Source organism: Pituophis catenifer, unplaced genomic scaffold (genome assembly GCF_029215685.1).
Source record: "Pituophis catenifer annectens isolate HBS135680 unplaced genomic scaffold, rPitCat1.0.hap2 SCAF_3, whole genome shotgun sequence".
Classification (NCBI taxonomy): Eukaryota; Metazoa; Chordata; class Lepidosauria; order Squamata; family Colubridae; genus Pituophis; species Pituophis catenifer.
In genome coordinates, this window is record NW_027256883.1 from 102,210,418 (window position 1) to 102,498,775 (window position 288,358).

At 41.1% G+C, this 288,358-nt stretch overlaps 2 protein-coding genes and 1 pseudogene across 5 annotated transcripts; 1 reads left to right on the plus strand and 2 right to left on the minus strand.

The window, feature by feature from the left end:
• Positions 1-40,963: 40,963 nt before the first annotated feature.
• On the minus strand, positions 40,964-241,398 carry ALOX5 (arachidonate 5-lipoxygenase). 4 transcript variants are annotated; one of them, XM_070940865.1, is made up of 14 exons: positions 241,249-241,398; positions 232,754-232,952; positions 225,792-225,873; positions 176,207-176,329; positions 170,812-170,918; positions 160,574-160,746; positions 134,879-135,025; positions 134,598-134,801; positions 108,438-108,524; positions 98,349-98,431; positions 74,697-74,818; positions 66,055-66,155; positions 42,543-42,713; positions 40,964-41,687 (listed from the first exon to the last, which is right to left on the minus strand). In XM_070940865.1, the coding sequence occupies exons 1-14, from the start codon at positions 241,396-241,398 to the stop codon at positions 41,508-41,510; spliced, it is 1,929 nt and encodes a 642-aa protein (XP_070796966.1). In that variant the 3' UTR covers positions 40,964-41,507. The 4 variants fall into 4 exon arrangements, with proteins under 4 accessions (XP_070796966.1, XP_070796964.1, XP_070796965.1 ...); XM_070940863.1 differs by having other exon boundaries at positions 98,349-98,527; XM_070940864.1 differs by having other exon boundaries at positions 98,349-98,439; positions 108,425-108,524.
• LOC139313888 (transcriptional regulator protein Pur-beta-A-like) lies at positions 178,734-179,371 on the plus strand (annotated as a pseudogene).
• Positions 241,399-247,396: 5,998 nt separating the features above from the next.
• Positions 247,397-260,140, minus strand: SEC22B (SEC22 homolog B, vesicle trafficking protein). Its single transcript, XM_070940867.1, has 5 exons — positions 260,010-260,140; positions 259,298-259,407; positions 256,522-256,682; positions 255,084-255,230; positions 247,397-248,049 (listed from the first exon to the last, which is right to left on the minus strand). The coding sequence occupies exons 1-5, from the start codon at positions 260,082-260,084 to the stop codon at positions 247,895-247,897; spliced, it is 648 nt and encodes a 215-aa protein (XP_070796968.1). The 5' UTR covers positions 260,085-260,140; the 3' UTR covers positions 247,397-247,894.
• Positions 260,141-288,358: the final 28,218 nt, after the last annotated feature.

Here is a 288,358-nt window from a genome sequence, read left to right on the forward strand (position 1 = left end):
AGGTGTTTTTGTGCTTTTCAGACCGTGAAGAGCATGAATATCCGTTTCTTCTGCAAATCTGAGCTCTGTGTCAAACGTTACATTTTCTGGATGAATTGAGCCCTACTGCCAATTCTGAGATGCCCTTTCATCTAACCCCTCAGGGAAAGCTCGTGCTTGAAAATTGTAGGTGTTTTTGTGCTTTTCAGACTGTGAGGAGGATGAATATGTGTTCCTTCTGCAAATATGAGCTCTGTATCAAAAGTTACCTTTCCTGGATGAATTGAGCCCTCCTGCCAATTCTGAGGTGCACTTTGCTCTAACTCCTCAGGGAAAGCTCGTACTTGAAAATTGTTGGCGTTTTTTGTGCTTTTCAGACCGTGAGGAGCATGACTATCCGTTTCTTCTGCAAATCTGAGCTCTGTGTCAAAAGTTACGTTTTCTGGCTGAATTGAGCCCTACTGTCAATTCTAAGATGCCCTTTGTTCTAACTCCTCTGGGAAAGCTTGTGCTTGAAAATTGAAGGCGTTCTTGTGCTTTTCAGACCGTGAGGAGCATGAATATGTGTTTCTTCTGCAAGTCTGAGCTCTCTGTCAAAAGTTACGTTTTCTGGCTGAATTGAGCCCTACTGCCAATTCTGAGGTGCACTTTGGTCTAACTCCTCAGAGAAAGCTCGTACTTGAAAATTGTAGGCGTTTTTGTCCTTTTCAGACTGTGAAGAGCATGAATATCCATTTCTTCTGCAAATCTGAGCTCTGTGTCAAAAGTTACGTTTTCTGGCTGAATTGAGCCCTTCTGCCAATTCTGAGATGCCCTTTCGTCTAACTCCTCAGGGAAAGCTCGTGCTTGAAAATTGTAGTTGTTTTTGTGCTTTTTCAGACTGCGAGGTGGATGAATATGTGTTCCTTCTGCAAATATGAGCTCTATATCAAAAGTTACTTTTCCTAGATGAATTGAGCCCTACTGCCAATTCTGAGGTGCACTTTGCTCTAACTCCTCAGGGAAAGCTCGTACTTGAAAATTGTTGGCGTTTTTGTGCTTTTCAGACCGTGAGGAGCATGACTATCCGTTTCTTCTGCAAATCTGAACTCTGTGTCAAAAGTTACGTTTTTCTGGCTGAATTGAGTCCTACTGTCAATTCTGAGATGCCCTTTGTTCTAACTCCTCTGGGAAAGCTTGTGCTTGAAATTGAAGGCGTTTTTGTGCTTTTCATACCGTGAGGAGCATGAATATGTGTTTCTTCTGCAAATCTGAGCTCTGTGTCAAAAGTTACGTTTTCTGGCTGAATTGAGCCCTACTGCCAATTCTGAGGTGCACTTTGGTCTAACTCTCAGAGAAAGCTCGTACTTGAAAATTGTAGGCGTTTTTGTGCTTTTCAGACTGTGAAGAGCATGAATATCCATTTCTTCTGCAAATCTGAGCTCTGTGTCAAAAGTTACATTTTCTGGCTGAATTGAGCCCTTCTGCCAATTCTGAGATGCCCTTTCGTCTAACTCCTCAGGGAAAGCTCGTGCTTGAAAATTGTAGTTGTTTTTGTGCTTTTCAGACTGCGAGGAGGATGAATATGTGTTTCTTCTGCAAATATGAGTTCTGTGTCAAAAGTTACATTTTCTGGATGAATTGAGCCCTACTGCCAATTCTGAGGTGCACTTTGCTCTAAATCCTCAGGGAAAGCTCTTGCTTGAAAATTGTAGGCGTTTTTGTGCTTTTCAGACCGTGAGGAGCATGAATATGTGTTTCTTCTGCAAATCTGAGCTCTCTGTCAAAAGTTACGTTTTCTGGCTGAATTGAGCCCTACTGCCAATTCTGAGATGCCCTTTCATCTAACCCCTCAGGGAAAGCTCGTGCTTGAAAATTGTAGGTGTTTTTGTGCTTTTCAGACCGTGAAGAGCATGAATATCCGTTTCTTCTGCAAATCTGAGCTCTGTGTCAAACGTTACATTTTCTGGATGAATTGAGCCCTACTGCCAATTCTGAGATGCCCTTTCATCTAACCCCTCAGGGAAAGCTCGTGCTTGAAAATTGTAGGTGTTTTTGTGCTTTTTCAGACTGTGTGGAGGATGAATATGTGTTTCTTCTGCAAATATGAGCTCTGTGTCAAACGTAACATTTTCTGGCTGAATTGAGCCCTACTGCCAATTCTGAGATACCCTTTGGTCTAACTCCTCTGTGAAAGCTCGTGCTTGGAAATTGAAGGCGTTTTTGTCCTTTTCAGACCGGTGAGGAGCATGAATATCCGTTTCTTCTGCAAATCTCAGCTCTGGTTCAAAAGTTACGTTTTCTGGCTGAATTGAGCCCTACTGCCAATTCTGAGATACCCTTTGGTCTAACTCCTTAGGGAAAGCACGTACTTCAAAATTGAATGTGTTTTTGCGCTTTTCAGATTGCGGTTAAGCTCTGTTTCAAAAGTTATGTTTTCTAGCGGAATTGAGCCCTACTGCGATTTCTGATATACACTTTGGACCTCAGGGAAAGCTCGTATTTGAAAATTGAATGTGTTTTTGTGCTTTTCAGACCGTGAGGAGCATGAATATGTGTTTCTTCTGCAAATCTGAGCTCTGTGTCAAACGTTACATTTTCTGGCTGAATTGAGCCCTACTGCCAATTCTGAGATGCCCTTTCGTCTATCTCCTCAGGGAAAGCTCGTGCTTGAAAATTGTAGTTGTTTTTGTTCTTTTCAGACTGCGAGGAGCATGAATATGTGTTTCTTCTTCAAATCTGAGCTCTGTGTCAAAAGTTATGTTTTCTGGCTGAATTGAGTCCTACTGCCAATTCTGAGGTGCACTTTGGTATAACTCCTCAGGGAAAGCTCGTACTTGAAAATTGTAGGCGTTTTTTGTGCTTTTCAGACCGTGAGGAGCATGAATATGTGTTTCTTCTGCAAATCTGAGCTCTCTGTCAAAAGTTACGTTTTCTGGATGAATTGAGCCCTACTGCCAATTCTGAGGTGCACTTTGCTCTAAATCCTCAGGGAAAGCTCTTGCTTGAAAATTGGAGGCGTTTTTTTGCTTTTCAGACCGTGAGGAGCATGAATATGTGTTTCTTCTTCAAATCTGAGCTCTGTGTCAAAAGTTACGTTTTCTGGCCGAATTGAGCCCTACTGCCAATTCTGAGATGCCCTTTCATCTAACCCCTCAGGGAAAGCTCGTGCCTGAAAATTGTAGGTGTTTTTGTGCTTTTCAGACTGTGAGGAGGATGAATATGTGTTCCTTCTGCAAATATGAGCTCTTTATCAATAGTTACCTTTCCTGGATGAATTGAGCCCTACTGCCAATTCTGAGGTGCACTTTGCTCTAACTCCTCAGGGAAAGCTCGTACTTGAAAATTGTTGGCGTTTTTGTGCTTTTCAGACCGTGAGGAGCATGACTATCCGTTTCTTCTGCAAATCTGAGCTCTGTGTCAAAAGTTACGTTTTCTGGCTGAATTGAGCCCTACTGCCAATTCTGAGATGCCCTTTCATCTAACCCCTCAGGGAAAGCTCGTGCTTGAAAGTTGAAGGCGTTTTTTGTGCTTTTCAGACCGTAAGGAGCATGAATATCCGTTTCTTCTTCAAATCTGAGCTCTGTGTCAAAAGTTATGTTTTCTGGCTGAATTGAGTCCTACTGCCAATTCTGAGGTGCACTTTCGTCTATCTCCTCAGGGAAAGCTCGTGCTTGAAAATTGTAGTTGTTTTTGTGCTTTTCAGACTGCGAGGAGGATGAATATGTGTTTCTTCTTCAAATCTGAGCTCTGTGTCAAAAGTTATGTTTTCTGGCTGAATTGAGTCCTACTGCCAATTCTGAGGTGCACTTTGGTATAACTCCTCAGGGAAAGCTCGTACTTGAAAATTGTAGGCGTTTTTGTGCTTTTCAGACCGTGAGGAGCATGAATATGTGTTTCTTCTGCAAATCTGAGCTCTGTGTCAAAAGTTACGTTTTCTGGCCGAATTGAGCCCTACTGCCAATTCTGAGATGCCCTTTCATCTAACCCCTCAGGGAAAGCTCGTGCCTGAAAATTGTAGGTGTTTTTGTGCTTTTCAGACTGTGAGGAGGATGAATATGTGTTCCTTCTGCAAATATGAGCTCTTTATCAATAGTTACCTTTCCTGGATGAATTGAGCCCTACTGCCAATTCTGAGGTGCACTTTGCTCTAACTCCTCAGGGAAAGCTCGTACTTGAAAATTGTTGGCGTTTTTGTGCTTTTCAGGACCGTGAGGAGCATGACTATCCGTTTCTTCTGCAAATCTGAGCTCTGTGTCAAAAGTTACGTTTTCTGGCTGAATTGAGCCCTACTGCCAATTCTGAGATGCCCTTTCATCTAACCCCTCAGGGAAAGCTCGTGCTTGAAAGTTGAAGGCGTTTTTGTGCTTTTCAGACCGTAAGGAGCATGAATATCCGTTTCTTCTTCAAATCTGAGCTCTGTGTCAAAAGTTATGTTTTCTGGCTGAATTGAGTCCTCCTGCCAATTCTGAGGTGCACTTTGGTCTAACTCCTCAGGGAAAGCTTGTACTTGAAAATTGTAGGTGTTTTTATGCTTTTCACACCGTGAAGAGCATGAATATCCGTTTCTTCTGCAAATCTGAGCTCTGTGTCAAAAGTTACGTTTTCTGGCTGAATTGAGCCCTACTGTCAATTCTGAGATGCCCTTTGTTCTAACCCCTCAGGGAAAGCTCGTGCTTGAAAGTTGAAGGCGTTTTTGTGCTTTTCAGACCGTAAGGAGCATGAATATCCGTTTCTTCTTCAAATCTGAGCTCTGTGTCAAAAGTTATGTTTTCTGGCTGAATTGAGTCCTACTGCCAATTCTGAGGTGCACTTTCGTCTATCTCCTCAGGGAAAGCTCGTGCTTGAAAATTGTAGTTGTTTTTGTGCTTTTCAGACTGCGAGGAGGATGAATATGTGTTTCTTCTTCAAATCTGAGCTCTGTGTCAAAAGTTATGTTTTCTGGCTGAATTGAGTCCTACTGCCAATTCTGAGGTGCACTTTGGTATAACTCCTCAGGGAAAGCTCGTACTTGAAAATTGTAGGCGTTTTTGTGCTTTTCAGACCGTGAGGAGCATGAATATGTGTTTCTTCTGCAAATCTGAGCTCTCTGTCAAAAGTTAAGTTTTCTGGATGAATTGAGCCCTACTGCCAATTCTGAGGTGCACTTTGCTCTAAATCCTCAGGGAAAGCTCTTGCTTGAAAATTGGAGGCGTTTTTTTTGCTTTTCAGACCGTGAGGAGCATGAATATGTGTTTCTTCTGCAAATCTGAGCTCTGTGTCAAAAGTTACGTTTTCTGACTGAATTGAGCCCTACTGCGAATTCTGAGATGCCCTTTCATCTAACCCCTCAGGGAAAGCTCGTCCTTGAAAATTGTAGGTGTTTTTGTGCTTTTCAGACTGTGAGGAGGATGAATATGTGTTCCTTCTGCAAATATGAGCTCTGTATCAATAGTTACCTTTCCTGGATGAATTGAGCCCTACTGCCAATTCTGAGGTGCACTTTGCTCTAACTCCTCAGGGAAAGCTCGTACTTGAAAATTGTTGGCGTTTTTGTGCTTTTCAGACCGTGAGGAGCATGACTATCCGTTTCTTCTGCAAATCTGAGCTCTGTGTCAAAAGTTACGTTTTCTGGCTGAATTGAGCCCTACTGCCAATTCTGAGATGCCCTTTCATCTAACCCCTCAGGGAATGCTCGTGCTTGAAAGTTGAAGGCGTTTTTCTGCTTTTCAGACCGTGAGGAGCATGAATATGTGTTTCTTCTGCAAATATGAGCTCTGTGTCAAACGTTACATTTTCTGGATGAATTGAGCCCTACTGCCAATTCTGAGGTACACTTTGCTCTAACTCCTGAGGGAAAGCTCTTGCTTGAAAATTGTAGGCGTTTTTGTGCTTTTCAGACCGTGAGGAGCATGAATATGTGTTTCTTCTGCAAATCTGAGTTCTCTGTCAAAAGTTACGTTTTCTGGCTGAATTGAGCCCTACTGCCAATTCTGAGATACCCTTTCATCTAACCCCTCAGGGAAAGCTCGTGCTTGAAAATTGTAGGTGTTTTTGTGCTTTTCAGACCGTGAAGAGCATGAATATCCGTTTCTTCTGCAAATCTGAGCTCTGTGTCAAACGTTACATTTTCTGGATGAATTGAGCCCTACTGCCAATTCTGAGATGCCCTTTCATCTAACCCCTCAGGGAAAGTTCGTGCTTGAAAATTGTAGGTGTTTTTGTGCTTTTCAGACTGTGAGGAGGATGAATATGTGTTCCTTCTGCAAATATGAGCTCTGTATCAAAAGTTACCTTTCCTGGATGAATTGAGCCCTACTGCCAATTCTGAGGTGCACTTTGCTCTAACTCCTCAGGGAAAGCTCGTCCTTGAAAATTGTTGGCGTTTTTGTGCTTTTCAGACCGTGAGGAGCATGACTATCCGTTTCTTCTGCAAATCTGAGCTCTGTGTCAAAAGTTACGTTTTCTGGCTTAATTGAGCCCTACTGTCAATTCTGAGATGCCCTTTGTTCTAACTCCTCTGGGAAAGCTTGTGCTTGAAAATTGAAGGCGTTTTTGTGCTTTTCAGACCGTGAGGAGCATGAATATGTGTTTCTTCTGCAAATCTGAGCTCTGTGTCAAAACTTACGTTTTCTGGCTGAATTGAGCCCTACTGCCAATTCTGAGGTGCACTTTGGTCTAACTCCTCAGAGAAAGCTCGTACTTGAAAATTGTAGGCGTTTTTGTGCTTTTCAGACTGTGAAGAGCATGAATATCCATTTCTTCTGCAAATCTGAGCTCTGTGTCAAAAGTTACGTTTTCTGGCTGAATTGAGCCCTTCTGCCAATTCTGAGATGCCCTTTCGTCTTACTCCTCAGGGAAAGCTCGTGCTTGAAAATTGTAGTTGTTTTTGTGCTTTTCAGACTGCGAGGAGGATGAATATGTGTTTTTTCTGGAAATATGAGCTCTGTGTCAAACGTTACATTTTCTGGACGAATTGAGCCCTACTGCCAATTCTGAGGTGCACTTTGCTCTAAATCCTCAGGGAAAGCTCTTCCTTGAAAATTGTAGGCGTTTTTGTGCTTTTCAGACTGTGAGGAGGATGAATATGTGTTTCTTCTGCAAATCTGAGCTCTCTGTCAAAAGTTACGTTTTCTGGCTGAATTGAGCCCTACTGCCAATTCTGAGATGCCCTTTCATCTAACCCCTCAGGGAAAGCTCCTGCTTGAAAATTGTAGGTGTTTTTGTGCTTTTCAGACCGTGAAGAGCATGAATATCCGTTTCTTCTGCAAATCTGAGCTCTGTGTCAAACGTTACATTTTCTGGATGAATTGAGCCCTACTGCCAATTCTGAGATGCCCTTTCATCTAACCCCTCAGGGAAAGCTCGTGCTTGAAAATTGTAGGTGTTTTTGTGCTTTTCAGACTGTGAGGAGGATGAATATGTGTTCCTTCTGCAAATATGAGCTCTGTATCAAAAGTTACCTTTCCTGGATGAATTGAGCCCTCCTGCCAATTCTGAGGTGCACTTTGCTCTAACTCCTCAGGGAAAGCTCGTACTTGAAAATTGTTGGCGTTTTTGTGCTTTTCAGACCGTGAGGAGCATGACTATCCGTTTCTTCTGCAAATCTGAGCTCTGTGTCAAAAGTTACGTTTTCTGGCTGAATTGAGCCCTACTGTCAATTCTAAGATGCCCTTTGTTCTAACTCCTCTGGGAAAGCTTGTGCTTGAAAATTGAAGGCGTTCTTGTGCTTTTCAGACCGTGAGGAGCATGAATATGTGTTTCTTCTACAAGTCTGAGCTCTCTGTCAAAAGTTACGTTTTCTGGCTGAATTGAGCCCTACTGCCAATTCTGAGATACCCTTTGGTCTAACTCCTCTGTGAAAGCTCGTGCTTGGAAATTGAAGGCGTTTTTGTCCTTTTCAGACCGTGAGGAGCATGAATATCCGTTTCTTCTGCAAATCTCAGCTCTGGTTCAAAAGTTACGTTTTCTGGCTTAATTGAGCCCTACTGCCAATTCTGAGATACCCTTTGGTCTAACTCCTTAGGGAAAGCACGTACTTCAAAATTGAATGTGTTTTTGCGCTTTTCAGATTGCGGTTAAGCTCTGTTTCAAAAGTTATGTTTTCTAGCGGAATTGAGCCCTACTGCGATTTCTGATATACACTTTGGACCTCAGGGAAAGCTCGTATTTGAAAATTGAATGTGTTTTTGTGCTTTTCAGACCGTGAGGAGCATGAATATGTGTTTCTTCTGCAAATCTGAGCTCTGTGTCAAACGTTACATTTTCTGGCTGAATTGAGCCCTACTGCCAATTCTGAGATGCCCTTTCGTCTATCTCCTCAGGGAAAGCTCGTGCTTGAAAATTGTAGTTGTTTTTGTGCTTTTCAGACTGCGAGGAGGATGAATATGTGTTTCTTCTTCAAATCTGAGCTCTGTGTCAAAAGTTATGTTTTCTGGCTGAATTGAGTCCTACTGCCAATTCTGAGGTGCACTTTGGTATAACTCCTCAGGGAAAGCTCGTACTTGAAAATTGTAGGCGTTTTTGTGCTTTTCAGACCGTGAGGAGCATGAATATGTGTTTCTTCTGCAAATATGAGCTCTCTGTCAAAAGTTACGTTTTCTGGCTGAATTGAGCCCTACTGCCAATTCTGAGATGCCCTTTCATCTAACCCCTCAGGGAAAGCTCGTGCTTGAAAGTTGAAGGCGTTTTTGTGCTTTTCAGACCGTAAGGAGCATGAATATCCGTTTCTTCTTCAAATCTGAGCTCTGTGTCAAAAGTTATGTTTTCTGGCTGAATTGAGTCCTACTGCCAATTCTGAGGTGCACTTTCGTCTATCTCCTCAGGGAAAGCTCGTGCTTGAAAATTGTAGTTGTTTTTGTGCTTTTCAGACTGCGAGGAGGATGAATATGTGTTTCTTCTTCAAATCTGAGCTCTGTGTCAAAAGTTATGTTTTCTGGCTGAATTGAGTCCTACTGCCAATTCTGAGGTGCACTTTGGTATAACTCCTCAGGGAAAGCTCGTACTTGAAAATTGTAGGCGTTTTTGTGCTTTTCAGACCGTGAGGAGCATGAATATGTGTTTCTTCTGCAAATCTGAGCTCTGTGTCAAAAGTTACGTTTTCTGGCCGAATTGAGCCCTACTGCCAATTCTGAGATGCCCTTTCATCTAACCCCTCAGGGAAAGCTCGTGCCTGAAAATTGTAGGTGTTTTTGTGCTTTTCAGACTGTGAGGAGGATGAATATGTGTTCCTTCTGCAAATATGAGCTCTTTATCAATAGTTACCTTTCCTGGATGAATTGAGCCCTACTGCCAATTCTGAGGTGCACTTTGCTCTAACTCCTCAGGGAAAGCTCGTACTTGAAAATTGTTGGCGTTTTTGTGCTTTTCAGACCGTGAGGAGCATGACTATCCGTTTCTTCTGCAAATCTGAGCTCTGTGTCAAAAGTTACGTTTTCTGGCTGAATTGAGCCCTACTGCCAATTCTGAGATGCCCTTTCATCTAACCCCTCAGGGAAAGCTCGTGCTTGAAAGTTGAAGGCGTTTTTGTGCTTTTCAGACCGTAAGGAGCATGAATATCCGTTTCTTCTTCAAATCTGAGCTCTGTGTCAAAAGTTATGTTTTCTGGCTGAATTGAGTCCTACTGCCAATTCTGAGGTGCACTTTCGTCTATCTCCTCAGGGAAAGCTCGTGCTTGAAAATTGTAGTTGTTTTTGTGCTTTTCAGACTGCGAGGAGGATGAATATGTGTTTCTTCTTCAAATCTGAGCTCTGTGTCAAAAGTTATGTTTTCTGGCTGAATTGAGTCCTACTGCCAATTCTGAGGTGCACTTTGGTATAACTCCTCAGGGAAAGCTCGTACTTGAAAATTGTAGGCGTTTTTGTGCTTTTCAGACCGTGAGGAGCATGAATATGTGTTTCTTCTGCAAATCTGAGCTCTCTGTCAAAAGTTAAGTTTTCTGGATGAATTGAGCCCTACTGCCAATTCTGAGGTGCACTTTGCTCTAAATCCTCAGGGAAAGCTCTTGCTTGAAAATTGGAGGCGTTTTTTTGCTTTTCAGACCGTGAGGAGCATGAATATGTGTTTCTTCTGCAAATCTGAGCTCTCTGTCAAAAGTTACGTTTTCTGGCCGAATTGAGCCCTACTGCCAATTCTGAGATGCCCTTTCATCTAACCCCTCAGGGAAAGCTCGTGCCTGAAAATTGTAGGTGTTTTTGTGCTTTTCAGACTGTGAGGAGGATGAATATGTGTTCCTTCTGCAAATATGAGCTCTGTATCAATAGTTACCTTTCCTGGATGAATTGAGCCCTACTGCCAATTCTGAGGTACACTTTGCTCTAACTCCTCAGGGAAAGCTCGTACTTGAAAATTGTTGGCGTTTTTGTGCTTTTCAGACCGTGAGGAGCATGACTATCCGTTTCTTCTGCAAATCTGAGCTCTGTGTCAAAAGTTACGTTTTCTGGCTAAATTGAGCCCTACTGCCAATTCTGAGATGCCCTTTCATCTAACCCCTCAGGGAAAGTTCGTGCTTGAAAGTTGAAGGCGTTTTTGTGCTTTTCAGACCGTGAGGAGCATGAATATCCATTTCTTCTTCAAATCTGAGCTCTGTGTCAAAAGTTATGTTTTCTGGCTGAATTGAGTCCTCCTGCCAATTCTGAGGTGCACTTTGGTCTAACTCCTCAGGGAAAGCTTGTACTTGAAAATTGTAGGTGTTTTTATGCTTTTCACACCGTGAAGAGCATGAATATCCGTTTCTTCTGCAAATCTGAGCTCTGTGTCAAAAGTTACGTTTTCTGGCTGAATTGAGCCCTACTGTCAATTCTGAGATGCCCTTTGTTCTAACCCCTCAGGGAAAGCTCGTGCTTGAAAGTTGAAGGCGTTTTTGTGCTTTTCAGACCGTAAGGAGCATGAATATCCGTTTCTTCTTCAAATCTGAGCTCTGTGTCAAAAGTTATGTTTTCTGGCTGAATTGAGTCCTACTGCCAATTCTGAGGTGCACTTTCGTCTATCTCCTCAGGGAAAGCTCGTGCTTGAAAATTGTAGTTGTTTTTGTGCTTTTCAGACTGCGAGGAGGATGAATATGTGTTTCTTCTTCAAATCTGAGCTCTGTGTCAAAAGTTATGTTTTCTGGCTGAATTGAGTCCTACTGCCAATTCTGAGGTGCACTTTGGTATAACTCCTCAGGGAAAGCTCGTACTTGAAAATTGTAGGCGTTTTTGTGCTTTTCAGACCGTGAGGAGCATGAATATGTGTTTCTTCTGCAAATCTGAGCTCTCTGTCAAAAGTTAAGTTTTCTGGATGAATTGAGCCCTACTGCCAATTCTGAGGTGCACTTTGCTCTAAATCCTCAGGGAAAGCTCTTGCTTGAAAATTGGAGGCGTTTTTTTGCTTTTCAGACCGTGAGGAGCATGAATATGTGTTTCTTCTGCAAATCTGAGCTCTGTGTCAAAAGTTACGTTTTCTGACTGAATTGAGCCCTACTGCCAATTCTGAGATGCCCTTTCATCTAACCCCTCAGGGAAAGCTCGTGCTTGAAAATTGTAGGTGTTTTTGTGCTTTTCAGACTGTGAGGAGGATGAATATGTGTTCCTTCTGCAAATATGAGCTCTGTATCAATAGTTACCTTTCCTGGATGAATTGAGCCCTACTGCCAATTCTGAGGTGCACTTTGCTCTAACTCCTCAGGGAAAGCTCGTACTTGAAAATTGTTGGCGTTTTTGTGCTTTTCAGACCGTGAGGAGCATGACTATCCGTTTCTTCTGCAAATCTGAGCTCTGTGTCAAAAGTTACGTTTTCTGGCTGAATTGAGCCCTACTGCCAATTCTGAGATGCCCTTTCATCTAACCCCTCAGGGAATGCTCGTGCTTGAAAGTTGAAGGCGTTTTTCTGCTTTTCAGACCGTGAGGAGCATGAATATGTGTTTCTTCTGCAAATATGAGCTCTGTGTCAAACGTTACATTTTCTGGATGAATTGAGCCCTACTGCCAATTCTGAGGTACACTTTGCTCTAACTCCTGAGGGAAAGCTCTTGCTTGGAAATTGTAGGCGTTTTTGTGCTTTTCAGACCGTGAGGAGCATGAATATGTGTTTCTTCTGCAAATCTGAGTTCTCTGTCAAAAGTTACGTTTTCTGGATGAATTGAGCCCTACTGTCAATTCTGAGATACCCTTTCATCTAACCCCTCAGGGAAAGCTCGTGCTTGAAAATTGTAGGTGTTTTTGTGCTTTTCAGACCGTGAAGAGCATGAATATCCGTTTCTTCTGCAAATCTGAGCTCTGTGTCAAACGTTACATTTTCTGGATGAATTGAGCCCTACTGCCAATTCTGAGATGCCCTTTCATCTAACCCCTCAGGGAAAGTTCGTGCTTGAAAATTGTAGGTGTTTTTGTGCTTTTCAGACTGTGAGGAGGATGAATATGTGTTCCTTCTGCAAATATGAGCTCTGTATCAAAAGTTACCTTTCCTGGATGAATTGAGCCCTACTGCCAATTCTGAGGTGCACTTTGCTCTAACTCCTCAGGGAAAGCTCGTCCTTGAAAATTGTTGGCGTTTTTGTGCTTTTCAGACCGTGAGGAGCATGACTATCCGTTTCTTCTGCAAATCTGAGCTCTGTGTCAAAAGTTACGTTTTCTGGCTTAATTGAGCCCTACTGTCAATTCTGAGATGCCCTTTGTTCTAACTCCTCTGGGAAAGCTTGTGCTTGAAAATTGAAGGCGTTTTTGTGCTTTTCAGACCGTGAGGAGCATGAATATGTGTTTCTTCTGCAAATCTGAGCTCTGTGTCAAAACTTACGTTTTCTGGCTGAATTGAGCCCTACTGCCAATTCTGAGGTGCACTTTGGTCTAACTCCTCAGAGAAAGCTCGTACTTGAAAATTGTAGGCGTTTTTGTGCTTTTCAGACTGTGAAGAGCATGAATATCCATTTCTTCTGCAAATCTGAGCTCTGTGTCAAAAGTTACGTTTTCTGGCTGAATTGAGCCCTTCTGCCAATTCTGAGATGCCCTTTCGTCTTACTCCTCAGGGAAAGCTCGTGCTTGAAAATTGTAGTTGTTTTTGTGCTTTTCAGACTGTGAGGAGGATGAATATGTGTTCCTTCTGCAAATATGAGCTCTGTATCAAACGTTACATTTTCTGGACGAATTGAGCCCTACTGCCAATTCTGAGGTGCACTTTGCTCTAAATCCTCAGGGAAAGCTCTTCCTTGAAAATTGTAGGCGTTTTTGTGCTTTTCAGACTGTGAGGAGGATGAATATGTGTTTCTTCTGCAAATCTGAGCTCTCTGTCAAAAGTTACGTTTTCTGGCTGAATTGAGCCCTACTGCCAATTCTGAGATGCCCTTTCATCTAACCCCTCAGGGAAAGCTCCTGCTTGAAAATTGTAGGTGTTTTTGTGCTTTTCAGACCGTGAAGAGCATGAATATCCGTTTCTTCTGCAAATCTGAGCTCTGTGTCAAACGTTACATTTTCTGGATGAATTGAGCCCTACTGCCAATTCTGAGATGCCCTTTCATCTAACCCCTCAGGGAAAGCTCGTGCTTGAAAATTGTAGGTGTTTTTGTGCTTTTCAGACTGTGAGGAGGATGAATATGTGTTCCTTCTGCAAATATGAGCTCTGTATCAAAAGTTACCTTTCCTGGATGAATTGAGCCCTCCTGCCAATTCTGAGGTGCACTTTGCTCTAACTCCTCAGGGAAAGCTCGTACTTGAAAATTGTTGGCGTTTTTGTGCTTTTCAGACCGTGAGGAGCATGACTATCCGTTTCTTCTGCAAATCTGAGCTCTGTGTCAAAAGTTATGTTTTCTGGCTGAATTGAGCCCTACTGTCAATTCTAAGATGCCCTTTGTTCTAACTCCTCTGGGAAAGCTTGTGCTTGAAAATTGAAGGCGTTCTTGTGCTTTTCAGACCGTGAGGAGCATGAATATGTGTTTCTTCTACAAGTCTGAGCTCTCTGTCAAAAGTTACGTTTTCTGGCTGAATTGAGCCCTACTGCCAATTCTGAGATACCCTTTGGTCTAACTCCTCTGTGAAAGCTCGTGCTTGGAAATTGAAGGCGTTTTTGTCCTTTTCAGACCGTGAGGAGCATGAATATCCGTTTCTTCTGCAAATCTCAGCTCTGGTTCAAAAGTTACGTTTTCTGGCTGAATTGAGCCCTACTGCCAATTCTGAGATACCCTTTGGTCTAACTCCTTAGGGAAAGCACGTACTTCAAAATTGAATGTGTTTTTGCGCTTTTCAGATTGCGGTTAAGCTCTGTTTCAAAAGTTATGTTTTCTAGCGGAATTGAGCCCTACTGCGATTTCTGATATACACTTTGGACCTCAGGGAAAGCTCGTATTTGAAAATTGAATGTGTTTTTGTGCTTTTCAGACCGTGAGGAGCATGAATATGTGTTTCTTCTGCAAATCTGAGCTCTATGTCAAACGTTACATTTTCTGGCTGAATTGAGCCCTACTGCCAATTCTGAGATGCCCTTTCGTCTATCTCCTCAGGGAAAGCTCGTGCTTGAAAATTGTAGTTGTTTTTGTGCTTTTCAGACTGCGAGGAGGATGAATATGTGTTTCTTCTTCAAATCTGAGCTCTGTGTCAAAAGTTATGTTTTCTGGCTGAATTGAGTCCTACTGCCAATTCTGAGGTGCACTTTGGTATAACTCCTCAGGGAAAGCTCGTACTTGAAAATTGTAGGCGTTTTTGTGCTTTTCAGACCGTGAGGAGCATGAATATGTGTTTCTTCTGCAAATCTGAGCTCTCTGTCAAAAGTTACGTTTTCTGGATGAATTGAGCCCTACTGCCAATTCTGAGGTGCACTTTGCTCTAAATCCTCAGGGAAAGCTCTTGCTTGAAAATTGGAGGCGTTTTTTTGCTTTTCAGACAGTGAGGAGGATGAATATGTGTTCCTTCTACAAATATGAGCTCTGTATCAAAAGTTACCTTTCCTGGATGAATTGAGCCCTACTGCCAATTCTGAGGTGCACTTTGCTCTAACTCCTCAGGGAAAGCTCGTACCTGAAAATTGTTGGCGTTTTTGTGCTTTTCAGACCGTGAGGAGCATGACTATCCGTTTCTTCTGCAAATCTGAGCTCTGTGTCAAAAGTTACGTTTTCTGGCTGAATTGAGCCCTACTGCCAATTCTGAGGTGCACTTTGCTCTAACTCCTCAGGGAAAGCTTGTACTTGAACATTGAAGGCGTTTTTGTGCTTTTCAGACCGTGAGGAGGATGAATATCTGTTTCTTCTGCAAATCTGAGCTCTGGGTCAAAAGTTACGTTTTCTGGCTGAATTGAGCCCTACTGCCAATTCTGAGATGCCCTTTGGTCTAACTCCTCAGGGAAACGTTGTACTTCAAAATTGAATGTGTTTTTGCCCTTTTGAGACCGTGGGGAACATGAATATGTCTTTCTTCTGCAAATCTGAGCTCTGTGTCAAAAGTTACGTTTTCTGGCCAATTCTGAGGTGCACTTTGGTCTAACTCCTCAGGGAAAGTACGTACTTCAAAATTGAATGTGTTTTTGCGCTTTTCAGATTGCGGGGAAGCTCTGTTTCAAAAGTTTCCTCTTCTAGCAGAATTGAGCCCTACTGCGATTTCTGAGATACACTTTGGACCTCAGGGAAAGCTCGTATTTGAAAATTGAATGTGTTTTTGCAATTTACAGACCGCGGGGAACATGAATATGTCTTTCTTCTGCAAAAATGAATGTCAAAAGTTTCGTTTTCTGGCTGAATTGAGCCCTACTGCCAGTTATGAGATGCACTTTGGTCTAACTCCTCAGGGAAACGCGCTTTTCAGACCGCGGGGAACATGAATATGTCTTTCTTCTGCAAATCTGAGCTCTGAGTCAAAAGTTAGTTTTCTGGCTGAATTGAGCCCTACTGCCAATTCTGAGGTGCACTTTGGTCTAACTCCTCAGGGAAAGCTCGTACTTGAAAATTGAAGGCGTTTTTGTTCTTTTCAGACCGTGAGGAGCAAGAATATGTGTTTCTTCTGCAAATCTGAGCTCTGTGTCAAACGTTACGTTTTCTGACTGAATTGAGCCCTACTGTCAATTCTGAGATGCCCTTTGATCTAACTCCTCAGGGAAAGCTCGTGCTTGAAAATTGAAGGCGTTTTTGTGCTTTTCAGACCGTGAGGAGGATGAATATGTGTTTCTTCTGTAAATCTGAGCTCTGTGTCAAAAGTTACGTTTTCTGGCTGAATTGAGCCCTACTGTCAATTCTGAGATGCCCTTTCGTCTAACTCCTCAGGGAAAGCTCGTGCTTGAAAATTGTAGGTGTTTTTGTGCTTTTCAGACTGTGAGGAGGATGAATATGTGTTTCTGCTGCAAATATGAGCTCTGTGTCAAACATTACATTTTCTGGCTGAATTGAGCCCTACTGCCAATTCTGAGATACCCTTTGGTCTAACTCCTTAGGGAAAGCACGTACTTCAAAATTGAATGTGTTTTTGCGCTTTTCAGATTGCGGTTAAGCTCTGTTTCAAAAGTTATGTTTTCTAGCGGAATTGAGCCCTACTGCGATTTCTGAGATACACTTTGGACCTCACGGAAAGCTCGTATTTGAAAATTGAATGTGTTTTTGTGCTTTTCAGACCGTGAGGAGCATGAATATGTGTTTCTTCTCCAAATCCCAGCTCTGTGTAAAAAGTTCAGTTTGCTCTCAGAATTGAGCCCTACTGCCAGTTCTCAGACACTTTTGGGTCTCTCCTCAGAGAAAGCTCGTATTTGAAAATTGAATGTGTTTTTGCGCTTTTCAGACCGCGGGGAACATGAATATGTCTTTCTTCTGCAAATCTGAGCTCTGAGTCAAAAGTTACATTTTCTGGCTGAATTGAGCCCTACTGCCAATTCTGAGATGCCCTTTCGTCTAACTCCTCAGGGAAAGCTCGTGCTTGAAAATTGTAGGTGTTCTTGTGCTTTTCAGACAGCGGGGAACATGAATATGTCTTTCTTCTGCAAAATGAGCTGTGTCAAAATTTTCGTTTTCTGGCTGAATTGAGCCCTACTGCCAGTTATAAGATGCACTTTGGTCTAACTCCTCAGGGAAACATTGTACTTCAAAATTGAATGTTTGTTTGCGCTTTTCAGACCGTGAGGAGCATGAATATATGTTTCTTCTGCAAATCAGAATGTGTCAAAAGTTACGTTTTCTGGCTGAATTGAGCCCTACTATCAATTCCGAGAAGCCCTTTGATCTAACTCCTCAGGGAAAGCTCGTACTTGAAAATTGAAGGCATTTTTGTTCTTTTCAGACCGTGAGGAGCATGAATATGTGTTTCTTCTTCAAATCTGAGCTCTGTGTCAAAAGTTACGTTTTCTGGCTGAATTGAGCCCTACTGCCAATTCTGAGGTGCACTTTGCTCTAACTCCTCAGGGAAAGCTCGTGCTTCAAAATTGAATGTGTTTTTGTGCTTTTCAGATCGTGAGGAGCATGAATATCCGTATCTTCTGCAAATCTGAGCTCTGGGTCAAAAGTTACGTTTTCTGGCTGAATTGAGCCCTACTGCTAATTCTGAGGTGCACTTTGCTCTAACTCCTCAGGGAAAGCTCGTACTTGAAAATTGAAGGCGTTTTTGTGCTTTTCAGACTGTGAGGAGGATGAATATGTGTTTCTGCTGCAAATATGAGCTCTGTGTCAAACGTTACATTTTCTGGCTGAATTGAGCCCTACTGCCCATTCTGAGATGCCCTTTCGTCTAACTCCGCAGGGAAAGCTCGTGCTTGAAAATTGTAGTTGTTTTTGTGCTTTTCAGACTGCGAGGAGGATGAATATGTGTTTCTTCTGCAAATATGAGCTCTGTGTCAAACGTTACATTTTCTGGATGAATTGAGCCCTACTGCCAATTCTGAGATACCCTTTGGTCTAACTCCTTAGGGAAAGCACGTACTTCAAAATTGAATGTGTTTTTGTGCTTTTCAGATCGTGAGGAGCATGAATATCCGTATCTTCTGCAAATCTGAGCTCTGGGTCAAAAGTTACGTTTTCTGGATGAATTGAGCCCTACTGCCAATTCTGAGGTGCACTTTGCTCTAAATCCTCAGGGAAAGCTCTTGCTTGAAAATTGTAGGCGTTTTTGTGCTTTTCAGACCGTGAGGAGCATGAATATGTGTTTCTTCTGCAAATCTGAGCTCTGTGTCAAAAGTTACGTTTTCTGGCTGAATTGAGCCCTACTGCCAATTCTGAGATGCCCTTTCATCTAACCCCTCAGGGAAAGCTCGTGCTTGAAAATTGTAGGTGTTTTTGTGCTTTTCAGACCGTGAAGAGCATGAATATCCATTTCTTCTGCAAATCTGAGCTCTGTGTCAAACGTTACATTTTCTGGATGAATTGAGCCCTACTGCCAATTCTGAGATACCCTTTGGTCTAACTCCTTAGGGAAAGCACTTACTTCAAAATTGAATGTGTTTTTGCGCTTTTCAGATTGCGGTTAAGCTCTGTTTCAAAAGTTATGTTTTCTAGCGGAATTGAGCCCTACTGCGATTTCTTATATACACTTTGGACCTCAGGGAAAGCTCGTATTTGAAAATTGAATATGTTTTTGTGCTTTTCAGACCGTGAGGAGCATGAATATGTGTTTCTTCTGCAAATCTGAGCTCTGTGCCAAACGTTACATTTTCTGGCTGAATTGAGCCCTACTGCCAATTCTGAGATGCCCTTTCGTCTATCTCCTCAGGGAAAGCTCGTGCTTGAAAATTGTAGGCCTTTTTGTGCTTTTCAGACCGTGAGGAGCATGAATATGTGTTTCTTCTTCAAATCTGAGCTCTCTGTCAAAAGTAACGTTTTCTGGATGAATTGAGCCCTACTGCCAATTCTGAGGTGCACTTTGCTCTAAATCCTTAGGGAAAGCTCTTGCTTGAAAATTGTTGGCGTTTTTGTGCTTTTCAGACCATGAGGAGCATGACTATCCGTTTCTTCTGCAAATCTGAGCTCTGTGTCAAAAGTTACATTTTCTGGCTGAATTGAGCCCTACTGCCAATTCTGAGATGCCCTTTCATCTAACCCCTCAGGGAAAGTTCGTGCTTGAAAGTTGAAGGCGTTTTTGTGCTTTTCAGACCGTGAGGAGCATGAATATGTGTTTCTTCTGCAAATCTGAGCTCTCTGTCAAAAGTTACGTTTTCTGGCTGAATTGAGCCCTACTGCCAATTCTGAGGTGCACTTTGGTCTAACTCCTCAGAGAAAGCTCGTACTTGAAAATTGTAGGCGTTTTTGTGCTTTTCAGACTGTGAAGAGCATGAATATCCATTTCTTCTGCAAATCTGAGCTCTGTGTCAAAAGTTACGTTTTCTGGCTGAATTGAGCCCTTCTGCCAATTCTGAGATGCCCTTTCGTCTAACTCCTCAGAGAAAGCTCGTACTTGAAAATTGTAGGCGTTTTTGTGCTTTTCAGACTGTGAAGAGCATGAATATCCATTTCTTCTGCAAATCTGAGCTCTGTGTCAAAAGTTACGTTTTCTGGCTGAATTGAGCCCTTCTGCCAATTCTGAGATGCCCTTTCGTCTAACTCCTCAGAGAAAGCTCGTACTTGAAAATTGTAGGCGTTTTTGTGCTTTTCAGACTGTGAAGAGCATGAATATCCATTTCTTCTGCAAATCTGAGCTCTGTGTCAAAAGTTACGTTTTCTGGCTGAATTGAGCCCTTCTGCCATTTCTGAGATACACTTTCGTCTAACTCCACAGGGAAAGCTCGTGCTTGAAAATTGTAGTTGTTTTTCTGCTTTTCAGACTGCGAGGAGGATGAATATGTGTTTCTTCTGCAAATATGAGCTCTGTGTCAAACGTTACATTTTCTGGATGAATTGAGCCCTACTGCCAATTCTGAGGTGCACTTTGCTCTAAATCCTCAGGGAAAGCTCTTGCTTGAAAATTGTAGGCGTTTTTGTGCTTTTCAGACCGTGAGGAGCATGAATATGTGTTTCTTCTGCAAATCTGAGCTCTCTGTCAAAAGTTACGTTTTCTGGCTGAATTGAGCCCTACTGCCAATTCTGAGATGCCCTTTCATCTAACCCCTCAGGGAAAGCTCGTGCTTGAAAATTGTAGGTGTTTTTGTGCTTTTCAGACCGTGAAGAGCATGAATATCCGTTTCTTCTGCAAATCTGAGCTCTGTGTCAAACGTTACATTTTCTGGATGAATTGAGCCCTACTGCCAATTCTGAGATGCCCTTTCATCTAACCCCTCAGGGAAAGCTCGTGCTTGAAAATTGTAGGTGTTTTTGTGCTTTTCAGACTGTGAGGAGGATGAATATGTGTTCCTTCTGCAAATATGAGCTCTGTATCAAAAGTTACCTTTCCTGGATGAATTGAGCCCTACTGCCAATTCTGAGGTGCCCTTTCATCTAACCCCTCAGGGAAAGCTCGTGCTTTAAAATTGTAGGTGTTTTTGTGCTTTTCAGACCGTGAAGAGCATGAATATCCGTTTCTTCTGCAAATCTGAGCTCTGTGTCAAACGTTACATTTTCTGGATGAATTGAGCCCTACTGCCAATTCTGAGATGCCCTTTCATCTAACCCCTCAGGGAAAGCTCGTGCTTGAAAATTGTAGGTGTTTTTGTGCTTTTCAGACTGTGAGGAGGATGAATATGTGTTCCTTCTGCAAATATGAGCTCTGTATCAAAAGTTACCTTTCCTGGATGAATTGAGCCCTACTGCCAATTCTGAGGTGCCCTTTCATCTAACCCCTCAGGGAAAGCTCGTGCTTTAAAATTGTAGGTGTTTTTGTGCTTTTCAGACCGTGAAGAGCATGAATATCCGTTTCTTCTGCAAATCTGAGCTCTGTGTCAAACGTTACATTTTCTGGATGAATTGAGCCCTACTGCCAATTCTGAGATGCCCTTTCATCTAACCCCTCAGGGAAAGCTCGTGCTTGAAAATTGTAGGTGTTTTTGTGCTTTTCAGACTGTGAGGAGGATGAATATGTGTTCCTTCTGCAAATATGAGCTCTGTATCAAAAGTTACCTTTCCTGGATGAATTGAGCCCTACTGCCAATTCTGAGGTGCCCTTTCATCTAACCCCTCAGGGAAAGCTCGTGCTTGAAAATTGTAGGTGTTTTTGTGCTTTTCAGACCGTGAAGAGCATGAATATCCGTTTCTTCTGCAAATCTGAGCTCTGTGTCAAAAGTTACGTTTTCTGGCTGAATTGAGCCCTACTGTCAATTCTGAGATGCCCTTTGTTCTAACTCCTCTGGGAAAGCTTGTGCTTGAAAATTGAAGGCGTTTTTGTGCTTTTCAGACCGTGAGGAGCATGAATATTTGTTTCTTCTGCAAATCTGAGCTCTCTCTCAAAAGTTACGTTTTCTGGATGAATTGAGCCCTACTGCCAATTCTGAGATGCCCTTTCATCTAACCCCTCAGGGAAAGCTCGTGCTTGAAAATTGTAGGTGTTTTTGTGCTTTTCAGACCGTGAAGAGCATGAATATCCGTTTCTTCTGCAAATCTGAGCTCTGTGTCAAACGTTACATTTTCTGGATGAATTGAGCCCTACTGCCAATTCTGAGATGCCCTTTCATCTAACCCCTCAGGGAAAGCTCGTGCTTGAAAATTGTAGGTGTTTTTGTGCTTTTCAGACTGTGAGGAGGATGAATATGTGTTCCTTCTGCAAATATGAGCTCTGTATCAAAAGTTACCTTTCCTGGATGAATTGAGCCCTACTGCCAATTCTGAGGTGCCCTTTCATCTAACCCCTCAGGGAAAGCTCGTGCTTGAAAATTGTAGGTGTTTTTGTGCTTTTCAGACCGTGAAGAGCATGAATATCCGTTTCTTCTGCAAATCTGAGCTCTGTGTCAAAAGTTACGTTTTCTGGCTGAATTGAGCCCTACTGTCAATTCTGAGATGCCCTTTGTTCTAACTCCTCTGGGAAAGCTTGTGCTTGAAAATTGAAGGCGTTTTTTGTGCTTTTCAGACCGTGAGGAGCATGAATATTTGTTTCTTCTGCAAATCTGAGCTCTCTCTCAAAAGTTACCGTTTTCTGGATGAATTGAGCCCTACTGCCAATTCTGAGGTGCACTTTGGTCTAACTCCTCAGAGAAAGCTCGTACTTGAAAATTGTAGGCGTTTTTGTGCTTTTCAGACTGTGAAGAGCATGAATATCCATTTCTTCTGCAAAACTGAGCTCTGTGTCAAAAGTTACGTTTTCTGGCTGAATTGAGCCCTTCTGCCAATTCTGAGATGCCCTTTCGTCTAAGTCCTCAGGGAAAGCTCGTGCTTGAAAATTGTAGTTGTTATTGTGCTTTTCAGACTGCGAGGTGGATGAATATGTGTTCCTTCTGCAAATATGAGCTCTGTATCAAAAGTTACCTTTCCTAGATGAATTGAGACCTACTGCCAATTCTGAGGTGCACTTTGCTCTAACTCCTGAGGGAAAGCTCGTACTTGAAAATTGTTGGCGTTTTTGTGCTTTTCAGACCGTGAGGAGCATGACTATCCGTTTCTTCTGCAAATCTGAACTCTGTGTCAAAAGTTACGTTTTCTGGCTGAATTGAGTCCTACTGTCAATTCTGAGATGCCCTTTGTTCTAACTCCTCTGGGAAAGCTTGTGCTTGAAAATTGAAGGCGTTTTTGTGCTTTTCAGACCGTGAGGAGCATGAATATGTGTTTCTTCTGCAAATCTGAGCTCTCTGTCAAAAGTTACGTTTTCTGGCTGAATTGAGCCCTACTGCCAATTCTGAGGTACACTTTGGTCTAACTCCCTCAGAGAAAGCTCGTACTTGAAAATTGTAGGCGTTTTTGTGCTTTTCAGACTGTGAAGAGCATGAATATCATTTCTTCTGCAAATCTGAGCTCTGTGTCAAAAGTTACGTTTTCTGGCTGAATTGAGCCCTTCTGCCAATTCTGAGATGCCCCTTTCGTCTAACTCCTCAGAGAAAGCTCGTACTTGAAAATTGTAGGCGTTTTTGTGCTTTTCAGACTGTAAAGAGCATGAATATCCATTTCTTCTGCAAATCTGAGCTCTGTGTCAAAAGTTACGTTTTCTGGCTGAATTGAGCCCTTCTGCCAATTCTGAGATACCCTTTCGTCTAACTCCACAGGGAAAGCTCGTGCTTGAAAATTGTAGTTGTTTTTGTGCTTTTCAGACTGCGAGGAGGATGAATATGTGTTTTTTTCTGCAAATATGAGCTCTGTGTCAAACGTTACATTTTCTGGATGAATTGAGCCCTACTGCCAATTCTGAGATGCCCTTTCATCTAACCCCTCAGGGAAAGCTCGTGCTTGAAAATTGTAGGTGTTTTTGTGCTTTTCAGACCGTGAAGAGCATGAATATCCGTTTCTTCTGCAAATCTGAGCTCTGTGTCAAACGTTACATTTTCTGGATGAATTGAGCCCTACAGCCAATTCTGAGATGGCCTTTCATCTAACCCCTCAGGGAAAGCTCGTGCTTGAAAATTGTAGGTGTTTTTGTGCTTTTCAGACCGTGAAGAGCATGAATATCCGTTTCTTCTGCAAATCTGAGCTCTGTGTCAAACGTTACATTTTCTGGATGAATTGAGCCCTACAGCCAATTCTGAGATGGCCTTTCATCTAACCCCTCAGGGAAAGCTCATGCTTGAAAATTGTAGGTGTTTTTGTGCTTTTCAGACTGTGAGGAGGGATGAATATGTGTTCCTTCTGCAAATATGAGCTCTGTATCAAAAGTTACCTTTCCTGGATGAATTGAGCCCTACTGCCAATTCTGAGGTGCCCTTTCATCTAACCCCTCAGGGAAAGCTCGTGCTTGAAAATTGTAGGTGTTTTTGTGCTTTTCAGACCATGAGGAGCATGAATATGTGTTTCTTCTGCAAATCTGAGCTCTCTGTCAAAAGTTACGTTTTCTGGCTGAATTGAGCCCTACTGCCAATTCTGAGGTACACTTTGGTCTAACTCCTCAGAGAAAGCTCGTACTTGAAAATTGTAGGCGTTTTTGTGCTTTTCAGACTGTGAAGAGCATGAATATCCATTTCTTCTGCAAATCTGAGCTCTGTGTCAAAAGTTACGTTTTCTGGCTGAATTGAGCCCTTCTGCCAATTCTGAGATGCCCTTTCGTCTAACTCCTCAGAGAAAGCTCGTACTTGAAAATTGTAGGCGTTTTTGTGCTTTTCAGACTGTAAAGAGCATGAATATCCATTTCTTCTGCAAATCTGAGCTCTGTGTCAAAAGTTACGTTTTCTGGCTGAATTGAGCCCTTCTGCCAATTCTGAGATACCCTTTCGTCTAACTCCACAGGGGAAAGCTCGTGCTTGAAAATTGTAGTTGTTTTTGTGCTTTTCAGACTGCGAGGAGGATGAATATGTGTTTCTTCTGCAAATATGAGCTCTGTGTCAAACGTTACATTTTCTGGATGAATTGAGCCCTACTGCCAATTCTGAGGTGCACTTTGCTCTAAATCCTCAGGGAAAGCTCTTGCTTGAAAATTGTAGGCGTTTTTGTGCTTTTCAGACCGTGAGGAGCATGAATATGTGTTTCTTCTGCAAATCTGAGCTCTCTGTCAAAAGTTACGTTTTCTGGCTGAATTGAGCCCTACTGCCAATTCTGAGATGCCCTTTCATCTAACCCCTCAGGGAAAGCTCGTGCTTGAAAATTGTAGGTGTTTTTGTGCTTTTCAGACCGTGAAGAGCATGAATATCCGTTTCTTCTGCAAATCTGAGCTCTGTGTCAAAAGTTACGTTTTCTGGCTGAATTGAGCCCTACTGTCAATTCTGAGATGCCCTTTGTTCTAACTCCTCTGGGAAAGCTTGTGCTTGAAAATTGAAGGCGTTTTTGTGCTTTTCAGACGTGAGGAGCATGAATATTTGTTTCTTCTGCAAATCTGAGCTCTCTCTCAAAAGTTACGTTTTCTGGATGAATTGAGCCCTACTGCCAATTCTGAGGTGGCACTTTGCTCTAAATCCTCAGGGAAAGCTCGTACTTGAAAATTGTAGGCGTTTTTGTGCTTTTCAGACCGTGAGGAGCATGAATATGTGTTTCTTCTGCAAATCTGAGCTCTCTGTCAAAAGTTACGTTTTCTGGCTGAATTGAGCCCTACTGCCAATTCTGAGATGCCCTTTCATCTAACCCCTCTGGGAAAGCTTGTGCTTGAAAATTCTAGGTGTTTTTGTGCTTTTCAGACCGTGAAGAGCATTAATATGTGTTTCTTCTGCAAATCTGAGCTCTCTGTCAAAAGTTACGTTTTCTGGCTGAATTGAGCCCTACTGCCAATTCTGAGGTGCACTTTGGTCTAACTCCTCAGAGAAAGCTCGTACTTGAAAATTGTAGGCGTTTTTGTCCTTTTCAGACTGTGAAGAGCATGAATATCCATTTCTTCTGCAAATCTGAGCTCTGTGTCAAAAGTTACGTTTTCTGGCTGAATTGAGCCCTTCTGCCAATTCTGAGATGCCCTTTCGTCTAAGTCCTCAGGGAAAGCTCGTGCTTGAAAAATTGTAGTTGTTTTTGTGCTTTTCAGACTGCGAGGTGGATGAATATGTGTTTCCTTCTGCAAATATGAGCTCTGTATCAAAAGTTACCTTTCCTAGATGAATTGAGCCCTACTGCCAATTCTGAGGTGCACTTTGCTCTAACTCCTCAGGAAAGCTCGTACTTGAAAATTGTTGGCGGTTTTTGTGCTTTTCAGACCGTGAGGAGCATGACTATCCGTTTCTTCTGCAAATCTGAACTCTGTGTCAAAAGTTACGTTTTCTGGCTGAATTGAGTCCTACTGTCAATTCTGAGATGCCCTTTGTTCTAACTCCTCTGGGAAAGCTTGTGCTTGAAAATTGAAGGCGTTTTTGTGCTTTTCAGACCGTGAGGAGCATGAATATGTGTTTCTTCTGCAAATCTGAGCTCTGTGTCAAAAGTTACGTTTTCTGGCTGAATTGAGCCCTTCTGCCAATTCTGAGATGCCCTTTCGTCTAAGTCCTCAGGGAAAGCTCGTGCTTGAAAATTGTAGTTGTTATTGTGCTTTTCAGACTGCGAGGTGGATGAATATGTGTTCCTTCTGCAAATATGAGCTCTGTATCAAAAGTTACCTTTCCTAGATGAATTGAGCCCTACTGCCAATTCTGAGGTGCACTTTGCTCTAACTCCTGAGGGAAAGCTCGTACTTGAAAATTGTTGGCGTTTTTGTGCTTTTCAGACCGTGAGGAGCATGACTATCCGTTTCTTCTGCAAATCTGAACTCTGTGTCAAAAGTTACGTTTTCTGGCTGAATTGAGTCCTACTGTCAATTCTGAGATGCCCTTTGTTCTAACTCCTCTGGGAAAGCTTGTGCTTGAAAATTGAAGGCGTTTTTGTGCTTTTCAGACCGTGAGGAGCATGAATATGTGTTTCTTCTGCAAATCTGAGCTCTCTGTCAAAAGTTACGTTTTCTGGCTAGCCCTACTGCCAATTCTGAGGTACACTTTGGTCTAACTCCTCAGAGAAAGCTCGTACTTGAAAATTGTAGGCGTTTTTGTGCTTTTCAGACTGTGAAGAGCATGAATATCCATTTCTTCTGCAAATCTGAGCTCTGTGTCAAAAGTTACGTTTTCTGGCTGAATTGAGCCCTTCTGCCAATTCTGAGATGCCCTTTCGTCTAACTCCTCAGAGAAAGCTCGTACTTGAAAATTGTAGGCGTTTTTGTGCTTTTCAGACTGTAAAGAGCATGAATATCCATTTCTTCTGCAAATCTGAGCTCTGTGTCAAAAGTTACGTTTTCTGGCTGAATTGAGCCCTTCTGCCAATTCTGAGATACCCTTTCGTCTAACTCCACAGGGAAAGCTCGTGCTTGAAAATTGTAGTTGTTTTTGTGCTTTTCAGACTGCGAGGAGGATGAATATGTGTTTCTTCTGCAAATATGAGCTCTGTGTCAAACGTTACATTTTCTGGATGAATTGAGCCCTACTGCCAATTCTGAGGTGCACTTTGCTCTAAATCCTCAGGGAAAGCTCTTGCTTGAAAATTGTAGGCGTTTTTTGTGCTTTTCAGACCGTGAGGAGCATGAATATGTGTTTCTTCTGCAAATCTGAGCTCTCTGTCAAAAGTTACGTTTTCTGGCTGAATTGAGCCCTACTGCCAATTCTGAGATGCCCTTTCATCTAACCCCTCAGGGAAAGCTCGTGCTTGAAAATTGTAGGTGTTTTTGTGCTTTTCAGACCGTGAAGAGCATGAATATCCGTTTCTTCTGCAAATCTGAGCTCTGTGTCAAACGTTACATTTTCTGGATGAATTGAGCCCTACAGCCAATTCTGAGATGACCTTTCATCTAACCCCTCAGGGAAAGCTCGTGCTTGAAAATTGTAGGTGTTTTTGTGCTTTTCAGACTGTGAGGAGGATGAATATGTGTTCCTTCTGCAAATATGAGCTCTGTATCAAAAGTTACCTTTCCTGGATGAATTGAGCCCTACTGCCAATTCTGAGGTGCCCTTTCATCTAACCCCTCAGGGAAAGCTCGTGCTTGAAAATTATAGGTGTTTTTGTGCTTTTCAGACCATGAGGAGCATGAATATGTGTTTCTTCTGCAAATCTGAGCTCTCTGTCAAAAGTTACGTTTTCTGGCTGAATTGAGCCCTACTGCCAATTCTGAGGTACACTTTGGTCTAACTCCTCAGAGAAAGCTCGTACTTGAAAATTGTAGGCGTTTTTGTGCTTTTCAGACTGTGAAGAGCATGAATAACCATTTCTTCTGCAAATCTGAGCTCTGTGTCAAAAGTTAGGTTTTCTGGCTGAATTGAGCCCTTCTGCCAATTCTGAGATGCCCTTTCGTCTAACTCCTCAGAGAAAGCTCGTACTTGAAAATTGTAGGCGTTTTTGTGCTTTTCAGACTGTAAAGAGCATGAATATCCATTTCTTCTGCAAATCTGAGCTCTGTGTCAAAAGTTACGTTTTCTGGCTGAATTGAGCCCTTCTGCCAATTCTGAGATACCCTTTCGTCTAACTCCACAGGGAAAGCTCGTGCTTGAAAATTGTAGTTGTTTTTGTGCTTTTCAGACTGCGAGGAGGATGAATATGTGTTTCTTCTGCAAATATGAGCTCTGTGTCAAACGTTACATTTTCTGGATGAATTGAGCCCTACTGCCAATTCTGAGGTGCACTTTGCTCTAAATCCTCAGGGAAAGCTCTTGCTTGAAAATTGTAGGCGTTTTTGTGCTTTTCAGACCGTGAGGAGCATGAATATGTGTTTCTTCTGCAAATCTGAGCTCTCTGTCAAAAGTTACGTTTTCTGGCTGAATTGAGCCCTACTGCCAATTCTGAGATGCCCTTTCATCTAACCCCTCAGGGAAAGCTCGTGCTTGAAAATTGTAGGTGTTTTTGTGCTTTTCAGACCGTGAAGAGCATGAATATCCGTTTCTTCTGCAAATCTGAGCTCTGTGTCAAACGTTACATTTTCTGGATGAATTGAGCCTACAGCCAATTCTGAGATGCCCTTTCATCTAACCCCTCAGGGAAAGCTCGTGCTTGAAAATTGTAGGTGTTTTTGTGCTTTTCAGACCGTGAAGAGCATGAATATCCGTTTCTTCTGCAAATCTGAGCTCTGTGTCAAAAGTTACGTTTTCTGGCTGAATTGAGCCCTACTGTCAATTCTGAGATGCCCTTTGTTCTAACTCCTCTGGGAAAGCTTGTGCTTGAAAATTGAAGGCGTTTTTGTGCTTTTCAGACCGTGAGGAGCATGAATATGTGTTTCTTCTGCAAATCTGAGCTCTCTCTCAAAAGTTACGTTTTCTGGATGAATTGAGCCCTACTGCCAATTCTGAGGTGCACTTTGCTCTAAATCCTCAGGGAAAGCTCGTACTTGAAAATTGTAGGCGTTTTTGTGCTTTTCAGACCGTGAGGAGCATGAATATGTGTTTCTTCTGCAAATCTGAGCTCTCTGTCAAAAGTTACGTTTTCTGGCTGAATTGAGCCCTACTGCCAATTCTGACATGCCCTTTCATCTAACCCCTCTGGGAAAGCTTGTGCTTGAAAATTCTAGGTGTTTTTGTGCTTTTCAGACCGTGAAGAGCATTAATATGTGTTTCTTCTGCAAATCTGAGCTCTCTGTCAAAAGTTACGTTTTCTGGCTGAATTGAGCCCTACTGCCAATTCTGAGGTGCACTTTGGTCTAACTCCTCAGAGAAAGCTCGTACTTGAAAATTGTAGGCGTTTTTGTCCTTTTCAGACTGTGAAGAGCATGAATATCCATTTCTTCTGCAAATCTGAGCTCTGTGTCAAAAGTTACGTTTTCTGGCTGAATTGAGCCCTTCTGCCAATTCTGAGATGCCCTTTCGTCTAAGTCCTCAGGGAAAGCTCGTGCTTGAAAATTGTAGTTGTTTTTGTGCTTTTCAGACTGCGAGGTGGATGAATATGTGTTCCTTCTGCAAATATGAGCTCTGTATCAAGAGTGACCTTTCCTAGATGAATTGAGCCCTACTGCCAATTCTGAGGTGCACTTTGCTCTAACTCCTCAGGGAAAGCTCGTACTTGAAAATTGTTGGCGTTTTTGTGCTTTTCAGACCGTGAGGAGCATGACTATCCGTTTCTTCTGCAAATCTGAACTCTGTGTCAAAAGTTACGTTTTCTGGCTGAATTGAGTCCTACTGTCAATTCTGAGATGCCCTTTGTTCTAACTCCTCTGGGAAAGCTTGTGCTTGAAAATTGAAGGCGTTTTTGTGCTTTTCAGACCGTGAGGAGCATGAATATGTGTTTCTTCTGCAAATCTGAGCTCTGTGTCAAAAGTTACGTTTTCTGGCTGAATTGAGCCCTACTGCCAATTCTGAGGTGCACTTTGGTCTAACTCCTCAGAGAAAGCTCGTACTTGAAAATTGTAGGCGTTTTTGTGCTTTTCAGACTGTGAAGAGCATGAATATCCATTTCTTCTGCAAATCTGAGCTCTGTGTCAAAAGTTACGTTTTCTGGCTGAATTGAGCCCTTCTGCCAATTCTGAGATGCCCTTTCGTCTAACTCCTCAGGGAAAGCTCGTGCTTGAAAATTGTAGTTGTTTTTGTGCTTTTCAGACTGCGAGGAGGATGAATATGTGTTTCTTCTGCAAATATGAGCTCTGTGTCAAAAGTTACGTTTTCTGGATGAATTGAGCCCTACTGCCAATTCTGAGTGTGCACTTTGCTCTAAATCCTCAGGGAAAGCTCTTGCTTGAAAATTGTAGGCGTTTTTGTGCTTTTCAGACCGTGAGGAGCATGAATATGTGTTTCTTCTGCAAATCTGAGCTCTCTGTCAAAAGTTACGTTTTCTGGCTGAATTGAGCCCTACTGCCAATTCTGAGATGCCCTTTGGTCTAACTCCTCAGGGAAACGTTGTACTTCAAAATTGAATGTGTTTTTGCCCTTTTGAGACCGCGGGGAACATGAATATGTGTTTCTTCTGCAAATCCCAGCTCTGTGTAAAAAGTTCAGTTTGCTCTCAGAATTGAGCCCTACTGCCAATTCTCAGACACTTTTTGGTCTCTCCTCAGAGAAAGCTCGTATTTGAAAATTGAATGTGTTTTTGCGCTTTTCAGACCGCGGGGAACATGAATATGTCTTTCTTCTGCAAATCTGAGCTCTGTGTCAAAAGTTACGTTTTCTGGCCAATTCTGAGGTGCACTTTGGTCTAACTCCTCAGGGAAAGTACGTACTTCAAAATTGAATGTGTTTTTGCGCTTTTCAGATTGCGGGGAAGCTCTGTTTCAAAAGTTACCTCTTCTAGCGGAATTGAGCCCTACTGCGATTTCTGAGATACACTTTGGACCTCAGGGAAAGCTCGTATTTGAAAATTGAATGTGTTTTTGCAATTTACAGACCGCGGGGAACATGAATATGTCTTTCTTCTGCAAAAATGAGCTCTGTCAAAAGTTTCGTTTTCTGGCTGAATTGAGCCCTACTGCCAGTTATGAGATGCACTTTGGTCTAACTCCTCAGGGAAACGCGCTTTTCAGACCGCGGGGAACATGAATATGTCTTTCTTCTGCAAATCTGAGCTCTGAGTCAAAAGTTAGTTTTCTGGCTGAATTGAGCCCTACTGCCAATTCTGAGGTGCACTTTGGTCTAACTCCTCAGGGAAAGCTCGTACTTGAAAATTGAAGGCGTTTTTGTTCTTTTCAGACCGTGAGGAGCATGAATATCCGTATCTTCTGCAAATCTGAGCTCTGGGTCAAAAGTTACCTTTTCTGGCTGAATTGAGCCCTACTGCCAATTCTGAGGTGCACTTTGCTCTAACTCCTCAGGGAAAGCTCGTACTTGAAAATTGAATGTGTTTTTGTGGTTTTCAGACCGTGAGGAGCATGAATATGTGTTTCTTCTGCAAATCTGAGCTCTGTGTCAAACGTTACATTTTCTGGCTGAATTGAGCCCTACTGCCAATTCTGAGAAGCCCTTTGATCTAACTCCTCAGGGAAAGCTCGTACTTGAAAATTGAAGGCATTTTTGTTCTTTTCAGACCGTGAGGAGCATGAATATGTGTTTCTTCTTCAAATCTGAGCTCTGTCTCAAAAGTTACGTTTTCTGGCTGAATTGAGCCCTACTGCCAATTCTGAGGTGCACTTTGCTCTAACTCCTCAGGGAAAGCTCGTACTTGAAAATTGAAGGCGTTTTTGTGCTTTTCAGACCGTGAGGAGGATGAATATCTGTTTCTTCTGCAAATCTGAGCTCTGGGTCAAAAGTTATGTTTTCTGGCTGAATTGAGCCCTACTGCCAATTCTGAGATGCCCTTTGGTCTAACTCCTTAGGGAAAGCACGTACTTCAAAATTGAATGTGTTTTTGCGCTTTTCAGATTGCGGTTAAGCTCTGTTTCAAAAGTTATGTTTTCTAGCGGAATTGAGCCCTATTGCGATTTCTGAGATACACTTTGGACCTCAGGGAAAGCTCGTATTTGAAAATTGAATGTGTTTTTGCGTTTTTCAGATCGCGGGGAACATCAATATGTCTTTCTTCTGCAAAAATGAGCTCTGTCAAAAGTTTCGTTTTCTGGCTGAATTGAGCCCTACTGCCAGTTATAAGATGCACTTTGGTCTAATTCCTCAGGGAAACGTTGTACTTCAAAATTGAATGTGTTTTTGCCCTTTTGAGACCGCGGGGAACATGAATATGTGTTTCTTCTGCAAATCCCAGCTCTGTGTAAAAAGTTCAGTTTGCTCTCAGAATTGAGCCCTACTGCCAGTTCTCAGACACTTTTTGGTCTCTCCTCAGAGAAAGCTCGTATTTGAAAATTGAATGTGTTTTTGCGCTTTTCAGACCACGGGGAACATGAATATGTCTTTCTTCTGCAAATCTGAGCTCTGAGTCAAAAGTTACATTTTCTGGCTGAATTGAGCCCTACTGCCAATTCTGAGATGCCCTTTCGTCTAACTCCTCAGGGAAAGCTCGTGCTTGAAAATTGTAGGTGTTCTTGTGCTTTTCAGACAGCGGGGAACATGAATATGTCTTTCTTCTGCAAAAATGAGCTGTGTCAAAAGTTTCGTTTTCTGGCTGAATTGAGCCCTACTGCCAGTTATAAGATGCACTTTGGTCTAACTCCTCAGCGAAACATTGTACTTCAAAATTGAATGTTTGTTTGCGCTTTTCAGACCGTGAGGAGCATGAATATGTGTTTCTTCTGTAAATCTGAGCTCTGTGTCAAAAGTTACGTTTTCTGGCTGAATTGAGCCCTACTGTCAATTCTGAGGTGCACTTTGGTCTAACTCCTCTGGGAAAGCTCGTGCTTGAAAATTGAAGGCGTTTTTGTGCTTTTCAGACCGTGAGGAGCATGAATATCTGTTTCTTCTTCAAATCTGAGCTCTGTGTCAAAAGTTACGTTTTCTGGCTGAATTGAGCCCTACTGCCAATTCTGAGGTGCACTTTGGTCTAACTCCTCAGGGAAAGCTCGTACTTGAAAATTGAAGGCGTTTTTGTTCTTTTCAGACCGTGAGGAGCATGAATATGTGTTTCTTCTGTAAATCTGAGCTCTGTGTCAAAAGTTACGTTTTCTGACTGAATTGAGCCCTACTGTCAATTCTGAGATGCCCTTTGATCTAACTCCTCTGGGAAGGCTCGTGCTTGAAAATTGAAGGCGTTTTTGTGCTTTTCAGACCGTGAGGAGCATGAATATCTGTTTCTTCTTCAAATCTGAGCTCTGTGTCAAAAGTTACGTTTTCTGGCTGAATTGAGCCCTACTGCCAATTCTGAGGTGCACTTTGCACTAACTCCTCAGGGAAAGCTCGTACTTGAAAATTGAAGGCGTTTTTGTGCTTTTCAGACCGTGAGGAGGATGAATATCTGTTTCTTCTGCAAATCTGAGCTCTGGGTCAAAAGTTATGTTTTCTGGCTGAATTGAGCCCTACTGCCAATTCTGAGATGCCCTTTGGTCTAACTCCTCAGGGAAACGTTGTACTTCCAGATTGAATGTGTTTTTGCCCTTTTGAGACCGCGGGGAACATGAATATGTGTTTCTTCTGCAAATCCCAGCTCTGTGTAAAAAGTTCAGTTTGCTCTCAGAATTGAGCCCTACTGCCAATTCTCAGACACTTTTTGGTCTCTCCTCAGAGAAAGCTCGTATTTGAAAATTGAATGTGTTTTTGCGCTTTTCAGACTGCGGGGAACATGAATATGTGTTTCTTCTGCAAATCCCAGCTCTGTGTAAAAAGTTCAGTTTGCTCTCAGAATTGAGCCCTACTGCCAGTTCTCAGACACTTTTTGGTCTCTCCTCAGAGAAAGCTCGTATTTGAAAATTGAATGTGTTTTTGCGCTTTTCAGACCGCGGGGAACATGAATATGTCTTTCTTCTGCAAATCTGAGCTCTGTGTCAAAAGTTACGTTTTCTGGCCAATTCTGAGGTGCACTTTGGTCTAACTCCTCAGGGAAAGTACGTACTTCAAAATTGAATGTGTTTTTGCGCTTTTCAGATTGCGGGGAAGCTCTGTTTCAAAAGTTACCTCTTCTAGCGGAATTGAGCCCTACTGCGATTTCTGAGATACACTTTGGACCTCAGGGAAAGCTCGTATTTGAAAATTGAATGTGTTTTTGCAATTTACAGACCGCGGGGAACATGAATATGTCTTTCTTCTGCAAAAATGAGCTCTGTCAAAAGTTTCGTTTTCTGGCTGAATTGAGCCCTACTGCCAGTTATGAGATGCACTTTGGTCTAACTCCTCAGGGAAATGCGCTTTTCAGACCGCGGGGAACATGAATATGTCTTTCTTCTGCAAATCTGAGCTCTGAGTCAAAAGTTAGTTTTCTGGCTGAATTGAGCCCTACTGCCAATTCTGAGGTGCACTTTGGTCTAACTCCTCAGGGAAAGCTCGTACTTGAAAATTGAAGGCGTTTTTTGTTCTTTTCAGACCGTGAGGAGCATGAATATCCGTATCTTCTGCAAATCTGAGCTCTGGGTCAAAAGTTACGTTTTCTGGCTGAATTGAGCCCTACTGCCAATTCTGAGGTGCATTTTGCTCTAACTCCTCAGGGAAAGCTCGTACTTGAAAATTGAATGTGTTTTTGTGGTTTTCAGACCGTGAGGAGCATGAATATGTGTTTCTTCTGCAAATCTGAGCTCTGGGTCAAAAGTTACGTTTTCTGGCTGAATTGAGCCCTACTGCCAATTCTGAGATGCCCTTTCGTCTAACTCCTCAGGGAAAGCTCGTGCTTGAAAATTTTAGGTGTTTTTGTGCTTTTCAGACCGTGAGGAGAATGAATATGTGTTTCTTCTGCAAATCTGAGCTCTGTGTCAAAAGTTACGTTTTCTGGCTGAATTGAGCCCTACTGTCAATTCTGAGGTGCACTTTGGTCTAACTCCTCTGGGAAAGCTCGTGCTTGAAAATTGAAGGCGTTTTTGTGCTTTTCAGACCGTGAGGAGCATGAATATGTGTTTCTTCTGTAAATCTGAGCTCTGTGTGAAAAGTTACGTTTTCTGGCTGAATTGAGCCCTACTGTCAATTCTGTGGTGCACTTTGGTCTAACTCCTCAGGGAAAGCTCGTGCTTGAAAATTGAAGGCGTTTTTGTGCTTTTCAGACCGTGAGGAGCATGAATATGTGTTTCTTCTTCAAATCTGAGCACTGTGTCAAAAGTTACGTTTTCTTGCTGAATTGAGCCCTACTGCCAATTCTGAGGTGCACTTTGATCTAACTCCTCTGGGAAAGCTCGTGCTTGAAAATTGAAGGCGTTTTTGTTCTTTTCAGACCGTGAGGAGCATGAATATGTGTTTCTTCTGTAAATCTGAGCTCTGTGTCAAAAGTTACGTTTTCTGGCTGAATTGAGCCCTACTTTCAATTCTGAGGTGCACTTTGGTCTAACTCCTCTGGGAAAGCTCGTGCTTGAAAATTGAAGGCGTTTTTGTGCTTTTCAGACCGTGAGGAGCATGAATATCTGTTTATTCTGCAAATCTGAGCTCTGGGTCAAAAGTTACGTTTTCTGGCTGAATTGAGCCCTACTGCCAATTCTGAGATGCCCTTTCGTCTAACTCCTCAGGGAAAGCTCGTGCTTGAAAATTGTAGGTGTTTTTGTGCTTTTCAGACCGTGAGGAGGATGAATATGTGTTTCTTCTTCTTCAAATCTGAGCTCTGGGTCAAAAGTTACGTTTTCTGGCTGAATTGAGCCCTACTGCCAATTCTGAGGTGCACTTTGCTCTAACTCCTCAGGGAAAGCTCGTACGTGAAAATTGAAGGCGTTTTTGTTCTTTTCAGACTGTGAGGAGGATCAATATGTGTTTCTCCTGCAAATCTGAGCTCTGTGTCAAAAGTTACATTTTCTGGCTGAATTGAGCCCTACTGCCAATTCTGAGATGCCCTTTGGTCTAACTCCTCAGGGAAAGCTCGTACTTCAAAATTGAATGTTTTTGCGCTTTTCAGATTGCGGGGAAGCTCTGTGTCAAAAGTTACGTTTTCTAGCGGAATTGAGCCCTACTGCGATTTCTGAGATACACTTTGGTCCTCAGGGAAAGCTGGTACTTGAAAATTGAATGTGTTTTTGCACTTTTCATCCCGCGGGGAACATGAATATGTGTTTCCTGCAAATTTGAGTCAAAAGTGACGTTTTCTGTCTGAAATGAGCCCTACTGCCAGTTCTGGGATACACTTTGGTCTAACTCCTCAGGGAAAGCACATACTTCAAAATTGAATGCGTTTTTACACTTTTCAGACCACGGGGAACATGAATATGTGTTTCTTTTGCAAATCCCAGCTCTGTGTAAAAAGTTGTTTTCTCTCAGAATTGAGCCCTACTGCCAGTTCTCAGATACTTTTTGGTCTCTCCTCAGGGAAAGCTCGTATTTGAAAATTGAATGTGTTTTTGTGCTCTTCAGACCGCGGGGAACATGAATATGTCTTTCTTCTGCCATTGTGAGGTCTGTGTCAAAGGATCCGTTTTCTGGCTGAATTGAGCCCTACTGCCAGTTCTGAGATACACTTTGGTCAAACTCCTCAGGGAAATCCCGTACTTGAAAATTGAATGTGTTTTTGCGCTTTTCAGACCGCGGGGAACATGAACATATGTTTCTTCTGCAGATCCCAGCTCTGTGTAAAAAGTTCAGTTTTCTCTCAGAATTGAGCCCTATTGCCAGTTCTCAGATACTTTTTGGTCTCTCCTCAGCGAAAGCCCGTATTTGAAAATTATATGTGTTTTTGCGCTTTTCAGACCGCGGGGAGCATGGATATGTCTTTCTTCTGCAAAAATGAGCTCTGTCAAAAGTTTCGTTTTCTGGCTGAATTGAGCCCTACTGCCAGTTATGAGATGCACTTTGGTCTAACTCCTCAGGGAAACCTTGTACTTGAAAATTGAATGTGTTTTTGCACTTTTCAGACCGCGGGGAACATGAACATATGTTTCTTCTGCAAATTTGAGTCAAAACTTCCATTTTCTAGCTGAATTGAGCCCTACTGCCAGTTCTGAGATACCCTTTGGTCTATCTCCTCAGGGAAAGCTCGTACTTGAAAATTGAATGTGTTTTTGCGCTTTTCAGACCGCGGGGACTATGAATATGTGTTTCTTCTGCAAATCTGAGCTCTGTGTCAAAAGTTCCGTTTTCTGCCTGAATTGAGCCCTACTGCCATTCTGAGATACACTTTGGTCTAACTCAGTGGTTCTCAACCTGTGGGTCGTGACCACTTTGGGCGTCGAATGACCCTTTCCCAGGAGTCGCCTAAGACCATTGAAAAACCGGTTGTGGGGCGCCACCCACCGCCAGTGTTATTCTTACCTTTTATTTGGCCCTACCCCCAATCTATTGCTGCCTCCTGAGTCCCAGCTGATGCCTAGAGGGGAAAAAAAACTGTTTAAACTCTTGCTGTAGGGTTTCAAAGGGCCGCCCTACAGTTGATGAGTGTTAAAAGAAAACAAATGAGTAGACCATTGTCTGCAAAAATAAATGGGTAGAGCCAGTGGTGGGATTCTACTTCGGTAGAACTGGTTATTAAGTATTTAAGTAGTTAAGGCAGTGGTTCCCAAAGTGGGCAGTACCATGCCTTAGGGGGCGCTAAGTGGCAAGGAGGGTGGCCCCCACCCTTTGGCCTGTGCCTCGCAGCAGTTACCTCCTTGCAAGAAAATAGCAAGAAAAAACAACTCCTTTCAGGTTCAGCATAGGCTAATTAGCCCGTTGATTAGATCTGCCTCCTGACTCTCAGCTGATTTACTCTCAGGTTTTTTGTGCAGGGCTCTGCAGCTTGCTGCAAAGAGCTAAATTGCTGGATCAGATTTTTTTTTCTCCTTATGCAAATCAAGCTGAAAACGAAACTGGAAGTAAAGCAGGCTTTGGCTGTTACGTTGGAAAATTAGGCAGAGGCAGATTTATTTTCTTTTTCCTCACCAAAAAAGGTAGGTGCAAACAATGGGAAATTTAGGGCAAAAGAGTTCACGATTTTAAAACACAAAAGAAAAAAAGCTCTATTTAACTAGGGAATTGTAATAATTGAGATACTATTAATTGTATATTGTGTTGAAAGCAGAAATGGCTAAGTTGTGGTTTGGAGGAATATATGGGGGAAATTATTTGGTTTATTATTATTGGTAAATATAATTAATTGATTTGTAAGAAATTGGATGGCATGGAAATAATTGGAATATTCATGTTCATATTGATTAATATACAAAAAAGATAGTTATATAACTAATTGATTTATATTAAAATGTTGAATTTGTATTAAACAACTGTAATATTACATAATTAACCAATGTGAGGATGGATTTAAAAATAGATGACAATGGGAAGGGGTATAATATAGAATAGAAGGGAAAAATTGAATTTAAGATTAGAGATGAGGATGAAGGGTAATATTGGTTTTTTAAAAAAATAGATGAGGAATAAATATGGCAAAAAGGAAATATAGAAATTGTAAATTTAATTGAAATGACTAAACACTGTTTAAATTTGTGAAACAGCCAAATACTCTGTTCAAAGAAAATACATTGTATGTTTTGTACATGTGTTTCTAATTATTTCTATTTATTCATATTTGTTCTCTTTTATTCTTTAAAATTTAACAATTCATTCTTTATCTTAATATCTTTACATTTGTTTGAGGTTGGCTTTCTTCCCTTTCATCTTTTTTATTGTACAGCAATCTTTCTCCTCAAACCTACCACCTCTCTCTTTTCTTTCCTTCATACTTTCTCTTCCCCCCCCTCTTCTTCTCCTCCCTCTTCCTTTCTCCTTCTCCTCTCTTCCTCCCTCTCTTACCCTCCCTCTTACTCTAATTTCCCTTCCCTTCCTTCCTCCCGTCTCTTCCTTCCCTCTTCCATCTCTCTTCTCCTTCCTTCATCCCTCTCTATTGCTGTATTCATTTTCAATTTTATATTTTCCACTATGGAGTCCAGGCAACCCCGGTCTTCCTTTCATTTATCAAGTATATTTCTCAAAATTTCCCCTCATCTTTTTAATTATTAGCAGTATATTTCATCTTATTCCGTTTTTTCTATTGAACCCAGTGTAATCATCTTTATCTTTTTTTTCAATTATTTCCTTTTCAATATTATCTCGTTTCTCTTGCTTCTCTTTCTTTTCTCTTTCTTTTTTTTGCAAGCTAACCAATTCTCTGTTTTTATTTCCCTTAAATGCCTCCTTACTTTTTGAAACATCTCCCTTAGTGTCTCAAATTCATCCTCCCAATTCTCCATATTTTCAATTTTAAAAGGCTAGGATTTTTAAGCTTATTCTTTTCATTTACATATGGGGGGATGCTTTTCAAGGAGCCACAAGGGGGGCTGAGAGCAGAGCCATTCTGACAGTGTCTTTTAAAATTGCTTGGAAGACCCATTTTTTCCCTAACAATAATGGTTTGTATACTTTGGAATAAAACATATACCTGGAAAAAGTACTTGCAAAACTTGGACAGAAGGAAAAGAAAGGCAGGACTGGACTCAGTATCGGTAGCTAGTTAGTTCATTGTTACCAGTGATTCCCACTGATTCTAAACTCAGTTTAAGACTGGGATTGGTGACTACTGAAATTTAAGTTGGGTCCATTGGTCTCAGAAATCTTTAATTTGCGAGGACCTGTCAGAAATCACTTTTTTCAGCCCTCTGGGTAGTCCTTTTGTGCATATGGACTACTCAGAGGGCTGAAAAAGTTATTTTTGACTGGTGCTCGTACTTTTGACCAGTCCTTGAACTTACGACTGTCCTCACATTTTACGTTTTTCTCCCTATCTTGTCACCATGGTGAAGAGAAGCAATTGTGAAATGAGTGACATGGTTGTTAAGAATGCTGCACAGGCATTATGTGAGGATGGTCATAAGTGTGAGGACCAATCAAAAGTGCGAGGACCTATCAGAAATGACTTTTTTCAGCCCTCTGAGTAGTCCCTATACACATAATCATGGCCATCTGGTCACATGACCAGCTAGCCACGTCCGCCCAGTCACATGACATCCAAGCCACACCCACAGAACCTGTAGTAAAAAATTTTAGAACCCACCCCTGGTTGGGGGTTACTACAACATGAGGAACTGTATTAAAGGGTTGCAGCATTAGGAAGGTTGAGAACCACTAGTCTAACTCCTCAGGGAAAGCTCGTATTTGAAAATTGAATATGTTTTTGCACTTTTCAGACCGTGGGGAACATGAATATGTGTTTCTTCTGCAAGTCTGACAAAGAAGAAAAAGAAGTTAATTCTGTATACACTATAGTGGGCCTCATAGCTTTACAAATTAGGTCTTGAACTAACTCCTCAGAGAAAGACTGAAACCTGACAAAAAGTGGTTTTCCTAATTCTCCAGGACTGGGGGAACATATGACAGCTTTTTCATTTCGATGTACATTTGAAAAGGGAAGCTTATTGGCTGAATTACATTTTGATATTCACTATAAAGGGATGGGGTGGCTCAAGGGCTAAGATGCTGAGCTTGTCGATCAAAAGGTCAGCAGTTCAGCGCTTCAATCCCTGAATGGGTGAATGAGCGAAATGTCAGAGCACTAAAACTTTTACAACTGTTTCACACTAAATATCCTGATAAGCCTTAGTCTTCTTACTGTAAAATCTCTTCTATATTGGGTTGTTACGTTGTTTCTATCTGGTTTCTTTTGTTTTGTTTTTTTCTCCAGGGCTAACACGTCTACTACATTTGGGAGGGGGATGTGAACTGGAGAGAGATGCCCCTTGTGAACGAAAAGGGAAGTTTGCTCCCATGTTCTACTGCACAACTGTATGGACTTGTTTATACCCAGTCAGGGTCAACCGTTCCAGATTATCAGATGGGCGAAAACATCTGAAGATGTACTGGAAGGGATTGGACATTTACCCTGGGTCCTTGGGGGAGGGATTTGGGGATACTTTCAATATGTAACTTTCACGCTTTTTGTTTCAGATCTTGCTTTTCTTTCGATGTTATTATTTCAAACTCAGTAAAAGTATCTTTTCTCTACAAACATGGCGTTGGGGTTTTCCTTTCTTGGGTTTTGAAAGGAGGCATGCCTGACTATATACTTTTATCCTGACTTTTTTAATGAACAGATTTTGCCTTTTCTGAATTTCTTGAAATCAAATTTCCCTGCATTTACTACAGAGGAAATCAGTAATATCAGTAAAAAATAAACTGTAGAATGTAGAAAATACAGAGAATAAATAAATATTTATGTACATTATAGTGTACATTCAACGTGACAATAAAGTTCTGTTCCATTCCATTCTATTCACCTACAGATAATGATAATTCAGAAATTAGTTCTTGATTCACAATACTTGTGGCAAAAGTATGCTGTATTAAAAACCAGTACCCTTTAATTTCTTTAAAAAGATACATTATTGATGACAGAAGCATTTTATACATTTTATTGATGTTAATGTATATCATTAATGTTTTTCACATTTGCAGTAAAAAAACAGAAATTATTCTTGGTGAGAGAGTGAGAACTGTGTCCTTGAAATATTGCTGCTCCTGGTTTCTTTCCCACTGATTATGCTGGTTATACTTGCAGGGTAGTTTAAAAACATTTGAAAGTCAGAGTCACATATATTTGCTCTGTAAAACATTTACAAATCAGAGTATTTTCAATTTTTTCTAATCAGCAATATCTAGCCATTATGGTACTTTAAAAGATAGTAGAATAGTAGCAAGTTTTTATAGAAGTACTTTCTAAAACAAGTAATTTTTTTCTGCTGTTATGGAACATAATAGAGTTGGAAGAGACTTTGGAGATCTCAACTGCTCAAGCAGGAGATCCTATACCATTTTGGACAAATGGTTATATATTTTTTTATGCTTCAGATAATTTTCCATTTGGCTAGCTACACTAATTCTTAATTTTTTAAAAATTAGACAGCCACACTATTAGGAATTTGATCTGGGGAAAGATAATAATAGGGAAGTTTTTTATTCCTGTTACGTTCAGCAATGTAACTGGCAATTCTATCAAGATTCTTGCGGAATTTCCTCATGGCCTCTTTCACTGGCTTCTCTGTGAAGTGTTCATCTGGATATATTCCCAGAAACACCTGAATGGAGAAGACCGAAAACATGCAACATATTGGAAAAAGTAGACAAGGTTTTACAAATATTATAATCAGAATATAGCAAAGATTTTCATTGCAGCTCACCAAGTACTAGTTGCTAGATCCTTTGATGTAGGTGACTGAATCTAGAATACAAAAGCTATCTTACCAGTTCAATGTCATTATAAGCTTGTAGTTCTTATTGTCATTACTTTAGTACATTTAACCTTTTATATGTCCTATAGTGTTGTGCCAAATTTTAATTTAGAGATTCAATTCAAAGATAATTTGATTCAATTTCCAAATCAAATTAATTTTCTGAATAGTGGACCTATTGTTTTTGGTTTTCCTCCATCCTATATTTGGACGTTAGGTTTTTCCAATCCAGATGCAGAACTTTATATTAACTTTTATTAAATTCCATCCTATTCAGTGGTTGGTTTCAACCGGTGTTACCACCGGTTTGCTTCACGCACGCGCTTTGCGTGCGCAAAAAAATGTTAAAATGATAAATGATAAAAACTGATAAAAATGTTGAGCAAAAGCCTGTGAAGTTGTGAAGTTACTTGGAAAGAAACTACCTTCCAAGATGAAGTAGAATAATTAACAATAATTATTTTAGGTGTGTGCATTCAGCCAACTGTTAAGTCTATATAACAGTAGTATCATCTAGCCAATATTTACAAATATTTTTAGCATTTTATTTAACTTTCCTTGTTGTCCACGTACACAATACTTTCCTCTAGTCTAACTAAAACACATAAACATACTTAACAGATTTCCAGGAAGAATGTGGTGTTTGGAGTTTACTTTTGTTATAAATAAAAAAAAGCATTTAAATATTGAGACAAGCCTCACTTCATTTTCCTGAAATTGACTCAAAGCCCAAACAGCACCAAGATGCCAACAAGACCGTCCCCTGTCAGGTAAACTCTTGATGATATATTCAATGGTGGTTTTCCCCTTTTCTGTAGGTGGTGGGCAGCGCATAGTTGGAGGAGCATTTGGAATCCAGGAACACCAATCATACTGAAAATCAAAGATAACAGGTAGTAAGATAAAGTATTAGGCATTATTAAGGAATTAAATTAAGAAATAACAGAACAATAATATTGCAAACTGCCATGTTGTCAGATACGTGATCTGCCCTTCTTCTGCAGAAGTGGGGGATGTTACACTTGATACATTTACTGCTTTTTCCTTTCTATGTATTCCATATCCTGTATAACCTTCTTGTATAACCTTTCACCTGATTTATAACCATTGCCTGGTGCCGTAGATGCCTAGCAGTTTCTCATCTCTTGGGATGGGCCATGTGGACTGCATCGCTGGAAGATGGCCCTGAGAAAGTTCTCTTATCTCTTTCTCAGAGCGGCCGGTACAATAACATCTTCACACCTGCGGATTGGCTGGATCCACATCGGACTGTTGGGAGGGGTCTCTAATTTCTTTTATTCTAGTTGTATGCCCTGAGGGACCCCAGAGCCTGCTTTGAATCTGCCTTGCTATCACCCCTTTTCAATAAAAGGTTCCTTTTGAAATTCTATGTTTCAAGAGTCTTTACTTTCTTGAATAAGGGGGAGAGGCTGGGCCTTTTATTTGTCTATAAAATTAAGTGACCTTAAACAAAGATAGTCAAGAATTTTTATGTTAATGGAAAATACTTCTGTTTACACAGCAACAATTGTGAGGCATTCCTGTATCTACCTCTTCATGAATTGTATTTTACACTAGAAGGGTAGAAAACTTTATATAGGAAGTTATTTTTTAGCGACTATTCACAATTAGTACTATCCTGATGAACAATGGCAGCATTTAGTACAACAAAAGGCTTCAGTTTCAGGCAACAGAGTTCTTATCTGATTAAAATGTGGTTAATTTCAGGCAGCAGGGTTCTTATCTGATTAAAACCACAAAACTGATCTTATAAACTTCCACCTGGCATTTTTTAGGAAAGCGCTGTGCTGTGGAGAAAAGCAGCTCAGAAAGAGGTGGCTTATTTAACAAATCTCTCTGCAGTAATGGAAATCAGAGAACAAACATGGCACAGAAATGTCCAAAACCAGCAATGGGAAATAGTCACTCATACCTCTTTAAGGGGAGAGAGCTGAAACAGATTGTTACACATCTGGGGGCCTTGAGCCCCATCCTCTCAAAGGACATGCTGGCTACATCAACTTCCAGCACAATTTGTCTGAAATCTGCACTAAATGGCACATTTACCAACAAAATCCTAATTCCCCCAATGCAGGTGACCAGCTCCAAAACATGGTACAGAACATAATGAATGGCATACATTATGTTTTAAAGCCATTGGGGATCGGCAGGAGAAAGAGGTCCCTTTAAAATTCTGCCATTTCTATTTATAGTACCAGTACATAGCTGGAATAAAGCCTCCTAATAAAAGGGATGAGAGGTAAACTATGGTGACATCATGCAGTGCTCTTGGAGCAATCGGTCTTTAAAAGGAGTGTAGTCTACAGTGCACTGAGCAATCTTGGATTGGGTGAGTGGAGTAACTTACCCAGTAATCATTTTGGAAACAGATTTGCAAGAAGCAAGGAAAGTTGTTAGACAAGTTGGGGAGGAAAGTAAAGAATGTGGGGGATGTGCAAATAATAAAAGAAAGATGGGAAAGAGACAATAGGAATAGGAATTTGTGGAGCAACCGGGGCAGAGAATGAAGAATAGAGATGAGTGTGTGCAAATGTGGTAAAAGCTGAGAGATTTAGGAGAAAACATGGAGAGACGGGATGAGGCTTCTAGTAGGACCTTGAAGGAGCAGATGCAACAATTGAAAAGAAATCAACAAGGAAGGCATGGATCAGAAGAGGAAAATGAAAGGAAAATTAAGGAGAAAGAGCAGCTTCTCTAACTGCTTCAATAGGAACAATTAACAAAAGCTTTAAAGAAAGTTCCAATCCTAGCTGTAAAGGGGGAAGAGTAAACTGAGAACGCAGATTCTGAGGAAACTGGTCTCAGAACACCTCCCTTTAATCAATTTCTAGGGTTGCCCCACTGCTGTGGTAGGTAAACACAAGGCAGTATGGGAGGCAACTTTGAAAAATCCTTCATGACATAGATAAGACAAAAGTTGGGCTTGAGCCCTCTCCAAATCCCATCAACAGTACACACTTGAAAATCAACAATAGCTACCAGTCTTGTGAATCAACAAAGCAAGAACTTTAGGATCCTGAAGCAAATATTGTAACCAGTAAGGTTTTGCTTTTATTTTCAATTCACTGGGTCTCCATGTATTCTAAATCACCATGTATTCTAAATTCACCATCTTTTCAGCCAGTGATTTACTTCTATCTCTGTTCCCTCATTGGATGTTGAATGTCCTCTATTCCCTCAACTGAAGGTCAAAATCCAATGAGGGAACAGAGGATTTTAAAAGTAAATTTCTGGCTCAAAGGATGGTGCCATTGTGAAAATTTTGGCTTTCTAGACCATTGGTAACATTACCAGAGATGGATTGCAGCTCATGAAGTCTGGCAAGAGTACATTTGAAAAACATCTGGTTCAGCTCAACTGATGTGCTTTACACTAAAACTGGTGGGGAAGAATGAGCAACAAATAGAACTAAACACAAATCAGATAACGAGGAAGGGAAAGTTAAGTACAAATCAGGAGAAAAACTAGGGCCTCAAATTAGCACACCTCAGCTAAAGAGCTGAGATATTTTATTTATTTATATTTATTTATTTAATTTATTTATTTAGTTTGTCAAACATATATGAGATAACAGGAATAAGTATAAACAAAATTTTTTACTGTGGGTTCTGTGGGTGTGGCTTGGTGGGCATGACAGGGGAAGGATACTGCAAAATCCCCATTCCCTCCCCACCCCACTAACCTGCTCTGGGAAGGAATAAAACTCCCTCCTCTTCATTTCCCCAAATAAAATATTACTCATAATTGCCCTCATCCACAAATACCTAGGGAGAGACCGAAGCTATGGCAAAACCCCTGAGAGAGCAAAGGATTTTAGAAATGAATCATAGACTTAAAAATTGGTGTCATCAAGAGAATTTCAGTTTCCTAGACCATGGTCTGAATTACCTACATTAAGGGCTACTGACAAATGGATGGAGTGAACCTCACAAGAACTGGAAAGAATATATACAGAAAACGACTGGCTTTTCCTATCAGAACAGCTTTAAACTAAAATTGAGGGGAAGGGGGCAATCTTCAAAACCTATTTAGAACCTAATTCCATGCAAAAACCACTAGATAACCAATCATATAAGGAGGTAGGGAGTAAAGAGAAAGAAGGAAAAAAAGAAAATGAATTAAAGAGGAGGGAAAGGTTGGAAAACCAATTTACAAAGTAGGAGATAAAACAAATGTACCCCAAAATACAAGATACCCAAGACCCACAAAGGATTTAAATGCTCAAAATTTAGGGAACAAACAGGGTGAACTTGAAGTACTAGTACATGAAGGTAGATATGAAATATGATATAGCTGCCATTACTGAAACATGGTGGGATGAAACTCATGACTGGAATGTGCAAGGATACAAACTATTCAAAAGAAATAGGAGGTGGAGTTACATCATTCGTAAAAGATTACTACACATCTACAGAAATCCACAAAACCTCCTAGAATCCATATAGGAAAAAAGAATGACATTGCTATAGTATACCAGAGTTCCAGAGTTCTCCAACCCTTCTGGGTTGGTGGCCCAGAGCGGAGGGAGGGGGGAAAGAGGGGATGATTTTGTGAGGGGGGCAAGCAACTGATGAACCCAACCCAGCAAGCAAAGAGACAAACCAATCTCTTAATGCAAAGCTTTATTGGGTACATCATTTCGGCACAGCATGAAAGTGAAAACCAACTCTGGGGAATTCCCAGGCAATTCAGTATAATTAAAATCCTCCCTCCTCCAATTATTAGTTAGGTCACATTGTCCAATTAGGTGTCCAAATGTTGTTATGGAAAGATCTGGTGAACACCGGTTGAAATGTCCTTCATTCTCATGGGACTATTTCTTGTTATTGTTTGGAATGCACATTCCAATCTCTTCCCTTCTCCCTTCCCTCTGGTCTTTTGGCAAGCTGCGAGGCAGTGAAAATGAAAGCAATTTGAATACATTTCGAAGCTTGACAGGCGCCCCCACTAAAACATAGGAGGTACCTGGAAAATAGCAAACACATGTTAATAAGCATTTAAACTTCACTAAGGGGGTCCTGGTTTCTGAGGGTATTTCACATAGAACCTTTTTATTAAGCGATCTGCTTTAATATTGGGTGCTTTAATCCACCTTGCTTCCGAAATTGGATAACCCTTCCACTGCGCCAAGTATTGTAGTTTCCCTTTGTAAAGTCTAGAATCTAAGATTCATTTAACTTCATAATGCTTTTCACTATTATTGGTCCCCGACCCTCTATCTCAACTGGTTTTAGTCTAGACCCCACTGCTGGCTTGAGTAAGCTACAATGGAATACTGGGTGCACTTTCCCCAGTATTGGAGGCAATTTCACTTCTACTGTGAATCACTGTCACAATAGGGAAAGGGCCCATGTATTTCAGACCTAGCTTTTTACATGATAATCTTAATTTTAGATACTTTGTAGACAGATACATTTTATCTCCTATGTGAAATGTTTCTTGTGGTGCTCACCATTTATCTGCTTGTTTTTTTCTGACTGACTGTTGCTTTAGCTAGAGCCTTCCTTACATTTCCCTACACATTCTGGAGAGAGTCCACCCACTCCATTAGGGACACTGATGATGGAGGCTCCCTTGGATATTTTGGCATGGGTACAAACTCCAACCCATGGCTATCTTAAATGGGCTGAGCTCCGTGTTACTATGCATTGCGTTGTTATATGCAACCTCAGCAAATGGCATGAGTTCTGCCCAGTTTGATAGCTGATAGTTGACACAGCAATGTAGATACTGTTCCACCATTGCATTAGTACATTCCACAGCTCCATTTGTGCTTGGATGAAATCCAGAACTGAGCCCTTGGGAGGACCCTATCAGTTTTATGAATTCCCACCAGAACTGTCTGTCTGAGATGATGAGCTTTGGCACTCCATGCACTTGATAGATCTGCTGCAGAAACATCTTGGCTAGTCTCTGGGCTGATGGGAGGCTCAAGCAGGCTATGAAGTGAGCTTGCTTGAAGAACAGATCAATTACAGTCCATATCACAGTATTTCCAACACTGTCTGGAAGTTCGACTATGAAGTTCATTGCTATCTCCTCCCAAGGCTGGGTTGGCTCTGCTACTTGCCGCAGCAATCCTGGATTCTTTCCTGGCCGTTTTTCCATAGTTGCACACACAGCACAACTCTTTACATAGCTATCTATGTCTTTTTTCATTCCTGTCCACCAAAATTGCCGTTTAGCAAGGTGTAAAGTCTTTAGGAACCCAAAGCGGCCAGCCTGTTTGGCGTTGTGGCTTCACTGTAAGACCTGTATTTGTAGGCTGTCAGGGACATACAGCTTGTCCCCCTTCCAATCCATCTCCCCCCTCAGAGTCAATTCCCTTTGGTGGGCTCCGAACCATCAATTTGTAGTTCTTTTTTCACCTGCTGTATCAATGGATCACTGGGGTCTGAGGCTTTCATTTTTTCCTTGTTGCCTGATGATTACTTGTGCTTTTGTATTGGGGTATGAGGGACAATGCATCAGCTAGGAAATTCTTCCTTCCTGGAATGTATTTCAACTCAAAGTTGAACTGGTTAAAATATTGGGCCCCACTTGTTTGGGGGAAAGCCGCCAGGACCGGAGCCGGCAACAGCTTGTTCCTATCACTCAGCCCTTGTCTTGGGGTGACTTTTTCCGCATTCAGCCCTGAAGGGTAGTGGAGTCTTCCACTGTGCATGTGCTCAGAGGCAGTCTGCAGTCCTCTGGATCCAAGTCTTGGCGTTGGAAGAAAAGCAAATTTCCAAAAGGAGATTGATCGGGTGCGAGGGGGCGGCAGCGGCAAGGATGGGCAGGCTGGGGCTTCCCTGTCTCCCCACCCAAGCGGGCTTCTGGCATAGCCCCAGGCCTCTGGGGGAGGGAGGGAAGCCCCAGCCTTCTGCTCCTGCCGCCACCACCGCCTCACCCCTGGCAACAGCGGTTCCCGTGCTGCTGTTTCCCCGGCAGCACCAGGAGCAGCTGGTGGGGCAGAGAGGGCAGTGGAAGGCTGCAGCAGCAGGCCATTCATGCCAGCTAAGAGACAGAGGAGCATTCAGGAGAAGGAAAAGCCACTGGCAGGGAGGCGAGGTGCCCCAGTAGGACTGGAGGCTGGCATGGCTGGACGCTGCCCAGAGCGTGAGGTGGGCAGGCTGTTCGTACTAACAAAGGTTGGTGCAACCCTCTCCCACCAGGGAGCATGACCGCTTTCTGGCTGGCACGCCTCTTACTTCTTACTGCAACTGTTTCCCCACCGGTGGGTCTCCGTGAGTGAGGAGCTGCATTCTCCTCCGGTCCTCCACTGCTAAGAAACAGTGGCTGCTCTTGGAGCAGCCAGGAGAAGCCGCTGGCAGGGAGGCGAGCTGCCCCAGGAAGGCCGGAAGAGATTGTAACTCCTCACTCATGGAGACCCACCGGTGGGGAAGCGGTCGCAGTAAACTGGATTGGACCCTCAGCGCTGAACCCTGAGGATTTGGGGAAATTTTCAATCTATAACTTTCACACATTTTGAATCAGATCTTGCCTTGCTTTCGCTGCTATCATTTCAAACTCAGTAAATCTCAATGGAGTTGGGGGTTTTCTTTTTTGGTTATTGAATGGACACAAGCCTGAGAGGTTCATCTCTTTCTTGAGCACCTGAAGCGGTGATCTTGCTGGCTCCAAGCTCTCACAATCTCTGCCTGCATTCTCCACATTCCATTTCCCTCCCCCCAGTTCAGTGGCAAGTTGAAAAGCATTAGGTTTGAAAGAAGCAAAACAGTTCAATTTTGACACTTGGTTTTTCCTGCCCAGGTGTAAAACTTTCTCCACATTAAATTTCATTTTGTTGACTAGGACCCATTGTTCAAGTTTGTTAAGTTCTTTTTGGATTCTGAGTTTGATTTATGAGATGCTATTTCTGCCAGGTTAGTGTTGTCTGCAAATTTGATGAGTTCCCCTTCTATTTCCTCATCTAAATCATTTATGAAAATATTGAAGAGTACTGGGCCTAAGACGGAACCTTGTGGTACCCCACTACTTATTTTCCTCCATGTAGATTTAGTACCATTAAGGACTACTCATTGAGTACAGTTTGTCAGCCACATACAAATCCACCTGTTGGTGATACTGTCTATCCCACATTTTTCTAGCTTACCAAGAAGTAGATTGTGGTCTTCTTTGTCAAATGCCTTGCTGAAGTCTAAATATACTATGTCCACAGCATTTCGCTGGTGTACTAATTTAGTCACTTTGTTGAAGAATGAAATAAGATTGGTTTGGCATGATCTGTCTTTAACAAACCCATGCTGGCTATTAGTTATAAATTTATTTGTTTTCTAGATGTTCACAGATCTGTTGTTGTGACTCCAACCCCTGAGCCTGTCCTAACAGAGGGAGAGGACTCAGAAGGTGAAGGAGAGGATTTGGCAAGGCCTCCCTCTCCAGGACCCTCCTCTCTGGCAATGCCTCAGGTTTCCTCCGAAGGCCAAGAGATATGCCAGGAGCAAGGCACTTCGGAGCAGCCGCAGATAGAGAGCGAAGGGGATGAGTTTTGGCTGGATCCCAGACAGCATCGGAAGGATAAGCACGCGCAGCAGAGAAAGAGGTGTGGGTGGGTGTGGGATGTGGTCCAGAGTCACTGGACCACACCCCACAAGGGATAAAAGAGGGTGTGTTGGCTATTCAGGCCTTGTGACGGACAAATTGAAAAGCTCGGAAGTCATATTGTGTTTCTAGAACCCTATTAGAAGCTCTTTTTGGATTTCTTCGGACTGGACTTTGACAATTCTTTGCTTTGTGGAATTAATTTGGTACATCGGACTGAGGAGAAAAAACCTCCCTTAGTGAGTAAAATCTCTTGGCAGGCAGTTCATGGGACGCTACCAAAGCTGTAATCTTAAAGGAATTCCTGACTGTTTGATTCATTAACTCCTGGCTGTCTGTTTGTGTGTGTGCGTGCGACGGGGACAGAACATCTGTGGTCCCCCACCCCGTATCTTCCTAGGTATTGATGTTAGGCTGATTGGTCTGTAGTTTCCTGGGTCTGTTCCCCCCCCCTTTTTTTTTTTTTTGAAGATGGGAGCCACATCAGCTCTTTTCCAATCCTCTGGTAGTTTCCCGGTTCTCCAAGATTTTTTAAAGATATGATACAGTGGTTCTGAGATAATATCTGCTGGCTCCTTCAAAACGCTGGGATGTAATCCATCAGATCCTGGTGATTTATATTCATCAAGATCAGACAAGTGTTCTCTTATCATTTTCTTGCTTATTTTGATTTTTATTTCTAGTCTGTCTTTTAAAGTTATGCTTTTGGTAGGTTGGGGTATTATTTCTTTTTGCGTAAAAACAGATGCAAAGAATGAGCTAAGCAGCACCGTTTTCTCTCTACTTCCTGTTACTTCCTTGCCATCATCTCTCTTTAGTGGACTGACTGTTTCCTTAACTTTTTTCTTATTATTTATATGTTGAAAGAAACTTAATATTTTCTTTGACTTTGGCATAAGCTGTTTTTAACAGATATTCACAGATCTGTTTTTGGATTACTTTTTTCAGTATCTTCCTAGGGCAGTACTTTAAAATTTTAAAATGTAAAGCTTTCTCTGTCTAGTCATGTCTAACCTAGGGTGCGATGCTCATCTCTGTTTCTTGGCTGAAGGAGCCAAAGTTATCTGAAGACATTTTTCATGATCATGCTCTGCATTGGAGGCAAAGAAAGGGCCATCTGGGAGGTACGTGCTGCCTCCGGAGCCTCCAGAGTCGGACCTCAGTGAGGCAGAGGAAGAGGGGGAGGAAGAGGGGGAGCTTGTTCCCAGTGCGCACATGCACAGAGCTGCCAGAAGGCAAGAACAGCTAAAACAAAAAGGACAACTCAGGAGTAGGGTTGGGAGTCTTAAAGACTTAAAAGAGGAGCAAAGGCACATGAGCCTTTGCAGGAAGCAATGTTTGTTCATTCAGTTTAGCTTAAAGCCTGAAGCTCTGTTTGATTCTGGACTCGGTGTGGCTTTGCCAATTAGGTCTTTGCTAATGTGTCAAGGGAGATAAAGGTGGGTGATTATCCCGAAGAACTTCTTCCGAGTCCACAGATGGGACTCATCTGTGAATGAACAGAATTCATAGCTCTTGCAATAAAAGAGGTTTTTGGGACTACTCGTGTGTTTTAATGACTCAGGAAGCCTAGGTCAGAAGAGATGACACTAAACTGGCAGGAATAGCCAACAGTCCAGAACATTGGACCTATCTAACAAAATGAAATTCAATGTAGAGAAAAGTAAGGTTTTACACTGGCAAGAAAAAACAATGTACAGGTACAGATTAAGTGAAATCTGGCTCAATAGCAGTAACTATGAGAGGGATCTTGAAGTCCCAGTGGATAATCACTTAAATATGAACCAGCAGTCTGTGACAGCAGTCAAAAAAGCCAATGCAATCCTAGGCTGCAGTAGCAAGAGGGATGAAATCAAGAACATGTGAAGCAGGGGTGAAATGCTACCGGTTAACTCTGGTTCAGGCAAACCAGTAGCAATAAAAACTACTGCGCAGTATAGACCAAAAGGAGGCTTGGGAAAGTAAGTAGAACAGCGAGGGGGGGGGGGTCAGCTGTGGCGCGCAGTTTAGCTTTGCTAGAAAGCAGGAAATCCTGCTTTCTAGCAAAGCTAAACCGTGTGACACATATGATTGTTGGATCATAGCTTTTTTTAACTACTGGTTCGACCGGTAGCTTTTTAAATAGCGCATGTGTGGCCAGCAAACCGGTAGCAAACCAGTTCAGATTTCATCACTGAAGTATTACTGACATTTATAAGGCCTTGGTAAGACCACTCTTGGAATGCTGCATCCAGTTTTGGTCACCACAATATTTTTTTAAAAAAGTTGAGACTCTGGAAAGAGTGCAGAAAAGATCCACAAAGATGATTAGAGGGCTGGAGGCTAAAACATATGAAGAATTGATATGTCTAGTCCTGCGATGGCGAACCTTTGGCATGTGTGCCACAGGTGGCACATGGAGCTATATCTTTTTTAAAAAAACAAATTTTATTGTTTTTTTCTCCTCTCCCACATTTTTTTAATTTGATTTATATGCCGCACATATAAATTTACATTTTGATTTACTTGATTTACATTCACCATCTTTTTTTTTGAACAGTTGTTGACCGTTTCTTATCTTATACAATTAATCAAATTCAAATACATTTTACTCAATTACAATTTTTGCCAAAATCGTCTTCCCCCTTTTTTCTTTTCTTTTCTTTTTTAAACATATCTCAATATTTCTATACTTGCATACATAAACACCATCTTCATTTATCCCTAAATTCTAACTTTACTGCTTATTCATATTTATTCTCTTTTACTCTTAAAACATTCTTTATCTTAATATATTTATATCTGTTTGTTCGACATTGCCTTTCTTCCACTTCATCTTTTTTATTGTACAGCAATCTCTCTCCCTCTTCCCTATCCCTTCCTACTTTCTTTCCCGATCCTCTTCTTCTCTTCTCTACTTCCCCTTCCCTTCTCCTTCTCCTCCTCTCTTCCCCCTGTCTTACCTTCTCTCCTACTCTAATTTCCCTTTCCTTCCTTCCTCCCTACTCTTCCATTCCTCTCTCTCCTTCTTCTTCCCTTCCACCTCTCTTCTCCTCCTTCATCTCTCTCTATTGCTGTATTCATTTTCAATTTAATATTTTCCACTGTGGAGTCCAGGCAGCCTTGATCCCTTTTCCTTTTAATTATTAATAGTATATTTCATCTTGTTCCCTTTTTTCCTTCAAATCTTTACTCAAACAATCTTCTAATCCTTTGTCTTTTTACTTTTACCAATTTATTTTTTCTACTTTACTTCTTGCAAGGATAACATTTAAATCATTTTTATCATTTCAATTTCATTCAGTTTTACATTCAATTTCAATTATTGAATATATTTCTCAAAATATCTTAACAATATATTTCCACTTATTAGATATATATTTATTAATCATTTCTCATTTTACCAATCCAATTAGTTCTTAAAATATTCTTAATTTGCCTTCTTTTCCCTTTTTGATTGTTTCAGATATATAATTTGAAATATTCCAATTATTGCATTTCAACCCAACAAGTTTATTCATATTATTAAAACCTATCATTCTATAGACCTCCAATATTATTAAGCATATGACATTTATTGCATTCTCTTTTCAGTAGAGCATATTTAAAACTTAAAATATAGAGTATAAGTCTTATTCCCTTTATTTCATACAGCTCTATACTACCCTTATTTTAAAAATCACTTAATTAATGTTACTGTTTTATCTTTTTTTCTGACATTAAACTCACCTATTAAATTTTACAGTTCTGAATATATTTTCATTTCTTTCTGTCTTTCTCCTTTTCTGCCCTATATTTCCCATTGTTTCTGCTTTTCCTTTCCTTTTTCATATCTTTTCATTGTTAATCCCAATGTACTTATTTTATGTTTTAAAATCATGAAATCTTTGCCCTTTATTTCCCATTGTTTTCCATCCCTTTTCCCTCTTTCTTATATTTCCACTGTAAATCCCAGTGTAATCATTTATATTTTTTATATTTTTTCTTCTCTTCCACCCTCTTTTCCTTCTTTTCCTTTTCTTTTTCCTTCTTCTTTCTTTCTTTTTTATTTTAGAATTCTACACTCTCCTATTCTGCCCTATATTTCCCATTGTTTCTCCTTTCTCTTTCCTTTTTTGTGTCTTTTCATTGTTAATCCCAGTATACTTATTTTATATTTTAAAATCATAAAATCTTTTATTTTGTCCTTTATTTCCAATTATTTAGTCATTTCCTTTTCATCTTCAGTGCATTCTAGCTCAGTCTCTACATCTTCAAATTTCAATTTTCCATGCAAATTAATAATCATTTCCTTCATTTCCAAACACATAAGAGAGAGAGAATCCGGAAGCGGCACGGCGTGACTGGCTGGGAAAATGCTGGGCTCTGACAAGCTTGGCGAAATCCAGCCAGACAAACTGACACCGGGGGGGGGGGGGTCTTCGGACCGAAACTGTCCTGTAGGGACAGTGAAGATGGAGAGGCAGCTCAGTATCTAAAGAGAGACAGGCAAGTCCTTTGGATAGCCCGAGAAACTCTCCAAGCCAGTGACGGGGGGCAGCGATCAGGGTGAATTATCATGAAGCTGGAGCCTCTGGAGCAAGCGATGTGCAGGAGGGAAGATTTGGACAGAGTGTTGGTGTTGGGTGAGTGATTGGCCAACCCATAGACAATAAAAAGAAAATTCTAAATAGTTTAAACTATTAAAATTTCCCTGGCATGGAAATAGCGGCTAAATAGCGACGGGGGGAAATGGCGGATGGAGAGAGAAAGTGGGAATGACAAGCGCGCCATAGAAGAAACCGACTAAAGAATTAAAAGTGATTGATAAATGGAAATGTAAATTTGGAACTTGGATTTAATTTGGATTGGATTACAAACTGATTGGTTGTATATAAAGGTGAAAGAAGAATTGAAAAGCTGGCTTTTTCTCTTTTTTGACTCAGTAAAAACGGATGTGGATTACAAATAAAATGGTGATTTTATTACCATTAATTAGCTGAGTGGAACGGTGGATATAGAGAGACATCTGTAGGAGAAAGAAGAGCATGACAAGGAATTGTCTGTTTTGAGAAAACCTTTGAAGAAGCGAGAAAAAATGATAACTGGCGAGAACCAAGGATGATATGTTTTGCCTATATGAGGATAGACTTTGATGATTGAAAAAGAAGGACCTTAATGCGACTCAAAACTGGAATAATATCAACCCGGAAAGAATAAAATGGAACAGGAAATTAATAAACTGATAAAGGCACATGGAGCTATATCTGTGGGCACGCGAGCAGCCAGCTGATTTTTGGGCCTTCTGGGCCCACCGGAAGTCGGGAAACGGGTCATTTCCGGCCTCCGGAGGATCTCTGGTGGCAGAGGGGAAGGCTGTTTTCGCCCCCCCCAGGCTCAAAGAAAGCCTCTGGCGCTTGGGGAGGGCAAAAAATGGCCTACCATCAGTGGCCTACCATCGGTGGCCTACCCACCATCACGTGCCAAAAGGGGGAGCACGGGTAGGTCAGACGTGCATGCATGAGGGGTCAGGGTGCATTGAATTATGGGGTGTGGGCACGTATGTGCGCTTTCCAGTGGTGGGTTTCAAATTTTTTTACAACCGGTTCTGTGGGTGTGGCTTAGTGGGAACAGCAGGGGAAGGATACTGCAAAATCCCCATTTCCTCCCGATCAGCTGGGACTTAGGAGGCAGAGAATAGATGGGGGTGGGGCCAGTCAGAATTTTTATTACCAGTTCTCCAAACTACTCAAAATTTCCACTACCGGTTCTCCAGAACTGGTCAAAACCTGCTGAAACCCACCTCTGGCACGTTTCCCGTGCTCCCCCCACTTTTGGCACATGATAGCAAAAAGGTTAGCTATCACTGTCTATTGAAAAGGACTAGGGATGACATGATAGCAGTGTTCGAACATTTGAGGGCCTGCCACAAAGAAGATGGGATCAACATATTTTTCAAACCACACAAAGGCAAGACAAGAAGCAATAGATTGAAACTAATCAAGAAGAGAAGCAACCTAGAACTAAGGACAAAAATTTCCTAACAATGAGAACAATGGAATGGCTTGCCTTCAATTGTGGGTGCTCAATCACTGGAGGCTTTTAAGAAGAGACTGGACAGACTTCCGGTTTGTTCGCCGCCAGCGAGGATGGTCTCCCTTTAAGGACCGCCAGCCCCGCTGTCTGTAGAGCTGCTTCGATACCTAGAAGCGGCTTGGAAACTCCAAAAATCTGAAGGATTGCTGGAGGAGAGAAGGCAAGGCACCGGTTGAGCCCCTGTGAGCCCCCAGAGAATCGCTGCTGGGGAGGAAACAGGCGCGGTTCCCTTTCAACTTGCCAGACTCCGGACAGCGTGGGACGACTCTGCTCTTTGCAGAACAAGCTGGCTGCTGCAAACGTCCTATTTGAATGGAACCAACCTTAACTATCAGCGGAAGTATCAACTTGAACCCCCAAACTTGAAAATTGCAAGTATTGACGCTTTGGTAACTTTTTAAATTAAGAGAAAGTACGATCGTGTGAAACTGATTTGAAAAAACATGGCACCCAGCAGCTGAGCTAACGAGCTAGTGAAAGTGATTCTGAGAAGTTACTTTGAGTTGTTACAAAGTTACTCTGCCTGTAATACAGAGGAATAGGAGAAGAGGAAAAAATTTCTTCTTTAAAATCTGAGTTTGTTTAGTCCAGCTTTTATCTGCCTAAACCTGGGGGATTTTTTTAGAAGCTTTTGTGGAGGTGGAAAAGGAAAGAGGATTTCCCTCTTTAGAAAAACTAACCTACGTGGCAGGATGGCTTCAAAGAAGCAGGAAAGAAAGGCAGCAGGGGGGGGGATCCCCCACACACAAACATGAATCACAGCCTCCTTCTGTTCAACAAACTCAGAAAAAAGACAAAGATTTTGACTTTGAAAATTTAAAAGAATTTATATCCCAGGCTCTGGATGATAAATTTCAAAAATCTCAACAGGAAATAGATGATAAACTTCAAAAATCTCAACAGGAAATTATGCAGGAAATTAATGAAATTAAAGATATGGTGCAGCAGGATTATGGCAAGGTGACTAAAAAAATATCAGATGTGGCATCTGGCCTTGCAGAATTTATTATTAAAGTGGACTCTAAAGTGGAAGAATTTAAATCAGAAGTCAATGTTAAGATGAAGGACAATGATTATAAAATTTCTGATGTTGATGATAAAATGCAGAGAGTTGAAAACGAAATTGTTATGATGCAATTCAGGGCAATGGAATTTGCTATAAGGCTTCGAGGAATCAGAGAGGATGACCGACAGGATTTGAGACAGACTTGTGCTGAGGCTTTGGCAGTGATATTAAAAATTAATCCTGATGTGGTTTTTTACAAAATAGACAAAATTTATAGAGTGAATTCCTGGGTGGCCAGACAAAGACAATTGCCTAGAGATGTGGTGATATATTTTACAGATAGAGCAATAAGAAATGACATCCTGCAAAAATCCTTTCTTACTTCTGTGCAAGTGGGGGGCGCACAAATTGGAGTTTATAAAGAGCTACCACCTAAAATGCTGAAAGCCAGAAAAGATTTTGGCTTTCTAGTAAACGAATTGAAAAAACAAGAGATACCATTCCGGTGGGATGCCCCAATTGGCATAATTTTGAAGTACAAGGGAGAAAGACATCGTTTGAATACTGTGGAGAAGGCGGAGCATTTTTATAATACTATTTTTAAAGAAAGAACACCATCTCCATGTACATCTACAGTGCTGGAGATTAAGGAGAGTGATAAGAAGCAACCTCAACAAGAATTGCAAGAACAGTTTAAGCAGGTGGAGTTAGAGGAAACGCAGGGTGCTGTAGGAGGATTCTTGGAGGAGCCCCTGTTAGAATCTTCTCCAATCTTAGACCTGGTTCGGATGGTTGAAGTCAAGGATCAGCGTATAACTCGTGCAAAATCCAAGCAACTTAAAGAAAAGCAACAACAGGAAAGACAATATAAAAAGGGAGTTAAGAGCACTACACAAGAGACTGAAGTCATGGGGGGAGCAAGACCGAAGATCCAGGAAGATATTCGGTTATTCTGCTCGTTGCTTCAGAAAGATAAAGATGACGTTTAAGTGTTTATCTTGGAATGTGAATGGGTTGAACTCGGTACAGAAAAGGAAGAAGGTATTTGCATACTTGAGACAATTTAATAATGATATAATTTGTTTACAAGAAACTCATATCACAATTCAAGATCAAAAATACTTGATAAACTCTAAATTAGGAACACATTTTATATCTTCAACTTCGCAAAAAAAGAATGGTGTGGTTATTTATGTAAACAAAAGATTAACAGCTAAAATTATAGAAGTAGATGAAGATGGTAGGTTTATAGCAATTGAATTGCATACAGTAAATGGCCAAATTCTTTTGATTGGAATTTATGCTCCCAACCAACAACAGGATCATTTTTATAAAATGTTACATACTACAATATTGCAATGGGACTATAGATCTATTTTAATTATGGGAGATTGGAATGGAGTAATTGATTCAAAATTAGACAAAAAGAGTTTGGTGAAATCCAGGATCAGACTACCACAGACTTTTTTTGACATGAAAGAAGACTTAGAATTAAAAGATATTTGGAGAATACATAATCCAAAAGAATTGGACTATACTTTTTTTTTCGACAGACATAGATCCTTCTCTAGGATTGACTTTATTTTGTTGTCAGATGATTTACTTATTAAGACAAAAAGAACAAAGATTTTCCCAAGAACTTTGACCGACCATAGCCCAGTATGGATAGAAATCGAGATGGGCAAGACTGAGCGACGCTCTTGGAGACTAAATGAAAACTTGTTCAGATATGAAAAAAATATAATAGAACTTAAAAAGCACTTGAAAGAATTTTTTGAAATAAACTTGAATAAAGGTACCCCAATTGAAATTGTGTGGGATGCGAGTAAAGCTTATATGAGAGGGGTGCTCATTTATATGAACTCTAAACATAGACTGATTCGACAAAAGAAAAGATCTGAATTGGAAGTAGAAATAAAGAACAAAGAACAGCTACTTATTAAAAATCCAACAGATGACAGAATACGTGGTGTTATAAAACTTTTGAAAGACCAATTTCAAATGCTTATGGCGGAACAAGTTGCAACAAATTTACAATATGCGAAGCATAATACATTTTGTAATGCCAATAAGCCGGGCAGATGGTTGGCCTATACATTAAGGAAAAAGCAGAGTGTACGGACTATTGATAGTATTGATATTGGAGGAAAAGAAATCTTTCAACAAAAATTAATTAAAGAAGCTTTTGTGGACTATTATACTAAAGTATATGCTAAAGATGATGTGCAGAATGGACTTATAGAAAAATACTTAGATAATAAAAGAGTTACAAAAATTACTGACCAACAAAAGGAAAGAATGAATTATCCTATAACAGAGGAGGAGATAATAGCAGCAATTAAACAATTAAAAACAGCTAAAGCTCCTGGAACGGATGGTTTGACTGCAGTGTATTATAAAACTTTGCAAGTAGAGATGGTGGAACAACTTAGAGATTTATTTTGTAATGTTCAACAAGGGGGTAAAAAGCCCCATCATGGACAACAGCTTATATTTCTTTGATACCAAAAGAGCAAACAGGTCCTAAAAAACCGGAGAATTATAGACCAATATCTCTTCTGAATACTGATTATAAAATCTATGCAAAAGTACTAGCCAACAGGTTGATGCCAGTAATCCAAAAGGTGATTCATGATGACCAAGCGGGATTTATCGAGGGTAGATACATGAAGGACAATGTAAGGCAAGTAATAGACTTATTGGAATATCTTGAGAAGAATAAACAGATCCCTGCAGTGCTGGTCTTCTTGGATGCAGAGAAGGCCTTTGATAGAGTGGACTGGAACTTTCTACTAAAGACTTTAAAAAAAATGGATTTTGGGGATCAATTTATACAGGCAGTTTCAGCAATTTACCAAGAGCAAAAGGCACAGATTATTATTAATGGAAGTTTGACAACAGAATTGAAAAAGGAACAAGACAGGGATGTCCGTTGTCCCCACTGTTGTTTATTTTAACACTAGAAGTCTTGTTAAACACAATACGGGACTCTAATATCTTGAAAGGTATAACAATAAGGCAAGAGGATTACAGAATAAAGGCATTTGCAGATGATCTGGTTGTTACCCTAACACAGCCAATGGAATCATTAATCCAGATGAAGGACATTATACAAGATTATGGTAAAGTTTCAGGTTTTAGACTGAACCAGAAAAAAACTAAGATGATAGTTAAAAATATGACACAAGATCGTAAACACGAGCTTGAAAGGAGGGCAGGTTTTGAGATTGTACCAAAGGTAAAATATCTAGGAGTTCAGGTTGCAGAATCAAATATGAAATTGTTTCAAAACAACTATGAGGTGTTGTGGCGAGAGGTGCAGAAAGATATGGAGACTTGGAAAAAACTGCAGCTGTCTTTACTTGGAAGAATAGCAGCAGTTAAGATAAACATTTTGCCAAGATTTCTTTTTTTGTTTCAAATGATTCCAGTGCTTAAAAGTGATAAACAACTAAAAGTGTGGCAAACTGGAGTGAATAAGTTTGTCTGGAACGAGAAAAAACCGAGGGTGAAATTGAAAATTATGCAAGATGTTCCAGAAAGGGGAGGCCTTAAACTTCCAAACCTACAGCTATATTATGAAGCAGCAGCTTTGTCTCTAGCAAGTGATTGGTTTGGAAGGAAAAAGACTGGAATAATGAATATAGAAAGTTTTGATCTTGAATTTGGATGGCATGCTTACTTGTTTTATGACAACAAAGTGGATAAAGCATTTAAAAGCCATATACTTAGAGACTCTTTGATGAGAGTTTGGAAGAAGCACCGATACAAATGGGATTATAAAATACCGCTATGGCTGGATCTTGGTCATATTATGTGGAATACAAATATAATGTCACTCGGGGGGTTTTTATATAAAGAGGTTCTTTTTACAGATGCGGGCAGATGGCAGTTGAAGACACTACAGATACTGTTGGATGAAGGGATTAATTTAACTTGGTTACAATATAATCAACTACAATTGAGATGGAAAGAGGACCAAAGAACTGGTATTATGTTGCATGAGAAAGAATTGGTTAGACACATTAAAGAGAAAGGTCCAATGCATATTAAAAGGCTTTATAATGTTTTGTTAGAAAGGGATTCAGAAACTGAACTGGTTAAAGATTGTATGATTAAGTGGGCACAAAATTTTGAGGAACCAGTGATGTTGGAAACATGGGAAAAAGTTTGGGTTCAGAATGTTAAATTTACACAGTCGCAGAATTTGAGGGAAAATTTCTATAAAATGTTTTACAGATGGCATTTAGACCCCAAAAAGTTGTCGTGTATGTACCCTAATGTTCAGCCAAAATGTTGGAGATGTGATTGTTTAGATGCTACATATTACCATGTTTGGTGGACCTGTAGGAAAGTTAAGGCTTTTTGGATAAAAATTTGGTGGGTCATGCAGAATGTTTTAAAGAAAAAAATTCAATTTTCTCCACAATTGTTTTTATTGGGTATAGTTAAGGGTTTTACATTGGGTGAAACAAAATTGATATTGTATATGATAACAGCAGCAAGATTGTTGATAGGTAAATACTAGAAAAATGAAGCTTTGCCCACGATCGAGGAATGGACTTTGAAGATGGCCAGTTTTGCAGAGATGGCGAAGATTTCAGCATATTTAAAAGATTGTTCACAAGAGACTTATGAATGGGAATGGAAAAAGTGGATAGATTATGTTCAGAACAAATATCAAACTAGGAAGTATCAAATAGCTTTTATTTGAAAATGTTATATTAAGATAGAAATATTTTAATGTAATGAAGATGAAAATTTATAAGGGGGAGGGAGGGGTTCAAGTTTTATATAAGTTTTATACAAAGGAGGGTTGTTTTTTTTTTTTACCTGATATTACACTGTGCGGAAGTCCGGGGGGAGGGTAGGGTTAGGGTGGGTTAGGGAGGCTGGGAAGTTTGGGGTGGGTTGAGGGGGGGGGGGAAAGGGGTGAAAATGTAATTGTAAAACTTTTGCAATAAAAAAAATAATTATTATTATATACTCTTCCATTCCTCTCTCTCCTTCTTCTTCCCTTCCACCTCTCTTCTCCTCCTTCATCTCTCTCTATTGCTGTATTCATTTTCAATGTAATATTTTCCACTGTGCAGTCCAGGCAGCCTTGATCCCTTTTCCTTTTAATTATTAATAGTATATTTCATCTTGTTCCCTTTTTTCCTTCAAATCTTTACTCAAACAATCTTCTAATCCTTTGTCTTTTTACTTTTACCAATTTATTTTTTCTACTTTACTTCTTGCAAGGATAACATTTAAATCATTTTTATCATTTCAATTTCATTCAGTTTTACATTCAATTTCAATTATTGAATATATTTCTCAAAATATCTTAACAATATATTTCCACTTATTCAGATATATATTTATAAAGCGCATCTTAATCATTTCTCATTTTACCAATCCAATTAGTTCTTAAAATATTCTTAATTTGCCTTCTTTTCCCTTTTTGATTGTTTCAGATATATAATTTGAAATATTCCAATTATTGCATTTCAACCCAACAAGTTTATTCATATTATTAAAACCTATCATTCTATAGACCTCCAATATTATTAAGCATATGACATTTATTGCATTCTCTTTTCAGTAGAGCATATTTAAAACTTAAAATAGAGTATAAGTCTTATTCCCTTTATTTCATACAGCTCTATACTACCCTTATTTTAAAAATCACTTAATTAATGTTACTGTTTTATCTTTTTTTCTGACATTAAACTCACCTATTAAATTTTACAGTTCTGAATATATTTTCATTTCTTTCTGTCTTTCTCCTTTTCTGCCCTATATTTCCCATTGTTTCTGCTTTTCCTTTCCTTTTTCATATCTTTTCATTGTTAATCCCAATGTACTTATTTTATGTTTTAAAATCATGAAATCTTTGCCCTTTATTTCCCATTGTTTTCCATCCCTTTTCCCTCTTTCTTATATTTCCACTGTAAATCCCAGTGTAATCATTTATATTTTTTATATTTTTTCTTCTCTTCCACCCTCTTTTCCTTCTTTTCCTTTTCTTTTTCCTTCTTCTTTCTTTCTTTTTTATTTTAGAATTCTACACTCTCCTATTCTGCCCTATATTTCCCATTGTTTCTCCTTTCTCTTTCCTTTTTTGTGTCTTTTCATTGTTAATCCCAGTATACTTATTTTATATTTTAAAATCATAAAATCTTTTATTTTGTCCTTTATTTCCAATTATTTAGTCATTTCCTTTTCATCTTCAGTGCATTCTAGCTCAGTCTCTACATCTTCAAATTTCAATTTTCCATGCAAATTAATAATCATTTCCTTTATTTCCAAACACATAAGAGAGAGAGAATCCGGAAGTGGCACGGCGTGACTGGCTGGGAAAATGCTGGGCTCTGACGAGCTTGGCGAAATCCAGCCAGACAAACTGACACCGGGGGGGGTCTTCGGACCGAAACTGTCCTGTAGGGACAGTGAAGATGGAGAGGCAGCTCAGTATCTAAAGAGAGACAGGGAAGTCCTTTGGATAGCCCGAGAAACTCTCCAAGCCAGTGACGGGGGGCAGCGATCAGGGTGAATTACCATGAAGCTGGAGCCTCTGGAGCAAGCGATGTGCAGGAGGGAAGATTTGGACAGAATATTGGTGTTGGGTGAGTGATTGGCCAACCCATAGACAATAAAAAGAAAATTCTAAATAGTTTAAACTATTAAAATTTCCCTGGCATGGAAATAGCGGCTAAATAGCGACGGGGGGAGATGGCGGATGGAGAGAGAAAGTGGGAATGACAAGCGCGCCATAGAAGAAACCGACTAAAGAATTAAAAGTGATTGATAAATGGAAATGTAAATTTGGAACTTGGATTTAATTTGAATTGGATTACAAACTGATTGGTTGTATATAAAGGTGAAAGAAGAATTGAAAAACTGGCTTTTTCTCTTTTTTGACTCAATAAAAACGGATGTGGATTACAAATAAAATGGTGATTTTATTACCATTAATTAGCTGAGTGGAACGGTGGATATAGAGAGACATCTGTAGGAGAAAAAAGAGCATGACAAGGAATTGTCTGTTTTGAGAAAACCTTTGAAGAAGCGAGAAAAAATGATAACTGGCGAGAACCAAGGATGATATGTTTTGCCTATATGAGGATAGACTTTGATGATTAAAAAAGAAGGACCTTAATGCGACTCAAAACTGGAATAATATCAACCCGGAAAGAATAAAATGGAACAGGAAATTAATAAACTGATAAAGGCACATGGAGCTATATCTGTGGGCGCGCGAGCAGCCAGCTGATTTTTGGGCCTTCTGGGCCCACCGGAAGTCAGGAGGCTGTTTTCCCCCTCCCCAGGCTCCTAGAAAGCCTCTGGAGGCTAGGGAGAGTGAAAAACGGGCCTTCTGGTCCCACCGGAAGTCGGGAAACGGGTCATTTCCGGCCTCCGGAGGATCTCTGGTGGCAGAGGGGAAGGCTGTTTTCGCCCCCCCCAGGCTCAAAGAAAGCCTCTGGTGCTTGGGGAGGGCAAAAAATGGCCTACCATCAGTGGCCTACCCACCATCACGTGCCAAAAGGGGGAGCACGGGTGGGTCAGACGTGCATGCATGAGGGGTCAGGGTGCATTGAATTATGGGGTGTGGGCACGTATGTGCGCTTTCCAGTGGTGGGTTTCAAATTTTTTTACAACCGGTTCTGTGGGTGTGGCTTAGTGGGAGCAGCAGGGGAAGGATACTGCAAAATCCCCATTTCCTCCCGATCAGCTGGGACTTAGGAGGCAGAGAATAGATGGGGGTGGGGCCAGTCAGAATTTTTATTACCAGTTCTCCAAACTACTCAAAATTTCCACTACCGGTTCTCCAGAACTGGTCAGAACCTGCTGAAATCCACTTCTGGCACATTTCCCGTGCTCCCCCCACTTTTGGCACATGATAGCAAAAAGGTTAGCCATCACTGTCTATTGAAAAGGACTAGGGATGACATGATAGCAGTGTTCGAACATTTGAGGGTCTGCCACAAAGAAGATGGGATCAACATATTTTTCAAACCACACAAAGGCAAGACAAGAAGCAATAGATTGAAACTAATCAAGAAGAGAAGCAACCTAGAACTAAGGACAAAAATTTCCTAACAATGAGAACAATGGAATGGCTTGCCTTCAATTGTGGGTGCTCAATCACTGGAGGCTTTTAAGTAGAGACTGGACAGCCACTTGTCTGGAATGGTATTATGTCTCCTGGTTCACTAAGGTCCCTTCTATTAACAGGTGCCATAGATTTTATCAGTCCTTTGCCTCTTAATATTTGTGAATATACAGAGTAACAAGTCTGAAAAATTTAGCTGTGTCCAGTTTCAGGGACAGATTGTATGCTGAGGAGTGCAGGCAGTGCGCAAATTGCCCGTCTCTGATCAAAAGATAATTTTATTTCTTACTTTTCCTTTCGCTATTTCTTGCTTTTCTTCTGACACATGTGACTAATTAATTTGTTAATTTTAATGTGCCATTTGAAATCCATTCTATTCTGTCTTTCCTGTGTTTTCTGCAGAAGGAAAATATTTTCTTCCATTTTTTTTACATTTGATATTTTTGTCAATTTTAAAAGTATATAACCCATATACATCTAAATAAACTTACTTGACCAAAATTTACAGCTGCATGTTGTGCTGAACTTGTAAATATCACTATGGTAAGATATTCAGAAAGCTTTTCCCGTGTCTTAATTGCCTTAGGAAATCCTGAAAATCAGAAAAGAGAGGCAGAGAAAATATTTTTAAAACTTGAAGGAAGACAAGAGAATCTTTCCCAAGTTGTTTGAAATGAATTTTCTGTATTCTTCTTGTTCTAAGGACAAGCCAATTACCGTGTTTTCCCGAAAATACGATCCTGTCTTATATTTTTTTGAACCCCAAAATAAACGCTTGGCCTTATTTTCAGGGAGGTCTTATTATTTTGAGGCGTGTGGAACAAGATGGGGCTCCTCCTGACATCTTACCTGATTTCCAGCTCTTGCGTTTAAATAGTTTTGGGAAGGGCTTATTTTCGGGGGGAGCCTTATTTTAGCACATGCGCTCAAAAGCCCGATTGGGCTTATTATCAGGGAATGTCTTATTTTTGGGGAAACAGGGTACATTATTTTAGAGGGGGTTGTGAAAGCAAACCAATATATTGAAAAAAACCCCAATGTTTATTCTTCTAATTTGTATAGCCAATCAGAAGCAATTGATTCTGGGCATCAATACAACAGAACTAAAAGAATAAGTATCTAAAAGAATTATCATCAACAAATATTAAAGTCATTAAAGGACTACAACAACCACTAAAGCAAGAATAACACACAAAGAAATAGTGGAGCCACTTCGCTAGTTCACCCATCTCTTGGTGTCCCCAGGCCTGCTGGCATAGAATCCTCGCCTCAGGATGGAGCACAGGGACACCAGAAAATATCTGCTGCCTAGTGCCTATTAAACGTAGCTTCCCAGACAATGGAAGCCATAACATCCTATTAGATCAGGTGGATGAAACTGGGGAGTAGCAGCCCATCAATAATCCAATCCTATGCTACCGTGTTTCCCCAAAGACAACCCACCCCCAAAATAAGCCCTAGCCTGATTTTTGGGGAAGCCCTACCCCCAAAATAAGCCCTTGTGAAGTGGGTGGGCGTGGCACACAAGGCAGTCTTTCCTTCCCCAGTCACCTCATGGAGGCTCGATCCCTTAATTGTGGCCATGGATCAGCTGAGCGAGGGCTGGGAGCGGCCTCTCATTCTGTCTCTCTGGGTGCCTGGAGGTGTTTCCAGCACACTTTTGCCAGCTCCAGCCCTGCCCACAGCGCCAAGCAACCTCACAGCTGAGGGTCCCTCTCTTCTGCAGCTTACCTTGTGGCTCTGGGGCAGGCGGCGACCATGGTTTGCGCTCCACCAGGCCTGGAACTCTGGTCTTGCTCAGGCTGCTGCTATGAGGCAGAAAGCCATGCGGTGCATAGAAATTGGATCCCCTCCCCCCACCTCTGTCTAGCTGCTAGGCCTGCTGCACCTGCTGCTGCTGGCCCCATGGGGGCTCTTCGCCCTCCTGGCCCCCCTGCTGGCATGGGGCAACTCGGCCCAGATCCCGCGGAGTGCAATGCTCTGCCGCAGATTTGGAGCAAACCTCCTTTTTCCCTGTGCAGGATTGCAAGACTAAAGACTTCGAAGGGAGCATTTTTGGGATGTGCATCTGTGCAGGGCTCCCCAAGGATAGGACGATCTGCAGGGAAATGGGGGGGATTTTCCTGCCAATTGGAGCAAGGCAAAGCCTCCAGCCTCCAATCCTATGCAGGGAAGGTGTTGCGGCAGAGCATTGCACCAGGAGACCTCCGCAGGTAACATTTCTGAAATGTTAACCTTTACTAACATACTCACAGGAAAATCATCCCCTCCACCACAGCTTGATTTTGTTTTCTTTGAAGCTTTGTGCCAAGAAAAGTCCATTCTTTCTCATTCCCTTCTCCCGCCTCCGCCCCTCCGGGTGTTCATCTCAGCTTTCACAAACAACAGTCAGCCGGGGTGAAGGCTCCCTCCTTGTCAGGGCCCATTGTGAGTGGCCACCAGTGGAACCATGCCTCCTCACCCGCTGCTGCCCCCCACCACCCCCACATACATCTGGAATGAGAGTCAAGGAGTGTAGCTGTGCCCCAGCGCCTGCAGCACTGAGTAGGCATGCAGACTGGCACTCAGCAGGCCAAAGGCAATGGTGGATACAGGTGGCATGGCTCCACTGGTGGCCACTCACAATGGGGCCCTAGGCCCTAGCAGGCTGGCAGTGCTCATTCTGACTGTGCGTGGGGTAGCTCCAGTGGGAGGTAGTGGAAGCTGATGGGTAGAAGCCGGGGATTGGTGGTGGGCTGGGCCGGGCGGAAGGTGAGGTGGCTGCAGAGCCACTGCAGGTGAGGCAGACGCCAAAGGCTGTAATTACCAGTAACATGGTTGTTAAGGGAATATGGCTTTGACTTTGACATTGACTTAGCTTGTCAGGAGGTTGCCTCACTTGGACTCCTGACCAAGTTGCTGGTAAGACCATTTTTGAAGGAGGTGCAAGGCATGTGGGGCCTCCTGCTGCTCTTGCAGCCACAATCAACTGCAAAAGCGGGCGCACATCTTGGAGGCGATGGCCGGAATGGCACCCGCAAATCAGCTGTTTTGTGAACCAAGTTGCTGGTAAGACCATTAGGCAAAGAGGCAAGACCCCCACCTCCCAGTACATGGGGGGAGGGGGAGGAAAATAAGACCTCCCCAAAAATAAGACCTGGTGCCTTTTTTGGTGGCCCAAAAAATATAAGACCCAGGCTTATTTTTGGGGAAACATGGTATGTAGAGTTTTAAAGGCCAACCCCAGCACTTGGTGAACTGGACCTAGAAACAAACCGGAAATCAATGCATCTTATCCAGCAGAGGTGTAACATGTGCTCTGAAGTTTCTGAGTAGTCTTTAAGGGTAGACCCATATAGAACAAAGTCCAATTGAGAGGTGACCAGAGCATGAGGGGATAGAAATGGACTCGGAAAAAGTCTGGGCGGCCATGGAGTGGGTGCCTCCCCACACCCATAAGCAGCTACAAAGTTTCCTAGGCTTTGCTAACTTTTATTGACAATTCATCCCCACCTTTGCAAAAATTGTGTTACCCATTAGTAATCTCCTAAAAACAAATGGAGAAGCTAAACCAAAGCCTAGATGTTCCCTCGAGTGGACCATGGAGTGCCCAGCAGCATTTGAGAAATTGAAACGGTTGTTTGCAGCCAAACCCATCCTTAAACATCCCGACATGGAGACCTCCTTCATAGTCCAGGCTGATGCCAGTGACGTGACTGTGGGGGCGGTACTACTACAAGCTAATGATGCTGGGATTTTACAACTCTGTGCCTACACCTCCCGGAAATTAACTGAAACTGAATGGAGATGGGCAATATGGGAGAAAGAGGCATTTGCAGTCCGATGGGCCTTGCTAACTTGGAGGCATTTCCTCGAAGGGGCGAAACACCCTTTTGAGGTATGGACTGACCATAAAAACCTAGAGGCCTTAAAAACGCCCCAGAAATTGTTACCTAAGCAAGTTGGTTGGGCTCAAACTTTAATCGTTTTAACTTCTCTTTACGCTATCTTCCTGGGGGAAATAACTTTATGGTGGACGCTCTATCTAGATTAAACCAATATAATAGCACCCGGCCGGAAGTGATCTGCCTGGTGATTCCCTCCAAGCAACTGGCTGCCCCCAGTGGTCACCAGAGTCCAGAGGAAGGTGGACCTTGATCCCACTGATTTATGTAAACAGCTAAAAGGAGTGCTTAAAACTAATGACTGGTTCTTATCCCACTCAAACGAGTGCACTATTTGTGATGGTCTAGCATGGGTGGGCGCTAAGTTGTATGTCCCCACCAGTTTTCGGGGGACTATATTACAGCAGGCCCATGACTCAAAGCTGCTGGTCACTTTGGGTTTGTCAAGACTTTATATTTAGTTAAACAGCAGTTCTGGTGGCCCTCTTTGAAAAAGAACATAGAAGCCTACGTTGCTAGTTGTCCTGTGTGTGCTTCTGCAAAGAGGCCACCTGGAAAGCTGCCTGCCTGGACTTCTCCAGAATATTGCTAGCCCTAGTGCTCCGTGGAAAGAAATATCCATGGACTTTATTGTTGAGCTACCCGAGAGCTGGGGAAATACGGTCATTTGGGTGATCACGGACTTATTTTCCAAGCAAGTGCATTTTGTACCCTGTTCCAAGATTCCCTCTGCAAAAACGCTAGCTAAACTGTTTATTCAACATGTGTATAGGTTACACGGGGTTCCGGGATGCATTATTTCAGATGTGTGTGGGGGGGGTACAATTCACCTCCCTCTCCTGGAGGGAGTTCCTGAAGGTGTTAGGCTCTGCCCAAGGCCTAAGCTACTCCCATCACCCTCAAACTAACGGGGCTTGTGAATGTGCTAATTTGGTTCTAGAACAGTACCTCAGATTTACATAAATTATCAGCAATACAATTGGGATGACTTATTGCCTTTTGCAGAGGTTGCTTATAATAATTCCATCCATAGTAGTACTGGTTTCACCCTGTTCAAAGTGGCTTCTGGTCAGGACTTTGTATCCATTCCAGAGCTGCTGCAGAATCCCCACATCCCTTCACTAGTGGAATGGATTGAGCAGCTTCAGTTTATCTGGCCTGCTACTCATAAGGCTAGATGAGGCTCATTGAGCCCATAAGAAATATGCTGACAAGAAAAGAGCTATGCCGAAAGACTACCAGGTTGGGCATAGAGTTTTCTTGTCTACTAAGTACTTACAGACTACTCAGAAGTCAAAGAAATTGGGGCCTAAGTATGGGGGTCCTTTCCCTATTGTCAGGATTGTCAACCTGGTCATGGTACAGCTACAGTTACCAAAAACCCTTAGAAGAATTTACCCTGTGTTTCATGTTAGCTTATTGAAACCTGAACATACCTCCTCTCTCCAACCAGATCAACCTAACCCTCCTGTACCCTGCTCATAGAAGGAGAGCAGCACTTTGAGGTCAAAGAGATCCCAGATTCCAGGAAACATAGGGGGAAAGTACAGTATTTGGTCGCCTGGAAACATTTTCCTCCTTCTCAATCTGAATGGGTGAATGAGCAAGATGTCAAAGCACCAAAACTTTTACAACTGTTTCACACTAAATACCCTGATAAGCCTTAGACTTCTTATTGTAAAGTCTTTTGTATATTGGGTTGTTATGTTGTTTCTATCTGGTTTCTTTTGTTTTGTGTTTTCCTCCAGAGCTAACACCTTTACTGCAGGAGGGCCAAATGTCAGCCTCTATGATGCTTGCTTGCTTTCGGCTGCCATAGTAACGGGGAGGGGGGGGAGATTGGCATTTGGGAGGGGGATGTGAGCTGGAGAGAGATGCCCTGTGTAAACGAAAAGGGAAGTTTGCTCCCATGTTCTACTGCAGAGCTGAATGGACTTGTTTAACCTCAGTCAAGATCAACTGTCCCAGAATACCAGATGGGTGAAAACACCTGAAGATGTGACTGGACAGGATTGTACATTTACCCTCAGTCCTATCGGGGAGGGATTTGGGGATACTTTCAATATGTAACTTTCACGCTTTTTGCTTCAGATCTTGCTTTTCTTTCACTGCTATAATTTCAAACTCAGTAAAAGTACCTTTTCTCTACAAACATAGAGTTAGGGTTTTCCTTTCTGGGTTTTGAAAGGATGCACACCTGACAAATACTGAAATTTAAGTTGAGAGTGCCACCTGCTGACGAAAGGAAAAATTACAAATCTGGGAATACCCATATGAAGGACTGTGAAAATATCTATTGGATTATTTTTAACTACCCCATGACTACTGGAGACCCAAATATGAAAATAAGGAAGCTATCTAATTAAAGAGACCCCCGAATGTTATGATAGAAGATTAAACTTGTAAAGGGGACACAAAAAGGCTTTTGATAGCCTCTGGGACTATCTAAATGGAACTGATTGTTTATTTATGGTATATAAAGAATTGGGATTAGTGCACTCCTTAAAGGGCAATTTAAGGACTGAATAAATAGTTCTTGGACTGCTGGACAAAAATTGAATTTTTAAAAACAAAATAAGATGCTGTATAAGGAAGAAATGTGTGGAATTTCAAAGGAGAGGGCATTACTTTTTCAAAACACAAAAGACATCATGGAGAAAGGTTTTAAGGAGACTATGGAAAAAATGGTGAATACCATACGTGGGATGATGAGTAAAGACCAAGATGCCCAGGAAAGGGAGGAGTCAACAGAAGAAATGAAGGAAGAAATAGACAAAGAGGAGACAACAATGAAAATAACAGTGACTGATGAATTAAATCAGGGGGAAAATATACTAAGAGAGTTAGAAGATAAGTTTGAAAGGGAGATAGGGGCCTAGGCAGAAATTTTGGAAAGTAGGCAGTGGAAGAGGGTAGAGGTGCGAGAAATACCTAGATTGAATAGCCAAGAAGCAGATGCAGACAGAGTTAAAGATTCAAGAGAGGAATTTGAGAGCAAGTCAAAAAAAGCACAGCAATTAAAGTATTGAAGTGGGCAAGAGAAGATGGTTTTTCTTTTTTGTTGTTGTTCTGATTTGCCTTTTCTCTTCTCTCTCTTTTCTTTTTTTTAGGTAGGTGACATGACTAGAAGTTAGTATAGGAAGGATAGAAAGGTAGGATAGAAAGAAAACGTCTTTTAATAAAGGGTGATATGAAAGTTAGAATAAATGATAGAAGCAAGAGAAGGGGGAATATTAGTGCATACACTTTTATATAATAAAATAAAAGTAATAAGAGAAAACAAGGAATAATTGAATAATGACAGATTGCAATATAAATTTGCATTATTAGAAATATATAAGTTGATTGAATGTAATAACCATGATTAATTCTGTTAGTTTTATTTGTATTAGAATGTATGACACCTAGCTGTTCACGCATTGATATGTTTGTAAAAAAAGAAGGGAGTTGGACCAGAAGAGGTTCAAAATCCCTTCCAACTGTGTTGGAGAACTGTGTTGCTTTATGGGTTAGAAGGAGTCTGGTAGTATATTTTCGGAATAACAAAAGGCATAAGCTTTTGTTAGTCAGAAAAGATTCTACTGGTCTCCTTCTAATATAGTAGATATCATTTTTACATCAACTTTTTATTATTATTTATTAATTAAATTTATATGTCACCCATCTCATGGTCAGGTGACTTTGGGCAACTTATAACATCACAGAATTTAAAAATTGAAATATTAAAACATTGAAACATTAAATATGAAAATTTATACAGATTAAATACCTGATAAACCAGAATACAATGGGGTGGGAATGGGATCTTCTTCCTGGTCCACTAACCACCTCCAGCATGGAATGCCTCCAGGGCATTTGGCAGAGCCAGGTTTTGAGGCTGTTTTTGAAGGCCACAAGGATGGTAGCCACAGCAGAAAAATTCTTTCTTCTGGGCCTTGCCCACCAGAATTCTTTGATCTACAGTGTTTGCAGCATGCCCCTTCTACCAGAACAAGTAGGGTAAGCCAATACCATTGGGCTGAGACAGTTTCCCAGGTAGCCTGGATCCATGTCATAAAAAGACTTTAAAGGTGATAACCTGCTTGAACTGGATTCAGAAGCAAACTCGCAATTCCCCCATCCAGACCCCCAAAGTCTCCAGCCATCACAAGAAAGCAATAACAACAACATTTAGGTCACCTGGGATAGAAATGCAGTATAAAGCATACTGATGATGCCTCATCCCATGCTGGCAGAATATCTTACCCAGCGGCTTCATCTAGATATTAAAAAGAAGTGGGGAGAATATTGAACCCTGTGGCACGCCACAAATGGCTATGAACTGGAACTTTTGATCCCTATTAATCCCAATCAGAACCAGTCTTGGAGAAGAGCTGAACCAGCACGAAACTGCCACCCATCAGCAGATCTTGCAGCTGGCCCAAAAGGATACCATGGTTGATGATATCTGTCAGTGTATAAGAAATTATGAGCTGGGATAGCCATAACAACAGCTCAGCCAATGGGAACTGTGTGGTGACTAAGAAACAGGATCTGTGTGAGCCAGGGAAGAAGGCTTTGAGCCTGGGTGGATTCTGAGTTCTGGTTCTGGCTTCTGCTGCATGGGTATACATGCATCATGCCTTATATTATTGTATATAAAGAAGTTTCTTTTATACATGAATCCTGCTGAATTATTTACTTGTGTGCTGGTTGGATTGCTGTAAACTCTAACAATACCAAAGGCTACTGATAAAGAGAGCAAGGATGGATGCACTATCCCCACCCTGCTATACCAGAATCATCCTCAATGCTGTCTCTGTCCCATAATCAGGCCTGAAACCAGACTGGAAAGAGTCCAGATAATCCATTTCATCCAGCTGCCAAGAGAAGATGATTATGAAAGTTGTCCAAGCAGGTAGGATCAAATGATATTTTTTTGAGGAGGGGGCAGATCAAAGCCTCTAAAAGATCCTGGGAACATCCCATCCTGTAGTGATGTATTTATCATTGCCTGAGCCCACCTGAAGGAGTGGGCTCAGGCAATGTTGTGGAGACTTTCACTCATTGTTCCTATTCCACTGTTACCAATGGAATATTTTTTAAATTTTTTCTCAGGTCTCCATTTTTGTCAGAAAAGGAAGAGATTTGTTTGTTTGTTTGAAATGTATTAAAGAAATAAGAATTAGTCAAAAGAAGGAAAGTTCTATCACATCAGCTGTGCACTGAAACAAAAACAGAACTGAACTGCAACAGAAGTTGTACATCACCTGAATCCTTGTTGCTCCTCATCCCATAGACAAAGATGTCCTTCACAAAAGCCTTGAGTTCCAAGTCTTCACACACTGCTTCTTCACTTCCATAATATATATTAATAATATCTGTCACAAAACTTCAGAAAATATAAAAAAAATTAATGAAAATGTATATTGTCACTTTAATTTTCAACCCTCCCCAATTAATAACTTTCATCTATGTGTGAAAATATGTATATCATATTTTTTGGAATATAATTAATATTCCACCTTAATTTTTGGGGAGGAAAACAAGAAAAAAAGGATTTTGCGTCTGCCTACCAGCATCAGGATCAGCAGCGTCCTCACTTCCACTTGGATTTTGATAATAAGTAGCACAGATCTTTTTATATATATAATTTTTTTATTATAACACAAAATAAAACAATACAAGACATACAACATTTATATACAGAAACTCTTTTTACAGCTCTTTCATAGTGGTCCTTCCTTATTATTTACTATTTGTACAAATATTACTTTATCTTATTCCATATTACTATCTGTCTCCATCATTTCATTTGAGTCACTATGTTGTATTTTACCAATTTTCCCCATTATTTTCATCATTTCTTTCTCTCCCCTTTATTCTTCTTCATCATTTTTCCTTTCCTCCAACCACTCATATCATCTGTACCAAATTTTATAGTATTCTGTATCCTCTTTTTTCTTGAGTTCTTTTCTCTGTTTGTCCATCTCTGCACATTCTAATTTTTTTTTAATCAACTTCTCCTCTGTTGATGTGTTTTCTTTTTTCCAATTTTGGGCATAGACTATACGGGCAGCTGTTAAATGTGTAGTATTATATATTTTATTTCCTTTGTATAGTTTTCCTTGAAGATCCCTAGCAAGAATGTCTCTGGTTCTCCTTTATTGATTGTTGCGTTATTTTCTCTAGCCACTTTTTGACTTTGGCCCAGAATTTCTTTGCCATTAGGCAAGTCCACCAGAGATGGTAATATTTTCCATAATTGCTTTTACATTTCCAGCATACTGAACTTCCGGCGGTGATGTCATTGTGCCAGGAACAAGAGAACAGTGCTCCGTTCTCAAAGTTCCAATATTTTCGATTAGGAAGCCGATCCAGGCGCTATTGACCTCGGAGGGGTCAATAGAAAAAAGAGGAAAACCCGAGGACCTCGGTGAGGACAGCAATCCCTCTGAAGGTTCAGGGGAAACCTCTTAATTCCGATTGGAAAAAAGCCAGCCATTTTGGCTGGCCTGAAATATTGACAGCTGATTAGTGGGAAGCGAAGATCAAATTAAAGAAGACATTGGTAGGAAACAGAAGGAAGAAGAACAAGAATAGAAGAAGGTACTGCTATAAAGTGTGAACAGAAATGGGTGAAAGTGAGACTCCAAGCACGCGGCAATAAGTGGCGATGGAAAAGTGAGTGGAGTGGAAAACATAAATTGACAGTGACAGCGCAGAAAGTGACAGGTGGTGGAACCGGAGCGACTCCAAGAGAAATACCATTAAGGAGTTGTGGATTACAAAATAAAATATAAAACAAATTGATTTTGGAGAGGAAAGTGTTTGGAATTAGAACTCTAAGCGAGGTGAGAGAGACCAGAGAAGATCAGAAGAAACAACATGAGGCGAGAGGTGATTTTGACAGCGGAAAGTCAAATGAATGGCGGATATTGGAAACTATAACACAAGCAAGTAGAAGGTGAATCCGGTCGAAATCTGAGTATTAAAATAAATAATTTTGTGGAAAAGGACGATATCCAGAGGAGAGAGGAAGAGGAGACAGACAGACCTTGTTATAAGTGGAGATTGTGACGAGGTGAGCGACTGGCAGCAGATACCGGAGGAGTGGAGAGAATGGCTGACTGTTATACAGAACCTTCCTGTCTGGAAATTAACGAGTGGTGGAGCTAAATTAACTTTATTAAGGTCTTTTTACTGAACACTTGGATCATATTTGGACACTTGGAATTGGACATTTTGAGTGTTGGACATTTGGATACTTAACTTAAAGGACATTGGACACAATTAACAGAGAGAAGAAAGTGGAATGATGTGTTAAGGATATTGTTGTTGTGTTACCAAGCAGCAGAGTGTAGAGCACAGAGAAACGTTGCTGAGAGCAATGAATAAGAGATGTGCAAACTGGTTTATCAGAAGTTTACTTTATAGTGAAAAACAATCTCATAGTCTTTAAATCAATCCAAGTCTTTGCCAGTTAAATCAGTCCAGTGATACAAAAATCTTCTTACCACACAAACAGTAGTTGGTTAGAATAACAAACTCACTCTGGTTCACAAACCACGATGGTAGCAGATCCATCCAACGATGATAGCACAATGGTAACAACTTCACACACTATGGTAACATAACTGAATACTTTACAGTACCCTTCTTAAATACGTTTACAACTAGTGATTATCTAATTACAGCATGACTCAGCATTACAATGAATCAGCAGGAAAACTTTAAAGTCACACAATACATATTCATATTAAACATATATTGCCTGGACAACTTGTTAGGCTCAAACCATATCCTAACATGATGCAAGACTGAAAGAAGAAGATACTATAAAAGGAGGAAGGATAACATTTAATGAAGTAAAATCCAGCTATTTAAACTTGATTATTAAATATTTAATTAATTATTAATTACTAAATATTAAGTAAAAAGTGACATATATATTGTTAGTCCAGCTTTTGGGTTTATACAGTGATTTATCTTACTATTTGGCCTTTTATTATCTTGCACACTTAGACTTATATTATAGTTAAATTAGATTGATTATATATACCGAAGAAAATACATTGTGTTCAGTAATTAAGGGTAATTGACATTAGCTAATAGTAACTTAATAGTAGAGTAATTAATTATAAAAGGAAAAATTGTTGTTATTAATGAATTGCTGAAAATTTATTCTTGAATTAATGAATTGCTGAAATCTTAAACTTTTCCCTCCTCTCCCCCCACTACTTTTTCCTTCCCTTATTTAAGAATATTGTGAAAAGATAAAGTAGGATATTTAAAACTGTGAATAAGTATATGGAAATATATATAGAGATTTTGATTGTGTGATAGAGAAATAGCAATATAGTAAATAGTAAATATTACCATACTTGGGCAGTATTTTAGGATTGTTAGACACTATAATTTGAACATTAATATAGATAGAAATACAAAGATCTAAATAACAAATCAGTATATGAAATTTTGGGGACAGATAATACAAAAAGTACAAATGGCAACTACAGGTTCATCATTGGCCGCCACAGAAAGGGCTCGCAACTTGGGCGTCCTCCTGGATTCACGGCTGTCTTTAGAAGAGCACTTGACGGCCGTGACCGGGAGGATTTTTCATCAGGTTCGTCTGATCCGCCAGTTGCGTCCCTTTCTAGATCAGGACTCCCTACGCACAGTCACTCATGCCCTCGTCACCTCTCGTCTGGACTATTGTAATGCTCTCTACATGGGGCTCCCCTTGAGGTGCACTCAGAGGCTCCAACTGGCACAGAGTGCGGTTGCGCGGGTGGTTATGGGAGTGACGTGGAGTTCCCATGTAACACCTCTCCTGCGCGAGCTGCACTGGCTCCTGGTGGTCTTCTGGGTGCGCTTCAAGGTTTTGGTTATCACTTTTAAAGTGCTCCATGGCATAGGACCTGGTTATCTACGGGACCGCCTCCTGCCACCAATAGCCTCCCACTGGCCAGTACGCTCCCATAGAGAGGGGCTCCTCCGGGTGCCGTCGGCCAAACAATGTCGACTGGCGGCCCCTAGGGGGAGAGCCTTCTCTGTGGGGGCACTATGATCTGGAACGAGCTCCCCCCGGAGATACGGAGGATCCCGGATCTGCGCACCTTCCGTTGCGCGCTCAAGACTTTCTTATTTCACCAAGCTGGCCTGGCCTAAATCTTCTCCCCTTTTAAATGTAAATTTTAATTTGTTTTTAAATTATTGGGTATTTTAACTTTGTTTCAGCCAAATTATTTAATTCGTTTTTATTCTATTTTAAATTTTTGTATTTATGTGTTTTATCTTATGGCTGTTCACCGCCCTGAGTCCTTCGGGAGTAGGGCGGTATAGAAATCCAATAAAATAAATAAATAAATAAATAAATAATGATCACTAAGACAAGCAAGAAGATACCCTCAAACCAGATGACACTCTCAGCTTCTCCAGCACAGCAAAGGCCAGTTGACACTATGTCAGGGGCGGAAAAAGAAAAGGTAACCTCCATCCTCAACATGCAAAACATTCAGTCGGTATTAGCAATGATTCAGGGGGGAATGAACAAAACGCAAGAGTCCACAGCTAATAACCATGAAGAAACAAGGAAAAATCATGAAGAACTCAAGACAGATGTGGGAGAAATAAAAGATAACATTAAGAAAATTGATGAGAAGATTGGAAAAATACAATAGAACATTGCGGAAAACGAGCAAAGGATCCAAAAAGTGGAGGAGAAGATAGAACAAACGGACAAGAGAATGAAAAAGATGGAGCAAAATCAAGTGCCAATCAACAAGGATCTGGAAGATTCATTAAAATACTTAGAAATGGAAAAGGCATATTTTTTCCTCAGATTCCAGAATGTAGAGGAACAAAAAGACGAAGATCTAGGAGAACTGATGACAGAGATACTAGCAGAAGCAACCCAGAGGGATAAGGAAGACGTTCGAAGAGACATAGATGAAATCTATAGAGTCCACACCAATTATTCCCAAAGACACAAGTTGCCTAAGGAAATACATATTAGATTCACAAAAAAATCCATTAAAGAAGATATCTACAGGAAGATGCGAGAAGGGACAATTGTATATAAAGGAAGGGAAATTATGACTCTCAAACAAATCCCAAGAAGAATAAGAGACCAAAGGAAAAATTATAATTTCTTAATGACACAATTGAATAAATACAAAATATTGTTCCGATGGCTAATACCGAAAGGGTTACTGATTTCCTGGCAGGAAAAAAAAATACAAGGTTGACAGTCTAGAAAAAGCACAAGACTTTTTTGATCAGCATTTTGTGTTGGAAGAGGAACAGGAAAGCAGAGAAGAATTAGAGACTAGGAGTCAAGAGGTACACCAGACAGAAAAAGAAGAAAAAGTTCAAGAAGAAAAAAGAAGATTGGAGAGAGAAAGAATTGAAAGAGAGGGAGCGAGGGAAAAGACACAAGTAATTACAAGAAACACAAGAAGACTAAGAACAACAAACAGATAGAAAACAATAATGGAACAAGAACTAAAGATGACCTCAATTAACATAAATGGACTAAATTCACCAACCAAAAGAACACACATATTCACAAAATTACATAAATTGGAGATGGATGTCATAGTTTTACAAGAAGTCCATATTAAGAAACAACATCAAAAACTATTAGAAAACCAAAGATTAGGAATACTATACACATCATTAGCAGATCAGAAAAAGAGAGGAGTTGCAGTATACGTTAAGAAACATTTAAAAACAAAGCAAGTATAGATGTATAGACAAAGCAACACAGATGGATGGATTTTGATGATAGAAATACAAACAGAATAAAAAAAATGTTATTAATATCGATATATGCACCCAATGGAAATCAAAGTGAGTTTTTAAAACAAATACATAACATAACTAAGGATTTGGAATATGAGAATATTTGTATCATTGGAGATTTTAACGCAATTATGGACACTGAAAAAGATTATCAGAGCAATAAAAAGAACAAAACCAGGAAAAAAACATTACCGGATACATCCAAAGACATGGCGGATAAACTACAACTACATGATGTTTGGAGAGAGACGAATAAACAAGCAAAACAATATACATTCTATTCTGGCCCACACCAATTGTGGTCCAGAATAGATATGGCCTGGACAGCCTCAGAACTTAGGACAGAAATAAAAGTCATAGAAATATCACCAAATACATGGGCAGACCACAGCCCAATAACAATAATATGGAAAGGATATTGGAAACAAAAAAGGTGGATGATGGACACTGGAATGATTAAGGACAAGGAATACGCACAGATGATTAAGAAAGAAATGAATATGTTTTTTCAGATAAATACCAAAGAACAGACAACACTCCAAAACCTTTGGGATACAGCCAAAGCCTACATAAGAGGCCTTACCATTTCATATACAGCAAAGAAAAACAAGGATAAACAACAGAGAAGAAACAACCTATTAACAGAACTCAGAACACATGACTTAGAACTGCAGAAACAACCCCACAATAAAATAATTAAAGGAAAATTAAAACTTGTTAAACATAAGATTAATTTAATTACACAAACAGAAATTGCACAGAAAATCAAATTGACAAAACAAAAACACTTTGAGCATGCTAATAAAACAAGTCGCTGGTTAGCGTATAAATTGAAAAAGGAAAAAGAGAAGAACATATACCAACTGCAAGATGAGGTAGGGGAAATATGCCACATAAATCAAGACAAAAAATGTATAGCAAAAAATTTCTTTCAGAACCTTTACAAGCAAGAAGAAATCAGGGAAGAGGAGATCAAGGAATATTTACATAAAACAAATATCCAAAAACTGGAGGAGACACACAAAGAATTATTATTATTATTTTTTATTTTAAAAAGCAAAACTTTATTCATTCTTAAAAAAAGCATTTAAAACATACAAAAGCTTGATTAAGTTAAAAGTTAACCTAATCAAGAAACAAATTTGCATATACATATACAATAATCAACTTAACTAATTTCTATTATTATATATACATATATACAAACCTACAGTGACATATTTCATTTTCTATCTATCTGACAGTGCATTTTTCTTTAATTATGATAATTTCCTCTAAATTTCATCTCAACCCATTTGGCCTCCTTTGATTTATCCACTGGTACCATCTATTCCATATTCTAAAATATTTTGAGTCCTCCTTATCCTGTAACTCTAAGGTTAATTTGTCCATTTCTGCGCATGTGTATATCTTTTGTATTAGCTCCTGATCAGTTGACAATCTATTTGTTTTCCAAAGTTGTGCTACTGCTAGTCTGGCCGCCGTTATTATGTGAAGTATTAAATATTTTATATCATTCCTAATGTTCTTTTTGATCATACCTAATAAGAAAATTTCGGGTTCTAATTCAATTTCATAATCTGTTATTTCTGCTATCCATGTTTTAATCTTGTTCCAATATTTCTTAATTTCTGGGCAGAGCCACCAAGCATGATAAAAAGTTCCCTGTGCTTTTTTACACTTCCAGCAAGTCGGATTTACATTTGAATACATTTTTGCTAACCGTGTGGGGGCCAGATACCATCGATACCACATTTTATAATCATTTTCTTTGTAGGCTACCGATTTTGTCATGGTATAGTTATTTTCCCACGCTCTTTCCCATTCTTCTAGTTATATACTGTGTCCGATGTTCCTTGCCCAGGCTATCATCTGCCCTTTAACCAATTCTTCTGCCAGATCATATTCGAGTAAATATTTGTAAATTTTCGAAATTAACTTCCCTTCTTTGGATTCTAATGATTTGTCTAATTGGTTTTGTTTTAAATCTATTCCTCCCTCCTCCTGATCCTTCCTATATCTTATCTTTATTTGTGAGTATGGCCACCAGTCTATTGCTATTCCTTGTTCCTTTAATTCTTCTCTAGTTTTTAGATTCACCTGTCTATCTAATATTTCTCTATATCTTAATATTTTTTGTTTAGATAGTATATTGGGATGGGTTATTGCTTCTATTGTCGATAGCCAGCCAGGAATTTTCATGTATTGTGCCGGATTTGTTGCCATGTATTAATTAAAGATTTCTTAATAGTGTGGTTATTGAAGTGTTTATATATTTTATTCCGTGTTTCAAATAAAGGCATGCCAACCCTTCATCAGGTCATGTCCCTCCAAGTTTAACAACCTTTGATTATCCAAGGTTATCCATTCCTTGATCCAAAGTAAACTTGCAGCCTTGTAGTATTTTTGCCATGCCTGGAAACCAAATCCACCTCTGATTTTATCATCTTGCAATATATTTAGTTTTATTCTTGATTTTTTCCCTTCCCACACAAATTTTGTGGTTATTTTATCCAAATTATCAAAAAATTTCTTGTCCAATTTTATCGGAATTGTTTGGAATAAATAAAGGAGTCTTGGCAGTATGTTTGATTTTATTGCTGTTATCCTCCCCAACAAAGATAGTCTTAATTTCCCCCATTTCTCTAAATCCTCTTTTATTTTTTGAACTAAAGGTTCATAATTATCTTGTTTTATTGTTATGGTTCTAGCCGTCAAATGTATCCCCAGATATTTCACTTTTTTAACTGCCTGTAATCCTGAATCTTTTACTAATTTCTCTACTTGTTTTGTTGTCATATTTTTTGTTATCATATTTGTCTTTTCCTTATTAATTTTTAGACCTGCTACTTTTCCAAATTCTCCAATCTCTTTTAATAATTTCGGGGTTGTTTCTGTTGGGTTTTCTATAAAGAAGACAAGGTCATTGGCGAAAGCTTGGACCTTGTACTCCTCTCTCTTGATCTTTAATCCTTGTATTTCTTTATTTGCCCTAATTCTAATTAGCAGGTTTTCCAAAGTTAAAATAAAAAGTAGGGGTGATAGCGGGCATCCCTGCCTTACTCCTTTATTTATTCCAAAAAATTTTGTTGGCTCTCCATTTATCAAAATACTTGCTTTTTGGTTCTGGTATATTGATGTTATCATTTTAGTAAATTTCTCTCCAAAATTCATAGTTTTGATTTGTTGTTTCATAAATTGCCAGTTTACTTGGTCAAACGCTTTTTGTGCATCCAGAAAGATCAGAGCTACCTGTCTCTCTGGATGCACCTTGTAATATTCCAAAACATCCATTACCATCCTTAAGTTATTTCTTATCTGTCTGGTGGGCAAGAAGCCATTTTGGTCCTGATGTATTTTGTTATGTAATATTTTTTTCAACCTATTGGCAATTATACACATGAAGATTTTGTAATCAGTATTCAACAAAGAGATCGGCCTATAGTTTTTTGTTAATGTGGTATCTGCCCCCTCTTTTGGTATTAGGGATATATACGCCTCTTTCCATGTGTTTGGTAATTTTGCCTCCATCAGCGCTTCATTGTATGTTTCTAATAAGATTCCATTTAATGATTCCCCAAATGTTTTGTAAAACTCAGTTGGAAGACCATCGGTCCCCAGAGTTTTATTATTTTTCTGTCTCTTCAGCGCTTCTTTTAATTCCCCTATTGTAATCTCTTTATCTAATAGTTCTTTTTCTTCCTCTGTTAGTACTTGCACTCCCTCTCCTTTTAAATACTGTTCAATTTCCTCCGTTGTTACTATGTCCTTCTCATAGAGTTTTTGATAATATTGGACTACTATCTCCTTTTTTTTCTCTAGTCTCTGATGGATCCTTCCCTCTTCATCTTGTAACTTCTGAATTGTTTTTTTTTTCCTTTTCCTTCCTCAGTCTGTATGCCAATCACCTCCCTGGTTTGTTTGTGTGCTGAAAGTAGTTCTGCCTTATATATCTTAAAGTAATTGCGTATTTCTCTTGCTCTAATATGTTCAGCTTGTGTTTTGCCGCTATCCATTTTACCCTTATTTGTTCATCCCCTGGATTTACTTGCAATTTACTTTCCCAATTTTTAATTTCTTCTCGTATTTTATTGTATTCTTTTTCTCTCTCTTTTCTCCTTTTTGCATTATATGCTATTGTAAGGCCTCTTACATACGCCTTAGTTGTGTCCCATAAGTTTTGTAGGGAGGTGTGTTGTTTTGTGTTTTCCTTGTAAAACAATTCTAACTCCTTTTCCATATAATTCTTATACTCTTTTTCTTTCATCAACTGTGTATTCATTGTCCATCTATTTTTCCTTTTCTGCTGCCCCTTCCACGTCATGGGTTATTGGGTTGTGATCCGCCCAATCGTTTGATAGGATTTCTACCGCTTCTATTTCTGTCATTAATATACTGGATACCCATGCCATATCCAACCTAGACCAAGACTTATGTGGATTCGAATAATATGTAAAATTTCTAATTTCAGGGTTATAAAATCTCCAGCCATCTATCATATTTAATTCTTCCACCATATCTATAAAGATTCTGGGCAGTACATTTTTCTTATTTTTATTTTGCTGGACACATTTATAATCTTTTCTTGCATCAAAAATCGCATTGAAGTCGCCAATCAGACACACATTTCCCATTTTTTGATCCATAATTTTCTCGTGCACTTTTTTATAGAATTCTAATTGTTTACTGTTTGGGCATATACTAACAATATATTTTTGAAATCCAGTTTTAGCTCTATCATCACTATTCTACCTTCGGTATCCACATATCTTACATTGCTATCTATTCCTTCCTTAACGTATACCACTACTTCTCTTTTTTTCTTCTTCTGCCAATGATGAGTATGCTGTACCTAATTTCTTATATTGTATATATTTTATATCTTGTTTTCTTATGTGTACCTCCTGGAGGCACACTATATCTAATTCTTGTTTCACAATTTTTTAAAAAATTTGGTTTCATTGGTTGGCGAGTTGAGTCTATTTACATTTACTGATAGAATTTTTAGAGTTCTTTCCATTTTTTACTGACTTTCCTGTTGTTTCTTCTTTGTTTCTTCCTGTTCCTTTTTTTTGCCTCTCGTTTGGATTCCTCCTTCCTCTTCTTGTGGGGGAGTTTTTTCACGTTCCCGCCTCTGTTTTCCTTTAATATTCCTTCCTCCCTCTTCTTTACTACCGTTTGTTGCCTCACTGCCCATCATTTGGTCGTATAATTCCCTTGCCTTACTCTGCGAGTCCACCTTTATTTTCTTTCCCTGCCACGTTACTAACATCCCTTCCGGTGTCGTCCATCTAAAGGGTATATATCTCCTATTTAGCAATGTGGCCAGGAACCAATAGTCCTTTCGTAGGACTCTTATCCTTTTGGGAATTTGTTTTAGCGTAATTATTTCTTTATTTTTATAGAACATAGGTTCATCCTTTGTTATTTTGTATACGATATCCCTCACCTTTCTTCTTACGAATCTTATGTGCACCTCCCAGGGAAGTTTGTTTTGTCGGGCGTAATTTGTGTGGACCTGGTACACTTCATCAAGTTCATTTATTATTTCGTCCTTTTCTCTTTGAAGCGCCTCAGCAATCATTTCTGCCATTATCATCGTCAAATCCTTGTCCCTCTCTTCCGCCACATTTTGGAAACGCAGGTAAAATGCCGCTTTTTCCATTTCCAGCTGCGCCACTGTGTTCTCAAGTTCCTTGTTTAATCCTGTCATTTTTGTATCCAGTGCCTCCAGTTTTTCTTCTGTCAATTCCGTTTTTTGTTTTATTTCTTTTATCCTTTGGTCATATTTTTGAATAATTTCTTGTATCAAATCCATTTTTTCGTCAATTTTTTGAATATCGTTCTTTACTTCTCTCTTTACCTCATCCATATCTTTTCTGGATTGCTCGTGGTTTCTGGTCATACATTCTTGCATTTTGGCCATGGTTTCTTGGATTGTTATTAATGTGGCTTGCATTGTTGGCATGTTGGGTGTGCTAGGTTGTTTCTCTGATGCAAACATTCCTTCCAAAGTTTTCTGTGACACTGGGGAGGCTGTTGTTCCTGCTAAGAGTGATGTTATCTTCTTCCCAGTCTTCAACGTTGTTGTGGTAGTGCTCGTCATCTCTTTCAAAATTCTATGTTGCGTCAGTAATATTTTATCAACTTTCTCCCAAATCACCATCCAAATTTGGTATACTTTCTTTCTTTCTCTTTTCTTTTCTCTCGTAAAAAATTCAATACAATAATCTCTCACTCACTTAATCTCTTTCCTTTAAGCAGATTTCTTAAAATAGTCTTTAAATAATTAAATAATTAATTACCTCTATAAAATACTTCATAAAAATGTGGCAGAGATGTAAATATAAATATAATATAAAATAGAAATAGAAATATTACTATATGTATAAATATATATAAATATGCAACTTAATTAATCAAGGACTTATTCAATCAATCAGTTCTTAATACTTAATATTTAGTATTCAATAATTAATAATCAGTTAATAAAAATAATACTTATAGTACTTAAATTAAGAGCAGATTACGCTATAATTCTTAATTATATATAATTCTTAATTAATTCCAATAAATAAGTAAATAAATAAATAAATATCCAATAAATATCAATAGCAATTATCTATTTTATCTATAACAATAAGTAACAATTATCCAAGTCTAAATAAAAAGGGACAATATATGAGCAATATATTTCAAATGTTCTATGGGCCTCGTTTTTTATATCTTCGACGAAGGAAAAAGCAAGTCTCTCTCTTTTTTTTTTTTACACTGGAGTCTTTTCCTGTTTCAATATGGCGACCTCTAATCTGCACAGTCACAGTCACAGTTTGCAGTTTTTATTTTGCCAAACTACCTCTCTCCTTCCGTTAGGAGGCAGCCCAAAGGGGAGGTTACAAAGAATGTCTATTCTTCTTCAAGTGTCCGCAGTTTAAATCCACTTCTTCTCACCCGTTTTCGCTGTCTTAATAGTTTTTTTTTTATTCTTTCTCTGCTGATCTATGTTCCGTCCTCTTCCTTTCTGCTCACCTCTACAGTTGCCGCCTGTTCACATTCTGAGATCTTCTCTTTTCACGCTACCCCTCCGGAAAAATACTCTCTCCTCAATTTGCACCAAATTATTCCAAATTATTGGTTCTTGCTTTCTGCTCACCCTCCACGATCTTGCACTGTACTCACTCCTCCGCTCCCGATGGTCTCAATCGGCTCGTCGGGCCTCCGGGCCAGCTGCGCTCATCGTACCCGCCGGCTTCTTCCGAGCCTGGAATGAGGGATCCTCGCGGTGCGGCAAGAGATTGCACCTCTCTTCGCCTCCCCCGAAGTTTCCCCTCCTTATTCCCGATCTCTCCAAGATCGGTCTCTTGCGAAAAAAGGCACCAAACACTCAGAAATCCGACACGAGAGAGAGAGCGTTCTCTCCTGTGCCGCCACGACCCTACGTCACCGCTGGAAGTTTCCACACAAAGAATTATTAAATAGACCAATCACTATGACTGAATTGTTGGAGGCAAGGAAAAAACAAAAAAACAATAAAACTCCCGGACCAGATGGCATGCCAACAGAATTCTATAAAAAGTGTCAGAACCCAATGGATGAGTTCCTACTCCAAGTTTTCAATGATGCACTCTTAGAAGCAAAAACTCCTAATTCCTGGGCTGAAACCATAATTACACTTATCCCAAAAGAAGATACTGATCCCACACAAATCCAAAACTATAGGCCAATATCATTGTTAAATGTGGATTACAAGCTGTTCATGCTGGTCATTACGCAGAGACTGAAAACAATTATTCATAAATACATCCACTCAGACCAAAATGGTTTTGTTCCAAGAAGACAGATCAAAAATAATATGAGAACAATCATTAACGTCCTTGAATACTATGAGAAAAAATTAGACAAACAATTGGCCCTAATTTTCCTGGACGTGCAGAAGGCATTCGATAACTTACATTGGAATTTTCTTATATTACAATTGGAGGCGAAGGAATTTGGCGATAAATTTTTAAACATGATTAGGAAAATATACTCCTCCCAAACAGCCAAAATTATGATCAACGGGGATATGAGAGAAAAATTTGAGATATCAAAGGGAGTGAGACAAGGATGTCCTCTATCCCCATTATTCTTTATAATATCCCTCTAAATCTTATTAAATGAAATTAGGAAAGACAAAGAAATAAAAGGTCTGGGAATAAAAAAAGAGGAGTATAAACTGCAAGCCTTCGCTGACGATATAGTGTTTATCGTGGAACAACGAGAAACAACAGGAACCAAATTGTTAGGGAAGATAGAGGAATATGGAAGAGTGGCCGGTCTCAAAATCAATAAACAAAAAACAAAAGTATTAACGAAGAATTTGACAAAGGCACAGGAGAAAGAATTAGAGGATAATTTAAGAATACAAATAGCAAAGAAAGTAAAGTATTTGGGAATTTGGTTCACCAAGAAAGCAACATCAATTAGAGAGGATAATTATACTAAATTAACAAAACAGATTAAAAAAGATTTGGAAACATGGAGCAAACTACAATTATCATTCTTAGGGAAAATTGCATCCCTTAAAATGAATATACTACCCAGACTGGTATACCTCTTCCAAGTAACTCCGATTTGGCCAGGAAAGGATTTCTTCAAAGACTTTGATAAAATGATAGCAAAGTATATTTGGCAGGGGAAGAAGGCCAGAATTTAAATAAAATGCTTGCAAGATACCCGGAAGAAAGGAGGATTAGGGTTACCAGACTGGAAACTACATGGGGCTACCCTTGAAAAGTGTTCGGAGACTACAGTTGGTCCAGAACGCAGCCGCGAGAGCTGTCGTGGGTGCACCTAGGTACACCCACATTACACCAATTCTCCGTGAGCTGCACTGGCTCCCTATTGGTCTCCGGTCACAATTCAAGGTGTTGGTTATTACCTTTAAAGCCCTACATGGCTCAGGGCCAGGGTATCTTCGAGACTGCCTTCTACCGCATAGCTCCCAGCGACCGGTACGATCCCACAGAGTTGGTCTCCTCAGGGTCCCGTCAGCTAAACAATGCCGGCTGGAGGGCCCACAGAGTTGGGCCTTCTCTGTGGCTGCCCCAGCATTCTGGAACCAGTTACCTCCTGAGGTCCGGGCCATGCCCACCCTAAAAGCCTTCCAAAAAGTGGTGAAGACCTGGCTCTTCTGGCAGGCCTGTGGCCGTTGATCTCGCTGTTGCGATCTGGCAAGATCCGGCCATGAATGGTGTGAATGGGTTTTAATTGTTTTTAATGGTTTAACTTTTAATGTTTTATATATGGTTTTTAAATGCATTGTAAGCCGCCTGGAGTCTTCGGAGAAAGGCAGCATACAAGTTGAACAAATAAATAAATATAAAAACTAAAACACATAGCTGTCAGGCATCCGTCAAATATATACCAACACAACGAAAAAAATAAGCTTTGTCACATATCCAGGACCCAAGCTGGGTCTTAAAATTAAATTTGTAAGGCCTCATGAAAGTCAATCTAATCTGAGATAGACAATCGTCCAAAGAACTCCCCTTTTGGGTCCCACCACTCAATCCTTCTTAGCTGACATTATCCATAGCATTATCCTCCTGCCTATGTATGAAGGATAAAGATAATTGGGGAACATGGTCCCGTAACTAACCTAGTCACAAGCCATCAAGATCTTTAAGGTTGGACTTCCGGTTGGCGCTGTGGTGATTCAGACAGGAAATTAGCGGGGCTCCTAGGAGCCCCGCGAAAACCCCATCTGTCAAGCCGCCGCCGGCAGGTCTATAAACCTACCCTGTCCTGTAGGGACAGGGGGTTAGAGAGGGACCCCTCAGATGGCTGAGAGGAACGGGCAGGTTCTTCAGGGCCGGAGGATTGCCCTCTGCACTGGCAGCGGTGGGAGCGGCAGCCAAGGCAGCTGCCTCGAGACTGCAGCAACCAGGACAAGCGATGTGCAGGAGGAGAAGCAGAGAACAGAGCAAGGTGTTTGAAAGCTGGGTGAGTGGATTTAAACCCACGCGGGAACAGCCTTTAAATGATGGATGTTAACAAGAGTTAATAGCGGCTAAGAACTATCGAGGCAAAAGGATTTAAAATAAACAATAAAAGGAAAACACCCGTTGATGGACTATAGAATTTACTGATTGCTTGGGAATCATTCTACAACAAAATTTGGCACTTTTTTTGATGTTGTTAATGAGAATGGATTACTTTTCAAGAGAGAAAAAAGAGAGGAGGAAGCAAATAGGAACTTTTCAAAGCAAGGAGAAAAGACAAACGGAGATGGACAAAATGGTTGCCAGCTGAGAAGTGAAAGTGCAAATTGTGGATTGCTTGTTGTTTGAAGGAGAAACTTTGTGTCTTGTTATTCAAACTGGATTACTTTGAGAAAAAATTTAGGAGGCTTGACTTTGGAGATATATAATCTGTCTACTGGAGAATTTATTGATGTCCAGAAAGAAGAAATTGAATGAAATAATGAAAATTGAATTAATGGGTGCAGCAACAAAAGGAAAGGGCGTAGCAACAGAAGAAGACATGATGATACCATATATGGAATAGTTTATTTATTTATTTATTTTATTGAATTTCTATACCGCCCTTCTCCCGAAGGACTCAGGGCGGTGTACAGCCAGAAATAAAACCATGACAGTAGAAAAATTAAAAACAAGTTAAAACAATTAAATCAATTGGCTGAAAATTCTAATAAAACAACCCATTAAAAAAGTAAAAATATTATTATTATTTAGGCCAGCTCTGCTTGTTGGAATAGTAATGTTTTTAGGGCACGGCGAAAGGTACACAGGTCGGTAATCCTACGAATCTCTGAGGGCAGCTCATTCCAGAGGGTAGGGGCCCCCACAGAGAATGCTCCCCCCCTGGGGGTCGTCAGCCGGCATTGTCTAGCTGACGGCACCCGGAGGAGCCCCTCTCTGTGGGAGCCTACCGGTCAATGGGAGGCTATCGGTGGCAGAAGGTGGTCTCGTAGATACCCAGGGCCCATGCCATGGAGCGCTTTAAAGGTGGCAACCAACACCTTGAATCGCACCCAGAAGACCACCGGGAGCCAGTGCAGCTTGCGCAGGAGCAGTGTTACATGGGAGCGTCGGGTCACTCCCATAATTACCCACGCGGCTGCATTCTGGACCAGTTGGAGCCGCCGGGTGCTCTTCAAGGGGAGCCCCATGTAGGGAGTGTTACAATAGTCCAGACGGGAAGTGACGAGGGCGTGAGTGACTGTGCGTAAGGAGTCCCGATCCAGAGCCTTGATAGTACAGTGGTCTAAGCACCCTGTTATTAACACAGCTGCCTGCAATTTACTGCTGGTTCGAATCTCTCCAAGGTTCAAGGTTGACTCAGCCTTCCATCCTTTCTAAGGTAGGTGAAATGAGGACCCAGTCTGTGGGGGCAATAAGCTGACTTTGTATAAATATACAAAAGTATGAAGGCTATTGCTTAACACATCGTAAGCCGCCCTGAGTCTCCGGAGAAGGGTGGCATATAAATCAAATTAAAAAAATAAATAAATAAAATAAAAGGGATGCAACTGGTAAATCAGGCGAACCTGATAGAAAACCCCCCTGGCCACAGCCGTCAGATGATCCTCCAAGGACAGCTGCGAGTCCAGGAGGACACCCAAGTTGTGAGCCCTCTCTGAGGGGGTCAAGATCTCAGCCCCAATAGTCAGTGATGGAGTCAACTGACTATGACAGGACACCAGAAACCACAGCCACTCGGTCTTGGAAGGGTTAAGTCTGAGCTTGTTCCTCCCCATCCAGATCCATACGGCTTCCAGGCACCGGGACATCACTTCAAGGGCATCATTGGGGTGGCCTGGGGTGGAAATGTACAGCTGAGTGTCATCAGTGTACTGATGGAAATCCACCCTGAAGCCACGGATGATCTCCCCCAGCGGCTTCACATAAATGTTGAACAGGAGGGGTGAGAGGACCGACCCCTGTGACACCCCACAGACTAGGCGCCTTGGGGTCGACCTCTGCCCCCCTGCCAACACAGATTGCATATGGCCGGAAAGGAAGGAGGCGAACCACTGCATAACGGTGCCCCCCACTCCTAATGCCTCCAGCCGGCGCAGCATGATACCATAGTAGATGGTATCAAAAGCCACTGAGAGATCTAACAGGACCAGGACAGAGGAACAGCCCCATCCCGAGTCCTCCAGAGATCATCGACCAATGCGACCAATGCCGTTTCCATGCTATACCCAGGCCTGAAACCTGACTGGAACAGATCCAGATAATCCGCTTCATCCAGGTGCTGAGGAAGTTGTCGTGCCACCATACTCTCAACAACCTTCGCCACAAAACGAAGGTTGGAGACAGAACGATAATTTGATAAAACACCCGGGTCCAGGGAAGGCTTCTTGAAGAGGGGCCTCACCACCGCCTCTTTCAAAGCGGCGGGAAAGAAACCCTCACTCAAAGAAGTGTTAATCCCCTGGAGCCAGCCTCGTGTAACCTCCCGGGAAGCCAGCACCAACCAGGAGAGACACGGGTCCAGCAAACATGTGGTCGCATTCAGCCTACCCAAGACCCTGTCCACGTCCTCCGGAGTCACAAGGTCAAACTCCTCCCAGCTAACATTCTCAAGACCTGCCTCCGTCATCCCATCTGAACCCATCCAGTCGGAGTCCAAGCCCTCTCAAATCTGAGCGATTTTGTTGTGCAGATATTGCACAAAGTCCTCAGCCCTACCCTGCAAGGGGTCTTCCCGCGCTCCCGTATGGAGAAGGGAGTGGGTCACCCTAAACAGGGCAGCTGAGCAGTTATCCACAGACCCAATCAGAGCAGAAAAATAATTAAAGTTTGCCGCTTTGATTGCCACTAGGTAGGTCTTAATATGAGACCTCACCAGTGTTCGGTCAGATTCGGAATGGCTAGCCCTCCAACTGCTCTCCAGGTGTCTTTTCCGGTGCTTCAACTCTCTCAGCTCTTCGGAGAACCAAGGAGCCAATTGAGATCGGCGCCGAGTCAGAGGCCACAAAGGCATGACGCGGTCCAAAGCCCCAGTGGCCGCCCTATGCCAGGCAGCCACTAGTTCTTCAGTTGAGTCGTGGGCCAGAGCCTCAGGAAATGGCCCAAGTTCCACCCGGATCCTCTCCGGGTCCATCAAGCGCCTGGGACGGAACCATCTGACCGGTTCCGTCTCCCTGTGGCGAGGGGGTAGCGGTTCGAAGATCCAGTCGAAGGAGCAAATGATCAGACCATGACAAGGGCTGCATAACTAAATCCCCTATTTCTAGATCATTGCCACTGACCAGAGACAAAAATCAGATCCAGAGTGTGTCCCCCCGTGTGAGTAGGGCCTCGAACTAACTGGGTCAGGTCCAAGGCCGTCATGGAAGCCATGAACTCCCTGGCTGCTATTGATGTGTCACCGACTGATGGCAGGTTGAAATCCCCCATGACCATCAGCCTGGGGGTACCAACTGCCACCCTGGCTATAACATCAGGCAGCTCAGGCAGGGCCACTGCCACGTAGCAGGGAGCCAGGTACACAATCAGCAGACCCACCTGCACCCCACGGTCCCACTTCACAAGGAGGGACTTACATCCAGCTATCTGAGGAACAGTGGTCTCCCTCGGACATAGACTTTCATTAATAACAACCGCCACACCCCCTCCCCTCCCCTGGGCCCTCGGCTGATGGAATGCCCGGAAACCTGGTGGGCACATTTCTACAAGGGGCACCCCCCCTTCCGGGCCCAACCAGGTCTCCATGATACCCACCAGGTCCGCTCCCCCCTCCTGAATAAGATCAAAAATGAGGGGGGCTTTATTTACCACAGACCTGGCGTTACATAACATCAGCCGGAGGTCCAGGGCCTGAGGATCTGAGCCACCTGGGAAACGAGAAAGGCATTGGGGACCGGAGCGCGCAATCACTCGAAGGTAGCAAGTGCGCACTCCCGAAACATGATATGGCCCCCTGCCACCCCCATATCTGCCCCTCCCACCTACAGTACTGATTGAACAACCCTCCCTGGATCACATCCGACCCTATATCCCTGGTGCCGTACCCCCTCGCAGGGCCCAGCCTTGACCCTGGTGGATTTCCCCCTAACCCACCCCAGTCTTCCCAGAACCCCTTAAAATTTTGATTAAAAACCCATTTAAAAAACCCCTCAATCTCTTCTTTGCTGCATGCCATCTCTCGGGGCTCCAAAGCCCGTCATCAAGATAGGCCCTCAATAGCGTGGAGGGCCAGGCCTGTGAAAGGGGGGAATTTCGCAGTGCTAGCAGCTCCGCCGCTGAATACATCAAAAAACATCCAATAAACCAGGATGGGAAAGCCAATTTGGGTAGGTTCCAAAAAGTCCTGGAGCAGAAAGATCTCAGTATAGATGGAATCTGGTCCCCACTGCCCTCTCACGGCAGTGGAAGGAGACAATGTTAATTCAGTCATTCGGAGGGAAATTTCTAGGTCACTCTCTCACGGTGACCTAGCCAGATGAACTTGGAAACTAGGATTCATTAATCCAGCTCCTCCGATAGCAGATGATTCATAAGCAACGCCATCTCACTCAGGGTCCAGGCCATTTAATCCAGGTCATCGTCTGGCAAGGGGAGTTCAGCTGGCATCACTCAGTAGAGGCAGAATCCAGATGGAATTGATCCCCCTCAATAAAAAAGAGTGATAACTGTCTTACTGAAGGAGGATGTATTTTAGGGAAGGAGAATTCCCGTCACGTACAAGTAGGAGGAGGCTGGACACAAGCTGATGGTCGGGCCACACATAAAGGGGGGGAAGGGGTGGAGAGGTCTTCCATGGAGGCCCAATAGTCCTAGGCCATCCACCGGCCCCTCCAACCCCAAATCATACATGCCACCCCAGCAGTCATCCTGTCTGCCATACCTCCATCTTCCGACCCCTGGTTGCAATAGGGTATTTACGGGTCCTGCAAAGGCATGCTCCCAGAAGTCTGGGCCAACGCCCTGCGCTTCTCTAAAGCTCCACGCTTTGATAATCTTTGACATTTGTACCTCCCCGCTGGCATCCGATATCGCCCGTCCACGACCATCCCGCCATCCATCCAGCTTCTGCGCCGAGGCCGCCACTGCTGCCGCGGCGCTGTTGCCAGTCCTCAGCCGCTCCAAGACTCCCAGCACACCCTCGGAGTCCCAGAAGGTGGTCAGAGCCGGGAGGGAGCCAGGGAAGCCCCCAAGCTCCTCGCCAATGCCGACGCGTCGCAGTTCTTCGCAGTAAGAAGTTCCCCCAGCCGGGGTTGGGGCTGCCAAATCATAGCAGCCCCAAAGGACCCCTAACACCACCAAAAACTCCCCATTCCTGGACATGGTTTAGGGAAGCGTCGCCATTTTGGGCATGCACAGTTATTACAAAAGAACTAATTTTATAGAATCTATAACTTTGATTATATTGAAATTAAAAAGAAATATCTTTGGACAGATTGGAGAAAGAAAAAAATGGAATATATTGTGTAGCAAGATAAGAAAAATATTACAGTTTGACTAAAACGGATGTAACGTTTTCTCTGTATTTGATGTCTGAATAATGCTAGGAGGTATCTTCCTCCTTCTCTTTGTTCTTTCTCTTTCTTTTTTTTCTTTTTCCTTTATTTTTTCCCCCTCTTATCTTTTTTAATTCTTTTTTTAAAAAAAATTCTGTTATATCTTTATTCTTTTCTTTTTTCTTTCTCTTTCTGTCTCCTTTTTATTTCTTATTGTTATTATTATCATTCTCTTTCTCTCTCTTTACCTTTATCTTAATTGAAGTTGACTATATAAACATATAAATATTAATTTGATTAGGAAACAAGAGAATAAATGATTGAAGAAAAATATGATCTTTGAATGTCCTAATGCTTACTCTAAATTTTGAATTTTTAATAAGTATTTTACGGACTTAAAAATTAGAGGAAAGTGATTTTCAAGGCTGGAAAATGTGATTTCTATACATAAATTACAAAAAGTATGAAGAGAATGAATGAACTTTGGAACATTATCTATAGACTTAACAATTATAGAAAAACAATTATAGAAAATTGATTTTAAAGTGGTTTAAAATGTTTTTTATAGAAAAATAAGAAATAAGTATGAAATGGGAGAAATTTAAAGGAAATTTATAGCTTAGGAGAGAGTAGGTGAGAAGATATTTATTATAATACATTTTTATTCTAAATTAGTAGGAGACATGGAGGAGAATATGTTGAAAAATAATATAGGTAATATATTGTGAATTAGTTAAAACTAAACAGCCAAACAATGGATGCAGGAGTGGAGGAAAGCATAAAGCTGGATAATAGCTAAAATAAAATCCTATGAACTAGCTAAACAAATGAAGTTAGGAGTGGAGGAAAGCATGATCCTGGAGAACAGTTAAAGCAAAGCTGTGACCCAGTTTAATAAATAGAGGTAGGAGTGGAGGAAAGCATGATACTGGAGAACAGTTAAAGCAAAGCTGCGAACCAGCCAACAAATAGAGTTAGGAGTGGAGGAAAGCATGATGCTGGAGAACAGGTTAAAGCAAAGCTGTGAACCAGCCAAAAAATAAAAGTTAGGAGTGGAGGAAAGCATGATTCTGGAGATCAGCTGAAATAAAGTTGTGAACCAGTCACAAATAGAGGTAGGAGTGGAGGAAAGCATTGCTGGAAAACAACTAATTGAGTTGTGAACCAGTTTAATAATAGATTTAGGAGGTGTGGAGGAGATAATGTTGAGAGCAGTTAAAGCCAAACTGTGAACCAGCTAAATAAGAAAGGTTAGGAGTGGAGGAAAGCATCACTGGAAAGCAGCTAATTAAGTTGTGAACCAGCAAAAAAATAAACCTAGAAGGAAGTGGAGGAGATAATACTGGAGAATAGTTAAAGCAAAACTGTGAACCAGTTAAACAAACAGAGATAGGAGTGGAGGAAAGCATCGCTGGGAAATAGCTATCTAAGTCATGAACCAGCTAAATATTAGATTTAGTAGCAATGGAGAGCAAGCCTGAAGTAAGCAAAAATAAAGTATTTTGGGAGTAGTAAATTATAGATGGAAATGTTGAATGAATGTTAAAATGAATTGATTTTGAAATGATTTTAAGAGAGGAGAAAAATATTTTATGTTAAGACTATGGATACTAGAGGTCATCTAAGAGAGGTAAAATATAGATTAGATTTAATGGGTTTTAGGATTAAGGAATATATATGAAATACTGATTGTTAAAATGATAAAGATCTAGAATGGTGTTTATTTGGAAATGATTGAATATAAGAATGAGCTGTGTATATTTGGAGTTTAAGATTTAGGGTGATATAGTAGAATGCTAAATGATTAGAATAAGATGCTAGAATGTGCGATAAAAAACCGGGATTGGATTTTCTTTTTTTTTCTTTAAGATGTAAATGGTTGAAATCTGGAATTGAATTGGTTAAGGGAGTGTGAGCAACTGTACCTATTTTATACCGGATCAAACCTTTGCTCTAAAAAGATGTATTTTATGTTTTATGTTTAAAAATTAATGAAAAAAAATTCAAAAAAAAAGATCTTTAAAGTTAACAACCACCACCATGAATTACATTTGGAAATACTGTGAAAGCCAATGCAGCTTGCAGGGCAGTGTTGTTACATGCCCTGAATAACTGGTGCCATTAACTGCATTGCTACATTGTGCACCAGTTAAAGCTTCTGAATATTCTTCAAGAGCAGCCTCATTGCAACAGTCTGGAGATTATGAGGTCATGAGCAGGGCATCCTGGTCCAGGAATAAGACCAACTGATGCATACTTCAAAGTTGTACAAAAACCCTCTTAGCCACAGCTACCATTTGCCCCTTCTTTAGAGACACAAGTGCAGAACGATCCTCAGATTGCATACGTGTCTGTCTGAAGTGATGACATCCCATCCAGAAGTCTGAGCATTTGACTATTTGCGATCTATACTTAGATGGCTGTATGGTTACCATAACTTGCAGAAATATAGCATCCATCCCTGCAATAATTTGAAGTTATCTAAAGTAGAGGACAAGTACAATACACATGTATTGGCTAAACAAAGAATGACTTATATAAACCCATCTTTTCCAACTATGCTACATTATTTATATTACTGCTATCTAAAAACTTAATAAAATAAAAATCTTAATCAGATATTATTTCAACTTTTTACCTTTTGATTGCATCCCATACTTTAACTCCATCATCCCGATAGTAGTAGTATGGAATATCCTCATTGCTTTCCATATGTCTTGACTTGATTTCTTCAGGGAAGCAGAGAGAGCTGTAGGTAAGATGTTTCATTGCTCGCTGGACCATTTGCACATGCCCACCTCCTCCAGTGGCATTTGCCTTTAGCAACCAAAACATATAATATAGGTAATTAACAAAAAATACAGTTGAGAAAGACCCCATTAGGAGGTCACACAGAAGGATGCAATGATGCAGTTTGGCCACATGCAGCCATGTTAGAGCTAAAGACCTCTATATGTGTGCTTCTCTAGCTTCCACACAGGCTTGTTTTCATATTAAAGGTTTAGTCACTCAACTTCCCCACATTTTCCAAAGAAACCTTACACACTATTTACATTACAGAAAAAAAACAAGTAAAAAAGTATTTGTATTTAATGAGTGGGTTTTTCCCTCTTCTGTAGGAAATAAGGGCAATTATAGCTGCTCCCCAGGTCTACTAATATATGTAAATAGGGAAGCCAAAATTGGTGTCCACCAGTCAGGATGTTATGTTCAGGGGGGATTAATAGTTCCCCTGAGGCTTTTTCAAATTTCATAATGTGATATTTAAAGCAGTCAGAAAATGGGGATTGAGTGATGGAGGTCAGTTAATATAATTTAGTGGTCTATGCAGGAGCAGATGCAATGGTTTTGCCTAGGAACCATAAAGCTAGAAGCATTGATGATCTATATCATTACAAAGTGACAAAGCCAGTTGTTGTAGAATGAAACAAAGAATAGCCCATCCTGAAGAAGCTTCAACAGTTGTCAAACTCCTTAAAGAAGCTCAGTGATGAAAGCAAGATTCCCAGAGATTAGGAGAGGTAGATTTGTTAAAATGAAAAAGGGTTACAATATCTTGAAAACTGGATGTGCCTTCATTTATTAATCAGTATGTTAAGCAGGGGTGAAATGCTACCTGTTCGCTCCAGTTCAGGCGAACCAGTAGTGATAAAAACTACCAGTTCGGGTGAACCGGTAGTAAAAAAAAAAAAGCTACCGGTTTGGTTGAACCGGCAGTTTAAAAAGCTACTGGTTCGGGCAAACCGGTAGTTAGCTACCGGTTTGGGTGACCCAGTAGTTAGCTACCGGTTCAGGAGAACTGGTAGTTTAAAAATGCTACCAGTTCCTCTGAATGGTATTTCCAACTATCAGCTGTGCAGCGGGGTTTAGCTTTGTTAGAAAGCAGGAAATCCTGCTTTCTAGCAAAGCTAAATTGCGCACCACAGCTGATCCCCCCTTGCTGTTCTACTTACCTTCCCAAGCCTTCTTTTGGCACGTACTGCGCATGCATGCGCATGCAGCAAACACCAAAAGAAGGCTTGGGAAGGTAAATAGAACAGTGGGGGGATCAGCTGTGCAATGCAGTTTAGCTTTGCTAGAAAGCAGGAAATCCTGCTTTTTAGCAAACTAAATCGCGCACCACAGCTGATCCCCCCCTCGCTTCTACTTACCTTTCCAAGCCTCCTTTTGGCGCATACTGTGCATGTGCACACACGCAGAGTGCGCGTTTGGTGTTCAGTGCGCATGCAGGGCCAGCAAACTGGTAGCAAACCAGTTCAGATTTCACCACTGATGTTAAGGTTTATTTCCCATTACCTTTGATCTTTTTTTAAGTCTTGGTTTAATGGAGAAGATATTAATTGCTTATTTGATACTATGAAAATATCCAACTTCCGGTGGCTCCGCAGACGACGAGGACGGTCTCCATAGACCGCCAGCCACCCGATCTGTTAAAACCGCCCTGACAGCGCTAAACAGCTGTCCGGCGGTTTGAAAAAACTCTCCTTCGGGCAAAGAAGGAGAGGAGAGTCGGAGGGAGTGGGTAGAGCTCCCCGAAAGTCACTGGATTAATTCCAGGGACTCGGAGGGTGAGAGCTCCCCAGTTCACCCCTCCCATCACTCCGGATCGCTGGTGCCTCTGTTATTCAGAGCAAGACGTCTGCGTCCAATTCTGCCGGCAAACAGTGAGTTTTAATGAGTTCTAACAAGGCAGACAGAGCGGAAGCAAGAGTGCAAGCTTTTTAAGAGAAACAGAACTTAACTCCGTGAATACATTGTTGCAAACGGAGCTCTCTTGAGCTGGAGGCTGGAGAGGAAGCCTCTGTTATGGGCGGAAGGGAAAGTGAAAGTTAAAGGGAAACTGCTTGTTAAGAGCCCTCTGCCTGAAGAGAAAACTGCTGGGGATTGAGCATAGCTTGAAGAGAGGATTGTTTATTTTGGAAAAACTTTGAAATATACTTTGTAAGACTGTTTATAAGATTTTGTGGCTGTAAAAGGAAAAAACTTTTTTTAAAAAAAAAATGGCTGCTAAACAACTAAAGCCACCAACTTCTAATGGGGGAGGTGGTTCCCCTGTAGTGACTCAAAAACAACAACTTCCGGCTGATACACAGTGACAAGACCTTAAAGAATTTATAATGGGTGCCCTGAACAATCAGACAGAAATGATGAAAGAATTTTCAGAGGAGCTAAAGAAACTTACAAGTGTGGTGGAGAAAAAACATGATGAAATAAGAGATGACATTGTTTATGCAGTTTCAGGATTGGCTACTCACATGCTAAAGATTGAGGAGAGAGTACGGGAAATTGATGATGCCAACTTGGAGCTTGCAACTAAACTAGGAGAGGTTATGATACAGACAGAGAAAGTGGATGACGAAATGGTTATGTTACAATACAGATCAATGGAATTTGCCCTGAGGCTGAGAGGTTTGAAAGAAAAGAGTGGTGAAAATTTAAAAGATGTTTGTTCCAATGCTTTAGCAGAGCTGATCTCAGAAAGGCCAGAAGATGTGGCAATTCAAATGGACAAAATTTACAGGGTCAATTCCTGGCTGGCAAAACAAAAGCAGCTACCAAGAGATGTGGTGATTTATTTTACAACAAGGAGACTTAGAAATGACATTTTGCAAGCGTCTTACAGAAACAAGACTAAAGTGGAGGGACAAGAGTTGGTGGTCCTGAAAGAGCTTCCTCCTAAAATGTTAAGAGACAGAAAGCAGTTTGGTTTTTTGGTGAATGAGCTCAGAAATCAGCAACTCCAGTACAGATGGGATGTCCCATTTGGGATAATAGTGACATACGCTGGGCAAAGACATCGTTTAAACACAGTTGGAAAGGCAAAAGATTTTTATGCTAATGTTTTAAAGGCTGGAAGGCCACCCTCACCAGGGGGTGCTAGAAAGCAATTGGAAATCACACAACAAGAGAAAGATGGAGGGCAACCACAAATTTATGCTCAAGCACTAGCTGGAGGAGCCATTCTGGAAGAAGATCCACTATTGAGTGGGGGTCCACCACCAACCCTTGAGTCATTAACGATGATACAGCTGCCAAAAGATCAACGATTGACAAGAGCTACTTACAAACAACATCTGGCACAACAGCCTCAAGATCCAACCCAACAAGCCCAAAAAACACAAGCAGTGGGAGGAGCTAGGCCGAAGTCTAAAATGGCGGAGGAGGTTCAGCTGATGCTCTCAAAGCTTGGAACGCCCAGAGATGGCAAATAAATTTTTATCTTGGAATGTTAACGGTTTAAATTCTCCACAAAAAAGAAAGAAAATATTTCACTATTTGAAGCAATTTCAGAACGATGTCATTTGTTTGCAAGAAACGCATATTAAATTCTCAGATCAAAAGTACTTGATAAATTCAAAATTAGGTACACATTTTGTGGCATCAGCACCAGAAAAGAAAAATGGCCTAGTTATATACGTTAAAAGAGGCTTAGTGGCCAATTTAATTGAGGCTGACACTCAAGGTAGATATATTGCAATTGAATTAACAACACAGAATGGGAAGCTGCTTGTAATTGGAGTATACGCACCTAATCAACAACAAGATAAATTTTACAAACTTTTACATACCAAAATATTACAATGGGACTATAGATCTTTACTTTTAATGGGTGATTGGAATGGGGTATTAAATACCCAGAAAGATAAAAAAAGTCTTTCCAAAATTTCCATGCGTGCTAAGTTGCCTAAATCTTTTTTTGATATCTTGGAGGATATGGAGCTCAGAGACATTTGGAGAGAAAGGAACATATTGGAGAGCGATTTTACTTTTTTTTCAGATAGGCATCAATCCTTTTCTAGGATTGATTTTATATTAACTACAAATGATCTTTTTTCTAGGGTGAAGAGTACGAAGATATGTCCAAGAACTTTAACTGATCACAGCCCGGTTTGGGTGGAACTAGAGCAGGAAAGAGGGGAAAGGAGGTCTTGGAGGTTAAATGAGAATTTATTTAGATATGAAGATAATTTGTGTGAGCTTAAAAAACAAATGAAAGAATTTTTTATTAACAATATGAATAAAGGAACTTCAATGGAGATGGTATGGGATGCGTGTAAGGCATATATGAGAGGAACATTAATTTTTTTGAATAATAAATATAGATTAAAACAACAAAATAGACGGAAAGAGATAGAGGAGGAAATTAAAAAGAAAGAACAACTGCTTATAATTAACCCGGGAGATAAAAAGGCAAAAGATATGATTAATATTTTAAGAGAGCAATTTAATATGTTAATGGCTGGGCAAGTAGCAACCAGCATACAATATGCCAGACATAACACATTTTGTAATGCTAATAAACCTGGGAGATGGTTGGCTTACACGATGAGGAAAAAACAGAAATCACGTGTTATAGATAAGATAGAAGTAGATAGATAGTAGATAGAGGTAAAGAGATTTATCAACAGAATTTAATAAAAAAGGCTTTTTTGGAGTTTTATACAAAATTATATGCTAAAGATGCAATTCAAGATGCTGATATTGATAGATATTTAAAGATGGAGATTCCTGAATTAACGCTGGAACAGAGAGAGAGATTGAATCAGCCAATAACTTCCGAGGAAATTGTTGGGGCAATTAAACAATTAAAAATAGGTAAGGCTCCGGGAACAGATGGACTAACAGCTGTTTATTATAAACATTTACAATCTGAAATGTTAGAACCACTAAAAATTTTATTTAATAAAATACAAGTAGGAGGAGGAGTACCACCTTCTTGGAAAACAGCCTTTGTTTCACTAATTCCAAAGGAGGACCAAAATTCCATTAAACCTGAGAATTTCAGGCCAATTTCACTTCTGAATACTGATTATAAGATTTTTGCTAAAATATTAGCTAATAGATTAATGCCAGTTATGCAACAAATAATTCACAATGATCAATCAGGGTTTATAAAAGGGAGACAAATGAGATATAATGTTAGACAAATTGTAAACTTACTGGAATATTTGGAGAAAAATAATCAAGTCCCTGCAGCGTTTATATTTCTGGATGCAGAGAAGGCATTTGATCGTTTGAACTGGCAATTTTTGTTCAAAATAATAGAGAAAATGCACTTTGGGGAATATTTTACACAATCAATTAGAGCGATATACCAGCAGCAAACAGCACAAATCATAGTTAATGGAGGTTTAACAGAGGCTTTTAAAATTGAGAAAGGAACAAGGCAGGGGTGTCCTCTGTCCCCACTATTATTTATTTTGACTTTGGAGGTACTATTGAACAAGATACGTGACTCAGAAAAATTGAAGGGTATTGTAATTAGACAACAAGATTATAGATTAAGAGCCTTTGCAGATGACTTGGTTATTACTTTATCTCAACCTATAGAGTCGGCTCCATATATATTGGATATAATTGATCAATATGGGAAAGTATCAGGATTTAAAGTTAATTCACATAAGACAAAGATGATAGTTAAAAATATGACTATACTTGAAAGAGATAAACTAGCAAGATTAACAGATTTTGAAATAGTTAAAAAGGTTAAATATCTAGGGGTATACATAGCAGCTTCAAATACAAAATTATACAAAAATAATTATGAGGTACTTTGGCAGAAGGTACAGAAGGATATGGAAAATTGGAAAAAATTATAGTTGTCTTTATTGGGAAGAATTGCAGCAATTAAAATGAATGTTTTACCTAGATTTTTATTTCTGTTCCAAATGATACCTGTGCTTAAGAAGGATGAAAATCTGAGAGAATGGCAGAAAGGTGTTAATACTTTTATTTGGGCTGGGAAAAAACCCAGAATAAAAATGAAAATTATACAAGATACACGTGAAAGAGGGGGTCTTAAAATGCCTAATTTAAGATTATATTATGAAGCAGCGGTTTTATCACAAATCAGTGATTGGTTTAATCTAACTGAGGGGAGAATTTTGAATTTAGAAGGTTATGATTTGTTATATGGATGGCATGCCTATTTGTTATATGACAAAAAAGTGGATAAAGTATTTAAGGTTCATATATTAAGAAATGCTTTGTTAAGGGTTTGGAAAAAATATCAATATAAATTAAATTATAAGATACCTTTATGGGCAAATCCTAGACATGCAATAGAAAATATAAGTATAGAACAAAAACAGGAGGTGATTACCTATAAAGAGCTTCTTATTATGGAAAGGGGGGTAATGTATCTGAAATCTTTAGATATACTGAGAGAAGAAGGTATAATTTATACATGGTTTCAGTATGGTCAACTTCAAGCTAGATGGAAGGAAGATCAAAAAACTGGCTTTGTGCAAAATGAGGAGAATTTGGTAAAACAAATTAGAGATCAAAAACAAATGCATATTAAAAGGTTGTATAATGCTTTATTGGAAATAGATTCTGAGACGGAATTGGTTAAAGACTGTATGATTAAATGGGCACAAAATTTTCAAGAGCCAGTAATGATGGAAACTTGGGAAAAGATTTGGATTAGAAATGTGAAATTTACACAAGCACAAAATTTAAGAGAAAATTTTTATAAAATGTTTTATAGATGGCATTTAGATCCTAAAAAATTATCATGTATGTATTCTAATGTGCAAGCTAAATGTTGGAGATGTGACTGTGATGATGCAACTTATTATCATATATGGTGGACTTGTAGAAAAATCAAAGCATTTTGGATAAAGATTTGGTGGGTGATGCAGAATATTCTTAAAAAGAGACTGAAATTTACTCCACAGTTGTTTTTACTGGGTATAACTACGGACTGTACAGTCGCAGAGACTAAATTGATTTTGAACTTGATAACAGCAGCAAGATTGTTGGTAGCACAATACTGGAAGAAGGACTTTTTGCCTACTATTGATGATTGGATATTGAAAGTAACTAATTTAGCTGAAATGGCTAAAATTTCAGCATATCTGAAGGATCACACACAAGAAAGGTACATACAGGACTGGAGAAGATGGATTGATTATATACAAAATAAGTATCAGACCAAAAAATATCAAATAGCTTATGAATGATTTCTTTTATTTGTATAAGCGTTATATAAGTGATATTAGAAGTATTATGTTTAAGAAATAGGATTTTATATATGGGGGGTTAAGAAATTTTTTTATAGGGGTGTTAGTTTAATGATTGGTTATGCAATTTAGATTATTGTTAAAGATCAATAGAAATACCTTGTGTTCTGCTCTGGGAAGTCGGGGAGGGGGAGGGGGGGTTGGGAGGGGGGGTTGTGGAGAAAATGTGTTTGTTTTAAAACTTTTTCAATAAAAAAAAAATAAAAAAAAAATATCCAACTGTTCTTGTTCTGCAATATTTTGAAAATGTTTTCCTTCCCTGGATCAGAAAATTTTATTATAGCTCCTCTACAGTTAAAGGGAAAAGTCATTTTTTTTTTGCTTTAATTTATATGCAGCCCTTCTCCGGAGACTCAGGGCAGCTTACAATGCGTTAAGCAATAGCCTTCATACTTTTGTATATTTATACAAAGTCAGCTTATTGCCCCCACAATCTGGGTCCTCATTTCACCTACCTTTGAAAGGATGGAAGGCTGAATCAACCTTGAGCCTGGTGAGATTTGAACTTGCAGTAATTGCAAGCAGCAGATGTTAATCTGTTAATAACAGTGCTTTAGTCCACTGTACTACAGGCTCTGTATACTTAAAATATAATTGCCCTTGCAATGTAGAGGGAAAACGAAATGGCCTTGAGGGACAAAAGGAAGACCTGCTACAATGGAATAAAAGGGGCCTGTATGTAATGTTGAGTAATCATTTCAGACAAGCCCCTCAGTTCACACAAAGATAAAGTTGTAGGGGACACATATTCAGACTTGCAAGATTTTGTTGCTATAGCATTACAATAAAAGTAGTATTGAGCTACATAGAATTGCTTTTCCAGTCTGATCTATTTTGAAGAGCTGACATGCTGCTTCAGCTGGAATGTTGGCAGGTGACGTTGACTGATTTTTGCTCTCCAGAGTTCAGTGAAAGTATGGTGAATTCAAGATATTATAGGGGATTTCTAGTGAGGAAAATGATGAACTAGACATCTCTGAAAGAGTGTAAATGATACTGTGGTGATAACCAGCAGCATGTTCTGTCAAATGGAACCTCTCTGGACAAGGGAGGATGAAAGATTACCCACATGCTCCTGATGGCTGCTCCTTGTGAGGAGACAGCAGGATACTGAACACGTCGTGGGTTCATCCCAGGAGATGCAGGAAGCCATTAAGCTCTCAACCAGGGTAGAGTCTTTAAGGAAATTGGGTTTGTCTGCCTTGCTTTCTAATCACTTTTGAATTTATAATTATTTTAGAGTTAAGAGATCCTTCAAACAACAAGTTTGAAAAACTATTTGGTAAGCAAGGTTTCATCCCAAAATAGAAAAAAAGCTAACAGTTTAAATAATTTAAAGAATGTAAAACAAATGGAAAAAGCTAAATTAGAATTTAATTTAAGAAAGTTTTAAGCATATTGTGACCAGATGTATTTAGAAAATTCTTCTGAAAAGTTGAGTAAAAAAAAATAATATTTCCATGGGAACACAAATTGTTTAATCTATTATGAATGAGACAATTGACCGAAAGTTGAAAACAAAACAACAAATAAACTTAAGACTATGAGAATATAGAAATGGGATATTAGAAGGAACTAAGGTTCCAGGCAGGAAGAAGAAAGGTGAAATTTACAATATGACAAATGCATGTCACTTGAGACATTTCAAAGGCTTTTTTTGAAGAATTGGGAGATAAACCAATAATTAAATTGACAGTAAATTAATGTATTTCTAAATGTATTTTTGGAAGATTTTAAAGAAAAAGTGAAAGATGTGGCAGACATTAATATGGAAGAATTTATGGATAGATAGACAGAATGAAGAGGACATACAAACTTTAGCTGATGTTAAAAGCCAAGGAGTTACGAGCACAAATGGTATTCACTTATATTTCCAATGGAAAATCAACATCCAATGAGGGAACAGAAACTTTTAACAGTAAACTACTGGCTTACAGGATGGTGCTTTTAAGACAACTTCAGATTCCAAGACCACAGTCTACATTACCTACATGAAAGGCTTCTGGCAAGGGATGGTTTGTACCTCATAAGGACAGAACTACAATCAGTGGGTTAAAACTACAAGGAAGTAGGTTCAAACTGCATGTCAGGAGGAACAATCAACCAGTAGAATGGATTGCCCATGAAAGGATTACTTTTAATTTGCTGGAGGTCTTCAAACTTCTAGGCAGTTAACTGTCAAACTTATTCTAGTGGATTCTGCTCTAATTAGGTAAGACTAGACAATCTTTAAAATTATTTTCAACTTAGTAGGTTTCAGTCTCTTTATAATGCTATCCCATCTCTCTGGATTTAACAAATATATTCCGGTAAAATGGGTGGGTGGGAAGAACTACATGGAAGATTTTTCCTTAAAGCTTGGATTAGAGTTAAGATTTCCTGTTATCCTCCAGAACTATGGAAGTGGCATCATCTTGTGAGTGTGTGTGTGTGTGTGTGTGTGTGTGTGTGTGTGTGTGTGTGTGTGTTGTATGCATGTGCATTGATGCTTTCATGTCAGTCTTGATTCCTGAAAACTGCCTGGAGGGGTTAATTTTTCATGGCAAGGTTATGTGGAGGAGATTTGCCATTGACTGCTTCTTTAGGGCAGAGAGAAAATGAGGTGATTCAACTGCTTTTGTGCCTAAGGCAGGACTAGAACTCATGGCTCTTCTGGTTTATAGCATGGTGCTTTAACCTCTAAACAAACTGGCTAATCTTACCTTGTCAAAAAGTCCATATTCACAGATAAGTTGCTCTCGAGCTTTGGTGTTTATAGCTATTGTAAACCGTACATGAGGTATCAGAAGCTAAAAATGAGAAGAGAAAAAAATAGATTACTGGATGAAAAACTTTTCATAACTTTCTAAATATTACCATAAAAGTTAGAAATGGCTATATGGTGAGCAAGGCTGAGCCTATAAGAGAGCACTTTTCTCAGGCATTTCTCCCAGAAAGCATCTAAAAGAAGCTTAGAACTTGGTAGCTCCCACTTCCAACTATCTATCTTCCAAAGAGGCATTTCATTTAGTGTCCTTCCCATTCATCTCTGGTGTGTTTGAGACAAAGAGCTCACAATTCCTATTGCTTTTCTGCTGAGTAAAAAAGGTAAAAATAAAAAAATTGAAAATACTGACTGTACCAACTACCAGCCACCTACTTCAGAACCTGTTGGGAATGATACAAGAAAAATTTGTATCACATTTGCTTCTGTACATTTATTTAACAATTTTCTAATTAAAAGTTTAAAAGAAACTACCACATTTCTTTTCTTCTGTCTCTTCAATTCTGGGAATCTGGGATTTTTGAAAACAGACTTAAGTGGCACTTCCTCCTTCATTTTTCCTCATTGGAACAATGATCCCAAAGTCACCCAGCAAGCTTCTTATGTTGTTCGAGTTCCGACAAATGTCCTAGTTAACTCATGAGATTCGGGCCAAATTTCAAAAGAAATCCAGTTATTAGGATGTCAGCAACTTCCCGAGTGAAGTCAACTCTGCCACATATAATTTACAGCTCAACTCTGAACCTGTTTCCCCTCTCCTCTCAATCTGTGTCATAAATTACATTCTCCAACGAGGCACTTTCGCACTCTGTAGAAACCACGTCTCACATGCCGGCTTTGATAATCTGAGATCCAACCTTGAAAAAGAATGTGCTTTTGAACATGGCTGCTGAACTGCTCCATCAGTCCTCCCCCCTTTCCTGCCCATGGCAACTCGAGAGCAGATGAGGAATGCTTTGCGAGTTGACATATGTGTAATTTCAACTTTAACTACCGTGCTTATTTTCTTTTGGGCCCTGAAATAAGCACTGAGGCTTATTTTGGGGGGTCTTAATTTTTTTGAGTGCCACCACTGTGAGATGGAGCTGCCTGACGCGCACACCGGTTTACCTCAGGGCCCCCATGGCTTCACACCCCAACAACTGCCTGGTGGCAGCAGCACCAGCAGCCTTGTACAGCAGGAGCCCACATAGCCGTCAGCTCACTTTTTCCAGCACCAGCACAGCACCAGAATAGGAGGCTGAGCAATGCAGCCAGGCAAAACACTCTGTTTCCAAGCACCCCATAAGCATCATAATACTTTTTGCCTGGACGGAGAAATGAGGGAGACTCGAAGCTTTATCTGCTTGCAAATGGAATGCTTTGAAATGGAGCATCCCATTTGCAAGCAGGCGAAGCTTTGTCTCCCTCTGGGAGAAAAGTGTGTGGCGGAGCCAGAGGCACGGGTGGGGGGGGGGGGAAGGTGATCACAACACACCACCCATTCCATCCCATTGTCTCTTGGCTTGTCTGGATGTGCTGGGCAGGCGCCCACATGGGGCATCTGAATCGCCCGCCTCCCCCCTCCCCTTGCCTCTGCCTGCTGCCGGTGCTGCTGCACAAGCCTCCCGCAAGCCTCCCATGAGCCAGACAGCCACAGAGTACATCCGGATTCCCTCTCCCCCCACCCCCGGCCTCTGCACTCACAGGTATCTGTGCTGCACCAAGGGGCTGGTGGGGCATGCCCATCTTCCAATGCTTATTTTCAGGGTAGGGCTTGCACAAAATGTAATTTAATTAGTTTAATTAGTTTAATTAATTAGTTTACTAGAACAAAAATTGAACAATCTAGAGGCACAACTAGCCACTGAGAGACCAAGATTCATTCCAAGATTCATCGGTGAACACGACAAACTTCTAATAAAGGTGGAACTCTGTACCCAAACAGAACATAACAAAGAAGAAACAACCACCAGGAAACAGGAAAGGTGATGGCAGCATGTCACAAGGAAGGAAGGAAGGAAGGAAGGAAGGAAGGAAGGACCCCTGGAGTTGAACAATCAATTTTATACTTTCCCCTTGGAAGAAAACATCCAGACACCTAGAAGAGTCTCTGTCAAATGTTCCAGTGACCAGGAGCAAAGAAGCTCAGATTCCCCCCCCCCCAAGTGTGTTCATGATAGGTGATTCACTACTCAGAGGAACAGAGTCATCAATTTGTAGACCAGATTATTTTTCAAAGGAGGTGTGTTGTCTCCCAGATGCAAAGATTAAAAATGTGACAGAGAAACTTACTCCTCTTTCATGTTGGGACAAATGATAGAACTTCCTTTTTACAAAGGATACCCCAGATTAAGCCCTTAATCTGGGATAGAGTCGAGGTGATTAGATAGAGCTGGACATTTATTGGCCAGATGCCCTTCCTGCCACCATGCATTCACAGCAGATATTTTTTCTTTGCGCCTTATTAGAAAAATATATGATGCTACTTAGGATTGAACTCTCAACCTTCCAAGTCTTCACTACAATGCCACTACACTGCTCTGTCAACCCTACAGTGAACCTGGCCTGAAGCCATCTTGGAGGCTTCAGGGTTGCCACAGAATGGTGGGAGGGGGGAAATAATTAGAAGGGGTGTTGTAGCCAAAACAATAAAGATTTCCTGTGGGAACCAAAGACATTCCCACAGGTGGCTGGTCAGAGGAGGAGCAAATAACCAAGCAACCGCAGGCACCTGGATTGGACAGCATGACCAGTGACTTGCGGGGCGAGGGAAACTTTTACTTTTAATCAGATGAAAGCCACGGGAAATTTCAGAGTTGACTTTCACCAGTTGTGACAATATGAAGTATCCAATAAACTGTTCTTTAAGAAACCTGCCTACCACAGAGTTCTGTTTTCTATGGGTGCATTACTTGGAATGCTGACATGCTTATGGTCAACTAAGAGCCTGAAAACAATTTAATGGGAGTATGAGCAACTAGGCAGAAAAATAAGATATTTGGGGGCGTAGGTGGTATTTTCATATGTACTTCCAACAAAAGGTCAACATTCACCCAGGGCAGGGGTCTGCAACCTTAAACACTCAAAGAGCCATTTGGACCCATTTCTCACAGAAAGAAAACACCAGGAGCCACAAAACCTTTCCCGTGCCTGACTATATCTTGAGCAGCCACAAAACTAGCATATGTAGTTGAATGAAATTACATACTGTTTTCTTCTAAAACTTTTATTTTCTTGGATTTATCCATGGTTGGTGTAAGGATCGCCTCTCCTTCCAACTTAAGAAAGTACAAACTCTTGAAACGTGGTTGTTCAAAAGGATTCTTTTATTAAGCAGAAGTGAAAGCCATCCAGCTAAAGCAAGATCTGAATACCCTTAGGCAAAGCAGTAGGATTAAAGTGGTAGAGACCCCTCCCTTTAAGTCAGAATGCAGATTTTAGCCAATACACAAGTATGAAGATGTCTTCTTTACTATTTCCTCTGAGAACCTGAACAAACATGCATTCCCACCATTATACTTTAAAGTGAGACAACCCACATGGCTATCATAAAAATTCCTGCAAGTAAAGGGGATCTCAGGGCTCTTTGGAGCCAGGATATAGGTTGTAAAGTATCTGTTGACTCAGGCAATGCTAGGGAATCGAATCCAAGTGTCCCCCCTCCTCCGACTGAATGGCAATATCACTTTTAGGGATCTGACAGTTGGCCTACCGGAGGTTGAAAAGCTCAATAAATCGCATGCCGGCAGGTGTTGCACATTGGCGGTTGCGACACATATTTTGAGTGACAGGGAGCTGCAGCAGAGGGGTAAAAGAGCCACATGTGGCTCCAGAGCCGCAGGTTTCTGACCCCTGACTCAGGGAATGAAGGATTCTAGAACTAAATTGCTGGCTCAAGGGAACTTTGAATTTTTGGACTGTGGTTTACATTACTTGCAGAAAGTTTTCTGGCAAGAGATGGGTACACCTTACATGGATCAGGACGGATGTGGTTGGAAAACAACTAGCTTGGCTCATCTGAAGAACTTTAAACTAAAATTGAAAAGCGAGCAAGAACAATCTTTAGGGCTACCTCAAGACAACCAAACAGTCAGTAAGGAAGGGAGTGGTGAGAAGGAAAGGAACAAAACAGAACTAGGAAGCAAATGCAAGGTGAGCCATAAAGGACTCAGATACCTATATACTAATGCTCAGAGTTTCGGTAACAAACAGGGAAAACTTGAAGTCCTAGTACATGAGGGCACGTACAATAGTATTGCTATTCTGAAATTTGATGGGATGGAACCCATAACCGGAACATACTGCTAGAAGTTATAAATTGTTAAAAAAACAGAACTAACTCAAAAAGAGAGAGAAAGCAGTAGTTTTGTATGCAAAGAATTACTACACATCTACAGAAATACACAATACTAGGGATGAAAACCTTTTTGAAGGTATTTGTGAGAATATTAAAGTAAAAAGAAATGACATTGCTATAAATGTGTACTACATGCCACCCACCACACAGAAGAAACAGAGGAACTCTTTGTTAATCAGTTAGCTGAGGTGTGCAGGAAATACAGTGTAGTAGGGGGGACTTTAATTACCCTGACATCAACTTGGAAACCAACACTGTAACGCAATAGAGATTGAACAAATTTCTGACATATCTATCCAATAAACCTGTCACCCAAAAGATAGAGGTGGGAAGCAAGCGGTCAGTTATACTGGATTTAATCCTAACTAATGAAACAAGATTGTCAGTGTCTAAGAGTTCATGAATTGGAATAGACATGGTAACAGATCAACCAATGGGGACTGTTTGGTGACTCAGACGGCTTGGAGGCTGGGCGTGGCTTAGCTTGACTGATTTGTATATAAGAGTTGCTTTGTCCTTACAATATAGCCTCTGTATTATATAGCTTCTATGTTTCTGTGCTTCTGAGTTCCGGTTCTGGCTTCTGCAGCCATGGGTATTGTATACATGCATCATGCTTTATATTATTGTATATGAAGAAGTTTCTTATATAAATGAATCCTGCTGAATTATTTACTTGTGTACTGGTTGGATTGCTGCAAACTCTAACAGGTTATGGGCCCAGAGCACATAAGCACACAGTGTGAACTGTAATTAAGCTGAAGGATAGCCTGTGTTATAAGAAAAAGAGAACAAGGCTGAGAAGGATTGCAGGATAGTTGTTGAGTTCAAGGAGAGCTCTCTGCCTCGATTGAGACAGAATTATATTATTTGGGCTGCAAAAATGGAATGCTTCCTGAAGGCTAAGGAGCTCTGGGATATTGCTATTAATCCACTCCAGGTACCATTAGGAGCAGCAGATCAAAGGCAGCATGATAAGGCACTGGCCTTAATGTAGGGTTATTATTTTGTTCATCTGTATGGTTTTCTGGAACTGCAGTTACACGTAATTGCAAACTTCAGCAAATATCAGTGAGCAGTGTTCTCAAGCATGTACAAGGACACAGGATGAAACAAAGTATAACCTGTAACATTTGCTGCTTTCATTGTTTGTGCATACATGCATATTCACATAAAAACCAATGATGTAATTACTAACCAATTACTGTACCTTGGAGATTTGTTAACCAATAATGAAATAACACGTATAGTAGGTAAGAACTGAGAAACTAAGAAACTATATAAACTGTGGCTGATGCTCAATAAAATTGCTGTTGATTCTGCTATCTGTGGATGTTTTTCTTTTACTCATCTTCAGCCTCCGGGAACAAATGCTACAGCCTACATAATCTTAAGTTTAGAAGATGAACAATTCCTGAATGTAGCTAATTTAAAAACTGCAAAGGAAGTTTGGCTGAAATTAAGAAATGTGCATGTGAGTGAGTCAGCATGCAATATTGTGCAATTATCGAGACAATTGTACAGAACCAGACTGTTACCACAAGAGAATGTGAAGCATTTGCTGTGAATGCAAACTTTATTTATTGAGTTGGAACAGCATGGCATGTAGATTCCTGAATCTCAGAAGGTGCTGTTGTTTTTAAATGGTCTTGATGAAACGTGGGACATTTTTTCAGCTGTTTTTGAATGCAAACCAGAACAGGATTTATGAATGGAAGCCCTTAAAGCCTATTTGATTTCTGAAGAAAACAAACACCATTTTAGAAGAAGCAATGAGGAAAAATTCCTGATGTGGGGGCCCAAGGAGCAGAGAGACAAACACTGCTGGAGGATTCTGGTCAATATGAGCAGGTCATATTGGGGTAAAGCCATATTGACTGCTAATTATTTGATCAATAGGCTGTGGAGTTCCTCAATTAATGATACTCCATATGCAGTGCTATATGGAAGAAAGCCATCTTTGGCACATTTAAGGGTGTTTGGAAGCAATGCATGGGTACATATTCCAAAAGCAATCAGGAGAAAAGGTCAACCAAAGGCTAGAAAGCTTAGGTTTATAGGCTATGAGCCTGGCTCAAAGAGCTATCGCTTTAGTGATGGGAACACAAGAATAGTGATTTCCAAATCTGCTGGCTTTGCAGAGCAAAATTGGGGCAGAATTGATGCCAATTTTTGGAATGATCCACTTAGTGACAGTAACGCACTTAGTGATGATAACTCACTTAGTGACGGTGTCAGCATTCAGGGAGGAGAAACTGAAAAAGAACAAGAAAAGGAGTCAGGAGATGATGATGACTCGGATATCAAAAAAGAGACGGTTGAAACACAAGAGCAGTCAATGCTACGCAAGTCAGAGCGATGGAACAAGGGGATTCCACCTGACAGGTATTCTGTTAGTGAAGTAAAGATGTGTAGTGTTTGGTATAAGCCAAGAAACTATAAGGAAGTATTGACATTACCCAAAATTGAACAAGTAAAGTGGAAAGAAGCCATGGACAAAGAAATGAAATCCATGGGTGAACATAAATTATTCTATGACTTTGCCACAAGGCTGCAAAGCCGTAGGATGTAAATGGGTGTACAAAAGAAAGTACTACCCAACAATGAGGTACAATATAAGGCACGATCGCAATCTCGTAAAGACGCTAGAGCAGCGAAAATCAGCTGTTCTAGTGGCTTGGAACTTTCCCCTTGGGAGAAGAGGGGAAGGCGAGCAGGCAGGTGTGGGTAGAGCTCCCCAAGACCCCCAGGATTAATCCTGGGGTGCGGAGGGTGAGAGCTCCCCAAGCACGTGAAGAAGCTCCGGATCCAGGACGTTTCTGTTCTAAACAGAACAAGGCACCGCGACCACCCCTGCGAACTAAATGATTTTACATCGATTGGATTTTAAAGCAGGCAGAGCAAAGACAGGAGAAATCACAACTGCAAGTACTAAACTTTAACTCTAATAAATTATTACTTCCTTTGGAGCCTGAGATGGGAGAAAGCTTAAAAAAGATGGCGCTGAGTTGCTTAAGGGCGTGAAAACGAAAGTTAAAAGAGAAAGTGCTTGTTAACGCTCATTAACGCTGTCAGTACCTTTTAAAAGACTTTGGTGGGGAATTTTGAGGATTGGAAATTAAAGAATACAATATTGACTTATCAATAAGCCATAATAATTATTAAGGACTGAGATTAAGAAGACCTGTTGGTTCTGCTGAATGGCTGGTGGGAAAGTGCAGTTTGGAGATGGCTGCGAAGCAAAAACTGTTATGACTAAAAGTGTGGGGACTTCTCCAGCTCAAACATCAAAAATGCAGTCTTTGTTAGCCCCACCAGATACACAAACACTGACACTAGAAGTTCTTCAGGGAGCTTTAAAGAAACTGTCTACTGATTTGGAAGAAAAAAATCACACTCCGTTTTGAGGAAAAAATTAAAGAAGTGTCTGAGGAACTGCTTGAAATTAAAGAAACAATTCAAACCCAAAATGATGCAATTAGAGAAGATATTGTTGAAGCATTTAAGGGACTGGTGGGTCATGTTACATCTTTGGAAGAAAGGGTGGATGAAATTGATCAGTTTAATTTGAATGTGGAAGCTAAATTGGGAGAGGCTCAAAATAAGATGGAAAAAGCGGAAGCAGAACTCATAATGACACAATATAGAGCAATGGAATGGGCAGTGAGGGTCAGAGGCTTGAAAGAAAATAACCAGGAAAATCTCAGAGAGATTTTTGCAGAAGCCTTTGCTCAGTTTACTGGAGAATCTAAAGCAGAGTGTGACTGGCAAATAGACAAAATTTATCGCGTTAATTCATGGATTGCCAGACAGAGACAATTACCAAGAGATATTGTGATCTACTTTGTTACAAGGAGAACAAGAAATGGAGTCTTACAAGTTTCTTATAAGAAGAAACTTCAAGTGGCAGGACAGGAGGTTTCACTAATGAAGGAAATTCCCCCCAAAATGCTGAGATCTCGAAAGAACTATGCATTTTTAGTTGATGAACTTAGAAGGCGTCAGTTGCAGTACAGATGGGAAGCTCCAGCCGGATTAGTGGTGAATTATTTGGGTGAGAGACATCGTCTCAACTCAGTTTGGAAGGCAAGAGACTTTTATACTACCATACTAAAGGCTGGAAACCCACCATCTCCAGAAGCCAGAAGAAGGAAAGAACCAGGAGAGGCCACAAAGGGGGAAAAGGAAATTATGCAGGCACAAGCTCAAGGAGGTGTTTTGACTACTCAACAAGAATTATTGCAACTTTCAGAGGATGTTCAAATTTTGGATTTATTTGAAAAAATGGAAGACCCCAAGGATCAAAGACAAACTCGAGCAGCAACCAGACGTAAAGAACAAGAATTAAAGAAGCAACAAAGTCAGATAATAACCCAAGAAATTGCAATTACAAATTGCTGTGGAAGCTGTGGGAGGAGCTAGACCGAAGAGGAAATTCCAGGAGGACTTCCAGTTGGTGCTCCATAAGCTTTCAGGGGCCAAGGATGGCAAATAAATTTTTGACCTGGAATGTTAAAGGCATAAACTCACCACAAAAGAGGAAGAAAATATTTTATTATTTAAAACAGTTTAAAAATTATGTAATTTGATTGCAAGAAACACACATTAGAACAAGTGATCAGAAATACCTAATAAATGCTAGACTGGGCAAACATTTTGTTGCATCAGCTCCTGAGAAGAAAAATGGTATACCTAAGAACAGATTTAATGGCTAAATTAATTGAAGCAGACCCACAAGGAAGATATATAATGATTGAATTATTAATAGAAGGAAAGAAAATACTTTTAGTGAGAGTATATGCACCTAATCAACAACAAGAGAAATTTTATAAACTTTTGCATAAAAAATTAATACAAATGGATTACAAATCATGTATAATGATGGGTGACTGGAATGGTGTATTGGACACTAAAAAAGACAAAAAGACTCTTTTGCCAAATATTCAAACACGGGCTAAATTGCCTAAATCTTTTTTTGATATGATGGATGATATGGAGTTGAGAGACATATGAAATTTGTCTGAAATTTGTGAATGAAATTTTAAAGAACAGGATTTTACTTTTTTTTCTGATAGGCACCAATCTTTTTCTAGAATTGATTTTATACTAATCACAAATGATTTTCTTTCCAGGGTAAAGAAGACGAAGATATGTCCAAGAACTTTAACAGACCATAATCCGGTGTGGATGGAAGTAGAGTTTGGGGAGGGGTCTAGGAGAGATGCGAGATAGTGAAAAAGGTTAAGTACTTAGGAATCTTTATTACAATGTCAAATGGGAAATTATACAAGTATAATTATGAATTGTTATGGCATAAAATACAGATAGAGATGGATAAATGGAAAAAATTACAACTGTCTTTGTTGGGAAGAATAGCAGCAGTTAAAATGAAACTTGGGCAGTTTTGCCCAAGTTTCTATTTCTCTTTCAAATAATACTAATACTTAAAAAGGATGCAAATTTGGAGGAATGGCAGAAAGGTATTAATAACTTTGTTTGGGTAGGGAAGAGACTGAGAGTTAAATTAAAAATAATGCAGGATATACATGAAAGAGGAGGTTTGAAATTGCCCAATCTAAAATTGTACTATGAAGCAGCTGTTTTGTCAGCAATTAGTGACTGGATTAATTTAACAGATGAAAGAATACTGAATATTGAAGGGTATGATTTGCTATATGGTTGGCATGCCTACCTAGTTTATGAGAAGAAGGTGGATAGGACTTTTAAAAGTTACATATTAAGGAATGCCCTCCTGCGTGTTTGGAAAAAATACCAATATAAATTGAATGGCAAGATACCCATGTGGGTAGTACCTAGACATGCGATAGAAAATGTAAGTATAGAACAAAGACAGGATGTAATTACTTATAAAGAACTTCTGATTACAGAAAGAAATGTACTACAGTTAAAGCCTCTGAATGCATTAAGAGAGGAAAGGGCAATTCAAACCTGGTTTCAGTATGTACAGCTGCAGAATAGATGGAAAAAAGATCAGAAAATTGGTATTACACAAAGTGAAGAAAATTTGATAAAACAAATTTGGGACCAGAGTCAAATGCACATAAAAAGGTTGTATAATATATTGATAGAAATAGACTCGGAGACAGAGTTAGTTAAAGATTGTATGATAAAATGGGCACAAAATTTCGAGGAACCAATAATGATGGAAACATGGGAAAGGATCTGGGTAAGAAATGTAAAATTTACACAAGCTCAACATCTGAGAGAAAATTTTTATAAAATGTTTTATAGATGGCATTTGGATCCCAAAAAGTTAGCTTGTATGTACCCAAACCTACAACCCAAATGTTGGAGATGTGATTGTGTTGATGCTACCTATTTTCATGTTTGGTGGACTTGTAAAAAAGTTAAAGCATTTTGGATAAAAATATGGTGGATTATTCAAAATATTTTTTAAAAAAGGATAAAGTTTACTCCACAGTTGTTTTTGTTAGGTATAATTACAGATTGTACAGCTATAGAGACTAATTTGATTTTGAACTTAATAACTGCAGCAAGACTCTTGGTGGCGCAGCACTGGAAGAAGGAAGATTTACCTACTATTCAAGAATGAACATTAAAAGTAGTAAATTTAGCAGAAATGGCGAAAATTTCAGCATATCTAAAGGACCATTCAAATGAGAAATATATGTTAGAATGGAGAAGATGGATTGATTATATTCAAGGCAAATATCGGACTAAAAAATTTCAAATAGCTTATGAATGAACAAAGTGATTTTATAAAGTACTTAAATTTAGTTTAGTAACAGGGGAGTTAAAAGCTCAAGAGGGGGATAGGAGGCTATAGATAATTAGTTTATGTTAGCTTATGATTGTCAAATGTTATATTTAGCTCTGGGAAGTGGGGGGGAGAGGGAGGGGGAAGGGGAGGGTTAGAAGGGGAGGAGGGAGGGGGAAGGGGAAATGTCTGTAAAACTTTTTAAAACTTTTCAATAAAAAAAAATATATAAGGCAAGATTAGTGGCACAAGATTTTTCACAAAGGAAAAACGTGCACTATGATGAGGTATTTGTGCCAATGTTGAAGGGTAAAAGCGTAAGGTTGGCACTAGTGTTCGCAGTGGCATGTGGCCAATGCAGAATTAGAGGAAGAAATTTACATGGTTCAAGCACCAAAGTATGAAAGTAAAAAGCCTAACACTGTATAAATTGAACAAGGCCATTTATGAGCTGAAGCAGTCAGCCAAGAATTGGAATATCTTTAGATATGACATTGAAGGGTCTTGGGTTCAAGAGTTGCAAGGCTGATGATTGCATATGCACTGGAAGTTGGGGATTGTCAACTATTAGCAGGTGATCTTTGTTTCATTGCAAAGGATGTAAATTCTCAGGTATTTGTATGGAACTGTGAACTTGGGTCTTCAAATACAGCCAATGGGGACTGTTTGGTGACTCAGACAGCTTGAAGGCTGGGTGTGGCTTATCTTGACTAATTTGTATATAAGAGTTGCTTTGTCCTTACAATATAGCCTCTGTATTATATAGCTTCTGTGTTTCTGTGCTTCTGAGTTCTGATTCTGGCTTCTGCTGTTTGGGTATTGTATACATGTTTTATATTATTGTATATGAAGAAGTTTCTTATATAAATGAATCCTGCTGAATTATTTACTTGTATGCTGGTTGGATTGCTGCAAACTCTAACAGAGATGAAATGGTTGAAGGAGTGGAAGTCGTAGGAACTTTGGTAAAGAGTGACTATGACATACTAAAATTCATCACAATGCAGGCAGAGACTAGTGTTTAGACTTTGAGAGCTGTCTAAACAAACTAAAAGAGAGTTTAGGAAGGATTCCATGGATGGATACCCTAGAAGAAAAAACTGACAGATTTGCTGTCCTATATACATTGTTTGACTCTCAAGGGATTTACTAATTTATGCCAAGAGTTTGTTTTATTTTATTCAAGTTGGTGTTGATTTCTAGTACAGACTTCATGCCTAAAATGGGATTAGAATTCACATATAGACTCTCTAATTTTAATTTACTTTCAATTTATCTTTTAAAAAATAGCTTATACAGGAAGTCCTTGACCAGCTGTTTAGTGACTGTTTGAAGTTATGACAGTTTTATACTCTTTCTGAATATATCTCATACTGTATCAATTGTCTATTATTTTTCTTTTCTTATCAGTTTGATTTGATTTAATGAGGGCAATATTTATTCTTAGTGGTTTGATTTGCTTTAACCTAATGAGTGCAAATAGACATGTGAAGCATATTTTTCAAAAATGAGTAAAATATAACATAGCAGAGACCCTTTACAGTTTTCTTCTTATGGAAGAAATTTTTGAACCCACTGGCTCCCCCAAGTCCTTCAAAATCCACTTTTCTGAAATCCCATATGCAAGTCTGATTCTTTTATTTTTACCCAAACATTTTCAAAATATTTCCATGTTCTGGTTCCTGATCTTCTGTGCAAGTATACATTTTCTTCTTGTACAATGCAGAATTCTCACCTTTCACGTACAGCAGGGGTGTCAAACTCGATTTTATTGACGGCCACATCAGGCTTGTGGTTGACCTTGGTGGGGGAGGCATGGCTGGGGGAGTATGGCCAGAGGGCGTGGCTGGGGGCATGGCCAGCTCGACATTGCTTGCGGCCGGGGGCATGTCTGATGGCCCGGGTGCGCTGGGGGGATCCATTGTCTCCAGCAAAGGAAAGTTAGACCAAACCAAACCCTTGACCACCAGAGGAGCCTTGCCATCCCTCTTAGGCCACGTGGAAGATCCCTGGACAGCGGTGCAGGCTGCCTGGAGCCCTGAGCAGTAGAGGGCAAGTACCCAGCCCTGCCCAGCCTTCCCCAAGGGGCCGCCCGACTGCACTTACCTCCTCCTCAAGGCTGCTGCTGTTGTGCTAGCTCTCCTTGGCCATGTTGCTCATGGTGTGTGTGGGAGAGCAAATGTATGGGTCAGAGGGAGGCCCACTCCTCCATGCGAGGAGATCTGGCTTTGTAACTAAAGCATCCTAAGCGTAGGATGGGAGACCACCAGAAAAGGTCAGGAAGAGGAGACAAGGGAATGGCAAAAAGGCAGCAGGGCTGCTGATGGCCAAGTGCTAAGGCAGGACTTTCCTCAGACCCTCTCTCCCTCGCATTATAATTTATTTCCTTCCTTCCTTCCTTCCTTCCTTCCTTCCTTCCTTTCCTTCCTGCCTGCCTGCCTGCCTGCCTGCCTGCCTGCCTGCCTGCCTTCCTTTCCTTCCTTCTTCTTTTTCCTTCCCTCTTCCCTCTTCATTCTCCTTTCTTTCTTCTTTCTTCTTTCTTCTTCCTTCCCCTCTTTCCTTCTTTTTCCTTCCTTGCTCTCTTCCCCTCTTTTTTCATTGTCTTTCCTCTTTCCCTTTCTCCTTTCCTATCCCTTCTTGATGCTCAAATGCAAAAGGGGAAATATTTCTCGATGCCTCCTTGCTGTGATCAAATGCCACTTTTGCTAGTAGTTTGTGGTCATTTAAAAGACTGAGAACAAACAAGGCTCAGTTTATCCAATGCTTGCATTTAGTGCGGGCATCCACAGACTACAGTACAGCTGTGGCTGTACATAATCCTTAAAAGGGTTCTCCTGTAGGGACCCTGCCATGGTCTAATTCAGACTGGAAATACAGCAAAGGAAAATATTTCCCCCATGCTGCTTTGTCCTGTTTTTCCCACTGGAAATGGCTGTGAGACTTCCCATTTTGACCCCTCCTCCCCCTCATTGCCTCTGTGCCTGATGGGCCTCTATGTGGCTCTCAGCTCAACTCTCTCAGATCCGTGCACATGTTTGTGTGTGTGCGTTTGCACATTCAGGGATAGGCAACATGGCATCAGCATACGCAACCCCAGCCCTGAAACCAAAAGCAGAGCCACCAACCAGGGCATGACTGGAACTAAGCCCCAGGCGTACTACCGACATGTCCCGAAAGGCCCTCTAGGCTGCAGAGATCCCTCCCCACCCAGCTGAAGGGGGGAAACTCCAGGCAATGACGGCCAGTCACTGGACTCCTACAACAGCGAGGATGAGGGCGAAAATGACCCAATGGTGAGTGAACCAGTCCACCCTTTTGTTTTCCCAATACGCCTCACAGCCCCCAAAACAGGAACCCGGGGAACTTTTCAAGCCCTAATAGACTCAGGCTGCACTAGATGCTTGATCAACCTAACCACGGTTCTGAAACTGGGGATCAGAGCGAAAAGACTGGCCCACCCAATCAGGTTCAAACAGGTCGATGGGTCCCTATTGGGGGGAGACTATGTCACCCACCTGACCGAACCAGTAAAGCTAGAGCTAGCGAATTACTGGGAAGTAATTTGATTCATGATAGCCCCCAAAATGACGGACACAGTCATACTGGGACTCTCCTGGCTAGACAAGTGGGGCCCGACCATCTGGTGGCAAGGGGGCAGCTGATGGCTGAGGATAGCAAGGGGGCCCCAACCCCCTCCACACCAGCAAATAGGAGCACCGCCCACGCAGGAAACCCACCCAAAGGGTCCACCAGAACTGGCAGCCACCTCCGACAAAACCCCAGAGGCCGAACAGATCCCGAGAGAATATCAGGACCTCGCGGAAGTATTCAGCGATGCCAAGAGCGATGTCCTACCTCCCCACCATGAGACAGACTGTGCCATCGAAATCATCCCCGGGGTAAAACTGCCTAAACCCAAACTGTATGCCATGTAGGGAAGGTAAGTAGATTTCACCCCTGATGTGGACAGTTATGTGAAAAGTTGCACTATCTGTGCCACAATGAAGAAACGACCAGGAAAACCCCCCCAAACTGCTGCAACCGGTAACAGAAGAGGCGTTGGACTTACCGTGAACGCTCTTTCTCCAGAGGATGCGGAGTGGGTCAGAAGTGGGATGATCCAGCTCGTCTGGCCAATCACTGAGTTGGATAATCTTGGCCACGCCTCCTTAGGCCTCCAATTACTTCCAGTTTGTTCGACGAAGGCAGATCTGCAAAACAATCTCTAGCCAAAAGAAAGAACAATCGTAATCGCAGATGGGAGGGGCTGACCCACTCCGCATCCTCTGGAGAAAGAGCGTTCACAGTAAGTCCAACGCCTCTTCTCCCACTAGGCTGCGGAGTGGGTCAGAAGTGGGACATACCCAAGCTTGTCAGTCCTACGGGTGGGAAGTCTACGATGGAGGAAGCCGAGGTGCCAGGTGTACCTGTTGGAGAACCCTCCTGCCGAAAGCCGCCTCTGCTGAGGCGAAGACGTCCAAGCGGTAATGTTTGATAAATGGGACAGGAGTAGTCCAGGTAGCAGCCCGGCAAATTTCCTCGAGGGAGGCCTGCGTGGCCCAAGCAGCGGTGGTAGCTGCACTCCGCGTGGAGTGAGAGGTAATGTGACAAGGAATGGGGAGAGATCGTGATTCATAAGCTTTGGCAATACAAGCACGGATCCAACAACCTATGGTGACTGAGGAAACCTTGGATCCCAGCGATGCAGGTTGAAATGAAACAAAGAGAGCCTCGGAGCGTCTTGAGGAGGCAGTCTGAGAAATATATATCTTTAAAGCCCTGCGAACATCTAGGGTGCGCCATTTGTGCTCTAGGGGATGGACGGGATTCGGACAAAAATTAGGAAGGATGACCTCCTGCTCACGATGAAATCGTGAGTTAATTTTTGGCACAAAGGCAGGGTCCAATCGGAGTATTACCCTATCCGGGTGTATCACGCATAAATCTGGTCTGACTGATAGGGCTGCTAGTTCTGAAATGCAGCGAGCCGAAGTTATGGCCACCAGAAAGGCCACTTTCATGGTAAGGAACCTAAGGGTGGAAGTACGGAGAGGTTCAAATGGTGGCCCAGTCAAAGCCTTCAATACGTGCAGCAAGTCCCACGTGGGGTATCGGTGGACTACAGGTGGTCGAAGGTTTCGGACCCCACGCAGAAACCTCCGGATGGAAAGGTGATGAGACAGAGGCACGCCATCCCTGGGCGACAACACCATGGTGAGGGCTGCAACATGGCGCTTGAGAGTATTGTGTGCCAGTCCCTTGCGATAGCCATCATGGAGAAACTCCAGCACCTGTGGGACAGAAGCTGACAATGGATTAATTTCGTGCGCAGAGCACCACGAGATAAATACCTTCCATGTGATGTTGTAGAGTCTGATGGTGGACTCCTTTTTGTCAGCCTGCATCACCCGGATGACGTCCTCAGAGTACCGCGCCTCCCTCAGGAGGAGCCCCTCAAGAGCCAAGCGGTTAGATTCAGCCACTGGGGCTCTGGATGGGCGATTGCCCTCTGGCTGAGGGACACCTTCTCCAGAGGGAATCGCCAGGGACGCGTCGTCGAGAGGGCCACGAGGTCGGAGAACCACGGTCTTCTTGGCCAATAAGGGGCGACGAAGACGACGTCCGCCTCCTTGGCAATGATCTTGCAAAGTACCAGTGGGATTAGTGGAAGTGGCAGGAATGCATAAAGAAGTTCTCGCGGCCAGGGGCAGCGGAGCACATTCGTGTTCTCCGTCCCCGGCGATGGGTAACGCGTGAAGAACCATTGTAACTGCGTGTTCTCCAGGGATGCAAACAGGTCCACCTGTGGTCGATCGAATCGAAGGCAAAGGTCTTGGAATAGCTCGGGGTTGAGACACCACTCCGATGCATCTATTGTGGTGCGGCTTAGATAGTCCGCCCGGAGGTTGTCTTTCCCTGCGATGTGATCCGCCCAGAGAGAAAGTAGGTGGGATTCTGCCCATCTCCCCAAAAGAAGAGCCTCCTGCATCAAGGTCCTGGACCTTGTTCCCCCTTGGCGATTTACGTGGGCTTTCGCTGACACATTGTCTGTAAGAACTAATAGATGATGTCCCTGGACAGTTTGATGAAAGGTCTGAAGGGCCAGGCGAATGGCTCTGAGTTCCAGCAGATTGATACTGGAGACCAATGCCCTTGAGCCACCTGGGGACCCAGGTGTGCGCCCCATCCAGTTAGGCTGGCGTCGGTAGTCATAATCAGAGGTTGTAGGTCCAAGAAGACACACCCTTTGTCCAGGGCCGGGGAAAGCCAACAGTGCAAGGATCGGCGCACCGAGAGGGGTACCCTGATCCTGGACCGGGAGGCTGCTGTCATTTTTCGTTGATGTGGGAGTAACAGCCATTGAAGGCTGTGGGCGTGTAGCCGAGCCCAGGGTACAATACCTGTGCAGGACACTAGTTTCCCCAGAAGGTGCGATAGGTCTAGCTTGGAAACAGTTGGGTCTCGTAAGAGATTGGGAATCAGGGACCTGAGACTGTCTTTCCTTTCGGTTGAAAGGAATACCTGTCCTACCTGAGTGTCTATGATCGCCCCTAGATGAGTCAGGCGAGTTTGAGGGTCCAACTGACTCTTGGGTCTGTTGACTAGGAACCCGTGATCCTGCAATATCTGCAACATGAGAAGCACGTCGGCTCTGGCTTTCTGGAGGGACGAAGCTTGTATTAAAATATCGTCTGGATAAGCCTGAATCCGGACAGGGACAGATCTTAGGTGGGCTATAAGGGCTGCCAGGATCTTGGTGAAGCTGCGCGGTGCAGATGCCAGCCCAAACGGAAGGGCACAGTATTGTAGATGGCGCCCCGCGTAGCTGAACCGAAGGTACCGCCGGTGAGCCAGCGCTATGGGAATATGAAGGTACGCTTCGGAGAGATCGATTGAGGCTAGGAAGTCCCCGGGCCTTATCCCCTCTAGTATAGATTTCAGTGTACTCATTTTAAATTTGCGGTACACTAACTGAGTGTTCAGGGATTTTAGGTTTAGAATCGCCCTCCAGCTCCCAGAGCGCTTCGGTACCACGAAAAGAATCGAGTAAAATCCCTGTCTCCATTGATTGCGTGGAACTTCTTCCACTACGTTGATCTCCAGGAGGTGTTGAATGGCAAGCTACATGAGACGACACTTACTGGGGGAATTGGAGACAGGGCAAGGTACGAAGTGGCTTGGGGGGCTGGAGCGGAACTCCAACAGGAGGACGAATTCTATTGTATGAAGAACCCATTGGTCGGTTGTACTGCGAGCCCATTCGGAGAGAAACAGGCTCAGCCTTCCCCCAATGGGCGCTGTCAAGGGCGAGTCATTTTTAGCGGCGGAACTGGCGTCCGCCAGCCTCACGAAAGGGCCGTTTCGGTGGAGCGAAAGATTTGGGTCTATCCCAAAAGGAACCCCTGTCCTGGGAACGAAAGGATCCCTGAGAGTAAGCCCTCTGACTGGTACCCTCCTGTGGAACATTGCGAGCCGTTTGCCTACGGTAGTAGGGGGTAGCTCGACGATCAGCCCTTCTAGTGATAGAAGGTAAGACCTTCCTTTTATCCCTATCCTCCACTAATAATGGTTCAAGGGGATCGCCAAATAATTTAGACCCCGAATACGGAGTGGATGCCAGGCGCCATTTGGTCTTAAGGTCAGCGGCCCAAGGTCTCAGCCATAATAGACGTCGGGAGGTAATAGAGGAAGCCATAGCCCATGAAGCATATTTGGCCGCATTTAGGGTGGCATCTGAAGCAAATTGAGTTGCAGCAATTATCTTATTTAAGTCCTGGTGGACTCTGACATCGTGCACTGGCAAGCGGGATTATAATTGTTGGAGCCATAGCAATGATGACCGGGAAAAGAACGAGGCCGCCGTGGCTGCCTGGATCGCCCATGCTGAGGCTTGGTGAGTTTTCTTGAAAGATGACTCAAACTTACGGTCCTCCGGCTTGAGTTCCTCCGAAGCGTCCCCTGAGAGAAAATGAGATGAGGAAGACAGTGCCGCTACCGGACCGTCGACAACAGGCACTTGTAGAAGGTTGGTCAAGGAAGGATCCATGTTGAAGTTTTGGCGGTCGTATCCACTGGGAGTAGGGAGAGAAGTTGGATTAATCCATTGTTTACAAACCACATCAGTAAAGAGTTTTGGCGTGGGAACAAAGACTTGTTCCGCGACCGGTTCAGAAAAAATGCCCTGAGGAGTGGATGCGGAAGGGGCTGCAACCTCTGAAATGGGATCTAGAAGACCTGAAGTTATCTTGGCCTTGTGAAGAAGTGATTTAAACAGTCCCTGAGGAAATAACCCCGTAAACGCCGGCACATCTGGAGCAGGTGATTCATCATCAGAGAGATCCACTTCTCTCTGATTTTCATCCCCCAGTTCAACATCTACACTGCCCCTAGATCTGGCTGGGGAATGGTCAGGAGACCCAGTGAGACTGGCATCAGGGGAACCCTGAGATATCCTCGAGCGGAGGCTTTCTGAGACCAGGGAAGCAGAACGGTGCTCCCTGATACCGGCCTGAATGCCATGAGATATGGCCTTGGCAATTAACAGCTGAACAGATTCTGGAAGGTTTTCTAGGTCTGACTTAGGTGGCTTAGTTGCTGGAAGATCCTGAGTAGAGATGGTGCAATCAAAGGGATCCCCCTGTTGTCTATCTGAAGGACCAGGGGAATCTGAGGATATATTGTCCTGTCCCTCTGGTGATAGGGCTCTAGTTAAATCAACCTCATCCGAAGCACCCTGATCTACTCCCTTGTCCAGAGTTGGCTTAGCACTAAGTGCTTGGACAGGCCTATCAGAGCCATGCTGGTGAGATTTTTTGGAATGGCCTGATTTTGAAGAAGCCTTCTGGCCCGAATCGGACTTGCCAGAAGATTCAGCCATGGTAGAAGATCTGTGCGGAAATGGAACAAGATTATTATTAATTAGTGTATATTATTATTATTATTATTATTATTATTATTATTATTATTATTATTATTATTTTATTAAAGGTGCATGACAATAGCCTCAATATCCTTGCAACGCTGATAGCATTAGGCAACAGGCAGGGAGCCCAACAGAGAGCCTTAAATTAGTTGCTGGGCAAAAAAACCAGTCCAGCAAAATGGCCGTCATAACTCACACGATATGACAGAAGGCATTCTGCCCTGTCATGAGGATAAAATGGCTGCCCTGCGTAGGAGAACCAGGGTTTGTCAAAATGGCCGCCAATCAATTGCAAGCTAGTCTGCACTAATTATGCTTGCAACAGAAACAAACAGCACATTGGCAAATAAGGCCCCGAGTTCACAATAAAGGTCAGCGAATTGCTCACCGTTTCTGCAGGTACTTAAAACTTGGGCCCAAAGGATCGTTGCTCCAGCGACGAGGACAGAAAGGGCAGCGTCCAAATCGGAGGCGTTAGAAATGGCGGTGGCAGAAATGGCGGCGGCAGAAACTGATTGCGGCGGAAAAATGGCGGGGAAGCTGAAACAACCTCCCACGCCAAGCAAAGAGTCGTTCCGCTGTAATCGTCGCCTTCCCTGAGCGCTGGGAAGGACGACGGCGGCAAAGACAGCCGGAAAGGAGCACGCTGTGTTCCGCGGCGCACCTTCACTTTCTCTGCGCCTCTCAGCTGATGAGCGCTGAGGCGGCGGCTCCCAGCAGAGCACGGTGGCGGCATTTCCAGCCGAAACTGGAATGGCCCGCACGCACAGCGCTAAAGAAAAAAACGTAGGGGGCTGAAAAGTAGAAGCAACTCACATCCCTCAGGTGTTTTGGAGGCAATGGAGGCAGCCGAAGTGCTGAGGCAGCGTTTCCAGCCGAAACTGCAAACTTTGCCAGCAAGCCCCAAACAGTGGAATCACGAACTCAAATCGTCAGAAGTGAGAGACTCAGCGAAGCGTCTGGTCAGAACCACTGAGTCGAATAAACTGGAAGTAATGGAGGCCTAAGGAGGTGTGGCCAAGATTATCCAACTCAGTGATTGGCCAGACGAGCTGGATCATCCCACTTCTGACCCACTCCGCAGTCTAGTGGGAGAACCAACAAGGCCATGGGAGGAAATCGCAATGGACTTTATAGTGGAGTTGCCAAAAAGTGGAGGGAACACGGTGATCTGGACTGTCTACCACCTGCATGAAGTGCCATGGAGAATTATCTCAGACAGAGGGGTCCAGTTCATGGCTAAGTTCTGAAGGGAGGGTCGTCCCAAGGCCTTAGCTTGGCTTTTCACCCAAGTACTTTTCATGGAGGGTGGGCAGAAAGACTGAATGTCATGGTAGAACAGTACCTGAGGTGTTACGTGAACTATCAGCAATCCAATTGGGCAGACCTCCTGCCTTTCGCTGAGGTTGCGTACAATAATGCTGTTCACAGTAGCACGGGACTAACTCCATTCAAAGTAGTGAGCGGCATGGATTTCGTCCCAATGCCTGAATATCCAAGGGACCCCCCCCACTCCTCAATCAGCTTGATTGACTGGATGCCAACGTTGACAGCAACCTAGGAGAATGTCAAGAAAGAGCTAGCAAAAGCAGCACAAACCTATAAGAAACAGGCAGACAAACACCGAGCCCCACAACGGCCATTCCAGGTGGGTGAGAAGGTCTGTTGTTGTTGTTAGTTGCAAAGTCGTGTCTGACCCATCGCGACCCCATGGACAACGTTCCTTCAGGCCTTTCTGTCCTCTACCATCCTCTGGAGTCCATTTAAGCTCACACCTACTGCTTCAGTGTCTCCATCCAGCCTCCTCATTCTCTGTCATCCCATTCTTCTTTTGCCCTCAATCTTTCCCAGCATTAGGCTCTTTTCCAGTGAGTCCTTCCTTCTCATTAGGTGGCCAAAGTATTTGAATTTCATCTTCAGGATCTGGCCTTCTAAAGAGCAGTCAGGGTTGATCTCCTCTAGGACTGATCGGTTTGATTGCCTTGCAGTCCAAGGGACTTGCAGGAGTCTTCTCCAGCACCATAGTTCAAAGGCCTTAATTCTTTGGCACTCAGCATTTCTTATGGTCCAAGTTTCACAGCCATACAATGCAACTGGGAAAACCATAGCCTTGACTATATGCACTTTTGTTGGCAGGGTGATGTCTCTGCTTTTTAGTATGCTGTCTAGATTTGCCATAGCTTTTCTCCCCAGGAGCAAGCCTCTTTTAATTTCTTGGCTGCAGTCTCCATCTGTGGTGATATTGGAGTCCAGGAAAATAAAATCTGTCAATACCAACATTTCTTCCCCATCTATTTGCCAGGAACTGAGAGGGACGGATGCCATGATCTTAGTTTTCTTAATGTTGAGTTGCACTCTCCTTCTTCACCAGCATTAAGAGGCTCTTTAGTTACTCTTCACTTTCTGCCATTAGAGTGGTATCATCTGCATATCTGAGGTTGTTGATATTTCTCCCGGCAATCTTAATTCCAACTTTTGATTCATCTAGTCCCGCCTTTCTCATGATGTGCTCTGCATATAAGTTAAATAGGCAGGGCCAACAGTATACAGCCTTGCCGGACTCCTTTCCCAATTTTGAATCAAGTGGTTCTGTGTCCAGTTCTCCCTGTTGCTTCTTGACCCGCATATAGATTTCTCAAGAGACAAATAAGATGGTCTGGTACTCCCATCTCTTTAAGAACTTGCCACAATTTGTTGTGATCCACACAATCAAAGGTTTTAGCATAGTCAATAAAGCAGTAGATGTTTTTCTGGAACTCCCTAGCTTTCTCCATGATCCAGTGTATGTGGGCAATTTGATCTCTAGTTCTTCTACCTCTTCGAAATCCTGCCTGTACTTCTGGTAGATCTCGATCCACATATTGCTGGAGCCTAGCTTGTAGGATTTTAAGCATAACCTTACTAGCATGTGAAATGAGTGCAGTGGTGCGATAGTTTGAACAGTCTTTGGCATTGCCTTTCTTTGGAATTGGAATGTAAACTAACCTTTTCCAATCCTGTGGCCCCTATTGAGTTTTCCAAATCTGCTGGCAATTTGAGTATAGCACTTTTACTGCATCGTCTTTTAAGATTTTGAATAGCTCAGCTGGAATACTGTCACCTCCACTAGCTTTGTTGTTGCTCAGATTTTCTAAGGCCCATTTGAGTTCACACTCTAGAATGTCTTGCTCGAGGTCAGTGACCACCCCATCGTGGTTATCAGGGATGTTACGCTCGTTCTTGTATAATTCTTCTGTGTAATTTTGCCACCTCTTCTTAATCTCTTCTGCCTCTGTTAGGTCCCTGCAGTTTTGGTCCTTTATCATGCCCATCTTTGCATGAAACGTTCCCTTCATATCTCCAATTTTCTTGAAGAGATCTCTGGTCTTTCCTATTCTATTGTTTTCTTCTATTTCTTTGCACTGTTCATTTAAGAAGGCATTCTTATCTCTTCTAGCTATTCCCTGGAATTCTGCATTCAATTGGGTGTATCTTTCTCTTTCTTCCTTGCCTTTCGCTTCCCTTCTTTCCTCAGCTATTTGCAAAGCTTCCTCAAACAGCCATTTTGCTTTCTTGCATTTCCTTTTCTTTGGGATGGTTTTAGTTGCTACCTCTTGTACAATGTTGTGAACCTCCGTCCATAGTTCTTCAGGCACTCTGTCTATCAGATCTAATTCCTTAAATTTATTTGTCACCTCTACTGTATATTCATCAGGGATATGATTTAGTTCATACCTGAGTGGCCTAGTGCTTTTCCCTACTTTCTTAAATTTTGCAACGAGAAGCTCATGATCTGAGCCACAGTCAGCTCCTGGTTTTGTTTTTACTGACTGTATAGAGCTTCTCCATCTTTGGCTGCAGAGCACATAGTCTGATTTCTGAGTTGACTGTCTGGTGATGTCCATGTGTAGAGTCGTCTCTTGGGTTGTTGGAAAAGATTGTTTGCTATGACCATTGTATTATCTTGACAGAATTCTATCAGTCTGTGCCCTGCTTCATTTTGTACTTGCTTGTTATTCCAGTTATCTTTTGGCTTCCTACTTTAGCATTCCAATCCCCCATGATGATAAGGACATCATTTTTTGATGTTAATTCTATAAGGTGCTGTAGGGCTTCATAAAACTGGTCCATTTCATCCTCTTCAGCACCAGTGGTTGGGGCATAGATTTGGATTACTGTGATATTGAATGGTTTGCCTTGGATTCGAACTGAGATCATTCTGTCATTTTAGGGATTGTATCCCAGTATTTCTTTTCCTACTCTTTTATTGATTATGAAGGCTACTCCATTTCTTCTGAGGGATTCTTGCCCGCAGTAGTATACCTGATGGTCATCTGAATTAAATTCACCCATTCCTGTCCATTTTAATTTGCTGATTCCTAAGATGTTGATGTTCAGTTCTCTTGTTTGACCACGTCCAGCTTGCCTTTATTCATGGATCTTACATTCCACATTCTTATGGAGAAAAAATCTTTACAGTATCGGATTTTCCTTTCACCACCAGATGCATCCACAGCTGAGCGTCCTTTCAGCTTTGGCCCAGTCGCTTCACTCTTTCTGGCGCTACTAGTACTAGACCTCTGCTCTTCCCCAGTAGCAAAAAGAACCGGAAAACTGGTAGCAAAAATCCCTGCCCCCCGCCCCATGCCCAACTGAGCTGCGTGGGCATCAGAGGCTCTTCGGCCGAAGAGGTTGTAGAAAAAACGCTTTTAAAAGGTAAAAAAAAGCCTCTGACGATCAGGCAACTCGGCTTGGCAATTACGTAGGGTCAGAGCTGGCTTCACTTGGGAATGTGTTGACATGAAGCTCCTAATAAACGACTGGATTTCTTTTGAAGCTTGGCTCGAGACTCATGATTTAATTAGAGCATCCGTCAGAACCCTGACACTCAGTTTAAATTGAAATTGAAACAGTATTTGCTGTGTGAGCAACAAGGAAGGAGATAGCAAGGAGCCTGGGTGTGGCTTAGCTCAACTGTTCTGTACTAAAGGTGCATGATTTGCTGAGCTCTTAAACTAAAACTGAAACTCCTCTCCTCTGCTTGTGTTTTGCCTGTATTTACTACCATGCTGGAAAATCTGTTTTTGGTATTGTATATTTACTTCATGTGTTATATTATATATAAAGAGAAGTTATTGAATCTTGCTGTATTAGTTACTTCTGTGTGCTTTCTGGATGTGATTACTGCTGCAAACTCTGACACGTCCTTGCAGCAAATAGCGAACAGCCAGGTCAGCTTCAGCACATTATTGCAGCCTGATTCAGTATGAGCAGCTGATTGGCGGGTGGATTGGCCTCCCAGAATACCCCCAATCAGCTGTTCCAGGCTGCAGGGATTGCCACAGACCATCGGCTCCTCCGTGTCTCGTGTTTTTGGCTACATTCGGTGTATAAGACACACCCAAATTTTCACCCTCTTTTGGGGGGGGGGAAGTGTGTCTTATACTCCGAAAAATATGGTATCTCATATACAGTGTGTGTATATATACACACACACATAGCCACCCTTCTTCTAAGAAAATACAGGGATTTGTCCAGGCAGTCACCATGAACCAGGAATGACTCATAGATACATAATACACATACACCTCTGAGTCACTGTAGTTGTTAGGTGGATATGGCTGAATGTATACGGACCTGATTTTATGATTTTTTGGTGGCACCCTTGTTTAGTGAACATTGTTAAGTGAATACATGTTTCGCTATGGGCTGGTTTTGCCAAAAAAAGGGAAGCAACTGCCAGTTTTCACCCAAAACCATCATAAAACATGGTCACATGACCATGGAACACTGCAAACAGCAGTAAATGCAGCTGCATTTCCGAATGCCATTGGAATTTCAAAACCAGGTCATAATTACCCCCAGGTAGGTCCTTTATAATGTTGAACAGTTGCTAACTGACTAGTTGAGACTACTAGTTCAATCATAACTCAATGAACTGGTATAAGCTACTATCACTGTAATGCTCGAGATGCTCGGATATAGGATTATGAAGAACATAATACACCCCCCCCCTTTTTCTTGGTTTTCAGTCTACTGCCTTAACCACTATATGAAATTGGCTTTATAATATAGATTATAAAATAATGTATCTTATTTTAGTATTTTAATAACCCACCTTAAAGAGAGGATGGACTGCAGGCAATTGTCGGAACATAGCCACTGCAAAAACTTCTGAAATTAAGTGAGTCCGAAGCAGATGAGTCACAGTTTGATGTATATGGAAATCAGAAGAACGTACCCATATTTTGGCTAATAACCAATCATATTTAGCATCAGATGGAAGGAAAATAGGATTGCTTTGTTGAGGAGCTTGATTTATCTGAAAGATTTAATAAAATAGTTAATATCTTCAACAACAACCAAAATGTTATTTTAATTGGATAAAACCAAAATTACCTGAATTGCAATAGGGAGAATTTTATTCTCTAAATTCTTATACAATAAACAGATAGGAGCAGCCAAATACTGTGCTGTGCAGGGGTCTGTCTTATTGACTTCAACATCATCTAGAAGTTCATAGTCCACGATGAAAATATTTCCTAGCTGTCAAAAAAAAGAAAGTTATGCACCTTGAGATTTAAAAATAATCCTGGAAGCATTACGTATTTTATCTTTGAAGTATTTATATCACAAACAGATAAATAAAAAAAATTATAATAGGTTGAACAATTTAATTACTTCTGCCAGTCTGTTTTTTATTTATTTTTATTTATACGTTTTTCTTTAACATATATAAGTATTTAGTAAACAGTGTATTGTCTGGGTCTTTTTACATATACATAATAATAGTAGTAATAATATTATTTACTTGTATAGAATAGTATTCTTCCAACTTCTAATTTCTACCTTTATTATCTAACCATTGATAAAACAAATCCCAAGTTAAAAAATATTATGTGTCTTTGTTCTTTTATTTTTAATGTTAACCTATCCATTTCTGCACAATATTTTTTTGATTATATTTTCTTTTTCATTATTATTATTATTATTATTATTATTATTATTATTATTATTACTACTATTATTATTATACAATATGATATACACAAAACATACACACACACACACACACACATATATATATATATACACACACTCTTTTTACAGCTATTTCGTGGTGGCCATCTTCTAATATTTACATTCTCCCCCATTTCCCTTTATACTATTCCATTTTCTTCTTGTCCCATTCTCTTTTAATTCTATTATACCTCTTGACAATCATATTAATTTTATACATTCTATACATTGTCATATTCATTCTTTCCATTTTCAAATTTACCCCTATTTTTATTATCCATTATTTCTAGTCTCTAGCCAATTATACCATTTGTTTCATATTATATAGCAACCTTAAAACATGGTTATTTCGCCTGGCTGGTTTGGACTGAAGGGGTTTTAAAGGGGATTTTAATGGTCTTTTATAATCCTATTGGGTATTTTAATATTGTTTTTGCTTGTTTTTATTGTTGTGAGCCGCCCTGAGTCCTTTCGAAGATAGGGCGGCATACAAGTTTAAATAATAAATAAATAAATAATAAATAAATAAATTCTGTATCTTCCTTTTCTGTGAGCTCTTTTGTTAATTTATCCATCACGGCACATGATGGATTTTTTATCCATCTTCTTCTGTTGGTATATTTTCCCTTTTCCAATTTTGTGCGTATGATATATGTGCAGCTGTAATAATATGTAAGATCAAATATTTTATTTCTTTGGTGTATTTTTCAGTAAATATTCCTAATAAGAACATCTCTGGTTTTCCATCCATAGGCCCCTCTGTTATTTTTTCTAACCATTCTTTAATCTTAGGTCAGAATTTTTTTGCAGTCGGACACGTCCACCAAAGATGGTAATATGTTCCGTAGCTCTTATTACATTTCCAACATACTGTAGATTTAGTCAGAAACATCTTCGCAATTCTGGCCGGAGGTAGATGCCATCTATAGAACATCTTCAACTGGTTTTCCTCGTATGCCACGGACATAGTTAATTTTGTATTTATTTGCCACATTTTTCCCAACTCTCCAATTCTATTGTATGATTAATATTTTTTGCCCATTTGATCATTGTATCTTTAACTATTTCTTCTTCCATCTTATATCGCAGTAAAAATTTGTATATCCTACTAATTAATTTCTCCTCTGTCCCTTGTGTAATTTTATCCAATTCATTTTGTTCGTTCTGTACTTCATATAATTTTGTGTCTTCTTTATATTTTGACTGAATTTGCATGTATGTCCACCAATCAGTTTCTCTATTAAGATCATGTTCCAATTCCTGTTTTGATTTCAAATTTCCTTGTTCTTTTAGTATATCTCTATATGTTATTATCTTATCCCATTCAGTTAAATTTGGATGTTTTATTGCTTCTATAGGTGAGATCCAAATTGGTATTTTAGTGTAGTGCTAGTTTTTTTATTTTTAACCAAATTAATAGCAATGCATTCCTTAGTATATGTCTTCTAAAATAACTATGTTTTATATTTTTCGTCCCAAAGGAATGCATGCCATCCTGCTTGCAGATCATGTCCCTCAATTGCTAGTATTCTTTTTTCCCCTTAACTCAATCCACTCTTTCAGCCAAGTTATACAAGAGGCTTGATAATATATTTCCCATTCTGGGAGTGCTACTCCTCCTTTATCTTTTGTATCTTGTAGAAATTTAAGTCTAATTCTTGGTCTTCTTCTAGGCCATATAAATTTGATAACTATTTTATTTAAGATTTCAAAAAAGTTTTTCTCTAATTTTACTGGTATAACTTGGAATAGAAATAGTATTTTGGGCAAAATATTAACTTTAATCGTGGCGATCCTTCCCATAAGTGAGATCTGTAAGTTTTTCCAATCTTCTAAATCTTTTTTTATTTGCTGTAGCAATTTATCATAATTGTCCTCCTTAATTGAGGAGCATCTTGCAGTAAATCAAATCCCTAAATATTTTTTTTTCTTGGTTATTTTGTATTTTTGTACTACATTCTAATTCTTTCTCTTGTTTCTTTGTAAGATTTTTGGTTCATAATTTAGATTTATTTTTGTTTATTTTGAGTCCTGCTACTTCACCAAATTCTTCTATTTTTTTAATCAATTTTGGTCCTGATTCTAATGGTTCTTCCACAATAAACACCAGATCATCAGCAAAAGCCTGGACCTTATATTCTTCTTTCTTTATTTTTAACCCTTTTATTTCTTGATCCTATCTAACTTTCTTGAGAAGTGTTTCTCAAGTTAATATGAATAGAAGTGGAGAGAGTGGGCATCCTTGTCTCACCCCTTTGTTATGTCAAATTGTTCTGTAATGAAAACCAACACGGATCCGCTGTTAGACCCCTTGCAATTTGCATACCGAGCAAATAGATCGACAGATGATGCTTTTAATATGGCTCTGCACTACATCCTACAACACCTTGAATCTCCAAAGACCTATGCAAGGGTCCTCTTTGTAGACTTTAGTTCAGCATTCAATACCATCATTCCAGACACACTTCTAACTAAGCTACAGGTACCTGAACACACTTGTAAGTGGAACATAAACTTCCTAACAAACAGGAAGCAGCAGGTGAAGCTAAGCAGAATCGTATCAGATACCTGTACAATTAGCACAGGCCCCCCCAAGGCTGTGTACTCTCCCCACTTCTCTTCTCTCTGTATACCAATGACTGCATCTCTAATGATCCATCTGTCAAACTACTGAAGTTCGCAGATGACACAACAGTGATTGGTCTCATTTGAGACAATGATGAATCCACATACAGACGGGAGGTTGAACAACTAGCCTCGTGGTGTGACCAGAACAACCTGGAACTGAACACTCAAAACCGTAGAAATGGTGGTAGACTTTAGGAGAAATCCTTCCATACTTCCACCTCTCACAATACTAGACAACACAGTATCAACAGTAGAGACCTTCAAATTTCTAGATTCTACCATATCACAAGATCTAAAATGGACAGCTAACATCAAAAATGTCATCAAAAAAGCACAACAAAAAATTTTCTTTCTGCGCCAACTCAGAAAGCTCAAACTGCCCAAGGAGCTGCTGATCCAATTCTATAGAGGAATTATTGGGTCTGTCATTTGCACCTCTATAACTGTCTGGTTTGGTTCTGCAACCCAACAAGACAGACAAAGACTTCAGAGGATAATTAGAACTGCAGAAAAAACAATTGCTACCAACCTGCCTTCCATTGAGGACCTGTATACTGCATGAGTCAAAAGGAGGGCTGTGAAAATATTTACAGACCAGGGGTGGGTTCTAAATTTTTTTACTATTGGTTCTGTGGGGTGGCTTGTTTTGTGGGCGTGGCTTGATGGTCATATGACTGGGTAGGCGTGGCCAACTCATGTCAAGGGTGCCTCATCTGGCCCTTCCCCTCCCAGCCATTCCTTGTCACACCCAGCCTCAACATATCTATAGTTCTGTAAAAATGTTGTTCACCTTTTTTCAACTTTATTATCTACATACTATAGATGCACTTTCATGGACCACTGAAAGGAGGAAATGGCTCACATGCTTTGCCCAAGAGTGTGATAGGCAAGAGGTTTTTAAGGGATTGTCAGAAAGAAGGTGGGTGGGGTGGGCAATGTATTTTCCAAAGCACCAGAAGGCAAAACAAGAAGCAATGGATGGAAACTGAACAAAAAGAGAGAAGCAACCTAAAACTAAGGAGAAACTTCGTGACAGTGTGAAACAATATAGGTGCAGAAATATTTCAGTCATAATTTCACATATAAAATAGCCATTCGTGTAATACAACCTGCATATTGTTCAAAACAGTCATTAGTATTATGACTGATGTTTGACAGCAAGCCTAAAAGTCAAAGATTACAAGAGTGCTTCTTTCTCTGTATGTATACAAAACATCACATACCAGGAATAGCATATTAAGATGGACTTATGCAGTGGTGGGTTTCAAATTTTTTTACTACTGGTTCTGTGGGTGTGGCTTGGTAGGTGTGGCATGGCGGGCGTGACAGGGGAAGGATATTGCAAAATCTCCATTCCCTCCCCACCCCACTAACCTGCTCTGGGAAGGAATCAAACTCCCCCCTCTTCATTTCCCCAAATAAAATATTACTCATAAGAAAAGCAAGGAAAAATCAAGCTGCTAACAAGGAACCTGCCTGATACTCATTCCACATTCCTGCCAGCTGCATAAAGGAAAATTTGTAAGAAGAAAACAGCTACCGGTGCTTAGAGATAATTGAAAGTGGAAGCCGGAAGTTCAAGACTGGATATTTCACAATGGAAATCGCCCAAGCCTTTTTAGAAACACAAAGCCCATGTTGCACAAACCCCAAAACTTCAAAAACATAGAACCATATAAGAATCCCTCCTCTTATCCAGTTTGTTGTTCAGCTGACCCAGAAACGAACTGCTGACTGTCACTTCGCTTCTGCAAATAAAAACCTCCTTCCAGTAGCTGCTTCTTGGCTTGTCAATTTAAAGCGACGGCGTCTTTTTTTTTCTCCCCTTGCTCAGAAGGAGTCCTGATTTTTTCCTTCTAGCCGATCAGTTGGGAGGCTTCTTGGCTTCTCAATTTAAAGCGATGGTGTCTTGTTTTTTTCCTTCTCTTCTTTGTCAAGTGAGCCCTGATTTTTTTCCTTCTAGCCGATCAGCTGGGAGTCGGGAGGCAGCGAATAGATTGGGGGTGGGGCCAGGCAGAGGTGGTATTTACCGACTCTCTGAACTACTCAAAATTTTCACTACCGGTTCTCCAGAACCGGGGAGAACCAGTAGCAACCCACCACTGTTACAGACCCCTTGCATCCTGGACATAAACTGTTTCAACTCCTATCCTCAGAACAACGCTATAGAGCACTGCACACCAGAACAACTAGACACAAGAACAGTTTTTTCCCCGAACGCCATCACTCTGCTAAACAAATAATTCCCTCAACATTGTCAAACTATTTACTAAGTCTGCACTGCTATTAATCTTCTCATCGTTCCCACCACCCATCTCCTTCCACTTATGACTGTATGTAATTTTGTTACTTGTATCCTTACGATTTATATTGATAGTTTCCTGATTGCTTATTTGTACCCTATGACTATCATTAAGTGTTGTATCTTATGATTCTTGACAAATGTATCTTTTCTTTTTATGTACACTGAGAGCATATGCACCAAGACAAATTCCTTGTGTGTCCAATCACACTTGGCCAATAAAAAATTCTATTCTATTCTATTCTATTCTATTCTATTCTATTCTATTCTATTCTAGTCTAGTCTAGTCTAGTCTAGTCTAGTCTAGTCTAGTCTAGTCTAGTCTAGTCTAGTCTAGTCTAGTCTAGTCTAGTCTAATGTTATTTTTAATTACCCTTGCTGTTTGTTTTGTATAAATATTTTCAATAATTTTTTAAAATTTGATTCTAAATTCCATGAATTTCAATTGGTTTATCATAAATTTCCAGTTCAAATTGTTGAATGCCTTTTGGGCATCAAGAAAAACCAGTGAAGCTTGTTTTTCCGAATGTGTTTCGTAGAATTCTAAAGTATTTATTATTGTTCTCATGTTATTTTTGATTTGTCGGCCTGGCAAAAATCCATTTTGATCTGAATGTATATATTTGTTCAAATTTTTGAACAGTGTTTAGTAATGAAATCGGTCTATAATTTTGTATTTGTTGATGGTCCTTGTCTTCTTTGGGAATAAGAGTAATTATTGCTTCTGTCCATGTTTTTGGTATATTTGTCTCTTCCAGAGCCTCATTAAATATTTCCAACATCATCCCTCCCAGCATTTCTTGGGTGTTTTTGTATATCTCCACTGATAATTCATCTGGGCCAAGTGTTTTTTTGTTTTTTTGTTTTTTCAATATCATTTCAAATTCTGTCACCGTTATCAGCCTGTTTAATATTTCTTGTTGTTCCTCTGTAATTTTACTCAAATTTGTTCCCTCTATGTAATTTTTGACTTTTTCTTCTTCTATATCTTCCTGACAATTTGAGAAAAACTTTTGAATAATTTTCTTTTTATCCTCCCTGCTGTATTGCATTATCCCATTTTCATCTTTTAATTGATATATCATTCTTTTATCTTTTTCTTTTTTTAATTTATAAGCCAACCATCTCCCGGTTTGTTCACATGTTCAAAATAATTTTGTTTTGCCATCTTTATTTTCTGGGCTATTTCCTTTTGAATTGTTAAATTTATTTTATGTTTAATGATATTCCATTCCTCTTTTATTTTTTTTATTTTGGGGATCTTCCTGTAATTTACTTTCTGCTTTTTTAAGTTCTTCTTGTAATTTTTCTTGTTGACATTTCCTTTCCTTCTTTTTCCTCGCATTATAAGCCATTGTCAGTCCTTGGATGTATGCTTTTGTATTGAGGTATCCTCTTTTTTATTTACACTAAAGAATATATTCAACTCATTTTCTAGCATCCGTTTGTATTCTTTGTCTTTACATAAATTTTGATTCATTGTCCATCTTTTAAGCCTTTTTTGTCCTTTCCATTTTATAATTCATGGATTATGATCTGCCCATTCATTTCTACTTCTTCTAATCCTGTCCGAATTTCAGTTGTCATCCAGGCCATATCAATCCTGGACTAGGATTGATGTGGGTGTGAATAAAATGTATATTGGCTCTCTTCATTGTGCATTTCTCTCCATACATCTTGCAATTTTAATTCTGCTGCCATATTAAAGAAGTCTTTTGGTAATATATCTTTCTTCTTTTTGTTTTTCTTGTTATTCTTATAATCTTTTTTAATATCCACTATTGCAGTGTTTCCCAAAGTGGGTGGTACTGCCCCCTGGGGGGCGGTGGGCTGACTTAGGGGGGCGCTAAAAGGCAAGGGGGGTGGCAGGGGGGCACTAAGAGGCAAGGGGGGTGGCAGGGGGGCGCTAAGAGGCAAGGGCGATGGCAGAGAAGTGCTGGAGGTGGGCTCACGCGGTGTCGGCCATTCCTCTTCCGGGTTCGCAACCCGAAGCTCAGATCATCAGACTAGCTGGCCAGTGTGCATACGTGCACCAGAAACTGAAAGTTTGTTTCCCGCCGCATGCATGCCCACTGGGCAGCTCCTCTTACCACACGTGCGAAGCTGAACAGTTGGATGCTTTCTTATTGCTCTCCTTGCTTGCTATCAGTCGCTGCTTGCCCAAACCACCTGGCCCAGGCCCAGCTGCTCTGCTCCTCGCCCGCTTGGCTGCCATCGCCTTCCTAATTTTTTGTAAGTTGCAGGTGGGCTGCTGTGGGGAGTGAGGGCCTGGGGGGATGGCATGACTGGCTGGCTGCTGCTGGTGGTGCCATGCCGTACCGTGCTGCTCAGGAAGAAGGGCTGCGGTGGGGGGAGGCCTGGGGAGGGTGGCAGGCCTGGCTGGCTGCCCCTGGTGCTGTGCTGCCCAGAATCAAGGTAGTCTGCCATGGGAGGGGGGCAGGCCTGGCTGGCTGGCTGGACACATACTAGCCATCCTGGGAAGGCCTCTGGTGACATCAGGGTCGGCGGCAAAGCTCCTGATTTCACTGAATGCCTCTTTCTTACCATGGTAAGGAGACGGGCTGTGGTGCACAAACTTCAACAGCTCTTGCACCACCGCCTGCACAGCTTGCTTGGAGCTGGTTTGGAAAGGGAAAAAATGCAGTCGAATTAGGCGAGACATGCCCCACCCAGATCCCTCCGAACGGGTCTCCTTTTGGTAGCCTCCCCACTAAACTACATGACCCAAAAGTGATCGCCCACCCAAACGGAGCCCACTCTTCCGAGCGCCCGCTCTTTCTTGCAGAGAATGAGCTGAGGGTGTGAAAAGCGCTTCCCACTTCTCTACCTGCATGCTTTTGCACCCTCCAAGACCAACAAGATGTCACTACCTAGGGCCACTGGCCGCTACCTGAGTGCAGAGACTGTAACAGCATGCAGGTAGAGGAGAAGCGAGAAGCACTTTTCAGCGGGGAGGCTACCATAGGGAGACCCATTTGGAGGGATCTGGGTAGGGCGTGTCCCACCTAATTCGGCTGCATTTTTTCCTTTTCCAAACCAGCTCCAAGCAAGCAGTGCAGGCGGCAGTGCAACGGCTGCTAATGTTTTGCATCACAGCCCGTCCCCTTACCATGGTAAGAAAGAGGCATTCATATTTTCAACTGTAAGAGTTTCCTCATTTTTCCAATGTTGTGTAAATAAAATTCTCACTGCTGTCAAAACATGTAATATTAAATATACCTTCCCTTTGTAATCTTTTTCTGGCAGTATACCTAACAAAAATATTTCTGGCTTTAAATCTATATGCTGCTTTATCATTTTCTCTAAACATGTATGTATTTTTGTCCAATTTTTTTTTGCCTTTGGACACGTCTACCACATATGATAGTATGAACCCAGTATCTGATTGCATTTCCAACATTTGGCGGACATGTTTTTAAACATCTTTGCTAGCCTTACTGGCAGCAAATGCCATCTATAAAACATTTTATACAGCTTTTGCTTGTATGTAGTTGCTATTGTCAATTTATAATTTCTATCCCAGAGTTTTTGCCATTTATCTAGTTCTATAGTATATACAAAAAATTTTGCCCATACTATCATTGTTTCTTTCACTTGTTCATCTTCCATTTTAAGGCTTAATAGATAACTATATATTTTCTTTATTAACTTTTCATCTGTTCCTAATAGTATCTGATCAAGTATTGTTGGCTTTTTATAGAAACCATATGTCTTTACATCTTTCTCATATCTTGATTGTATTTGCAAATGTGGCCACCATGCAAGGTCCACCCCTTGGTTTTGTAATTCCTGTTTAGTTTTAAGTTCCTTTTTCTCATTTAAAATATCTTTATATGATACAGTTTTTTCCAAGTTTACAACATTTTGATATATCAAAGTTTCACTGGTGGGATTCAAAATTTTTTATTACCGGTTCTGTGAGTGTGGCTTGGTGGGCATTGTGTGGCTTGGTGGGCATGGCAGGGGAAGGATACTGTAAAATCTCCATTCCCTCCCCACCCCACTAACCTGCTTTCCAACTCCATGTGCAGGGCAACAAAAGAAGACCCAGCCGATCAGCTGGGACTCGATCAGCTGGGACTTGTGAGGCAGCAAATAGATGGGGGCAGGGCCGGTCAGAGGTGGTATTTGCCAGTTCTCCGAACTACTCAAAATTTCCCCTACCGGTTCTCCAGAACCAGTCCGAACCAGCTGAATACCACCTCTGCAGTGCTTCCACTGTGGCAAACCAGACATATTTTCATATAATTTTTTGCTTTAACTTGTTCCCATATTAGGAGTAGAGCGTTCCTCACATAATGTCTTTGAAAGTATCTATGTACCGTATTTTTCAGCATATAAGACGCACCTTCTTCCCCAAAAAAAGAGGGTGAAAATCTGGGTGCGTCTTATACCCTAAATGTAGCCCTGCCCACCCACCAGGCCCCACCCTTTTTGGCCTCCACGCGTCACATTTTCGGGCGGTTCCAGGCAGTGGGGATCTGGGTAGGGGCACAGCCTGAGGAATTAACCTCTTCAGGATAGTCTAGGGGGGGAATCTGCCCAGCGGCTTTGGCGAACAAGGCGGGCCTCACGGTTCACAGCTAGTCCCCCCTCTTGCCGCCCAGCAGGCAGCTTAGGGCAGACAATGGCCATGATTTCACTCCCCAGCAATGTGAGGAGCCACCACCGCCACAGTCCTCTCCACACCTGGGAGCCGAGCCGAGCGGGAACCCCTAAAGTGAAACATCCCTCCTTTCCAGCTACAGCCACCCATTGGTCCAATTCCCCGATGCAATTTGCAGAGCTGCATTTCAGGCGGCGGCCAGTTCCCCTGCAATGTGCATCAGGGAACTGGGGAGGAAAGCATTTTCAGGTGGCAACGCTGGCATTTTTGGATTCAGGGAAGGGACTGCAGCGCTGCCACCTGAAAATGCTTTCCTTCCCAATTCCCCAATGCACATTGCAGAGCGACGCGCCCTCCTCCTCCTCAGCAGACTCACTTTTGTCTTTCCTCCTGGCCAGATCTGCCGCCTGAAATGTGATGCACTTTTTTGGCCTCCGCACGCCCCATTTTTGGAATAGGGAATCCCCTTTCCGAATTGGGCCAACAGGCGGTGATGGCTGGAAAGGAGGGACGTTTCACTTTAGGGGCTCCTGCTTGGCTCGGATCCTGGGTGTGGAGAGGGCTTAGGCTCTGGTACCAACCATCTAAAATTTACATCTTTTAATCAGTTTCATCGTCAAAAATTGGTATTGCTTCCAGTGCTGTGGAGTCGGAGTCGGAGTCTGAGTCGAGGAGTCGGAGTCGGAGGAAATTTTGGGTACCTGGAGTCGGAGTCGGAGTCGGCAAACAATGCACCGACTCCGACTCCGACTCCGGAGGCATCCTAAACAATGGCAAAAAGACTGCTAACATAAAGTTATGAAAGGACGTTTTGTCTTCCTTAAAATGGATGCATGCACACGTCACAGAGTCAATTATTTCACTATTAATGTTAGATTTGTGGATGAAAATAACAAAACAATAACACGGACCCTCGGAGTAAAGGACACTCAGGCACATCACACCAGTGATTACCTTCAGAAGTTAGTGGAGGGTGTTCTAGAAGATTTTGAAATTAAAAAGGAACAGATTTTATGTGTTGTGACAGATAACGCTTCTAACATGTTGAGCACAATTGAGAAGATGAAGGCAGATGAAGAAGGTATCAAACAGATATTAGACTTAGAGGAAGACAGCTCTGCAAGTATTAGAGAAAGTTTAGAAACTGAAGAGAATGCTGACATTTTTTTAGACAACTTTGTTGAAGAAGCATTGAAGCTTGCTACTATTCATCATATGCGATGTGCTGTTCATACACTGCAACTTGCCATAAGAGATGGATTAAAAGATCGCCATGCAGCTACATTAATTGGCAAATTACGGCAAGTAACTGTTGCAGCCAGGGCCCCAAAAACAGATGCAATTTTGAAAAGACGTGCAGGAAAAGGAGCCATTTTGGATCAAACAACTCGCTGGGGAAGCACTTATTTAATGGTGAAGCGTTTGCTTGAACTTAAAGACTTCATAGAAGAAATGGACAATGAAAATCTTGCATTAACTGCAAGCCAGTGGACACAAACAAAAGAGCTGGAGAACCTTCTTTCTCACCCCTTCACTGTCACCAAGAGGTTGCAATGTGATGATCTAACCCCGGGTAAATTCCTCTTGGAATGGAAGAGCCTGTTATATCGCCTGAACAAAAATGGAGGGTTAATAGCTGAGGGCATTGCATCTTCAATGATGAAAAGAGAGAGTCTTTTGCTGGAAAATGAAATCTTGTTAGCGGCTATTTATGTCGACCCAATGAGCCAACTTTTATTGAACAGTAAACAGATTGCTACTGGGAAAAAGGCCCTCTATGATGTAGCAGTTCGCATGAAGGGATTACGACCTGAAATACCTCCACAGGAGGATGGAGTTCTTTTAAGCAATAGTGGTAACTCAGAATCATCTTCTTCAAACGAAGAATTAGACTTTGATTCCTTCTTAGACAAAATGGAAGTTGCTAAAGGAAAGCGACGTCGCATAAGCGTTACAGAACCAGTAAATGTCCAAATAAAAAAATTCCAACAGGAGTTTTATAAAGCACTAAAAGAAGTTGAAAAGTATGATCGCTCATCAAAACTTACTGTTGAAGAAGCCATCCTTGTTTATCCAGAGATCGTTAGTGATGTGGCCAGAATAGTTACTGCAATGCCACCCACCCAAGTCAGTGTCGAAAGATTATTTTCAGCCCTAAAAATAATAAAGTCTGACTTAAGAGCCTCTATGAAAGAGGATCTGGCAGAGGCAATTCTCTTCCTTAGAACTCTACATTGAATTGATTTGCATTTGCTAAGCCTATAACTACATTTCAAGATTAATATAAACCATTTCTAGGTTTTACAGATTTTGTTTTTGGTTCATATAGATAAGCTTTGTTTTTGTTCTAAAACAACCAAATAATGTGGTTTGTATTTTTGAACTGGTAAAGTTCCTGTTCCTGATGTTTATGCCTGCTGCTACTATCCAGCAACTTGATTAATTAAATTAATAAAAAAAAATTAATAAAACTTTGTTGTTTTCATTGTGTTTGTCTTTTGCTTAAACTGTTCAATACAGTAGACTGTTGGCTTCCCAGCCAGTAGTCCTGTGGTAATGACATGTATGTTGCCTTTCTTTCCTTCAAGGAATGTATAAAATACATTCGCATATTAATACAGAGGAGTCGGAGTCGGGGAGTCGGAGTCGGAGTCGGAGTCGGAGTCGGAAGTACAAAAAACTGAGGAGTCGGAGTCGGAGTCGGAACATTTATCTCCCGACTCCACAGCTCTGATTGCTTCCGTAGCTCTCTTGCCCTTCTAGGGATCTGTTTGAGGACCACAATTTCTTGCCCTCTATATTGCAGTGGTTTGTCTTTTACCTTTTTGAGTATTTCATCTCTTGTTGTTTTTTTTAATAAATCTCACGTGCACCTCTCTTGGTAGTTTATGTCTCCTCGCATAGCTCATATTTAATCTAAATATTTAATCTATCTCTGCATCCATTTCTTGTTTTCCAATTTTTAAAGCACTTGCCAACAATTCTATTATCACTTCTGGGAGGTTTTCCTCTTTTCCTCTTCTCTGTTTTGGAATCTTAGAAAGTAGGCCACCTTTTCCATTATAACTCTTCCTTCCAGGTCTTTATTAACTTGTGTTAGTTTTTGATTTATCTCATCTACTTTTTTCTCAGCTTCTTCTGATTTCTCCTCTATTTTCTGGATCCTTTGTTCATTTTTTGTTATTATTTGCTGACAATTCCCTAGTCTCTCCATGTTATGAATCTGTTCCTTCATTTCTCCCAAGTCGGTTTTCATCTCATTATGATTCTTTGCCATGGCCTCCTGGATGGACTGGAGCACCATTTGTATGTCTTTTTGAAATGTATTCATTTTTTCTTGTTACAGCATAGTGTCTATTGTTCTTTGGCTTGATGGACTTGAGGCAGCCAATGTTGGTGGTGTAGAAGATGCTTTCTTGCCAGTTCTAGTTAGGCTTGAAACACTTGTCATTGTCTCTTTTTGCTCTATTCTTATCTTCTAAACATACTCATTCACCTTAATCTCCAATATCAAATCTCTTAGATACAGAAAAGACAATAATCCCAAATAGACCACTCATGTCCACCATAACCATGATGCCCCAGTGATCCAAGGAGCCTAGGCACCAAAGAGAAAGCTCAAAAGTCCAGTTCACTCAGTCACAGAATGTTTCTTCAAGGGTTAGGGTTAATATTATAGTATTTTATGGATTTTTAATCCATAAAATTAGTCTATTGGGAGGATAGAAGGAAAAACTTCTTTGAGATCAGCAATTATATCCTTGTCTTCTGTCAGTTAGTATTTGTAATTCAGAAAAGAATGTATAATCCAAAAGGCCCACCAGATTCCCCAGTACCTAAATATCAAAATATCCAGCAAACCAAAAATCTGCTTCACCTATTCTCCAAATAGTTCCAAGCTGTTCCACTCTATCAATATTTGTAATCCATCAGAGTTCAAGGAGTTGGAATTTCCATAAACTCACTCTCTATCATCCAGCAACAAGCACCCAGCAAGATGCAATTTTACAGCTGTCCTCTTATCAGTTCCATGTACCATGTCTCAACAGACGTGGTATGTCTTCTTGCTTTTGCAGTTTTGTAATTTTCCACTATTTTTAACTTGTGTAATGTCTTTTCCAGTCAGTAGATGTTGCTCTAACTATTTTTCTTAGTAAAGCTTAAGAAATTTCCATCAAAGATTTGCTGTAAAAAACAAATATAGTCCATTCCTTGAGTTAGTTTCACAATATTGTAATGTCCAGTCCAGTTTTCCCCTGTTATTTTAATTTTGGTATCTTCCCATTAAAATTGACTCTTGTTTTGGATGTCTCCTTTAGCTCCAACTTTAACTCGCCACTTTTTTGGGGGGGAGGGAAACAATCCCTTCCTCCCTGTTCTATGGAGTCCTGGTTTTCAAAAACTTTTTTTGGGGGAGCGGGGAATAGTCTCCACAGTAGAAGTTAGAAAATTCTCACCCAAATCTAGTACACTGCTCTCGGATAGTCAATTTGCGCTTCTTCGTGTCCGGTTGTCACAGCTTTGGTCTGGCCATAAAGGCAGTCTTTTCTGCCACCAGTCAGAAGGGTTCCTTTGGATCTAGCTGTCAGCCTTGGAAGCCATATTAGTCTGGAAGCTTCAATGCTGCCACCTCCTCATTTGGGGGAATATAGAAGGGGGGATTTAGGAGAGGGGAGTTAGTAGACATAATAGCGTTCTTCCTATCGGTCAAGGTCAGGGTGAGCCAGCATCTGGAGGAGGAGTGGACAGGGGCTGTCTTGAGGTGGAACGGACGATGATTGGAGCATGTGATTGATTGAGGAGAAAGGGGGTGGTTTTGGGAGCTTTGAATTACTGAAGGAAAGTCCGGGTTTTTCAGATTTGGGATTTCCCAGATGTGCCAGTTTACCTATTTCTAGTAAAGAGAACTTTGGAAAATGCCTGCTTCCGCATCTTTACTGGGAGTCGGGGGTTTTCTGGAATGCTGACACTAGCAAGGAGACTGCCATTCCCTCACGATCCTATCTTCGTCACCCCTCCAGGGTGACTTTGGCCCTGTAGGACCTCCTGGCAGGCAGGAATCAGCTGGGTTTCGTGGTGCCCCACTATCCCAAATCCATACCGCCATGACACCAACTGGAAGCTCTACTTCTGCCAGTCTCTGAGTGCTGAGTGCTCCTCCCATCACCAGGATTCCTCGGCCTTTACTTTCCACATCATCTCTAGTTCTTCTGTTACATCTATGACCACCACTGTCTTGTGGTCCTTGTCTACTACCATGATGTCTTGTTGATTGGCCTGTACCAGCCCATCTGGATCTGGAAACTGCACAAGATGTTAGCCTTGTTATTCCCTACAACCTTCTATGGAATCTTCCATCTGGACTTAGGAGGGTCTAGCCCATACACTGTATGCAGATGTTCCCGTACACAATGCCAACTACTTGATTCTGCAGTTCAGTGTATGCTGTTCCTGCTTGCATCTTACACACTACCACTATGTGTTGGGCGGTCTCTGAGACCTCTCTGCATAATTGTATTTTGGATCCTGTCTAGAGTGATAGACTCTTGTTTTTAGGATTGGTGCTGTCTTTTAGTTAAATCATTTCCAACCATTGGTAGGATTTCTGCCACTTCTGTTAATGTTGTGGCCTGTCGGCCCCTCCAGCAGCTGAATCAGAGGAGGAGGAGGCGTGGGAGTCAGGGTAACATAAGAGTTCCGAGGGGGAAGAGGGAATGGAGCTGGCAGAGACAGAGAGACAGAGGCAGAGCCTGGGCCATCTGTCAGCCCTCAGATGGAGAGTCATCAGCTCCCAGGTCTGGAGATGGCTGATGAGGAAGAGGAGGAACAGCTAGGTCCAGTGCCTGATGGGCAGATACGCAAAAGGCAGAGGAGAGCAGAGCAGTGGAAATCTGTGGGCCGATCCTTGGGAAGGTAGAGCCACACTGCTAGTGAAGCCCCACTCTAGCTCTGGAAATAAAAGGCAGGGGGTGGAGATGAATGGATATGGTAGACAACTATTCATCTCCCAGCCAGCTGGACTTGTTAGCCTGCAGTGAGAGAAACTTTTTGCCAGGGCTGCTGGCGCTCCTAATAAAGGAATCTTTAACTTCAGAGGGTTTGTCGTGTTTGTCGAGAGCTGGGTCAGAACAGTTGAACTATCTGTTGATGGTACATCCATGCAGGGTTTTGCCTTGCTATGGCACTTCCTCTGTTTGATCTTCCACCATGTCTGCTGTTTCTCAGCAGCTCATCTTTGGATGCCATATTACTGATGTACTCCAGGATGCTTTGGGTTTCATGCAGGGCAATAGCTTTGACACTTGCCAGACCTAGCCTTCCCTCTTTCTGGCTTGTGTAGACTCTGGGTGTTGGGCTTGAGAGAGGAAACTTCAAGAACATTGTCAAGAGCTCCGGGTTCTTCACATCAGCAGCTTCCACATCCTTCTTTGGTCAATTCACTATATCAACATGGCAGAGCAGACATATTGATGGTATGAATTTTGTTCTTCCTATTGAACTGGTTCTTCAGGATCTGTCTTATCCTTTGGTGACACTTGGATGTTGCTGTTCTCCTTGTCATTGTGGCTCTCATGAAACTGTAGGATGCCAAGGTACATGTAGTTGCTCTGTATGTCTGCCAGGGCATCTGCTGATAGTTCCACCCAATCAGTCTTAATTATCTTCCTTCTCTTGATTACCATCTGACCACACATCTTCAGTCTGAACAACATCCCAATGTCCTTACTGTGAATATGTCAGGTGGATCAAATAGTTGATATCTCATTCATTCTTAGCATATAGCTTAAGGTCAGGAGATGGCTGGTGGTAGTTTCATTTTTGAACTTGTAATAATATACAGACCTTGCAATTATCTGGCTGAGGGGCTTTAAGTCTGCATGCATTACCATGATATAGATGCATTACCATCTTGAAGATTACAGTGACTAGCACATATCAATTTATTGATTTACGATTGTAGTAGAGATTGTTGCAAGGGTTCTATTGGCATCTTCTAGTATATTATCTGATGGTATTTCTCCACTAAGCATTGATAATTAGTCTTGAGAGTTGACTGCAGCTAGTTTATCCATGAACTTATGCCTCATACAAGCTGCTCTGTTCTGGAATGGAGGGGGTAGCAGTGACATTCTAGCTTCAAGTATTGGCTGCACACCCACTCGTTCTTCTGTGTTTTCTTGAGTCTAGGATATGTAGTTGCTTTACTTCAGATTGTGAGATAAATTCACTATGTTGAAGTGTTGAGTAAGTAGCTGTTTTTACAGTTAGTGTGGATGCAGGTTTTCTATCCATTCATAGTTCCCCCATATATTGCATATATCCTCTCTTGTTAGGTCTACTGTTCTAGTAGCGTTCCATCAGTTTGGAGACGATGGCAAGGAAGTGATGGGCAGTAGGGAGAAAGTGGAACTGCTTAATTCATTCTTTGCATCTGTCTTTACACAAACAGAAAAAATAGTCAACTCTATCAAAACCAGTACTTTAAAATACAGAAAGGAAATACAAGTCAAGATAGGCAAGAAAATAATACAACATCTATTCACTCTAGATAAATTCAAATTACCAGGTCCTTCATAATATATTTTTATTGATTTATCAAAGTATAAAATACAAAGAGAAAATTTAAAAAGTAACAGAAAACTTGGTGAAGGGAAAAAAGAGAAAATATGGAAGGAAAAAGAAAGAAAAAGGCAACTTCCAATTCTCTTTAGCACAGTAGAAGATAACAATATTATAACCAGAGGTCGTATTCAGCCGGTTCGGGTGAACCAGTAGTGGAAATTTTGAGTAGTTCTGAGAACCAGCAAATACAACCTCTGGCTGGCCCTGCCCTCCCGCCCCCGCCGTTCCCTGTCCTATATTCCCTTGTTTTTTAGCTCAACTGATTTGCGTGGCAGAGCAGATTGCCGTGCCTCAGCTGAGCTAAACAACAGTTTAGCTCACCAGTGTGACACCAAAGGCGGTCTTTGAGTGCTGCGCACGCAAAGAGCACTCTCATAGAACTGGTAGGAAAAGATTTGGAATACCACCACTGATTACAATCTCAACTTCTTACTTTTACACAACAATATATACAAGCTATTTCTATAGCAACAAACCTATCTAATCAGCAAAAATGAAATCAAAGCAATTCCAAATAGAAACAAAATTAAATATGTTCTCTTCTTTGGATAAAAGAATCAATTTAACCATCTCTGCTTTTCTTTGCTGTGGGGAATAGTATATACTTCTGTTTACTCATTAATCTTTATAAACTATCATAATTTATATTAAAAAAATTCCCTATTTCAGATTTTTTAACCCTAAAGGGAGAAAACACTTTTTCTAAATTTTAAAACAGTAATGTTTCTTTACTTTTTAAACTTCTTAACATACATACTTTAAAGTTCACTTTCAATGATACTTTACAAAGTTTAAAAATTGAGCATTATATATAAAGGGAAAAAAACCCTTCATTTTAAACCCCAAACTACATTAAAGCTTTCATTCAATTACATATAACACACCAATAAAAATCCAATTAACTCCAATTAGCTCATTGGATTTAAATCCCTCCCTTAAATTTATCCTCATGGAATAAAATCTTTTTCTTCTCTTATTTTCAAATTTGTTCAATAATATTTTACAAACTTTGGGAACTATTCAACATTACATAGAAGGACAGAAAATATTTACAAACTCGTTTTATAAATACAAAAAAGCTACCTTAAAGCTTTCTTTCAATACATATATCAATATTACAAAAATCCTTCCTAACTGATTAACTCATTATATTAATCACTCTCTCCAGCTTCTCTTCATAGAATAAAAACCTTTTTTCTTCTCAGGAATGTCTATCAAGTTTCTTTTCTTCAAGATATTCTCAACCTTGTTAATATCCATGATAAAAGAGTCCCAAAATAGTTCTTAAGTTCCTGCTCCATTTTATTCTTTCAGGGTTGATATTATTCCAGTTTTAAGTCGCATTAAGAGCCTTCTTTTTTAATCATCAAAGTCTATCTTCCTGTAGGCAAAACATATCGTCTTTAGTTCTCGTCAGTTATCATTTTAAAAGTTCAAGGTTTTATTTTTTTCCTCCTCGTTTCTTCAAAGGTTTTCTCAAAACACAATTCCATGTTATGCTCTTCTTTCTCCTACAGATGTCTCTCTATAATCCACCATTCCACTCAGCTAGTTAAAAAATCGCCATTTTATTTGTAATCCACATCCGTTTTTACCAAGTCAAAAAAGAGAAAAAGCCAGTTTTCCAGTTCTTCTTTCACCTTTATATACAACCAATCAGTTTGTAATCCAATCCAAATTAAATCCAAGTTCCAAATTTACATTTCCATTTATCAATCACTTTTAATTCTTTGGTCGGGTTCTTCTATGGCACGCTTGTCATTCCCACTTTCTCTTTCCATCCGCCATCTCCCCCCATCGCTATTTAGCCGCTATTTCCATGCCGGAGTAATTTTAATAGTTTAAAATATTTAAAGTTGTTTTTATTGCCTATGGATGGCCAATCACTCACCCAGCACCAACACTGTCGAAATCTTCCCTCCTGCACATCGCTTGCTCCAGAGGCTCCAGCTTCATGGCGATTCACCCTGATCACTGCCTCCATCACCGGATCGAAGAGTTTATCGGGCTATCCAAGGGACTTGCCTATCCCTCTTTAGACACCGAGCTGCTTCTCCTTCTTCACTGTCCCTACAGGATAGTTTCAGTCCGAAGACCTCCCAGTGACGGTTCATCTGGCTGGATTTTTCCAAGCTCGTCGGAGCCCGGCATTTTCCCAGCCAGTAACGCTGCACTGCTTCCGGATCTTTTTGTCAGAGGCTTCTAAAAGCATTTTTTTTCTGCAACCTCTTCGGCCGAAGAGATTGTAGGGGAAAAAAATGCCTTTAAAAGCCTCTGGCGATCCCAGCTGAGTTGCCTGATCATCAGAGGCTTCTAAAAGCATTTTTTTCTGCAACCTCTTAAGGTTGTAGAAAAAATGCTTTTAAAAGTAAAAAAAAAAAAGTTGGCCACGCCCTCCATCACATTACCCCCCACCAAGCCATGCCCACAAAATAAGCCATGCCCACAGAACCAGTAGTAAAAAATTTTAGAACCACCCCTGCTTTCCACCCATCAACTAACGGATCAGCTGAAAAATTGAACTCAATGGTGGAACAATACATTAGATGTTATGCAAATTATCAACAAGAAAACTGGGCAGATTTATTACCGTTTGCAGAAGTGGTTTATAATAATGCAGTACAGAGCAATACTGGGTTGACTCCTTTTCAGATAACTACGGGCATGGATTTTGTGCTGATGCCTGAGTTGCCTAGAGAGCCGCCCACTTTCATGTCCCTAACAGAATGGATGACCTCATTAAAAAAGGGTTGGGAGAATACTAAGAAAGCTTTAGCTGAATCAGCGGAAAAGTATAAGGCCGACAAACACTGGTCTCTCCAACCACTTTTCCGAATAGGAGATAAGGTGTATTTGTCAACCAAATACTTAAGATTGAGGTTACCTAGCAAGAAGTTTGGACCCAAATTCATAGATCCCTTCCCTATAGTGAAAGTGATTAACCCAGTGACTGTCCAACTTAGCCTCCCTCGCATATTAGGGAAAGTACACCCAGTTTTTCACAGTAACTTATTGAAACCAGCAAGAAAATCTAACTTAAGGCCCTTACCAGCTGCTCCCCACTTCCTTTGGTACAAGGGGAGACTCATTATGAAGTTAAGAAGATCCTTGACTCTAGATTATACAGGGGTGGGTTACAATATTTGGTACAGTGGAAAGGGTACCCATTGTCTGAAGCTACTTGAGTGAAAAGTTGAGATGTGAATGCTGATACTCTAGTAAAGCAATTTCATGATAAATTCCCTGAGAAACCAAAAGGTCTGCCTGGAGGGGGGGAGAGAGGGTTAAGGGGTCCTGTGCAAGGTGTTAAGCTCTTCTTTTGTGTTTTGTCTGTTTTATTTTTCAGGGTGTGTTTTTTTCTGCAGGAGAGGACTCCTGTCAGCTTTGGAAGCCATAATAGGCCGGAAACTCCCATGCTGCCATCTTCTCATGTGTGGGAAAGTAGGAGGGGGGATTTAGTAATGGGGTTGTCTATAGACATAATAGCATTCTTCCTGTCGGTCAAGATCACGGCGATCCTGCATCTGGAAAAGGAGTGGTCGGAGTGAAGTCTTGAGATGGGATGGCGGTTGATTGGAGCATGTGATCGACTGAGGAGTGAGGGGATGGTTTTGGGAGTTTTGATTTACTGAGGGAAAACCCAGACCTCTCAGATTCGGGTTTTCCCAGATGTGCCAGTTTACCTATTCTAGTAAATAGAACTTTGAAAAATGTTTGCTTCAGAGTCTTTACTTGGGTTTTTTTCTGGAACGCTGACAATTAGTTTGTAGTGCTTGTTCTTGAGCAGCAAGTATTAAACCTTCCGTTTCTTTCTTAATGGTTCACATCTTAAGTCATGCCCATGTCAAGTTGTTATCACATTTTCCTTCAATGTTTTTCACGTGTTGTCCATGCAAAGCTCTGGTTTTCCATCTATTTAATCCAGCTGTTTTTCCTTATATTTTGTCTTTGTTTCTGTTGTTTTAATAATTCCATTTTCACAGCCTGCAACAATTTTCCTGTACTTTGGCTCACATAATCATTCAAACTTCGTTTTTCTTCTTCTACAGTTTGATGGATTTGCAATAGCCCTCTTCCCCCTATTCTTCTTGGCAGGTACAACCTGTCGATGTCACTTCGTGGGTGTAAAGCATGGTACACTGAGTAATGTATCACTTGAACTGCCCATGTATTAATAGCTTTAATTATGTTTACAGCATTCAGTTTTGATTTTAATATTTTGACTTTTCCATTCAAGATGTTATCTGCTTACATTATGCCTAGGTATTTGTAACTGTTAGCTTTTGCTAATGCTTTCATGATGATTCCATTTCCCAGTTCTATTCCTTCTATTTTTTCCATTTTTCCTCGCTGCATGGATAATATAGCACATTTTTCAAGTACAAAGTTAATTCTGATGTTGCTGCTGAATAATTGAACTGTGCTGAGTACCGATTTAAGTTCAGTGAGGCTTTTTGCATACAATTTTAATTTGTCCATGTACAGTAAATGATTTATCTTGTCATGCTGGCTTGAGATTTGGTATCCCTGTTTTGTGTTTTGTAGGATTATAGTCAGTGGAATTAATGTGATGTTGAACAGTAGTGGCGAAAGTGAGTCCCATTGGAAGATTCCTCTTCTGATGTTGACTTCACCAATGTTCTCCCTATTTGCTGTTAGAACTGTTTTCCATTTTTGCATGTTTGCTTTCAAAAATGTACAAATATTTTTGCTGATTCCAAAGTTTTCCAGACAGGCGTTAATCCAGCTGTGGGGTAGTGAGTCAAATGCCTTCTTGTAATAGATCCAAGCCATATTCAAATTCGTTTTTCTTCGTCTTGCATTTTTTAGTACCATTTTGTCAATGAGCAGCTGATCTTTTCTTCCTCTTTGTTTTTTTTATAATTTCCTTTTTGTTCTACTGGATACAAGTTGTTTTCCATCAGATGATTGAATACTGAATTTGCCAATATTCTTCTGAAGTTTTGAATGGGCTGGGCACTGTCCACCCCAAACCAAGTGGCGGGAAGACAGTGCCCGCCGTCCTGGCAAAGGCGAAGCGGAAGCAGGCAGGGGCCATGCAGGGCTCTTCCGATGGCCTCCGCAGCCCTGGCACTGCTTGGGGGCTGCCCATACATGAGATGTGAGTACAGGTTGAGCTTGGCATTTCACCTTCCTGCCTTTTGTGAACTTCTCGCTGCACTCAAGGAAAGCAGAAACAGCAGAGACCATGGCTTGTTTCTCTCCCCCAAATTCCATGCAGGAGTGGCAGCACCGCTGTGAGATTTGTCATACCGGTACAGCCTCCTGGAGCAGGACCCTGCAAGGCTTGTTGTGGCATTGCATGCATGAATGGCAGCACCACCACGAGCTTGATCACATCGGAGCAGCTGGCATCCTGCCACTTGCGGCTGCAACGTTATATCAAACATCGCAGCGGTGCCACCACTCATATGCGCAATGGCACAACAAGCCTTGCAGCGTCCTGCTCCAAGAGCCTGCACCAGCACAACAAGTCTCACAAAGATTCATTTCTGGCGGAGTTTAGGGGAGAGAAAGAAAAACCAGGGTGCTTCTTCTGAAAATATTTAAGAATCCAACCAGCAAGAAGGGGTATGGATTTCCATGCCTTCCTTTATGGGAGGTCGCTTCACACCTTTGACATTGGAAGGAACCCTGAGAGGAGACACTGCCACCACCCACAGAGACACAGAGACAAACAGAGCAAAGTTCACTGAAGACGCTTTCCTCTCTTGCTGGCCCACAAGACGCTCACCCCTGGGGATGAATCAGACACCTTGCTGAAGAAACCACCCCATGCCAGCCCAGGCTTCCTAAATCTATCGCTCCCCAGATTGTCCCCCTCATGAAGAAAGCCCAACCTGACGCAAACGCTGCCTCCAGCCATCTCTTTGTCATGGTGAAACTCCTCTTAGAAATGACAATCTGCAGGTGGGGGGGGAGATTTCCTGCACATCGGCGATGGCGTCTCCTCGCAGGGCTCTTTCCAATGTCACAGGTGTGAAGTGACCTCCCATAAAGGAAGGCATGGAAATCCCTACCCCTTCTCTCTGGTCAGATTCGCAAATATTTTCAAGCAAAACATTGCCAAGAGAGGGAAGTATCTCTTTCCCCTCCCTCGCCAAACTTTGCATGTAGGCATGAAATTTCAAAAAGCTCCTTAATCCGCAGCTGATGGCTCCCTCGCTTTATGCTTTTTATACACATACTGACATACCCACCCTGCCTGGGGCTGCCATTTCCCCCTCCAAGACTCCATTTCCAAGGAAAGAAGAGAGCTGGAGTGGCACTGGACTCCCCCCCCCCGCCCCGGCTGCTCCTGAAAGCCTGCAGGCCACTTCTCTGGTTGAACTCCACCAGAGCTTGGTTCTGGGAGAGACCCTTGGAGAGCCAAAGGAGGGCTGAGGGCAAGGGGTGAGGCGAAGCTGATCGCTTCCCCTTTGCCTTCTCTCCCCAAAGCACTCCTTGGGGGCGGCCACTTCTTCAGCAGGAAACATGTGCCTTGCACCTTGTGCTGGCCTTCCGAAGGGTAGCATCAGCTACTGGTATCCACATTTTTTTTACCGTTATTTTGTCATGACCCACATGGCCCAGTATGGTGTTGAAAGTTAACATTTCAGAAATGTTACCGTAGCTGCGGAGGAAAGGACGATGTGCAGGAAAATCTCCCACCCACCACCTGCAGATTGTTCTTTCAAAGAGGAGCCCTGCACAGACGCACATCCAAAAACGCTCCCTCCGTGGCTTTGGAGCCTCCAGTCTTGCAATCCTGTGCAGGGAAGGCAGAGGTTTGCTCTGAAGCTGTAAGGAGACCTCCGCAGCTATGATAACATTTCTGATACGTTAACTTTTAACACCATACTGGGCCACGTGGGTCAGGACAAAATAAAGGTAAAAAAATTGTGGATAGCTGCTGCTACAGTACCCTTCAGAAGACCAGTGCGAGGCGCAAGCTGCATGTTGCTTGGCCACCTGCTGCTTTTGCGGCCGCAATTGGCAGCAAAAGCGGCCACACTTGCTGGAGGCAGTGGCCGGAGCAGCACCCATAAGGCAGCTGTTCTGTGGACAGAATTTCCTGCTGTGACTGCACTGTTAGGTAAGGAGGGTGCGAGGCAGGTGGGGCACTTCACTTGGCCTCCTGCTGCTTTTGCAGCTGCAATCAGCTGCAAAAGAGACCACACTTGCTGGAGGCCGTGGCCTGAGTGGCATCCACAAATCAGCTGTTTCTTGGATTGTGGGATGGCCTGGTGCAATCCTTTGGGAAGCTGGCATGAGGGGCCGCTTGCCCCACCTCCTGCCTCATACCTGTAGATGGGGGGGGAGAAATAAGATCTCTCCAAAAATAAGGCCAAGGATTTATTTCGGAGGTCAAAAGAAAATAAGACCCAATCTTATTTTCGGGGAAACATGGTAGTAATACAACCATACTAGATATTATCTAAGACAGTACTGTGGGGATTTTCTCTATCAGAAATGTTTAAGTGTTTGAACATATGCTAGGTGGCTTTCTGCTAGGGATTCTGTATGAGTGGATTTCTGCACTTCTGTCCTTACAGAAGGATTGGACTAGATGATCTCCAAGGTACTTTTCAACCTTTATACTCTAAAAGTTTTAACTTCATTATATCTTAGGAAACTGTGGATTATTTTTACACATATTTAAGATTGTTCTATACTTAGAAAGTAAACGATGCTAAGGTTACGCCCAGGAAAGCATGGATGATGTTATATTCTTAAAATTAGGCATTCTTATTTTGATTTGAGAGCTAGCTATCATACAATTGGAGTCTCTTAATTGTATTCTTGTATTAGAACGGAAAACATTTTTCTCCTAGACAATTTAATCAGCTTCTACAACATTTGTGAAACGCTTCATAGCTAAACACTGAAATAACTGTCTATTTTAAGTAGGTACCTTTATTTCCTGCTCCAGAGTTAGATTTCTCTCCAAACTGTATTCTACCATTTCTGTGGTCACTGGGAACTTTTTTGGTAGTTCTATGCATTTTTTAATTAATACAGGATTGCAGCCATTTAGAAACTGGTATCCAAACATAAAATCTTCTTGCCAGTGCTGCATTACATATTCTAAGGAGAAAAAACAACAACAAATATTGTTTTAGGAGTATTCCTGAAGATTATATATTAAACAATTCAAGAAAACACAGGAGAGTGAAAATAATATTAAAAAATATATATACTATGAACTATCTTTGGTAGACATTCTATCTTTTGCAGGGCTTCTAATTTTAATATTTATAAAAACAGGCCATATGTATATTCCATGCTATTTACTATATGTTATTTACTATTATACTATATACATTAAAGGTAGTCCTGTAACAGCAATAAATGCAAGCTAATTTACTGCAAGCTAGAATATGCTCAAAATATGATTATTTGATGGTGTGCAGCCATCAGAACTTCAAAAACAGGCTGTAAGTACTTCTGGGGAGATCATAATTTCAAACACTTGCTGAGTGACTGGTCATTAAACAAGGACTGTCCATATCAAATTAAGGAGAGAGAGGTGGAAGGAATAGGAGAAAGAAGAGAAAAGAAAGGTAATGGAATGATTATTCTAAATCATCAGCAGCAACTATTACATAACATGAAGCTGCTCCCATCACCACAATAACACCATGATATCATAGAACATAGAACATCATCAGAGTTGGAAGGGACCTTGAAGATTTTCTAGTCCAACCTCCTGCTCAAGCAGGAAACTCTATACAATTTCAGACAAATGGCTATCCAGTCTCTTCTTAAAAGCCTCCAGTGATAGAGCACCCACAATTTCTGAAGGCAAGCTGTTCCACTGGTTCATTGTTCTCACTGTCAGGACATTTCTCCTTCGTTCTAGATTCTTCTCTCCTTTGTTAGTTTCTACCTGTTACTTCTTGCCTTCTGGTGCTTTGGGAAATAAGTTGACCTCCTCATTTATGGCAGCCCTTCAAATATTGGAACACTGCTATCATGCTGCCTCCCTAGTCTTTTTTTTTCATTATACATACCCAATTCCTACAACTTTCCTTCATATGTTCTAGCCTCCAGCCCCCTAATTATCTTTGTTGTTCTTTTTTGCACTCTTTCCAGAGTCTCAACATCTTTTTTATATTGTGATGACCAAAATTGGGTGCAACATTCGAAATGTGATCTTACTAAGGTGTTAGCAGTACTAACACCTCACATAATCTTGATTCTATCCCTCTGCTAATGCAAGCTAGGATTGCATTGGCTTTTTTGGCTGCTGCGGCACACTGCTGGCTCATATTTCAGTGATTGTCTGCTAGGACTCCAAGATCCACCTCATAGTTACTGCTGTTGAGCTATGCTTCACCTAATCTGTTCCTGTACAGTTTGTTTTTCTTGCCTGAGTGTAAAACCTTGCTTTTGTCTACATTGAATTTCATTTTGTTAGAAAGGGCCCAGTGTTCAAGTCTGTCAAGATCCATCTGGATCTTAAGCCTATCTTCTGGGGTGTAGGCTATTCCTGGCATCTTGGTGTCATCTGCAAATTTGTTCCCCTTCTATTCTCTCATCTAAATAGTTTATGAAGATATTGAAGAGTACTAGGCCTAAAACAGAACCTTGGGGTACCCCGGTGCTTACTTTTCTCCATGTAGATGTAGTTCCTTTAAAGATTACACACTGAGTGCAGGTTGCTAGTCAGTTACAAATAAATCTCATGGTGATGCTATCTATCCCACATTTTTCCAGTTTTACCAAGAAGTAGGTTGTAGTCTACTTTTTCAAATGCCTTACAGAAATCCAAGTATGCTATGTCCACTGCATTTTGATGGTCCACTAATTTAGCCACTTTGTCAAAGAATGAATGAAATGATTTGTTTGGCATGATCTGTTTTGACAAACCCATGTTGGCTTCTGGTTATAACTTCGCTTGCTTATAGGTGTTCACAGATATGCTGTTTGATTATTTTTTCAGGATCATCCCTGGTATTGATGTCAGGCTGACTGATCTGCAGTTTTCTGGGTCTGTTTTTTCCCCCTTTTTTTGAAGATTGGAACAACGTCAACTCTTTCCCACTCCTCTGGTAGTTTCCCAGTGCCCCAGGATCTTTGAGAGATATGTTTCAATAGTTCCGAGATCCTATCTGCCTATCTACCTTCAGAACTCTGGGATGTAATCCATCTGGACCTAGTGGTTTGAATTCATCTAGAGTGAATAGGTGTTATCTTACCATTTTTTTTGCCTATTTTAATTTGTGTTCCTAGTCTGTCTTTTAACGGTAGGTTGTCAGGGTTCCGAGTAATGCATCCACCGAAAGCAGAATTCCGAGGCAGGTAGATTCCTCAATGAACATGTTTATTGGACACATCCTATCAGCAGAGCTAGTGAAAACCAACTCTAAAAGTTCCAGCGGTTCCCCCCCCAATTAAAAGAGCAAATATTCCCTCCACAGGTGTCACTGATCACATTGTGCAATGAAGGTAGCTAGGAGGCTGCTTGGCCACTCCTCTGCCATCTGTCGGGATGACCTTGGTTCCCACAGGAAAACTTTTTTTTTTTTTTGATGGATAACCGGTCTATCTTCTTTCCCCTTCCCTTCCCCCTTTCAAAGTTTGTGGCAACTATGAGGCAGGAGAAAAATGGCATCAGCCAGGTCAGCTTCAGAGTTGATAGGCAGACCTTCCCCCTTAACTGGAGAGAGGTTTCTGGAAAATTGAAAATGGAGAATACATTAACCTTGCATCATTCCTAGTCTGGAATCTAATATTCTTTTTACCTCCTAATGTGTCTCCTCTTGCACTATGATTGGGGCTGCCCACTGGCAACAGTTGAGACCTTATTACTGACTTTAACAAACTGCTATGGAAAACCAGATGCACTTTCCCTAGGAAGCTGGGAAGTTTCAGTTCCACCATGACAGGGTTATTGATTTTCATGATAGGAAAAAGTCCTATTAACTTTGGCCCTAGCTTTTTATAGGGTAGCTTTAACCTTAGTTACTTGGTGGAAAGATAGACATTGTCCCCTATTCGGAAAGATGTCTGGGGTGGGACACTGATGTTTATCGGCTTGCACTTTGTGCATTTTTGCGGTTTCTCGAAGGGCTTGTTTAGTGTTTTCCCATGCTGTTCTCAATGACTCCAACCATTCGGTTAAGGTCGTGGAAGAAGGTGGCTCCCTAGCAAGTTCAGGCATGGGAATGAATTCCATGCCGGTTGTGACTTTGAAGCGGGTACTCCAGTGCTACTGTGCATGGTATTGTTATATGCTACTTCAGCAAAAGATAGCAATTAGTTTGCTGATAATTGACATAGCACCTTAGATATTGTTCTAGCATCACGCTAGTCTGTTCAGCTGCCCCATTAGTATTTGGATGAAAAACCAATCTAAGTCCCTGGGAAGACTCAATAGATCTAATAAATTCCCTCCAGAATTTGGCTGTGAATTGGACCTCCCAGTCTGAAATGATTCTTTTAGGTACCCAGTGCAGGCTATAAATGTGCTTAACGAATAGTTTGGCCAGCTTGTGTGCTGATGGGAGGCTGGGGCAGGCTATAAAGTGGGCTTGTTTAGAGAAGAGCCCAATCTTCTGACCGTACTACCCCCACTCTCAGGGAGTTCTACTATGAAATCCATGGCAATTTCTTACCATGGACAGGACGGGTCAGCTACTTGTTGAAGCAGCCCTGGGGGTTTTCCTGGCTGCTTTTTCATTGTGGCACATGTTGCACAGCTTTTGACATAGCTCTCGATGTTCTTCTTCATCTTTGGCCACCAAAATTGCCTCCTTGCCAGGTGCAAGGTTTTCAGGAGCCCAAAGTGTCCTGCTTGTTTTGCGTAGAACTTGGAGGCGAAGGCTGTTGGGGACATACAGTTAGAGCCTTTCCAGGATAGTCCATCTCTAAAGGTTAGTAGTTCTTTGTTGTCCTGGTCAGCTGGAAGCTCGGTTTGGAGCTTTTAGGTCAGACCCCCACCCTCATTGGCTCTGTGCCTTTGTGCCTGTTGTCTGGTGGTGGCGGCTTGTGCTGCTTTTTAGGTAGGAGGAGGTATCATGGACCACTTCCTCATGCTTGCTGTTGTATTGTGGCATTTGTGATAAGGTGTCTGCCAAAAGGTTTTTCCCCCTGGGATGTACTTTAAAGTGAAAGTGAATCGGTTGAAGTACTGCACCCACCGAACCTGCTTAGGTAAAAGTTTCTGTGGAGTCCTAAGCACCACCAGGTTTTTATGGTAGGTACTTTAAAAGGGACTTGACTTCCCTCAAGGAAATGTTGCCATGTAAGCAGGGCCCAGCGGACTGCATATGCTTCCTTCTCCCATACTGCCCACCTTCTCTCGGTCTCTGTTACCTTTTGGGAGGTCTAAGCACATGCCGGCAGTTTCCCCTTGGCGATTTCTGGGAGAAGGACTGTGTCACTGGCATTCACTTAAATGATGAAGGGATGTTCAGGGTCTGGGTGTTTAAGAATTGGTTCTTTGGAGAAGAGCCTCTTGAATGTTTCTCACCGCATTAATCAGTTGCATAAATACAGCAGGGGCCCCTTGGAGACCGAACACCATCACTTTAAATTGGAAAGTCCCTAAGGGGCTTTGAATGCTGAATTGAATGCTGTTTTCCACTTGTCCCCCTCCTTAATCCTCACCCAGTAATATGCTTCTCACAGGTCTAGTTTGGTGAAGACTTTTCCTTTTGCAAGGTGGGCTAGAAAGTCTTTCATGAAGGGGAGCGGGTACATATTTTCTACACAGACATTTATTCCTCTAAAATCTATGCATAGCCTCACAGTGCCATCTTTTTTTCTCTTTGAACTGCACTGGTGCAACCACCCTTGATTTTGCTGGTTGTATGAATCCCCTAGCCAAGTCTTTATTGATGTTACTCCCTTAGTTCCTTCATTTTCTTAGGGGTCATGGAGTACAGCTTCAGCTTGGGTAGTTTCGCCCCTGGCACAATCTCTACTGCACAGTAGTGGAGCAATGGGGTTGGGCAGTGTATTGCATTCCACCTCACTGAAAATTTCCGCTAGGTCCCGGTATTTCTTGGGGATCTGGGAGTTGTTCTGACCCAGCTTTGGCTCTCTCACTTCCCTTAGTGTCCTTCAGCAATTGGACAGCTCCTCCTTTGGCAGTGTTGGGGGGGGGGAGAGGGCCTATTCCTAGTCTTAGCTTTCTGTCTTCCCCTTCCCACCAGATGGTGGGGGCCCAGGATCACATTTTTGGCGCCACTACAAAGCAGATAATCTCCCAGTGCCTGTCCATCTCTAGCCTCACTGGTTCTGTGAGGAGAGTGACGAGCTCCTCCTATCAACAATCCATCGACTTGCTCAAACCTTATGGGCCGGGTCAGAGGTTTTGGCCTGATTCCTAACTTCAGGACAGTTTCCAGGCTAATCACGCAGTAAGTGCAGCCTGAGTCTATTATGGCTTCCACATATCTGCCAGCTCTATTCACTACAGGTTGGATTTCCCCTGATGCCCAGTATAGCTGATTTTGACCATCAATCTGAATCCCATGTTATTAATTGCGCCAAAACTGTTCCTAGACCAATTTTACTAGTAGCTAGCTTTCTACCTATCTGAGTCCCTTCAAAAGGTATTCTATATATGGATACTGTGCAGTTGCCTGTGACAAGAGTTATCAGACTTTCAGTGATGGTTGCAGCGCTCTTGTGCTATGTAATCATGATTGACTTTGCTTGTGGGAGGTTAGCAAGAAAGGTTGCAAGTTACTAGTTAGTTGCTTGCATTCCCATGGCTTTTCCCCCCAAAAGGCTTGGTTACAGTGCCCACAAGAACACACATACCCTGCTTGCAGTGAACAGCTTTGCACTCCTGGTAGCAGCCATTCCCAGCATTGTTGCACTCATGCTGCCTCAGCCACCCATGCATCCTTGCACACCTAGAAGTAGCCCCTCACAGCATCACTACACTCATGCCACATCTCAACAGCCATGTGTGCAGCCTCACATACTTGGCTGCAGACATCCCAGCCCTACTACATTTGCACTCTGCCAGCCATGCATGCACCCCTTATGCATCCCCCTCATCAAGTAGCAGCCAATTACCTTACACTGAGTTGCTTGGTTTTTTAATATTAGGTTTAAAAATATAAAGATAAAAAAACTACCGGTAATAAAAGAAAGAAAAATACAAGAAAAAGAAAAAAGTGCAGAAAAAAGTGCAGAAAAAAGTGGAGAAAGGAAGAAAAATTGTAAAAGAATATTTTATATACAGATATGACTTCCCCCTGCAAGACAAGTACAATTTCAGTAACTTATCACCTTTTCTAACATTTCAATCTAATATCTCATCTTTTATCTCTTAGCAAATAATAAAGCCTCATCATTTAATCTTAATCAGCAAAAGTCCATTAAGAGACACCAGAAATAACAATATATATTTAACTTTAAACAAGTGAATCTATTTAATATTCCTTTCATTTACTTTATACAATAACATCATTTTCTCTAAAAATACAAAAAACCCACTTCCTATGTTTTATCTCATATCTATAAACAAATATTTAAAGTCTCATCATTCAAAGTTAATCAAAGAAAGTTCCATTAAGACGTACCAAAAATAAATTAATCCCATCAAATAATATCCCACAAATTAATTTTCTATAATATTCTCTTCACCTTCTCTCAGAAATTAATGAGGACAAGAGTGGAAAATTGGAAATCAGGGAAGAATAGGATTAATGAAGATCAATCAAATAAATAAGACAAATCTTAAATAATAAGATGGGGGGAACTGGAGTTCACAAACTTTTTAAAAATATAGGGAAGAAAAGGATAAATAAAACTAACATAATAGTAAGCAAGTAAAATAAAAAACAAGGTATAAAAACAAGCACAAAAAGGCAGAAAAAAACAATAGAAAAAAAAAGATACAAAACTTTTTACCCTTAAAAGAATCAGCAAAAAGAAACAAGCTCATGGAACAAGTGACTGATACTATTGTGGTATGCAATGTATGTTCCATGTATGTGTTTATGTGCAAAGAACACCCAAATTACACGTATTAAATGTAAGCTATGTGAACTACTAGAGGAAAAAGTAAGGAATCTAGAGGCAGCTCTAGCCAAACTCCAACCTACACAAGAAAGCTATGCCCAAATTGAACCAAATAATGAACAAATAACTCCCAGAGGATTTGACCCTGCTGTTAGACCCTTGGAGGAAGACAGATGGAGGTATGTCACACATAAAAGGAAACACAATAATCAAAGAAAGAAGCAGCATACATCTAACAAACCACTGCTGCCCAATCTAACCCAATCAGAAGCAGCCCCATTAAAACTGAGCAACCAATTTCTCCCCTCAGTTGAAAATACTCAGTCCCACAAACTCCCCCTCAAAGAAAACATGCAAACACTTAGAAAAGAGACATCATCTAATATCCCTAAAAAAGTAATATCAACAAACTCACCAGGGATAAACGGAAAAGCACCCCAGACTGCATCCCCTAAAAAAGGAAGGCAATAGTTGGTGATAGGAGATTCTATTCTCAAAGGAACAGAACCAGCTATCTGCAGACCGGACATACAATCTAGGAAGGTATGTTTCCCTGGAGCAAAAATCAAGGATGTGGCTGAGAACCTAACCAAAATAATTAGGTTCCCAGATTACTACCCTTTTCTACTACTACATGTAGGGACGAATGACACAAAAAAGGAGCCTTGGTAGTACAGTGGTTTAAAGCACCCTGTTATTAAGACCAGCTGCCTGCAATTACTGCAGGTTCGAATCTCGCCAGGCTCAAGGTTGACTCAGCCTTCCATCCTTTCTAAGGTGGGTAAATTGAGGACCCAGATTATGGGGGCAGTAAGCTGACTTTGTATAAAAATATACAAAAGGATGAAGGCTATTGCTTAGCGCATTGTAAGCCGCCCTGAGTCTCCGGAGAAGGGCGGCATATAAATCAAATTAAAAAAAAAAAAGGACTCGAAAACAATATTGAGTGATTACAAGCAGCTAGGCATGAAAGTTAAGGACTTAGGTGCACAAGTAGTTTTTTCATCTATACTGCCAACGAAAGGACAACATCCGGTAAGAGAATAAAGAATTCTAGAAGTGAACCACTGGTTAAAGGGTTGGTGTCGCCAAAAAAAAATTGGATTCCTGGACCATGGTCTGTACTATCTCCATTATGGTTTTTTGGCAAGGGATGGGCTGCACCTCACAAAGACTGGGAAGAATGTTTTCAGAAAGTGACTGGCTCAACTTAACAGGAGGGCTTTAAACTAAAATTGAGGGGGGAGGGTGACCAATGTTTAGGATCTCCAGGACCTAATTCCAAGCAAAAAATCCTAGAAAGCAAGACAAATAATGAAGTGAGGAGGGATGGGAAGGAAGACAAACTCAAACACTGAATAGGAGACATAGGAAGCATACACAGAGTCAGACATAAAGATCTCAAGTGCCTACATACAAATGCACAAAGTCTGGGGAACAAACAGGGTGAACTTGAAGTATTAATACATGAAAGTAGATATGATTAGTTGGAATAACGGAAACTTGGTGGGATGTAACCCATGACTGGCATATACTGATAGAAGGATACAAACTGTTCAAAAAAACCAGATTCCATAAAAGAGGAGGTGGAGTTGCACTGTATGTAAAGGACCACTACATTGTTACAGAAATACACAAAACCAAAGATGAAAACCTCCTAGAATGCATATGGGTCAATATAAAAGAAAAAAAGAATGACATTGCCATAGGTGTATACTACAGGCCAACCAACCAAGCAGAAAAAATAGATGTACTTTTTGCTAAATAATTAACAAATAAATGTAGGAAACACACTACAATAGTAATGGGGGACTTCATTAACCCTGACATCAACTGGAAGACTAATTCTGCACCTAGTGAGAAATTGGATAGGTTCCTGATCAACCCAGCTGAAAACTTTGCTGTCCAAAAGGTAGAGGAGGAAACTAGAGGGACAGTCATACTGGACTTAATTCTCAAAAACAGAGAAGAATTGAAACTGCAAGAACCTTGGGTGAGAGTGACCATGTCATATCTGTTTCCCCATTGCCTTTGATTGTTGGAAACTAGCAGAAAGTTTTGAGAAGATCATTGCTTAATGATCTCTGATCCTTGCTTAATGAAGGGAATGGGGACTGCCAGGATGGTTAAGCAATTTTCTAACATCACACTATCTGATCATACCACTTGGTGATAGAAATTCTAGACCCAATTACTGTTAAAACTCAAGGACTACCTGTATTGCAACTCTTTACAATGGTAAATGATTTGATGGGCTTCCCCAGGAGTAAAACTATTTATTTTATTAGGATTAGGCAAGAAACATACAATATAACACAGAATACACACACACACAAAACATCTATAATAAAACAACGGTAGAACTTTCCAGCTTTATAAAATAAAATAAAATATTGAATTTCACCGATTTATGTATTTCTGAAGAAATTTGTAAGATTATACATTACACAAAGCAAAGATGTGAAATATATCAATTCCTTAAGTTTATGATATGATATCAACAGGTGTCAATTGTTGTATTCTGTAGAATGAGTTTTATTGATTTCATTGTGTGAAAATTGTGTGAAAATGAATTACAAAAATGTAATTGATCTTTTTTACTTTAATAGATAAATTTAAGTATTGTGTAAAGATATGTCTTAGATATGTAGCTTGCCCATATTAGAACTATTTCAATATGGGCTTGATAAGTATTTTATTTATATATTTCAGTTTGGTAGGCTGGAGGACTCTATATTTTTATCCTGTTTTATATTAAAATTATTTGTAATGTGCATATCATTATAGGCATTTGTCTGTCCTTTTATATGTTATGATTACTTTACCAATAGGCTGATCCACATGAAAACCATTTTGTGAATTCCCATATCCATGAACTTTATGAATTGCATCCATAAGATTCACATAAGATTCTATAACTGCCCTCATACATAAAAAGTTTGGAAATAATTTAGAAATAAAACATAAATTTCTATAAATTACAGTTGTTTTTAATTGTGTTTCTCTGTGATTTGAAGTACAATATTAAGCTAACAAAAATTGACAAACGTGTTTATCAGATCTGTAAGCATCAGATTTGGGACTGATTTTATTATATCAGTGCCTTAAAATCTGAAATATATATCTCATTTTTCATGCAAATTATCAACAATTATCAAAACTCACCAGATATTGTATTACTTATTTTGACAAAGATCTTCTCAAAATCTGCGAAGTCACTCCAGGAGGATTGGAACATATGCATGAAACGATTGATATAGAGATTTTCCATTCTAAAATCCCAAAAACAGCATACTACATGGTTATAGTTATAACATGACTTTCTTTCATGTCTCACACAATTTTTAATTGTTTAAAATATTATTTTGCATTTGTAATTCTTGGAAATCAGAATCTGGTTACAAATCAGAATGTACAGTACAACTGTTTTTATACCACACTCAGATGTACAAAAATCCTTGCATATCGTTCTATCCTGCTGCTAGTCATGGTTGATAATTGAAGGAATGCTATATGATTCTAAAGATAATTCCTATCTTTTTCTGGAATTCAGTGTTTTACAACTTTTATGTTCTAGGCCGACTCCTAGATAAAATATAATCTTCTGATACTCAATTTACTAACTATTCTAGTAGTAGAGATATAAAGCAAAATGTGTTCCTACCCATTTTGGAAGGAAAGCCTCTTTTCCAAAAGGTACATGAAACTTTTTGCAAGCAAAGGTATTTTATATTACAACTTCTATAGTTTCCACAAATGTTACCAGCAAAAAAGAGGTTAAATTAATCCTCTCCAATTTGTAGCATCTAGCATGAGTGCCCCATCCTATCTGAAATGTTATAGAGATTATCCTCAGGGGTGTGATTTTTACTTGAAAATTTCATCTAATTTTGCCCTAGTCAATTGTTAGAATGTAAAAGCTTCAAAATCTAAATAAACCAGGCAACCTTTGGCTCTTCTAAAGTTTCTATTTAACCTAAAATTTTTATGCTGATGTTAGAGAAACATTTGTGATTTCCAGTGTAAGTCAACAGGAATCATGGATTTTACTTCAGCTCTGGAACTTCAGAACGGTGCAGTGACTCAGTGGTTAAGACATTGGGTTTGTTGGCTGGAAAGCCAACAGCCAGGGTTTGAAATCAGAGTGTTGTGTGACAGGGTAAGCTCCAGTCTTCACCTAGATCCTGTCCACTTAGCAGTTCAAAAACATGCAAATGTGAGTAGATATATAGGTACAAACTTTGATAGGGAGGAAACAGCACTCTGTGATGCCATGCCAGCCACATGATCACGGAAATATCTTTGGACAGCAATGTCTCAATGACCCTTGAAACTGAGATAAGTGCTGTCCTCTATAATCGGTTATGACTAGCGGAGTAAAATCCACAGGGTCTCCTTTCCTTTTCTGGAACTAAACCAAACAAGCAACCTTAGATTTAAATCAAGGATAGGAGCCACCTAGACTTGGGTATAAGATGGGCAACTATATTAATGTTTTAAATTAATTAAGTAAAAAGATACTCCCCCAACAAGAATTGTATTCCATTTTGGTACAATCTCAGGGGCAGCAATATGTTGGGTAGAGCTGAAGCAAAAAATAAATAAGGTCAGAAGCAAAAGTATCATAGAATCATAGGACTGGAAACAAACTTAGAGGTCTTCTAGTCCAACTTTTGCCCAAGGAAGGAGTCCCTATACCAGTGATGGTGACCCTTTTTGGCGTTGCATGCCAAAAGTCCGAGCAGGGCCGGCGCACCACTTACCGGAGGACGACCAGTTACCCTGGCGAGACAGCTGTTCCCAAGCCGGCAGCAGCGCTCTCAGCCCTGCCTGCCAACTCGCCAGCGCAGCAGAATGAGGAGCCAAGCCCGTCTCCGCCGGTGCACTTTCAAAATAGCCACCCGGCGCTTCCCTTGGGCGCTCAGGGCCGGCAAGAAGAAGGGGGGGAGAGGCAGGTGTGCCGGCGGAGACGGGCTTGGCTCCTCGTTCTGCTGCGATCCCGAATCCTTGCTTGGGATCCTCCCTGCTGGGTGCTGGGCTTCCTGGGAAGCCCCCTGCGCCTTTGCTGCCTCGGAAAGAAGAAAGAGAAAATGAGTCTGCGGAGGAGGAGGAGAAGGACAGGCGGCTCTGGAATGTGCATATCCAGGGAAGAAAGGATTTTCAGGTGGCAGCGCAGGCTGGGACCAGCCACTGCCTGAAATGCAATGCACTTATCCCGTGGCTTGCATAAACCGCTCCCGCCTCTTTCAAAATAGCCACCTGGCACTTCCCTTGGGCGCTCAGGGCTGGCAAGAAGAATTGGGGGGAGAGGCAGGTACCCTGGCGGAGACAGGCTTGGCTACTCGTTCTCTCTCCTTCCCTTGCTTGGGCTCCTCCCCGCTGCCGCCTGAAAATTCTGTATCAGAACAATTGTTTAGTTTATTAGCTTCTCCAGATTTTTTCATTCAATCTCAGGCTGCTGAAACCTCCCCAAAGGTTCCTCTGAGCGGCCCTCACAAACTCCCCCGCGCTCCCTCTGCCCCATGCCAGCGAGGCCAGGAGACGCTGTTGCTCAGGGCCCGAGCCCTCCAACCAACAGCCGGAGCCAGGCTGCCTCTCCCTGCATGTTGCTGTGGGTTTCCCCATGGAGAGGGCTGACTCCCTCAGCCGGAGGCCAAGAGCGGGTCCTCCAAGCAGAGAGCAGGTGCCGGGCCGGCCGGAGACGCCCCCCTTCGCTCTCTGCTCGCCGGGCTGGGCAGCGGTCCAGCCGGGGCTGCCTCGGGGAAGAGAGCAGCGTGGCTGGGGTCCTGACGCTCCCTTGCTGGGTCAGAATGCAGCGCGGAGGAAACCCAGGATCCGCTGGCAGTGCGGATGATTCCCACTTGTGGCGATTGTAGGCACCGAGCCCGATGGCGGGAGGGGGCAGCCAGGGGGAAGGGAGCCGAATGGGGTGGGGGGGTTGGGACGGCCGGCACAGCCACAACTCCAGCTCCTTCAGTCGCGGGTTGCAGGCACCCTTTGGAACAGGGGTCCCCAACCTTGGCAACCTTAAGATTTGTGGACTTTGAGAACTCCCAGAGTTCTCAAAGTTGCCAAGGTTGAAGAGCCCAGCCCTGCCTTGGAAAGGCCCGTCGTAAGGCAGGCAGGAGGGTTTGACTCTTACGAGCCTCCACTGCTGCAAGGGGGCGGAGCTGCAGTCCTGCTTGCACCATTCATTGCAAGCCTCAGCCGCCCGCCAACCGGAGAAGGCAGGCGGGCCTGGCTGGCACCAACCGCGGCTTCCTCGCGTGTTTCCCTGCACCCTCTTTTGACTGGGTGAGCAGCATGGACAAAAGGCTGCTGGTCCAGACTGCCTGGGACTGTGCAAGTAGTTCGCGCGGGCAGGGAGGGAGGGAATCCCTGGCTTACCTTGCTCTGCTCCTTTAGGAAGTGACCGCCAGGATTCCCTCTTTTGGCACGCGCACCAATTGCTGGTCTTTGTGTGCGCGCCAGAAATCAGACCAGCTGGCCAGTGCACATGCACAATCTGGAAACAGGAAGATCATTTTCCTGAAGTGCGCATATGCAATGGGCGGCTGCTCTTCCAATTTCCGGCACGCCCATGCAAATGAAAACCAGATGACCACCGTAGTGGAACCCAGAACAACAACGGGTGATGGCTCCGTGTGCCCGGAGAAATGGCTCTGCGTGCCACTTCTGGCACACCTGCCATAGGTTCACCAACACGGCCCTATACTATCCTGGACAATGGTTGTCCAATCTTTTCTTGAAAACCTCCAGCGTTGGAGGACTCAGAACTCCAAGAGGCAAGTGATTTCACTGATTTATTGTTCTCACTGTCAGAAAATTCCTTCTTAGTTCCAGGTTGGATCTCTGTCTGATGAGTTTTCACCCATTGCTTCTTGTCCTTCCCTCAGTTGTATGATTTACCCACTAGATACCTTATCTTTGTTGCTCTTCTCTGCACTTTTTCTAGGGCTTCAGCATCTTTTTTGTATTGTGATGGATGCAATATTCCTAGTGTGATCTTACTATCTTGAGATCTTGATATTGTCTGTTGATGCAGACTGCATAATTTCCTTGTTTCCTGCCTTTTTGCTCTGTGTGCCCTGTATGCGCTCTGTGATTTGCCTGATGATATTCCTGCTGTGTTGATTTATCTGACTATGCTCCTGTTTGCCTCTTTTATTTACTGTAAATATATTTATTTATATAAACCACAAGTTCTTGTCAGTGTCTCTGATTCTAGTTGGATACAATTCAACTAGAATAGCTGTGCAATTCCCTGACATTACCATTCTGTCGTTTCAATTCCTAAGGGAGGAACCCTGCCCTCTAGGATTAGTTCCTTACAGAGCTAGCCTCAGGGCAAACTCCTCCAATTTTGCAACATTCTCAAAATACTGTAGAGTTTTTTTAAAAGGAGGCTCCATTTTTTAAGGAGGTCCCAAAACTGCACAAACAATTGGAGCCTCCTTAAACATTGGAGGCTCCTTTAAAAAAAACAAAAAACTTTACAGGATCTGAGAATAGAACCTGTTGCAAAATCAGAGGAGTTTGTCATGAGGAGCTCTGTGAGGAACTGATCCTACAGGGCTGGGTGCCTTCTCAGAAACTGAAACAACAGAAAGTAAAGAGAGGGCTTAGGGGAGACCTGATAGCTGTTTTCCAAACCTGAAGGACTATTACAGGGAAGAGGGGGGGAATTTACTGTCTATAGTATTTGGGGGCACAATAAGAAGCTATGGGTGAAATCTTGTCAGAAAGAGATCCAACCTGGAAATAAGGAGGAGTTTCCTGACAGTGAGAACGATTAATCAATGGGACAGCCTCCCAAAGTTGTGGGTGTTCCATAGCTGGATGTTTTCAAGAAAAGATAGGAGAATCATTTGTCCTGGATGGTATAAGAACCCTGCCTTGGGCAGGGGGTTGGACTAGAGGATCTCTGAGGTCCCTTCCAGCCCTATGATTCTATGATTCAGAACCAAACTATGGTCTGTAGGAAGTTAGCATCCACCCCTCTCCTAGAAGAATGAAACATTTTAGGAAATATTAAAAAGGCAGAATATTATATTTCCCTGGATGAGAAATGGAGAAACATGTTTTAAAGACAAAGCAGCTCCCTGCCTCCCCCCACCTTTGTCAATGGGCCATCATCTGCAACACAATAGGACGCATCTAGCAACAGAAACTCACTAGCAATAGAAACTCACCACATGGCAAGGCTCAAGCAAGCTTGAGAGACAATCTACAAAGTTAGCTAAGACCCCTGCCCCCTGGAAGTTTGACAACCAATCAGGAAACATTTCTTATACAGGAACAGGAAACACTATACCCAACAGAGGGTATAAACTCAGGCACTAAGCATCTTGACCCTTTTGGTTCTTCACCCAACATCTTCAAGCATGTGATTGCCTTTTCTGTTCAGTAACTCAAGCCATGTGATTCCGGTCCACCATTAAACCATCTTTCCAAGCAGTCTCCATGTTTCCAGTGTCTTTTTCCCCACTTGTAACTGAACCCAGAAGGATATTTCTTCCAACAGGTCTCAACCTAATATGAGAGTCATTACTATACTCACGCTTTGGTGTAATTCAAGATAAAATCGACACCCTTTTCACTGTCAAATTGGATGTTGCGAGGCAATTCCTTATGAGATTTGGCATCTATGTTCAAAGGAAAACCTGGATGCCATTCTGCCCATCTAGTTAAAAATAAGAATTATTTAATAGAACTCTGAGTGATTTTCAGGACTAAAACAATAAAATATCTAAAAATATTAATATATTTCAGATCAAGCAAACAGTTATCAGTTCTTTGTTTATATACTGTAAATTGTTTTAAAATCCAACTTGGAGAACTCTGGGGAGGAAAAATTTGGAAATGACTGGCAACTGAGATGGATATAGATAACTATAGAAGAATGGCTATCCAATTTCTTGGAATGCATGTTGGAATGTATTTTGTATTGCAACAACTACAGAAGTGAGGGGTCCTTGGTGCTCTCTGAGCTTTCTTTTTTTATTTGCAGATGTTTCATTATCCTAACTAGGTAACATCATCAGTGCAAGTAAGGAGTGTTGTTTGCTGTCATTTTATATTCTGTGACTTGCCTATCTATGTGGGTGGAGGTGGTCTTGGAAATTCTTTGGTTGGGTGGTTTTCTAATTAGTTCTGGACTAATTATCTGGATCTTCTGCTCCTTGAACTCCTTGCTTGGCTCTTGTTTTGCCAAATACACTTGGGATTTCTTGCCGTGCAGCTTGGGTCAGTGGTGAAATGTAAAATTTGTTACTACCGGTTCTGTGGGCGTGGCTTCGTGGGGGTGGGTAATATGACTGGGTGGGGGTGGCCAACTTTTTTTTTTTTTACTTTTAAAAGCATTTTTTCTACAACCTTAAGAGGTTGCAGAAAAAAATGCTTTTAAAAGCCTCTGACAATCCCAGCTGAGCCGCGCAATCATCAGAGGCTTTTTTTTTTTAACTTTTAAAAGCATTTTTTCGGCCGAAAAGGTTGTAGAAAAAATGCTTTTAAAAGTAAAAAAAAAAAAAGCCTCTGATGATCGCGTGGCTCAGCTGGGCATGGGGGGGAGGCTACCGGTTCTCCAAACCACCACCTGCCATCGCTACTGGACCGGGTGATCCGGTCCGAACCAGGAACATTTCATCCCTGGCCTGAGTGCAGACAGCGCTGGGCTGGAGTAATTGCAGCCAGAGGCTGTTTGAGGGTTTGTTCTCACTCTGTTTTGAAGTTTGCCAATAATGTATTTGGGGAGATTTGGAGCAATAAAGGGGCTGTTTGAACTGCCAGCTGTTTGTGTTATCTCTGTGCCGTGCCCTGTGTCATCACAGTAGCTTTCCCTTATATAGTCTAGAGTTTACGATCCTTCATACTTTCAACAATGGAAGCATTGATTCACCCAAATGTTATTAATATGGAAAATATTGTTAGATATAAAGATATTTTGAATGAAAAGGGCGTACTCAAAACTAAACAAGAAATGAGTGAGCAAGGGATCAATATATCAGACAAAGAACATCTTGAGGAGGAGGAGGGGAGAAACCGACCGAGGCGGTGAAAGGAATGTGTGGGAGAAAGAGCAGATAACCAGCAGTTCGCACATTTCAAGACCTAAAACGTCTTCTTGCCAACAAACATTGGAAAGAAAGCAGATTAGATAAATGCAACTTTGGGAAAAGAACGCCGACGGCACAACGAATACTAGCTACATCAAGGTAACTCCGTTTGCATCCCTGGGGATACTTTTTTACCTCAGAGACTGTATATTTATCGGCCATCGAAAGGAAGGGAAGAGCCTCGAGCCCTCCAAAGGCAAAAAGATTATAAGACTTGAATCTGAGACTCTTGGTTTCTAATCTGAGTCATGGAGTCACGGAGATGAATTTGCAATCTGGCTCCCAGCTGCCTGTGCTCCCCTGGGTCCTAGAGGCCTTCCCACCATCTAAGGTTGTTTGTTGCCTCGTCACCTCAGCTCTACCATGGTGGGCTAGCTAAGGCAGCTCAGGGATGAAGAAGCCAACGTCCGGAACAACCGTAAACTTGGATGACCCTTAATCTTAATCTTAATCTATGGACAAGCCCAGTTGTGGTTTACTTGAAGAGTGAATCAGAAATTTTAGGATTTGAAACACTACTAATCAAGCTGAAGGTAGACGCAGAGAAACCCACTAAGTTTATCACCATTCTTTGCAGTGGGAGTTCCTTCCGGGAAAACTTTCAGCCAAATTGTTTTTTAATCTTCATTTTCCACACCACTGATAAAACAACTATCCTGGCTAGAGATTGTCTTTAGAAAGAACTAGAATTTACTCCCATGTATTCCCATTCCAGGTTATGATCCTGAAATCCTGAAAGGGGCGAAGAGACCCCGGCTCTCTTCGCCCCTTTCAAAAACACTGGCGGGAAATGCGCGGAGCCAGCAAAAGTTACAGTTCAGTTCAGAGAATGCTGAACTGCCAGAAGATCGTCCTGTGAATTATCTCAGTGTTCATATCTTCATGGATTTCTGTAATCAATTAATTTCTCCATATATCCACTTCCCTGTCTCGTGAGAGTATTAGCCAGAACAGATTCTGAGGAAATTACATATGGGGCCCAGCAATTCCAGGCAGCTGGCTCAGACTTCCCCGAGCGGTGAGGAAGGTGAGGACGGAGGAGGAGACGGAGGCTTCGGAGGACCTCGCCAAGCTTTGAGGGGTGAGTTCCCAGTGCAGGGGAACTGCAATTACTACCTGGACCTGAAGGACAATCAGCGGGGCCTCCTCCTCCTCCTCCGCCACCGCCAAACCATCAACCCAGGACCCGGACGTGGCGGGCGTGGTGAGGCCGGTCTCCCTGGGGGGCCTCTGGGCCTCCAAAGCGGCCAGGCCATTGCCTTGCCGGCTCGGGGCCTCATCGAGTTCCGCAATACTTTGGCTAGGCTGATTGACAACTACGACGATGCCGAAGATGAGGTGGGCAGAGGAGGAGGAGGAGGCGACGGAAGAGGCCTTTATGGTGAGTTTCCCGAAGGCACCTCCATTGTGGTGGACTCCAAACGCTTCCTCTCTGGTGTGGGCTGCAACAAGCACGGCGTCTTCCTGCAAGACAGTGAAGTGAAGCCGTCTTATCAAAACGCCTTCACTGTCCCTAACAAAGCCGGGGTGAGCTCAGAGGAACTTTTTGCCATTACGCCAACGAGATGCGAGATATCCATTTGTTGCTGGATATATTAACTTTATCCTGAGAGGATGTGTATGTTTGTGGGTGTGAATGGGTTAGGGATAGGTTAGAATTTAATTATTAGAATTGAAGGAACGGGTTTGGAGTGGCTGGAATTAGGGAGAATGAGGGAGCTGGGGGCAAGGAATGGAGTCCCCTCTGCTGAGTGTAGAAGCAGAAGCAGATGGGGGCTCAGATGGGAACCCCGGTTCGGTATGAGTGGGATGCCTTGCTTGCCGGGTAGGTGGGGGGCCACTGAGGTGGGGAAGGGGATCTAGGGGGATGGAGAGCCAGAATGAATGTTGGGCTTACCTTGAACGTTCCATCTATGTGTACTGCGGGAGAGTCCAAGCGTGGGTTCATCTCAGTCAGATATGATGTCACTGAGTTGGAATTTCTTTGGCCATGCCTTTCTCCTTCTGGCCGAGCCTCAGTTTTCCCAACGAAACCGGAACCAGGGAAGACGCCATCCGTTGGAAGAACCGACCACTCCTGGACCCCGGACCAGCACAAGCCAGGGTGGGATTTGGACTCTCCCACAGTGCACATAGATGGAACGTTCAAGGCAAGCCCAATGTTCAATCTCCTGTGCACTGCTTGGAGAGTCCGAGGGTGGGATATACCCAAGCTAAATTGATGTAGGGAGGGAAACAGAACAGTCCAAGGTCCCCTCGGCTGGCAGGACTCTCTGTAAGACACGCCTCCCAAACGCCGCCTCAGCTGATGCGAACTGGTCCAGCTTGTAGTGCCTCACAATGGTGAGGGAGAAGTACAAGTCATGGCTCTGCATATGTCCAGAATGGATGCTTGTGTAAACCATGCAGCCAAAGTAGCAGCACTACAAGTAGAGTGCGCCGTGATGCGCCATGGCACTGGACAAGCTTGATGTTCATAAGCTAAGGCAATACATGCCTTGAGCCAATGACCAACAGTAGATGGTGAGACCTTTTTCCCCATCGACATGGGCTGGAACAACACGAACAAGGCGTCCGTTCGCCGAAAAGTGGCCGTCCGTTTGACATAATGCCGCAAAGCCCTGCGCACATCCAGCGTATGCCAGCACTTCTCCGTCTGATTCCTGGGATTAGGACAAAAGTCTGGTAGAACAAGTTCCTGTACCCTGTGGAACCAGGAATTAACTTTTGGCACAAATGTAGAACCTAGAAGTGCTGAAGACTCCCCAAAACTGTCCCCTAAGCAAGTCCAATGGGCTCAATATTTTAATCGGTTCAATTTCACTCTCTAACATTTGCCTGGAGGGAAGAACATCCTTGTAGATGCCCTCTCTCACATGCCGCAATACAATAGTGCCCAAGAGACAGTAGTGAATTCCATCATCCCATCAAAAGAGAACAGAGTGCTGGCCATCACTCGACAACAAGCAGCATCCCGACTGGATCCAGCCCCGAATGTAGAGCATCCTCATTGTGGATTTGCCTGAAAGCGCAGGGAATACTGTAATCATAGACTGATTTTCCAAGCAGGCATATTTTGTAGCATGCCCGAAGATTCCCTCCACCTGGTCCCTGGTGAAGATTTCGTGCAGCATATCTGTCACCTGCTGGAGTCCAAAACAAATAACACCCTAACCCTAACCCTTATCCAGCAGCCTGCACTCTCAAAACAAGTGCATGCTGGGAAGCCAGACTCCATTCCCTTTAGAATTTGGAGAAGGCAGAAGCATAAAGAAGAATCCATCTTAGTCTGTGGCACATGTTCATTCAAGGACAAACCCACATCCCACACACAGCATCGCTGGTGAGATTTAAATTGCTTGTATTTATTAATTGTTATGTTCAACAGTAACTTAATACTGTTTATCTTGTATTTGGTTCTCATTATACACATCCCTATTTTCCCCAGTTTCACCATATCATGTTCTTTCAATAAAGCATCCAGATCTACACACTAGGAAATCAAGGGGATTCTAGAGTCCCAATACCGTAGGCGAAAACTGCAATATTTGGTGTTGGGGAGGGTTAATCCCTTAGCCAATGCAGAATGGGTGCCTGGAATAGAAGTGAAGGTGGCTAGTTCAGTGTGCAGATTTCATGTCAAACATCCAAGTTGTCCCCAGGAGAGGAGAAGACAAATATTGTCTAATGTGATGTGTACCTTTGTGTTTATTTTCTAGGACTATCATTTCTCTGGAGGATCAGCATGTCAAAGTTGACTTGCTTTCATTGTTGCCTGCATTAAATTCCAGCACACAGTTTGCCAAACAGAAACAGAAGGGTGGTTGGTAAATTACTAGGGCAAGGGAAGGCTAAGGAATGCATGAGAGCATCCTGCCAATGGAGAGGAGATACCCACCAAGGCCACATTCTTGGAGCTACCAGCCGATGCAGTTTTCCCACAACAAAGATATTGATTGCAATTGGTGGACAATGAACTATGGGCAGCCCAGGGTAAAAATGGGTTTTTACCTATGTGGGTTTTCATGGGAAAACCTCAGAGCTGATTTTGCTTCTGCTGTGCCTAAATGGATCTTTCAGTAAAATTTTACTCTTGGTAGTTCCTATGTGCCAGGAATCTCTTTTTTTTGTATGTGCCAAATGGGACGGTTGACAGTCCAATTCATCATTCATCCAATCTGCCAATTCTAAGACTATAAAATCCAGATCTCCTTCAGATTTCTGCAACAGCCCTTCTGTTTTCCAGCCAAACTGCTTCTTTTTCAAATTTGCCAGTAACAACATAAATTCCAGTCCATCCAATTGTAGGTCTGGCTTGGCTGCAATTGTTTGCAAGGTCTGGCTTGGCTGCATTGTTTTCATTGGGTATCCTCTTTAAGTTGATTTGAAACCCTGGCAATTTTATCAAGCTTTTTACCAAAGTTTTCAATTTTAGCTTGTAGATTAAAAACCATTTTTTTCCTGGAGGCAACCCACCAGATTTTATCTTTAAATTGGTGCATAGTTTACATTTTTAATATAAAGCGGATGCTCCTATATCTGAGCTTACACAATCAAAGAAAACAATTCCTTTCAAAGACAAAAAAAAGTTAAATGTATTGTAACAAAATAGCCACAGTGAACATTAAAATGATATTTCTCACAATGAAGATGTGAAGAAAAATATAAGTTCCATCTAAAAATTTAGACCAAAGACCAAAGTTTTTTACGAGTTAAACCCTGTTGTAAAATCCAATATAGATGTAAATCCAATCTGGTCAGTTTCACTATTCAGAAAGTTGCCAGGGAAAGCTAAAGTGATTCACAACTAATTAAGAAATCAAAGAAAGTTGACTTTAAAATCAGCAAGGGGTTAACATAAATCAGTCTTCAACCAGTCAATTAACTTTTACAAATAAGAATCAAGGATTTCCGGCGGTGACGTCAGCGCAGCTGGATCTAGAGAACGGGGCTCCGTTCTTGAAAATCCAGGATTCCCACCTAAGAACCCGATTTTAGGCACTATTGATCTTGGAGAGATCAATAGAATAAGGAGGAATCTCCAAGGACCTCGGAGGGAAGGCAATCACTCCGAAGGTTCAGGAGAAACCCCCTAATTCCGGACGGGAAAAAAACAGCCATTTTGGCTGGCTCGAGGCGTTGAAACCGCACAGCAGGGAGGCGAAGATCAAACCAAGGAATCGCAACTGTATCCAGTTTAATTTGGAATCGATCGAGACAGAAACGAGTGAGTAAAGCACAGCAACAAGTGTATCAGAAAACGGAAAGCAGAGAAAGTGTGACCCCAAAGAAAACAGAGAGCGGCAACTGAAGACAACAGGGCGAAGGAAACTGACAGGCGGTGACTACGCGAAAAAGAGGGAGACTGTTTAAGAAGAGAAACTTTAAAAAACTTTAATAAGAACCTACCAGACTTTGGATTTGGACTGATAAGAGAAGGAAGGCGCTTGGACTTCTTTGAATAAAGAATCGTAGAGTGACAGACGAAAGTATCCAGAAAGGAAAAGACAGGAAGACAAAACAGCGAGAGTGAAAGTGAGAGCGGCGGCGCCATTGAAGCGGCGAGAGTAAGTGAGAGTGGCGCAACAGAACGGCAAGCAGAAAAGCGGTGATTTAAGACAACAACGGAGGATTTAATATGTGGACTAACTGACTAACTGACCAAAAATTAGTGTATGGACGGTATTAAGGAGACGAAATTTGGACTATGATTTTTGGCAACCATGACTCTGGTGACTTGAAAAATCTGAGAGACATTAAGGACTTTATAATACAAGAAACCTGACACAAGAACTTTTTGCATGTAAGAGTGGAAAAGAATTACATAGTAATTGCTGAACAACTTTATATTTATGCTTGATTAATCCTTTTAGTAAGTGCAAACTCTGATTAACTTTTTTGTGATTGTGTGACTCTGAATAATTGATATTTACTTAATTAAGGATCGTTTAGGAATTAATTAAGATTAATAGAATTTTTAAGTGAACAGTAATACCTGAATAATTTAAGTAAAATAAGACTAAATATTTAATCCTTATTTACATATTTACACCAGCAACATTTGATGTGATAGATTTGACTTAACAGATTGATTATTTTATTATATTATCTATATTAAGATTTAATGAAGTGTTAAAACCCTAAGTTTTTCCCCTTATCTCCTCTACTTTATCCTTCCTATTTCCTCATTAGAATATATAAGAATATATAAATTATATCGATATATTTAAATATTTAACTATTCATTAGGGTGTTAAGTGCTGAGAATACATATAGAAACTACAGATTAATTAACTTTGGAAGATTTATATGATATAGGCTCTAGACACTATTATTGATTATTGATAAAAATACTACCACAAGTAACAAAATTGAAAAACAAAAAGACTGCTTAATTATATGAAACTCTGGGAGAACCTATTAAAAAGAATTAACATGACAAGCACTGGTATAACCACCATAACTAAAACAACCAAAAAAATAACGCCAACCCAGTCATCCTCTATGGCTTCTCCAGCTCAACAGAGATCTATAGACACAATGTTAGGAATGGAAAAAGAAAAGACAGCTTCCATTTCTAGCATGCATAATATTCAATTAGCCCTGGCAATGATACAGGAAACGATGAGTAAGACCCAGGAAGCGATCTCCAACAACCATGGGGAAACAAGACAAAATCATGATGCTCTGAAGTCTGATGTCGGAAAGATAAATGACAATATACAGAAAATGGATGACAAGATAGAAAAGATCCAACAAAATATTGTCAAGAATGAACAAAGGATCCAAAAGACGGAAATTAAAATGGAACAGACGATGAAAAAAGTAGAAATGTTGGAACATCAACAGCTGGCAAGCAGCCGAGAGACGGAAGACTCACTTACATTTCTGGAAATGGAAAAAGCATCATTTTATTTAAGGTTCCAGAATATAACGGAGGCCAAAGAGGAAGACCTGGGAGAGATTATGACGGAAATCTTCGCAGAAGCATTGCAGAGAGATAAAAACGACATAAGAAGGGATATCAACGAAATCTACAGAGTGCATACTAATTATGCTCGTAGGAACAAACTCCCAGAAGAGGTACATGTCCAATTTACGAAGAAAACAATAAAAGAAGAGATATACAGAAAAATGAGGGAGGAGGCGTTGTACCACAAAGGGAAAGAAATAATAACACTAAAGCAAATCCCAAGACGTGTGAGAGACCAGAGGAAAAACTACAGCTTCCTCACATCACAACTAAATAAGCATAAAGTGATGTTTCGTTGGCTACTACCAGATGGCATTTTGATCTCATGGCAAGATAAGAAAGTGAGGATAGACAACCTAGAGGGAGTCCAAAATTTTTTTGATCAGTATTTTGTCATGGAAGAAGAGCAAGAAACCAGAGAGGAGTCGGAAAATAAGAGCCAGGAAGAACAATTTATAGAAGGAACGGAAGAGGAACAAGAGGGAAGAGAGAAACTGGAAAGAGAAAAATTGAAGAGAGAAGGAGCAAGGGGAAAAACACAACGAATAACAAGGAACACAAGCAAACAAAAGACAACTAATAAATAAGAAGGAAGATGGAACAGGAAATAAAAATGATTTCAATAAATATAAACGGATTGAACGCCCCAATTAAAAGAACACAAACATTTGCTAAACTATATAAACTGGAGATGGATATAATTAGTCTACGAGAAGTTCACATCAAAAAAAGCCATCAAAAATATTAGAAAACACAAGATTAGGAAACCTTTATACTTCACTATCAGATAAAAAAAAAAGAGGTATTGCGGTTTACATTAAGAAGCATCTAAAAACAAAACAGATTTATGCAGACGATGAGGGAAGAATCCTAATGATTGAAATACAAACAGAGTCCAAAACAATATTATTGATTTCGATCTATGCACCAAATGAAAACCAATGGGCCTTCTATAAAAATGTACACAATAAAGTAAAAGATTTGGACTATGAAAACATTTGCCTTGTAGGTGACTTTAATTCAATTTTGGATACTGAAAAAGATTACAAGAGCACCAAGAAAAATAAAACTAAGAAAAAAACCCTGCCAGACACTTTCATGGAAATGGCGCAAAAGCTATGCCTACAAGATGCATGGAGAGAAATAAATAAGGAAAAAAACCAGTATACGTTTTATTCTAATCCACATTTATCTTGGTCCAGGATAGACATGGCCTGGATGACAACAGATCTTAGAAAAGATTTGGAAGAAATAGAAATATTGACAAACATATGGGCAGATCATAGCCCACTAAAAATAATTTGGAAAGGATATCAAAAGAAAAAGAGAAGGATGATGAATGTCGAAATCTTAAAAGAGAAAGATTATATACAAATGATAGAAAATGAAATGAAAATTTTCTTCGAGATTAATTGTAAAGAGCAAACCTCTCTCCAAAATCTGTGGGACACGGCGAAAGCTTACATAAGAGGTCTGACAATAGCATATTCGGCGAAGAAAAATAAAGATAAACAGCAGAAAAGAGATAAATTGTTCAAAGAACTTAAGGAACATGAATACAAACTACAAAATGAACCACAAAACAAAAAAGTCAAGGAAAAAATAGGTCTGATAAAACATGAAATAAATCTGATTACACAAATAGAAATAGCTAGGAAAATTAAATTAGTGAAACAAAACTATTTCGAATATGCTAACAAGACAGGCCGATGGTTGGCATATAAATTGAAGAAAGAAAAGGAAAAACGGACCATACATCAATTACAAGACAACACTGAAGAGATACAATACAGGAATATGGACAAAAAGAATATAGCAAGAGCATTTTTCCAAAAATTATATGAACAGGAAGAACTCCCGGAAAAAGGCATTAGACAATACCTAAGAGAAGCTGAGATTAAAGAATTAATAGAGACACCTATTGGTTAGGCCAATTTCAATGATAGAACTTATTGAGGTGAGGAATAAACAGAAAATAAATAAAACTCCGGGACCGGACAGAATACCAGCAGAGTTCTATAAGAACTGCCAGCATTCAATAGATGAAATCCTGCTTGAAGTATTTAATGATGCAATCATGGAAGCCAAAATTCCAAACTCTTGGACAGAGGCTATCATTACGCTAATACCTAAAGAAGAAGCAGATACAGATTCAAAATTATAGACCGATATCTTTGCTGAATGTGGATTACAAACTATTCACATCAATCATCACAGAAAGAATCAAGAAAATAATTAAAGATTATATACACCCGGACCAAAATGGCTTTATCCCAAAGAGACAGTTAAAAAATAACATGAGACTAATAATCGACGTATTAGAATATTATGAATTGAACATAGATAAACAAGCGGCCTTAATTTTTCTAGATGCCCAGAAGGCATTTGACAATCTTAACTGGAAATTTCTCACTCTACAATTGGAAGCCATGAAATTTGGGGATAAATTCATAAATATGATAAAAAGAATATACTCCTGCCAGACAGCGAAAATAACAATTAATGGTGACTTAACAGAACAATTCCCAATATTAAAAGGGGTGAGGCAGGGATGTCCCCTGTCCCCCCTATTATTTATACTAGCCCTGGAAACCCTCCTAAAAGAAATCAGAAGAGATAATGAAATAAAAGGCCTAAAGATCAAACGCGAAGAGTATAAACTCCAAGCCTTTGCTGATGATATTGTATTCATTACAGAACAACCAATAACAACCGGCACCAAGTTACTAGACAAGATAGAGAAATACGGGAGAGTAGCTGGGCTCAAAATTAACAAACAGAAAACAAAAATATTGACCAAGAACCTTACCAATCAACAAGAAAAACAATTAGAAGAGAAATTAGGCATACAAACGACAAAAAGTGTAAAATACCTAGGGATATGGCTGACCAATAAAAGTTCATCAATTAGAGAAGATGATTACGATAAATTAACAAAACAAATTAAGAAAGACTTAGAAATTTGGAAAAAAGTTACAGCTATCTCTTTTGGGAAGGATCGCCTCCATTAAAATGAATGTGTTGCCTCGAATACTATTCTTCTTCCAAGTGATTCCAATAAAACCGGGGAAGAACTTCTTCAAGGACTTTAACAAACTAATTGCAGACTACATATGGCAAGGGAAGAAGGCAAGAATTAAACTAAAGCACCTACAGGACTCAAGAGAGAGAGGAGGATTGGCATTGCCCGATTGGGAAATATATAACAAAGCATCAGCATTAATTTGGATCAAGGAATGGATGGAACTCAAAAACCATAGACTATTGAATTTGGAAGGATTCGACCTTCAGCGAGGATGGCATGCCTTCCTATGGGAGGCCACAGACAAAAGGCATGAATATTTTCAGAAACATACAATCAGACACGCATTATACCAGACATGGCAGAGTATCAAAAAGGCACATTATAACAAAATCCCGGAGTGGTTGTCAACAATGGAAGCCCAGATCTATCCAAATGCCATGGACTATAACAAAACAAAAACTTATAAAGATCTGTTAAACAACAGGGGGGAACTAAGAACGAGGCAAGAACTAAAAGAGATGGGTACAGACATTGACTGGTGGCCGTATGCACAAATAAAATCAAGATACAATAAAGATTCGGCTCAACTTGAATTCCAAAAAGGTCAAACTGAATTAGATAAAATTTTGCAAGGGACACAGGACAAATTGATCAAAAAAATTTACAATTACTTACGAGGATATAAATTAAAAGAAGAGGTAGTGAAAGAAAATATGATAATTTGGGCAAAAAAAATCGGTTATAGTATTCAATTAGACAAATGGGAAAAACTATGGAAAAAAAAATATAAATTGACAATGTCTGTACCCTATAAAGAAAATCTCTATAAAATGTTTTATAGGTGGCACTTGCCACCAGCCAGATTGGCAAGAATGTTCCCCGGCACGCCATCAACATGTTGGAAATGCAACCACCACAAAGGCACCTATTACCATATGTGGTGGACCTGCCCAATGGCAAAACAATATTAGCAAAGGATCAAAATACAAATAGAGAAAATAACACACCAAAAGATAGAACTAAGACCAGAAATCTTCCTACTAGGCATAGTGAATGGACACTACGAAAAAGAAACAACATATTTAATTATACATATGATAACAGCAGCATGAATATTATACGCGCAACACTGGAAGAGTAGTGATATACCAATACCAGATAAAGTAATCAATAAAACTATGGAATGTGCAGAATTAGATAGACTCACAAAGGAATTACAAAACAGGGAAGAACATGACTATTACTTAGTATGGGAAAAGTGGTATAGTTGGTTGAAAGATAGGAAAGAGATGAAGCAATAGAAGTAAACAAAATGACCAAATATAGTATGATGGAAACAAAGAACAGACATAGGTCTGCTTTTTATTCTACAAAAAAATAAAAAAAATTTGAGCTGCATTATCCAAAAAATAAAATTAGAGAAGTTTAATTGATCTATCTATCTATCTATCTATCTATCTATCTATCTATCTATCTATCTATCTATCATCTCTCTCTCTCTCTCTCTCTCTCTCTCTCTCTCTCTCTCTCTCTAACTGTTCTGACCTAGGCTCCCTGAGAAAGCTTAAATCACATGCTTAGTCCCATAAAACCCTCTTTTATTTAAACAGCTATGTATTATGGTCATTCACAGCCCGTAATAATTCACAAACTGTGAAGAGACCGACAGATGTCTGCCACAGTCTTTCAAGGTAATGCTGATAAGCACCCATCTTTATCTCCCTTGAAACTCTGCCAAAAACCTAATTGCCAATTAGTTTTGCAAGGCCAAACAGAGCACAGAGTCAAATGGAGCTTCTCAGAGTTTGAACCGACCAGAATGAATAGATTGCTTCCTGCAAAGGCTCACGTCCGTTTGCTCCTCTCTTATGTCTTATGGGAGGGGCCAATCATCTCCAAGCCTTACTCCCAAGTCACTCCTTTTATCTTAACTGTTCTTGCCTCCTGGCAGCTCTGTGCATGCGCACACTGGGAACAGACTCCCCCTGTTCTTCTGCCTTGCTGATGTCAGATTCCAGAGGCTCCGGAGGCAGCACATAACTACCAGATGGCCCTGGCCCCCTCTCTGCCTCTGACGCAGAGCCCTCATCCGAGCCTTCCCCAGACTCCAGGACTGGCCCACATTCCTCCCCAACCTCCTCACTGTCCGAATCTGCTGCCAGCTCTGCTGGCCACTGGCGGAACACAACAGTACCTACCTACCAACCTACCTACCTGTACTAATCCCAAATAACCGGAGTATGTCAGTGTGCCATATAATCTGCAATATTAATTTGAAATCCACCCAATCTCTTCTCAGAGATCTGGGCAGATATCCCCATTTGTAATAGCCGATTATCATTTTGTCTCAGTGTGGTTGGCAGGTTTCCATAACAAAATGAGCAGAAGTGATTGGTGGATGTAATGGACTGTGAGTGGTCCGTAGGGAAAGGGGAAATTAACTATGCTTGCTTTTGTGTGGGAAACCCAGAGCTGGTTACACTTCTTCTGTGCCAAAGTGGTTTATTTAGTAAAGTTTATACTCTTGGTTTAATAATGTCCCAGGAGTTTTTCTGGATTCACCAACTGGACAGTTGACATTAAACCAGCATATCCCTGTTACAGCCTATATGGACCCCACCAGAAGGCTGGCAGTTTTGAGATGTTGGCAGCTGACAAAGGAATGGAAGGGGGCACGGCAAAGCCAGGGGAAGCCTCCCCTCGAGAAACCCCAGTTGTGGCCCAAGCCGAAACCGGGATGCAAGCAGCCGGCGCACATCCCAAACAGAGAACTGATAAGCTGGAGAAGCAACTTGTGCTCAAAGGGGAGAAAGCAATGGAAGGAGCCTATTCTGGCCTCAAGGGCCAATGGGAGAGCCACATGGGGAAAGCAGCAGAAGCAGAGGACCAACTGGTCCCTCCTGGAGTCACAGTGACCCGGGGGAGCAAGTGAAAGGCTAGGCAAGCAGCCGAGTGGGATAACCCAACCAAATGGAAGTTTGCAGCTGCAGCTCACAGTCCATCGATGGAACAGCTGAGGGAGAAGTTTAGCAGGCTGGAGGTTCGAGGAGCCACCTCACCGAGGGCAGCGATCATAGGAGTTTGGAGCTGCCTACCCCATCTCCTCCTCTCCTGCAGCCAATGGTGCTAACCCCTACTGGTGGGGCAGGGGCCAGCACACACAACCCCAGCGGCAACCAGAAACCCCCATTCAGGCACCCCTGGCAGCAGTAAAGTTTTCTGCCTCCCCTAGCAGTCCAGTTCAATGGGCAACCTGATAACTTGGCCTACTTCCTGACCTAGGTCTAGAACTACATGGAGTGCCATGGACCGATGTACCCGGATGAGCACACCCGGATCAATGCCATTACATCTAACCAAGAGGAGAATGCAATGAGATGGCTGGTGTCTCTCTACTATAAGGAACTGCAAGATCTGGATGCTTTCATGCAGGTTCATAGACCCTACAGCAGCCTGGCATGCAGAGGTCCGTATCTACTCCCTACGGCTGGGCAAGCAACCAGTGGCAGAATACACCCAAGATTTCCAAAGCCTGGCACCTCCTCATCTGAGAGATTGGCCCGAGCATATGCTGTTTTACCAATTCTGGGAGGGGCTGAACAAAGAGCTATATCACAACTGCCTGTCCTGGGGGGGTGCTCCGCGACACCTGAGCATAGTACCAATTAGCCACAAATGTGGAGCTCTACTTCATGGAGTACCAGGAGAACACTGCACATGAGAACCGGCCCCACCGAATGCCCAAGAGATGTCCAATGTGGGAAGGAAGGCCACCAAACAGCTGATTGCCTCGTGCCATGGCCAGCATCTGCACCATGAGCCCTGGCCCAGCCAAAAACCACCCGCAAAGCCAAAAGAGAAAACACAGGCGGCTCAATAGGTCATGCTAGGTAGGTTTCTCCCCAATCCAGCAAAAGGGAAGGAATTCTGACACACGAGAAGCCCGGCTTGGTCTTCTACATGAGCAATATTGAAGAGAAAGATGACCCAATGGTTAAGGGTCACCATCATCCTTATGACGACCTGGGTGGAGTATTGACCGAGTCAAAATTCATACAGCTTATTTTCCCCAAATTTAATTTATATATTTCAATTTCTGCCATTGTATTCCTTTTCTACATTTCCCTTTTTCATCTCTATTTTATATTTAATATATAATCAATATTGCCATCCGCCCTAACCTCTTAATCTTAATCTTATTTAACTTCATTCTTTTATTTCTCCCTTTATCACTTATATTTTTCAATATTTCTTTATTCTATTGAAACCCTTTAATTTACACTCAATCATTTTGATATTCCACACTTATTTCTTAATATTCATTGTTTTCTACAGGTGGACCAGATTATCATGTCATATTTCCTTATTAATTATTTTACCATTTTAACAATACATTTCTTCAAGTTTAATAATAATAATAATAATAATAATAATAATAATAATAATAATAATAATTAATAAATAAATAAAGCTGACCAGAAACTAACTTGGAACTGGTTAAGATCAGGAGTACTGAAAAAAGAAACTGAAAGCTTTATTTTGGCAGCTCAAGAACAAGCCCTAGCCACAAACTGTATGAAGGCAAAAATTCAACATGTTACCACCAACAGCAAATGCCGCCTCTGCAATAAGAAAGATGAGACAGTCGACCACCTAATCAGTGGGTGGAGCAAAATTTCACAAACTGACTACCTACAACGCCATGACCGTGTTGCTAAAATCATTCACTGGAAATTGTGCCAGAAGTTTGGATTTGAGTACAGCAAAAACCACTGGGAACATCAGGTTGAGAAAGTTTTAGAGAATGAGAAACTCAAGATCTTGTGGGACTTTAGGATTCAGACTGACAGGCACTTGGTCCACAACACACCTGACATAACAATAGTTGAAAAGAAAAAAGTATGGTTCATTGACATTGCAATACCTGGTGATGCACGAATTGAAGATAAGCAGCAAGAAAAAATCACAAAGTACCGGGACTTACAAATTGAAGTTGATCGACTGTGGAAAAAGAAATCGTGTGTTGTCCCGATTGTAATTGGAGCCCTCGGAGCAATACCCAAAGGACTACCCCGCTATTTAGAAATTCTAAATTTGCAGGACTTGAACATTTTGACTCTACAAAAAACCACCTTACTTGGAACAGCTTACATCCTCCGACGATACCTTAACAGTTCCTAGGTCCTTGGTTAGGACTCGAGCTGCTGAGCTATTAACCAGCCTCAAAGGCTGTGAATCTCACTAAAGATTAACCAATAAATAATAATAATAATTTTATTTCTATACTGCCCTTCTCCCGAAGGACTCAAGGCGGTGTACAGCCTGATTAAAAGCACAAAGACAGACAAAATTTAAAAATAATTAAAATTATTAAATAATTGGCTCAATTATAAAACACCAAAATTTAAAATCCCACATTTAAAACCAATTAAAATCTTTACATTGATAGCCTGGCCTGGCGGAACAAGGTTTTGAGGGCACAGCGAAATACACGGAGGTCGGAGATCTTACGCATTTCTGGGGGCAGTTCATTCCAAAGGGCAGGGGCTCCCACAGAGAAGGCCCTCCCCCTGGGTGTCGCCAGCCGACATAATTTGGCCGATGGCACCCTGAGGAGACCCTCTCTGTGGGAGCGGACTGGCCGGTGGGAGGCTACTGGTGGCAGAAGACGGTCTCGAAGGTACCCAGGTCCAATGCCATGGAGCGCTTTAAAGATGGTAACCAACACCTTGAATCGCACCCGGAAGACCACTGGGAGCCAGTGCAGCTCGCACAGGAGGGATGTCACATGGGCACAATGAGTTGCGCCCATAACCACCCGCGTGGCCGCATTCTGGACCAGTTAGAGCCTCCGGGTGCTTTTCAAGGGGAGCCCCATGTAGAGAGCATTACAGTAGTCCAGTCGGGAGGTGACAAGGGCGTGAGTGACCGTGCGCAAGGCGTCGCGATCCAGAAAGGGCTGCAACTGGCGAATCAGGCGAACCTGATAAAAAGGCACCCTGGCCACGGCCATCATATGTTCTTCTAAAGACAGCTGTGCGTCCAGGAGGATGCCCAGATTGTGAGCCCTCTCTGTGGGGGGCCAAGACTCACCCCCAATAGTCAGCGATGGCACCAGCTGACTATATTGCGACGCCGGGAACCACAGCCACTCAGTCTTGGAGGGGTTGAGTCTGAGCCTATTTCTCCCCATCCAGACCCGCACGGCCTCCAGGCAGCGAGACATCACATCAAGGGCATCGTTGGGGTGGTCTGGGGTGAAAATGTGCAGCTTAGTATCATCAGCGTACAGGTGGACTCTCACCCCAACACCACGGATGATCTCATCCAGAAGCTTCACATAAATGTTGAACAGAAGGGGCGAGAGGACCGACCCTTGCGGCACTCCCCATGCAAGGCATCTCAAAGTTGACCTCTGCTCCCGTCAACATGAACTGCGAGCGGTCGGAGAGGAAGGAGGAGAACCACCGCAAAACGGTGCCCCCTATTCCTAACCCCCTCAACCGCTGCAGCATGATACCATGGTCGATGGTATCAAAAGCCGCTGAGAGATCTAACAGGACCAGGAACAACCCCTGTCCCGAGCCCTCCAGAGATCATCCACCAATGCGACTAATGCCGTTTCTGTGCTGTACCCCTGCCTGAAGTCCGACTGGTAAGGGGCCAGATAGATAGCTTCATCCAGGTGCCTGGGCAGTTGTTGTGCCACCACACTCTCAACAACCTTCGCCACAAAATGAAGGTTGGAGACCGGATAATTTGTTAATTCAGCCGGGTCCAGGAAAGGCTTCTTGAGGAGGGGCCTCACCACCGCCTCTTTCAAGGCAGCGGGAAAGGCACCCTCAATCAGAGAAGCACTTATTTGTTTTCCACATCACCATTTTTTATCTTATTCCATTTAAATTTCATTTAAATTTCCTTTCACCTTCTAAATAAATCCCTTCTGAATAAATCATTTTATATTTCACAATTTATATCATCATTTCCAATCATCTTCCCCTCTAAGTAAATAATTTCAAATTATCATTTTACATTTAAATAAACCTATCATCCATTTCCATTTCATTTAAATTTCCTTTTCTAAATAAATCATTTTATATTTCACAATTTTATCATCATTTCCAATCATCTTCCCCTCTAAATAAATAATTTCAAATTATCATTTGATAATGATTATTTGAGAAAAACAGTCTGGAGGAACAGCGGATAGGAAAGAAAGGCTCTGAAAGTGAACAGGTGGCAAATGATGAGGAGAGTAAACGTGAAGAGGGCGAACCTTAGATCAGCAGAAGAGCACCAGGGGGAGCAGAAAAGGAGACGATCAGAAGATAAGTGAGTGTTCCAGAAGCTGGGAAAGAGAGACGAACTGAATAAGAGATTCTGTGTTTATCCCCACAATTGCTGCTCTAACGGAAGTAGAAGTGTGGGCAGGCAAAAGTAAAGAACGCACCAGAGTGACAGGGCAGATTGAAAATCGCCATTTTGAAAATAAGGACTAACTGATTACCACCTTTTGAGTGAGATTAAAACCTCAAAGGAAAGACTATATTTGAACTTTTTTTTTTAGATTTTTATTACATATATAAACACACAAAAAACACATACACATACAAATGTGACAAATACGACATTAATACCATAAATGACATCTAAACGTAGTGTCTGATTTTATCCGACATCAATAACCTAAATTCCTCAATATATATTCCTTCCTCTCGCCTTATATAACGATATTATTTTTTAATCTTTAATTATGGGTTGTTATATCTTATTTGGTACAGAATTTTATTTTACTCTTTTAGGATCCTCTTTTGGTTTTGTTTTTCCCCTCTAACCATTGATACCACCTTTGCCAAACCAGGTAGTAGTCAGATTCTTCCTTTCCTTGAATTTCCTTGGTGAGTCTGTCCATCTCAGCACATTCCATGACTTTAGATATTATTCTATCTTGTGTTGGGACTTCTTCCAATTTCCAATTTTGTGCATAAGTGATCCTTGAGGCAGTCAAAATATGTGTGATCAAGTATATTGTTTCTCTGTCGTAATTACTTGTAAATATGCCTAATAAATATGTTTCCGGTCTTAGTGGTACTTTTTGGGCTGTTATTTGTTCCAACTGGGTTTTGATATTATTCCAGAATTGTTTGGCTTTGGGACACGACCACCACATGTGGTAGTATGTCCCTTTTTGTGCTTTGCATTTCCAGCAGAGTGAAGATGTATTGGGGAACATTTTGGAGATTCGTGCCGGTGGGAGATGCCATCTATAAAACATCTTGTAAATATTTTCTTTGTACGGTACTGATAAGGTTAATTTACTGTTAATTTTCCATAGTTTTTCCCATTTGTTTAATTCTATAGGGTATCCAAAGTTCATCGCCCACGTAATCATATTTTCCTTGACTATCTCCTCCTCTAATTTATATGCCAGTAAGAAATTATAGATTTTTGTTATTAATTTCTCATTGGGGCCCAATAAGATTTTGTCCAGTTGGTTTAGTTCTTTTTGGATTCCAAATTTCTCCATATCTGTTTTGTGTCCGGATTGTAATTGTAAGTATGGCCACCAATCCATTTCAAGCCCTTGAGTTCTTAGTTGTTCTATTGTTTTTAGTTTTCCTTCTTCATTTAAAAGATCCTGATATGTTTTCATTTTATTTGGGTCCATTGTATTTGGGTAGATTTGTGCTTTCATTGTAGAGATCCAACGTGGTATCTTATCATAGTGAATCTTTCTGATTTCGTTCCAGGTTTTGATCAGGGTATTTCTCACAATGTGTCTACAGAATTGTTCTTGTTTTGTGGGTTTGTCTTCCCATAAGTATGCATGCCATCCCTTTGTCAAGTCGAAACCTTCCAATGTTAATGTTCGTCTATTTTTCAATTCAATCCAATCCTTTATCCATGTTAATACTGACGCTTTGTAATAAATCTGCCAATCGGAAAGTCCCATTCCTCCTCTATCTCGTTTATCCTGTAAATGCTTTAATTTGATTCTTGCCTTTTTTTTTCTGCCATATGTATTTTAGTATCATCCTGTCCAAATCTTTAAAGTATGTTCTGCCCGGGTTTACTGGAATCACCCTGAATAGGTACAGCACTCTTGGTAGAATATTCATTTTGATAGTGGCAATTTTACCTAAAAAAGATAACTGGAGTTTTGTCCACTTTTCCAAGTCTTTTTCTACTTGTTTAGCCAGTTTAGTATAATTATCTTCCTTCAGCGTCGATATTTTGTTGGTAAACCATACCCCTAGGTATTTGACCTTTTTTGTTGTTTGCATTCCTAGCATATTTTCCAACTCTTTTTCTTGGTGTTTGGTGAGATTCTTTGTTAAAATTTTAGTTTTTTGTTTGTTGATTTTCAAGCCCGCCACTTCTCCATATTGCTGTATTTTAGTTAGTAGACTTAATCCCGATTGTAATGGTTTTTCTAATATAAGTACTATGTCATCAGCGAAGGCTTGCAATTTGTATTCCTGATTTTTTATTTTTAATCCCGTTATTTCTGTATCCTTTCTGATTTCTTCTAATAGTATTTCCAAAGTTAATATAAACAATATAGGGGATAGGGGGCATCCTTGTCTTACCCCTCTTTTTATATCAAATTGTCCTGTTGTCTCACCATTAATTAATATTTTTGCAGTTTCGGTACTGTATATCCTTTTAATCATCTTTACAAATCTTTCTCCAAATTTCATCTTTTCCAGTTGTGCAATGAGAAATGTCCAATTAAGGTTATCAAACGCTTTTTGAGCGTCCAGGAAGATTAAGGCTAGTTGTTTGTCCGGTCTTTGCTCATAGAATTTAAGGGTGTCCATAATTGTTCTTGTGTTATTTTGGATTTGTCGTCCGGGGATGAAGTCATTTTGGTCGGGATGCATATAATGTTTGATAAAGGTTTTCAGTCTCTGTGTTATGATGGATGTATATAGTTTGTAATCTACGTTGAGGAGGGAGATTGGTCTGTAATTTTTGATTTCAGTGGGGTCCGAATCTTGTTTTGGGATTAATGTAATTATTGTCTCGTTCCATGAATGTGGGGTTTCAGCTTCCAAAAGTGCGTCGTTGTATACTTGTAGTAGGATACTATCTAGCGATTGTTGGAAAGTCTTGTAGAACTCCGCTGGTATGCCGTCTGTTCCCAGTGTCTTATTGTTTTTTTGTTTCTTCCTTGTTTCTATTAATTCTAACATAGAAATCGGTCTGTTCAGTAATTCGATGTGATCTTGTTTTAATTCCTGTATTTTTCGTTTATTTAGGTATTCTTTCGTATCCTTCTCTCGAATTTCTTCTTCTGCGTATAAGTTTTGGAAGAATTCCTTTGCAATTCGTTTTTTATCTTCATTATTCTGGTATAAACATCCGTCCTTGTCTTTTAATTGCATTATTATCTTCTTTTCTTTTTCTGTCTTCAATTTGTAAGCTAACCACTGTCCAGTTTTATTTGCATGCTCAAATTGATTTTGTTTGGTCATTTTTATTTTCCTTGCTATCTCTGCTGTTGTGCTCAAATTCAATTGGTGTCTTATAAGGTTTATTTTCTCTTTGGTTTCTTTGTTATGCGGGTGTTCCTGTAGATCTAATTCATATTGTTGTAATGTTGTCAATAAGCTTTGTTTTATTCGTTGTTTATCTTTGTTCTTTTGTGCAGTATAGGCAATTGTTAGGCCTCTGATGAATGCCTTAGTTGTGTCCCATAAGTTTTGCAGACTGGTGTGTTCTTTAACGTTTATTTGGAAAAATAATTTCAGTTCCTTTTGGATCATTTCCACATATTGCTTATCATTCATAAGGTCTCTATCCATCACCCATCTTCTCCTCGGTTGGTGGCCCTTCCATATTATTTCAATCGGGCTGTGGTCTGCCCATGTATTAGTTGCTATTTCTATTTTTTTGATGTCTGCTCTAAGTTCTGCTGTCATCCAGGCCATGTCAATTCTGGACCACAATTGGTGCGGGTTTGAATAGAATGTAAATTGTAGTTTATCGTAGTTAATTTCCCTTCAGGCGTCCTTTAATTGAAACTCTTGTGCCATATCATAGAATGTCTCCGGGAGTACTTTCTTCCTACATTTATTTCGTTTGCTGGTCCGATAGTCTTTCTCTGTATTTACAATTGCATTGTATGTTTGAGTAGTCCAGTTCTTTGATTCTATTGTGGATCCTTTTGAAATAATCACTTTGCGTTGCATTCGGTGCATAGAGTGACACTAGCAAAAAAAATTTTGTTCCTGTTTTGATTTTGACCATCAGCGTCCTGCCCTCATCAGCGTATATTTGCTTTGCTTGTATATGGTTTTGAATATACATTGCTATACCTTTCTTTTTTTGTTCAGATAATGCTGTGTAAAGTGTTCCTAGACGTTTATTTTCTAATAATCTACGTTGTTAATTCTTGATATGAACTTCTTGTAGTGTGATAATGTCCATATTCAATTTTTGTAAATTCCTGAATGTGTGTGATCTCTTAGATGGAGTGTTGAGGCCATTTATGTTTATTGATATTAATCTTATTTCTTTCTCCATACCAATCTTCTATCTCCTTGTCCTGAGTTTCCTAGTGTTTTTTCCAGTAGTTCGTATTTTTTCCCTTGCCCCCTCTCTTTCCATCCTTTCTTTCTCTCCCCTTGTTCTTCCTTCCCACTGAACTTCTTCCAAATGGTCCTCCTGATTTACAGATTCTCGCTGTGTTTCGGATTCTTGTTCCTCTTCTAAGACGAAATTGCTGTCAAAAAACTGTTGCGCCTTCTGTAGCATGTCAAGTCTATGTTTTTTGTCTTGCCAAGATACATGAATTCCCTCAGGTGTTAACCAGCGGAACATTATTTTGTGGTTATTTAATTCTGTTGTCAAAAAGCTGTAATTTTTTCTTGTTTCTCTTATTCTTCTTGGTATTTGTTTTAGTGTAATTATTTCTTTGCCCTTATAGGTAATTGGTTCCTCTCTCATTATTTTGTATATTTCCTCTTTCATAGATTTTCTTGCAAACCAAATGTGGATCTCTTTAGGTAATTTATTCCTTCGGACATAATTGGTAAATACCCTATAGACTTCATCAATTTCCGAATTTATTTCTTCCTTATTCTTTTGGGTCGCCTCCGCTAGAATTCCCACCATCAAGTCTCTAAGATCTTCTTCTTTGGTTTCCACGATATTTTGAAATCTTAAATAAAATGACGCCTTTTCCATCTCTAAGAATGAAATTGAGTCTTCCAGTTCTTTATTTGTTATTATCTGGTCACTTTCTAGATCCTCCAGTTTCTTCTCTGCTTGCTCCATCTTTACTTCAATGTTTTGGATTCGTTGTTCGTTCTTGGCGATGTTTTACTGAATTTTCTCCATTTTATCATCCATTTTTTTTAGGTTATCCTTTATTTCTGTTACATCCAACTTCAATTCTTCATGGTTTTTCTTGCTTTCTTGATGGTTATTGGCAATTGATTCCTGTGTTCTGTTCATCCCCTCTTGTATCGTTGCTAGTATTGAGTGCATATTTTGGATGTTAACTGATTGGGGAGTTTTCTTCTTTTCTGCCAATAACATTGTATCTATTGTTTTCTGTTGTGCAAGTGATGCAATAGACGATGTTTGGCTGGTGACTATTCTTTTACTAGTTTTAGTCATTGCGGATGGGCCGGTAGCTGTCATCTTGATTCTCTGGTTTAGCAATTCCCGAATTTTCATTCACAGTCTATATTGTATAATGGAATTTCTCTTCTGTTAGTAGCAGGAGCCAATTTCTGTTATTCGAATTTCAAATCCACTCTAGTTCCTCAAATTTGGCTAATATCGTTATATAAGGGATTGATTTAGTCCTTAACAGGGAATAGGGAAAAAATACGACGTTTCAGCAGGTCATTTTCAATTACTATATTAAATATTCTATTTCAATATTCTACTAACCTTATTTAATTCTATTAAATTCTTAATTATATCTCTATTAACTCTATTAATTCTATTAACTCTTACCAACCTCAATTCCTCACTTAAATAATATAATTAATTATAAATACAATAATAGAATAATATATCAATCACTTTATCTAATGCTAAATTATAGCACAAAAGCAATCAAATAAATACGAAGAAGGTACAAGTAAACTATTTGTTATAATATTATTCTTATTCAAAATCTATGTTCCAATCAAATTACTTTCTTAATTTATATTCCACTTCCTCTTATTTTGCTTAAATTCTATATTTTAAGCTTCAACTTAAAATATTTCAAAACTATATGTTATATATACTGTAATCTTCTGTATAATATACTATTATACTATATTATACTATATACTCTTATTATACTCTTAATATACTATAAATTAAAGTATTAAGTATTGCAAATAGAGAAATTTAAAACAAGTTAGAAAAGATTTGATTGAATTAAGTCTTAAGCGTTATATTTAGTTCCTGGATTATAAACGTTGCAATCCACACTCAATGTTGCATCATTCAAGCAGTTCGTCCTGTGATTTTTATCAAAATCTTCCATGTATCTCCCAAGGATATTACTACTATAACTCCAAATCTGCAGTATCTTTTAGAATGTTGTCTCTTTGCCGTTGATACAAAGTCTCAAAGTTCCTTCCGATCGCTCTCAACGTTAATTACTATCTGTTCTCTGTTCTCTGTCTCTCTCACCTCAACTCCACTTCCGTTTATAATAAATCCAACACTCGATCTTGTGTTCCTTCGCAAATAAATTAGTCCTTGCCAATTCCATATCCAAGCCCCAGTCAATTTCGTAACGATATATTTGATATTCGATCCACAACTCTCCAGTATCTCTTTAAATCCACCTTAAATCTGTTTTCTGTCAGCTCTGCTTAGTCACCCTTTGGTTGGTCTCGCTGATTCACTCCGTTTACTTTCACTTTGCCGCTTCCTTATGGCTCAGCCTCGCCGATCTGTTTGGAGTCTCTCTCTTAATTATACTTCCATCAATGTATGTATGTTCCTTTCAGAGTCTTGTTCTTTGTTAATTTGGTGATGTCTTTATTCGATCTTCGCTTCCATATCTGAGACAGCAGTCAGCGTTCCGGCCAGCCCAGGAAGGGCTGGGTTTTTTTCGGTCGGAATTAAGGGGTTTTCCCTGAACCTTCGGGGCGATTGCTGTCACCTCCGAGATCCTCAGGATTTCCCCTTTAATCTATTGACCTCTTCGTGGTCAATAGTGCCAAAAAAGTGGCTCCCAGATTGAAAATTGGAACTTAGGGAACGGAGCGCTGTCCCCTTAGTCCCTGTCACGCTGGCGTCACCGACGGAAGTCCTACTATATTTGAACTCTTAAATATAAACTTGAACTTTAAAAATATATAAGAACTGAAAGTATTGTGTATATTTATATACTTATATATAATTTATATATTGATATATTTATTTATAGAGTAATTTTTATATTTATAAGTAGTAGCAATATATTATTAACTATTTATTGTCTCTTTGACCCTGATCTTTTCTTTTCAATTTTTTCTCTTTCTCTTTTTTCTATCCCCTTCTTTGGATTAGTTTATTGAATATACAAATATATATATATATAAAGTTAATATTTTTTCTCTTTTTTTATATGATTAAGCTGTAATAATATAATTATTGAATTAATTATTAAGTAATTAAGATAAACATTAAGTTATTTATGGATTCTTCACTTTAAAGGAAAATATAGTAATCAAGTAAGAATCACATCATAAAATTAGGTTTTTGAGATATAATATACTGTGAAAGATAGAGGATTTTTATACAATTTAGTAGTGGGAGATAGGGAGAGAAGAGAGGGAAAGAAAGTTGAATACGAAGTGGATGGTGATCTGGGAAAAGATAGATAGGATTTTGGGAGAACAGTATAGAATATTAAAGGAAATGACCAGCACCACCACAACGGGAAAGAAAACTACCTCTACATTGATTGGACCAACGGCTTCTCCTGCAGCACAGAGAACAATAGAAGGGATGTTCCCATCGGAAAAACAACTCCCCACTTTGAGTATGTAAACCATGCAGGCTACTCTTGTAACGATTCAAGAGACTATGATAAAAATGCAGGAATGCATGACTAAGAACCACAAAGAATCGAGGAGGGATATGGATGAAGTCAAAAAAGAAGTTAAAAGTTATATTCAAAAATTAGACAAAAAGATGGATTCAATAGAAGAAATCATACAAAAAAATTACCAATGAATAACAGTCGTAGAAAAAAGAACAGAACAAAGAGAAGAAAAATTGGACTCTCTGGACCAGAAAATGATGGGATTAAATAAAGAACTGGAAAATACAGTGGCATATTTGGAGATGGAGAGAGCTGCATTTTACTTGCGATTTCAAAATGTGGTTTAAGATAGAGAAGAGGACTTAACATTGGTGATGGCGGAAGTGGTCGCAGAGGCTCTTCAACGAGATAAAGATGAAATAATAAACAAGTTGGACAAGGTTTATCGAGTCCACACGAAACTATGCCAGACAATATAAATTACCAAGGGAGGTCCACGTAAGATTTGTGTGACAAAAAGTAAGAGATATCGTTTATAAAATAACAAAAAATGAACCAATGTTTTATAGAAGCAAAGAAATAATTACGTTAAAGCAAGTCCCGAAGAGAATAAGGGAACTGAGAAAGGAATATTGGTTCCTAGCCACACTATTAAATAAATTGCATATACCGTTTAGATGGGTAACACCAGAAGGGATGTTGGTGTCGTGGCAGGGGAAAAAAATAAAAGTGGACTCACAACATAAAGCACAGAACTTACATGACCAAGTGATGGGCATAGAAGGAGCAAATAGCAACAGGGAGGAGCCGGAACGGAGAACTAAAGGGAAACAGAGGCAAGAGGAACAAGAAAAAGTACTAGAAGAGGGAGATAAAGAAGAAGAAGGAGAAATTCAAGAGGAAGAAGGAGTGAGAACAAGAGCCAACAGGACAGGAAGTAATAAGAAAGAGCGTATAGGACAACCACTAAGGAATGGAACAAAATTTAAAGATCCTATCATTGAACGTAAATGGACTTAACTCCCCAGCCAAAAGACATCAAATTTTTAGAAAAGCAGTAAAACAAAAAATGGACATTGTGTGCCTCCAAGAGGTACATATAAGAAAACAAGATGAAAAATATTTACAATACAAAAAATAATATGTAACACTAACAGAAGAAAAGAAAAGAGGAATAGTGGTGTACATCAAAGAAGGAATAGAGAATAACTTGAAGTATGCAGATTTAGTAGGAAGGATACTGATGATAGAGGTAAAATTTAAATACAAAGATATTTTATTGGTGGTTATATATGCGCCGAATAGTGGACAAACAGAATTTTACAAAAAAGTATATGAAAAAATAATAGAACAAAAAGTGGAGAATGTATGTTTGATTGGTGATTTTAACGCAATTGTAGATGTAAAAAAAGATTATAGAAGTGATCAGAGCAATAAAAAAAAGAAAAATGTACTGCCTAGAACTTTTATGGATCTAATAGATGAACTAAATTTAGTAGATAGCTGGAGATTTTATAACCCTGGGGTAAAGAATTTTACATATTATTTGAATCCCCATAAGTCCTGGTCTAGAATAGACATGGCATGGATAACCAAAACACTTATACAGGAAAATATACAAATAATGCCAAACAATTGGGCGGACCACAATCCAGTAATATTGATATGGAAAGGACAACAGAGGAAAAGGAGTAGATGGCTGATGAACCCACAGATATTGAAGGAAAAGGAATATATTGAACAAATGGGAAAGGAATTAAAATTATTTTTTAAAGATAATACAAAATATCACACCTCCCTTCAGAATTTATGGGATACAACCAAAGCTTACGTGAGAGGATTAACGATAGTTTATAACGTAAAATGAAAAAAGGAGAAGGAAAAAGAATATAATAAGGTACAAGAGGAGATTAAAAATTGGGAAGGAAAATTACAAGATAATCCTGGAGAAAAGCAAATTAGAGGTAAATGGATAGCAGCTAAACATAAATTGAATATATTAGAACAGGAAGATTATGTAAAGGCATTGAAATTTATAAAACAGAACCATTTTGAGCATGCAAATAAGCCAGGGAGGTGGCTTGTTTATAGATTGAGAAAAGAAAGGGAAAAAAGAACAATTCAACAACTATAGGACAAAAGAGGTAAAATGCAACATAGTGTAGAAAAGAAAAAGGAGATAGTAATTCAATTTTTTCAAGAACTTTATAAGCAAGATAAAGTGACAGCCGAAGAAATAAATCAATATCTGAGTGGGGAGGGAATGTCGGTATTAACAGAGGAAGAAAAAGAAATATTAAATAGGGATATTACTATGGAGGAACTAAAGGAAGCGATTAAGAAGCAAAAAAATAATAAAACCCCAGGGACAGATGGACTACCAATCGAATTTTACAAAGGATTAGGAGAAACATTGAATTGGATACTACTAGAAACATGTAATGAGGCATTGACAGAGGCAAAGCTACCAGACTCATGGAGAGCAGCATACATTTTGCTGATACCGAAGGAAGGAGCAGATATAACACAAATAAAAAATTATAGACCGATCTCTTTACTAAACACCGATTATAAAATTTTTATGAATATAATGGCAAAAAGGATGAAAAAATTATTGAATTATAGAATACACTCAGATCAAAACGGGTTCTTACCAACGAGGCAAATAAAAAACAATATAAGAACAGTAATTAACATATTAGAATACTATGAGGTGCACCCAGAGAGGCAGGTAGCACTGGTCTTTCTGGATGCACAAAAAGCTTTCAATCAGGTCAATTGGCAATTTATGATTCAGCAAATAAAAAACATGAAATTTGGGGAGAGATTTGAAAAAATGATAGCTTCTATATATATGAAGCAAAAAGCAAGTATACTAGTAAATGGAGATTCTACTAAATTCTTTGAAATAAATAAAGGAGTACGGCAGGGATGTCCACTTTCACCTTTACTTTTTATTTTAACATTGGAAATTTTACTCATAAGAATTAGATCAAATAAAAAAATAAAAGGACTAAATGTAAAACTAGAAGAATACAAGATCCAAGCATTTGCGGATGACCTTGTATTCTTCCTAGAAGAACCATTAAGAACAGGACCAACATTAATAAAAGAGATAGAAGAATTTGGAAAAGTAGCAGGTTTAAAAATTAACGAAGATAAAACTAAAATGTTAACGAAAAATATTACAGGAAAACAAATAGAAGAATTAGTTAACGAATTAGGGTTGCAGGTAGTAAAAAAGGTGAAATATTTAGGTATAAATCTGACAGCCAGATGTGCAACTATAAAGGAGAACAATTATGGAATTTTCGCCAAACAAATAAAAGAAGACTTAGAAAAATGGGGAAAATTGAAATTATCATATTAGGGAGGATAGCAGTGATAAAGATGAATGTACTCCCGAGACTCCTTTATTTATTTCAAGCAATCCCGGTAAAATTGGATAAAATTTTTTTCAACAATTTGAATAAAATAACTACAAAATTTGTGTGGGATGGGAAAAAAACCAAGAATCAAATTAAGTATTTTGCAAGACGATAGAACCAGAGGTGGATTTGGTTTGCCAGCATGGGAAACATACTACAAAGCAACAAGCCTGACATGGATTAGAGAATGGGTGAGCTTGAAAAATCAAAGACTATTAAAATTAGAAGGACATGATTTGTTGATGGGGTAGCACGCCTTCTTATGGAACACCAGGAACAAAACATAAATATTTTAGTAATCATATACTATGAGACTCATTAATTTGTACATGGCAAGAAATCAAAAACAAACATTACATGAAAGTTCCTGGATGGTTATCCACAATGGAGGCGATAATACACCCCAACACACTAGCAATACAAAAAATGATAAGATATAATGAAATATTGGACTCCCAGGGAAGACTAAAAACACAAGAACAACTTAGAGAACAAGGAATACAGATAGATTGATGGCCCTACTTACAGATAAAAACAAGATACAAAAAAGACCAAGAGGAAGGAGGAATTGAACTAAAACCGAACAGATTAGATAAACTTTTAGAAGCCAAAGAAGAAAAATTAATTTCAAAAATTTATAAATACTTATTGGAATACGACTTAGCAGAAGAAATAGTAAAAGGACAAATGATAGCATGGGCAAGAAATATTGGACATAACATACAATTAGAGGACTGGGAAAGAGTGTGGGAAACTAATTATACCATGACAAAATCGGCAGTTTATAAAGAGAATCAGTATAAAATGTGGTATAGATGGTATCTGGCCCCTTCGAGATTAGCGAAGATGCATCCGAATTGAAACCCAACCTGCTGGAAATTCAAACAGGCACAGGGCACTTTTTTTCATGTCTGGTGGCTTTGCCCAAAAATTAGGAAATACTGGGAAAAAATAAAATCATGGCTAACAGAAATAACAGCAGAGGAAATAGAGTTTAAACCAGAAATTTTTCTATTAGGTATGATCAAAGAAAACTATAGGAAAGAAATAAAATATTTAATATTACATATAATTACGGCAGCTAGATTGGCATTAGCTCAATATTGGAAAAGGGATCAATTGCCAACAGATCAACTAATAATCCAAAAAATTTACAATTGTGCTGAAATGGATAAATTAACATTTGAGTTAAAAGATAAGGTAGACTCAAAATATTACACAGCGTGGAATAGATGGTACAATTGGATAAATCAAAAGGAAGGAGAGGAAATGTAAAATTAGGTAAGACAACAAAATTAACAAACAGGCATCTTCAACAAGATAAAGGATGTGATAAAGTGACAAAGTCACTTTCTATATTTTGTTTTTCATTTTTCTTTTTCCTTTTTTTGTCCTCTTCTTTTCTTTTCTTTTCTTTTCTTCTTTTTCTTTTTAGTTTAGTTTTGTTTTCTTTTTCTATCTTTTGCTGTGAGTAAGTAATGTTGTTTGGATTAATATAAATGTATTCTGTATATATTGTATTTTATCTTTTTAAGTTTAATAAAGTTTGTTTTTTTTAAAAAAAGATACATAGTATAGACTGTTCAAAGTGTTTTATTGTTGCTTTGTTCTTGTAGTCTAGTTTTCACAGCAAAGTGTAAACACTTCCCTTTTGAGTACAAAGAAAATGGATACTCTACAACAAAAGAGGAACAAAGAAGATAAGCTAAAAACTCTCATGGAAAAGGAAAACAATTAATCGCAAATCAATCTAAAGAAAACATGCAGACACAGGCAATAGTATCTAAATCAGCTATGCAATTGGATAGACTGAAAGTTAATCTGCCGTTAACAGATTTGAAAGAGGAGCTGTTTGAAAACTGGAGATTTGTTAGAGGAGGCTGAAGGGGACATTAACGAACTTGATTTCTTCAGAAAAGTTGATAAGAGTTTGCAGAATGGAAATTTCATACGCAATAAAATGATGGCTATCAAGATACCTTGCATTCCAATTTGTGGAAAGATTTCTTGAACAACAAGTATTATGGAGATATTCTCAATGAAGACCTTCATTTCAGGAGAAACAGCAGTTTGGAAGGATTCCACTCATGATTTTAAAGAAAAGCAGAGATGATAAACCTGGAGCTTTTTTTATTATCAAGAATCAATCAGTGGTATTTGATCTTGGATAGATCAGAAATAATGGTATAAATAATGGTTTATGAGAGAATACAAGCTACTTGTGGACTTTTTGTGAGTTAAATACAACAATAATTAACAGAGGGCTTTGAGGTTTAGCTTTGTGATTGTGACTGCCAGTTATCTGGGTTTTTTTAATGGTAGATAGATGGTAGGCCGAATTAGTTGATTGATAATAGATTTCTACAATTGTGGTTGTTTTTAATGTTATATAACAGTTTTGCAAATATAGCTGCAGAAGTTTATAGATTGGCTGTTTTGCAAGTAGGGGGGGAGAAGGAATAATTCTTGTTGCTGAAATATATTTATCAGTGTTCAATCAGAGGGGACATTTTATGTATATGCTTGATAATTTGTTTTTTATACTTTTTTCTTTGTTTTTATATTGTAATTTTCTTTTTTGATTCTATATTTTTAATCTTGGAAACAAACATTTATACAATGAGGAAGCCTTTTACTAAAAGTATGTACAATAACAAAATCTTGCAAGTCTGAACATTATATACCTCCACCACTTCTTATACTCATGTTAGCAATAGCATGTAGACTTACATACCACTTAATAGTGCTTTTACAGCTCTCTCTAAGTGGTTTACAGAGTCAGCATATTGCCCCCAACAATCTGGGTCCTCATTTTACCCACCTAGGAAGGATGGAAGGCTGAGTCAACCTTGAGCCAGTGAGATTTGAACTGCAGAACTGCAGCTAGCAATCAGCTGAAGTAGCCTGCAGTACTGCACTCTAACCACTGCGTGACCTCAGCTTTTAATTAGGGAAGTATCTTTTTGAGTTGCTTCTGCCAGATTTTTAGACTTTTTCCCCTCATCACTTTAGTAATGGAGCCAACCTGTCTCCATCAAGGTCATCTTACTTATTCTCTACAATGTTAGGGAAAATGAAGCTTGTGTATCAGTCTCCTTGTTACACTGCAACTTCCCTGAATGCTGGATGTTAAGGATATTCTTGGCTCATAACTAAGGTGACCAGATTTTAACATTGGTAAAGAGGGACATTGTGGGCGTGGCTTATTTTGTGGGCGTGGGTAGCTGGTCATGTGACTGGGTGGGCGTGGCTAGCTGGTCATGTGACCGGGTGGGCGTGGCTAGCTGGTCATGTGACCGGGTGGCCATGGCTATGCGTATAGGGTAAGGTGAACAGATTTTAACATTGGTAAGAAGGACACCATTGTGGGCGTGACTTGTTGTGTGGGCGTGGCTTGGAGGCCATGTGACTGGGTGGGCATGGCTAGCTGGTCATGTGACCGGGTGGCCATGGCTATGTGTATAGGGACTACTCAGAGGGCTGAAAAGTCATTTCTGACAGGTCCTCACACTTTTGACTGGTCCTCACACTTATGACCATCCTCACATTTATGCCCGTGCAGTATTCTTAACAACCATGTCACTCATTTCACAACTGCTTCTCTTCACCATGGTGACAAGATAGGGCAAAAACGTAAAATGTGAGGACAGTCGTAAGTTCGAGGACTGGTCAAAAGTGTGAGGACCAGTCAAAAATAACTTTTTCAGCCCTCTGAGTAGTCCATATGCACAAAAGGACTAACCAGAGGTCTGAAAAAAGTCATTTCTGACAGGTCCTCGCACTTTTGACTGGTCCTCACACTTATGACCATCCTCATATTTATGCCCATGCAGCATTCTTAACAACCATGTCACTCATTTCACAACTGCTTCTCTTCACCATGATGATAAGATAGGGCAAAAATGTAAAATGTGAGGACAGTCGTAAGTTCGAGGACTGGTCAAAAGTGTGAGGACCAGTCAAAAATAACTTTTTCAGCCCTCTGAGTAGTCCATATGCACAAAAGGACTAACCAGAGGGCTGAAAAAAGTCATTTCTGACAGGTCCTCGCACTTTTGACTGGTCCTCACACTTATGACCATCCTCATATTTATGCCCATGCAGCATTCTTAACAACCATGTCACTCATTTCACAACTGCTTCTCTTCACCATGATGATAAGATAGGGCAAAAATGTAAAATGTGAGGACAGTCGTAAGTTCGAGGACTGGTCAAAAGTGTGAGGACCAGTCAAAAATAACTTTTTCAGCCCTCTGAGTAGTCCATATGCACAAAAGGACTAACCAGAGGGCTGAAAAAAGTCATTTCTGACAGGTCTTCGCACTTTTGACTGGTCCTCACACTTATGACCATCCTCACATTTATGCCCGTGCAGCATTCTTAACAACCATGTCACTCATTTCACAACTGCTTCTCTTCACCATGATGACAAGATAGGGCAAAAATGTAAAATGTGAGGACAGTCATAAGTTCGAGGACTGGTCAAAAGTGTGAGGACCAGTCAAAAATAACTTTTTCAGCCCTCTGAGTAGTCCATATGCATTAAAGGATACAGCAATAGAGAGGGATGAAGGAATGGAAATTAGAGTAGGAGTGAGGGTAAGAGAGGGAGGAAGAGAGGAGGAGAAGGAGAAAGGAAGAGGAAGTAGGGAGGAGAAAAAGAGGGTGGGGGGAAGAGAAAGTAAGAAGGAAAGAAAAGAGAGTGGTGGTAGGTTTGAGGAGAAAGATTGCTGTACAATAAAAAAGATGAAAGGGAAGAAAGCCAACCCCAAGCAAATATAAAGATATTAAGATTAAGAATGAATTGTTAAACTTTAAAGAATAAAAGAGAACAAATATGAATAAATAGCAATAATTAGAATTTAGAAACACACATACAAACATGCAATGTATTTTCTTTGAACAGAATATTTGGCTGGTTCACAAATTTAAACAGCGTTTAGTCATTTCAATTAAATTTACAATTTCTATATTTCCTTTTTGCCATATTTATTCCTCATCTATTTTTTTAAAAAAACAATATTACCCTTCATCCTCATCTCTAATCTTAATCAAATTCAATTTTTCCCTTCTATTCTATATTATACCCCTTCCCATTGTCATCTATTTTTATATCCATCCTCACATTGGTTAATTATGTAATTATGTAATACAGTTGTTTAATACAAATTCAACATTTTAATATAAATCAATTAGTTATATAACTATATTTTTTTGTATATTAATCAATATGAACATGAATATCCCAATTATTTCCATGCAATCCAATTTCTTACAAATCAATTAATTATATTTACCAATAATAATAAACCAAATAATTTCCCCCATATATTCCTCCAAACCACAACTTAACCATTTCTGCTTTCAACACAATATACAATTATTAATAGTATCTCAATTATTACAATTCCCTAGTTAAATAGAGCTTTTTTTCTTTTGTGTTTTAAAATCTTGAACTCTGCTCTTTTGCCCAAAATTTCCCATTGGTTGCAGTTTTGTACCTACCTTTTTTGGTGAGGAAAAAGAAAAAGAAAAAGAAAGAAATCTCTCTCTGCCTCATTTTATCACGTTGCAGGTTTAGTTTCGCTTTCGCCTTTGTTTCAGTATAGCTGGGGGGGGGGAAATCTGCTCCAGGAACTTTTTGCAGCTTTTTGCAGCTAATTAACCTAGCGGAAGCTGTTAACAGGGGCTGTTTTCTCTATTTTTGCAGGCATAGGTCTATTCATTTTTTTTTTTTAACACTGATCAGCTGTAGGTCGGCCCTTTGAAGCCCCGCGGCAAGAGTTTAAAGAGTTTTTTTTTCCCTCTAGCCATCAGCGGGGATTCAGGAGGCAGAATGAAAAATCGGGACTTTTTTAAAACGCCGCGGGACGCGGGACAAATTGCTCAAAAGCGGGACTGTCCCGCCAAAAGCGGGACGTCTGGTCACCTTACTCATAACCGATGTTGTGGGTTATTGAGCAGAGTACCCTTTGAGTAAACGCATGAAAAGCAACTGGGAATGGTTGTGAACAATCACAGTTAACATACAAACACACTGTGTTTGTATAGTCTTTTACTTTTAGACAAAAGTAAAGCAAAGTCCAAAAACAATCCAGGTCATACACAGATAAGACGAGAGTTAAAAGATCAATCCAGGGATATTTCAAGTACAAAGTCTTCTCACCAGTTGTAGTCATACACAATAAAACAGTTCTTCTTGAGTTTCAAAACAGGAACAAGTTCAATATCAAAACATTCAATAAATAGTAGAAAGCAACATGTAGCTATGATCAAACAGTGATCATGCAGAGAGATCAGGTAGAGTTACAGCAAATAAGCAGGTAGAGTTACAGCAAATAATGCAAGCCATGATCCTGACTCCCTTAAGTACATTGGCTACAGAGCTTAGCCAATCAGGATACAGGATGATGCAATACAGTCTTAAAGCAATATAATACCTTTCTGACTGCAAACATACATTGTTGGTTTATATATTGCCTGACCAACTAGTTAGACAAATAACCATTTCCTAACACCGGATTTCGTGGTTGGGTTAAGGGTACAGTTTTCTTATCTTTTTTTTTATTTTTAAATATATATAGGTATTAAATAAATGAACAGTGTGGCTTCTGGGTTTATTTTGATACCAAATAATAATAATAAGATTGACAATTTTGATACTTACATTAATCATGCTCACATCATTATGATAGCATTGTACATAACAATCATCTTTCAATTTCTAATCCTTTCATCTGTATACTAATTTTAACATATTACATAAAAATATTCATAGTAATATTGTGCTATTTCCCCCCATTCCAGTTTCTGCCTCTGTTTCATATCTTAATAATACAGATCTTATATTAATAAGTCTTCTATTTCCATCTTTCCTCTTATCTCTTTTAATACTTCAATTCTTGTAAATTTTTAAATTATATTAGCATACTTGCATCCTTGTCATAACCATATATATATATTACAATCAACGTTAATGTATTTACTCCATGTATATAATCCCTCGTTTAGTTATTCGCTATTTTATTGCTCAATACTAATAGCCATGGTAACTTTAGTAGTATTATTTAAATGTATATAATACAATCATCTTTCATTTTCTGATCTTTTTCTCTGCCTACTAATTTTAAAACATTATATTAGAATATACATAGTAATATTTCCACTCTTTCTAATTCCTGCCTCTATTCTAAATCCAAATGGCACAAATCTTATATTAGTGGATATTCTGTTTCACCCATCGTCTCTTTTTTGTTTTAGTGTGTCAATTGTTATTGATTTTTTGGCACGCTTTCTATGCTGCTCCTTTTGATGTTTTATTTCTCCATGTGTTGTTCTTATTTGGTCTAGGTGTTCCCTCTACCTCTACCTCAAGGCCAGAGCCAGGGACTGGTACGTCCCCTGACCCTAGGTGAAGGGCGAGTGGGCGGCATGCGGGCAGAGGCCCTGGGAAAGGCCAGAGCCAGGGACTGGCACGTCCCCTAACCTGAGGTGAAGGGCGAGTGGGTGGCATGCGGGTGGAAGGATGGCAAGAGCCAGGCTCAAAAAGCGCCAGAGCCTCACCATGTCAACCCTGAGGTGGCCCTTCGGCCAAGTAGGCCAAACCTTCGAGGGCAGCCATGGTGAGCAGAGCAGGTGAGGCACAGAAATCAGCTGGGCCACATGTTCTGGGCAAACGAGTGAAGGAGCCAGAGAGTAGCTGGGCCCAGGCATGACTCTAGCCACCAGGCAAGGTGGGCAAGGCGAGATAGGGTGGTGTGGGCAGGGCCAGCCAGTGGTGCAATTAGCCAGTTCTCCGAACTGTGCAAAATCTTAACAACTGGTTCGCCTGAACCGGTCCAAACTGGTTCACCTCTGAAACCCTTCTCTGCAGTGTTCCTATCCTCAGAGATGTCTTTCTGCTTATCCAACTCTATTTTTAAATCTCTAAATGTATTGTGAGCTTGATCTATTTCCTCCCTTCCGATTACCTCTTCCTTCTCCTTATCTTTTGGGTTCGTTTGTTGTTTTATCTTCTCTTTCCTTTCCTCTGCTTTTTCTATTCTCTCCTCTATTTCCTGGGTTTCCTGTTCATTTTTCATTGTCGTTTGCTGCACGTTTTCTAGTTTTATGTCTACTACATGCATCAGACCCTTTATCTTCCTGTGGTTCTTTGTTACAGTTTCATAGAAGCTTTGAAGCATCAATGATATTTCTTCTTGCATTGTTTGTATTTTCCTGTTGAAGCATTTTGTCTTTAACATTTCCAAAAATTACACACAAATCTATCAAAGTCCCAAACTTGGTCCCAGAATCGTTCCTCAAGGTGCCCAATATTTGTAGTTCTTTATAGTCATCTACCAGTTAATTTACTCCTTCTAGTTTTTCCCTTGTCTTCATCAGCCACATTACCAATTCTTTCATTTCAGTGATAGTTCCAAGTGTTTGTGAACCACTCTATTTAGTAATCCTCAGAAATCTCAGAAATTTTCCCTCCTTAATTTTGAAAAGAACGTATCAAACAGTATGCAGCAAAAAACAGTCTTCCAGATGTTGTTTACCTCCACTCTGTATTCCTGATTATTCCCAAGGACTTTCTCAGCTTTGTAAAAATATAGTGTATTTTCTTTCTTTCACCAGTAGATGGTATCATCGCGTATAATTTCATTACATCCATTCTGGCAGCTGAAAGCCATTCCAATTTTTCTCAGATAATTTCTTTCACTTTCTTCCAATATACAGCACAATATTTCCAGCATTTTAAAATTCCTTTTCAAAGTTTGCCCATAAAATGTTGATGTTTTCTCAAAGTTTCTCAATCACCTATCTGACTGGTAACAAGGCACTTATATGTGCCTACTACAGTACTTTGTTATCCATTAGTCTTCAAGTTTTTACTAGTTGCTACCATGGCAGGGAGAAAGTCTTAATACTTACTGGTAAGAAAGGCTCATGGGAACTTTGAGATCTGTTAAAGAATTATCCTAAGCATTTATCAGATGAAATTGCTTGTATCCACTGGGAGTTAGATTCTAGCTGTGCTGAACCTATGATTGAGCCCAGTCTAGTCCAGGTATCTGTCAGTCATCTCAGGGAACCAGATAGGAAACAGGACTAGATGAACTAATTCTATTTTATTGCAAGGTTACATTAACAGAATCTTGCACATTTGAAAGTACAAATTTTTCACTGCCATTTTTAATTGCTTAATCCATTAGAGTGAGTCTTTCTTAAGTTTCTTTTTCTGATAGTTAAACCACTGGGGGCTCTTCGCTCTCATGTCTGATTGTTTCCCAGACATTGTTTCTCCTTTCTTTCTCAAGGTCATCCACACATTCTTTTACATTATTTGGGCTGAATTTGAGCCAGTAACTCTCAAGGATCCTTGGGGTACTGAGTTCTGCTACCTGTATATTAGATCCATTTCCCCTCTGGCCAGCTAAGGCTTTTCAGGTAACATATATCTGGATCCAAGCAGAAGTGAATGCCTCACTGTAGAAGAGAATGACATTTTTGGGAAGGTGGTTAAAAAGATACTAGACTTGCAACTTCAAAGGGTTCTGGAGGAAACAGATTATCCAGACCATAAACCAGTGATACCAATTTTAAAACCAAGCAAACCAAGACAGGAGAGAAAGCTACTGTCCAATAGCCGTTTTAAGTGCCTGCTATAAACTCTTAGAACGATTATGCCTAAACAGGATCGGCTCTAGAATTGAAGAACATCTTCCTCTGGAACAAGTAGGATTTTGACAAAACCAAAACTGAAAAGACTGATGCTGAGCCTAACAAGTCACACTGAAGCAGGATTCCGATGAGGACTTAAAACCACAACAGTTTTTATAAAACTGACTGTAGCCAACAACACAGCCTAGAAGGAAGGTATATTATACAAACTATAACTGATCATCCCATATCAAAAGACTATCCACCTTAATAATATACTGAGCGACAGCACTTTTCAAATAATAATAATGAAGTGGGGGAAAGCAAAGTGAGAAAATTAAATAATGGCTTACCACAGAGCTCTGTGCTGGCTTCCACATTGTTCAATCTGTCCTATACATATTGACATGCCAGTTACCAAAAGATGGAAATTCACTTAAGTGGATGACATGGCCCTAGTAGCCCAAGAGAAACATATGAAGGATGCTGACAGTTCCCTTACAGAAGACATAAAAGGTCTGGGGATATTCTTTGATGACTGGAGGCTCAACTGAGCGAAAGCGGTACCCCATATAGTCAATTTAACCAATTAAACTGCTTACCCTCCCCTTAAGAAAGACCATGTAAAATTAGCCAGGGCTGTCTTAAACAAACTCCGCTCTCCAAAACTTTATGTTAAACTTTCTAAATGTGGATTCCACCAAGAAAAAATTGACTATTTGGGGTACCACATTTCACACCAGGGTGTAGAAATGGACCCTCAAAAAGTGCAGGCTGTACTTCATTGGGAACCACCATGCCCTAAGGAACTCTCCTCGAAACAAGTAGGATGGGCTCAGTACTTTAAATGGTTTGATTTTACTCTCAAATACCTCCCGGGGGAAAAAACTTTCTGACAGATGCACTATCCAGAAAGCCGCAATACAATAGTGTGAAATCAGATGTAATCAAACCCATAGTACAAAACAATCAATTGGCTGCTAAAGTAATCACTAGATCCCAGGCAAAACAAGAGACATTGACAGACAGTGACACCACCCAAACTTTTAAACAAGCATTGGTCACTGATGAATGGTTTTTGAACCACAAATCCAGCTGTCTGATGAAAGAGGACTTAGCTTGGGTGGGAGGGAAGTTGTATGTTTCAGTCAGCCAAAGACTATGCTTAATGGTAAGGTGCCACGACTCCAAATTAGCTGGACATTTTGGTTTTGTGAAAACTTTACACCTAATTAAAAGACAATTTTGGTAACCATCACTAAAAAAGGACATAGAAAGCTATGTAGCTAGCTGCCCCATTTGTGCAGCAGCAAAAAGATGTCAGGGGAAAACCCCAGGACTCTTACAGAAAGTAGCCGAACCTTCAGTGCCATGGAGAGAGATTGCTATGGATTTTATTGTAGAACTGCCAGATACTGCGGGAATTACTGTCATTTGGGTTGTGACGAACCTGTTTTCAAAATAGGCACATTTTATACTTTGCCAAAAGATCCCAACTGCTAAAAGTTTAGCCAAATTATTCCTAATACACATTTATCGGCTTCATGGAGCTCCACAAAGGATCATCTTCAACAGAGGGGTTCAATTCACCTCCAAATTTTGGAGGGCATTTTTGAGCTTACTTGGCACTGCCCAGGGGTTGAGCTCATCTCATTACACATGTACTAACGGAAATTATGAGAGGATGAACTTGATGCTAGAACAATATTTAAGATGTTTTATTAATTTTCAACAGGATAACTGGACCGAACTTTGACCTTTTGCTGAAGCTGCATTTAATAACTCTGTACACACGAGTACTGGTTTTACCCCTTTTAGGGTAGCAACAGGCCAGGATTTCAGCCCCATGCCTGAACTACCCACAGAAGAACCCACCATCCCCTCACTTAAGGAGTGGATGAATACTTTGCAAAACACATGGCCAGTAGTTAGCTTAGCCTTAAAGGAAGCTAGAGAGGCTTTTAAAATTCAAGCTGACAAGAAAAGGATGGAACCTTTCCATGTTGGAGATAGGGTATACTTATCTACAAAATTCCTGAAATCATTACAGCCATCAAAGAAACTACAGCCAAATTTCATTGGACCTTTCCCTATCACTAGGGTCATCAATCCAGTAACTGTTGAACTACTCCTTCCAAAGACACTCAGGCAAGCCCACCCAGTATTTCACATTAGTTTACTCAAACGAGAGGTAATCTCATCCCTCAGACCACCTGCATCTACACCACCTGTTCCCATCATGATTAAAGGTGAACAACACTTTGAAATCAAAGAAATCCTTGACTCTAGGATCCAGAGAGGGAAAATCCAATAATTAGTTGCTTGGAAACATTTACCCTCATCCCAAAACGAATGGGTCGCTAACACCATGTTAGGGCTCCTATTTTACTGAGAAAATTTCACTCCCAATACCCTAACAAATCTTGTTAATATACTATCATGGAATTTTTGTTTATATCTTTTCACAGGTGGACCCTTTCTTCTTCTAAGGAAGGCAGCATGTCATATCCCTATAAGTGATACTGCTATTCAGTTGGGAGAAGGGGGGGGGCTTGGATTCGATTTATTAGCATTGCCTGTGTCAACAGATATTTTACAACCTATATCCTGGCGCCAAAGCACTCTGAGATCTCCTTATCTTTGGGGAATGTTTATGACGGCCATGTGGGCTGTTTCACTTTAAAGGATAACAGAGGATACAATGGGAATGCATGCTTATCCAGTTTTCAGGGTAGTTGGTAAAGAAAACATTTTCACCCTTGTGTATTGGCTAAAATCTGCATTCTGGCTAAAGGGAGGGGTCTCTATTGCTTTAATCCTACTTATCTTGCCTAAGGGTATTCAGACGTTGCTTTGAATCCATTGCTGTCACTTCTGCTTAATAAAGAGTTCCTTTTGAAATACTCCGTTTCAAGAGTTTTCACTTTCTTAAGTCAGAGGGAGAGGCAACCCTTACAGAAAGCAACATCTGAATACCCTTAGGATCTGATACTATGTATGTGTGAGACATGCTGATAAAAGAATATTACAGTGACGTCAACTTTGTTCTTTTAATGGGTTGTGTATTACTATATGTTGTAACTTTTAACTGGTTCACTGCTCAGAATTCTCATTGATAGGCAGCTATATAATCAGTGATGGGATTCAAATAATTTAACAACCAGTTCGCCCAGGATCAGGTGGTCCATTGTGGGAGGCTTGGCCCATCCCGGTCCTCCAGCTCCGCCACACATGCGGGACAAGCCTCCCACGACGGCCAACCGACCCTGGGCAAACTGGCTGTTAAATTACCCCCCACTCATTATCAAAGTGGATCCTGGGCTCTGTGCTGCATGGAGAAACAGGAAAAGGAACTGGCGGCATGAGGGAAGGAGGAGGAGCAGGGAGAAGAAAGAGGGAAAATGGCCTCCTCCTTCCCTTGCGCGGCTGCTCCGTTTCCCATTTCTCCATTGCAGCACCGCGCCACTTGCCCCACCCACTCCTGCCCAGATGCCCTCGCTTCCCCTAAGCATTTCAGATGCCCTCAGTTCTGCCAAACATTTTTTTGCTAACCTGATTTCCAGCTCCGTTGCATTTCTCCACCACATTTCTCCCCATCATGTGCAGGGAAACAAATGTTTGTGGAACTAAAAAAAAAAATAGTTCAATCAATTCTAACTTTGTGAGATTTTTTTTTTGCAAGAAGTTGGAATTGATTGACCTTTTTTTAAAGTCCCACAAACTTTTGTTTCCCTGCAAACAATGGCAAGAAACACAACGGAGAAACGCGATGGAGCTGGAAATCAGGTTAGCAAAAAAATGTTTGGCAGAACTGAGGGCATCTGGGTGCCAGGCACTGAAACAGGCCCGTCTCTCTCCAGCAGCTGCCCAGGCCCACTGGAGGGAAGGCAGGTATCTACTGGCACTTTAACGCAGCAGCATATCTACATGCACGACTCAGGTTACAAACCGCCTTCCAGAAACTTTTGTCTGATGCATTTCTCCTCTAAGTTCAAGTTGTAATAACCAAGCGCTTTTCTCTATGCACCTCAAGCACGAAATTCTAACTCCACCCACTTCCATTGTAACATCTCTCAACGAAGATTTGTACTTCTGAGCATGCTGATGGATTTGAGCCTTGCAGAGTTTGAGGCTGAGAGTGAGCAAGGCCAAGAGAGTCATGGGAGGTAGCCTCAAAGTTCACATGGCTGCCTCCGGGATATACATACATACATACATACATTTATTTGTCAAACATGTACAAGATAGTAGGTACAGGTATATTTATAAATATAAACAAAGGAAGTAAGTACAGATAAATGGGGACAGTAGAACAGGGACAACAGGCATGCTGGTGTGCTTATGCATGCCCCCTCTATGGACCTCTTAGGAAAGGGGTGAGGCAGGGGTGAAATGCTCCCGGTTCAGACCAGCTCAAGCGAGTAGGTAGTGATGGCGGCGGGCAGTTCGGAGAACCGGTAGCAAAAATCCCTGCCCCCGCCCCCCCATGGCCAGCTGAGCTGCGCGATCATCAGAGCCTTTTTTTTCTTTTAAATCAAACAACTCAGCTTGGATCTCCAGAGCCACTTAAAGGAAAAAAACTTTTTTTCTTTTAAATGGCTCTGACGATCCAAGCTCTGACAATCCCAGCTGAGTTGCCTGCTAATCGGTAGCAAAAATCCCTCCCCCTCCCGCCCTCAGCTTGTTTACCTTAGCTGATGGTCGCAACGCCTTGCTTTAATCCCTGCAATCCATTGCATCAGCAAGCAACTGAATCTCCCTGCCTGCAATCAAGCAGGCAGGGAGTTGTGGACTTCAACTCCCAAAATTGCTCAGCCAGCAAAGCAAAGCTGGCTGAGGAATTCTGGGAGCTGAAGTCTACAAGTCTTAGAATTGCCAAGGTTGGAGACCCCTGTTCTATTTGGTAAGTTTTTTTCCCCTTTGGGAGCTTTAAAAAAATAGTTAATTGGGGTTTTTTTTGGTTGTTCTTTTTTTAGACCTAGCCATTTAAAGTTTAGGAAGTTTTAAATTTAGCTGCTTTTATATAAAAATAAAAATAAATTAAAATAAAATAATATTTGTGCAGCTTTCTGAGATTTAGTGTGTTTCTGTAGTGTTTCACTCTAACTACAAAAACACACAAAATCTCACAAAGCTGTATGTGGAATTTTGTGTGTGTAAAGTGTGAAAGTTGGTTTTTTGGGCTTTCTGTGGCTGTGTGAGGTTCCTGCTTGTTGCAGGGGCCATTTTGGGTCTAGCACAGCTGCTTTTACATTGTGGGTGAGTCAGTTGTGTTGTGTTTTGTAGGTTAAAAAAGGGCAAAGAAGTGACATTGACTTGGCCATGCCCACCTGACCAACAAGCCACGCCCTCCCAGTCACCTTACCACCAAGCCTCACCCACTAATTAAGCCACGCCCACAGAACCGGTAGCAAAAAATTTTAGATTTCACCCCTGGGGTGAAGTCCACGGTAGACAGTTTGAGGTTGAAGATGTGAGGGTTTGAGGTTGTAACAACGGAGCCAGGTAGAGCATTCCAGGTGTCAGGCATTCCAGCATTCCAGTACTCTGCTGCTAAAGTTGTATTTTCTGCAATCGAGTTTGGAGTGGTTTACCTTGAGTTTGTATCAATTGTTTGCCGGTGTGGTTGAAGCTGAAGAAGTCATTGACTGGTAAGATATTGTAGCAGATTGTTGCATACTATGCTTAGATCAGATCGCAGATGGCACAGTTCCAGATTGTCCAAGCCCAGAATTTCAAGTCTGGTGGCATATGGGATTCTATTGTGAGTAGAGGAGTGGAGTACTCTTCTCGTGAAACACCTCTGGACCTGCTCAATCGCCTTAATGTCCAATATACAGTGTGGATTCCAGGTGAATGAGCTGTATTCAAGAATTGGTCTGGCAAACCAATTGTATGTCAATACAGTTAACAGTACAATGTTACTGGATAAGAAGCTTCGCAAGATTAGGTTAACAATTCTTAATGCCTTTTTGGCAATGCTGTTACACTGAACTCTGGGGCTTAGATCGTTTGAGATGAGTACTCCTAGGTTCTTGACAGAATGAGAGTCTTCTACGAGATCGTTTCCGCCCAACTTGAATCTGTTGTTCTGATTTTTTTATGCCAATGTGCAGGACAAAGCATTTATTAGTTGAGATTTGGAATTGCCAAATGCACAACCATTCTGACACATAGTAGTCAGAAGGGCAGCAGCATTGTCAGTGGTGTTAAATAATTTTATGTCATGAGCGAAGAAAACACAGCTGCTTTTAATATAATCACATAGGTCGGTGATGGCAAACCTATGGCATGCGTGACGGAAGTGGCACACAGAGCCATCTCTCCAGGCACGCCAGCCATCACCAGTTGCTCTTCCGGGTTCCAGCGCACACATGCACACTGGCCAGCTGGACTTCATGTGCGCATGCGTGCCAGAAACTGGGCGACCATGTAACCGGCATGCATACACTTGCCGGAAAATGGAAGGTCAGTTTCCCGGCACACACATATGCACCAGGGAGCTGCTCTTCTGGTTTCTGGTGCTCCCATGCATGTGCACCAGGGAGCTGCTCTTCCGGCTTCTGGGGCTTCTCCCTGCACGCGCATGAGCGCTCCCATTTCAGCACTCGGTGCCGAAAAGGTTCGCCAACACTGACATAGGTCATTGATGTAAAGCAGAGAGTGTGTGGGACCAAAAACGCTGTCTTGGGGGACACCGCTGTTAACAGGTGCCAGATTTCATTGGGCCCACCCTATTTTGACTATTTGTTGCCTGTTGGACAGGAACGTGGCTATCCACTTGTGCAGGAATCTGGAGATGCCGTAAGAACTTAATTTCAACAGTAGTTGGTCGTGCACCACTGAGTCAAAGTCTTTACAGTAATCTATGTAAATTGCACCTATTGCTTTAGCTTGGTCAAGATGTGTGGTCCAGATGTTTCTACAGTGTAGGAGTTGCAGATTACAGGACACATTTTTTCTAAAACCAAACTGCTTGTTAGATAGCAGGTTGTTTGTGTCTAAGTGGAGGGTGATGGATTGGTTTATAATTGATACCATAACTTTACAGTTGACACCATACAGTGAGATTGGTCTGCAATTTTCTACTAGACTAGGGTCTCCCTTTTTAAAGATAGGTATAACCATGGCTAATGACCATAGATCAGGCAATGAGCTGGTTCTGAAGGATACCTCATAGATTGTGCGTAGAGGTTCAGCTAGGGCACTGGCAAGCTTTTTCAAAAAGTAGGCACATAATCCATCACGACCAGTAGATAGAGATGGCTTTAGGTTACGTAGTGCCATTTCAATGTTATCTACTGTAAAATCAATATGTACTAAATAGTTACAATTTGTTATGGTACAACTAGGAAATGGGAGGCAGCAGCCATTGCTGTTGACAAAGACTGAACTGAAGAACGTATTGAAGAAGTTGGCCTTAGCTGCTTCATCGTTACAGTCTTCCCCGTTAGGCCTTTTAGGGGTGGAATAGTTTTCGAGGCTTTAAATCTGGCATTTACGAAATTATAAACGGCTCGGGAGAAGTTTGAGTTTAGCAGCTCTTCCTCCTGTTTGCAATGGTGATTGGTACATTCAGTCTTTATCTGGCGGCATAAGGCTTTGTAGCAGTTTTTAAAGTTGGCTACATAGCCAGTTTTCTTTTCTCGCCTAAGAGATTTTTTCTTGGATTGTAACTTTCTTATTGTTATGGGTAATTTGTTTTTTTCTTGGCTTTGGGGGCTATTTTAGGTATGTATAGATTAATGACTTGATTGACTTCAAGAAATAAGGTGTTATAATGGTCTTCTGCAGTTATGCAACCTGTGAACAGAAGGTGCCAATCAAGAGATCAAGGTCGGCAGCTATAAGATCATAGTTGGCTTTTTTAAAGTTATAATTTGGAGTCCCATCATTATGACCCTCTTTGCAAGGACACAAATTGAGACAAAATCAATCATGCTGTGATCACTGTTGGAAAAAGGTTCTTTAACTTGTAGGCCATTAAATTGAGTTTTAGCTATTGCAGAAAATGAGATTTAAGCAATTGTTGAGCCTAGTGTTGTTTGTTACCAACTGTTCCAGCCCCAGAGTCATAACAACATTGTACAGGGTTGCATGTAGAGGTTCAGTTGTACATTCGTTTACGGTCCAATTAATAAGCGACAAATTGAGATCACCAAGAAAGATAAGGGGGCAGGAAGCTACCCACGTTAGTAGTGCAGTTAGCTTGTTTGTATGACCAAGGTCGTAATTGGGGGCTCTAAAACATAGTAAGAAACGAACTGTGGTTTTTAGGGACAGTTCGCAGACAATAGTCTCAGGAAGAGCAAGCTCTTGTGTAACATATATCTTTTTCAGACCTAGGAACTTTTTATAGAAGATAGCAACACCACCCGCTCTACGATTATCATGGTCAGACCAGAAAACGTGATATTCACTTACTGTAATAATGGAGTCTGGAAAGGATACATTCAACCATGTCTCACAGACAAAAATAAGGTTAATCGGGTCGCACTTAGAAGTAGGAGGAACTCGGGCATTTTGTTTGCGAGGCTTCTTGCATTAAGTAGTTTGCATTTTAGGCCAGTAGGGGTGGACCTGGAGGAAGTTGGGGCATGCATGCCTAGTTTGGATTGATGGGGGGGCAGTTGTTGGGACACGGGCCACTGATCTTGCATTTGATACAGTCAGCACGGTAGTCTATGTACAGGTCAGTCTCTCCTTGGTACTGGTACCTTTGAGCTCCAAGCGGAGCTCACGGGCGCTTTGCAGTATGGACAGGTTGGGCCACGAACAAAGATTCCTATGGTTTGTGCAGCTTTTGGCGAGTGAGTTTATTGTGAAAATGGATTTGCGTTTGCTGCTTTTGCTCTTGCAAACGACTCTGCAGAAGCGTGGGGCCACCGAGCCATCACTGTTCTTGAACTCGGAGCCATCGCAGGAAACATCGATGATTTCATCGGAAGCAATGGTTGATGCCTGGAAGTTGTTGATGATGTCACGAACCTTTGTGATGTCGTCAGATTTGCTGGTGTCATCCAGTCCAAATAAGATAGCGTTGGGACACTGCTGTTCGCGTCTTTGACAAGGACTTTTGCCCGGGAGCTGCCTCTGCTTCTCCAGAAGTTTCTGCTCGAATCCTCCATCCTGTCTCATCCTATTGCTCTCTTCTCACCCTTTCCGTATGTGTGTATGTTTCCGTGCCTTCTTCACATGACCTCCCTCTGAAATCTGTCTCAGCTTCAGTCTGCCTTTTAATCCTGCTCTTCTGCCTATCCACCACCCGCCTGGCTCCCTCTATTTTTCCCGTGGGAAAAGGTTTTCCTTTCCTTTTGCCTCAGTCAGAGTCTGGGTCCTTTGAATCAGCTGCATAGGTTTACTCCTGTCGTCCCCTCCCCAAGTCCCAGGAAGGTGGGTGCCTTTCGCTTCTCCTCCAACCCCAGTTTTTAACTTCCCATCTCTCCTGCATTGGAAGTTGAATGAAAACCAGATGTGTTTCAGAAAACAGAGATTCATCATAACTGGTTCACCAAACTCAACAAAAAATTAGCTACTGGTTCTGCTAAACCCGTGCGAACTGGCTGAATCCCACCACTGATATAAATGGGTTATAAAAATTAGGCTGAATTATTTCCTCAAAGACACTGACTATGGCTATATATTTGATTCTTACTCAAAATTCCAATGTGCCCATAGGATCAATATTGAATGTAACTCAATGTGTTCTAAAAAATTCAACATATTTTAAAAGTATGCAAAATAGATTATTCAAAGCTAAATAGTAAAATTAATCCCACCCAACAAAGTAGACATATGTTGAAAATTATAACAAAACAGGACATTTGGAGAAGTTGGAATTTCACAGGACCGGATGATTCTTTTAAGATTTTATTATTTTTATTTAATGGTGGAGGAAATTCCTGGACTCTCACACAAGACTATGAATTGTATTCAATCCCTGAAATAGTTGCCGATTTTATGAACTCACCTATACAACTTCTGGCGTTCTTCCAATTCCTTACGTCTGGATTGCTTAAGGATTTGAGTTTTTTCATCATCAAAAAGCTTGGCTGCAGAAGTAATGCAATGATAATTTAAAAATATGAAATATACAAATGCTTTATTTTTATTTAATGTATTTTAAAATCTTTACAATAAAAAAGATTGCTGGCAGTTTATATTCTTTTAGGAAATTATTAATTTTCCTCCCTGTCAAATTGATAGAGGGGCCACTTTCAATGACTCTCAGCTCCCCATGGTCTGTTCAATATTCCTCAGTATTATTTAGTTATTTATTTCTACCCTGCCTTTATTATTTTTAATAATAACTCAAGGCAGAGAACATTATCCATCCTAATTCTCAAGCATTCTAATTTCTGAAGGTAATGCTATACTGATCAGGACCATTGCAGGATCTTTTTCTACATTAATTAAAATTTCAACTAAAGCATATCATCAAGTCTTTCCAATATCTGAGTTTGACATATCTAAAATAATAATAATTGGGCATTACTGCTAAGTGTCCTCCAAACTCTCAGTATTTGTCAATGTCTTGTTCCTGTGCAATCTAGAATAACATTAACTTTTTTATATGGCCACATTCTGGACCAGTTGGAGCCTCCGAGTGCTCTTCAAGGGGAGCCCCATGTAGAGAGCATTACAGTAGTCCAGCCGGGAGGTGACAAGGGCATGAGTGACCGTGCACAAGGCATCCTAGTCCAGAAAGGGCTGCAACTGGCGAATCAGGCAAACCTGATAAAAAGCCCCCCTGGCCACGGCCGTCATATTCTCTTTTAAAGACAGCCGTGCATCCAGGAGGACATCCAGATTGCGAGCCCTCTCTGTGGGGGGCAGAGATTCACCCCCAATAGTCAGCGATGGCACCAGCTGACTATATCAGGACGCCGGAAGCCACAGCCACTCGGTCTTGGAAGGGTTGAGTCGGAGCCTATTTCTCCCCATCCAGACCCGCACGGCCTCCAGGCAGCGAGACATCACATCAAGGGCATCGTTGGGGTGATCTGGAGTGGAGATGTACAGCTGAGTGTCATCAGAGTACTGATGGACTCTCACCCCAAAACCACAGATGATCTCATCCAGTGGCTTCACATAAACAGAAGGGGCGAGAGAACCGACCCTTGCAGCACTCCCCATGCGAGGCGCCTCGAGGTCGATCTCTGCCCCCCTGCCAACACAAACTGCGAATGGGGTTTCGCAGTTTCGAAGAGGAAGGAGGAGAATCACCGCAGGACGGTGCCCCCTATTCCTAACCCCCTCAATCGCTGCAGCATGATACCATGGTCAATGGTATCAAAAGCCGCTGAGAGATCTAACAGGACCAGGACAGAGGAGCAACCCCTGTCCCAAGCCCTCCAGAGATCATCCACCAACACGACCAATGCCGTTTCTATGCTGTACCACTGCCTGAAGCCCGACTGGTACAGGTCCAGATAGATAGCTTCATCCAGGTGCCGGGGAAGCTGTCGTGCCACCACACTCTCAACAACCTTCGCCACAAAACGAAGGTTGGAGACCAGACGATAGTTAGCTAATTCAGCTGGGTCCAGGGAAGACTTCTTGAGGAGGGGCCTCACCACCGCCTCTTTCAAGACGGCGGGAACGGCACCCTCACTCAAAGAAGCACTTATAATCCCCTGGAGCCAGCCTCGTGTGACCTCCCGGGAGGCCAGTACCAGGAGGGACACGGGTCCAATAAACACGTGGCGGCACTAATCTTACCCAGTACCCTGTCCACATCCTCGGGAGCCACAGGATCAAACTCCTCCCAGATAATACTCTCAAGACCTACCCTCGTCTCCTCCCCTGGACTCATCCAGTCGGAGTCCAAGCCTTCCCGAATCCGAGCGACTTTATCATGCAGGAATTGCACAAAATCCTCAGCTTGACCCTGCAAGGGATCTTCCCGCACTCCCCCCCCCCGAAGAAGGGAGTGGGTCTCTGCAGCTGGGCGGTTCTCTGCAGATGCGATAAGAGCAGAAAAATGGTTAGATTTTATCGCCACTAGGTAGGTCTTGATATAAGACCTCACCAGTGTCCGGTCAGAATCAGATTGACTAGTCCTCCAGATGCTCTCTAGGCGCCTTTTCCGACGCTTCATCTCTCTCAGCTCCTCAGAGAACCAAGGAGCCAATTGAGATTGGCATTGGGTCAGAGGCTGCAAAGGCACGACGCGGTCCAAAGCTCCAGTGGCCGCACTCTCCCAGGCGGCCACCAGGTCTTCGGTCGAGTCATGTGCCAGGGTTTCAGGAAACGGCCCAAGCTCCATCAGGAACCTTTCGGGGTCCATCAGGCACCGGGGACGGAACCATCTGGTTGGTTCCGTCTCCCTGCGGCGGGGGGAAGCGGCTGAAAGTCCAAGTGAAGGAGCGAATGATCTGTCCATGACAAGGGTTTAATGTCTAGGTCCCCTCTACCAAGATCATTCAACCACTGACCAGAGATGAAAATCAAGTCCAGAGTGTGTCCCCCTATGTGAGTGGGGCCTTGAACTAACTGGGTCAGGTCCATGGCCACCATGGAAGCCATGAACTCCCGAGCCACCTCTGACGCCTCACCTGCGGATGGTAGGTTGAAATCCCCCATGACAATAAGTCTGGGGGTATCAACCGCCACCCTGGCAATAACGTCAAGCAGCTCGGGCAGGGTCACCGCCACGTGGCAGGGAGCCAGGTACGTAGTCAGCAAACCCATCTGTAACCCACGGCCCCACTTTACAAAAAGGGATTCACATCCGGCTATCTGAGGAACAGTGGTCCCCCTCGGACAAAGACTTTCCCTAATAATCGCTGCCACTCCCCTCCCCCTCCCCTGAGCCCTTGGCTGATGAAATGCACGGAAACCTGGTGGGCACATTTCAATGAGGGGGACCCCGCCTTCTGGCCCAACCAGGTCTCCGTAATACCTGCCAGGTCCGCACCCCCCTCCAAGATAAGATCACAAATGAGGGGGGCTTTATTAACAACCGACTTGGCATTACATAACATCAGCCGCGGATCCAGGGCCTGAGGCTCTGTGCAACCCCGGACACGAGTCGCGCATTGGGGGCCGGAGTGTACAATCACTCGTAAACAGCATGTGCGCACCCCCGGAACGTGATATGGCCCCTTGCGCCCGTCATATCTGCCCCTCCCACTAATAATTTTTCCTAAATTCAAGAAGGGGAGAAATTATAAATTATTCAACATGATATTGGACTCTCACTAGAGGGTTTTTGTACTTTACCAATTTGCAAAGTTCAGGATGCTTGGCAAGCCCTGGAAAACAAGATAATAAATGCCCGAACAAGAGCTATACCACAGAGAAAGAAAAAGAAGAAGTTCCCGAAACCAGCATGGTTGCGTAAAGAGCTGTCTGACAGACTGAGGGACAAAAAGGACAAGGATAAAAAATGGAAAGTGGGGCACATATATCTAGAACAGAATACCAGCATTTAATCCAAATCTGCAAGGACAGAGTCACGAAGGCTAAGGCTCAGAATGAATTAAGATTTGTAACAAATACCAAAAATAACCAAAAAAAGTTTATATCAATATATAATGAAGAAGAAAAAAGTCAAGGAAATGACAGAAGATGACAGGTAGCAGGGAAAAAGCAGAACTGCTTAATTCCTTCTTTTCATCTGTCTTTAAGCAAAAAGGGGGGGGGGAACCTAATCTATCAAAAGCAGCACCAAGGGAGATAGAGCAGAAATGAAAGTCACAGTAGGCAAGGAGTTGGTAGGAGAAAACCTATTCACCTTGGACAAGTTCAAATTATCAGGACCAAATGGTTCACATTTCAGGGTTCTGAAGGAGCTGGCAGATATGATCTCAGAACCACTGAATAAAACCTTGCAGAGCTTCTGGAACTGCCAGAAGAGTGGAAAAGAACTAATATGGTTCTGATTTTCGAAAAGGGAGAAAAGAGGATCCAGGAAACTACAGACTAATCAGCTTGACATCAATATCTGGGAAAATCCTGGGAAAAATAATCAAGCAGCGAATTTGTGCGCATCTAGAAATGAACAAGGTGATTACTAGAAGCCCACATAGGTTTGTTAAAAGCAGATCATGCCATACATACCTTATTGCCTTTTTTAATAGGGTGACTAAATTTGTGGTCAAGGACATGCTGTGCATGTAGAATACTCAGACTTTAGTAAGGCATTTGACAAAGTACATCACAGCCTATTTCTTGATAAGATAGAACAATGTGGGATAGACACTACCACTACGAGATGGATTCACAATTGGCTGACCAACTGCACATGTATAATCTCAAAGATTTCATTTTCACCAGACCACAATAATCTTCCTGATTGATACATATTAGAGGAGTTAAAAGGGAAGTATCTTTGATCAAAACTATGTTTCTACTCTTCCAAATTTGAAACATTGTTTTAATAAAAATGTTTTTAATCTGTTTTATACTAGAAAAATAATTTGGATGAAAAAACATTGATTTATGAAATGTATAAACTTATTTGACTCCAACACAGTATAAAATTCCTCTGTGAGGGAGGGTCCACAATGTAATAAAAATGCATACATATTATTTAGCCAAATAATTTTCTATACATCTAGCAAAATTGTTATTATTCTACATTTTAAAAATTTCATCTTTGGTATCCTAATTCATTCCTGAATTCAACTGGATAACATTCAAAACAGACTTAAAAGTTTAATTTAAACTTAAGTGTTTTTAACGTATTAATTTGTATTTATACAATTATGATGTGGTGTACTATCATTAAAATCCTACTCCATATGCACTTTCTACACGTGCAGCTTCACTGTCAGGTATTTTACCCCTTTTCTATCTATTATACAGGAAGATAGAGGGAAACAGAAGTTCAATATTCTTGTTAAGAAGGTAAATACTATGCAAACAGCTATGACAGCAGAAAGGGGAATATATTGAAAGGCAGGTTTTGAAACAGGAAAATGAGCTTTAGAAAAGGGGAAGAGATAGATGAAAAGCTGCAGTGTTTCCAAATTAAGTGTAGGAGGGGAAGTTAGAATACTCAGAAAAAGAGTTGCTAGCAATTCTGAGCTGAATGAAGAACTTCATAGCAACATTTTATGTCAGATAGTGGAAGTTACTGACTTGTTTAGTGTTACAATTTATAACAAATAAGTTTTCACATACTATTGTGAAATAGTATTGTGAGATACGGAGGATCCCGGATCTGCGCTCCTTCCGCCGTGCTGTGAAGACCTTTTTATTCCATCAAGCGGGCTTGGCCTAATCTCTTCCCTTTTTAAATATGTAAATTTTAATCTGTTTTTAAATTATTGGGGTATTTTAATTTGTCTGGGCCAAATAATTTAATTTGATTTTATCGGGTTTTTAAATTTTGTGTATTTATGTATTTTATTGTTGGCTGTTCACCGCCCTGAGTCCTTCGGGAGTAGGGCGGTATACAAATCAAATAAACTAAACTAAACTAACTAAACTATTGGGAAAAGGCTGAGAGACAGCTGCAGTGCATTAGGTGCAGGAGCAAATTTTGCAACGGTTGATCAGTGTTAGAAGCAAAGGTAGAAGAGGGACAGAGAGGAGGGATTGGTTATGTCACTGCAATGACATAAAAGCAACCTGGAATTAAGGAGAAACTTCCTAACAGTTAGAACAAATAACTAGTGGAACAGATTGCCTTCAGAAATTGTGGAGATTTTTAAGAAGAGACTGAACTCACTTGTCTGAAATGGTATAGTGTCCCTTGTTTGACAGGGGATGAACTAGAAGAGGTCTCTTCCAGCTCTATTCTATTCTAAAAAGCAGTTGCAGAAAAGGGAGATCCTCTGCTCAGAGGCTGAAAATCCTAATTGGATTTTAGCAGGAAGGATTTTCATCTCCTGAGTGGAGAGAAATTTGCACATGGCCTGTGCCAGGCCTTCCAGGGCTACCTCATCCTCTGGCACCTCACACTGCTTACCTTACCACGTCCCAAAGTCTTCTGCACCCCATGAGGCTGTGCTCCTTATTTGGGATATAGTTTTAATATACTATTAATATTTCCTCCTTTTTACTGTTTCTGTCACTTTCAAACCCTTTTAAGCACTGTATCATTCAGCTATGTTAATCATGGAATTTAGTTCATAGCAGCTACAGAATATTATTTCTATTAATCATCACAGCGTACTGAAAAGCACTTTTTTGCCTTCAAGTCTTCAAGAGTCAATGACTAATGGCCAATGCAACCTTTATGAAGTCTCCTGGAAATGGGCCATAACTGGAAAAAATGTTTGGCAGGTGCATAATCAGTTTCAATTGGGAAATTCAAAAAGAGGAAGATGGCAAAATCCCAGAATTGTATATGCAGTCATAGACTCAAAAGCAGAATGCAAATAGAGAAGTAGGAAATCGGGCTATAGAGTTTCAAAAACAGAGACCAAGTGGTACCACTGAAACCACAGATGTTTCTATGTTGGTGCACAAAATATAAGAAAAAAAATCCAGTAAAAACTAGAGACCCTAACTTGAGAAAACAAGACTCATGTGACACTTAATTGAAACATGGTGAATGATATTCATTATTCCAACATTAACAGAAGCACAAAATTCTGCTCTGCTTCATTCCATCCTGGTCAGACCCCATTTGAAGTACTGTTTTCAGTTCTGAGTACCATAGTTCAAGATGATAAACTGAAGTAAATTACAGAATTACAGAATAACAGTGGTGGGAGGGATGGACCTTGGGAGTGTATTCTAGTCCAAACCCTGCTCAAGCAGAGGCCCGGCCTATACTATTCTGGACAAAAGATTAAGTTAAATTAAGAATTAAGTTAAAAATTAAGAGGATATGAAAAGGATGAGCAGAGTAAAAACCAAGTCTGAAGAGGAACAATTAGAAGATTACAGAGGTTTTACAAAGAGACAGAGAAGGGGAGATATTATAGCAGTGTTCAAATATCTAAAGTTGTCTCATTGAACAGGAAATGCACTTACCTTGACCATCTCGGAAAACCACCTCTTTTTCATCTGTAATCCACCTGTAACATGGAAACTCCAGGTAATCACCAACTGGTGTTTTCACAGTGATATATTTAAGGTACCAATCATCAGGAAACCAGTACTTCCGCTTTTCAATTTTTATCAGTTGGATTTCCCCCAAGTCCTCTGTCACTGTAACTTCATAAGTATCAGTCTGGGAAGGGGGGGAAAAAGACTGTGATCTGCTGGACAACCTAAATGCAGCCACCTGCAAATACTGGTAATTTAACTTCACATTTTCAGGAGTATTCATTTCAAATTAACAAAACTTTGACAATGTGCTTTTAGTAGACTTTATCACCATTGCCCTTGCTGTATTGTGAAACATGTCCAAAACAACTGATTGTGAATCATGTCTAAAACAAGTCAGTTCATGTCTGTTTCCATCATGACAACAGAACTGTATTTCCCAACTAGGGCAATATTCAGGTGTGTAAGACTACAGCTCTCAGCTCTCAGAATTTCCCTAGCTAGCATAGCCATTGAAGTTGAAACTCTACCTCTGAAGTTTCCCAGTTTGGGAAATGCTGCAGTAGACCAATCCTAACATGTTTCTGGCCTTATGCATGCCACAGGATACACAATGGATTTGGTATTCTGTTCAACTACTGCTGAGAATCTATAGGCAGGAATACTCTGTGTAATTCCATTGTAACTGATGTTTCAAAGTTTATACTATCCAGATTGCTAATGTTAACCTCTTTTCTTGTTGTATATGTGTGGCCTGAACAAGCCTTTCGGCATATTTTGATTTAATACTGTCTTTTAGTCAATTGTTTTTGTCTGCATGTATTTTTATAACTAACCAGACATTATCAATTTAATTTTGTATATTTGAATACTAATTATCTTGTGTTGGTTAATGACTATAATAACGTTATCTCTCTCTGTAACTGATATATAACTTCTTAGTCTTAAATTGGAAGCTAGTATAGTCTTTTGCCCTGGTACAGGATTGATTGAAGGTGTTAGACCCAGGCATCTGATAGATCTAGTTGGTGTCCTATAATATACCTGGCAATTTGCTCACCTTGCTTGTGATATTACTAAAACTCTCACTTATTTATGGAATATTCCTTGAAATTACATCATGCTGATTGTTGTTTTTCATTGTTCACTGGTAAAGGGAAATATCTGACTTAACTGAGATGGGGAAGTAGAATATTTTACAACAGAAAGTATTTTTATAACAGGAACAGAAACAGGACTTCGACTAAAAAAGCATGCATATTGAATTTATGTGTATCACATTAGCTGTAAAAGAATAGCCAATACAATCATTTTGCAAGAAAAAAAAATATGACAGGGCTCTTTATCTTAAAAACTGTAGGACTATAACATATATCACATATGATCAGAATCTTACATTAACTTGATTTTCACAGGGATAGATCAACCCCACTCCTGTCTCATGTATGCACCTGGTAAAGAAGCCTATATGACCGTGTTGGCGAACCTGTGGCACGCGTGCCGGAAGTGGCACGCAGAGCCATTTCTCCAGGCACGTGGAGCCATCACCCATTGTTCTTCTGGGTTCCGGTATGCTGTCCATCTGGTTTTCATGCACACGGGCATGCCGGAAATTGGAAGAGTAGCTGCCCATTGCACATGCGCACTCCAGGAAAACGATCTTCCTGTTTCCAGAGTGCACACCGGCCAGCTGGTCTGGTTTTTGGCACGCATGCGCATGCAAAGACCAGCAACTGGCGCGTGTGCCAAAAGACGCAGAGGGAATCCTGGTGGTCACTTTCTAAGGGAGCAGAGCAAGGTAAGCCAGGGATTCCCTCCCTCCCTGCCCGCGCGAGCTACTTGCATGGTCCCAGGCGGTCCAGACCACTGGTGGACCAGCAGCTGATGAGGGAGGGGTGGTGGTGGGCTGCCTGCTCAGATGACCCCGTGGCCGCCATCAAAGCGGGCCGAGACGCCCCTCTTGGCTCGCTTCACCAGCTGCACGGGTCGCTTGGGATGTGTTCTTCCTGTGCAGCTGCACCACCCCAGAAGAGCAGCAGCAGCGGTTGCAGCTGCAGGGAGAAGAGTGACCAGCCGGCTCAGGTGCATGGGGCAGCATTTGCTGTCAGGGCAGGCAGCTGCCCAGCCCGCGGCTCCTTCCCTTTCGTATGGCCAGAGAGCCTGGCTCAGCTGGTGGCACAGCAGTGGGGGTTGGGTGGGGGTGCGCACTACCTGTGGTTAGGCCCATCGCTCAACCCCTACCACGCCTGCTGCCACCCGAAAACATTGTTGCCGCGATCTCTGCTGCCTGGAGATCTTCGCTGCCTTCCCAATTCCAAAAATGGGGTGTGGAGAGGCAAAACAAGAATATAACCGTTTCAGCCGCCACGTGAAATGCAATGCACTTATCCCGTGGCTTGCATAAACCACTCCCGCCCCTTTCAAAATAGCCACCCAGCGCTTCCTTCGGGCGCTCAGGGCCAGCAAGAGGCTCTTCTTCTGAGAAGGGGGGTGGAGAGGCAGGCGCACTGGCAGAGACGGGCTTTGGCTGCTCCTTCTGCTGCAACCCCGAACCCTTGCTTGGGCTCCTCCCTGTTGGGTGCTGGGCTTCCCAGGAAGCCCCCTGCGCCTTTGCTGCCTCGGCTGGAGCCTGATTCCAGAAGCGGCCCAGGGAAGTGTGGAGGTTGGGACTCGGTTGGCAAAGCGGGCGCTGCGCAGGGGGCATAAGGCAAGGCGCTGCCACCCGAAAACACTGTTGCCGTGATCTTGGCAAGTGTTTATGGGTGGCAGATCTAGCCAAGAGAAAAGAGAAAGTGAGTCTGAGAAGGAGGAGAAGGGCGGGCAGCTCTGGAATGTGCATTTCCAGGGAGGAAAGCATTTTCGGGCAACAGCGGGGAGGAGCCCAAGCAAGGGTTCAGGGTCGCAGCAGAATGAGCAGTCAAAGCCCGTCTCCACCGGCATGCCTGCCTCTCCCCCCCTTCTCAGAAAAAGAGCTGCTTGGTGGCCCTGAGCGCTCGAGGGAAGTGCCGGGTGGCTATTTTGAAAGGGGTGGGAGCAGTTTATGCAAGCCGCAGGATAAGTGCATTGCATTTCAGGCAGCGGCTGGTCCCAGCCCGCGCTGCCACCTGAAAATTCTTTCTTCCCTGAAAATGCATATTCTAGAGCCGCCCGCCCTTCTCCTCCTTCTCCGCAGACTCACTTTCTCTTTCCTCTTGAAAGAGGAAAGATCTGCCACCTGAAAACGCTTGCCAAGATCACGGCAACAGTGTTTTCGGGTGGCAGCGCCTTGCCTTACACCCCCTGCGGAGCACCCGCTTCGCCAACCGAGTCCCAACCTCCTGACTTCCCTGGGCCACTTCTGGAATCAGGCTCCAACCGAGGCAGCAAAGGCACAGGGGGCTTCCCGGGAAGCCCAGTACCCAGCAGGGAGGAGCCCAGGCAAGGGTTCGGGGTTGCAGCAGAACAAGCAGCCAAAGCCTGTCTCCACCGGCGTGCCTGCCTCTCCCCCCATTTCTCGGAATAACTGCTTGCCGGTCCTTGGCGCCTGAGAGAAGTGCCAGGTGGATATTTTGAAAGGCTTGGGAGCAGTTTATGCAAGCCCGAGCCTCCTCGATCGGGGCGCCTCCCTGGGAATTACTGCCCGGCCTGGCCCAGGTGTTTGGAAAAACAGTACACTGTTGGAAGGGGAAAGGGAGAGGAGGAGGAGGAGGGGCATCACCCAGAGGCCAGCTGGCAGATAAAAGCTGCCGTAGTTCTTTCGGGTGAGCCGTCCTCATGCGGCTCTCAGGTCCCTGCCCAAACTGGCCTAGAAGTGGCATGTCACCTCACACCCACAAGTGAGGCAGCGGCTGCTCTCGCCAGTAACTGAGCCCACAAATTGGCATGGTGGGCTCCATTACCAGTGAGAGCAGCTGCCACCTCGCTCGCCCCTTCTCATCCAAACTTCTGGGTGTTGCTCTGGTTCTTTTCGCCATAGCCGCGCAGCCTTTTCTTCCAATTCTAGCTATGCCTTGGCACTCGCAGCCACAGCAGCCCAGCACTGCAGTTCCCCTCCCTCCAACCAGTAGCCTCTGCTCGCGTCACGGAGCTGGTGGCCGGGTGGAAGGAGGACAAGCACCGGCACAAAGTGACGCGCCGCTTTCAGACCAGTCCGGCTGGCGGGTAGGTGAGCAGGCAGCCCTCAGGGAAGAGCCCTGCACTGGGTGACACATCTCCCGGTCGCGGGCTGCATATGGGGCCCGAGGTGGAGGGGTGAGCTTCCCCGGCCGGCGCATGGTGCTGCTGAGGTGGCGGGGCCGAGAGTGCTGCCACCGGCTTGGGAACAGCTGTCTCGCCAGTTACGGGCCGGTAACTGGTTGTCCTCCGGTAAGAGGTGCGCCGGCCCTCTTGGAAAAAGTGGGGGTGCATGTGTGGTGGGCGCACACATGTGCAGTGCGGGTTGCATGTGCGCATGCAGTGTGAGGTGCATGCGCATTAGGAGCATGGTGGGGAGTCATGCGCACATGCGCAAATGGAGGCACCCATTGCATTATGAGTGCTGGCATGCAAGAGCGCACAAGGGCTCGCACACTTGGACTTTTGGCACGCAACGCCAAAAAGGTTCATCATTGCTGCTATATGACATGTTTGCATAATATTTAGATATTTATAGTAAATATGAAAATTAAGGACCATTACAATTTAAATATATTTCACAAATATAAGGAAAAACAAGGCAAGTGTGACTAATAAGAGGCTTAATTTGCACATGTGTGACAGACGAATGACTTCACTATCACCTGTGAAATTAGAACACAATTGAAACTATGCAGGCTCAAAATCAAGGAATAAAAACCCAATTTTGTGGGATTGGGGGAATAGGAGGATCTGCTTGCAGCTGTTTAAAACTTTCATATTTCTATATTTGAGATTAAGCATAGACTATGCAAAGAAACTAGAAAGAGATTGTATACATTTTGCTCCTCTACATCACAATAAACAATTGCTCCTAGTCCCTCTTTTTATATAAAATGTTACTATTTTTCAATTCCTCCATTCTGTTTTTTTCCTTTTCTTGTCTCCTCATAATTTTTGCCAAAACTCTAGCAGAATTTAGTACCCTTTCAGTTCTAGGATTAAAATATGAACAATGTGCCTCTAATTCTTTCCTTCAATATTGAAGAAGTTCACATAAACAGAAGAACCTTTTCATATTTAATTGCAGGCCAGGGTTCATTCAAAAATGCAAACCCTATGTGATTAAATACTGAAAATAAAATAAAATCACCTATGGATTTTTTGCTTTAATTTTTATATGCATGCGTGTCAGTTTATCGGATGGTGAGATTTGAAAGGCAGAAAAGACCACGGTGAAATTTAGAAAAGAAAGATAGTTTTTTAAAAAAACAGTGTCCATTAATTGGGGTGGGGAGGGAGTTCTCAGAATGATGCAAGCAGTGTTGTAGCATTGTAGCCTATAGACACTGCTGACATAAACAGCATATCTTTGATATTCATCTTCATAGTGTTAGAAAAAGTTTTTCTGTTAGAAAAAGTTACTGAGATTTTCCAAACTCCTTGGCAACTTGTATCAATTTGCCTTCAACGATGCTCATGTAGATAAGATATTTAATGATTACATTTTGTAATTCAGGATATAAATCTATGCTGTACAATTTTCATATATAATTATTTAGATTCACGATGGAATAGAAAATTTATACCAGAATGTCAACAGGATTCCATACAATATTTGGTATATAAATCCTCTTAAACCAGACATTCAACCACAGATTTAAATTACTTCAGTGAAAGAAAAAGTTATAATAATGGAGCAAACATATCATATGTGTAAGAGAGACTAAACACACAGAGAGATGAAATAAATTATAAAGAAACATGAAGGCAGTATTAATTGGTAGGGTGGATATGCATCTTTCCAATGAGGCCATGGCAGGTAGAGGCCTCATGAGTTGACCTCAGAGTTGAGGCCATGGCAGGTAGGGTGACAATGCAAGGCAGACAGAACCACAAACATACATGATGGGGGCAGGATTTTCATGAGAAAAAAAGTGATTTTTGTCTTTTCCATCCCAAAATGAAAAGTGAATTGCTATAGCAATCAGGGGGCTACCAAAAGGGGACTTGAGTAATTAATACATATCCTGGAAATACCAAACACAAAATAATAAACTAAAAAGTACAACTCTTCCAGTGCTTTCAGCAGTGTTTTGAGCAATTGAAATCCCATGTTGCACTGTATTTAAGAAGTTGGCAATATTACTAATGCAATGCAAAATTAAACATCAAAATAACTGTTTCCCAAGTAATTATACTAATGTGGGTAATGCCGGTCCAGCTAAATGATCACTGAAGGGCCCTCTTTATTCATAGTATTGTAGGAAAGAAAATGTGCCTGTTTGAGAGGAGCAATTAACTATCTCCAGTTGAAAGGCAGATAATTCCTTTGAAGTAGAAACATTCAGAAAAGAGGGGCCCCTCAGTTGTCAGAGATAGAGACATTTGGTGATATACAGTTTGAAGGTTAAAACAGATCAAAGGATGACCACATGTAATATCAACAAGAGATAATTTAAATCTATGCTTCAGTGATTTACAAGAAGAATTATGACTCTTTGGCAAAGATAATGTAAAACTTAGTAATTAGGAAATGTCAATTAAATATAACAAATGTATATGACCACATAAATTGCTGTGTTAGCAGAATCCTTTGTTTGAAACTGTATAAAACTGGAATCTCATGTTCATAACTTTGCTCATATCTTGAGGTAGCAATACCTATCTGAACCTTATTGCAATAATAAACTGACTCTGTCTGCCCCAAAGGGATGTCTCTTAATTCCTTCCTTCCATAACAATACCAAATACATTGTACATTTAGTTCCTAACTATAATCAATAATTTGTTTACTTTTTATATATTTATATAACTACGTTTTCTTTATATTATCTAATAGAATGTTATATTAGCAATATCTAATTATGTATGTAGCTCTCAACTTACAACAGTTCATTTAGTGATTGTTCGCAGTTTCAATGGCACTGAAAAAAGTGATTTACGACAGTTTTTCCACATTTATGACCAGTGCAGCATTCCCATGATCACATGATCAAAATTTAGATGCTTGGCAACTGATTCATGTTTGCCTTCATTCATGATTCATATTCATGACAGAAGCCATTTTCACTTAACAACCATGGTACAATCTTAACAACTGCAGTGATTCACTTAACAACTATGGCAAGAAAGGTTGTAAGCTATCTTGCTTAGCAACAGAAAGTTTGGGGTTCAAATGTGGTCGTAAATCAAGGACTACTTGTATAGGCACTGTATTTACAACAAAAATGCATACATATTTCCCTTGTTGGAGGAAAAAGCCAACCACACAGAATTGATAGTGAGTTATATATACACTCAGTTGTGAATCTAGAGAGTAGAATCCTGTCTATTAAACAGCCCAAAGGATAAGCAAGAATAAGCATTTAGAAACAGTAAATGTTTCAATCTTTAATAATCTCTTGTTCATTTCTTTCTAGAATGTCAGTCACAGTTGAGGCTAAAGAGACAAAAATAGAAATTAGGTCTAAACCTCTCTGCCACTGTAACAACCATAGAAGACACAGAAAAGTATGACTAACTGCTCCTTGCAAAAACAATTTCCTTTTTTTAATTGCTCCCCCCCCCCAACGCCTTAGCAAGTATATGGGGAAAGACTAAGCAAAGGATGGCAGCAAAGAGTATCTGCCATTATTTAATTTTGTTCAAAAATTTGAACAAAATTGTTTTTAAAAATTTCCCTTTTGAATTTTCATCCCCTTTGGGCCTAATTAGAGCTCTTAGAATAAGAAACAAAAGCCCGGATATTCTTAGAGGAACCCCTGCTTAACTGCCTCCCCTCCCCAATTTGTTGCATAATGCTACAAAGGAAGTTATCTAGTACTTCTTACAAATACCATTTTGCGCACCTTCACAATCCTGATACAGCAAACCAGATATTTCTGATTAACTACACTGGAAAAAGTATGAATACTGATTTCTCCTCTCTAGATAGTGCATTACTATATAGTCATTTTCACCCTATGCTGTCCAGGAAAACAAACGGTTACAAGCAAATGGAGGCAGGATACTTTCCTGTAAAATAGCTCTCATATTGATCATGCAACAGAAAATTATTAAGCAGCTGTATTTCTGCCTCATAATACAGGAGGTATATTATATTTTCCGCTTTCCATGAGAAGGCAAATTAGCATTCAAAATTGTTGCTTGCTGAATAGGCAAAGATGAGTTGTACTGTGGCAGAATGCAAACATCCCTCGATAACTTAGAAGAAGGGATGTAAGAGTGCAAATGGAAAGCCAATATCGATGAGGAACTATTGAGGGACAAGGAAAGAAAGGACTTTTTGTCGCTGTAAAACTTAACCTCAAATAATTTGGGTTTAGAGAGAAGCGATCGTACATAACTCGAGTGATATTCCACAGCCCGCCCACCACCTCACTCACAGCACCGCGCTCGAAGTCATTATAGAAGGGTTTGTCAAGCAGATGTCTCTCGCTCGTGCCGGCTAAGCCAACCAAGGTAAGGTAGATATAGTCGTCCGTCCCTGCGAACCACTGATTTCCCGTCGCCACTGTCACTAAGTAGGATGGCATGACTAGAGCTCAGTAGTAGTACTCCACTTTGCAAATAAATTCACAATTTATGGAAGGATGGAGGTAATTCTATGGGCGGAACAAATTGGCAGTCACAACCAGCCATCTCGCTTTTCCCGCCCAGAAGGGGAGGGGAAGTAATGGTTGTCAAGGCGTAAAGCGCGTATATTCTCATTTCTGAAATGAAATCGCGAAGTCTGATTAGGGTACCTCTAAATGATATTTATTTTGACAGTATAGTAGAAAACGTATACCATGGAACAGATGGAATTTGCAGCAAAATACAATATCGTTGTCTAAACGTTTCTGCCTGCCTAAATCATGCTTAAGTAGTAGGGAGCTAAATCAGATTTAATCTTCGTTAAATCTTCGTATTGTATCCTTGATATCCCCTTTTCAACTTTTTCTACTTGACCTAAACATTATGTGGCTTTACCAGTTTTTCAGTTGTAAAAATAACCAAAGATGGTAATATTTTCTTTTATCTGTAATCAAGTTTTCGCTAAAAATATCACTTGCTGTTTTTAATTTTTATTACAGTTTTAGAGCCTGAAAACTGCTTTTGTTTGCTATTAGGCAAAGTTACTTTAAAATAACTGAGGCAACCAATTCTTAATTAACTTTGCAGGAAGACAACAGAAGCAAATTAAATCAGTACTTGCAAATCAAATCGTATTTTAAATAGCTTTTAACTGTAGACAACTCTTCCATGGTGAATGTGACTACAGTATCTAAAAGTACCTAAAAGTTCAAACTGAATAAAGACTAAATATTATAGTCATAGACCAGCTTATAAACAGAAAGAAAACGAAGTGTGAGATTGCAAATACCACAGCAAAAGTATTCTATAAAAATAGCGTGGTCAAGATGTGTGATATTTACCATAACTTAGCCACATTAAGACAAATAAACTACACTAATCATAATTAATAGCAACCGTAAATAAAATGAATCCAATGGCTCTGGAAATTTGAGTGCTATAGATGAGGTATTACTAAATGCAACTGGACATTTTTGTAGTAGTGGCAAGATGAAAGAACATGAGATAGTATTTCAGAGATTCCTCCACTATTAGAACAGTGTTTGTTTTTTTTTAAATTGAATGCCCTACTGTTTCTCCTTAAATAAATTAATATTGGAAAAGATGGCTGTTTAATCAACTGGTAGGTCACAATGTCATACAAATACACTCATTATTGTGGCTTATATTGCAAAGAATCTGACTTCATAAATACATGAAAAATATAATAGATGTTGTCTTTAATGTCTGATGAGTACTGTACTGCTTGTTTTTATTTTAAAGCAAGGCAACAGCATGAATGCATGAACCTATAATTATGAAATATATTCATTATATAAAACAATGTTTTGAAAATTAAGTCAGATGTATTTTCCATTATTCCAAATTCTTAAATAAAGCCAGTTTCAGAAACAAATTAAATACCAACATAAAAGTACAGTCAAATTTTGCCTGATCTATCCTGGTAGTAAACTAACGTATAAATCTCTTTTGTATTTCTCTTTTGCAAATCTAGACATGGCAAAAACCTTAACTGGTGGAAAGATGTACAGCATTTTGCTCACCTTGGAAGGATGGAAGGCTGATTCAACCTTGAGCCTGGTAGGATTTGAACTGCTAAATTGCAGGCAGCCAGCAAGCAGCAGTAGTCTGCAGTACTGCACTCTAACCACTGTGCTTCCGAGGCTCTGGCAAGTCGCAATACATCATGTGATGACATGAGTTTGACACCCCTGAAGTAGAGCATGGGTACCCAACCTTTTGATTTGCCAGAGCCACAGTGAATGAAGAGAAAATAATATAATGTATATAAATTGTATAATGTTAGAAGCTTATGATCTTGTGAGGTCACATTGCTAGTCATCCAGAGGCATAAGGCCCATCGGCTGCAGGTTGGATACAGCTGCTGTAGAAACTATTTAGCAAATGCTGAGAAAATAAGGCTGTGTAAAAAAAAATTGAACTTAAGAATGCTGCAAATATAACAAACCCTTCTCTGAACAGGTGTAAATGCATGTAGAAACAAAGCAGACCTTAATGAGGATCATGTGAGCAATATATAGGTTCTCATAAAAATTTAGGTTTTCCTGTTTGGTTTTTTATTATTTTATATTTGATGCATGGTAAAATATTTTAAATACTGGTCTTTGCCTGTAAGTAATTTCATATATAGAATCAAAACAAATGGGGGGGGGAATCAGAAATGTTGAAAAGGCCCTTCAGACCATGAGGCCCTAAGGCAGACCTGGGCATTTAACAACCCCCAGTCCACAGTCCACCTTTTGGCTGTCCTTGTCTGGCCCATATAAATCGAAAATTAGATATTAAATATAAACAAGCCTGCCGCAGGGGCAGGAGAACCCAGGTTGACTCCATCTTTGCACTGTGCATTCCTTCAGTTGGCTGGTGGCAGCAGAAAAGTGAGAAGTGTTTTTCTATGCCTGCATAGTGCTCGCACCTTGCAGCCTGAGAAGGGGCAGTGGTCATCTTGTGAGGGGACCTGGGCTTTATCTCAATCAAAGCAGGAGCTTGTGCGTGAGTAGATGGAGCAGAGTCAGGAGCTATTGGTTTAGCCCTCCACAACATCCCAATTCATTGTGACCCCTTGGAAAAATTACCGTATTTTTCACACTATAAGACGTACTTTTCCTCCCAAAAAAGTGGGTGGAAATGTCTATGTCTTATAGAGTGAATATTGCGGTGGGAGGGAGGGGGGCTGGTGCAGCGGCAGCGTTCGCTGCTGCCTGTCACCCCTGCTGCCATTCACTGCCGCCAGGGATCGCTGGAGCCTTTGCTCAGTGGTTGGATCAGCCTCCCAGAATACACCCAATCAGCCTTCTAGGCTGGAGTGGCAATCCCCATCATCTAGAACAGCTGATCAGCAGTATTCTGGGAGGCCGATCCAACCGCCAATCAGCTGCTTGGCAGCGAAGGCTCCAGTGTTCCCTAGCGACGGTGGCAGCTCAGCTCAGTTGACTGGTGGTGGGCCCAACAGTGGAGCCCTGAGAAGCTAAGTGCTGGGGCTGCGATAATGTACTGAAGCTGACCAGGCTGTTTGCTGTTTGCTGCAAGAACGCTACCCAGATGAATGCTGGGAGGCAGATTTTTTTTTTCCTCCTCTAAAGCTAATGTGTGTCTTATGGTCCAGTGCGTCTTATAGTGCGAAAAATATGGTAATTGCTCATCCCTGGCCTAAGGTGTATCTTAATTTATATCTGGTTCTGTGGTTCAAACATTTAAAAGCCAACCATCAGGAAATTAAAACAAGTTAGTGCTAAAAGTTAGAATAAGATGAGAAATTTGTAGTCCTTCAAATTCCTGAATTACTTCAGATAATTACTTTTACCACTGGCCATTCTGCCTGGATCTGCCAGGAGCATTCAGCTGTGTATGAAATGGAAAATATGTTTTGTCTCATTCTGGATATATCTGATGTACCATTTCAGATTAGCCAGTGTAAGAGAAGCAGAACCCAGAATATTTTGGCTATTCCAGTTTCCAATAAAGCAAAAACCAGAGAAAATGAATGGTGTTACAGGAAGAGCAGTTCAAAACTGTGTACTTCTCTCTTCTCCAGGTGTTCTCAACACAACCCTGACTTGTATTTAAAACAAAACTAGAAACATTTCTGAACCAGATGTTTGATTCAACACAGGGAAAACTTCCACCTATACAACTCTTGTTTTGGAAGAACAAGAAACAGCTCAATAGAGAAGATCTATATGACCACAACAAATATATCATTACTATGTAAATATCCTTTTTTAAGTGACAGATATCAAAATGTATTATCAGAGTTGTTTCAATTTAGTATGCCTTATACAGATATCCAGCATCAATTTGTACATAAGGCAGTAGAGACATACACACAATATATAAAAACATACTGTTTTCAAGAACAACTTCTGTTTTTCTTTTAGCAAACACTGAGTAGCATGAAGAGGTCAGGAGTTATTTTTTTCATTTTGTGCTGGTGGCAAAAGGATGCTTTGAATTTGGGGTGAAATGATGTTGGCCAGCACAACATACCTTCCTCATCAGGCAACTTAACAAATGGAATCAGCTAGCTTTATATAGCAATTAGTTTAGATACAATTAATGAAATGTGGATTAATAATAGCTGAATTGTATTACTGTAAGCCTTGAAACACAGCAGGAAGAAAATTCTGGACAGGTTTATTTGTAGACAGAGCTGCCAGAGCACTCCTAATCAGACCTAACTTACTGAGTTTTGGCAATCTTATTATATCGTGATGTATCAGGTGAAAGATCACTGGAAATCCTGAGGAAAAAGTGCAGATTATTAATATACTTCAGTTCCAGACCTCTACTGATGTCTATCTCTAGAGTTGTTCTGGAATTGGCAGCTTCTAAAAATAATACAACACCATCATTGAATGATAGGATTCAAAGGAGGTTCTAATCCAACTGAATGCCCAGTACAGCAATCCTCATACAGGTAGTCCTTGCTTAATTATGCTAATTAAGACCAGAAACTCATTAAATAATGTGGCCATTAATAAAAAAACCCACATAACCAACTACCTAACAGTGGCAATTTCAACAGCCCTATTTGCCCTGTGCAATATTTTCTTGAAGTATTATCCCCGTTACCTAAATTTCCAGTGGAAATCTGCATAAAACAAAACAAAAAGGAATCTTTTATATGAAATAGTAATAGATAGTAGAGTTCTTGCAATAAGAGCAGAATATGGTTAATTGGGAAACAGGTGCCTATCATTGAAAAACTCAAACTGATATCTTGAAAATATATACAAAGAAGACAGACCAGGAAACTAAATACAAGATTTACATCAAAAAGGTAGTCCTCAATTTACCACCATAATTGAGCCTAAATTTTTTGTTGCTAAGCAAAACAGTTAAGTGAGTTGTACCCCATTTTATGACCTTTTTTGCCACAACTGGTAAGTGAACCACTGCAGTTGTTAAGTGAATCATCTGATTATGTGAATCTGACTTCCCCATTGACTTTGCTTGTCGGAAGCCAGCTGGGAAGGTTACAAATGATCCCGGGACACTGCAACTGTCATAAATACATGCCAGTTGCCAAGCATCCAAATTTTGATCACATGGCCATCGAAATGCTACAATGGTCGTAAGTGTGAAAACAGCTTATAAGTCACTTTTTTCAGTGCTGTTGTAACTTTGAACAGTTACTAAACAAATAGTTATAAGTTGAGGACTACCTGTACATTTATTTCAATGCTGACATGTGAATGGCAAGAGACATTTAACTTTGGAGCTTAAATTTCTTTCGCCTTGTCAGAATGGAGAAGTTATTTTGTTTATTCTGCAGAATTTCTATGACATTACTGGACTCATGGAACTGAATTTACTTGCAACTAGGCAAATTCCCAAAATAGATATGTATACCTTGTGGAGAGCATTATCATCACAGAATCTGTTGCAGGGAAATTTATCTTTTGTGATTTATCTTTTGTTGAAACAAATTTCTATGAAATAGAGGGGTAAATTTTTCAAAATATTCAGTATATTCAAGCTCTCAGGAAGAAGCCTGCTCTTCTACTCTATTTTTGCAATGAGAGATATTCAGCTAGTCAATGATCTTACAGATTGAAACATTTGTGAGGGCACTTGGCAATTCAGTGTAAGATGAGAAAGGTCATATCTGAATTAAGCCAGAGAGTAAACAAACCTTGGTGAATCTTGGTCATTCTTCCCTTCCCTTGCTTAGTCATGAAGAATTGTCCAAAAGCTTCTGCTTTTGAAACTGTATGCTTCAAAATAAAATCAAACCTGATTTGGTTCAGATGGTATGACAATCAAGTTAGTCAGAAATAAAAGCTGAAGTATTTCTCCAGCTGTACAGAAATATGTCTAACATTGGCTGCTGTAGCTCAGTCAGAACATACACAGCTTCAGTTTAGCATGATATTCAAATATTTATAGTGAAGTGAACTCAAATTATTTCCCCATTTCACTTACCAGTCATAGAAGCCAGATGAAGCAATATTTTATGCAGTTATTAAATTAACAGGGTAATGAGTCAAGAGATTTGACAATATAAAATAAGTATTGATTGGACAAACTAAAAAAAAACCAGTGTTATCTACACACATACACACACATATTCCACCCTTGAAACAGGAATTTCTCTTCGATTAACAAGGAATACCCAATAGAATACCCATTAGAATACCCTACTAGGGCTGCACTTATTTTAGTTTGTCTGTTAACAGTAGTGTTGAACAGTAGTAGGTGGATCAAATGAGGCTACTCCTATTTGTCAGTTGGAAAAATGTTTCGTTTTTCAAGCATTTAACTGCTACAAAAGAAAATAATTAGTCTCAGCAAGTTCTGACATTTGGAAATAGCAGCAATTCTCATTATAAGGAAATGTCTAGGCAGATTCTAATATACATCCTGTGATATTAGCTACTTAATAGTGATATGCTTGCTATTATTAAATATCATTCTTGGAGGTCTATTAATCTGTTACAGCCACCAGAACCGCACATAAACAATCAGCATAATAAAAAACACAGCAATAGCAGCAAGCTTGGCATAGGTGGAACGCATGTTCAGATATTTCGCATCCTGGCGGTATTTCTTGGACAAACTGGACAGATTATTTGCCTTGGAATCCAATGCTGTTTGAAGAAAAGATAGCATGCAAACAAAAATATTATATTCATGAAATGTCAACATTATTTATAAGACAGTAGACCTAGTTCCAACCTCTATCTAAGTGTTTAAGACTGACTTTAGTCTGACATATATGATTCAATCTTTCTCATTGAAAAGCTTGCTGGATGTTATAGGTTTCCCTCAAACACGTAGGAAGTTTTGTCTTTGATAATCAACATTTTTTATTTAGATTAGGGACAATGAATTAAAATTATTGTAAGCCACAAAAGAGAATTTCATGGAAGTCAAATTATTTCATTTCCCCTAGCAGTTATAAAACCTTTTGAAAAAGTTCTATGGAAGGCTAGCGAACTTTCATAAACAATGGGATGAAGCACTGAGTTTGCAGAAAGGAAGTTTCTTATTCCCTCTTCTCCCCATCAACTACCCCCAATCTTTACAAGAAGTTTTTTGGGATCACAGGTAGTGCAGGGAGAATGAAAGAGAATGAAAAAAGTGTATTAAATTAATTTAGAAGACACACAACATATAAAATGTATGCAGCCATTTCACAAATAAGTGACTCTTATAATAAAACTATAAGATTAAAACGTTTTTGTGTGTGTTCATTGAAAAATATTCAAAAATATTTTTTTTTAGAAATACAAGTGCATTTTGATGTAATTTGGTAAATTGACTAAGAAACTGAGACTTTCTCCAGCAAAATATTTAATTCAGAAGCTGCTACCATTAAGAATTATTACAATTCAGATAAATTAACTTCCATAAACATCTTTGGATTATGGTATACAGTAGTTTTTATCTGCATAAACTATTAGTTTTGTATTCCAAAGTGTGTTTATCAATTCTTATTCCATATACAGTAGATATAAAACAAATCTGTTAAAATGCCATGTTTTTGAGATATAAAAAAAATCAGACTAAGATCAATCACTTCAGAATATTTTCCTCCTTTAATATTTAAGCTATACGATTCAATTGAAAAGCAAACTGAAAATCTTTTAGGTGGAAAAAATAACAATAAAAATGTGCCATAACATTGTTGCATAAGTGTGCACACCCTTAAACTAATACTTTGTTAAAACACTTTTTGATTTTATGACTACATTCAGTCTTTTATGACTGCATTCAGGGGTAAAAGCCTATCAGTATGGCACATCTTGCTTTGGGAAACTATGTCTTCTCTTCCCTGCAAAAGCATTTGAAATCTGTCAGATTGCAAGAGCATCTCCTGTGTACAACCAAGTAACCCCACTGTCAACTGCCCCATTGGTAAATGCAGCAAAAGAAACTCCTGGAACATTGTTTTTCCAAGAGTATAACTTTATTGGCAATTCCACAATAGGCACAGAAGCAGCAAAGCCAGTTCTGAAGTTTTTGTATGAAAAACAACATAGTTAAAATCCATTTTGTTCCCCTGGGTCATCCGCAGTCCATAGTCCACCAATCAATTACACTCATTTTGTTTTGGGAACAGTCTGCACGCCTCACAGTGTTCGACCTTGGTGTTGGAATTCTCAGGTTACAGATAGTGCACCTGCATTCTCCAATTCTCTCCCAAACCACTCGTACATTCCAATCACTCCCCTCCCCCCTCCCTGGTTTCCATTGCCTAGTTGCAAGCAGGGATGCATAGTGAGTCAGCCATGACACCCACAGATTTTCCATTGGATTCAGGTTCGGGCTCTAGATAGGCCAGTCCAAAACTTCTGTCGCCTTCTGGTGAAGACATTCTTTTGTTTGGAGGTCTGCTTTGGGTCATCATGCTGAAAGGTTACATTCATGTTCAGCATTTTAGCAGAGGCATAAAAGTTTTGTGCCAAAATTGACTGATATTTGGAACTGTTCATATTTCCCTCCACATTGACTGAAGCTCCAATTCTAGCTGAAGAAAAGCAGTCCCAAGGCATAATGCCGCCGCCACCACTGTGCTTCACTGTGGGTACAGTGTACTTTTGGTGATGTGCCTTGTTATTTTTGCACCACACCATTTGGAAGTATGGCCAGAAAGTACAACCTTGGGCTCATCTTCCCAGTATGACATACTTTTGTCATACTTTATATAGGTTTTTGCAAACTGGCTTGGATGTTTTTCTTTGTTAAGAAAAGGCTTCCGTCTTGCCACCGTATCCCACAGCCCAGACATATGAAGAATATGAGAGACTGTTGTCACCTGTAGTACACAACCAGCACTTGCCAGAAATTCCTGCAGCTCCTTTAATGTTGCTGCATGCGCCACTTGACAGCCTCTCAATTCTTGGTAATGTCATTTTTGTGCCATATTTTGTCTACTTATTGATGACTGTCTTCACTGTGTTCTATGGTATATCCAATACCTTGGAAATATTTTGTACTCCTCTCCTGACTGTTTCCAACAATGAGATCCCCTTGATGCCTTTTAAGCTCTTTTCTTTGCAGATCATGGCTTTTGCTGTAAGAGGCGACTGAGTAAATGTCAAAAAAATCCTACAACAGCTGAACTTTATATGTGCTTGATTAGTCACTTTGAAGGCAGATGTGTACTATTTAATGTCAGTCTGAATGTTATTGGTTAATTCTGAACATAGCCACATCCCCACTTATAAAGAGGGTGTGCACTATTATGCATGTTATTGTAACTTTTTTATTGTTCTTTTTCTCCAAGAGATTTCAATTTGACTTTTTATATCCACTAGTTTCTACTTAGAAAGACTATGTATGGTATGAAATAATTTTTATTTACCTGAAATATTAGCTTTTGTATTCAAAAGTTTATTTAATAATTAATTCTTATTCTATATAATTTCTATTGAAAAAGCCCATATTTTTAAGTAGGGACTTTTGCACAAAGGGAAAAATTACCAGTACCTACTTGCTGTTTATCAATTACAAAGAGAACATTACCGTAGTTGCTTAATAACATTGCTACCTAACTGCATCACTTCTGGTCCTGTGTCATAATCTTCATTAAAGGAAAACTAGTATTACAGAAAAAACAAATGGGAAATCACTCTGAGAGGCAGGCAGTAACAATCTTGAATTATGTAACACTGCTTCTACTAAATTATGCAAATATTGTGATGTTGGCAAAATTAAATTGCATGAGCACATAATAACTGCCTTTAAAAAGTGGAGGAATCAAGATCATAGGTGTCAAACCCGCGGCATCACATTGCCGTCACATGATGAATCACAACATTTTTTCCCTCTGCGGAGCTGGGGTGGGCATGGCCTACGCATGACACATCCAGCCCATGTGCCGCCAGTTTGACACCCCTGATCAAGATCTTTAGGTACAGAGATGAAGAAAAGTGTTGTTCCACCAAATCAGGCAATGAGTGTGTAGATTGGGGGGTGGGGGGGGGAAGTGTTAGGAATTCCTTCAAATCAGAGTTGAATCATGATGACTGCCTAAACAAGCCCTTACAATTTTCTTGGCAAGATTTCAGTGACTTCTTCCTAGGGCTGAGCAACTGTGACTTGCCCAAAGGCCACCAGCTGCCTTTGTGACTAAGGTAGAAATAGAGCTCATACTCTCCCAGATTCTAGCCTGGTATATTAATACCTACCTAGTTTTCAGTACAATACAGTAGGATACCAGACTAAACATTGGATTCATTACTGAAAGTTTGGAACAGAAATGTTATCAGCCAACTGCAACAAAATTCATAATTAACCTACCGTGCTTCCCTAAAAATAAGACCCTATCTTATATTTTTTTGAACCCTGAAATAAGTGCTTGGCCTTATTGCCATGCGCTCAAAAGCCCAATTGGGCTTATTATCAGGGGATGTCTTATTTTGGGGAAAACAGGGTATTATTGAGGCACATGTTCTGCCTTCCCATGCTTTATCAGCCTATGTAAAGAAGACTTTTGTTCTAAATATTTTATAATTTAAAATTGACACTGGAGAGAATATCACACCAGTTGATTGATGCAAGTAACATTAAGCATAAATGATCAAAAGAAATTACATGTATTTAGAATAATAAAGAGTAGAAATAGTGTAGAATCACAGGGCTGGAAGGTACCTTGATGGTCTTCTAGTCCACCCCTACCCAAGGGAACAGACCTAATTACATCCCAAACAAATGATTATCCAATCTTTTCTTGAAGACCTCTAGCGATAGAATAGCCACAACTCCAGGAAGTAAACTATAAACTGCTTTATTAGGGTGATCATAAAAATTTAATAGATAAGCTTTTCCATTGCCTAATATTTCTTATTGTCAGGAAATTTATCCTTAGTTTCAGGTTGGATCTCTCTTTAACAAGCTTCCATCCATTACTTCCTGTCCTGCCCTCAGGTGCTTTGGAGAATGTCAAACCCCACATCTCTGAGACTGCTCAAGCACTGAAAAACAACTATAATGTCACCTCTAATCTTATTCTTAATTAGGCTATAGATATACCTAGTTCCCTTAACTGTTCCTTGCATGAGTTAACCTCCAGTCCCCTAATCATCTTTGTTATTCTTCCCTGCACTTTTTCTATGGCTTCAGCATCTTTTTTTGTATTGTGACGACCAGAATTGGATGCGGTATTTCAAGTGTGGCCTCGTTAGTTCAGTATAGAGCTGTACAATCATTTCTTGTGATAGTAATACTAACCTTCTATTGATGCAGCCCAGAACTGCATTGACTTTTTTAGCAGCTGCTACACTTCTGGTTCATATTTAAGTAATGGTCCACTAGGACATCACAATCCCTCTTGCAGTTACTATTGTTGAGCCAGTTACCACTATAGCTGTGCACTTGCTTTTTCCTACCTAAATGCAGGATCTTGCTTTTCTCTCCACTGAATTGCATTTTGTTGGCTAGGGCCAACAATGCTCAAATCTGCTCCTTTTGAATCATGAGTCTGCCTCTCAAGCTGTTGGCAATTCCCCCCCCCCCATTTTGGTTTTATCCTTCTGTTCCCTCATCTAGATAAATACTGATATGGTGAAAAGCAATAGGCCCAATAACAGAATCTTGAGGTACCCCACTGCATGCTTCCCTCCATGTGGATGTAGTTCCATTAAGGACTACACTTTGGATGCAATTGGTCTGCAAATCCATCTGTTGGTACCACTATTCTACATGATGGTAGGAATCTACACTTTCAGAATTATTTCTAGTTTGAGAAAGATTTTTAACCAAATTAACTCTGGTGGACCTTTCCTCATGAAGGTTTTCCTCAGACTCAGAAATAATGGTTAGGAAAAAAACAAAAATTGTTTGCTCTCTGTTATGTAAGCAGAAACTTTTTCCCCTATGCCAATTATTGGTCCATAAGTCAAATAAAATGATAGAACACAGCAATAACAGACACCTGCTGCTCTTTCTAGTTTCATTCTTCAGCTAACATCAGCTTCCAGTTAGACAAGATAATTGCTTAATTGCTTAATCACTGACTAAAACAGATAGGTAGTGAACAAGTAGAAGAAGGGCATGAACAGGTAAGATGAGCGGATTTCTATTAGGAAATATATATATTCTTAATTTTCTTATTGTCTTCTCTAGCAAAAAAGAAAGGTGCAAGGAGGGTAATTAGAAAGCGCAACAGAATAAGTTATTTATTTATTTATTTATTTAATTTATTTAATTAATTTTTAATTTTAATTTTAAGTTACATAATTTTAGTTGCCAAAGAATAAACTATTCCACCACAGACAAAAGAATAATGCTAAGGAAAGAATGAAAGCCACCAGAGGGCCTGAAATGTCTTAACAGATGGACACTGAGAATTAGGCAGCAGGGCAGCATCTTTTCCTGTTTTCTACCATCTGATTATGGGCTTTGCCATGTTGTTGACTATTTCCAATCACCCAGTGGTTCCTACCTGCCTTTACTTGCTTTTTATTTCTCTCAAAAAAAATTGACAAGGTACAACATTTCTCAAACTGTTTCAAGCTGGAATGAACAAATGGATGAATTAAAAAATACTATTCAATAAGCAGTGCTATTGATGTATACTAATTATACATTGCCCTGATTACTCAGCATGAAGTGGTGGCATTGAAACTCAAGATTACAAATGATTTAAAACTTCTCACAAAAATTATAATTTTCTTTTTTGAACAGAGAATTGACCATATCTTATCTTATACAATTTATCAAATTCAAAAAAAAAAAAAAAAAGATGTGGGTGAATGTGGGGGGGGGGGGTGAACCAATAAAACTTGATTTTAAAAAAAATAAAAATTATAATTTTCCCCATCTGCTGGTTTGTTGATTTTTACAAAATAGAACATAAATTTGCATGCTATGTACATGCAAAGTACATGCTATTAAAATACAAACAAAAATTTTAAAAGTCTTCATATGGTATCCAAAACAGCAGAGTAATTGCACATTCCATATTTGTTTTTCTCAGTATGAATCTTTTGTTGCCTCTTGAGGATTAGAATGGTCCTTCATTATCTACAGGAAGTATTTTATGCAAAGCAGTTTGCCAGTTTTATTCTGCAATCATATATTTAAACGTCTCCCAAAATGGGCAATATTTTGCAAACTGTGTTCTGTGAAACCCTAGAGCCGTGATGATGAACCTATGGCACGCATGTCAAAGGTAGCACATGTAGCCATATCGGTGGGCACACGAGCTCAGCTCCGGCGTGCATGAGCACTCTGGCCAGCTGATTTTCAGGCCTTCTGGGTCCACCAGAAGTAGGTAAACAGGCCGTTTCCTGCCTCCGGAGGGCCTCTGGGGGGTGGGGAGGCTGTTTTCACCCTCCCCAGATTCCTAGAAAGGCTTTGGAGGCTGGGGAGAGCAAAAAACGGGCCTACCGTGCCATCGTGTGCCAGGAGTGAGGGGAGCGAGGGGGGGTGTCACGCACACGTGGGGGCAGGGCACACAGAATTATGGGTGTGGGCACACACACGTGACCCCTCCCCCCCGCTCCTGGCATGCAATGGCAAAAAGATTAGCCATCTCTGACCTAGAGTTACACGATAGTATGATGGGTTAGGATGATGGGATCTATAATAGCAAGGTAGAGCACAAAAAAAGTTCACAGAACAAGATCTATAGCCTGAAAAAAATTGAAAACATCTGGTTTATGGATCCCTGTACCTGAAAGGGTTTCACCTCGTTGTAAGACTTCTTCAATGTTGGCTACCATGATTCTTTGTACATCTTGTAACTCTGTATTAATAGACCCAAGATTTCTTCTTGCCCGGCTATCTATATACAGCTTCTTGGTTTTCTGAATATAAGTATCTGGAATAAAAAGTAATTGTTCATGTAAGAGTATTCTCTTTCCAAATTCTAAATCAATTTGTATTCTCAAATCATGCCATACAGAGAAGTTATTGCAAGGAATGGAAAAAAGAGCGGGTGGAGGAGAAAGATAATTAACTGCTCTAGGAAAAAGTATAATGAACCCCTTGTCTGTTAATTTCCCTAGCAGGGTTCCGTAACTATACTGATAGCAAATATAGTCATTAACCACAATCTGATTATATCCTTGTTATCCTATATTCAATCCTATATTAAACCTATCTCTTGTTTAGTAAAATAAAATTTCTCAAGTACAGATAGTCCTTGTTTAATGAACACTCATACAGTAACTGAAGTTATGATAGCACTGAATGAGGAGACTTATGACCAGTCCTTGTCATAACAGCGGTCACATGATCATGATTCAGATATTCAGCAACTAGCTCAGTTATGATAGCTGCAGCATTCTGCAGTTACATGATCACCATTTGTACCCTTTGCTGTCAGTTTCCAACAAGCAAAGTCAATGAGGAAGCCATCAGGTCACAAATAGTGATCATCTGACATCATTCTTAACAGTCATGCAGGATTCACATAACAATGGCGATCTGAACTGTCACAACTGCTGCCATAAGTCATGTGACAATATGTGACATTGCTCATTATAACCACACTGCTTAACAAGAGTTGCTGCAGTTTCAATTACTGTTAAGTGAGGACTAGCGATACTGCAATTAAATGTAGTCTAATAAGGCAAAACATATAGATGACATAGGAAATGGCCCTGAAGGATAGGAGGAAGAACTGCTATCAAGGCAACAATCAGGCAAGCAGGACCCGAGTCCCTTCCAAGAAATTAGTTTGAGTATATGTCTCAGATCCCTCCCTAGCTTACACTAATAAAAGTGAAGGAGGGGAGAAGCACATTTAGAACTGCAAGATTGCATTACTATAACTATTATTATAAAAGAAGTTCTAACTCATATAGCATTGGTTTCTTAGTTTGGTCTGACAGAACAATATAAGATGTGGAATATTTTAAATAATATTCACTGTTTATTGTGATATGTTATTCTATCCCTTTGAATCTTTTCATGTATATGCCATACAATTTTTTATCGCATCAGTTGAAGGAGAAATCAGAGAATTATTTAGATATGCAATTCAGAATGCTTTAGTAACCTGCTAAAAGAAAGAAGTGGAATGAGTTGATGAGGAAGGGGCATTAAGATTACCAAAGTGTTGACCCTGGATTATCCTTAAATCATTAATCTCAAGAAATAAGTCTCACCAAATTCAATGAAAGAATAGGGTCTGGACACCGTTGGCACCTTTTTTCCATGTTGTTCATCAAATTCTGAGTGCAAATCTTCCAGATATGCAAACGCCATTTTTTTGGGGAAAGCAGCTTCACATAGTATCAGATAACAAACTCCTTTTTCAATAATGTAACTGTAAAGGAAGATATAAGCCAATTGTTAGCCTGGACAAAAAATGAACCCCTATCAATAGTCCAGTGGCCATATTGATTTCAGTGGCCATATTGCAAACAACATTCCAATCTATATTACAAGACACAAATTATATTTAGCCTTAAATTATACTTATTTCAGAGTTCTACTGCATTTTAAACAAGGATAATGGTGAGGAAAGCTCACACCTATGCTTCATCATGCGTGCCATCTTTAACTTTTTTGTTTTATTGATTTTATTCAATGGTCTAACCTTGAAGCTTTGGAAGCTTCAACTAGTGTAGAATGTGTCAGCACAGAGTGTCTTTGGGGTCCATATTATATCACTGTTCCATGAGCTGCACTGGTTGCTGGTTTGCTTTTGGATGCATTTCAAAGTGTTGGTTATTACCTATAAAGTCCTGCATAGCATGGGTCCAGGTTTCTTGAGAACCATCTCACTCCTATGAGACAGGTCTGCCCCACCCATGCTGGCAGAGGAGGCATGCTGCCCACTCCACCCATGTTGTTGGTCAAGAAATTCCAGCTGGCAGGGTCCAGGAAAAGAGCCTTCTTGAGTGTGGCCCTGGTCTTTGGGAACATCTTGTCCCCTGAGGGGAGATTGGTTTCCACCCTCCTGATTTTCTGAAAGAGCTTGAAGATCTGTCTCTGTCAGTTGGCTTGTGGGAATATCACTAGAAGTGGTTGATCAAATAATAGTAGCTCCCACTTCTCCCCCTTATGTTCTGTTCCTTTCCTCCCCATCCTTTAGTTTTAGTTATAATCTATATATATTGTGTACACACACACATATATATATAAGAATTTTTTTGAATGTTGTAAGCTGCCCAACATCATCTTGCAGCGAGATGGAGGGCAAACAAATTTAATATTAAAAATATTAAATATTACTGTAATTTATTCATTTGATTATCAGTGACCCAGAGTTGTTGAGTCAGGTCGCATCGCGTTTAATAAATTATTACATCTTTAACTTTACTCTTGATGTTCTCCTTCTATACCTCAGCAAAAAAATGTAAAATATTTTGTAATATATTTCTAAATTGGCTACCATTTTTAAAATGCAGAGAAAGAAGTGGAGAACAATTTATCTCAAATTTGATAAGATGCAGCACAAAGTCCACTTAAAAGCTTACAGTATGGTGATGTAAGCAGCCAAAGATTACACGTTTATAATCAAAGAAACGTACAATGCTTCAGCCTAGAAACATAGAAAGGCAAAGTCAGAAAAGGCTACCAAGAGAGCCAAACCCAGCAAGGTTTTCTTTAAATATGTCAATAGCAAGAAGATGACAAATGGGTGGTGGGCTCACTGCCTATTTCAGATGGAGACATTTTTAATAAATTGCAATGAAAAAAGCAAACGAACTCAACTCCTACTTTGTTACTATTTTTATACCCAAAGGAAATTGTTATTTCAGTAGCACAGATTGCAAAAGAAATATGGGGAGAAAAAATGTAGGAAACTAACATAATATGGGGAATTCATGACTTGGAAATGCTACTTCTGAAAATGACTTAAACTCATTGACAAGCTGAACATGACTCAGCAGTGTAAACATAGCAGATAGAAAGGCTAATGCAATTTCTGTCTGCCTTAGAAGCAACATTGTCTCAAAGAAATACCTTCTTTCTCTCTACTTGGCTCTAGTGGATTTTTCTGAAGTAGTGTGTATGACTCTGGGCATCACATTTCTAAAAGGATATTGACAAGTTACAATGGATTCAGAGGACGACATTATGTGATAGGCTGATGGAATTTAGGATGTTCAAAAAAGAAGACTTAGATGAGACATGATAAGCATGATCAGGTACATAAAGGAAAACTACTGGAAAAATGGGCAAGAACTATTTTCCTAAAAACAAACTAAGAATAAAGAAAATGAATTATAGTTGCCTGAATTTTATTTAGGAAAGCTAAACTGGTGTAGAGTTAAGGCTAGAAACTGGGACTCTATGAGTTCTAATCCTGCTTTAGCACAAAGCCAGTTGGGTAACCTTGGCGTAATACTTTCACCCAGCAAACCAATTCTGAAAACCTTGAAAGGAAACTGCAGGGACTTGTTCAGGCAGTCACCAGCGAATCAGACAGAATTGAACAAAATAAAAATAAGTCATTTAAACCCAAGGAAATATTTCCTAATGGAAATCTATACTATAAAGTTGTGGGTTTTACAATCCCTTTTTAAGATCAACGATTTTAAGATTTTTAAGAAAAACTGTGGATATATGATTTAGTAGGTTTTTCTGTACATTGCAGAGGATTGGACTAAATGATTCTTACAATCCATTCCAGGCCTAGAATTCCATGATTCTATGAACCTGTTGAGTTCTTCCAAACTGCGGAACTGACTCACATCCCTGAATGCTCCTTCAAGAATCCCAGACCCTCTGAGTCTTACTATAATGCTTTTAATTAATTTCTTAGAGATAACAATTAGGCCTTTCTAAATCTCATTTGGAGGGAAGAGTGCCCAATAATTCCTACATAGTTACTTGGATCAATATTTATTTGTAATAACAGGATATTGTCAAGCATTATTAGCTTGATACAAGCTAATAATGGGATATTATTAGTTTGCTATTTATACTTACTGAAAAGTCATTGGTCCAGCTTCTAAGGTGCATCTGGTAGGAGACTGTTCATTGAGCTTCCGAAACAATTGCTTGGCCTGGCTCTGATACTGCTGCAAATCTCTCCCCGACTATAATAAAAAAAACAATTCCCCCTCCAAAAAAATCTCCAACATGCTTCAACAAATTTAGTCCAATTATAAGGAATGATTAGAAAACAATCAGATCAAAACTTATATCTTATAGCATTTTAAAACAAAAATGTGTGGGCTATTGTCCACTTTATTAAATCAACTAGGTATATATCTGCTAATTCCTGTTCTCCAGTAGTATTCTTTAAGCAGGTTAAATAAAGAGAAAATCCCTAACTGTATGATCCATCTTCTTCTAAGTGGGAGTGGGGTAGAATGAACTCAATTTAAATTGGGACTCATTATCTAATGCTAAACATTAGAAGACTCCAAGGAGCTTAATTTTGCTATACACTTCAGTAACTATACTAGCAAAACTCACATGTTATTTCTAGGCTAGACAGTCTAACAAGCATTTCGTAGTAAAGAAAAATTAACATTGTGTAACCAAATTGTTTTACTGCTAAATATCTTTCAATTTCAATGCTAGCATTTAGCGAGTGTACTTTAAATGCATAGCCCGCATTGTATATATTACTTAATCAGAAATTAAATCCTGAGTAGAAAGGAAGGGAAAAAAACCCACAGTATCTCACACTCACCTGTTCATCCTCCTGCATAGAAGCCGCTAAAGGAAGCCCATCAGCCACCCGTGCAATCATCGTTAGAAGCACCATCTTCTTGGACGATCAATACCTACGGGTTCAGAATACTACCCGCTCAAGACTAACTATACTGAGTTGGCCGGAAGCTGCAAAACCAAGTTCCGGATCCCTAATAAGAACTCTCTCGCCTGTTTCCTGTGCAATCATATTGCCGGTCGAGAGCGGAGGTCCCCAACTTTTTGGTTCCGGTAAAAATGACAAACATTTTTTTTGTTCCTCTCAGAAGAAGGGAGGGGTGTGTCTTAAACAGCTCCAGCAAGGATCTTAAGCTAGAAGGCCTAAGTATCATTCGTTTTGGCGATGGCAGTTCCACAACACAGTTACAGAGTAGTGCGGGCGTTCTAAGGACCTCCCCACGTAGAGGGGGACATCGAGCAATATGCTACCGATGCGCCAATGAATGACAAAGAAGCATAATTTGCACACTGTAGACGTGACAATTGCATAATAATATTTTACATGCAAGCCTTTTGTGAGCAACAGCTGTAAGAAGGAGTTTTAACTCACTCTGCTACTTCTAGGGCAGAATTTTTTAAAACATGATTGCTGTTTGCTATCAGGAGAAGCTGCTATGAACGTGAATAAAGCCAATGCAGTCGTAGGCTGCGTCAACAGAGACGATAGTATCAAGATTAGGTGAAGTGTTAGTACTGTTTTATACTGCATTGGTTAAGACTACACTTGTAATACTGCGTCCAATTTTGGCTACCACAATACAAAAAAGCTGTAGGGGTTTAGGGTGTTTAGACATGGATCCTTGGCTGGGCCTCCTTTGCCCATAGCCAGCCGCCTCAGCCCATTTACAGCCAGCTTTCCTCCTCCACTGCCCCCCCCAGCCATTCTCCACAGCCAATGGGCCCCTGGCCCTTCGTCTCTGCCCATTTGGCCAAACACCGTTTGACCTGGGCTTTTGGCTGCACAGGACAAATAGCCACCAGCCAATTGGGTGACAGGCAGAAGCAATGGTGCTGCGGGGGCAGCATGCGATGCAAGATTTTTTTAAAAAAGTACTGCAGCTGCTTTGTAAATTTTGGGGCCTTGCAGATCTGTCACCAGGATGGAGGGAGGGGGAGTGGTAGCAGGAGTAGCAGCCGTGGGTACTTTTTAAAAAAATCTTGCATTGTATGCTGCCCCCGCAGCACTATTGCTTCTGTCTGCCACGAAATTGGCTGGCAGCTACTTGGCCCGTGCAGGCAAAGGCTCAGGTCAAATGGTGTTTGTGCGAATGGGCAGGGACAAAGGGCCGGGGCAGAGGGCCAGTGGAGGAGGAAAGCTGACTGTAAATGGGCTGAGGCAGGTGGCTGAAGGCAAAGGAGATGCGGCCAAGGGTCCGTGTTTTTAATTTAATTTAATTTAATTTCCAATTTATATACCACCCTTCTCCCTGAGGACTCAGGGCGGTGTACAGCCAAGATAAAAAACATAGAATACAAATATTAAAACATTTAAAAATATATAAAAATTTTGGCCCGAAAGTTAAAAAAATCACAGACTAATTAAAAGAATTTAAAAATTTCTTAAGCCAACCCGGCTTGCTGGAAAAGATGGGTTTTCAGGGAACGAAGGAAGGCATTGAGGTCATGGATTCTCCTTATCTCCGGGGGCAAATGATTCCAGAGGGTGGGAGCCCCCACAGAGAAGGCCCTCCCCCTGGGTGCCACCAGCCTACATTGTTTGGCTGATGACACCCTGAGGAGGCCCTCTCTGTGGGAGCGCACGGGTCGATGGGAGGTCGTTGGTAGCAGCAGGCGGTCTCGCAGATAGCTAGGCCCTATGCCATGGAGCGCTTTAAAGGTGATAACCAACACCTTGAAGCGCACCCGGAAGACCACCGGGAGCCAGTGCAGCTCGCGCAGGAGCGGTGTTACATGGGAGCGCCATGTTGCTCCCATCACTACCCGCGCTGCTGCATTCTGGACCAGTTGGAGCCTCCGGGTGCTCTTCAAGGGGAGCCCCATGTAGAGAGCATTGCAGTAGTCAAGGGGAGAGGTGACGAGGGCGTGAGTGACTGTGCACAAGGAATCCCGATCAAGAAAGGGCCGCAACTGGCGAATCAGGCGAACCTGATAAAAGGTCCCCCTGGTAACAGCCATCAGATGTTCCTCCAAAGACAGCTGCCTATCCAGGAGGACTCCCAGATTGTGAGCCCTTTCAGTGGGGGCCAAAGACTCGCCCCCAATAGTCAGTGATGGAGTCAACTGACTATATCGGGATGCCGGGAGCCACAGCCACTCAGTCTTGGAAGGGTTGAGCCTGAGCCTGTTCCTCCCCATCCAGATCCGCACAGCCTCCAGGCACTGGGACATCACTTCAAGGGCATCATTGGGGTGGCCTGGGGTGGAGATGTACAGCTGGGAGTCATCAGCGTACTGATGGTATCTCACCCCAAAGCCATGGATGATCTCACCCAGCGGCTTCACATAAATGTTGAATAGAAGGGGCGAGAGGACCGATCCCTGCGGCACTCCACAGATGAGAGGCCTCGAGGTCGACCTCTTCCCCCCTGCCAACACAAACTGTGACCGGTCGGAGAGAAAGGAGGAGAACCACTGCAACACAGTGCCTCCCACCCCCAACTCTTCCAGCCGATGCAGCATGATACCATGGTCGATGGTATCAAAAGCCGCTGAGAGATCTAATAGGACCAGAACAGAGGAATAACCCCTGTCCCGAGCCCTCCAGATATCATCCACCAACACGACCAATGCCGTTTCCGTGCTGTGCCCAGACCTGAAACCCGACTGGAACAGATCTAGATAGGATGTTTCCTCCAGGAATTGCGGAAACTGTTGCGCGACCACATTCTCAACAACCTTCGCAATGAAGCAAAGGTTGGAGACAGGATGATAGTTAGCCAATATTGCCGGATCCAGGGACGGCTTCTTGAGGAGAGGCCTCACCACCGCCTCTTTCAGGGCAGCGGGGAAGTGACCCTCACTCAACGAAGCATTAATGACGCCCTGGAGCCAGCCTCGTGTAACCTCCCGGGAAGCCAGTACCAACCAGGAGGGACACGGGTCCAGTAAACATGTGGCCCCACTAAGTCTCCCCAAAATCCTGTCCACATCATTGGGAGTCATAGCATCAAACTCCTCCCAGATAACATTCTCAAGACTGTTCCTCGTCACCCTGCCCTGATCTACCCAGTCAGAATCCAAATCCCCCCGGATCTGAGCGATTTTGTCATACAGGTATTGTCCGAAATCCTCCGCCCTGCCTTCTAAGGGATCCTCCCGCACTCCCAGATGGAGCAGGGAGCGGGTCACCCTAAACAGGGTGGCCGGTCGATTCCCTGATGACGCAATAGAGGCGGAAAAGTAGTTAGACTTTGCCGTCTTTATTGCCACTAGGTAGGCCTTAATATGCGACCTTACCAGTGTTCGATCAGATTCAGCGAGACTGGCCCTCCAACCGCTCTCCAGGCATCTTTTCTGGCGCTTCATTTCCCTCAGCTCCTCAGTAAACCAAGGAGCCGTACGGGATCGGCATCGGGTCAGAGGCCGCAAAGGCACGACTCGGTCCACGGCCCCACCAGCCGCTCGATCCCAGGCGGCTACCAGATCCTCAGCCGAGTCATGTGCTAGATCCTCAGGAAATGGCCCAAGCTCTGTCTGGAACCTATCAGGATCCATCAGGCACCTGGGGCGGATCCATCTAATTGGGTCCGCCTCCCTGCAGCGAGGGGTCGCGGTTCGAAGATCTAGGCGAAGGAGTGAGTGGTCAGTCCATGACAAGGGTTCCATGTCTATATCCCCTATAACAAGACCACTCAACCACTGGCCAGAGACAAAAATCAAGTCCAGAGTGTGACCTCCCCTGTGAGTAGGGCCATGAACTAACTGGGTCAGGTCCATGGCCGTCATGGAAGCCATGAACTCCCGAGCCACCACAGACGTTTCACCAACGGATGGCAAGTTGAAATCACCCATGACTAAAAGCCTGGGTGTATCTACTGCCACCGTGGCTATCACATCGAGTAGCTCAGGTAGGGTTGTTGCCACCCGGCAGGGAGCCAGGTACGTAAGCAACAAGCCCATCTGGACCCCACGGCCCCACCTCACAAGGAGGGACTCACATCCGGCTATCTGAGGCACAGTGGTCTCCCTCGGACCCAGATCCTCGTTAATAATAACCGCCACCCCCCCGCTCCTCCCCTGGGCCCTCGGCTGATGGAATGCTCTGAAGCCTGGTGGGCACATTTCAACCAGAGGGACGCCACCCTCCGGGCCCAACCAGGTCTCCGTAATACCCGCCAGGTCCGCTCCTCCCTCTTGTATAAGATCGTGAATGAGGGGGGCCTTATTGACCATGAACCTGGCATTGCACAGCATCAGCCAAAGGCCCAGCTCCTGAGTATCTAAGCCACCTAGTATCCGAGCAGAGCCTTGGGGACCGGGGCAAGCAATTGCTCTCAGACAGCGAGTGCAAGCCCCCAACACCTGATGTGGTCCCCTGCTCCCGCCATATCTGCCCCTCCCATCTACTGTGCCGATGGTACAGCCCTCATAGATATCGTCCCCCATCCCTTTCCCAATCCCTCGTCCGGTGCCCCCCAAATCGCTACCCTGTGCCGGGCACAGCTCTGACCCTGGTGGATTTTCCCCCCCCATCTGCCATAGTCGTCTTCCTAGTATCTTTAAAAGAATAATTACAACCCCCCCCCCGAACCTCTTAAAATCTTTAAAAAATTCCCTAAAAAGCCCCATAAATTCTTCCTTGCTCCTTGCCATCTCTCCGGACTCCAAAGTCCGTCATCGAGATAGGCCCTCGATAATGTGGGGGGCCAAACCTGCGAGAGGGGAGAATCTCGCAGGGCGAGGAGTTCCGACACTGAATACATATAGTCATCAGGAGAAACAGTCCAAGGGTGGGGGACCGCTGATGTTACAGACATAGGGAAAATTCCAGTCCATGGTCAGGCAGCCAAGCTCCACTGTCCTCTCACGACAGTGGCTAAGGAGGTGCATGTCATTCGACCCCGAAAGTTTCCAGGGCGGCCGTCTCTCACCAAGGCCAACCCATGGAGACTTTGATAGAAAGCTCAGGGGTGAGGATAGCCATATTCCGCCTCCTTGGGCCTTATGTCCATAGAACCAGTATCCCTCCTGGGATTAGCGGCATCAGGGAATCCAATATCCAGCTCAAAGGAGGTTTAAGTTTGTAAATGTTCGTCAAAGAAGTTCTACATGGTAGGGAATCCAGACAGGCCAGATGGAAGTGAGGAAAAATTAGGAGTAGTTCAGCAGGCCAAGATGGATGGGAAGCTATGATCGTAATAGGCCAAATAGGCCAAAACTCAGTCCGAAGGAAGGAGGGGGGGGGATTCAAACCGCATAAGTTTGTAGTCATTTTCTGGCCCCAATAACCCTCAACCTTCCATTCTAGTGGGTATAGCTCCCCTATTTCATCCCCCCCATCCAGCTCACCCTGGAGGGGGGTCTCTGGGTCTCCCTGGAGGTAACCCTTCCCCCAAGGGTCACATACTCTCCAGTCACCCCGAAATCAGATCTAAATCCACTGCTGAAGGGTCCTGTGCCATCTGTTTGGAAGTCTGTAGGCCCTTGGGAGCCGCCCCAACCTCAGGCGCCATCGCCACGGTCACCGCCGCGGCCGCCGCAGTCCGCATCATCGTCGCCATCACCCTCCCTCCCCCGGACATCCCCAGCCACCCCCTGCCTCCAAAGATCCACCTCGAGGCATCCAGGGGCGTGGGGAACCTCCGTAGGGGCCTCATAACGCCGACGTCGTCCAGGAGCTGCCGCCGCCGCTGCCATGATCGTCCGTGGCCGCCGGCGCCGGCGCCGCTCCCCTGCAGGCCGCAGACCGCCGTCACCCACCGCTGTCCCGACGTCATCCCCCTCAGAGCTGGGATGATCCGGGGAACCGACAAAGCTCCCAACGGGCTCCTCAGATGTTGCTTCGCCTGGGCGGGGGATCATAGATGTTCGAAATGACCCCCCTGAGCCCTCCCAAGCCGAGGCATCGCCCTCAAGAAGCCGAGACTCAGTGTTGGAGTGCCATCTTGGGCATGCGCAGAAGAAGATTGGAAAATTCTAGTCCATTCCAAGATGTTGTCCCATTCCAAGATGTTGAAACTCTAGAAATTGTGCAGAGAAAAGCAACAAAGATGATTAAGGGACTGAACGACAAACCATACAATGAATGATTTTTAACAGATTAACAGAACTGGAAGGAACTTTGTAGGTCTTCTAGTCCAACCCCCCTGCCCAAGCACTACACCATTTCTGACAGATGGCAGTCCAGTCTATACTTGAAAGCTTCCAGTGATGAAACTCCCACAACTTCCGAAGGCAAGCTGTTCCATTGGTTGATTGCTCTTGTCAGAAAATTCCTCCTTATCTCTTAATCTCTCCTTGATCAATTTCCATGCATTATTCCTTGTCTGGCCTTCAGGTGCTTTGGAAAACAGATTGACCCCCTCCTCTCTGTGACAGCCCTTCAAATATTGAAACACTGCTTTCATGTCTCCCCTGGTCCTTCTCATCACTACACTAGCCATGCCAAGTACTTGCAACCATCCAGCCATGCTGGTTTCTTCTTGGGTTTCATGTTTTTCTTTTTCAGTGGTACTGTGCTGGACTGGGCTTTTATAATCATATTTTTCAGAGTTTCCCAAGCTTCAGTTGTTTTCCCCTTTAGAATTTTCATTCAAGAAATCTTTCCCAAGTTCTCTCTGAGTTTGTTAAAGTAATCTCTTTTAAAATTTAAGATTATTGTATCATTGTGTTCTATTGCTTCTGTTTGCATTATGTTGAATTCCAGTATGACATGGTCACTCTCACCCAAGTTTCCTGCAGTTTCAGCTCCCTCTATTACTTCTTTGTTCATGAGAATTAAGTCCAGTATGGCTGTCCCTCTAGTTCCCTCCTCTATCTTTTAGACAACAAAGTTGTCAACTAGGTTGGTCAGGAACCTATTCAATTTCTCATTTGATGCAGAATTAGTCTTCCAGTTGATGTCAGGGTAATTGAAGTCCCCCATAACTATTGTAGTGTGTTTCCTACATATATTTGCTAATTGGTTAGCAAAAAGTCCGCCTATTTTTTCTGCTTGGTTGGTTGACCTGTAGTATACACCTATGGCAATGTCATTCTTTTTTTTTCTTTTATATTGACCCAGATGCATTGTACCACAGAATGTTTTCATTTTTGGTTTCATGTATTTCTGTAGCAATATAGTGGTCTTTTACATATAGTGCGCTCCACCTCCTCTTTTACTGGGTCTGGTTTTTTGAACAGTTTGTATCCTTCTATCAGTATGTTCCAGTCATGGGTTTCATCTGACCAAGTTTCAGTGATTCCAACTATATCATATCTACCATCATGTAGTAATAATTCAAGTTTACCCTTTTTGTTCCCCAAACTTTGTGTAATTGTATAAAAGCATTTGAGATCTTTATGTCTGACTCTGGGTATGCTTCCTATGTGTCCTTTAACACCATCAAACATCCACATTTGCATATCCCAGGTCCTTGGGAAGGACTTGATTGGTGGATAAAAATGCCAAATTCAGTCAGAACATCTGGTTGAGTATGTCACCAACCATAATAATAATTATTATTATAATATAGTACAATTGCATTGCACTGGAGCATTATACTGTTCAAAAGCAATGGGGAAATTTCCAACCCATAGCCTGTTGATAGCTGCTGAAAGAACTGTGTTGCTGTTAATCTCTTCCTAAACTCATTGTGGGAAACAGAGCATATTGTTTTTAAAGAATTGTAAGAAGACATGCTGGCTTGTGAAGAAAATACATTGTATATGTTTCTAATCTCATGAGCTAGGCTGAAGCTTGAGAATTGTATGTAGGGAAGGTCTCTGCTATGCTAGAAACCGGCCTTAACCAGAATTTACTGATATGATAGTTACTCTACAGACAATACCTAAGATAAATTTGTAAGATAATTTGTAAATAAGAGCAGAGGGCAATAGAATTAGAGTAATGGGAGATGTAATCAGGGGCAGAGATAAAGTATTCTCTTTAGACACTTTGGATAGGTTGTGATGGCATGAGTACTAAGCCAATGTGGAAAAGGTGGGAGCTAAATTTGTAATGGTATTAGAAAATATAAGCAGTGGTGGGATTCAGCCGGTTCACACCAGTTCACTAGAGCTGGTTGCTAATTTTATGTGCAGTTCGGCAAACCAGTTGAATTGCCTCAGCCTGGCCCTGCCTCCTGGCCTCCCTTGCGTGGCCACCTTCCTGAGCCAGGAAGCTGCAGCACTACTGAGTGGGATGCCAGCCTCCTTTCACTTGGCACAGAGTGGGTCATTCCATAGCCTCACGCATCAAGCCAGGTCTACCAGGTTGACAGCCACCGCGGGAATGGGAATGGTGCAGCAACAAAACCCACTGAACCAGCCCAGCCCGGTGCTACAGGAGCCGCAACTGGGACTATGGGGACCAAGTACTCCACCCCAGCAACCGGTCTGCCGGCTATCTCCAGCAGACCAGATCCCTCCCAGATGGGCATTTTACCCCAGTCAGGAGTGCATGCAATATCAGTGGACACCTGCTCCAGTCCTACAGTCTGCGGCCACCCATCAACCAGTGCACTTCCAATGCATATTAGAAAACAGCATTAAAAATTATTACAATACCCAAAACTAGGAGTACTATTTACATCATTGATACAACAAAGTAAAAGAGGAGTGGTATTGTATGTTAAAGACTAGAACCCAAACAATTTTTTGAAGATGAGGAAGGCAGGTTCTTGATGGTCGAAATTAAAATGAATTTCAAACAAATACTTTTGATAGCATTATATAGAACAAATGAAAAACAGGAAGAATTTTATCGGCGACTACACAGGAAAATTGTAGAACTGGACTATGAAAATGTATGTATAATGGGTGATTTCAATGCTGTAACAGATACAGATTTAGACTACAAAATGGTAAAGACAAAAAAAAACCTAGGAAAACACTGCCAAAGACCTTCTTTATAATAGCAGAAGAACTAAGTATTCAAGATATTTGGAGACAGAAACACTTGAATGAGAGTCAATATACTTTTTACTCAAATAGACATTTATCGTGGTAAAGGATAGATATGATATGGATATGGATGTCAATTGGACTTATAGAAGCAGTGCAGGAAGTAAATATTGGCTCAAACATATGGGCAGACCACAGCCCAATAACATGGAAAGGGCAAAAGAAAAAGATAAGATGGACCCTGAATGCAACAATATTAAATGAAAAAGAATTTCAGAAATTTGTGGAAAAGGAATTGGAATTTTTTTAAAAAATAAATAAAAAGGAAGATACATCACTCCAGAATGTTTGGGATACAATGAAAGCATATAATTAGAGGCCTGGCAATAACATATTTGGGGAAAAAAGAATAAAAAGAAACGCCAGAAACAGGTAAGATTGGAAGAAGAGTATAAAAGCCTGGAAAAAGAGTTCCAGAAAAATGGTCAAAGCAATAAAAAAACCAAGAAATTGATGGAACTGAAGAAACATGAGATAATTTTAAATGAACCAGAATCATTAGCAAATCAACTGAGAACATTGAGACAGAATTTTTTTGAAAACGCAAATAAATCAGGAAGATAGTTAGCATACAAATTAAGAAAAGAGAAGGAGAAGAAAACTATAAAATATCTTCAAGATGGAGAAGGGAAATTACAATATAGAACCGAGGAAAAAAAAAAGTAATCCAAGAATATTATCAAAAACTATTCTCAAGAGAAGATTTCAGAGGAAGAGGTACAAAGGTACCTGGAGAAATCTGACTTAATTAAAATATCAGAACAATATAAAGAAATGCTAGAAGAAAGAATAATAATGATGGAACTAACAGAAGCCATGAAAAGACAAAAAAGCGGAAAAGTACCAGGACCAGATGGTCTACCAGCTGAACTGTATAAAACACTACAAGAAACTATTAGTAATGTAATGTTGGACTTATTTAATGACTTATTATTGAAGGCTAAGATGCCAGACTCATGGAAAGAGGCATATGTGACACCTATACCTAAAGAAGATACAGATTTACAATTGATTAAAAACTATACTGATTTCATTATTAAATGTAGATAATAAGATTTTTGCCTCAATAATGGCAAATAGGTTGAAGAAACCGCTAAATGAATATATTCATACTGATCAAAATGGCTTCTTACTTCTTAGATGCACAGAAAGCTTTTGATAATGTGAATTGGCAGTTTATGATGATACAATTACAGAAAATGGACTTTGGGGAGAGATTTATAAATACCATAAAAACAATCTACGATAGACAATTTGCTAAGATAATGATGGAGAAATGACGGAAAAAAACAATATAATGAAAGGGACTAGACAAGGCTGTCCATTATCACCACTATTGTTTATTCTGACTCTAGAAGTCCTAAACAGAAATATTAGATGAAATGATGAGATAAAAGGGATGAAAATTTAAAAAGAGGAGTATAAATTACAAGCGTTTGCAGATGATTTGGTATTCATTATAGAGGAACCACAAATAACAATCCCTAAATTATTAGAACAGATAGAAAGATATGGAAAAGTCTCCGGTTTGAAAATAAACAAAGATAAAACAAAAATCTTGGTGAAAAATACAACAGAAAAACAAAACAGAGAGATAAAAGAAAAGTTAGATATGCAAGTTGTGAAGAAAGTCAAATATTTGGGAGTACATTTAACTTCAAGATGTGCAACAATAGAGGAAGAAAACTATTATAAATTAAAACAACAAATTGAAAAAGATTTGGAAAAATGGAAGAATCTCCAACTATCGCTTATGGGACGGATTGCATTGATAAAGATGAACATACTACCAAGACTGTTATTTCTATTCCAGACGGTGCCAATAAAAATTGAAAAGAGATACTTTCATCATCTGAATAAGATAATGAGGAAATTTATATGGCAAAAGAAAAAAGCAAGAATAAGTTTGAAAATGTTACAAGACACGAGGTTGCGAGGGGGATTTGGTTTTCCAAATTGGGAATTATAATACCAAGCAGCAACATTGACATGACTGAAAGAATGGATTGAACTAAGAAATATAAGGTTGTTAACATTGGAAGGGCATGATTTGCAACTGGGTTGGCATGCTTTTTTGTGGTATGATAGAAATAAGATACATACATACTTTCATAGACATTATATAAGAAATGCATTGCTATTGGTTTGGGAAAAGGTTAGAAATAAATATTATGTGAAATAATATTATGTATTGGTTATCATCAATGGAAGCTTTAATACACCCAAATGTTTTTAATTTTGGAAATATTGTTAGATATAATATTTGTTAACATATTATCTGTTAAGGGGGAATTGAAAGAGAAACGAGAACTGGAAGAACAGGAGATTGAGACAGATTGGTATATGTATATGCATTGGTATAAGATATGAAAAAGACGCTAAGTTACATGGTTTTTATTTGGAAAAGACTGAGTTGGGTAGGATACTCACAGGAACGGAAGAAAATTTAATTTAAAAAATTTATAATTTTTTTCTATATATTGAATTGGAGGAGGAACAGGTAAAAAAAACAATGATAGCTTGGGGAAGAAATTTTGGACATTCAATTGAGCTTGAAAAATGGCAACAACTATGGGAAAGGAATTATAAATTAACTCTCGGCTTCCATTGGACCGCGATCACAAACACACAAGGAATACACTTGACTCAAACAGCGGAGTATCTTGGTTTAATTCATGACGTCAGCTCTTTCTTGAAGCCGGAATGCACAGCAAAGCAAAGACGCGGCTACTGGGAGCTAAACCCAGTGTTCTTTTATAGAGCTGTACTACGAGGGTGTGTCTCTAAAACTCCAAACAGCTGGGTGGAATCATAATTCCCGCCGCTACATCCCGGGCGCACAGTAATGATGTCATCCGCGCCGACTGCTCCATCCTCGTTGGTATCGCTGCCGTCCGATCATCGTTTCCACTAATCCCACACGATCCCCATAAACACCCATGCTCCATAAACTCCTAGCCATGGGTCTCACCACCAGCACCCGTGATACCTGTAACCACATCGCCCCCCTGGGAAGCATGGTGTCCATGGCTCAGCGTACGTGGTGTTGAGTGCTGCTTGATGCTCGACAGGCAGCCCCCTCTACCAGGTATCCACCTATAGGAGAAAGAAAAACAAACAGTTGTTAGTGATCACGCACCGGCCGTGGTTTTTGGGGGTTGTCTCTATGGAATTTCCTCAATAGTTGTGGGGCATTTATATCCTCTACTGGGACCCAGGAAGCCTCTATGTCTGGGTAGCCTGTCCACCGAACCAGATATTGTAGCTGGCCCCTACGGCACCTGGAATCAACAATATCCCTTATTTCGTAATGTGATCCCGCTACTGGTCCTGGGGGTGTTTGTGGTGGACCATGAGGTATGGTAACTGGTTTTAATAAACTTGAATGGAAAACCGGATGGATTTTTTCGAGCAGAGGAGGTAATTTTAACATGACTGTTATTGGATTTATGATTTTTACTATGGGAAAAGGGCCTATGTATTTGGGACCTAGTTTTCTACTCGGTATCCGTAATTGTAGGTACTTGGCTGATAGGTAGACTTGGTCTCCAATTTGAAAGGGCAGACAGGTGGTTCGTTTCCTATTCGCCTGGTGTTTATATTCTTCTGATGCCTTCTCTAGGGCTTTCTTTACTTGGGGCCATATCCTCTCTATGTTACAGGACCACTCATGGGGATTAGTAGTTCCTAGGGTGTGGAGATCTAATTCGGGGATAGCTGTAAACTCTCTTCCCATGACTATTTGGAATGGGGTGTATCCAGTGCTACGATCTACTGAGTTGTTATAGGCTGTCTCAGCAAACGGTAGGAAGTCCACCCAATCCCTCTGTTGATATGAAACATAGGAACGTAAATAACGTTCCACCATGGCATTGACTCGCTCCGCAGCTCCATTCGTGCTGGGATGATATGCAGAACTTAGTCCCTGTGTCGCCCCGATGTCATGGAGGAATCCCTTCCAGAATTTGGCTGTGAACTGTACTCCTCTGTCCAATATGATGTGCCTGGGCACCCCATGTAAACGATAAACATGTTGAAGGAATATTTTTACTAACCGTCGTGCTGATGGTAGCCCTTTACATGGAATAAAATGAGCTTGCTTCGAAAAAAGGTCAAGAACTGTCCATATCACTGTATACCCCTTACTGCCAGGAAGGTCTACAATAAAATCCATTGAGATTTCATTCCATGGCCTGTTAGGTTCGGCCACTGTTTGTAGCAATCCTAATGGTTTTCCGGGTCTCGGTTTGGAGACAGCACAAACATGACAGCCTTGGACGTACTCCTCAATCTCCTTCCGCATTTTAGGCCACCAAAATTGCCTCCTGGCTAACTGCAATGTTTTCAGGAATCCAAAATGTTTTGATGTCATGGCACTGTTTCAATATCCGTTGTCTCATTCCAACGGGGATGTACAATTTATCCCCCCACCATGCTAACCCGTCCCAATGGGTTACTGCTGACTGATTATTTAGCAACCAACTATCAGATATCAATTCCTTCTTTAGTGTAGATAGCCAGTCATGGGTTTGTCGATTTCCCACAGCACACGTCTCTGTTTGTATGGGCGGTATTAAAGCCTGTAACAATTCGTCTCTTTTACTCCTGTATTGCGGCATACGGGACAAAGCGTCGGCTAAAAACATTTTCCCTGCTGGTTTGTATTTCAGGGAAAAACGGAAGAGTTGAAAATATTGCGCCCATCTGACCTGTTTTGGGGATAATTTCCGAGGTGTCTGGAGTGCCTCTAAATTTTTGTGGTCTGTTCAGACCTCAAATGGTTATGCACTGCCTTCCAATAAATGCCTCCAAGTTTGCAACGCCCATTTCACGTCAAAAGCTTCTTTTTCCCAAATAGCCCACTTTCTTTCGGTCGACGTGAATTTACATGAGGTGTATGCACAGGGTCTTAGACTACTGGTTGTATCTTCTTGTAGCAGGACAGCACCAACAGCTACATCACTAGCGTCAGCTTGTATGACAAATGGCTGTGATGTGTCTGGATGTTTTAGAACGGGTTCTTTGGCAAACAGACGTTTGAGGTTTTCGAATGCCTCCTGGCATCCAGGAGTCCAATGTAAGATGTGTCCTGGTTTGGGTTTTACTCCGGGCGATGATGATACTTTCGTGTGTAATAAATCCGTCAATGGCAACGCCGTTTTAGCGAAAGAAGGGATGAAATGCCGGTAGAAATTAGCAAACCCTAAGAAACTCTGTAATTGCTTTCATGTCCGTGGGGCCTGCCTTCAGAATCACTTCCCAGCACCGCGCCCCCCTGCCAATTACTAGAGGGTTCCACGTTGGGGGCCCAAGGCTGCCAGGAAGGCGCGTCCTGAAAACTAACCTCCCCGAACCTATCCCACAAGACATCCATAGTGGTCGTCCCTGGGCCAATGGAGTAACTCCACTCCCCATCCTCATCCTCAATCCATTGCCTTTCCCTCCAGCCCTGGAATTGAGTGCCGGTATGGGGCAGAGTCTATTTGTGTGCCGGTCAAGGCTGAACTATGCCACCAATGTCCAGCACCGGCTTGAGTGGTTGTCCCAAGTCCATGCAACTCGTGGTCCTCAGGCCCCACCTCTTTCTGTGGTCACCTCTTTCCGTGGTTCTCGGCCACACCACCGGCTGGTCACTCGTCTCAGGTGGTTCGGTAACTGTGTCTTCTGCCGCCTCCTCCTTTTCCAGCGTTTCCACAGGCAGCGCTTCTGCAGACAGTCCTTCAGCCATGTCTCCGCACCCTCCGGTAATGACTGGTGAGCGAGGAGTCGCATCTTCCTCTCGGCTTCTGTTGGACCGCGATCACAAACACACAAGGAATACACTTGACTCAAACAGCGGAGTATCTTGGTTTAATTCATGACGTCAGCTCTTTCTCGAAGCCGGAATGCACAGCAAAGCAAAGATGCGGCTACTGGGAGCTAAACCCAGCGTTCTTTTATAGGGCTGTACTACAAGGGTGTGTCTCTAAAACTCCAAACAGCTGGGTGGAATCGTAATTCCTGCCGCTACATCCCGGGCACACAGTAATGATGTCATCCGCGCTGACTGCTCCATCCTCGTTGGTATCGCTGCCGTCCGATCGTCGTTTCCACTAATCCCACATGATCCCCGTAAACACCCGTGCTCCATAAACTCCTAGCCATGGGTCCTAACCCCACCACCAGCACCCGTGATACCCGTAACCGCACCGCCACCCTGGTAAGCATGGTGTCCATGGCTCAGCGTATGTGGTGTCGAGTGCTGCTTGACACTCGACATTAACAATGTCCACTGCATATAAGGGAAACCAATATAAAATGTTTTATAGATGGTATATGCCACCGGAGAAGTTAGCAAAAATGTTTAAAGATAAATCAGCGAAATGTTGGAAATGTCACCAACTACCAGGATCCTATTATCATATGTGGTGGACATGCCCTGAAGCAAAAACTATTAGAATAAAATTAAAATCTGGCTGGAAGAAATGAAACAATTACGTATTGAATTCAAACCAGAGTTGTTCCTATTGGGTATCCTACTTGACAAAATTAAAAAGGAATATACAGTATTTATTTGATTATACACGTAATAACAGCTGCAAGAATTGTTTATGCTCAAAATTGGAAATTAGAGAAAATACCTTTGGAAGATGAAGTAACAAAAAAGATTTTAGATTGTGCAGAAATGAACAGATTAACTTTGTTGATCAAAGATAGGGAAGAATCAGAATACTTTAGAATATGGAATTATTTCTATGGTTGGTTGGAAAAGAGATATAAATGATTAATTTTATAAATATGTGTAGAAATTTTTTTTTAATTGAAAAAGTTTTACAAACAACAATTTTCCCCCATTTCCCTGCCCCATCCCTCCCTAACCCCCCCCCAAACCCTCCCTCCCCATGACTTCCCCAAGGTGAAATCCATCCACATTGTATTATATCATACTTTACCACCCCTCTATTCTCCTCTCTATGCACTATACATTTCTACATCACAATAAGCTATTTTGCCCCCTATAAACCATACATTTCTACACAACATTTAGCTAAAAACTATCTGGTACTTCCTGGTTTGGTATTTATTCTGCACATAATCTATCCAATTCTTCCACTCCCATACATAAGTCTCTTGAGTCTGATCTTTTAAGTATGCTGATATCTTCGCCATTTCTGCGAAACTGGCCATCTTCAAAGTCCATTCTTGAATTGTAGGCACATCAACCCTTTTCCAATATTGACCAATCAGTAACCTGGCTGCTGTCACCATATGCAATATCAATTTTGTTTCACCCACTGAAAAACCCTTAACTATACCCAGTAAAAACAAATGTGGAGAAAATTGAATTTTTTTCTTTAAAACATTTTGCATAACCCATCAAATCTTTATCCAAAAAGCCTTGACTTTCTTGCATGTCTACCATATATGATAATATGTAGCATCTAAACAATCACATCTCCAACATTTCGATTGAACATTGGGATACATACATGACAGTTTCTTGGGATCTAAATGCCACCTATAAAACATTTTATAAAAATTTTCCCTTAAATTCTGCGATTGTGTAAACTTAACATTCTGAACCCATATTTTTCCCATGTTTCCATCATAACTGGTTCTCCAAAATTTTGCGCCCATTTTATCATACAATCTTTAACCAATTCATTGCCCCCATCATTAAAAAGTACTTCTTTATATGAAAACCCCCCGAGTGACTTTATATTTATATTCCATATGATGTGACCAAGATTCAACCACAACGGTATTTTGTAATCCCATTTGAATCGGTGCTTCTTCCATACTCTCATCAAGGAGCTTCTAAGTATGTGGCTATTAAATACTTTGTCAACCTTGTTTTCATAAAATAAATATTCATGCCAACCAAATTCAAGATCGTGATTTTCTATATTCAATATTCCAGTCTTTGTCCTTCCAAACCAATCACTTGCTTGTGTAAATGCTGCAGCTTTATAATATAATCTCAGGTTTGGAAGTTTAAGACCACCCCTTTCACGAACATCTTGCATAATTTTCAATTTAACTCTTGGCTTTTTCTCATTCCAAACAAACTTGTTCACTCGTTTTTGCCATTCAGTCAAATATTTATCACTTTTAAGCACCGGAATCATTTGAAACAGAAATAAAAATCTAGGTAGAACATTCATTTTAACTGCTGCTATTCTTCCAAGTAAAGACAGCTGCAGTTTTTTCCAAGTTTCCATATCCTTTTGTACCTTCCACCACAGCACCTCATAATTATTTTGAAACAGTTTTATATTTGAATCTGCAACTTGAACTCCTAGATATCTCACTTTTGATACTATTTCAAAGCCTGCCTTCCTTTCCAGTATCTTCTTTTGATCAACTGTCATATTTTTAACTATCATCTTGGTTTTTTTCTGATTCAGTCTAAATCCTGACACCATACCATATTCTTCTATAATGTCTTTCATCTGAATTGTTGATTCCATCGGCTGCGTTAGGGTAACAACCAGATCATCTGCAAATGCCCTTATTCTGTAATCATCTTGCCTTATCACTATTCCCTTCAAAGTGTTCGAGTCCCGTATTGTATTCAACAAGACTTCTAAAGTTAGGATAAACAACAACGGGGATAACGGACAACCTTGTCTTGTGCTTTTTTCTATACTAAAGTTTGTAGTTAAGCTTCCATTAATAATAATTTGTGCTGTTTGTTCTTGATAAATTGCTGAAACCGCCTGTAGAAACTGATCCCCAAAATCCATCTTTTTTAAAGTCTTTAATAGAAAGTTCCAATTCACTCGATCAAAGGCCTTCTCCGCATTCAAAAACGCCAGCACTGCAGAGATCTGTTTATTCTTCTCAAGATAGTCCAATAAATCTATAATTTGCCTCACATTATCCTTCATATATCTGCCTTCTATGAATCCAGCTTGATCATGATGAATCACCTCTTGAATAACTGGCATTAATCTGTTGGCTAATACTTTTGCAAAGATTTTATAATCCGTATTCAGGAGAGATATTGGTCTAAAATTTTCCAGTTTTATAGAACCTGCCTCCTCTTTCGGTATCAAAGAAACAAAAGCTGCTTTCCATGAAGGGGGTACTTTTCCCCCTTGTTGTATGCTACAAAATAAGTCTTTAAGATGTTCAATCATTTCTGCTTGTAAGGTTTTATAGTACACCGCAGTTAAACCATCCGGTCCTGGAGCTTTAGCTGTTTTCAGTTGTTTAATAGCAATAATAATCTCCTCAGCTGTTATTGACAAACTCATTCTTTCCTTTTGAACATTAGAAATTTTTGTAACTCTCTTTTCTTCTAGATATTTATTTATAAGTTCATTCTGTATATCATCTTTAGCATATAGTTTGGTATAATAATCTAAGAAGGCTTCTTTAATTAGTCTTTGTTGAAATACTTCCTTCCCTTTATACTCAATACTCCCAATAGTCCGAGTACTCTGCTGTTTCCTCAATGTGTAAGCCAACCACCTGCCCGGTTTATTGGCATTACAAAATGTATTGTGTTTCGCAAATTGTAAATTAGTTGCTGCTTGTTCCGCTGTAAGCATATGGAATTGATCTTTCAAAAGTTTTATAACTCCTTGTAATTTTTCATCTATTGGATTTTTTATAAGTAACTGCTCTTTTTTCTTTATCTCCCCTTCCAATTCTAAGCTTTCTCTTTGTCGATTTGATTTATGTTTAGAATTCATGTAAATCAGTACCCTCCGCATATAGGCCTTGCTCGCATCCCAAACAGTTTCAATAGGGGTACCCTTATTCTAGTTCATTTCAAAAAATTCCTTCATTTGTTTTTTAAGTTCATTTACATTTTTTTCATATCTAAATAAGTTTTCATTTACTCTCCAAGATCTTCTCTCTTTCTTTCCCATTTCTATTTCTATCCATACTGGGCTGTGGTCAGATAAAATCCTCGGAAATATCTTTGTTTTCTTTGTTTTTAAAAGCAAGTCAACTGTAAGTAAAATAAAATCAATCCTAGAGAAGGATCTGTGTCTATCTGAGAAAAAAGTAAAGTCCAATTCTTTTTGGGTTATGCACTCTCCATATATCTTTCAATTCCAAGTCTTCTTTCAAATCAAAAAAAGACTGCGGTAGTTTAACACATGATTTTGCCAAACTCTTCTTATCTATTTTAGGATCTATTACTCCATTCCAATCTCCCATAAGTAAAATAGATCTGTAATCCCATTGTAGTATTTTAGAATGCAGTAATTTATAAAAAATTTCTTGTTGCTGGTTAGGAGCATAAATTCCAATCACCAAAATTGGGCCATTATCTGCAAGAAGTTCTATTGCTATATATCTTCAACAATCATCTGCTTCTATAATTTTTGTTGGCAATCTTTTATTTGTATAAATCACTACACCATTCTTTTTTTCTGAATTTGAAGCAATAAACTGTGTTCCTAATCTAGAATTTATCAAATATTTTTGATCTTGTGTTCTAATATGAGTTTCCTGTAAGCAAATAACATCATTATTAAATTGTCTCAAATAATGAAATATCTTCCTCCTTTTCTGTGGTGAATTCAATCTGTTCACATTCCAAGATAAAAACTTAATTGTCATTTGCGGGCTCTTGAAGCGATAAGAGCATTTGCTGAAGTTTCTGTTCCACATTGATAGTCTTCGGCTTGGCTCCTCCCATAGCTTCGGATTTTTGTGCTTTACCATTGACTCCCTGTTCATCTTGTGGTGACTTAGAACTCTGATGTTGTTGTTTCTCTAAAAATTGTTTGTAAACTGCTTGGGTAATACGCTGATCTTTAGCACTATGCAACATCAAATCAAGATCCGCTGCCACTTCTCTTGTACTTTTAGGGGGTTCAACTGAAAACTCTGTAGAGGAATCCAACAAGGGTAAACCCCCTACCGCTCCTTGAGTCTCTAGTGCCTCCCTCTCCGTCTGTTTTCTCTGCTCTTCAAGCTCTTGTTCAAATTGCGTACCCTTCTCACCCTCCACTATGGCTAACACCGAGGAAGTACATGGAGATGCTGCATCAGGTTTAAGAACACTGGAATAAAATTCTTCCGCTTTTTGAAGAGTATTTAATCGATATCTCTCTCCTTGATACCTCAATATTATACCAACTGGAGTGTCCCATCTGAATGGAATTTGTTGTTTCTTTAATTCAGTCACCAAGAATCCAAAATCTTTTCTATCTCTCAACATCTTAGGTGGCAATTCTTTGTAGATCCCAATCTCTCTTCCATCCACTTGAATAGTAGAAACAAAAGATTTTTGCAAAATGTCATTTCTTATTCTTCTATCTGTGAAATAGATCACCACATCTCTAGGCAATTGCCTTTGTCTTGCCACCCAAGAATTCGCTCTATAGACCTTATCAATTTTGCAAAAAATCTCCTCAGGATCAACCTTTAACATAACAGCCAGAGCATCAGCACAAACCCTTCTCAAGTCTTCTCTATTGTTCTCTTTTATGCCTCTGAGTCTCACAGCAAACCCCATAAATCTGAATTGCATCATTGTAACTTCATTTTCAAGCCTTTGTGTTTTATTATCAACATTAGAAATTTTTTGATCAGCTTCCTTCATTTTAAACTCCACTTCTGAGCTAAGATGTTCCACTTTCTTATCAACTTGGAGCACAACTTCAGACAAACCAGTCACAGCTGTCAGTATTTCCCGTTTCATACTTTTCTTGAACCATCTCTTTAAATTCCTGCTGTGATTTTTCAAATTTCTGATCTAAAGCCCCAGCAATAAATTCTTTCAGATCACTAAATCCAGATTCTTGTGTGATCTGTGCCTGTGAACTCAGAGGCTGCTCTTTTGATTTATGAGTGGGGGAGCCCCCCCCCCCATCGGCTTTAGCTGGCTTTTGTTTTGAAGCCATTTTTCCACGCAGCCTGACTCTTTCTAAAAAAGATATCCTCTCTCCCTCTCCAGTACAAAAAGCTTTCAGGAATTTCTCCAGCTTTAGTCAAGTCCCAAGGGAGAGAGAACAATTCAAATCACTTTTTAAAGAACTTTTGCTCTTTCTTCAGGCCAGCGCTGTTACTTTTTGTTACTTTGTAGCAGAAATAAGCTCAGACAATTCACTTTCGCTTTCAGCTTTCCTTATTGCTAAAGCCGGGCGCCATTTTAAAAGAACTTTCACTTCTTCTCAATTACTACGTTCACTCACAGGGCTAAGAAAAATACTTGCGGTTTAAATTTGAAGTCCAGATTCCACCCTGCTTATTTTTAGCAAATTTCTTGGCTTTCTCTTGTTTCGTTGGTCGCATCGCCTGGCTCTGCAATTGCAGAGACGTCCTCGGAGCTCGGAGCCTCAGTGCGCTGTATAGGGAGCCTCACCCTGCTTCCTCCCCAGACGCTAAAAAAAACAATCTGGGGGCTTCAAAGGGGGCTCTACCTGTCATGCCGGCTCTTCTCCCGATTCCTCCAGATCGTGGAGTATTCCAAGCCACCTCTCAACCGTAGAGATGGCTCTTTACAAGCAACGGGGCTGGCGGTCTTAAAAAGGACCGTCTATCGGTGATAACGGCTCCAACCGGAAGTCGTCTATGTGTAGAAATTTGAATGGCAAGAATATGGTTATAGGAATGAATTTTTACAGTGGTTTGGATGACGATTAAGATAGAAGAAACTATTGGAACAAGAAGAATAAGAAGAACTGAAGAAGTTAACACCAAGATGTCATAGGGGAGGGATGATTGATGTATTAAACATTTGTCTTAAAAAATAAAAAAACTTTTTATAAAAAAACAAACAAACCAGTGCACTTCCAGCCATCAGCCATGGCCCAGCAGCCGGTACCAGCCCAGCCACCGCTGTAGCTCCAGCAACCAGCCGTGGTCCCACAGCAGGTTCCGACCAAGCAGCCAGCCCAGAAGCCAGTGCTGGCTCAGCAACCAGCCCTGCCAGCTGCTCCCCCTACCCAGTTCAGAGCAACGTTTGACGGGACCCCAGGAAAATAGCCTATTTCCTCAATTGAATCTGGGCTTTCATCGACCAATATAGAAATCAATACCCATCTGATCCAGAGTTGATTTCAGCTATTGCAGATGGCATGAATGGGGGAGAAACAGCGGAGTAGATAGCGGAACTTCATGATGAGGAAGCTCCTGTGTTGGTAGATGCTGATGAGTTCGTCCAACTGTTCTGAGGCCGGTTCGAGGACATGGCCCACAGAGTAGAAGTGAAGGCCTAAATTAAGGTGCTGAAGCAAGCTGTCCGGCCTCCCAAAGAGCTAGTTTGGGAGTTTCGAAGGCTGGCCGGGAAGCTGAGAGACTGGTTGGAGCACCTTCCCCATTCACCACTTCAAAGAGGCCCTCGACCCAGACCTTAGGCAAGCTTGTGGCATCAGAGAGGTTCCAGAATGTATACAGGCATGGTACAGCACAGCTGTTGCCATGGATCTGTAAATCCACCCCCACAGAAAGCCAACTACAAAAAAACTAATGAGAAGACTTGCCAATCCCCCACTTGTTCTGACCTAGGTTCCCTGAGAAAGCTTAAATCACATGCTTAGTCCCAAAAAACCATCTTTTATTTAAATGGCTGTGAATTATGGTTATTCACAGCCTGAAATAATTCACAAACATTCTGTGAAGAGTCCGACAGATGTCTGCCACAGTCTTTCAAGATAATGCTGATAAGCACCCACCTTTATCTCCCTTGAAACGCTGCCAAAGACCTAATTGCCAATTACTTTTGCAAGGCCAAATGGAGCACAAAGTCAAACAGAGCTTCTCAGAGTTTGAACTGACCAGAATGAACAGATTGCTTCCTGCAAAGGCTCACATCCATTTGCTCCTCCCTTATGTCTTATGGGAGGGGCCAATCATCTCCAAGCCTTACTTTTGTCACCCCTTTGGTCTTAACTGTTCTTGCCTCCTGGCAGCTCTGCGCATGCATGCACTGGGAACAGGCTCCTCCTGTTCTTCCCCTCTCAAATGTCAGATTCTGGAGGCTCCGGAGGCAGCACCTAACTACCAGATGGCCCTGGCCCCCTTTCTGCCTCTGATGCAGAGCCCTCGTCCAAGCCTTTTCCAGACTCCAGGACTAGCCCACGTTCCTCCCCAATCTCCTCACTGTCCAAATCTGCTGCCAGCTCTGCTGGCCATTGGCAGACCACAACACTATCCCTCACCGCAGGGTCCTTCCTCCGGGTCTGACAATCCAGATGCGGTCATGATGGGAATTGGTCGTGGAAGGCCTTCACCAAAACGGGCATGCACAGAGGTCGCATTCTCCCAGGTGAAATCCTCTGGCCCATAACCCTTCCACTCAATGAGATACTGGAATCGTCCTTTCAGCCACCGGGAGTCCCGATTGCTGGCAACCTCGTACTCGGGCGGTCCATCTCCGTCACATGGAGATGGACCACCTGGGGATGGGCAGGTTGGCGGAGCGGAAAGGCTGGCTGTTCTGGAACGAGGGATCTATGGAAGACCAGATGGATTTGCATCGAGTGTGGCAATGTCAGGTGGTAGGCAACTGAGTTGATGACCGCTTCAGCTGAGAACAGGACAAGGTACCGGAGGTCTAGCTTCCTGACTGACTGGGTCTGACAGAAGGTGGACAACCATACCTGATCCCCCACAGCCAATGGTGGCGGCGCCTGCAGAGATCGGTCCACAACACTTTTATAGTCCTCCTTGGCTTTCTCCAGATACCATCGCACCAATTGATGGATGGCCTGCAACTCAGACAGATAGTTATTAGCTGCCGGAACCAGTGAGTCGAGTTGTGTGAGGGGAAAGAACCAAGAATGATACCCCACATTGGCCAAGAAAGGGGTCGTTTGCTTGGAGGTGTGCTGTGAGTTGTTGAATGCGAACTCTGCTACTGCCAAATAATCTGACCAGTTGTCTTGCTGCTGGTTCACAAAGCAGTTCAGGTATTGCTCCAGGATCCCAATGACTTTCTCAATCCTGCCGTTGGTTTCCGGATAATGCGCCGACGACAGGCAGATTTTCACATCTAAGGCTATCATCAGCCCTTTCCAAAACTGGGCTGTAAATTGAGCCCCTCTGTCTAAAATGACCCTATCAAGTAGGTCATGTAGCCAAAAGATATGTTGGATAAACGCAGGCGGTAGCGTGAGCTGTCGGTAACCCACGACATGGAATGAAATGTGCCATCTTCGTCAGCATGTCTGCCACCATGAACACAGTCGTGAATCCAGAAGACGGAGGCAAATCCATCAAGAAGTCCATGGAAATGGTGCCCCAGGGTCTCTCCGGTGTCAGCAATGACTGGAGCAGCCCTGGGTGGACTCCCATCACCGACTTGGCCTGTCAGCATCATACACCAGATGTGATGTAGGCTTGGACATTGTGTCGCAATCAGGGCCACCAGAAGGTATGCGAAACTAGGTTCAAGGTCTTGAAGAGGCAGAAGTGCCCCACCAGAGGATTATCATGGCACTGCAAGAGGATAAGTCCTCGGAGCGGCCCCACCGGCACATATAGCCTGTCTCAGTATTGCAAGAGTTCCTCGGTGAACATCCAGGGAGAGGTGGGCCACACCTCTTCCTTCTGTTGCTCCACCCAAGCATCATGCTGCTGTGCTTCCCATATGAGCCCGTAAGTCCACTGGCTCCTGAACCATGGACAAAAGCCTCTATGGGCAGAACTGTCCAGGGCGGAAGCTGGTCTTCTATTCGGGAATACTCTGGTTTCCGCTAGAGCGCATCCACCCTTTGGTTGCAACCACTGGGGATGTAGGTAACACAGAAATTGAACCTGGCAAAGAAGAGGGACCACTGAATCTGGCGTTGGTTCAGTTTCCAGGCGATCTGAGGAACTCCAGGTTTTTGTGGTCCATCCAGACTTCAATTGGATCCCGGGCCCCCTCCAAATGATGTCTCCAGGCCTCAAATGCCATCTTAATGGATAGTAGCTCCTTCTCCCAGATGGTATAATTGTGCTCAGAAGAGTTGAGCTTCTGCAAGTAATACACACAAGGGAAGAGGGTACTGCTGGATGTGTGAGCCTGGAGTAACACCACTCCAACAGCAATATCCAATGAATCTGCTTCCACTACAAATGGATGGTGGGGATCGAGATGTTTCAAGATGGGCTCCTTCATGAATGCCTACTTCAAAGCCTGGAATGACTGTTGCTCGGGGGTGCCCCACTGGAATGGAACCTTTTTCTGAAGGAGCTGAGTGAGGGATGCAGTCAGGGAAGTGAAGCCGGGGATAAAGGTCTGATGGTAGTTGGTGAACCCAAGGAATCACTGGACATCCTTCACTCGCTGAGGAGGTTGACAACTACTCAAAGTCTCGACCTTGCTCGGCTCCATGGCAATGCCCTCTGCAGAGATGCGATGCCCAAGGAACTCGATGGTGGACTGGAAAAACTGGCATTTTTCCAATTTCACATACAAGCAATTCTCCCAGAGCCATTGCAAGATCAGACATAGGTGCTGTTGGTGGCTCTCTCAGGAGGGAGAGTAGATCAAAATGTCATTCAAGTAAATCATGACAAACTGGTCCAAGAGGTCCTGGAAAATGTTGTTCATAAAATGTTGGAAGATGGCAGGAGCCCAAATGGCATGACCGTATACTTGAAATGTCCATACCTGGTGCCGAACGCCATCTTCCATTCATCCCCAGGCCGGATCCGAACAAGATTATAAGCTCCATGCAGGTCCAATTTGGTGAACACAGTAGCCTCCTGAAGCCATTCCATCAGTTCGGGAATAAGGGGCAGAGGATACTGGTTGCGCACCGTGGTGGCATTTAATTTGCAATAGTCACAACAAAGCCTCAAGCCTCCAGTCTTCTTTTTCACAAACAAGACCGGGGCGGACAGTGGCAACAAAGAGGGCTGGATAAAACCTTGAGCCAGGTTTATGTCCATGAAATCCCGCAATGCGGCCAACTCCGGATCGAACATCGAGTACAAACGCCCCACTGAGAGCAGCATGTCTGGAATCAAATCAATGGGACAATTGTATGGCCAGTGCAGGGGTAATTCGTCCACCTCATCCTCGCTGAAGACATCCACGAAGCCTGCTAGGTTGGACGGCAAGGACACCCCGGGTGGACTGTGCCTGTGCAGACTTGGCGGGTGTGGTCCACGCATTGCAAGCTTGGGAAAGTGATGAGGTTCTGGGACCAGTAGATTTGTGGATTGTGTGTCCAGAGCCAAGCCCAAGACCACGGGGAAATGCAGGCCAGAGGTAATATAAAACTGGATGGTTTCCTTATGAGAGCCGATGATCAGGTGCAAGGATTGCGTGGCAGCCTTAATCAGCCCAGACGGAAGCACCCGGACATCAATGGTCTCCATGAGCAAAGGAGGATCCACCGGATAATGAGGGACTGCATATTTGGCTGCAAATGCCACATCCATAAAGTTTGTTGTGGCTTCAGAGTTGACCAAGGTGTTGCCGGAATCCCCTGCGAACCACTGGACAAGAATACTTGGGCTGCCAGGATCAAGTGCCGGGGGGGTCCAGGATCCACATCAGCTGGTCGTGACTTAGTGTTGGTGCACGCCTGACCAAGGGTCTCCCCTACATCAAACTTGGGGCATTTCCCGACAGGGATTTATGTAGCTGTGGGGCAAGTCCAGGGGCCAACGCCCCTCATTGCTTCTTGGGGCAAAAGGCGGCCATGTGCCCAGGTTTCCCACAATACAAACACAATCCCCCTGAGCACCATCTGTTTTTCTTGGCCACTGACAGATGGGGTCTGGCTGCACCTAATTCCATGGGCACCTCCCACAGAGCCGGGGTCTCATGCACGACCAGGACTACCCGGATCTCCTGGGAGGCCCAGCAACTTCCTCGTCTCTGCAACCGCACGTCAATAGCACAGATGGACCAGCGTGTTGAGAGTCAGAGGAATATCAACCCAGACCAGTTCATCCTGCACTTCCTCTGACAACCCGTCCTGGATTGGGGCGTCTTCCTCTGACACTTCCTCTGCACTTCCTCTGACAACCCATCCTGGATTGGGGCGTCTTCCTCTGACAACCCGTCCTGGATGAGGGCATCTTCGTTCTAGGTCGAATCCTGGCTATGCAGCCTAAACTCACTGATATATTCCTGCAGCGGTTGCCGCCCTTGCTTTTGGGTCTTCAGATGTCAGGTTGTAGTCTGCGTCTTGATGAGGTCCTCATACATTAGCTGGTAGTGATCACAAAACCCCCTGAAATCATCCAACAAAAGGCTAGCCTGGATCAGCAGGAGTGTGGTCCAGCGAGCCGCATTTCCAGAAGTGGAAGCCATCATAGACACTGGCTGCACCAGATGCCTAATCAGCCTTCCCATAGTCGAGCAACTAGGCATATGCATAAGATCCCTAGCACGCCCCATCCACCTTGAGCAGGTTGATGTGACACTCATCAGCGATGTCTCTGCCACACTAGTCACAGAACTTGTCAGACTAGAAATGGGCCGTCACAAAGAACTTATCTGATTCGTCATAGCTCTAAAAATGACTGAATCAATCATATTAGGACTTGCATGGCTAGACAAATGGGGGCCAACCATCACCTGGGAGGATGGCTATAGGAAACTAAATAAAGGCATTGGACCACTACCACCCATAAAGCCAGAGTGAGGCCAAGATGCCACAGACCCCAACGACACCAGCAAGCCGGAAACCACAGCCCCCACCACAGATGGACTGCCCGGCAGCCTGCAGGTACCAAAAGAGTACCAAGACCTATGGGAGTCTTTAGTGAGGAAGATTGAAACTTCCTCCCCCCTCACCATGTAACAGATTGTGCAATCAAATTAGTGTTGGGAGCCAAGCTACCCAAACGAAAGATGTACTCCATGACTCCCAAAGAGATGGAAGAGCTGAGAAAATACATCGATGCCAACCTAGCACGGGGCTTCATCCAACCTGCAAAAATCCAGAGTTGCAGCCCCAGTACTATTTTTTTTAAAAAAAGATGGGGGGTGAGGCTTTGCATTGATTTTCGCAAAATTAGTGTCATGTGCATGGAGAACACCTACCCCCTCCCCCTCATAAAGGACATGCTAAGCCACTTAGCCAAGGGCAAGGTATTCACCAAACTGGATTTAAGAGAAGCCTACTATCGCATAAGAATCAGAGGAGGAGATGAGTGGAAGACAGCCTTTAACTGTCTGCTTGGCAGTTTCCAAATCAAAGTCATGCCATTTGGCCTGCAGGGAACCCCAGCAGTCTTCATGCAATTAATTAATGAAGTGCTGTATGAGCACCTATACAAAGGAGTCCTAGTTTACTGGAATGACATTCTCATATTCAGCAAAACTCTCAAGGAGTGTGTAAAACTGGTGCAGCAAGTGCTGAAAAAACTCCT

Excerpts from the sequence above, each read along its gene's own strand:
- ALOX5 (XM_070940863.1), bottom strand. The coding sequence starts at position 241,398 with ATGCCATCCTACTTAGTGACAGTGGCGACGGGAAATCAGTGGTTCGCA. Across the intron at positions 232,953-241,248 it reads ATGACTTCGAGCGCGGTGCT|ACTGATACTTATGAAGTTAC; the intron begins GTGAGTGAGGTG and ends CCCCCTTCCCAG. Across the intron at positions 74,819-98,348 it reads GTATGGGATGCAATCAAAAG|TTTTGTGACAGATATTATTA; the intron begins GTAAAAAGTTGA and ends TATTTTCTGAAG.
- SEC22B (XM_070940867.1), bottom strand. The coding sequence starts at position 260,084 with ATGGTGCTTCTAACGATGATTGCACGGGTGGCTGATGGGCTTCCTTTA. Across the intron at positions 259,408-260,009 it reads CTATGCAGGAGGATGAACAG|TCGGGGAGAGATTTGCAGCA; the intron begins GTGAGTGTGAGA and ends TTTTTATTATAG. Across the intron at positions 256,683-259,297 it reads GCTGGACCAATGACTTTTCA|TTACATTATTGAAAAAGGAG; the intron begins GTAAGTATAAAT and ends CTTCCTTTACAG.